This window comes from Stenella coeruleoalba (assembly GCF_951394435.1).
Source record: "Stenella coeruleoalba genome assembly, chromosome: 13".
In the NCBI taxonomy this organism is placed as follows: Eukaryota; Metazoa; Chordata; class Mammalia; order Artiodactyla; family Delphinidae; genus Stenella; species Stenella coeruleoalba.
Window position 1 is genome coordinate 9,761,715 of NC_137159.1, and position 257,353 is coordinate 10,019,067.

Below are 257,353 nucleotides of genomic sequence, written 5' to 3' on the forward strand. Positions count from 1 at the left end.
ATTTCTCAGTGTTTTCTCAGTGTTATTTCTGTCCATGGTGTTGCCAGAACCTGAAAGCAGTGGTCTTGGTGTTTGGCGGAGCCCCTGGTGGGGGGGTTTGGGGGCCTGAAAAACTGGTCCTGGGGAGAGTATCGGTTCAGAGGGAGAGCTGAACATCTCTGCGTGAGAAATAAACAGAGACGGCAGGGTGAGGAGAGGGGAAGAATAAAGGGCCTAGGGATAGGGATGTCCCTGGCGGTCCAGTGGTTAGGGCTCCGTGCTTCCACTGCAGGGGGCATGGGTTCGATCTCTGGTCGGGGAGCTAAGATCCCTCAGGCCGCCAGGTGTGGGAGTGGGCGGAAAGGCCTGGTGTACGAAGGGAGTTTGAGGCTTGTACAGTAGGAACAGTGGGACACCCCAGGGGCAGAAACAGGACCGTGAAAATACTGTTTGATTGGGCTTTGATTTAACTTTGTTCTCTGTGCCAAGCAGCACTGTAAATCCCCACTCCCCCATCACGTACCCGGTGACTGCTACCTTCAAGTCGCTCACAAACGCCTGGGTCAGTGGTACCTGAGTAAAATCAAAGAAAAAGAGCCTATCTGGGGTGTGCTGGGCTACAGGGAAGAAAACCTCCACAGGAAAGGAGACAGGAGAGGAGGATTCGGCAGAAGGAGGCAATGGGCCAGAACTGGGGGGAGGGGGAGGGTACTTTGTTAACCTCTCCCTGGGGTCCCTGGAGTCTTTGAGGGGAGGCACTGGGTTCCTCTCTGGACCTAAAGAGAGGGCTCAGGAGTTTTACCTCCGCTCTGAGTAGCACAGCCCACTGGGTGAGGCCTGGGGGAGCTCACAGATGGGCCCCACAAACACAGGCTCCATCCGCAGAGGCAACACCTTGCTTATCCAGAAGCCTAAGGTTTAGCCATCTCATCTCTCCGGAACAGACCTGAGAACAAGGAAATGTGGTTAAAAATATACATGGTGCCAAGAACATGTACTGAGCTTTTTTTTTTTTTTTTAATATTTCACTTGATAGTAGAATTTATTGTACACATTTCTACTTTTGACAGCATCATTCTTTTGGCTTTTTTTTTTTTTTTTTCTTTTGGCCACACCGTGCAGCATGCAGGATCTTAGTTCCCTGACCAGGGATGGAACCCGGGCCCCCTGCAGTGGAAGCACAGAGTCCTAACCATTGGACCACCAGGGAAGTCCCTCCATGTACTGAACTTCGGCACATTTTTCAAACGCCTTTGGGACATTTACTCAGGTGACTAGTTATCTTTATTTTAGAATGATTAAAGGGGTGGAGAACTTTGGAATCAGTTCCGGTGTAACCTCTACTAGCTACTCAAGCTTGAGCCTCAGTTTCCCCATCTGAAACGCACCCAGGTCACACGGCCAGTGGTGGCAGAGACCCAGCTCTGTGATGGCACTAAGCTATCCTGTGTACTTAGCACAGGACCCTGGGAAGGTCTGCTGACTGTCCCACCGAAGGACTCAATGAGTTAACGAAGTTCCTGGTAAGGCCGCACACACAAGGGATGCGCGTCCTCTCACAGATGGAGAGAATGAAGTGCAGGGGGATGCCCGGAGCACTTGTCTGCAGTTGTTACCAAAAAACCCCCCACCCCGCCCTCAAAATCAACCCTCAGGATGAGCTAGACCCACAAGACAGAATTCGAGGACCTGTCTTCCTTCCCTTGTGCATGTTTTCACACATAATGGGAAGCTGCGAGAGGCGGCAGAAGTCAATGGGTGCACAGCCCAGCGAGGGCAGAGACACCCTGCTGTTAACCCCTTCATACCCGGGGAGGGGGGAATGGGTCAGTTCTTATCCTGCGTCTGAAAGCTCAAGGGGAGGGTGGAGAGGCCCCTAGGGAGGTAGAATAGGCCGGAGACCACTCTGGTGCCAGACCTCTGGGGTCCCATCTCTGCACCCTTGCTCGCAGGTGTTCCATGCTCAAAGCTCTCTCTTCCCTTCACCCCTCCCCCTAGCTGCCACCCCCTTTTCCCTGCACCCTGTGATTGCTCCCCCCCCCCAATATCCATTCTCTCCTTCTCTCCTAGGATAATGGCTGGCTCCCATTCCTAGATGGGCACAGAACTTTCCAGAATAAAGGCTATATTCCTAGTCCCTGTAGCTGGATGTGGCCAGTGGGAGGTGAGCTGAAGTAAGAGGGGTTGTGTGAACCTTCCTGGCTGTGCCCTAAAAGGGAAGGAGCAAGCTGTGCCCTACCTGGGCCCCTTCCTCCTGCTGCTGCCCATGGCTATGGGGCAAGCACTCTGGGCCACGTGGAGAGAGCAGGACCCCAGGGAGGATAAACAAAAGTTGGAAGTGGCCTGGCCGGTATGATGACTTCATAGAGCGGAGTCCCCACCCTCCAGACTTGGACTTGGAAGGAAATGAACCTCAGTCTTGAGCAATTTTGAGCCTCTGTCACGGGCAGCTGCCCTCACAGCCTATCAGATACAGGTACACATACGAACCCATGTCTCCAGCAGCTGCCCCTGGCTTCTGCCTCCACCCCTCCTCTCCAACCACTCACCTCCTTCCCGACAAACCCATGGCCTCTTCCCAGCTGCCATCCCGCCGGACACCTGGGGTGAGCTTGGCAGCCTCCTGCTCCTTCCCCTCGCCCATCCTTAGCTTCGGGATGTCACGCTCCTTGCACCTCCCGTGTCTCTGACGTCCCTCTCCGTGTCCTTTGAGGGCCTTTATTCCTGTGCTTGTCCCTGACATGTTAGTTTCTCCAAAGTTCTGTCTGAGATCATTTTGGGGTTAAGGGCTAGGTTGGCCTTCTAAATGGAAGGGGGGATTTCTGGGCTGAGCGGTGGGGTCCTGTCCACTCAGACTCCAAGCCGGGCCTTTTTTCCTGGCTGGACGTTGCCCATGCCGTACGCTGGGCTCGTGCAAACGTATGTGGGCCACTGCTCTGCTCATGATGGCTGGCTGGACTTTCTCCCTCTGCGCCAGCAATTGTTATGTTTTTTTTATTTTCCAAAATGGGGCTGGGTCTCCTTAGAGTCATGTCTGTGGGGCGCACGGCTGGCCCTCACCCTCCTGCTCGGCTGTGTCCTGGCACATACATATCTCCCTTCCCGATCCACCAGCCTGGGCTGCTGGGGCTCCTGCCTGGGAGGTTTGGCTGAGCCAGGGGCTGCTGGGTCAGAGGTCCTCAGGGCCCTGGAGATGCACAGTGCTGGTGACTCACTCCCCAGCGAGCTCATATGGGGCTCTGGGTACCCTGCCCCGCAGCAGCAAGACCGTAGGGCACTCGCAAGGCCCCAGGAAAGGCACTGATGTCCCCTTCAGTAAGGGGCGGCCCTTACTGCTCCTTTAATGGTAAGAGCTGATATCTACTGACAGTTCCTTTGCCTGTGCCAAGCACTCACACTTCAGTCCTCCTATCAGCCCCAAGGTAGGCACAGGGAGAAGGAAAACAGGAAACCAAAAGGGGAGAGGGCATGCCTCTCCCTTCCCCCTTTCCCTCATCTGTGAGCTGCCACACTGGCCTCGCAGCGGTGCCTCCTCTCCCCCGTCCCCACCCCGGCTCCCCTCTCCGGCGGGCTTCACACTCACAGGGTGGAGGGTGCTCTAGTGCCGGCACGGCAGGAGCCAGGGGGCCCAGGGCAGTGGAAGCTGTAGCAAATTCAAGGCCCAGGAAGATCTGCACGGGGCAGAAGTGTGTGGACGTAAGAGCACAGACCTAACTCGGGGCTGGCTACTTTGTGGGCACGCCCTAGCCTCCCTCTCTGACCTCTGGACCGCTGGGTCGGGTCCAGCTATTGACCAAGAGGATTTGATTGACCCCCGGAAGTGCTAGGGGGCTCACTGGCAGGAAGCGAGTGGGCAGAGAGAGCCACTGCGGGGGGACACATTTGGGAGCCACTGCGGTCCCAACCATTTCCTTCCAGGGTATCAGATCCACGGTCAGTTCCATTTCTCTCCACCAGGTGGCAGTGCTAGCCAAGCCCTCTGGCTTCCAGGGCGGAGGTTTTTCCAAGGGAGTGTGGATGCAGGACCATTCATCAGCTCACTCAAAATCAGTCAGGTATTCACCCAGGAGTGGAATTGCTGGGTTGTTAGGTAAGCTGATGGACAATTTTTAAAGAAACTGCAACACTGCACTGTTTGGCACTGACAAATCCTTGCTGACCGCCTCCTGTGCACACGGCCCTGATTGTTCTAGGGGCTGGTCTCCAGGCCTGGCAGCCCCCTGCCGTCCGAAATTTCGGCTTGATGGAGAACAGTTGAGCACAGGCAAGGGGCCTCAGGAGACACCAGGGGCTGGGCTGCCTAGCGGGGTCCCAGGTTGGTCTGGATTCCCACTGGCTTCCCACTTCCGCTTGACTGCAGGCTGGCGTGAACCCTGGGCAAGAGCTCAGCTTCCTCGGCTGTGTGGTGGAGGCTGAAGCAGCTGTCCAGAAGCTTCTCAGAGCACTTGAGGCATCTTAGGAGATGACCTGTGGGACAGCCCTTTGTAATGATGGGGGTCTGGGCAAACTGAGAGTTGACTGCTAGTGAGGGGACCCTGGGTGGGGAGGGAGGGACTGTGGGGACCTTCAAGGTGGGGGGAAGAGGGGCAGAGGTCTCAGAAGCCTCAGCCCCTCTGACCTCTGGTCCTGGGGGCGCCCATCCTATTTCTGAGGGCTCACGGGCTCGCACCTCCTGCAGTACCTGCTACAGCCAGCAGGGGGCGCCTCAGAGACTGCCCTTCTCTTGGAGGGCCAGTCATTGCCTTCCAGGAACAAACGTTTGCAGAGGCCTTGCGGCCAGGTGGGTGGCCTGGAAGGGAGAGTAGGGTGCAGTCTCTATCGTGGGATGGCCTCTGCCTCACACTCGGGCAACCAGTCAGCAACTCTCCCTACTAGTGTCAGTTGAACGGGAAGACGTTAAAATGCCCAGAGGAGCCGTGGCCTGAAAGAGGCTGGTGGAGGCGGCACATCATGGCGGGTAGGGCACCCGCTCTCCAGCCAAACAGCCTGGGCCACGCCCTGGCCTGTCACTTGTATTTGTGGACAAGTTGCTTCACCTCTTTGTGCCTCAGTTTCCCCATTTATAAAATGAGAATGACTACCATAAATAGAACCTTTTCAAGAAGTTGCCATGAGGATTAGCAAGTTAATACTTGGACTTCATTTAACAAACACTACTGAGGGGGCTCTACTGAGGGTCTTGGGAGGGCCTTAGCCTGGAGGTCGAGGGCCAGGGTACCCGCATGCCTCCAAACTAACCTAGGGCTTGTCACCTAAAGTGGGGTCTGCAGAACCACCTTGTTTGAGAAGCAGAATCCCACAGGTGCCCCAGAGCTTCTGAATCAATCTTCATCTGAATAAGATCCCCGCGCTAGGTTCACGTGCACATTGCAGTCTGAGAGGCGCTCTGTTAGAGCAAAAGCCACTTTCCCGTCACCAGCCTCAGTTTCTCTCACGGAAGGGGCAGAAGATCTCTGACCTCTTTTCCACCTCTAACACCCTGGGAGCAAGGCCTTGGGCGTGACCTCCTGCGGGACTCTCTGCGTTTTGTGGGGGATTCTGGGAAGTGGAATTCCAGCTCCAGCAAAGCTGAGGAGCGATAGACACCTCTCCCTTTCCGTTTTGCTGGGCCCTCTCCTCTTGGCCGGAGACCCAGGCCTGGGGCAACTTCACAGGTCCTGGAATGCAGCTAATTCAATTCAGTCCACTTCACCAACACTGATTAAGCGCCTCCTGTATGCTGGGGTCAGTAGCAGTGAATCATTGCTACCCCGGCTGTACATCAGAATCATCTGTGGTGCTTTTATTCTTATTAGTTTGTTTTTTATTTTATTTTAGTTTTTACTTTTTGGCCACGCTGCACGGCTTCTGGGATCTTAGTTCCCTGACCAGGGATCGAACCCGTGTCTCCTGCAGTGGGAGCACGGAGTCTTAACCACTGGACCACCAGGGAAGTCCCTGGGGTGCTTTTTAGACATGCCGGTGCTGGGTCCCACCCCAGGCCACTGGGATCAAGGTCTCTGGGGGCAGGTCTGGGGACAGGTACTTATTAACGTGACTCAGGCAATTATAATGCACAGCCGGGTTGAGGGCAATTGGCCAAAAGTAAGAGAGAAATCTACCCAAATCCTACCCAGGCCACCTCCTCAGTGTCCGCTTCCTCCAGGCCAGCCAGCTGCAGCGGGCCTGTTGCAAGCCAGAGGAAGTCATCAGGAAACTCCCTGGACATGGCAACCTGTGACTGCAATCTCTAATTAATCATCAACAGTGTAATATGATCCCGGCCCATGACAAGGGGACCTGCTGAATCCTTCGGAAACCTGTCCACCGACCTTCTTCAGACCCAGGCACCAGTGTCCGAGGACCCCAGGCTGATGGGGGCTCAGATCTGCTGCCAGGCTGGTAAGTGGGAGCCCCGCGCTTGGTCCCTGGACCAGGAGTGCAGGAAGCAGAGGGGGTGCTCTGTGTTATTGCTGGGGAAGGAGCCTCGGGAGGCAGAGGTAGAATCAGTGTAAATATCGCTCAGGAGGAGTTTCTGATACAGGCTGGGCTGACCTAGGTAGTGAGCTATTAGGAGGCAGCGAGGTAGCGAACTTCCTTTCCTTGCAAGAATCCAAGAGAGGCTGAGTGACTCGGGTCCAGAATCCCTGCAGTGATGCGACGACCCACATGACCCATTTGCCTTCAGATCCTGTTGTGCAGAGTGAAGAGTGGCTGGGGTGGGAACAGGGTAGAGTGTAGGGGGCCTGGTGGAAGACCAGGGGTCCCAGCTCTGCCCCATGGACCTGTGGGACCTTGGGTGAGTCACTTCTCCCTGGGACCTCAGTTTCCTCACCCGCAGGCTGGGGGGCCAAGCAACACGCCTTGCCAGTTACAGAGCTGCCAGAAGCACGAACCACAAGGTCACCAGGCACCGTGGTTCTCTGCCAGCCTCACCTGAGGCCACAGCGTTCCCTTAGTGTGCGGGGCAGGAGATGGAGAACCGGGTCTTTTACCAGCAGAGCCAGCCCGCGCGTTCCTGCTTCCAGAGCCTGGGCTCCGCTCCCTCCCAGGCGGCAGGAGACACCGATGCTGCTGCTGCAGTGGCAACTGTTTGGATTCCAGGCGATGATGGTGCCACGAAGGGGGCAGCGCAGGGGTGTGGCCCGGGATCCCTCACTTCTGGCTGCACCAACACCTCCCCATGCTCCGTTTCCTTAGAGTGCTTCTCTGTGGGGTGGTGGGGAGACTGGAAGGCACTTAGTGGGTGCCCGGTGCCAGGAGAGGCTGGATGGCTGGAGGGGCGGTGATGACAATGAAGACCCAGGGAGGTCCTCACTGCATGGGGGCCTGACCCCAGGTCACTTAGATTCCAAGAGCCTTGCTGCGAAGATTCTCGGGTTGGAATCCACCTGTCCAGCGGGTGGGACATCCAGAAGGCCATGACTGTGCTCCCTGCGCCCCAGCAGCCCAGGGAGTCCTCGTTGCCAAGCCCGGTGCACGGTGGGGGAGTGAAGGAGTCAGGCGGCGTGACTGGGGAGGGTCCTCCATGGGCCACGCAGCTTCTGGAGCCTCAGGATGCTGCCTGAAAATGCGGCTGATAAAAACAGCCACCTACGGGCATGAGGAGCTCAGAACCCCCTGCCCAGCCGGCTGGGGACAGGCCCACTTGGAGAGCCACACTTGGCCTGTACCCACCTCTGCCTCTCCCCGGCCCAGGAGCGGGGCGGGGGGGACTGGGTAGCCTGGGTCAAAGAATGGGAGGAGCCCTGCCAGCCTGCCCAGTGGAAGGAGACGCCACCCAGAGCCAACTCCAAACTCAGGCGCAGAGCCCCATGCAAAGCAGAGGAAGGGGCCGCGCAGGCGGATGCAGTCTTGCAGGCTCTCTGCCCGGCCGGCAGGACAAGGGTGGCTGTCAGTGCCACTCAACCTCGGCCTGTGCAGCTGGGAGAAGGGAGCACAGTCCACTGGCCCCTGGTGTCCTGTGCAGCACTTGTGTCCTCTCAGCCTCCCTCCTCTACTTGGTGACATGAGGACATAGCTCCCACAGGCCGATTTCCCTGGCTCCTCTGCTTCCCCCCATGCCCCATCCCACTGTCCCCAGAGCCAATCCTGCCTGCGTCAGCCCCTGTCCACGGCAGCTGTGCGGGGGATTGGGGGGGACTCCATCCACTGACCCCTTGCCGAGGGAGGGGAGTCAGCTGTCGGCCAGGACAGGGTCATCTCCACTGGGTACCGTCTCGGGCCACGAGCGGGGCCTGATGGGTCTCCCGTCGCCCCGACCCGAGGGTGGGCCCCTTTCCCTGCAGGGGCTGCACTGGGTGAGGCTTAGGTGATCCCTGTTCGAAGCCCAGCTCTGCCCTTGCTGCTCACCGCTGTCAGGCCTTGCCGCGTGGTGGCAGGGCTGGATGCGGTGGTGTGTGGAGAGGCTTAGGGTCCTGCTCACCACTCACACCGAGCCCACTCCAGGGCTCCCCTCCAGTCCCGACCTCAGGGTTGGGCGGTGACCCAGCCAAGTGAGGGGGGTGGCCTCCACCCTCCAGGGTGGGTTACGGCTGATTACATCAGGAGCCCCACCTGCCCCCCGCTCCCAGCCCGACGCCTGTCCAGGTGGGCACTGAAGTCCTCACGTTCAGGATCCCCAGACAAGTGCCTGGAGACTCCAGGCCTGGGCTGTCAGGCACATCATTCCCACTGTGGATAAGGGACCAAACCCAGAGGGGCAGTGACCTGCCTAGGTCCGCAGCAGAGCCGCGGCTAGAATCCGGGTGTCGGTCCTCACTGCCCTCCACAGGGTCTCCTGGCTGCCCCAGCAACTTGAGTGGATGCAAGGACAGATCCACCTGATGTCAGGACCCTCAACTCTGGCTGGGCCAACCCTTTGGGAAGGGAGGGAGAGACCAGGGCATTCCAGGAAGGGGTGGTGGCGTGGGCAGGGGCGTGGGTGAGGCTGAGGGAGGGGTGAGCTTGGATAGTAGGGTGGGTTCAGAGGCCCCCCGAGCCAGGGTGAGCGCTTGTCCCTCACACGTTGGGTGAGGGAACCGTGCCAGGCTTGTCTTTGGCCTTTGGAGGTCAGGGATGGATTCACTGTGACCTTAAGGCTGTCCCTTGTGCCTGACCAGGAGCCTCCCCTCCTTGTGCTGGGCTGGAAACTTGCAGGCATGTGGGTGTCAGAGAGGAGGGCTGGGGTCTGGCTCAAGTGTTTTTTTTTTTTTTTTTGGCTGCATCGGGTCTTCGTTGCTGTGCGCGGGTTTTCTCTAGTTGCAGTGAGCGGGGGCTGCTCTTTGTTGTGGTGCGCGGGCTTCTCATTGCAGTGGCTTCTCTTGTTGCGGAGCACGGGCTCTAGGCGCACAGGCTTCAGTAATTGTGGTATGTGGCCTCAGTAGTTGTGGCTCGCGGGCTCTAGAGTGCAGGCTCAGTAGTTGTGGCACACGGGCTTAGTTGCTCCGCGGCATGTGGGATCTTCCCGGACCAGGGCTCCAACCTGTGTCCCCTGCATTGGCAGGCGGATTCTTAACCACTGCCTGGCTCAAGTTTTGACTGAATTCACCTCTTTTAATTTTCTATTTCCCTCTTCCAACCCAGAAAGAGCAGGGCCAGGAGGGGAGGAGGAGGGGATGGGGAGAGAGAGATAAGGCCTATGGAGATAAGAGCCCTTCTGGGGGCAGAAAGCTCTGCCAGCTTCCTCCAGGCCTCTGGGGCTGAGAGAAAGAGCTGCCCAGCAAGGAACTTAACCTTCCCGGCTGCCAAGTGGAGTCAGGTCAGGAAATCCCGTGATTTCAAAGCCTACCCAGGACTTGGCTGGGCCCAGCCCACGATTCTGAGGGGCTGACCTGGGACTCCCTCTCTGCAGGCTTTGCCCCCTCACCGGATTGGGAGTTGCCAGGCACCTTCTCTCCCAGGACAAGAAAGTCACCCTCTTTGGGGTCCATGGGCTTCACAAGTCACGCGGGTTCTCTGTGGGAAAATCAGAAAGTCACACAAGCAGAGAGGAAAACACAGCACCAGAGACGACCACACACACAGCATGTCAGTCCAGTTCCTTTCAGGCTGTTTCTAGAAACAGATGAGATATACATGTATATAGTAAACGTATAAATGTATGTGTCAAAACCAGGGTCATATTCTGTCTACCGTTCTAAAACCTGCTCTTTCTAGTTAACGGCAATAAGAGCCGTTACCAGGTATCCAGAGCCGGTGCTGCCATTAAAGGAACTGCGGTTCCTTTAATTTTTACAACATTCCCTACGGGAGGGGAACTGAGGCTTGGGGAGATTCACGAGGGAACTAAGATCCCTGATAGGCAAAGCGGGCTCCTCACTGGTTCTAATGTCGGGGTGGGGAGAGGTGGGGGGGTGGGGGTGGGGAGAGGTGGTGGGGGAAGAGCGGGGACAGTGGCACCGGAGAGCGAGGGCTGGTGGAAACGCCCCCTCCCCTGGGAGTGGGGGGTGCTGTGATGGCCTTTGCAGCCCGTGGGTCCGGCCCGCCCCGCCCCGCACTGACACCTCCCGCCCCCGCAGACGCCGAGATGCCCCGAGAGGCGCTCCGTTTCCACGCCGAGGCCGTGGGCGCGCAGGTGCGTCTGGACGCGCAGCGGAGCACCGCGCGCAGGCGCGCCACATTCCGTGACGGCATCGTGTTCAGCCAGCGGCCGGTGAGGCCCGGAGAGCGCGTGGAGCTGCGCGTGCTGTGTCACGAGTGCGGCTGGGTTGGCGGCCTCCGCGTGGGCTTCACGCGCCTGGACCCCGAGCGGGTGACCGCGTCCGGCCTGCCCCCCTTCGTGTGCCCGGACCTGGAGCAGCAGAGCCCGACGTGGGCGGCCATGCTGCCCGATGGCTGCGGGCTCACCGGGGACGTGGTGCGCTTCTGGGTGAACCGCCTGGGCCGGCTCTTCGCCCAGGTAAACGCGGGCCCCCGGCTCCTGCTGCGTAAGGACGTGCTCATGGGCGCCCCGCTCTGGGCCGTGATGGACGTGTACGGGACCACGAAGGCCATCGAACTGCTGGGTGAGGCCACGGGTGGGGACCCAGGCTCCTCCCCTTGGCGGGAGGAGGTGGAGGCTTGGGCGGTACTTCACGGGCATCCAGAGCCGCGGGGAGAACTGTTGTTTCATTCGTATGCAGCCAGTTTTTCCATCAGCTCAAGTCAGGGTATGAAGATGGGCACTGGGGACAAGACCTAGTCATAGGGAGGGCAGCCTCATCTCTGAAGAATGAGAAGACGTGCTCAGCACCCCAAACATCTGTTAGAGGGGTGATCTCTTTCACAAAGGAAGAAATTTGGGAGCTAGGCTTTGCAGTCTAAGTAGGAGTTTGCTGAGACAGGGGTGGCAACAAAGGGAACATAAGTGTGAGAGTTAGAGGAGAGCAGGAAGGCAGCCTGGGGGGCAAAGGTGAGATGTTCAGGCATTGGGTGGGGAAACAAGGACCACCTGAAAGGAGAGAGGATTTCAGGAGAGGGAGGAGACACAGGAACACTCATAAAAAGAAATTTTGGCATTCTGGGCTGGTGTTCCATGGGCCTGCACCAGCTTTCCAGACACCGCCGCGCGTTTGTTTTTCACACTGCTTGTCACAGCTGCTGGAGCCTCACCTCTGGAGCCCCTGCATTGGTAGGTCTGGAGTGGAGCCCCAAGCACCTGTTTTCCCTCCTGGGGGATTTTGAAGCACATCTGGGTTGGGGACCGTGAATAATGAGGAAGGTCTCCGCTCAAGCAGCGGAAGTAGGGCAGAGGGGAGCTGTCTAAAGGAAGGACGGATTAGCAGGAGGAACCTGCAGTTCTACAAATTCTCTGCTGGGTTCAACTGGGAAAGGGGCGGCCACACAGGGCTGGGTGACCAGCTTGGAGCTCCAGCATTGCACCCCAGAAAAGAAAGGGGATGGACACTTTGCTTTAGGGGCAGGGGCTGGGGAGGTGGGAGGGAACGAGGACACCCTGACTTTGCTTTCCCCAGGCCCTGACTTGCCCTTTCTGCCTTAGATTCTACAGTCAGCGCCCCGACCCCAGCCATGCCGTGGGTCCTCAGTGATGAGGCTCTGCCTGAGTTCAAAGGTGAGTGGCTTCCCCGAGCCCCAGGGACTCCCCAGGACTCCAGCACTAGGGGAGCTGGGGGAGGCCCCAGCCCTGGGAACTCAGTTAAGTCTTTCCAAGTCCTATCAAGTCTCCCACGGGCTTTAGGCCAGAAAGCTTTGGCTCTGCCCCTGGAAACCTAAAAGCAATTTGACAGCTCTGCCTTCTAGAACATTGGCTAACTTCACAAGTTACTGGAGCACATTCATGAACAGGTGTTATTTTGTCCGTCTGCTTTTAAAAAAGCAATCCACGTTCATAGTAATTTGCCAAACAGAAATAAAATACGTATTAAAGGATAAAGAAGGAAGTAAAACAAAAACAAAAAAACACCTCCCAAACCTTGCATTACCTGTTAGGTGGATTTCCTCCCAGTATTTTGTGGACTTATATATGGGGAGTTATTTGTGCTTTGTTTTCCTTTTTTCTAAAGTGGAATCTTATTATATGTATGTTTGTACCTTATGGTTTTCGTCCCAACCTTTTTCACTTGATTACATTGTGAGCATTTTCTTACAAGGTAATATTCTTCAGAATCCGACTGCAGAGTTCTCTGTCCTGTGGTTATATCATGAGTGGGCTGCCCACCCCTTGCCCGCAAGCGCCCCTGACCTCTGTTGTCCCCTTTCCCAGCCACAGCAGGAGAGGAGTGTGCCATCTGCTTCCACCAGGCTGCCAACACCTGCCTTGTCCCCTGCGGCCACACACACTTCTGCAGCTGCTGTGCCTGGCGGGTCTTCAGGGACACGGCCAAATGCCCCGTGTGTCGCTGGGAGATTGAGGCGGTGGCCTCAGCTTGGGACCCTCCTGCTCTGGGCCCTGGTGTAGGTGCTCGGCTCTGAGCCCGGCCCCTGCCAAGGGACGAGGTGCAGCTCTGCCCACTTTCTGGAGAAGAGTCAGAAAGCCTGGTTAGCGACAGGTGTGGCGGAGAGATAGAGTCAGGGCCGCAATGGCTCTTCCCCCTCCTCAGCAGGAGGGGGCCAGTGGACCAAGGAGGTGCCCCTTTCTGCCCACACCGGAACTACCTCCCTGGTGGGCGTCTGGCTGGAGAAAGTGGCTCAGCAATGGGCCAGTGGGGTTCTCACCCCTCTGCCTAGCTCCTCGTTCATTTTTGCCTGCCAAGGCTTTTGGCGGGTCACCTGGTTCAGCCACCATGAACCTAGCAATCCCCGGTACACTGGAGTCCCAGGAACCCACATGTGCCAATGAGAAGGGCCTTTGTGTAGAGAGGGGGCAGCCTGATCCCTGGTTTTATGGCTAAGGAAGTTAAGGTACCTGCGCGTGTCTGGTGAAGCCCTGCCCACCCCGGGGTATTGAGGAGCCTGGACCAGATGCAGGGAGCATCTGGGTGGAATTTTGTTTATTTATTTATTTTTTTAAATTGAAGTATAGTTGTTATACAGTATTAATAAGTTATAGATGTACAATGTAGAGATTCACAATTTTTAAATGTTATACTCCATTTATAGTTATTATAGAACTATTGGTTGTCTTCCCCCTGTTGTATAGTATATCCTTGTAGCTTATTTTGTACCTAATAGTTTGTACCTCTTAATCCTCTACCCCTAAATTGCCCCTCCCTGTTCCTTCTCCCTACTGGTAACCACTAGTTTGTTCTCTATATCTGTGAGTCTGCTTTTTTGTTATATTAACTAATTTGTTGTATTTTTTTAGATTCCATATATAAATGAAATCATACAGTATTTGTCTTTCTCTGTCTGACTTATTTCACTTAGCATTATGTCCTCCAAGTACATCCATTTTGCTGCAAATGGCAAAATACCATTCTTTTTTATGGCCGAGTAGTATTCCATTGTATATGTATACCATAACTTCTTTATCCATTCGTCTGTTGATGGACACCTAGGTTGCTTCCATATCTTGACAATTGTAAATAAGGCTGCTGTGAACATTGGGGTGCATGTATCTTTTCAGTCTGTGTGTGTCTCTGTATCTGAAATAAGTCTCTTGTAAGGCAGCACATATGGGTCTTGGTTTTGTATCCCTCAGCTACTCTGTCTTTTGGTTGTAAATTTAGTCCATTTACATTTAAGGTAATTATCAATATGTGTTCTTATTGCCATTTTGTTAATTGTTTTGGGTTTGTTTTTGTAGGTCTTTTTTCTTCCTTTCTTCTTGTTTTGTTCTCTTGATATTTGATGACTATCTTTAGTGTTATGTTTGGATTCCTTTTTCTTTTTTGTGTGTATATCTGTTATAGATTTTTGGTTTGTGGTTACCATGATTTTTGGTTTGTGGTTACCATGAGTCCACACATACATATATATATATATATATATATATATATATATATACACACACATACATATATATGTATATATATGGTTGTTTCAAGTTGCTGATTGCTTAATTTGAAACATTTTAGCAGACATAGAGAACAAACGTATGGACACCAAGGGGGGGAAAGGGGAGGTGGGATGAATTAGGAGATTGGGATTGACATATATACACTAATATGTATAAAATAGATAACTAATGAGAACCTGCTGTATAGCACAGGTAACTCCACTTCACTGTACAGTAGAAACTAACAAAGCATTGTAAAACAGCTATACCCCAATTAAAAAAAAAAAAAAGAAATGCATTTTAAAAACCCTGCATTTGTACTCTCTTCCCCTCACAATGACTGTTTCTGATGTTGCATTTTGCATATAATTATTTTGTGTATCCCTTAGCTGCTTATGTGGATAGAGATGATTTTACTACTTTTGTCTTCTAACCTCCCTACTAGCCTTGTGTGTGGATGATTTCCTACCTTTACTGTATGTTTGCCTTTACCAGTGAGCTTCCTCATTTCATAATTTCCTTGTTGCTAGCTGTGGCCTTTTCTTTTTAACCTAGAGAAGTTCCTTTAACATTTGTTGTAAAGCTGGTTTGGTGGTGTTGAACTCCTTTAGCTTTTGCTTGTCTGTAAAGCTTTTGATGTCTCCATTGAGTCTGAACGAGAGCCTTGCTGGGTAGAGTACTCTTGGTTGTTGGTTTTTCTCTTTCATTACTTTAAGTATATCCTGTCACTCCTTCTGGCCTGCAGAGTTTCCGTTGACATATCAGCTGATAGCCTTATGGGATTTCCCTGTATGTTATTTGTTGCTTTGCCCTTGCTGCTTTTAATATTCCCTGTCTTTAATTTTTGTCATTTTAACTACAGTGTGTCTTGGTATGTTCCTCTTTGGGTTAATCCTGTATGGAACTCCCTGTGTGTCCTAGACTTGAGTGACTGTTTCCTTTCCCAGGTTAGGGAATTTTTCAGCTATTGTGTTTTCAAATATGTTTTCAGCCCCTTTCTCTCTTCCGCTTCTGAGGCCCATATAATGTGAATATTAGTGCATTTGATGTTGTCCTAGAGGGCTCTTAAACTATCCTAATTTCTTTTCATTCTTTTTTCTTTTTTCTGTTCAGGGGCAGTGATTTCCAGTACTCTGTCTTCCAACTCACTGACCTGTTCCTCTGTATCATTTGGTCTGCTGTTGATTCCTTCTAGTGTATTTTTCGTTTCAGTTGTTGTATGCTTTGTCTCTGTTTGGTTCTTTATATTTTCTAACTCTTTGTTGAAAACCCCTAACTGCTTGTTCTGCGCATCCATTTTTCTCCCGAGGGTTTTGATCGTCTTTACGATCGCCGCTCTGACCTTTTTCTTCAGTAGGTTGCCTCTCTCCGTTTTACTTAGTTCTTCTTCTTGGGGTTTTATTTTGTTCCTTCGTCTGGGACGTGTTCTTCTGGTGCCTCACTTTGTCTAAAGTGCTATCTGTATTTTTATGTATGTGGTAGGTTCGTTACATTTCTCGACCTTGGAGAAGTGGCCTCCTGTAGGAGACGTCCTGTGTGTCCCAGCAGTGTACTTCCTCCCCTCTCATCACCCAAGCTATATGTTAGGGGCTCCCCCTAAGAGGGCTGTGTGGGTCCTTCCATTGTGGTAGGCTGACTACGTGAGCAGTCTGGTACAGGCTTGGTTGGCCCTGCCCTGTGTGCACGCTGCTCGCTGCTGGTTAGCAAGGCTTGGTCATGTGGCAGCTGGCTGAGGAACTCCAGGGGACCCTGGGGCTAGTGTTGGCTCACTGGTGGGCAGGGTTAGCGTCCAGAAGACTCTGGGGTTGTTGCCTGCCCACTGGTGGGTGAAGCCAGGTTCTAGGGTTGGTGCTAGACGACTGGCAGGCAGAGCTGGGTCCTGGAGTCTGGCTGCAGAGCCCAGGGATCCTGGAGCTGGTGTCGGATTGCCGGTGGGGTGAGGGAAAGGACTGGTCCCTGACACAGTTGGGTATGGAGTCCAAGGTGTCCCGAAGCTTGTGTTGGCCTGTTAGTGAGCCAAGATGGCAGCCACCGGCAGCAGTGTTCACGCGGTAGGATGAGTGCCCCAAAATATCTGCTGTCAGTGTCTATGTCCCCAGGGTGAGCCACAGCCGCCCCCCTGCCCCCGCCTTTCCAGGAGACTCTCCGAGACCAGCAGGTAGGTCTGGCCCAGGCTCCTATCACGTTACTGCTTCTGCCCTGGGTCCCAGCGTGGGTGGGATTTTGCACGCGCCCTTTAAGAGCGAGGTCCCTGTTTCCCCCCATCCTTTGGGACTCCGGAAATTAAGCCCTGCTGGCCTTCAAAGCCAAATGTACTGGGGGCTTGTCTTCTCGGTGCCCGACCCTCAGGCTGGGGATCTTGGCATCAGGCTCAGAGCTCTCACTCCTGTGAGAGGAACCTTTGCAGTTCCTCTCCAGCTTGTGGGTTGCCCACCCAAGGGCATGGGACTTGATTATATGGTGAGTCTGCCCCTCCTACCCATCTCAGTATGGTTCCTTCTTTATGTCTTTAGTTGTAGAAGATCTTTTCTGGTAGGTCTGGGCTTTTTCATCAATGGTTGTTCTGTATATCATTGTGATTTTGGTGTGCTCGTGAGAGGGGATGAGCTCAGGGTCTTTCTACTCTGCCGTCTTGGCCGCTGTCCGCCTGGTAGAATGTTGACAGTCTGTATGGAAGCTGGGTCACTTTAACAAGTCCTCTGTAAAGGCGATCAGCAGCCACCTGCCCCGCCTTCCTTGCAGGGCGGTTGTGAGGTCCCAGTGAGATCGTGCATCTGAAGATGAGTGAGCATGTGAGAGTGCGCTGTTACCATTGGGCTTCTTTCCTTGCCAGTTTCTGAGATATCAAAATAAAGTTTGTCTTTTATGAATGATTTTGTAATGTGTATGTCCCCTCTGTTGCAGTCAGTGGGAGTGAGTAGGGCTGGGGACTGGTCAGGTTGCAGGGGCGTGGGGACATGCCTTCCTCTTCTCCACAGAGACATCTTGGGCTTGCAGTGGACTAGGCAGGGTCTGGGCCCTCAGGCCTGTGGACTCTGGACTCTGTGTTGCTGAGCATGTGAAGGGGATAGTCCTACAGCTACAACCGGGCTCTGCCCTTGCCACCCTTGACTTGTGAGGACTTCCTGGAGGCTCTGGCTCTTGAGTGAAGGGAGGAGGTGACCCGGGGACCCCCTCGTCAGCCAGTATTTGTGGCGGGGGATGGAGGAGGACAAGCCATACCTGTTACTTTGCTCTGGTTCCTGCTTCATGGCTGGTGAGGGAGAGAGCTAACAGGGAGTTTGAACCTCTTGTGCCCAAGATCATGATGATGGGCCCCTCCACAAACGGCATCCCTGCACCATGGCCAGCCAGAGGGTCAAGACTTTGGGTTAGGTGACCCCAGAATAGCTTTCACTCTGGAGTGGGATCTCCTCTCTGCCACCCTTGGGTGTTCTAACCTTGGTCACGTGAGCCTCAGTTTCTTCATCTGTAAAGTGGAAATAAGATAATTTTCTTTGCTGGTACGTTGTGAGGATAGTGAATGAATGAATGAAACTTGTAGCTTAGAGGAAGTACTCAAAATACGGCAGCTTCCTTCCCCTGGAAAAGGCATCTCCCAGGAGAAGCAGCCAACAGATCACTGGGCTGGCGGTCGGGGTCTGGGGGGTGGTCCCGGCGGCCCCCTCATCACCCCAGTATTTTGGAATGATTCCTAGGGATCCTAAGACAACTTTTTTCATCTTTTAAGTGTCTTTTTTTTTTTTTTAAACCCAAATACCTCCAAGGCGAGGGTAGCACTTTAATCCTACTTCCAGCGAATGCCTCCTTATTAGTTAACACCTAGCGAAGCCTTTGAAATGATATAACCAGAGGGGGGACTTCTGTAGTGGTGGCATAAGGACTTCTGTAAAGGCTTTTCTCCATAAAAGTAACAGAAATATTGGCAAGATTATAAAATTCAACGTTTACAGAACTCTGGATATTAACCAAAGGCTAACAAGGTTTATCAAAGAGAATTTACTCAATTTCGGTAAGAGCAGTGGGGTTTGTGGTGGTTTAACCTGGCCTGCTCCCATCCCTCTAACCTCAGCTCCACGGCAGCCTTAAAAACCAGCAGCCTTGCAGCCACCAGAGGGGACAGGTTGTGTTGCGAACTCCTCAGAAAGCTCTACCACCAGAGCATCATCACTGTTTGGCCTGTACTACACTTCCCTGGAAAGTCTTCATTTATAGGGTGTTGTCATTACTTAACCCAACTTGGAACCCTCTCCATGGGAAAACCCCTATTCCCAGGGCATTTGTCAAACATCATCAGCTTCAGTTGTTTAACATTGCAGCTGCCTGAAACCGTGATACCAGTTGAGACAAACAAGGACAGCCAGGAATGTTTATCTCAGGCAGGCAGTGAGCCACAGTGTGTCTGACCATGGGCAGGAGTAGTTGGGCTGGATGTCTGGGTCAAAGAATTAAGGCAAAGCCCCAGATACTGAAAGTTCCGTAAGGCAACAGAAGCCTCTATATCTGGAAGGCTAATTTTTTAAAATAAAATGTATTTATTTATCTATTTATCTATCTATCTATCTTTGGCTGCGTTGGGTCTTCGTTGCTGTGCGCGGGCTTTCTCTATTTGCGGTGAGAGGGAGCTACTCTTCGTTGCTGTGCGTGGGCTTCTCATTGCGGTGGCTTCTCTTGTTGCGGAGCACAGGCTGTAGGTGCGCAGGCTTCAGTAGTTTTGGCTCGTGGGCTTCAGTAGTTGTGGCTCACCGACTCTAGAGCACAGGCTCAGTAGTTGTGGTGCACGGACTTAGTTGCTCCGCAGCACGTGGGATCTTCCCGTACCAGGGCTCGAACTTGTGTCTCCTGCATTGGCAGGCACATTCTTAACCACTGTGCCACCAGGGAAGCCCCAGAAAGCTAATTGTTGACTCATCTTGTCCAGCAGTACATACATTCCATTTCTCATTATCACTTTAGGCAGATGCGGTGTAATTCACAGCTGAATATTCTATTCTTTGCAAGCAAGGCACCCAGGCTAACCAGGAATCTCAGTTCCAGGGGAGATGACACCCAAGAAAAGCCAAGTATTTGAGGAAAGCTAACATCATGGGGGAAAAGGCATCCAACTCAGCAAAAAGAGGACTTCATACCTGAAAAAAAATACACAGTTAATAGAGCGGACAGACCTGGGCTTTAAGACAAATATAATTAGATGCAAAAAGATATTGCATCAAAAAATCTAGGTACAAAAAAAAAAAATCTAGGTACCTTGGAAACAAAAAACTAAATCATTGAAATAAAAACTTATTAGATGGACTGAACAGCAGAAAGATTATAGCTGAAAAATAATTCATGATCTGGAAGCAAACAGAATGGACTGCAAAGTTACAAAGAGATGAAATATATGAAATAAAAGAGAATAGATGCAGAAATTCAAATATCCAAAATTTCAGGGGAAAATAGAGAAAATGGAGGAAAGAGAATACTCAAAGAAGAAAGGAAAATTTATATTGAGGAAAGACATGACTCTTCATACTGAGAAAGCGTGCTAGTTGCCAAACAGAATACATGAAAAAAAACCCAAAAAACCTTCATCTTCACACATACTGATGAAATTGCAGAGCATTGGGGGTAAAGAGAAGACCCAAGGAGGAAAAAAATAGATCACATACAAAGAATGTGAATCAAATTAACAGTAGACTTTTCCCCAACTATACTGGATGTTGAAAGACAATGGAATAATATCTTCAAGGTTCAGAGAGTTTTTAAATTTTATTAAGGTATAATTTACATACACTAAAATGTACAGATCTTAAGTCTTCATTTTGATGAGGGAATAATTTTGAAATTTAAAATTCTCCAAGCAACTACTCTCTCCTTCAAGCATGAGAGAAAAATGAAATTTTCAGATATAAACTTGGTTTTTCACTCACCAATACTTTATGAAAGAATTTTTAGAGAAATTGCTTCATAAGAAAAAACAAGAAAAGTTAACTTTTTGTGATCAATGAAAGCACAGAAAGTTGAGTCTAAATACGTGTTAGTCATTAAAAAAAAATCAATAAAAATCTGGAGTGAAAACCACAGTCAGTATCATTTTGGATGGAGCGAGGGGAAGCAAAAGCATGCTAAGTTTCTTTTCTCACTAGGAAGAAATAAACAACAAAATGAGAAAAATGTAAGTTGAATTGATACGTTGAAGAACATACAGAGTGTAGAAGACTACAAACAGAATATATAAATTCCAAATCATTAAAATAATAGCACTCCAATTTCAACAATCCAACAAAAGGCAGGATAGGAGATAAAAGAATAAAAAGTAAAGTAGATAGGTACAAGTCCAGGCAGAGCAGTACTAATAGTAAATGTGAATGGGTTAAATTCACCTCTCAGTTGACAAGGATTTTCAGTTTGGGCAAATAAAAAATATAAATAATTTAAAAAATACAATCCTGTTACATTCTATCTCTGAGAGGTGGACCTAAAACAAAATCCAAGAAGACTAAAAATAAAGGAAAAAAAAATATACCAAGCAAATATGAAGAACAAACAAACACATTGTGGCAGCCCATGATCAGGCTTGCCTTGGAGATCCCTCAAGGTAACATAAATGGAAAATGCCTGGGCCTTGCAGCATAAGAGCCGATAGGAAGAGATTGCCCAGTGCTGACTCAGAAAGAGCCCAGGTATCAGGCTGGGGACCACGCTCCCTGATGGGTTGAAGTTCTGCTGTGTATGTAGTGTTGATTGTTTTTGATACTGAAGTGAGACCATGATTCTACACTTCTCATACATCTTACTCCATTTAAGACCATCAAATTTTGGGCGTATCTCTTGAGACATAAGTGGGCAACCAAGAGCCACCTCCCCCCCTGAATCAATATCCTATGTAAATCCTTTGATCTAGTTATTTGTAAACCAAAAGTAAAAGTTTCCTTAGACTAGGTCCAAGTCATTATTCTTGTTCATCATAAAAGACAGATTAGGCTCCTTGGTCTTAGCTTCTGCTCAGTTGTAGCTGTATTAGCATCAGACAAACTAGAATTTAAGAGAAAAAAAAGATTATAGGGGATAAGGAGGGAATTCAACTAGAGATTATCATACTAAGTAAAGTAAGTCAGAAAGAGAAAGACAAATACCATATGATATCACTTATATGTGGAACCTAAAATATGACACAAATGAACCTATCTATGAAACAGGGACTTCCCTGGGACTTCCCTGGGAAACAGGGACTTCCCTGGTGGTCCAGTGGTTAAGACTCCATGCTCCCAATGCAGGGGGCCCGGGTTCGATCCCTGGTCAGGGAACTAGATCCCGCATGCCGCAACTAAGATCCGGAGCAGCCAAGTAAATAAATAACTATTAAAAGAAAGAAAGAAAGAAACAGAAACAGACTCATGGACATAGGGAACAGACTGGTCGTTGCCAAGGGGGAGGGGGTTGGGGGAGGAATGCAATGGGAGGCTGGGGTTAGCACATGTGAGCTTTTATATATAGAATGGATAAGCAGCAAGGTTCTAGTGTAGAGCACAGAGAACTATATTCAATATCCTATGATAAACCATATGGAAAAGAATATTTTAAAAAAAGGAATGTATATATATGTGTAACTGAATCACTTTGCTGTACAGCAGTAATTAACACAACATTATAAATCAACTGTACATCAATAAAGTAAAAAATATAAATAAATATGATTATAAAAAGAATTATTCATAATAGTGCCAAAGTGGAAGACAATCTAGTTGTCCATCAGCTGATGAATGGATAAACAAATGTGCCCTGTCCATACAACGGAATGTTATTTGACCATTAAAAAAAGGAATGAAGGGCTTCCCTGGTGGCGCAGTGGTTGAGAGTCCGCCTGCCGATGCAGGGGACACGGGTTCGTGTCCCGGTCCGGGAGGATTCCACATGCCGCGGAGCGGCTGGGCCCGTGAGCCATGGCCGCTGAGCCTGCTCCGCGATGGGAGAGGCCACAACAGTGGGAGGCTGCGTACCGCAAAACAAAAACAAAAACAAAAACAAAAAACAAAAACAAAAAAAGGAATGAAGTGCTGATTCATGCTGCTACATGCTACAACATGGATGAACCTTGAAAACATGCTGAGAGAGGGAAGCCAGTGGCAAATGGCCACATAATTGAATAATTCCATCCCTAGGAAATGTCCGGAATAGGCAAATCCATAGAGACAGAAAGCGGATTAGTACAGGTGCCAGGGGCTCGAGGGAGGGAGGGGTGGGGAGTGACAGCTAAGGGCTATGGGGGGACAAGGAAGAGGTTTTAAAATTGATTTTGATGATGGTTGCACACTTTGTGGATATGCTAAAAACCACCGGACTGCACACTTCAAAGGGATGGGTGTTACGGCATGTGAGTTATATCCAACTTTAAAATTATGAAAAAGAAGCTACACACCAAAATAGATGAATAGAGATGTGCTAGTGGAAGAAAAAGAAGGGAATGTTAGCCCTGGGAGCAGGAAAATCTTCAAAGAAGAAGCAACATTTAAACTGTTCTTTTTTTTTTTAACATCTTTATTGGAGTATAATTGCTTTACAATGCTGTGTTAGTTTCTGCTTTATAACAAAGTGAATCAGTTACACATATACATATGTTCACATATCTCTTCCTTCTTGCGTCTCCCTCCCTCCCACCCACCCTCCCTATCCCACCCCTCTAGGTGGTCACAAAGCACCGAGCTGATCTCCCTGTGCTATGCGGCTGCTTCCCACTAGCTATCTATTCTACGTTTGGTAGTGTATATATGTCCATGCCACTCTCTCACTTTGTCACGGCTTACCCTTCCCCCTCTCCGTATCCTCAAGTCCATTCTCTAGTAGGTCTGTGTCTTTATTCCCGTCTTGCCCCTAGGTTCTTCATGACCTTTTTTTTTTTCTTTTTTTCTTAGATTCCATATATATGTGTTAGCATACGTGTCAGTATTTGTTCTTACAGGGCTAATGGCTATTTTGAAGGCAGGGAGGAGGGGAAAGGTATTCCACATAGGGGGCACAGCACATGCAAAGATGGACAAGTGCAGGACGTGTCTGGGGAATTATGGGGAGGTCACACTGGCCAAAGCAGAAGGAGCAGGAAGCCGCAAAGGAGTCCAAGGGGAAGGTGGGCTGGGGCCAGCCATTGAGAGCTCTGCCGGCCGACGAGTGGCTGCAGGGGGTGCCTTTGAGGTCCAGGCTGGCTGCAGGAGGGCTAATCTGTCAGTGGGCCCGTCTCACCTCAGTCAAACACACTCTGCTTGTAAGGCATCTGAGGAGAGAAACAGGCCCCTGCTCAGTTTCACTTACCTAGAAATCCAAGATTTCTAGGTTGTGATAAGAAGTCACTGGATCAAAGCAAACAGAGGTAGTGTATAATGAATCATCATCATGAGGATAATATAGAGCGAAAGGAAAGTAAAAGTGCAACCAGGGATTGTCAATATTTGCTTGGCTTAAGCAGGAAGCCAGCCTGGGCTGGACCAGGGACCTGCTAGGGGGCTTTCCCAGAGACAGAAAAATTCCCTCGCTCAGGTGGCTTTCAGATGAAGCTTCCTGTTACACGACTGGGGCGTGAGACATCAGTCTGGGGAATAACAAGCCGCCCCTCCAGGGACCAGGACCACTGTGTCCCCTGTCCATCCCCCAGCGCCTCACATGGCCCCAGCACGCCACCATCTTCAGTGCCCCCCCCCCAGCATTATTGCCTAATACCTGCTTCCCACCCCTACCCCCAACCCCGCACACGCAGAGGCTTCCTGCTTGCTGATAACCAGTTCAGGAAATTCCACTTGGAAGAAGTCCACAAGCAAAGGCTGAGGAGGGCCGTGGGGGATAATCCCTGAGCCTGCGGCAGAGTGAGGAGAACGAGGTGCTGTCTCGTTCCTCCATGGACCCGCACACCAGATCAGCGTCCTGTCTTCCAGCTGCCCGAGGAGGAGAAAGTAGGGGTTCCGTCATGAGCCTGGAAGTGGTGACGTTGTGATCCTCTGGTCAGCCAGCCTGTCCCTCTCAGGTCTGCATGAAGTAGACCACTCATTCAGCACCACTGCATTCAGCACCGCTCAACTGGCTTTACAAGAAATGTTAGGCTTCTTGAAGCAGAAAAGAAAGACCACAACTAGAAATATGAAAATTATGAAAGGAAAAAGCTCTTTGGTAAAGGCAAATGTACAATAAAAGTAGTTAGATCAACCACTTATAAAGCTAGTAGGAAGGTTAAAAGACAAAAGCAGTAAAATCATCTGTATCTACAATAAGTAGTTAAGGATATACAAAACAAAAATGTAAAATATGTCAAAAATATTAAACATTTAAAAATAATGTTTATTTTAAATTTTTAAGTAATTTTTAAAATTTTAGGTGAGTAAGAATGCAGGCTTGGGGCTTCCCTGGTGGCGCAGTGGTTGAGAGTCCGCCTGCCGATGTGGGGGATGCGGGTTCGTGCCCTGGTCCGGGAGGATCCCACATGCCGCGGAGCGGCTGGGCCCGTGAGCCATGGCCACTGAGCCTGCGCGTCCGGAGCCTGTGCTCCACAACGGGAGAGACCACAACAGTGAGAGGCCCGCGTACCGGAAAAAAAAAAAGAGGATGATGATAATGCCTCCTTCACAGGATACTGTGAACAATCAACCAGTGTAAAACATTGAGTATTGTGCCTCCCATATAGTAAGCATCTACCCTCACCATTCTTTTTATTTACTTTAATTCTGCTTTTCTCTCTGGAGGACCACACCTCCCTTAGATATTTAATGGACATTGTCATGGTATCTGCATCTCTCTTGTGGTTTTCCTTGGCTCTAAGGTCCTTCAGGCCAACAAAAGCTGGCAGAGGCAATTAGAAGAAATTGCGTGTCTGGGAAGGGCATGATATAGTCATGAATTCTGCTTGGAATCCATGTCAGAGGCATCAGTCCTCTGGAAGGAAATAAGGGGGAAAAGCTTGTTTCTTTCCTTCCTGGGGAGGTGATGGAGCCAGGTGGGCTGAGGACCACCTGTGCCTAACTTCGAGGTTGGGAGCCAACAGGAGGAAAGAAATGGGAGTACAGCCCCTGTTGTGCTGCTGACACCATGCCAGTCCCTTTCCACAGTGCTCTCATTACATCCTCGCAATCATCTCCTTTTTTGGAGGAGAGCAAAGGTCACTGGAAGAGGAGGAGCCACTACAGAACTTAGTTCTGTCTGGCTCCAAATGAAGTTTTGATTCCTGCCCAGTGGCTGGAACCAGACCATCTCACTCTGAAGCTTGACCTGGGGACATTCAAAGCATGGCCCCTTATGATCTAATCTCCTGTATTGAATAGAAAGACAAACCAGAAGGCGATCTTCTGGAAAACAGTAAGTCAGGCCATTTCTATAAGGTTTCCTGGGTGTGTTTGTTCACTCCAGAATTGCATAATTTTCAGACAGCTATTTTAAGAATAAAAACTCCATTTGCTTTATGTCCTTATCTCTAGGAATTTCCAGATTCGATCTTGATCAAGTTCTGATGAAATATAAACAAAGACTAGGTGGAAGCTCAGTGGGGAAGTAGAGTAGTTACTTTATCCTAAATGAAAAAATGCACATCTGTATTTTGTGCAATTTCTGTGTTATGATTTCCCTCAGGTAACCCTATTTTTACTTCACACCTACTTTGAAGCAGGATTTGTTGCTTTTTTGGGGGGAGGGCCACACCACGTGGCATGTGGGATCTTAGTTCCCCAACCCGGGATCGAACCCGCACCCCCTGCATTGGAAGTGTGGAGTTTTAACCACTGGACTACCTGCATTGGAAGTGTGGAGTTGTAACCACTGGACTACCAGGGAAGTCCAGGATTTGTCACTTTTTGAGATTTTTCCAGGAGAAAATCTACCCCCAAAGCATTGGTGAGAGATGCCAATTTAATTGAAGATGCCAGAGCATATCAAGGAGTGAATGAACTGAATGATAATAAAACTACTACTCAGGGCTTCCCTGGTGGTGCAGTGGTTGAGAGTCTGCCTGCCGATGCAGGGGACACGGGTTCGTGCCCCGGTCCGGGAAGATCCCACATGCCGCTGAGCGGCTGGGCCCATGAGCCATGGCCACTGAGCCTGCGCGTCCGGAGCCTGTGCTCCGCAATGGGAGAGGCCACAACAGTGAGAGGCCCGCGTACCACACACACACACACAAAAAATACTCAAAATTTGTGGGCTATAGCTAAAGCTGTATATAGAGGGAAAGTCATAACTTTATATTACATTCACCTGGAAGCAAGAAAGTTTAAAACTAAATGTGGGACTTGCCTGGTGGCACAGTCGTTAGGAATCTGCCTGCCAGTGCAGGGGACATGTGTTCGATTCCTGGTCTGGGAAGATCCCACATGCCATGGAGCAGCTAAGCCCATGCACCTCAACTACTGAGCCTGTGCTCTAGAGCTGGTGCGCCACAACTACTGAGCCCGCATGCTGCAACTACTGAAGCCTGCACACCTGGAGCCCGTGCTTCACAACAAGAGAAGCCACCGCAATGAGAAACCTGCGCACCGCAATGAAGAGTAGCCCCCACTCGCCACAACTAGAGAAAGCCCACGCAGCAACAAAGACCCAACGCAGCCAAAAATTTTTTTTTAATTTAAAAAAAAAAACTAAATGAGCTAAACATTCAATTCAAAAATTTGGAAAAGAGCGTCAAAGTGTACCAAAGAGAAGGTTAATAAAAATAGAAAGCTGATTCTTAAGAATAACTATAATATCTTTGGCAAAACTATCAAGAAAAACAGAAGATGCAAATAAAGAAAGAAAAGGGGAAATAGCAAGACATACAATAGATATGTGAAAAACAATAAAAGACTAATATGAATAACTTTACATTAATAAGCTAGATAAAATGAGTATAATTTTAGAAAAAAATATAAAAATTGAAAAAGTGACACAAGAAGAAATAGAGAACCAGAATAGGACAGTGTCTTTTTTTTTTTTTTTTGCGGTACATGGGACTCTCACTGCTGTGGCCTCTCCCCTTGCGGAGCACAGGCTCCGGATGCACAGGACATGCAGGCTCCGGACATGCAGGCTCAGCGGCCATGGCTCGTGGGCCCAGCCGCTCCGCGGCATATGGGATCTTCCCGGACCGGGGCACGAACCCGCATCCCCCACATCGGCAGGCCGACTCTCAACCACTGCGCCACCAGGGAAGCCCAGGACAGTGTCTTTTTAAAACAAATACTAAACAAAGATGCCCTTTTCAAAAAAGGCCCAGTTGATTTTACTGTTGAGTGCTTCTAAAATTTCAAGAAACAGTAAAATCTTCTTATAAAAGTAGTTCTAGAAAACAGAAAAATAGCCAAGCCTCCCCAGTTAGTTTTATGAGGCTAATGTTGATTCCAAAACTAAATAGGATGAGATAAGAAAATTATGTGATTATTTCACTTAAAAATGTAAATGTAGGGACTTCCTTGGTGATCCAGTGGTAGAGAATCCGCCTTCCAATGCAGGGGACATGTGTTCCATCCCTGGTCAAGGAACTAAGATCCCACATGCTGTGGGGCAACTAAGCCCACGCGCCACAACTACTGAGCTTGCGCGCCTCAACTAGAGAGCCTGTGTGCCGCAAACTACGGAGCCCACGTGCCCTGGACCCTGTGTGCCACAACTAGAGAAGAGAAAACCTGCATGCCACAACTAGAGAGAAGCCACCACGCCACAGCAAAGAGCCCGTGCGTCGCAAGTAAGACCTGACGCAGCCAAAATAAATAAATAAATAAATAAACAATAAATCTTTTAAAAAAGTAAATGTAAAAATAAAAAATTATCTAACTGAATTCAATAGTGCATGTTTTAAAAGATTCATGATAATCCAGTAGGTTTGTCCCAGAAATACAAAGATGTCAGAAAATCTACTCATGTAATTCACCACATTACGCAGCTGAAATAGGAGATACGATTATCTCAATGTAGAAAAAATCATTTAATAAAGTTCAACACAATTTACAATTAAAAATTCTGAGCAAACTAGGACTAAAAAAGGAACTTCCTAAACTTGGTAAAGATTATAATATTAAAATTTATAGTATATAATATACTTAATAGAGAAATTTTACATGGATTTTCTCGAGGCTCAGGAACAACTTTGATCAAAAGCATTCAGAGGGCTTCCCTGGTGGTGCAGTGGTTAAGAATCTGCCTGCCAATGCAGGGGACACGGGTTCGAGCCCTGGTCTGGGAAGATCCCACATGCCGCGGAGCTACTAAGCCTGTCAGCCACAACTACTGAGCCTGCACGTCTGGAGCCTGTGCTCCACAATGGGAGAGGCCATGACAGTGAGAGGCCCGCGCACCGCGATGAAGAGTGGCCCCCCGCTCGCCGCAACTGGAGAAAGCCCTTGCACAGAAACGAAGACCCAACACTGCCAAAAATAAATAAATAAATTTAAAAAAAAAAGCATTCAGAAGAGAAAAATAAATAAAATTGTTAAGAATTACAAGAGCAGAGAATCAGCTATCATAATTTGTAAATGATATGACACCTCCCTAGAAAAACAAAATCAACAAACTTTTAGAACAATTACGAATCTTTACCAACTAGTAAGGATCTTGCTGGATTCAAGATCAACCTGTGGTGGCAATTGCCAACTAAAAGTTTTAATAAAATATAAGATACAGGTTTTAATATTGACAAAACCATAAAGGATCAGGGAATTAACCAAGAGATATGTATAGAAAATACTTTAATAAAAGATATAATAAGTTGATCTAAAAAACCCTGAATGGGAAGTTTTATATTATAAAAATATTGATTCTCAGAAATTAATCCATAAATTCAGTACAATCCAATACAACTTCCAGTTGAATTTTTTTTTAATTGAGAAATTTACTACACTGGATTAAATAGTGTCCCATCAAAATGCATGTCGCCTGGAACCCCAGAATGTGACCTTATTAGGAAAAAAGTTCTTTGCAGATGTAATTAGTAAAGCTGTATGTAAAGCAGATGTAATTAGTAAAGCTGAGGTCATACTGGATGAGCATAGGCCCTAAATCCAATCACTGGTGTCTCTATGAGGGCCTTGTGAAGATGGCGGCAGAGATTGAAGTGATGCAGCTACAAGCCAGGGAATGCGGACTAGCGACAGCCACAGAAGCTGGAGGAGGCAAAGAAAGTGTCTTCCTTGTAGCCTTTGGTTCCAAGCGTGGCCTTGCTGACACCTTGATTTCAGACTCCCGGCCTCCAGGAGAGAATAAATCTATGGGAGAATAAATTTCTGTTGGTTTAAGCCACCAGGTTTGTGGTACTTTATTACAGCAGCCCTAGGAAATGGATGCACTAACTCTGAAATTTATCTAGAAGACTAAAGCTCCACAAGCAGTTAAAATGTCCTACCAGAGAGTAAGATACACAACTAAAAAGTTTGGTGCTGGAATAAGTACAGTCGAACAGAACATGAAACAGAATAGAATAGAAATATTAGAGACAGACCTATGCATAAAGGAGGATTTAGTATATAAAAAGGGGAAAGAAATGATTGTCTAGTATTTGATGTTAAAAAATTGACTCAGGGGCTTCCCTGGTGGAGCAGTGGTTGAGGGTCCGCCTGCCGATGCAGGGGACACGGGTTCGTGCCCTGCTCCGGGAAGATCCCACATGCCGCGGAGCGGCTGGGCCTGTGAGCCATGGCCACTGGGCCTGCGTGTCCGGAGCCTGTGCTCCGCAGCGGGAGGGGCCGCAGCGGTGAGAGGCTGGAGCGGTGAGAGGCTGGAGCGGTGAGAGGCCCGCGAACGGCAAAAAAAAAAAAAAAAAAAAAAAAATTGACTCAGGGGACTTCCCTGGTGGTCCAGTGGATAAGACTGCACTCCCAATGCAGGGGGCATGGGTTCAATCCCTGGTTGGGGAACTAAGATCCTGCATGCCGCAGGGCGTGGCAAATAAATAAATAACAGTGGCTATGTAAATCAACCATACTTCAATTAAGAAAAAAAATGTTTTTAATTGACTCAGTATAGGAAAAAAATAAAACTGAATCCCTACCTAAAGCCATATTAAAAAGTTGTATTCCTGATGAAATAAAAACCTAAAACCATACAACTAATAGAAGGAGATGTAAGAGAATATCTTTTGTGACTTAGGTATGGAAGGACTTAAAATATCAAAAGCAGAAATTATAAGGGAAAAAACTAATTTTTGGTCACGTCAGATTTAAAGATTTCTGTTCAACAAAGGGCTCTGTGGACAAATTTTAAAGATTGGTGCAAACTGGGGAAAGAGATTTGCAATTTCTAGGGCCTACTATCTAGAACGTTAGTCTAGAATAGCACTGTCCAGTAGAACTCTGCAATGAAGCAAGTGTTCTATACCTGCGCTGTCCACTGGGGCAGCCACTAGCCACATGTGCCTGTTGAGCGCTTGAATTGTGGCTAGAGTGAACCAGGAACTGAATTTTTAAATTTTCTTGAGTTTTAATTAATTTAAACTTAAATAGTCACATCTGCCTAGTGATGACCCTATTGGATGGTACAGGTCTAGAGGTATACAAGCAACTCCTACACATCATCAAGAAGAAGATAGGAACGGCAACCGAAAAATAGGCAAAGGTTATATCCAGTTATCCAAGAGTAAACCCCCGAGGCTAGTAAACATAAGTAGGGGTGCTTAGGGCTTCCCTGGTGGCGCAGTGGTTGAGGGTCCGCCTGCCGATGCGGGGGACGCGGGTTCGTGCCCTGGTCCAGGAGGGTCCCGCGTGCCGCGGAGCGGCTGCGCCCGTGAGCCATGGCCGCTGAGCCTGCGCGTCCGGAGCCTGTTGCTCCGCGGCGGGAGAGGCCGCGGCGGTGAGAGGCCCACGTACCGCAAAAAAACAACAAAAAAAGAAGGGGTGCTTAGACTCATTAGTAATCAGAAAAAGGCAAATCAAAACAGCAATGAGGAAATTAGACCTACAAACTGGCAAAAATTAGCTGGATAATGCAGTCTTTGTTGGAGATTTGGGGGGTAGGAACTCGCAGGCACTGCTGGGGGCGTGTGGGGAGGGCATGTAGACAGACACCACCATTCAGGAGTCCATCTGGCAGTACTTGGTCAAAGTAAATATTGATATATATGTACCGTATGATCCAGCAGTTCTGCTCCTGAGTAACTATTCCAGAGATATTCCCAATCTGGTCCTCAGAGAGATAGGTAAGAATGTTCAGTGTAGCCAGGGCCAGCTCCATGGGTGTGCTCTGTGTCGCCATCTTGAAATTCTCAATGATTTTTGATCAAGGGGCCTTGCATTTCATTTTGCACTGGGTCCTGCCAACGATGTTGCTAGTCCTGACTGTAGCGTTATTTGTGGTGGTTAGAAGTTACCAATCTGGAAGAGTGAAGGATAAAATGTGGTGGGGTAGGGACTTCCCTGGTGGTCCAGTGGTTAAGAATCCGCCTTCCAATGCAGGGGACACGGGTTCGATCCCTGGTGAGGGAACTAAGATCCCACATGCTATGGGGCAACTAAGCCTGCATGCTCTAGCCCACACACCACAACTAGAGAGAAGCCCGCGGGCTCTTCGCGCTGCACTGAAGAGCCCGCACTGCAACAAAAGATCCTGCATGCCGCAATGAAGATCCCGCGTGCTGCAACTAAGACCTGATACAGCCAAATAAATAAATAAATACTTTAAAAAAATGTGGTGGGATATGGGGCTTCCCTGGTGGCGAAGTGGTTGAGAATCTGCCTGCCAATGCAGGGGACGCGGGTTCGAGCCCTGGTCCGGGAAGATCCCATGTGCCGCGGAGCAACTAAGCCCGTGCGCCACAATTACTGAACCTGCGCTCTAGAGCCCGCGAGCCACAAATGCTGAGCCTGCGTGCCACAACTACTGAAGCCTGCGCGCCTAGAGCCTGTGCTCCACAACAAGAGAAGCCACCGCAATGAGAAGCCCGTGCACCGCAATGAAGACTAGACCCCGCTCGCCGCAACTAGAGAAAACCCACGTGCAACAATGAAGACCCAACGCAGCCAAAAAATAAATTAAATTAAAAATAAAAAGAAATAGGTTTCTTATTATTCTCTTATCTAATGTAACCTTTAACCCAAGAGAGTAATTTCAGTGTGTTTGCAATGTATGTTTGTTATAGGAAATGGCACTGGTTAATATGTTATAGGTAATTGTGTTTTTATTTCAGAGTTAAACTATGTTTGTTATAGTTCATAAGACAGGTTTCCACCACTGTTTGGAAGTAGAGCGTTCCTGTGAAATCTTTCATAAGCCAAAAAGGTGTAGAGTGAAGAAGGCTTAGGACTCATCATGCCAACGGATACTTAAAATAAATCGAGATAAAACACAGGTGCTCACAGACACAGTCCAGAGCTATGCCAGCTTGATGCTGCAATGCTGAGTGTGGTTCCCAGGCAAGGAGCTTGGCAGAGCCTCTCTCAGTGCTCAGGGTGCCCCCCGCCCCTCTCTGTAACGGCTGCTGCAGAACAAAAGCTGAACGCTATTTTCGATTTTCGCCTTTTTTCCAAAAGCAAAAATCCTGTTAGGATTTCTCTTGGTTAATGAAAACAGGCACTAACGTAGGTCTTCAGTAAAAGCCAGTTGGTGGAAAGCGAACTTTCAAAAAGTGAGGGATACATCAATGCTTCTGATATAATTAACCCAACCAATATAAAAACTGTGTAGCATCTCCAGGAATAGGAAAAGCGTTTCTTCTTTGCAGAGGTTTACGCAAATTTTTAAAACAAATAATTTGACCCACAATGCAAAATCTTTCATGACACTGTGAACATACAGTTCAAGGAGAAGGCAATACAAATGGCTTCTTTTTTCCATTGTTAATACTTTTATTTAAATGGTCAATTATCTTTTTTATTGTGGTAAAATACACATATCATAAATTTTACCGTTTTTACTATTTTTAAGTGTACAGTTGGTAGCATTAAGTACATTCATATTGTTGTGCAACCATCAACGCTATCCATCTCCAGAACTTTTCCATCATCCCTAATTGAACAATAGCATCCCATTAAACAGTAACTCCCCATTCCCACCTCCTCACAGCCCCCATCATTCTATTTTCTATCTCAATGAATTTGCCTGCCTACATATTTCATGTAAGTGGGATTATATAGTATTCGTCCTTTTGTGTCTGGCTTATTTCATTTAGCATAATGTCCTCAAAGTTCATCCCTGTTGTAGCATGTATCAGAATTTCTTTCCTTTTTAAGGTTGGATAATATTTCATTGTATGTATAGGCCACAATTTGTTACCATTCATCTGCCCATGGACACTTGGGTTGTTTCCACCTTTTGGCTATTGTGAATACTGCTAAGAACATTGGTACACAAATATCTGTTCAAGTCCCTGCTTTCACTTCTTTTGGAAGTGGAATTGCTGGATCATAGAGTAATCACAAATGGCTTTAACATATGAAACAATACTCAACTCAAGAGAAAGGAGAATTAAAACTGAAGGAAGTAGCTTTCATGCATAAGAGTGACAGAGGTCAGAAAGGTTGTTAACAGCTGTGCTGATGAAGGTGTGCTGGGAAGGGGCGGGGTGGAGCTCACTTTTTCATTGTGTTCCCTTTTTGTTCCTTTTGGCTTATTTTTCTTTGTGCACAGTTATGCCTATTCCCGCACTCCATGGTGTTGACCTCAGCTGCCCGGCCAGAGTAAGAGGCGGGAGCCATTTGGTCCCAGGCCACCTCCCCGGATTCCTGGGCGCCCCACTGATGTGGGGGAAGGACTCCCACCAACCTGGCCTTGGTCCCTGCGGTGTCCTGGAGGCTGGAGGGAGCGCTTCCAGCTGGCACCTGCAGCCGACATTGCAGACCTCCCCGGCGTCCTGCGCTGACTGCCCTGGGTGGGGAGGTCACAGTAGCCTGGGGCATAGGGAGCAGGTCCCTGTCCCCACTCCCAGTGTGGAGGGGCCCTGGGTTACCCCGTCCTCCTCTTCAAAGGCTGCTTGGGACTGGGAGGCCACCAGGGACCCCCCTCACAACTTCAACAGCACCCCCTGCCGGCAGGTCACCCTGTTTCTCCAGCAGCTCTGGGGGTGGCCTGGACAGTGCATCGATCAAGAGTTGTTTTGTTTTTCTTTTGACCATGCCATGTGGGATGTGGGATCTTAGTTCCCCGACCAGGGATCAAACCCATGCCCCCTGCAGTGGAAACGCAGAGTCTTAACCGCTGGACCACCAGGGAAGTCCCCAAATAACTCTGTTTCAAAGCCCCGATGACACCACCATCTCGTCAAAGCTTTCCTCTTCTTTAATGGTTAATTTTTCTAACTCTGATGGACCCTCATTTATCAGTGGCTTTGTGTTGGCTCAGGCAGTTCCCCCATAGCATTCTCACCCACTTGGTGACTTTCCAGCATCTTTTGCAGGATTTCCATTTCCATTTTGCAGTCATTTGCATTATTATTTTACAGCATTTCCTATCCAGTCATCAGCAAGAGACTGGCCATTAAAGCAGCCTGGGTAGGGGGTCTGCACAGAGCCACCCATGGGGTTCTCAAGAGGGGGTGATAGAGTGGTCAGATCATCGCTGAACGGCTTGGGCTTTGATGGCTGTTGCTGCCCTACGCGTCTTCATGACAGCAAGACTGCAGAGGTGAGCACCGGGCTAGGACACTGACCGTCCCTCTCCCTGCAGGAACCAGCACTTACCACGTTCCATTAATAGCCCTGTTCTCAACCCTGGCTGCACATTAGAATGAACTGGGGAAATTTCAAACGATTCCCATGCCAGGGCCCCCGCTAAGACATTCGAACATAATCTGTCCGGAGTTGGGCCCAGGCCGAGGTATTTTTTAAAAGTGTTCCAGCTGGTTCTAAAGTACAGCCAAGGTTGAGAATCGAGTGACTGAGTGAGCAGGAGCTGGAGGACCACGTGGCAGAGATGGACATTTTGGCCAGCGGTGACCATAGGCACACTGTTACCCTCTACCTGGGAGGCTGTGTTAGTCTGCTAGGGTTGCCATAACAAATACCACAAGCTGAGGGGCTTAAATAAGAGACATTTATTTCCCCACAATTCTGGAAGCTGGAAGTCCAAGACAAAAGTGTCATCAGGGTTGGTTTTCTCTGAACCTCTCTCTTTGGCTTGTAGATGCCCATCTTCTCCTCAGTCTTCCCTCTGTGTGTGTCTGTGTCCTAATTGCCTCTTCTTATAAGGACCCAGTCATACTGGATTAGGGCCCATTCGTATGACCTTGTTTCACCGTAATGACCTCTTTAAAGGCCCTGTCTCCAATACAGTCACACTCTGAGGTACTGGGGGTTGGGACTTCAACATAAGAATTGGGCGGGGGACACACAGCATAGCCAAGAACAGAGTAAACCTGGAAGGGTCTGGGGCAGGCAAGGAGGAAGTTGTGCCCAGCCAGGGCAGCTCAGTGCATCTCCCACACCTTACCAGGATGGGGGCTGTTTGTGGACTCAGAAAGCAGGTACTCAAACCGAGAGCCATTAGCATCCAGGTGTGTGCCCAGGGCTGTGTGTGATGGGGCAGGCTCAGCTGGCTTCCTCCCCGAGGGCTCCGGGAGGACAGGGCCTGGGAAGACTCTGTGTGGGCATGACCCACACAGGTGTGGAGGACCACTTCCAGGGGCTTCTGAGGAGGGTCTATGCTTGTCTCTGGACCTTCTTGTTCCATTTCTTTCTTTTCTTTTCTTTGGCCACACCACACGGCATGCAGCAACGTAGTTGTTCCCGGACCAGGGATCGAACCTGCTCCCCCTATGGTGGAAGTGTGGAGTCTTAACCACTGGACCACCTGGGAAGTCCCCTCTTGTTCCTTTTCTACCTGCAGGGCCTGCTCCAGACCTCTGGCAGGTCCTTCCTGGTGGCCAGCCCTTCACTCAGTGTTCTGATACCACTGGCTGAGACTCAGGAACCAGAGAGAAGCCAAGTGGAGCTCCTTTGTTTGATGGGAAAGGGTCTCGAGTGCCCCAAGCAGGGATGGGGGGAGGTGGTCAGAGCCTTATGCCACTGGCTCTCAAAGTACAGCAGACCTTGGAATTTCTGGAGGGTGTTTGTAAAAATGCAGAGTTCCAGGCCTCACCACCGGGGTCTCCTCCATCGAAAGTGTGTTCCGGGAGGGTAAGGATTTTTTTCTGTTTAATTTGTGGCTGACTCCTCAGCCCCAAGACAGTGCCTGGCATAGAAAGCAATCAGGAATGATCTGCGGAATGATTTGGTGGGCCATGGCCTGGCCTGCAAATCTGCATTTTTAAAGCTTCTCAGGTGTTTCTGTTGTACGGGGGCCTCCCCCTACACTTTGAGTAACTGAGCCCCAGATTCTGCCTCTAGGAGCTGAGATGCTCCCTTAGTAACTATCCAGCTGGTGTTGTAGAGAGCTGGAAAGGAGGGAGGTTTAGAGAGCCCAAGTCCACAGCAGAGCCTCTGAGTCTAGCCTGGCCAGCTACCAGCCGGCCTTCCTGTGTCCCAGCTCTGTATGGACCACAGCTGGACATGCAACTTGTCAAAAAGAGGAAGTGTGCAGTCTTAGGAAAGAACAGAGCTGGAGGCATCACACTTCCTGATTTCAAACTATATTACAAAGCTATAGTAATCAAAACAGTATGGTACTGGCACAAAGTACCATGGATTTAAAAAATGTGAGCTCAGTATAGATATATAGTTATATATAATAGAATATATTCAGTCATGAGAAAGAAGGACACCCTACTGTTTGTGACAACATGCATGGACCTTGAGGCATTATGCTGAGTGAAATAAGTTAGAGGAAGACAAATACTGTATTATCTCACTTATATGCATACTCTAAAAATGGTGAACTCAAAGAGACAGAGTAGAATAATGGTTGTCAGGGGCTGGCCGGGTGGGGGATGATGTTGATCAAAGAGTATAAACTTACAGTTATAAAATGAATGCTTTGAGGATTTAATGTACAGCATAGTGATTATAGTTACTAATACTGTATTATAAGGGACTTCCCTGGCAGTCAAGTGGTTAGGGCTCTGCACTTCCACTGTGGGGGGCACGGGTTCAGTCCCTGGTCAGGGAACTAGGATCCTGCATGCCGCATGGTGTGGACAAAAAAAAAAAACAACCAAAAAACTATTATATACTTGAAAGTTGCTAAGAGAGTAGGCCTTAAATGTTCTCACCACAAAAATAAAAGGTAATTAATGGACGTGATGCGGGTGTCAGGTAACACTACGGTGGTAATCATTTTGCAGTATATATCAAATCAACATGTTGTATACCTTAAACTTACACAATATTATATGTCAATTATATCTCAGTAATGCTGAGGGAAAAGAAAACTTCCAAGTTGGGGAAAAAAATGAGCTAAGGAAAGTCAAGATGCAATCACAAATCGATTTTATTGTTCCTCATCACTTTCCATTAGTTTGCTCGGTACATTTACTGCTTTCTTGCCCTTGGATGCAACTTCGGGTAATTCCCATAGCTCTTCTGATCACTCTTAGATAATATACGAATTGTCCCATTATATTGGAAATTTAAAAAATGCAGTTTCAAGAAATAATAAAACTTTTCAATTTCATTCAAAATTAAGACTTCCGGAAGCCTGAAGTGGAGCAAACTTCTTCATCTCCGTGTTTTGCTCCTCTGCTCTTTCTAAAACTAGAAATTCGACTTGGAAATTTAAAAATCCTCTATTAAACAGCTCTTGGGATGAAAGGGGAAAAGTTTTAATTGCAGAATTTCTAAAAAAGAATCATAATGAAAACACAAAATCAATAGAGGATAGTTAAACAAGTGATCACAGAAAATATGTAGCCTTAAATCCTTGAGCAGCAGCAACAAAAATAAAATAAAATAATGAAAACAAATAAATTGAGCTCCCATTCTAAAAATTAGAAAAGAGCAACAAAGTAGAAGAAGGAACAAGGAAGAAAATAAAGTTAAAAGCAAAAGGAATGAAGTAGATAACAGAAAAATAGTAGAAACTAATAAACCAAAAAGCTGGTTCTTTGTAAAAAGAAATCAACAAACTATATAAACCAGTAGTTAATCTAATAAAGGTAGGAAGCACAATAAGAAACAAAAAAAGAAATAAAAATGAGGTGGGAACCAATGAAACAGAAAATTTTAAAAATCAAAAGAGACTACTTTGTACAACTCAGTACCAATCAAACAGAAAACCTAGATGAATTGCATTATTTTCTAGGAAAATACAAAACAAAACCCCCCAAAACAAAAAACACACATGGGCAAACAGAACAGTACCGAGAGCCCAGAATCAAAGCCGCACATATATTGTCAATATTTGGCAAGGGAGCCAAGAACACTCAATGGGGAAGAGAGAGTCTCTTCAGTAAATGGTGTTGGGAAGACTGGATATACAGCATGCAAACAATGAAATCAGGTCCCTGTCTTACACAATTCACAAAAATTAACTCAAAATGGATTAAGGACTTAAACGTAAAACCTGAGCCCATAAAATTTCTAGAAGAAACATAGAGAAAAAGCCCCTTGACATCAGTCTTGGCAATGATTTTTTTTTTTTTTTTTTTTTTGCGGGGGGGATATGACGTCAGAAGCCCAAGGAACAAAACCAGTAATCAACAAATGGGACTGCATCAAACTAGAAAGTTTCTACACAGCTAAAGGAACAATTAACAAAATGAAAAGGCAACCTACTAAATGGGAGAAAACGTTGGTAAATTATATATCCGATGAGGGGTTAACATCCAAAATATACAAAGAACTCATACAACTCAATAGGAAAAAAAAAAAGTCCGGTTAAGAAATGGGCAGAGAACTTGACCTTTTTTCAAAGAAGGCATGTAAATAGACAGCAGATACATGAAAAGGTGCTCAACATCGTTAATCAGGGAAATGCACGTTAAAACCGCAGTGAGATAATCACCTCACACCTGTTAGAATGGCTATCATTAAAAAGACCACAAATAACGAACGCTGATAAGGATGTGGAGAAAAGGAAACCGTTGTGCATTGTTGGTGGGAATGTAATTCGGTGCAGCCACTATGGAAAACCGTATGGAGGTTCCTCAAAAAATTAAAAATAGAGCTTCCCTGTGATCCAGCCATCCCACTTCTGCATATATATCTGAAAGAGATGAAATCACTATCTCAAAGGGATGTCTCCACTCCCGTGTTCGCTACAGCATTTTTCACAATAGCCGAGACATGGGAACAATCTAAGTGTCCATGGCCAGGTGAATGGATGAAGATGGGGTGCATATACACCATGGGACATTATTCAGTCATGAGAAAGAAGGAAATCCTGCCGTTTGCTACAATGTGGGTGGACCTTGAGGAATGAACTAAGTGAAATAAATTAGAGAAAGACAGATACTACTGTATGATCTCATATATGGAATCAAAAATATTGAACTCATAGAAACAGGAAGTGAAATGGTGGTTGCCAGGGGCAGGTGGGGAGTTGTTGGTCAAAGAGTACAAACTTGCAGTTATGAGATGAATGAGTTCCGGGATCTAATGTACAACATTGTATCGTGTGCTTGAAAGTTGCCATGAGACTAGAGTTTTAGTGTTCTCACTGTAAAAACAACAACATGGTAATTATATGAGGTAAAGGAGGTGTTAACTGACCCTGTTTTGGTGAACATTTCACAGTATATGCGTGCATCAAATCATCGCATTGTACGCCTTAAACTTACAGAAGATGACATGTCAATTATATCTCAGTAAAGCTGGTGTGTGTGTGTGTGTGTGTGTGTGTGAGAATGTCTGTGTCCCCGAGTGTGTACAGTGTGATCACATAGTGTATGTGAGCACCGTGTAAATGTGAGTGTGTGAGTGGGGATGAATGTGAGCACTGTGAGTGTGCAAGTGTTCAGAGGGTATGTGAGTGTGTGTGAGTGTGCATGGGTTTCATTCCCAGAGCGGCAGCCTGGGGTGCACACCTCCCTGAGGAGGAGGAGGGTCTGGAAGCCCAGCTGTGCCCCCCGAGGCCCTCAAAGGTCCCCCGGGGCAGAGGCCAGAGTCAGAAGTCTCGAGGGCCAGGCTCCCCTGCCCAAGGGGTCCCTGATCCCAAATTTGTGCAGGGAATGAGCCTCTAGGTTCGGGATGGCAGCTGAGTCTTCTCAGCTTCCTGCAACCCCACTCTCACCTGTAACTTGGGTACCGGGGCCCTCAGGGCTGAGAACAGAGACGACCCTGCTGGCCCGGCCCAGCCCATCCCTGGGGGCCAGTCACAGAGGAGGGTGGAGACAGTGCTCGTCCACACCTGCTGGCCCCCAGTGTGGGCGCATCACACTGACTGGCCTGCAGTGAGCACCTACTGTATGCAAGGTGCGTAGTCCTGAGATGGCCACTCTGAGGTCCTGTCCTAACAGAGTTCACAGGCTCTCCAGGGAACAAGACAGCAACTGGGGTGTTCAGTAGCCCTGCAAAACCATGGCACAGGGGAGTGTCCGGGGAAGGGGTCTGCGTGACTGTGGTCTGGGAACTGAAGAGATCAGAGAGAGCTCTGAGCTAAGGAGGGCCAGGGAAGGGGAGCTGGGCAGAGCCGGACACCAGGGAATCATCGCAGTCACACGGCCCCCCTGGGACCAGGAAAGGCCCTCCCCCTGAGAGCTGTCCCCCCTTCTGCATTTGGGGATCTCTGCTGAATGTCTGCTTACGCGACACCAGGACCTTTGCATCAGAGCACCCTGCTGGTGAGGCCACCAGCTCATCCTGGACTGTGGGGCAGCCCTGGAGGTGGGTGGGCGCTGGGAGGGGAGGACGGAGCAGGTGGCCACTCGGGGACAGCACCTGAGGGGGTCAGAGCGAGACCGCCCAGGAGGCGCCCTGTTGTCAGAGAGCTGACAGCGCTTCCTGAGTATTAGTTGATGGTGATGGAGCCCTGCACCGCCTGTTGGACCCCACACCCCGTACAGCTCAAGGTCTCACGACCCTCCCGCTCACTCCAGGCTGCCTGGGGGGTGGAGGTCGGGGCATGGTGAGTGCCCTCATCTGCCCCAGAGAAAAGGGGAGTCCTGCCCCCCAGCAGTGGTGAATGTTCCCTCCCCTCATACCCACCTAACCACCTGCCTTCTCCCTCCCAGCCCACAGGGTAAGAATAAGCCACCCTCCTTCCCTCCCCAGTGAAAAGGCTGGCTGCACTCGCCCCTCTCCACCCCCCAGGTAACAATCGCGTATGCTCCCACCTCCCTCACTCAGAACAGCGGTGGGTCCTTCCACGACCATTTGTCGTGGTCCAAATGCGGGTTGGAAAAGAATTTCCAGACATAAGGCAGAATGTAAAGAAGATAGAATTTATTAGAGGGAAGGGTCGCTGCCGGAACAGAGGGCCAACTTCCTAGTAGTCTGGGAGAGTCGAGCCCGAACCTGTGCTATTGATCACTTTCTATAGCCAGAAAACAAAGGAATGGTCTGAGGTGAAAATTGCTTTTACTGATTGGTTAAGGCACATATACCTTCCTTCTATAGGGTGGGAGTGGGACAGGGCAGATGCCTTTCCTTGTTTGGGACAGGTCCCATCGCCCAGGTGGACTCAGGAATTTCGTAACCATGGTAACATGGTAGGGAGGGCGATTAAGAGTCTGGTAGGGGGGTGTACCGCTGAAACTTTTTCAGGAAGGGACGTCCTTTGTCCTTGGAGCACCACACTTCGTTCTGTCCCCACCCCAGCAGTGGTGTGGCCTCCCCTCTTCTGCTTCCTTCTGCTTCCTAAGGTCACCCCACTTCCGCACAGCGAGCCCTGGGATCCCCGGCACCGGTAAGTTCAGCAACCACACAGTAAACAACCTGGGTGCTGGAGAGAAAGTCAGGTTTTCCGGGGCCTGATGGCAAGAGCGCTTTCTCCCACGGGACTTAATAAAGGGCTATGAACTTATGGGCACCGGGGGCTCCATTCATTAGGCAAATTTTTTTTTTAGTATTTATTTATTTATTTGGCTGTGCTTACTCTTTTTTTTTTTTTTTTTTGTGGTACGCGGGGATCTCACTGTTGTGGCCTCTCCTGTTGCGGAGCGCAGGCTCCGGACGCGCAGGCTCAGTGGCCATGGCTCACGGGCCCAGCCACTCCGCGGCATGTGGGATCTTCCCGGACCGGGGCACGAACCCGTGTCCCCTGCATCGGCAGGCGGACTCTCAACCACTGCGCCACCGGGGCAGCCCTGTGCTTACTCTTAACTGCAGCATGCAAGAGCTTTGTTGCCGCGTGTGGGATCTTCAGTTGCAGCACGGGGGATCTTTAGTTGTGGCATGCAGGATGTAGTTCCCTGACCAGAGATCGAAGCCGGACCCCCTGCATTGGGAGCACGGAGTCTTAACCACTGGACCACCAGGGAAGTCCCAGGCAAATGTTTTTGAACATCTCATGTTCCGGGAATATGGCAGATAGGGCCAGGGCGTGTGCCTGGAGAGACTCAGAGGTGCAGCTCTGCAGGGGTAACCGCGGGACCCTGAATGTGTGTCTCTTATGTTTGGATTTGACCATGAACTTTAAATTCTCCAGGGTTGGTATGACCAGCATTACTGGGGTTTGGCTGGCCTTGAGCTAAAAGAACAGCGGTCTGTGTATCTTCCATTGATCCTTCCCAAATATTTGTTGAAATTTAAGGCTGTTGCCAGTTTTCCAGTATTTGGATTTGCATTGCAGTGAGCAGCTGTCTACCACTCTTGCAATTAGCCTTCTTTGTGCAGAAATCTTTTTCTGTCTGGGGATTTGCTTCCTTAGTATATGCACTTGGGGGAGAGGGAGGTGTACTTGGATCAAAGAGTGTGCATCGGCGTTCCCACAACTCGCTTCGGGAACATTCCCTGTTCAACATGCCCCCAGATGTTCTGGTGACCGTGAGATGCAAAGTTGGGCTGTGCTTCACTTGCCTTAAACTGAGAAAAGAGAAATTAGAACCACATCAGAAGGTCCAAAATATACGTGTGTTTACACACAAGAAAATGTCTCCAAGGTATAGAACGGAGTATTAAGAAGAAAAGTAAGACGCTATATTTGTATGTGCTTATATGCATTAAAAAACTCAGAAAGTCATGTCTTCCTGATTCCTCGGTTTCCCCAGCAGTTCTGGAGCCTGGAGTTTAAGATAAGCCTGAAGAGTGGTGAAGTAAGCCCGTTGCCCAGCGCACTCCGACGATGTCCACACTTCTACCAACCCACCAGGCAGGAGCACCCCCAGAGGGTCATTTAGTTCAGTGTGGAGAGGAGCCCTGTCTGACCCTCGTCTTGTATATCGTACCTCAGAGACCCACGTCCCATGTATCAAAGGAAGGGGTGACAGCACCAGGGGAGAGGCACGTAAGGGCCCCTCTGCTCTTGAGTTCTTTCATTCTAAGCTGGGATTATGGAGACGAGGGGTCTGCCCCCTCCCCAAGAGGCAGGAATGGGGACAATTTGGGGCTGGGCTTGGAGCCTGGGCCATTTGACAGATGAGGAAACTGAGGCCCAGGGAGGAGAGGGACTTGCCTAAGGGCATGTGGCCATTTACCAGGAAGCCGGTCGCAGCTGTGGTGTCTCGGCACCTCCCCAGGGCTCCTGCTGGCTCCTGGCACCCCAGCGCAGAGGCAGGGGCTCATGTGTCCCCTCTCTGGCCCTTCTCCTCCAGGAAACCCTCAGCTCCTCAACCTCCAGGGAGCTCTTCCAGCCCCGGATGAAAGGGCCCAGCTGCTGCAGGAGGGGAGGTCCTCCACCGGGTGCCCAGAGATGGCGCAGGCTGGGCTCCTGAGGGAGGGCTGGGCCAGCAGCGTGGGTGCTGGAGCAGGGAGCTCTCCAGGGACTTTCTGAGCCCACTGCCATAGGTGAGCCCTGCCCTCCCTTGACCCCCTTCAAGGCCCCCCAGGAGTCACCCAGCCCACAGCCTTGCCCACCATCCGTTGGGTCGGGGAATCCAGGCTGGTCAGTCACACAGGACCTGTAAGCCAGCTGGCCAGGTGTTAACTTTCAGGGGAAGCGCATGTCTTTCTGCGCTTGTCCCCCCACTGAGAACCCCCTCGGTATCAAGCAGAGAACCTGGGAAGGTGAGTTAGGAGCCAGGAGGGTGCTCAGTGCGCAAGTCACCTGAGCCAAGAGAGGGGACGAATCCTGAGGAATTTCCATCAGTGAAGCGTCCTCTTCACCCCCGCAGAGAACCAGCTAGACCCCAGGTCCCAACCTTGCCTCCAGGACCCCCAGCCTTGGTTCCTGTGCCTCCGTAGGCTCTGGCTGACCCAGGAGAGCGGGTACAAATCACGTGATTATCCGTCAGTTTCCTGCAGGGACGAGGCTCTTTCTGTGCTCTGCTGCATCCCCCCCCCATCTGTCCTTTCCTCTGCCAACACCGCACTGTCTTCCCTTCCGCAGCTGTACCCCGCGTTTGTGCTCCCTCGGGAAGCCTGGACTCCCTTCCTGCTCTTTTTTTTTTCCCTTTAACATCTTTATTGGAGTATAATTGCTTTACAATGGTGTGTTAGTTTCTGCTTTATAACAAAGTGAATCAGCTACACATATTCATATGTCCCCATATCTCCTCCCTCTCGCGTCTCCCTCCCACCCTCCCTATCCCACCCCTCTATGTGGTCACAAAGCACCGAGCTGATCTCCCTGTGCTATGCAGCTGCTTCCCACTAGCTATCTGCCTCACGTTTGGTAGTGTATATATGTCCATGCCTCTCTCTCGCTTTGTCACAGCTTCCCCTTCCCCTTCCCCATATCCTCAAGTCTAGTTTCCCTCGGGAATGATCCTGTCTTCATCGCAGCCATGCCTGGCCCTCCCTGGTCTCCCGCAGGCCAACCACGTCCTGGATGGGGTGCGAGAAGCCCCACTCCTGGGGGGCGGGGGGGCTGTGTCCTCACCTCCAGGCCCAGTGGGAGTGGAAAACTCACGTGGGCCCTGGGTGCTCCCCGAAGATCCCTTTAAGGGCGCGTGCGTGTGGCGGACATTTGTTGGGTGTGTTCCCAGCTTGAGTTTGAACAGGCAGCGCCCTGCCTTCCTGTTTCAGCTCATAATGTAAACAAGCGTCCTTTTCAGGGTCTATTTGGGGCTACGTTTTTCTTCTTTGCATTTTTGTGCTTTTTGTTGGTGATTTCACTGTGGAAAGTGCCACCTGGTGCTCCGACGCTCGGGAAGGCCCGGGTGTGCCTCCCAGAGGAAATACACGTGAGATAATCTTCGGTCAGACGTGAGTTACAGCGCAGCTGGCCGGGAGTCCAGTGTTAAGGAATCAGCCACGTATTAGACATGATGTCTCTAAACAGAAACACACATCAGACAAGGTAACCACTGCGGCCAGAGGCTCGCAGGAACCTGACTTCCTGTCGAGGCGGCGTTGGCCACGTGACTTTAGAACGACTACAAACAATGAGAGTTCACTCTATTTATTGGTACAGAAGACCTTTTGTAAGCATCTCCTTCAGAGGCTGTAAATGTTGTACTAGCGGGCGCTTTGGGGAGGACTGTCGTGGCCCAGGGGACACGTGCCTCTCCTTTCACATCCTCTGAGCCCCCAGGTGGCAGCGGCTCCCTGTGTTGGGGGTTAGGTGCCTCTGAGCAATGCACTGGGACCACTGCATCACTGAAGCTGTCATTTCAGAGAAAGGAAATCTCCCCCACCATCCCGCCATGAGGGATAAGGGCAGGAAGTAAAAATTCCTATTAAATCTTCACTTTGCTGTGTTTTCCTCACTGTCCAAGTGCTGGCCCCAACCCACCTCGCTGTGCCCACCTCCCCTCAGCTCTCCCACATGCAGACTTTTCTGGAACCTGGGCTGGCAGTGTCCCATACCCACCAGTGCAGTCCCTGGAAGCTGGGTGTCGGGCTGGCTACAGGTTCCACTGGGATAATAACGGCAGACGGTCACCAAGAGCCTGCTCCGCGCCCAGCACAGTGCAAAGCGCTTTATGAAGATGAACGCAATCTTCTCAACACATCGGTCCTCTTATTACCCCCACTTACAGATGAGGACACGGGGGGTGCAGAAAGGGGCTGGAACTTGCCTGAGCTACTTACTGGTGTCCTGGGCTCAGCCCTGCTCCTAACATCTGTGGGGCTCAGACCCATGCCTCCTAGGTCTCGGTATGGAAAGTTTACGTCTAGCTAATTGAAATACGTTCTTCTTCTCCACCCTTGACAAATACGCCTTCAGCCAGCCTGGAAGGCCGGGTCCAATCTAGGATTCTTGGATTGCTCGGATTTCCTTACTGGCACCCTTGGCCATGGCCCAGTCTCTGCTCCATCCTGCATCACGAGGGGCCCACAGACATGTATGTGAACACCCAGCCCACTCGTTGTCGCACAGCGGCCACCCTGCAAACAGGGGCCCCTGGCACAGGGGCGTGTCCTCTGGCAACACAGTCCTCCTCGGAGGATGCATGCAGAGCAGAGGTCTGCAAGGGGTGCCATGGCAGAAGGCATGAGGCTGTTCGATCTTGAACTTCCAGCATCCAGGGACTGGCCCCTGGGGGGACGTCTCCTTGTCCCTGCAGAGAGGCTGGCAGAGGCATCCCCGAGGCTCAGGTCCCTGGTCTGGTCATGGGTGACTGACAGGGCATGGCTGTCTAATGTCAAACTATCTTTGAATTCCTGGGACACATATAATTTGATATGTCTTAGTCTGCTCAGGCTGCCGTAACAAAATGCCACAGACTGGACGGCTTAAATGACAGAAATTTATTTTCTTTCAGTTTTGGAGGCTGGAAGTCCAAGATCAGAGCGTTGCGGTCAGTCTCTTGTGTGGACCTGGTTCCTGGCTTGCAGACTCCAGCACTTACAGAATCTCACTGTGAGAGAGAGAGAGACAGAGAGAGAACTCCTCTTCTTATAAGAGACCCTCATCCCTCACAGCCACCAGCATGGTCCCAGGTGGGCACCTCCAAGGAATGCGTGTTTGCCCCTGGAGGTGGGTGCATTACCCACCCAAGGGAGCTGGGGGTGCAGGTTGGGCGGAAGTGAAACCCCCTCTCCTCCCATTCTCAGCACGCTTGCGTCCATGGTCCGCAGCAGCAGCTCTTGGTCAAGGCAGCAGTCCAGAGGAGTGTGGGGAGGAAGAAGGGCAGGCCCTGCGTGAGTGACAGCCAGGCCATGGCATTTTCCTTTCTGGAACCGGATTCCCTCCCCCACCCTACCCTCACCGCAGGGTCAGATATGGTCAAAGTCCTTTGTATGCCGGGCACTCCTCCTTGGCATCCTGCTCCTGGGATACAACAGCCCAGAGCCAGTCCCCTAGCAGTGCCACCAGGAGCACCCCTGGATTGTTGGAGCACTCCCCAGGCTCCCCAGGCACCCAGCTATGTACCCCAAATGGTGCTTCCTTTCCCATAGGCTTAAGGGAGCTTTCTTAGGGAGATCACGTGTGCTTTCTGTGATCCGATTAATTTCCGATCGCTACAGCGTACCCTACGGACTGCCTGCTGGACATTACTGTGCACAGGGGAGCACCGGGTCCCTGCCCTGCAGCTGTGCTAAGCCAGGTGCTCTGGCTACAGAGGAAGTGTCCAGCTGGAGGTTAGGGGCCTCAGGGAGGTGGGGCCCAGAGTGCATGAGGCTTAAACCGGCAGCGATGGCAGGAAGGCCTGACCTCCCAGTGCACATGCCCACGGGGTCGTTCCATAAGGTTGTTATGGAGGCCACTGCTGTGTGCCCGGCACTGGGCAGCAAGGACGCCTGACACTGGAGCTGGCCAGGGACCCGATGTAGTGAGGCAGAGCCCTCGGCAGAAGCTGCTCCGGAAGGGCAGCCAAGGCGACAGGGCCCAGGAACCAGGGACTCAGATGACAGGGGAGCGGTGGGAACTGCGTTATGGGCTTGGGAGGGGGTGATGAGCCCTCAGGAGCATGGGAATGAAATGAGAGTGAAAAGGTACAAAGAGAAGGTGGTCCTGACGTCCTGGAGGGAGGTACTCCTGTTACCGACTCGGGTCCTTGAACTCCTTAATCAATAGAAATTGATGAGGCCAGACGAGAAATTCACACCAGGCTTTATTTATTGAGACTCACGCTGCAGCACGAGGGAGCGAAAGCAAGTAACAGGTGCCTTTGCTCGCTCGTTGAGGGGGTGGGGTGAGCTGGTCCCTTAAATGGGATGAGGGTGGATTGGTGGGTGGGGCTTGTTGAGGTGGGTGGGGCTTAGGTGGTCTGCCCACCCCCTTGGTGGTGCTGTGTGCAGGGATCACGTGCCGTTCCCTGCTTTTGCTTCCCGTACCTCAGAAGAGGCAGTTGGGTTTTGGCCTTTTGCATGGTATTATTCATCATTGCCACAGCTGCACGTGTGTGCAGTTATTTTTAGTCCCTTATCGTTTCTCTGTATTCTGTTGCTGGAGGAGACATTTGTCCAGGTGTAAGTACTCCAGTAAAGAGTCCCAGGTCCCAGCCCGTCTCATCAAGAGGAACACTGACTTGCTTAAGGTCGCAGGGCTCCGCAGGACTCCTTGAAACAGACGGTCCAGATGCCCCCTTAGTCCAACAGTCCACCTAATGGTTTAATTCTGCAGCCACATGCAATAATAATATATCCAGCATTTCCTGAGCACTTACAATGAGCCAGACACCGAGTCAGCCATGTCCTCTCAGTCCTGTGATGTACATATGGTTATTAGCATCTTCCTGTTACAGCTGAGGGCACGGAGGTCAGTGAGGAAAGTGTCCAAGGTCACACAGCTAGGAAGTGGAAGATCTGGGATTGCCAGCCATGTAACTTAGCCGTGTTCCTTAGCCTTTCTGAGGTTCAGTGTTCTCAAATGAAAATAAAGATTATAGCAGGGCCTAAACCCTGGGGATAGTGTGAGGGCTCACAAGTTAATAATGTGAAAATTCTAAGAACAGGGACTTCCCTGGTGGTGCAGTGGTTGAGAATCCGCCTGCCAATGTAGGGGACACAGGTTCGATCCCTGGTCCGGGAAGATCCCACATGCCGCGGAGCAACTAAGCCCGTGCGCCACAACTGCTGAGCCTGCGCTCTAGAGCCCGCGAGCCACAACTACTGAGCCCGCACACCTAGACCCTGTGCTCCGCAACAAGAGAAGCCACTGCAATGAGAAGCCCGCGCACCACAACGAAGAGTAGCCCCCCACTAGCCGCAACTAGAGAAAGCCAGCGTGCAGCAAACGAAGACCCAATGCAGCCAAAAATAAATTAATAAAATAAATAAATTTTTTAAAAATTCTAAGAACAGGCATAGAGATGAGATAGGCTAGGACCTTGGACCCTTTGCTGCAGTGCTTGCCCCTGGACAAACATCTCCTCAAGCAACAGAGTACAAAGAAACTATAAGGGACTAAAAATAACTGTACACATGAACGGTTGGGGCAATTATGAACAATAAGATGCAAAAAGGCCACAAAACAACTGCCACTTCTGAGGTGCCGGGAGCAGAAGCAGGGTCCTGGGCATGATCCCTGCGCAGTGTTACCAAACTCAGGTTAGGCTCCTCGCCACTGGAAAGCCAGTACTCATGAGGCAAGTGTTGGTAGAAAGGAAAGTTGCTTTAACCAGAAAGCTGGCAGTCTGGGGGGAAGACTGACTCGTGTCCCCAAAATCAACTCTCAAGATTCTGCTCAGCCGTGACAGTTTTTAAAGGGAGAAGGGGGAAAGGATCTCCGTGAATCATCAAGGCAGGAGGTCAAGCTGTGCGTCATTTTCCATCGCATGCAGGCTGGCTGATTTCTCTTGCTTCAGATGTTATCTTGTCTGTGTGGTCTGACTGCAGGATTGCTAAGGGGGCTGCTGGGGGTAGAGAGCTAGTCATCCTTTAACTACTTAATTCTTCATTCCTACTTCTTTTTTTTTTTTTTGTAGTACGCGGGCCTCTCACTGTTGTGGCCTCTCCCGTTGCGGAGCACAGGCTCCGGACGCGCAGGCCCAGTGGCCATGGCTCACGGGCCCAGCCTCTCCGCGGCATGTGGGATCCTCCCAGACCAGGGCACGAACCCGCGTCCCCTGCATCGGCAGGCGGACTCTCAACCACTGCGCCACCAGGGAAGCCATTCCTACTTCTTTTAATCTAAGAAAAGAATCAACAGGTTAGGCAAGGCATTGTGTGCACTGAATAGAGCATAAGTCAGGAATTAGGTTAAAGGTTACCTAGTGATCTCATTTCTATAACTAAGGTTTAAGGGGAACAGAAATAAGCAAACAGGAAAGGGGCAAAAGAGCTGCTTACAAATGCCCACTTGCCAGACATTGTTCCGTGTCTGTGGGGTTAGGGGCAATAGTTCATCTTCTGTACTTTCTTCCTGCCGACATAGGGCACCATATTCTCAGAGTGGAAGATGCGGACATGGGTCTGTTGCATCTGTTTGTTGACAGTTTAAGTTGCCTGCTTACATATACGGGCAGAGCCAGCTACAATTATTTTGATGGCCACAAAGATACAGATTATTATGAGCGATAATGTTAATGCCATTCTCTTGAGGCCAGTTCTTGGAATTGTGCCAGCAGTGGATTCAGCATTGCTGAGGCTGGGACGGCTTATGTCACGGCTATAGTCTGGTCATCACGCAGATAACTTTTTCCCTCGGGTGGCAGTCGTGGTATCTGTAAAACAACTCGGGAATGTGCATCAGACACTGGAAGATTCTGCGACTCTATTGTCCTAATCGTGAACTACTTGAGCCCGCTCTTTGGTGACTCAGGGAGGCCTGGGAGACTTCAGCTTTTCTACAAACAGGAGGCAGGGGACAGGGAGGGGCCTTTGTGCTTGGGGGAGGGGTGGTACAGGGTTCTGCTTGGTTTCAACAGCACCACCAAGGGGAGGGGCCGATCACCTAAGCCCCCCCTCTGGCCCCACCCATAGATCCGCCCCTACCCTCGCCCCATTTAAGCTCGCCCCTCACCCTCAGGGAACGAGCGGGGGCACCTGTGACTTGTTTTCGCTCCGTCATGCTGCAGCACAGGTTCCCAGGAGAGCCTTGCCTGAGTTCCTCGTCTGGCCTCATCAATTTCTATTGATTAAAGAGTCCGAGGACCCAGGTCGGTAACGGAATGAAGCCAAACCACGGTTAGCTGTTGTTAGCTATTATGCAGATTCGTTTCTGAATTTCAAACACTGACATCACTGAGCCCTTGAAATTGAACTTCAAGGAGGCAGTGACTGGAGATGGGAGCAAAAGGAGGCTTCGGAGGCATGTTTTCCAGCACAGGAGGCTTCCATGACCAACAGGACTAGTCATCTGTACCTGAACTCATTTCTTTGCAAGTCTAGTTGACTTGATTAAAACCAATCAGTGGAGACTTACATGCTTCCAAGAGTCACAGGAACTAGATTAGATTACCCTCCTGGATGAAACAACTGAAAAGAAAAAAAGACACAATATATAAAAGAATGGGGGGCTTCCCTAGTGGCGCAGTGGTTGAGAGTCCGCCTGCCGATGCAGGGGACACAGGTTTGTGACCCGGTCCAGGAAGATCCCACGTGCCGCGGAGCGGCTGGGCCTGTGAGCCATGGCCGCTGAGCCTGCGTGTCCGGAGCCTGTGCTCCGCAATGGGAGAGGCCACAGCAGGGAGAGGCCCGCATACCGCAAAAAAAAAAAAAAAAAAAGAATGGTTTTTCAAGATGTTGGACAGCAGACAATGAAAGACAGTAACCCCTGAGAAACGGAAAACAAAAGATGTGGCCTTACTGGCCGCTAGAGCCAGGCAGTCAAGGGGCAGCCCCTGGGCAGAAGCTGCAAAGACCAGGGCTCCAGACAAGGATACCGGCTCCTTTCCGGGAGCTGCGAGTCACCTGGAGAGAGGCAGCGGGAGAGCGCAGAGATGGCGCCCACCTGCCTCGGTCTTCGCGGAGTGTTTCTGTTGGCCCCAGGTGTGTTAAATTAGATGCCTGCCCCCTCAGGCCAAAGCTTTAAAGACCAGCAGATAAGACTCTTTCACAGCAAGTCTGGGCGCTTTTCAGTCGCTGCCTCTGCTCTGCTCCTCAGTGCTGGTGAGTCCACATGCTCCCTTTCAGAACCGTTTCTCTGTTTGCTATAACCGTGCAGGGCTTGTGATATAAGTCCCGTGGGCTTTTAAAGCTAGATGTTTGGGGGGCTTGTCTCTCAGGGGCAGGTCGTAAAAGTTGGGGCACCAGGTGTGAGGTTCAAGCCCTTCGCTCCTCAGGGAGAAGCTCTGTTTTTGTTTTTGTTTTTTGCGGTACGCGGGCCTCTCACTGTTGTGGCCTCTCCCGCTGCGGAGCACAGGCTCCGGACGCGCAGGCTCAGCGTCCATGGCTCACGGGCCCAGCCGCTCCGCGGCATGTGGGATCTTCCCGGACCGGGGCACAAACCCGCGTCCCCTGCATCGGCAGGCGGACTCTCAACCACTGCGCCACCAGGGAAGCCCAAGCTCTGGGTTTTGACCTCCTGCTCGTGGGTTACGGTGTAGGAAGCGGGGTAATGACAAGATTGCGTCTCAGCCTTTCCTGCCGGCTTCCAAGGGAATTTTTTTCTCATTTATCCGATGTGTAGGAGTTGGGTTTCTCTCAGAAGAAAATGTTCCCTATATGGCTGCAGATTCAGTGTTTCTACGGGAGGGGGTGAGTTCAGGATCCTCCCACGCGGCCATCTTGAACCAGAACCAGTTTGGCGTTTTGTTTAAAAGTGACATACGTCAGGTCCAGCCGTTCCACTCCTCACTGTTTACTCCAGAGAAGGAAAGCAGATGCCCACACGGAGACTTGTGCACGAATACTCATAGCAGCTTCATTTGTAATTGCCCCAAATTGGAAATAACTCACAGGTCCATCTACAGGTGAACAGGTAGACACATTAAGGTATATCCACACATGGGAATGATACTGGGCAAAAATAAATAAATAAAACTATTATAAAAGCAACCAGGGCTTCCCTGGTGGTGCAGTGGTTGAGAGTCCACCTGTCGGTGCAGGGGACACGGGTTCGTGCCCCGGTCTGGGAAGACCCCACGTGCCGCGGAGCGGCTGGGCCCGTGAGCCATGGCCACTGAGCCTGTGCGTCCGGAGCCTGTGCTCCGCAACGGGAGAGGCCACGACAGTGAGAGGCCCACGTACCAAAAAGAAAAAAAAAAAAAGCAACCACAGGGATGAATCTCTAATAACGGCAAGTGAAAGAAAACAGACAAAAATTTCTAAAAAATGGAAACAAACCTGTGAGGGGTGAGGAGAGGCAGAAGGGAACTTTGGAGAGTAATTGCCATGTTCATGATCTTGATGGTGGTAATAGTTTTACAGGCGTATACGTATGGCAGAATTTGTCAAATTGCATGATATAAATATATGCAGTGAACTGTATGTCAATTATACCTCAGAGCTGATTCGGAAAATCCAACAGTGAGTATTCCTCACCTGAGGGGAAGCTGCACCCTGGGTGAGAATGAGCCTGCCCTGGGCCACTGCCAGCCAGGGACAGAGGTGGAGAACCCTTGGCCATGGGCCTCAGCCCAGAATGCCATTCCGTACACTGCACTGCCACCCTCTGGCCAGGGCCAGGCTTCAGTGCTGGGCAGGCAGGGTGGCCTGACAGGGAGGCCACAGGGCTTAGAAACCTCTGCCCAGGGGGACATCTCCTCAAGGATCGTGGGTGCTGCTGTCCTAACCGGGGCCCCAGCTGTAGCAGCAAACTCGGGTGCCACAAGGGCCAGGTGGGCAGTGCAGCTGAGTGGGGATGTCAGGTAGGGAGCCAGGGGTGATGGGGACTGTGGGGACCCTGAGGGCAGCCACTGCTCAGCTCCACACACTTGTTGCCAGAATCAGGGCCCAGTGTTGCCAAATCTTTCTTTTTTTTTTAAAGAAAAGCTAGAAGTCCAGGTTTATATGGAAAACCTTCCAATTTTTTAATGGCAAATTTATTCACTGCTTGCGCTAGTGCAGACCTATCAAAACATGTCCATGGGCCAGAATCAGCCTGGGGGTTGCCAGTTTGCAACCTCCGTGCAAACGCCTTGGATTTTCTTCCCGGGAGCCAAGCCGTGAGGCAGGAAGCTGTGCTCACTCCTGTAAGACCCAGAGGAGGAGCCCAGGGCCAGGAGAGCAAGACATCCGTGTATCTATCAAAATGTTACCGACCTGGGTTCGTTAATCAATAGAAATCCATGAGGCCAGACGAGGAGCTGAGCCTAAGGCTTTAATGCGATTCATGCTGCAGCACGAGGGAGTGAAAACAAGTAACAGGTGCCCTTGCTCGCTCCCTGAGAGGGGCTGAAATTGCTTTATAGGGGCCCTTCTACTTTGGCAACAGTTGGTCTTCAGGAGACCCCTTTTTTCCAGGTTTTAAGAAGAACTTGGTCCCCAGGGTTTATTTGCGAAGGAACTGCCAGTCTTCCCCCAGGTATGTCCCTCGACGTTGAACTGGCCTGAGTAGCAAAGGGAGCATTGGATGGGCCTGTGGGTTACTACCGGCACACAAATCCCAGGCAAGCGTTGCTTGTTTTACTGTCCTTTTGAGCCCCTTCCCTGAGCCCCTTTCCTTTTGCATTAAGTCCCATGGTGCATCCCTCCCATAGTGGGTGGCATCATGTAAGCTCTTAACAAGTTTCCATTGTTGGGCCTCAGTGGTTAGAACCTTGTTATCCTTTTAATACCAGGCTGTGCTTCCTTCTCATAGCCCTATTTCTCAGCATTTTCTTGTTCTATGGGGAACACTGGGGGAGGCTAGGGAGTTCGGGGGGGCCAATCACTAGGGCCATAATTTGCTCAGGCTTCTGCAGTCAAGCTGCCTGTTTTGCAGTTCAAACACCTTTTCTCTTCCGGTGGCTCACAAGAGCTCCATCCCTCTGATAGTCCCTAGAGTGTATTACTGCCAGCTGGGTCGGGAGCTGCCCTGCTTTGAAAAGTCAAGAATTCAATCTTTGTTTTATGGGAGAATTTTTTTTTTTTTTTTGTGGTACGCGGGCCTCTCACTGCTGTGGCCTCTCCTGTTGCGGAGCACAAGCTCCGGACACGCAGGCTCAGTGGCCATGGCTCACGGGCCCAGCCGCTCCGCGGCATGTGGGATCTTCCCGGACCGGGGCACGAACCCGTGTCCCCTGCATCGGCAGGCGGACTCTCAACCACTGCGCCACCAGGGAAGCCCTATGGGAGAATTTTTAGCAGTTAACGTTCCTCTTTCTTTCCAAATGGCAGCATGAGCATGTGGAGCCCATATTTAGAGTCAGTAAAAATACCTGATATCTTATCCTTCCCTAATTGTAAAGCTGTCATCTCTGCAATTAGTTCGGCCCTCTGGGCCGATGTCTGGGGTGGCAGGCCCTCCGCTTCTATGACTTCATCTAGACTAAGGCATACCCCACCTTTTGGGTTTCCGTTTCTGTAAAACTGCTCCCATCAGTAAACCATCCGACCTCAGGGCTGTCAAGAGGCTCATCTAGAAGATCAGGAATAAGTTTGTTCTCTGGTCTCTATACCCTGATGCAGTAAGTCTGCACTCCTGACACCTGGAAGCAGAGTTGCTGGGTTCAGCGTTTGGCACACCTTTAAGGTAGTGTCAGGGTGTCCATCAGGAGGGCCCGATATCTTGTTAACCTTCCCACTGTCAACCAATGATGTTCTTTGACTTCCAGCGCAGATTGTACCTGATGAGGGGTCAACACAGGGTGAGCTTGGGAGACTCATTAACCAACAGGGCTGTGGCTTCTACTGCCCGCAGGCAGCTTGGCCATCCCAGGGCTATTGAATTCAGCTGTGATGAAAGGTAAACCACTGGTCTCTGATCCAGTCCCAGCTTTCGGGTCAGGACTCCTAGTGATGTCCCTGACCTCTCGTGAACATACAGGGTGAAGGGCTTGTCCAAATGTGGAAGCCCCCTTGCTGGTGCTGTGCTCAGCTCAGTCTTTAGAGTCTCAAAGGCCCGCTGGTCGTCCTTATTCCATAGAAGGGGCTCCCTTTCTTTTTCATTGAGAGCCTCATATAGGGGTCTGACTATAAGGCCATAATTTGGAATCCAGATATGTCAGAACCCAGCCATCCTGAGAAAGCCTCAGAGCTGCCTCCTTGTGGTTAGAGATGGTAATGCACCCATTGCTGTTCTTCAATCTATGGCCAGGGCTCGTGCCCCTGGGGTCAAAATACTTCCTAAACGCTGAACCCGTTGCTGTGAGATCTGAGCCTTGGTTGGAGAGATTTTATATCCCCTTTCTGTCAGAAAATTGAGGACCTGAACAGTATTCTGATATGAATCTTTCTTTGTCTCACTGCTTAATAAATCAACATATTATAGCAGAGTTCCCTTTCAAGGCTCAGTTCCCTCAGCTCCCTTGCTAACACGTTTCCAAAAAGATGGGGCCTGTCCCTAAAACCCTGTGGCAGCACTGTCCCAGTATATTGGGTAGCCTCCAGGGTGTCAGGGTCCCTCTATTTAAAGGTATTGAGAGTCGGAATGTGGGGAAATACAGAAAAACGCATCTTTGAGGTCCAGCAGAGAGAACTGCTGAGTGCTGTCTGCAGTTTGGGCCAGGAGGGTATATGGGCTTGGTACCAATGGGTGAATAGGGCTGACGGCCTCATTTGCTGCTTGTAAGTCTTGCTTCAGCTGATATTCCCCGTTAGGCTTGCGAACGGGGAGGATCGGTCTGTTGCGAGGGGATTGGCAGGGCCTAATGAGTCTGTGTTCTAGGAATTTGCTGAGTAGCGTTGGATCCCCCTCAGAGCCTCAGGCTTTAAAGGATATTGTCATTTTCAGGTGTACCTTTCCCCAGGCCTTAATCTTATTTCTACTGGGGGAACACGTTTTGCCCTTCCTGGCACTGAATTATCCCAAATTGCAGGATCTACTTATTCTGTAATTTCTTGGGGGATGTCTTGGGCAATATTTTGATGACCAGCAGGTGGGTCATCTGGGGCTACTAGTAGATGCATTCTCTGTTTGAATTCTCTACCTTCTTGGACTTCACCCTGTCCTAAGACTATACTAGCTCCTAATTTATTTAGCAGATCTCTTCCAAGGAGGGTGACAGGGCATTCTGGCCTTTACAAAGAGGAGTGAGTAAAAATAATGGATCTGACTCTGCAGGCAAGGGGGGATGTAAATCGCCTTCCGTTTGGCTGTCCATCGACTCCCGCCACAGCACAGTCTTGGTTGGAAAGGGGGTCGGCCGGCCAAGTCAGAGCAGAGCAGGCAGCTCCAGTGTCTACAAGAAATTCACTTCTCCTGTCTGACACATCGAGGGTGACCCGAGGCTCTGCTTTTCTTTAGTAGCCCCTTTTCCTTCTTGGCCTCCTGTTAAGTCTCGGTGATTATAGACCTTGAAGGCCTCCTCTGCCGAGGTTGACAGTGGGGTTTGGGGCCCAGCCTCAAGCTTTTGTGATTTTGCCCTGGTGTCTGCAGTGGACTAGCTGATAGATGCACAGCCGATAGCCACCTCCCTTCTGCAGACTCAGGGTCTGTACTGGCGTCTTTCCTAAATGCCTCTGTCACCCAGCTCAGGAAGACCATCAAGTGTTCATCTTTTTTCCTGTGTCACTTCTTGGACCTTCTCATAATTTACAGGCTTCACCATATGCCTTTTCATTCCTTCTGATAGACAAGTAATGTCATGTCTCATCCTGGCCTGGCCTACGTGATCTTCCTAGCCCCAGTGTGAGTCATGATCTGGAAACGCATCGCCACCTGCTTGATAAATTTGCTGGTGCGGATTGGTAGCCAGTAGGCTCTCTGTGTGTTCCTCGGCCTTTTTCCGTACACGCTCCTTTTCATCCAGGGTGCAACAGTGGGCCAGAATAACCATGATGTCCTGCCAGGTCAGGGAGAACCCCAGACTGATAAATTCATCCCTAAACTCGTCAGGGTTCTCTGAGACCCTCCCAACCCCCTCCTTACAGATTCCTAGGTCCCCCAGCGAAAAGGGGACATGTACTCTAGTCATCCCTCTGTTCTCATCAGTTACCTCCCGGAGGGGGTAAAGGCCTTGTGGGGCAGAAGTGGGTGCTCACTTTGAACCTGATCGGAGCCCCACTGGGGAAAGCACTGGGGGCTCCAATTTTGGGGTTTCTGAGCTGACAGGGTAAGCTGGGGGTCCCGGGGACCGAAGATGATGGTGGAGGGGAGGAAACAGGGGCCTGAGAAGGAGGCTTAATGTGCCAGTGGGTAGTTGGCAGTTGAAAGAGGGGGGTCCGTGAGGAGGTCTGGCTCTGACTCTTTTGGGGGTGACACAGGAATAGAGGCTACACACACACAACAGAAACCCCTAGGATTGGGGTCTCGATAAAGCTTCATAAAGGCCTGCACATACAGGACCTCTCCCCATTTGGGGGACTGCTTATAAAATAGGTCCAGTTGTGAAATGGTGTTAAAGTGAAGGGATCTGGGGGACTTCGCTGGCAGTCCAAGCTTCCACTCTGAGCAGGGGGCCTGGGTTCAATCCCTGGTCGGGGACCTAACATCCTGCAAGCCACAAGCACAGCCCTAAATAAATAAATTAATTAAATAAAGTTAAGGGATTCATTCTCTGGCCACTTCTCCTGGTCACCCAAGGCATATTGGGGCCAGGCTGTGTTGCAAAAGAAAATCAGCTATTCCTTTTTAATTTAAATTGTCCCCAGCTGTTAGGAATGCCACACAGAGGAGAATCTCTGGGGATTCCCTGAGTGTTTTCCATGTTAACAAATAAATCTGGGGGCTAACAAGAAATCGAGGTGGGGAGGTGTGGATGGGTTGAAGCCTAGCATAAAGACAAAGGGGGTCACGGAATTCCCGCCCCAGAGTTAGTGACACAAACAAGGAGTCTCCAGGATGAAAGGGACGGGAGTGTAGGTACAAGGACCAAGAGAGGAGTAAAGGGAGGAGGAACAGAAAAGACAGAGAGAAAGGGATTGCTGGTTCAACCTGCCCCCTGTGGGTGTCTGTTGCAGCACCAGTCTGCCCACCGGGGTGATCAAGCCTGTTGTACGTCGTCTGTGAGACTGCAGCCACAGGTGGGACCCTCACCCACGAGTATATAAGTCTGTGGAACTTGAACTTACGGGTTTATATAGAAATCTGCTTCAGCCAGTTTTTGACAGGACCTCTCTTGGCGGCAGGGAAATAAAGGCGAGAGTGTGGTGATGATCGGGGTTCCGGCCACTACAAGATTTGAGGGTTGGACCTCTATCACTCTCAGAAATCTCCCGTCACGGAGAGCCCGATGGATCAGGGTCTGCGTTGTGTGAGGTGAGCCTCTCCCATCTCTGCTTATCACCCGTCAAGGATGGGCCGTTGCCAGTTGAGATTTCCAGAGGCTGGGCTCGAGGATGGGAGCGGCAGTCCAACGAATTTCTTGGTCTTCAGTGTGATTGACCTTGGTGATGGCAGTGGTGATGTGGTGAGGTTTCTGAGTGGCCCCCACAGCAGCAGGCGTGAAGGTGGTTTCTTTGAAGTTTCTATCAAGCCATCCAGCCTGGCTCGCAGGGCTTCGGGAAAAGGGCAGTTTTAGTTCTCAGTGATGCCAGGTCAGGAGGGTGGGAGAAAAATTGGAAACGTTAGTTCGGAGAGTTGTAGCCGGATATTGGGGGAAAGTAGAAAAATTAAGAACTTGGTTAGAACTGGCAAAATGTGCAAGGTGGAATCCACAAGGGTGCGCTCTAGTTTTCCATGAAAACAGCGGTCCCCAACCTCTTTAACACCAGGGACCGGTTTCATGGAAGACAATTTTTCCACGGACTGGGGGATGGGGGAGGATGGTTTTAGGATGATTCAAGCGCATTACATTTATTGTGCACTTTATTTCTATTATTATTACATTGTAATATATAATGAAATAATTATACAACTCACCATAAGGCAGAATCAGTGGGAGACCTGAGCTTGTTTCCACTTGCCACTCACTGATAGGGTTTGGTTTTTTTTTTTTATAATTTTCTTTTTTTAAAATTTATTTATTTTATTTTTGGCTGCATTGGGTCTTCATTGCTGCGTGCAGACCTTCTCTAGTAGTGGCGAGCGGGGGCTACTCTTCGTTGCGGTGCATAGGCTTCTCATTGCGGTGGCTTCTCTTTGTTGCAGAGCGCGGGCTCTAGGCGCATGGGCTCAGTAGTTGTGGCTCACGGGCTTAGTTGCTCCGCGGCATGTGGGATCTTCCTGGACCAGGGCGAGAACCCGTGTCCCCTGCATTGGCAGGCGGATTCTTAACCACTGCACCACCAGGGAAGCCCCCACTGATAGGGTTTTGATACGTGTCTGCAAGCAATTGATTTATTATGGTCTCTGTGCAGTCAAACCTCTCTGCTAATGATAACCTGTATTTGCAGCCGCTCCCCAGCGCTAGCATCACTGCCTCAGCTCCACCTCAGATCACCGAGCATTAGATTCTCATAAGGAGCGCGCAACCTAGATTTCTCACATGCGCAGTTCACAGTAGGGTTCGTGCTCCTATGAGAATCTAATGCGGCCGCTGATCTGACAGGAGGAGGAGTTCAGGCTATAATGTGCGCGATGGGGAGCAGCTGTAAATACAGATGAAGCTTTGCTGGCTCGCCCGCTGCCATTCACCTCCTTCTGTGTGGCTCGGTTCCTAACAGGCCACGGACCGCTACTAGTCCGTGGCCCGGGGGTTGGTGACCCCTGCATTAAAACGTAAAAATTCCTCTACGGTTACCCCTTTAGATCCTTCTTTACCCGATGAGCCTGGTCTCGTTAGACTTGGCTTCATTGTTTACATACGTGCAGCAAGAAGGATAATTGGCCACATAAGCAGTTTTGAGTTTGCTTTGCTGGAACTTTTCATAAGGAATCTCAGGTTAAACTTTTAAAACCCTCTGGTGGCTAGGAAGCCAGTCTAGGAACTCTCCAGCCGATTTCCCTTGCAGTACCTGTAGATTTGGATGTAATCCTCTCTTCTCAAGTCCCCAAGGTATCCTGAGGTTCCTGGGCCCCTCGGGAAGGGACCTTCCTTACTCACCTGTAAACAAGGCATCAAGCCCATTTTTCTAAGAGGCCTTTGTAAGCCTTGGCTCCACAGTCAGCCTTGGTTCCTTAGATCTGTCTGGTCATATGTGATTCTATGCACCATTCTGAAATATGACACTCCACTCAAAACCCTGGTTCTTTAACCAGTGTTTCCAGTTATGTCCCATTAAAAGGAGAACAGCTTTTCAGGAAAGACTATTGCCCTGCGTTTGCAGTGCTTGCATTCGCTTGGGATTCTAAATAACTTGATTTGGGGAGAGAAGAGGGGCCTCACCTGACTTCTTTGCAGTTTAACATTTAATGCTTTCGGGTCCTCTATTTGGCAGGGAGAGTTGGTAATAGTAATACACTCTTTTTGGAAGATAAGCCTGGACAGCTTGAAAATGTTAAGTATGGGCACAGTATTTAACCCTGGAACTGCACCTTAAAAACCAGCAGAGTAATAGAATGTTCTGTTGCCCAGGTGCCCATTGAAATTTATAAGAAATTCCAGAAGACACGTGAGGGTGGGCAGGTCTGCTAAGACAGTATAGTCTCATGACTGGGGTGCCCAGGGACTCTTTCACATTTCCTATGAGGTGAAGACTTGTCATAATGACACTAAGATATTGCCTTTTTTTTAAACCATTCTCAAATAAACGATGGATTTTTTTTTTTTTAAGATTTTTTTCATGTGGGCCATTTCTTTTAAAGTCTTTATTGAATTTGTTACAATATTGCTTCTGTTTTATGCTTTTGGTTTTTTGGCCACGAGGCATGTGGGATCTTAGCTCCCCAACCAGGGATCAAACCCGCACCCCCTGCACTGGGAAGGCGAAGTCTTAACCACTGGACCACCAGGGAAAGTCCCCAGCAGTGGATTTTTCTAACGAGTGGAAAGCAAATGCCCATGAGAATCTAGCTCCATGTCAGTTTCTAATATATTCATTAATAAAGATAACTATATACATAAAAAAGAGAACAGATTCTTATTGAACTTATGCAAATAATTATATTGCCATGGAAAGAAGAATGTTCAATAAGAGTTTCTAAATTCTGGAGGGATCAGGTAGGGAGAAAAGATAAGTGTTTTATTTCTGTTAACAAAAGTATAAGCTAGGACTTCCCTGGTGGCACAGTGGTTAAGACTCTGAGCTCCCAATGCAGGGGGCCCGGGTTTGATCCCTGGTCCGGGAGCTAGATCCCACATGTGTGCCACAACTAAGAGTTCACATGGCACAACTAAGGAGCCCGCCTGCTGCAACTAAGGAGCTCATGTGCTGCAACCAAGGAGTCTGCCTGCTGCAACTAAGACCTGATGCAACCAAAAAAAAAAAAAAGTATAAGCTACTAAACTGTTCTAAGTTATAGATAGCCTAAGTGAGAGGGATTCCTTATGTCTGAAAAATAGAACTTTAAAGAACCAGCAATGCTCCAAAACAATAACCCTAATCATCCTTGATCAGCTTATTCCGTCCCATGTAATCAACTCTTGTTCTGCTCGATTCTGGCTTAGCAGTTTCTTGGTCCCGTCAGCTTCTAAATATCTGATAAAGAGTTTATTTGACAAGAAAATTTGGTTGTTTCTGTGACACACAATAAAAGTAATCAGCATTATACCAGGACATATCATGTGGACGGCAGGGTATTAAATTTCTGTGAACTTTATACAACTTCTGAAATAGTTATATTAATAATGTTTGCACGTACAAATGTAACCTAGGAAAGCTTAAAGCATCTCTTCTTATTTAATAAATGCCTTTTCATGCAATTTAACGTGTCAAACAAACCTAATTAGTTTAACAGCTCTCTCTTAACAAGGTGAAGGAGCAAAGCCTTTGAGATTTTCCAGGAACCCTCTGCGAAATCCCAAAGTTAGTTCAAGGCCAAAAAACTTCATTTAGAATTTTATTTGGGAAGACAACATCGTCAAAAATGTAAAAACCCTTAGCTCTTTTAAAAGTGAGAAGTCTCGGTTCTCTTTAATAATTGAGTACATGAAAAAGACTAGCATAAAGCATGGGAAGTTATTCGGAAAAGACATAAGATCTTGGTGTCATAGGCACATTACTCGAAAGGTAAAGAAAAGATCGTTTACAATCTCTTATTAAGAGCAGACCAATAATCCAAGAAAATGTCATTCTGACAGAGAAGACTAAATTCTAGTTTTGCACCAGCGTACTTTTGATATTAAGGCTCATTTTTAAAAAAACTTTTATTGAAGTATAGTCGATTTACAATGTTGTGTTTAATTTCTGCTGTACAGCAAAGTGATTCAGTTATACATCTATATTATTTTCCATATTTTTTCCATTATGGTTTATCACAGAATATTGAATCTAGTTCCCTGTGCTATACAGTAGGACATTGTTGTTGTTTATCCTATTTATAATAGTTTGCATCTGTTAATCCCACACTCTGAGTCCTTCCCTCCCCCAGTTCTCCTCCCCCTTGGCAACTACAAGTCTATTCTCTATATTTGTGAGTCTGTTTCTGTTTCATAGATATGTTCGTTTGTGTTGTATTTTAGATTCCACATATATGCGATATCATATGGTATTTGTCTTTCTCTTTCTGACTTACTTCACTTAGTATGACAATCTCTAGTTGCATCCATTGTTGCCGCAAATAGCATTATTTCATTCTTTTTAATGGCTGAGCAGTATTCCATTGTATGTGTATATACCACATCTTCTTTATCCATTCCTCCATCGATGGACGTTTAGGTTGTTTCCATGTCTTGGCTATTGTGAATAGCGCTGCTGTGAACATTGGGGTGCATGTATCTTTTCAGATTATAGTTTTGTCTGCATATTTGCCCAGGCGTGGGATTGCTGTATCATATGGCAACTCTATTTTTAGTTTTTTGAGGAACCTCTGTACTGTTTTCGATAGTGGCTGCACCAATTTACATTCCTTCCAACAGTGTAAGAGGGTTCCCTTTTCTCTACACCCTCTCCAGCATGTATTATTTGTAGACTTTTTAATGATGGCCATTCTGACTGGTGTGAGGTGATACCTCACTGTAGTTTTGGTTTGCATTTCTCTAATAATTAGCGATGGTGAGCATCTTTTCATGTGCCTACTGGCCATCTGTATGTCTTCTTTGGAGAAATGTCTATTTATGTCTTCTGCATATTTTTCAGTTGGGTTGTTTGTTTTTTTGTTATTGAATTGTAGGAGCTGTTTTTATATTTTGGAAATTAAGCCCTTGTCGGTCGCATCATTTGCAAATATTTTCTCCCAGTCTGTAGGTTTTCTTTTCATTTCGTTTATGGTTTCCTTTGCTGTGCAAAAGCTTGTAAATTTGCTTAGGTCCCATTTGTTTGTTTTTGCTTTTATTTCGATTGTTTGGGAGACTGACCTAAGAAAGCACTGATACGATTTATGTCAGAGAATGTTTTGCCTATGTTCTCTTCTAGGAGTTTTATGGTGTCATGTCTTATATTTAAGTCTTTAAGCCATTTTGAGCTTTTTTTTGTGTACGGTGTGAGGGAGTGTTCTAACTTCATTGATTTACATGCAGCTGTCTAGCTTTCCCAACACCACTTTTCAGCTGGGACTTTTTAACAAAAAGACAGATTAGGGCTTCCTTGGTGGCGCAGTGGTTGAGAATCTGCCTGCCAATGCAGGGGACATGGGTTCAAGCCCTGGTCCAGGAAGATCCCACATGCCGCGGAGCAACAAAGCCTGTGCGCCACAACTACTGAGCCTGTGCTCTAGAGCCCATGAGCCACAACTGCTGAAGCCCACACACCTAGAGCCCGTGCTCCGCAGCAAGAGAAGCCAACGCAGTGAGAAGCCTGCGCACCACAATGAAGAGTAGCCCCTACTTGCCACAACTAGAGAAAGCCCATGCAAAGCAATGAAGACCCAACACAGCCAAAAATAAATAACTGAAATAAATAAGTTTATAAAAAAAAAAGATTAACAAAGAAAAACAAACAGTGTATTAGCCTGCACAGGGGGAGAAACCCACGTGAAGAGTAACTCAGAGTGGTGGCATAGAACTCTGGGTTATAGAGCATCTTCAACAAAGAACAATCAACTTGTGACAGGACAAAGGAAAGCATAAACATATGGGAGGAAATAATGGAGTGAGGTTTGCTTGCAGATTCCTCTGGTACCACCTCTGGGCTGATAAGAGTCTGTCTCCAGTAAAAGGAGAATTTATGACCTGCCTTTAGGTAAAAGGGGGGATAGAGACAGCTTTTCTGCATTTGATGTCTCTTCATTGCCTTCAGCTCCAAATTATTTTTATGTCAAAAGTCTTATTTTGGAGTGACGTTCTGATTTCCTTCACTGGCTTAATGCTTATTCTATAATAAAACTGTTTTTCTTTTCCTACTACCTCTGTGGAGTGTTACGGGCTGGGAGAAGCTTTCACTTTTTATTATATTTTCCCAACACCGCCTTCTCCAAGGCTGCCCCCGAGTTCTTGGGAGGAGCCCCTTCTTGGCCCTCTGACCCCATCCACTGGCTCACGCAGGCCCTGAGCACAGGCTCTGGGCTCCAGAGGTCTGCATGCACTCCACGGCAGAGTGGCCAGTTGGAAACCAGGGACAGCAGGATTCAGACATATGGAGTCATCCTTGAGAACAAGAGGACAGGACAAAGCAGAAGGAGGCTGGACTGTAGGAGGCCAAGTTAAGGCCATTGCCAGCCTAGCTAGGAGCCCCACCGACTCAGTGCCCTGTGGGAGGGGCCAGCCTGGATCAACTGAGCAGAGAGGCACAGGGGCAGGACCCCTGAGGGCAGGGCCTGCCTGGTGGGCGCTGGGCACAAGGCTGACTGCATTGTATGCAGGAAAGCAGAGGAGGGACCTTCATTCCAGCATCACATGTCCTTTGTCCTTTCAGATAACCGTTTAGTTATAACTTGAGCCTGGAGGGCACAGGTCCTTTCAGCCAGTTGTGGACGCTGACGTCACCGGTCTGACACCAGTGTCCCTGGGCCACCCTGGGCCCCGCAGTTCCTGAGGCTGAATGAGTCTGAGGCACGAAAGGCATGCTTTTGCCTGGCTGGTACACTGGGGCCATTGTTTTCAATAGATGAAAATCAGGCCCGTTGGAAGTGGTCCATTCAACCCCAGTGTTTACAGATGAAGAGCTGAGGGTCAGAGCCACAGGAAGTGACTTGCCCACATCACAGAACAAGCTGGAGGCAGAGCCAGGGCTTGCCTGTGGATTTCAGCCCACAGGCCCAGGAAACTCCCTCCATTCTGCACCAAGATAACTTTCAGTGTGGCCATCCCAGATGGACATTTGGGTTGCTTCCACCTTTGGGCTATTGTGAATAATGCTGCAGTGAACATGGATGTGCAAATATCTCGTCAAGACCTTGCTTTTAATTCGTTGGGGTACATACCCAGAAGTGGGATGGCTGGATCCTACGATAGTTCTATTTTTAACTTTTTGAGGAACCACCATACTGTTTTCCACGGCGGCTGCACGGTTTTCCATTCCCACTAGCAGTGCCTAGGGTTCCAGCTTCTCCACATCCTCGCCAGAACTTCTCTTCTCTATTTTTTTGGATAGTAGCAACCCTAATGGGTGTGAGGTGGTCCTCTTTCTGTAAGGACACCAGTCACATCGGATTAGGGCCCACCTTAACGGCTTCACCTTAACTTGATGGTTAAGATGCAAAGACCCTCTTTCCAAAGCAGGTCACAATAACAGGTACTGGGGGAGATCAACATCTCTTTTAGGACACAATTCAACCCATAACACATATTCATATATACAAAAATATATTGTTTATGTTTTGTTTTTTTACATAAACTACACTTTTTTACAATTTTTTTTTTCACGTAACAGTATGTCTTGGAGCTCTTTCCACCTCAGGATGTTCATTTGAGCAGCTGCGTGTTAGTACATGATACGGATGTTTATTTAACAGCTTCACCAATGGTAGACAGACATTTAGCTATTCGGATATTTCAAGCAAAGAATCTTCTGTACAAGCTTCTCTGTGCATCTGAGTGTGTCTCTAAAGATCTAGAAATGTCACTGTTGAGTTGGAGGGTATGTGTGTTTCTATTATGAAATATCTACTGCCCAGTTGTCCTCCAAAGAGGCTGCACCCACTTCCACTTCCACCAGTTTTGCCACAATCCTGCAAACCCTTGATAGTATTCGCTCTCATTCCCTGTGGTTTGATCCCTTTGCTGCCTTCATTTGTTTTCCCATGCTGGCCTGCATCTTCTCACCTGCTCTTGGGATGACCTCTGGGGTGAACGGCCTGTTTGCATCTGTGTCACTGAGGATAAGATTCTGTTGCATTTAACAGAAAGGACAATGTCACAGTGGTTTAAACCCATATGTGTTTTGTTTTGTTTTCACATCAAAAGGATCCTATCATAGGCCTTGGGGGGCTGGCTTGGTAGCTCCAGGGTCACTAGGACCTGGATTCCTTCTGTCTTTCTGTGTCTTCTGCATCCTTAGTATGTGGCTTCCACGCTCATGGTTGCCTCAGGATCACCTCACACCCACAGTCTAAACTGTGGTTAGGAGGAAACAGAGGACAGCTCTTTTTTTTTTTTTAAACATCTTTATTAGAGTATAATTGCTTTACAATGGTGTGTTATTTTCTGCTTTATAACAAAGTGAATCAGTTATACATATACATATGTTCCCATATCTCTTCCCTCTTACGTCTCCCTCCCACCCACCCTCCCTATCCCACCCCTCCAGGCGGTCACAAAGTACCAAGCTGATCTCCCTGTGCTATGCGGCTGCTTCCCACTAGCTATCTACCTTACGTTTGGTAGTATATATATGTCCATGCCTCTCTCTCGCTTTGTCACAGCTCACCCTTCCCCCTCCCCATATCCTCAAGTTCGTTCTCTAGTAGCTCAGTTTCTTTATTCCTGTCTTACCCCTAGGTCCTTCATGACATTTTTTTTCTTAAATTCCATATAAATGTGTTAGCATACGGTATTTGCCTTTCTCTTTCTGACTTCACTCTGTATGACAGACTCTAGGTCCATCCACCTCATTACAAATAGCTCAATTTTGTTTCTTTTATGGCTGAGTAATATTCCATCGTATATATGTGCCACATCTTCTTTATCCATTCATCCGAAGACGGGCACTTAGGTTGTTTCCATCGCCGGGCTATTGTAAATAGAGCTGCAATGAACATTGTGGTACATGACTCTTTTTGAATTATGGTTTTCTCAGGGTGTATGCCCAGTAGTGGGATTGCTGGGTCATATGGTAGTTCTATTTGTAGTTTTTTAAAGGAACCTCCATACTCTTCTCCATACTGGCTGTACCAATTCACATTCCCACCAGCAGTGTAAGAGTGTTCCCTTTTCTCCACACCCTCTCCAGCATTTACTGTTTCTAGATTTTTTGATGATAGCCATTCTGACTGGTGTGAGATGGTATCTCATTGTAGTTTTGATTTGCATTTCTCTAGTGATTAATGATGTTGAGCATTCTTTCATGTGTTTGTTGGCAGTCTGTGTATCTTCTTTGGAGAAATGTCTATTTAGGTCTTCTGCCCATTTTTGGATTGGTTTGTTTGTTTTTTTTTATTGAGCTGCATGAGCTGCTTATAAACTTTGGAGATTAATCCTTTGTCAGTTGCTTCATTTGCAAATATTTTCTCCCATGCTAAGGGCTGTCTTTTGGTCTTGTTTATGGTTTCCTTTGCCGTGCAGAAGCTTTGAAGTTTCATTAGGTCCCATTTGTTTATTTTTGTTTTTATTTCCATTTCTCTAGGAGGTGGGTCAAAAAGGATCTTGCTGTGATTTATGTCATAGAGTGTTCTGCCTATGTTTTCCTCTAAGAGTTTGATAGTGTCTGGCCTTACATTTAGGTCTTTAATCCATTTTGAGTTTATTTTTGTGTATGGTGTTAGGGAGTGATCTAATCTCATACTTTTACATGTACCTGTCCAGTTTTCCCAGCACCACTTATTGAAGAGGCTGTCCTTTCTCCACTGTACATTCCTGCCTCCTTTATCAAAGATAAGGTGACCATATGTGCGTGGGTTTATCTCTGGGCTTTCTATCCTGTTCCATTGATCTATCTTTCTGTTTTTGTGCCAGTACCATACTGTCTTGATTACTGTAGCTTTGTAGTATAGTCTGAAGTCAGGGAGCCTGATTCCTCCAGCTCTGTTTTTCGTTCTCAAGTTTGCTTTGGCTATTCGGGGTCTTTTGTGTTTCCATACAAATCTGAAATTTTTTTGTTCTAGTTCTGTGAAAAATGCCAGTGGTAGTTTGATAGGGATTGCATTGAATCTGTAGATTGCTCTGGGTGGTAGTCATTTTCACAATGTTGATTCTTCCAATCCAAGAACATGGTATATCTCTCCATCTATTTGTATCATCTTTAATTTCTTTCATCAGTGTCTTATAATTTTCTGCATACAGGTCTTTTGTCTCCTTAGGTAGGTTTATTCCTAGATATTTTATTCTTTTTGTTGCAGTGGTAAACGGGAGTGTTTTCTTGATTTCACTTTCAGATTTTTCATCATTAGTGTATAGGAATGCCAGAGATTTCTGTGCATTAATTTTGTATCCTGCAACTTTTCCAAATTCATTGATTAGCTCTAGTAGTTTTCTGGTAGCATCTTTAGGATTCTCTGTGTATAGTATCATGTCATCTGCAAACAGTGACAGCTTTACTTCTTCTTTTCTGATTTGGATTCCTTTTATTTCCTTTTCTTTTCTGATTGCTGTGGCTAAAACTTCCAAAACTATGTTGAATAAGAGCGGTGAGAGTAGGCAACCTTGTCTTGTTCCTGATCTTAGTGGAAATGCTTTCAGTTTTCCACCATTGAGGATGATGTTGGCTGTGGGTTTGTCATATATGGCCTTTATTATGTTGAGGAAAGTTCCCTCTATGCCTACTTTCTGCAGGGTTTTTATCATAAATGGGTGTTGAATTTTGTCGAAAGCTTTCTCTGCATCTATTGAGATGATCATATGGTTTTTCTCCTTCAGTTTGTTAATATGGTTTATCACATTGATTGATTTGCATATATTGAAGAATCCTTGCATTCCTGGAATAAACCCCACTTGATCATGGTGTATGATCCTTTTAATGTGCTGTTGGATTCTGTTTGCTAGTATTTTGTTAAGGAGTTTTGCATCTATGTTCATCAGTGATATTGACCTGTAGTTTTCTTTATTTGTGACATCTTGTCTGGTTTTGGTATCAAGGTGATGGTGGCCTTGTAGAATGAATTTGGGAGTGTTCCTCCCTCTGCTATATTTTGGAAGAGTTTGAGAAGGATAGGTGTTAGCTCTTCTCTAAATGTTTGATAGAATTCGCCTGTGAAGCCATCTGGTCCTGGGCTTTTGTGTGTTGGAAGATTTTTAATCACAGTTTCAACTTCAGTGCTTGTGATTGATCTGTTCATATTTTGTATTTCTTTCTGATTCAGTCTTGGCAGGTTGTGCATTTCTAAGAATTTGTCCATTTCTTCCAGTTTGTCCATTTTATTGGCATAGAGTTGCTTGTAGTAATCTCTCATGATCTTTTGTATTTCTCCAGTGTCAGTTGTTACTTCTCCTTTTTCATTTCTAATTCTATTGATTTGAGTCTTCTCCCTTTTTTTCTTGATGAGTCTGGCTAATGGTTTATCAATTTTGTTTATCTTCTCAAAGAACCACCTTTTAGTTTTATTGATCTTTGCTGTCATTTCCTTCATTTCTTTTTCATTTATTTCTGATCTGATTTTTATGATTTCTTTCCTTCTGCTAACTTTGGGTTTTTTTTGTTCTTTCTCTAATTGCTTTAGGTGCAAGGTTAGGTTGTTTATTCGAGATGTTTCCTGTTTCTTAACGTAGGATTGTATTGCTATAAACTTCTCTCTTAGAACTGCTTTTGCTGCATCCCATAGGTTTTGGGTCGTCGTGTCTCCATTGTCATTTGTTTTTAGGTATTTTTTGATTTCCTCTTTGATTTCTTCAGTGATCACTTCGTTATTAAGTAGTGTATTGTTTAGCCTCCATGTGTTTGTATTTTTTACAGATCTTTTCCTGTAATTGATATCTAGTCTCATAGCGTTGTGGTCGGAAAAGATACTTGATACAATTTCAATTTTCTTAAATTTACCAAGGCTTGATTTGTGACCCAAGATATGATCTATCCTGGAGAATGTTCCATGAGCACTTGAGAAAAATGTGTATTCTGTTGTTTTTGGATGGAATGTCCTATAAATATCAATTAAGTCCATCTTGTTTAATGTATCATTTAAAGCTTGTGTTTCCTTTTTTATTTTCATTTGGGATGATCTGTCCATTGGTGAAAGTGGGGTGTTAAAGTCCCCTACTATGAATGTGTTACTGTCGATTTCCCCTTTTATGGCTGTTAGTATTTGCCTTATGTATTGAGGTGCTCCTATGTTGGGTGCATAAATATTTACAATTGTTATATCTTCTTCTTGGATTGATCCCTTGATCATTATGTAGTGTCCTTCTTTGTCTTTTCTAATAGTTTTTATTTTAAAGTCTATTTTGTCTGATATGAGAATTGCTACTCCACCTTTCTTTTGGTTTCCATTTGCATGGAATATCTTTTTCCATCCCCTTACTTTCAGTCTGTATGTGTCTCTAGGTCTGAAGTGGGTCTCTTGTAGACAGCGTATATATAGGTCTTGTTTTTGTATCCATTCAGCCAATCTTTGTCTTTTGGTGGGAGCATTTAGTCCATTTATATTTAAGGTAATTATCGATATGTATGTTCCTATTCCCATTTTCTTAATTGTTTGGGGTTCGTTATTGTGGGTCTTTTCCTTCTCTTGTGTTTCTTGCCTAGAGAAGTTCCTTTAGCATTTGTTGTAAAGCTGGTTTGGTGGTGCTGAACTCTCTCAGCTTTTGCTTGTCTATAAAGGTTTTAATTTCTCCATCAAATCTGAATGAGATCCTTGCTGGGTAGAGTAATCTTGGTTGCAGGTTTTTCCCCTTCATCACTTAAAATATGTCCTGCCAGTCCCTTCTGGCTTGCAGAGTTTCTGCTGAAAGATCAGCTGTTAACCTTATGGGGATTCCCTTGTTTGTTATTTGTTGTTTTTCCCTTGCTGCTTTTAATATGTTTTCTTTGTATTTAATTTTGACAGTTTGATTAATATGTGTCTTGGCGTATTTCTCCTTGGATTTATCCTGTATGGGACTCTCTGTGCTTCCTGGACTTGATTAACTATTTCCTTTCCCATATTAGGGAAGTTTTCAACTATAATCTCTTCAAATATTTTCTCAGTCCCTTTCCTTTTCTCTTCTTCTTCTGGAATCCCTATAATTCGAATGTTGGTGCATTTAATGTTGTCCCAGAGGTCTCTGAGACTATCCTCAATTCTTTTCATTCTTTTTTCTTTATTCTGCTCTGCAGTAGTTATTTCCACTATTTTATCTTCCAGGTCACTTATACGTTCTTCTGCCTCAGTTATTCTGCTATTGATTCCATCTAGAGTATTTTTAATTTCATTTACTGTGCTGTTCATCATTGTTTGTTTCATCTTTAGTTCTTCTAGGTCCTTGTTAAATGTTTCTTGCATTTTGTCTATTCTATTTCCAAGATTTTGGATCATCTTTACTATCATTATTCTGAATTCTTTTTCAGGTAGACTGCCTATTTCCTCTTCAGTTGTTAGGTCTGGTGGGTTTTTATCTTGCTCCTTCATCTGCTGTGTGTTTTTCTGTCTTCTCATTTTGCCTGTCTTACTGTGTTTGGGGTCTCCTTTTTGCAGGCTGCAGGTTCGTAGTTCCCGTTGTTTTTGGTGTCTGTCCCCAGTGGCTAAGGTTGGTTCAGTGGGTTGTGTAGGCTTCCTGGTGGAGGGGACTAGTGCCTGTGTTCTGGTGGATGAGGCTGGATCTTGTCTTTCTGGTGGGCAGGTCCACGTCTGGTGGTGTGTTTTCGGGTGTCTGTGGACTTATTATGATTTTAGGCAGCCTCTCTGTTAATGGGTTGTGTTGTGTTCCTGTGTTGCTAGTTGTTTGGCATAGGGTGTCCAGCACTGTAGCTTGCTGGTCATTGAGTGAAGCTGGGTGCTGGTGTTGAGATGGAGATCTCTGGGAGATTTTTCGCTGTTTGATATTATGTGGAGCTGGGAAGTCTCTTGTGGACCAGTGTCCTGAAGTTGGCTCTCCCACCTCAGAGGCACAGCACTGACTCCTGACTGCAGCACCAAGAGCCTTTCATCCACACGGCTCAGAATAAAAGGGAGAAAAAGTAGAAAGAAAGAATTAGTAGAAGTAGAAAGAAGGAAGGAAAAAAAGAAAGGAGGGAGGGAGGAAGGAAGGAAGGAAGGAAAAAAAGAAAGATAAAGTAAAATAAAATAAAGTAAGATAAAATATAATAAAGTTATTAAATAAAAAAATAATTATTAAGAAAAAAAACGGATAGAACCATAGGACAAATGGTGGAAGCAAAGCTATACAGAAAAAATCTCACACAGAAGCATACACATACTCACAAAAAGAGGAAAAGGGGAAAAAATCATAAATCTTGCTCTCAAAGTCCACCTCCTTAATTTGGGATGATTTGTTGTCTATTCATGTATTCCACAGATGCAGGGTACATCAGGTTGATTGTGGAGATTTAATCCGCCGCTCTGAGGCTGCTGGGAGAGATTTCCCTTTCTCTTCTTTGTTCTCACAGCTCCAGGGGGCTCAGCTTTGGATTTGGCCCCGCCTCTACGTGTAGGTCGCTGGAGGGCGTCTGTTCTTCGCTCAGACAGGACGGGGTTAAAGGAGCCGCTGATTCGGGGGCTCTGGCTCACTCAGGCCGGGGGCGGGGGGAGAGGGAGGGGCACGGAGTGCGGCGCGAGCCTGCTGCGGCAGAGACCGGCGTGACGTTGAACCGGCCTGAGGCGTGCCGTGCGTTCTCCCCGGGTAGTTGTCCCTGGATCCCGGGACCCTGGCAGTGGCGGGCTGCACAGGCTCCCCGGAAGGGGGGTGTGGAGAGTGACCTGTGCTCGCATACAGGCTTCTTGGTGGCGGCAGCAGCAGCCTTAGCGTCTCATGCCCGTCTCTGGGGTCCGCACTTTTAGCCGCGGCTCGCGCCCGTCTCTGGAGCTCCTTTAAGCAGAGCTTTTAATCCCCTCTCCTCGCGCACCAGGAAACAAAGAGGGAAGAAAAAGTCTCTTGCCTCTTCGGCAGGTCCAGACTTTTTCCCGGGCTCCCTCCCGGCTAGCCGTGGTGCACTAACCCCCTACAGGCTGTGTTCACGCCGCCAACCCCAGTCCTCTCCCTGCGCTCTGACTGAAGCCCGAGCCTCAGCTCCCAGCCCCGCCCGCCCCGGCGGGTGAGCAGACAAGTCTCTCGGGCTGGTGAGTGCCGGTCGGCACCGATCCTCTGTGCGGGAATCTCTCTGCTTTGCCCTCCGCACCCCTGTGGCTGCGCTCTCCTCCGCTGCTCCGAAGCTTTCCCCCTCCGCCTCCCGCAGTCTCCGCCCGCGAAGCGGCTTCCTAGTGTGTGGAAACCTTTCCTCCTTCACAGCTCCTTCCCACTGGTGCAGGTCCCGTACTTATTCTTTTGTCTCTGTTTTTCTTTTTTCTTTTGCCCTACCCAGGTACGTGGGGGAGTTTCTTGCCTTTTGGGAGGTCTGAGGTCTTCTGCCAGCGTTCAGTAGGTGTTCCGTAGGAGTTGTTCCACGTGTAGATATATTTCTGGTGTATCTGTGGGGAGGAAGGTGATCTCCGTGTCTTCAGGACAGGCTCTTTTAAAGAACTTTTCTGTTGGTCGCACTGACAAGACACTGGCCAGAACTGAATCACATGACCCACTTAGGTGCAGGGAGTCTGGGAATTGTAGTTTTCCAGCTGGGTACACTGCCAGGAAGAGGGGCTGGGTAATGGGTAAGTGACAGCAGTCATTGCCCCAGGATCCTGTCCTGTTCTCAAAGAATGAGGAAACTGGAAAGAGTTGTAGGCGTGTTGGATCGGGGCCTGGCGGTAACGGCGGGTGACAAGGGAAGGGGCTCTTCCACTTCCGACAGCACCTCCTTCCTGTCTCAAGAGCAGGGTTCCCTCTGACAGCAGCAATGCTTGAGGGGGCCCCAGCACCCCAGCGATGAGAAGGCCTGCGGGGAGGAGGATGGAGGGGGCAGGAGAGCAGCCCCCGGGACACTCTGCACCCGGAGTCAAGGGGCGTGACTGCTGAGAACAGATAACGTAGTCCCAGGCCCCTAGCCCCGGCAGTGGAAGGCGAGGTTAGATTAGAGCAGAGGCTGGGAGGGAATGTGGGTGGGGCCCAGCGGGACCATCGGGGGCCTGAGGCTCTCCCTGGAGTTGCGGTGCATGGCAGCAGTCCTTCGGAGGGACGCTGGGGAACCAAGGCAGACGGTGGAGGTGTTTGAGGTCCCCCGGGGGCGCCTTCACCAGGAGAGCCTCTGAGGTGGGGGAGGGGTGGGTGGCTCAAGGGGGCACAGGGCCCACAACGGCTCCTGTCTGGGTCTCGAGACAGGCTTCTCCGAAGCACAAGAGTGTAAGAGGGAGCGGAGGGGAGCCGGGGGAGAGAGGCCGGAAGGGAAACCCAGATGAACTGGGGCCGGGCACATGGCGCTTTTCGCTGGCGCAGTAGTGGAGATTAAAAGAAGAGATGTTCTAGGCTCGAAAAGATGAGGGAAGAGGGTGGGGCAGCTGGAAGACGGAAGGAGCCTGTGCCTGGGGATGGGGATGGCAAAGGGCTGCAGTGCCCCAGCCAGGTCCGCACCCCTCATTCAGTGCCTCTGCTCCTGCTGTCAGCCTGGAACACCCTTGGCCAGTCTCTGCCCTGCAAAGGCAGATGGGCATTTATCTTTATTTATATTGCATTGGCCAAAAAGTTCATTTGGGTTTTTCCATACCTTTTTGGCCAACCCAAGATGTATACTTATACCTATTCTCCGTGGTCAAGAGTAGGTAAACAAATACAAATAAATACTATTTCAAACAAAAGTAGGAAGTGATGGAATAAAGTTTATATTTTACCGCAGGACAAGAAAATTTAAGCATAACATATTCTCTGCCCGTATTGGGCCCTCCCTAACGTGCATCTGCATTGTGCATTAATCAGACCTCCTCAAAGGTGGGAATGCCTGCTCCACCGAAAAGATCAGTGTTTTATTATCCTTCTTCTCATGCCAGCAGTTTAACTCCTTACAAGCTGAATTTTTCCTTCCTAATCCTGAAAGGGGTCATGGTCACCTACTTCACCTTGTACAGGCAGATCTGGTCTTTATTGAACGTTATGTAAAATGTCAGTGTGCTATTTGGTGTACAGTCCCTTGTCTTGAAAATGTATACGATTGTGCCTTCGACTTCTAACAGGCGGAACCGTCTTCAAGAGTTTTCTGAAAGACTGTCTCCCAGGTTACAATCCCCAGGTTGGCTCCAGTAAGATACTCTATTTAGATCGACTGTTGATTAATTTTTTGGCAATAGAAGGAAGGAAGGGTTTTAGAAATCCTTAGAGATGAGACCCACCCTGTGTCAGATATGAAGTAACCATCTCTCAGCTCCAAACCCACCGCCTATTCTCTGCTGGGTGATGCTGCGTCTGGTGCTCTGCAAATCACGTTTCTGCCTTGCCAGCCACTCCCTGTCAGTTTATGCCTAGGAGAGGCATGTGAGGGAGACTGCAGGGCTGGCGGGAAAGGGACCTGCCCCCTGACCCACCTCCCCACCCTGTGAGGGTCCCCAGCCACCCTTCTTATCCACCCCCAGCAGCGGCTGTTCCTTCCTGAGGCTGCAGTTGGCAGCTTTTCTAACCCTCAGACCCAGCTTCACCGTGTCCTGTGGAAGACACTAGCATTAGCCGAGCAGCACCCCTTGGGGGTCAGAGTCTCCACTCTCTGGAGCCCCTCTTCGAAGTCTCTGAGTTTTTCTCTTTGTTCCCCTCCCTGGCTTTCCCAGCCCTTGGGGTGGGTGCTTCTGGGAGTTGCTACTTACCCGATACCTTAGAGTGAGAGTTCTCTTTTTACCCTTTCAATATCAACAACTCTTTATACCCAGTGAGCAGTTCTTGTTACAGGTAAGTTCCCTGTACATGTATCAGGTTTCTGTCTCCTGACTAGACACTTGCTGAAACAACACCCATCTCGATTTTAACATAGGAGGTGACTGAGATCCAGAGGCAGTACCATGAATTCAGTGCTCTTATTCATCTGTAAGAACCGAGAGATGGTTTCCCAACTGGGCTTCCTTTTTTTTTAAATTAATTTTTATTGGCATATAGTTGATTTACAATGTTGTGTTAGTTTCTGCCGTACAGCAAAGTGAATCAGTTATACATATATCCACTCTTTTTTAGATTCTGTTCCCATATAGGTCATTACAGAGTATTGAGTAGAGTTCCCTGTGCTCTACAGTAGGTCCTTATTAGTTATCTATTTTATATATAGTAGCGTGTATATGTCCATCCCAGTCTCCCAATGTATCCCTCTTCCTGCTGGGCCTCCATATTGACAAAGTGTAGCAAGGATGCCCACCGTGTAGCTCAGCATGTCCATCTCAGTGTCCTCCTTTCTTTCCACACTGGCCGCCTCTCCTACTGGCACACGGGGACTTTCCACCTTCATGTCTACAGGTGCCCACTCTCTCCCCATGACCTGTGTTCCTGCCCCAATTGCTCCTTCGGCAAGAGGGAGGGCAGCTCTGATCCCTCCACCTTGCCCTCCAGGGCAGGGTCCCCCTCTTCTCTGGTTCTGCAATATTTTTAATTCCTGAGGAACTGGCACCAGATTCCACTTGGGCAAACCCAGTTGTATACGAATTCCATTCATTCTCATCCAGGGAAAAGTATCTCTAGGAGAAAGATTTCTGTTAGGAAAAATAACTCTGGGCTTGGATTCAGAAGATCTTAACAATTTGCCCCAGAGCCTCCTGGCAAGCAAGGAAATTTGGAAGACTGTTCTGTTTCCTTCCTGGGGAAATAAAATAAGCTTGTGTAGCAGAGCTCCAGAAGGAAACTTTCCAGCCAACCATCCCCAAAAAACAAAGGAAGTTTATTTACATTGGAAATGTGACCCCAACTGCCCACTGCAGCTCCACTGCTGAGATGGGGCAGGGATATCATAAACAAGAAGAGACATTTAATCCAGAATGAACAGGGTTGAGATATCAACCCACTGAGAGAGAGGCCCCGCATGGCCTGTCAGAGTTCTGCTAGAGAGATACAAATGTGATATTGTCCCATTTAATCTGACAAAGAGTTTTTCCCTCCCTGATTTGAGGATTTATTCATGTGAAAATCTTACAAAGGGACAGAAATGCAATCCCAACCTTTTGTTTCATAAACCTTTTTTTTTTTTTTTTGGCTGCATTGGGTCTTCGTTGCTGCGTGCGGGCTTTCTCTAGTTGCAGCGAGCGGGGGCTACTCTTGGTTGCGGTGCGCAGGCTTCTCATTGCGGTGGCTTCTTTTGTTGTGGAGCACAGGCTCTAGGCACATGGGCTTCAGTAGTTGCGGCACTTGGGCCCTAGAGCGTGTGGGCTTCAGTAGTTGCGGCATGCAGGTTCAGTAGTTGCGGTGCACAGGCTCAGTAGTTGTGGCGCACGGGGTTAGTTGCTCTGCAGTATGTGGGATCTTCCCAGACCAGGGATCGAACCCACATCCCCTGCATTGGCAGGCGGATTCTTAACTACTGCGCCACCAGGGAAATCCCTCATAAATAATTTTTCCCTTTTTTTTTTTTTGCGGTACGCGGGCCGCTCACCATTGTGGCCTCCCCTGCCGCGGATCACAGGCCCCGGACACGCAGGCCCAGCGGCCACGGCCCACGGGCCCAACCGCCCCGCGGCACGCGGGACCCTCCCGGACCGAGGCACGAACCCGCGTCCCCCGCATCGGCAGGCGGACTCTCAACCGCTGCGCCACCAGGGAAGCCCCCTCATAAATCATTTTTAATGAAAAAAAAATGTGATGAAGTTAGGGCTGTCACAAGAATCCAAGGTGAACAGTGTGTTGATGGTGGAGTCCAGAGGAAGGTGAGTTGCTTCTTTAGTCAGATGTCAACAGTGCACCCAGCACATCTGAGGTGCTGATGAGTAAACGGAGACTTCCTCTCTGCTTTGAATCATCACTAGGAAACAGGACTCTGGCCTGGAAACTCCGATCCTGGAGTCCTAATCTTACAGAATAGCAAATGTGTAGCAGATTCTAGTAGGAAGCAATGAACTTCCTGTTTGCCTCAGCAGGGGATTAAGAAAGAATATTACAAAAAAAAAAAGGAGTATTATGTCTGTAAAATTAGTGCAGAAGGTCCTCTAATAGGTATCATTATGCTTGTACAACTTCAACTTTCCCCAGACCACCTCTCTACATACTAGGCCTGTGAATTAGGCAAAGAAGGGATGATTATGCCGATTTGACAGTTGAGGAAACTGAGGCACAGAGAGGTTAGGGGTCTGGTCCAGCTTCCCATTGCTGGGTCCTTTTAGAGCTATGATTACACACACACACACCCGTCTTGTGTTCTATGGTTGTTCACTGATTGTCACATTTTGTTTTTTCAGTTTTACAAAGGGATCACTTATTCATTCAACACATTTGTTTGTTTATTTTTGGCTGCATTGGGTCTTCGTTGCTGCGCGGGCTTTCTCTAGTTGCAGAGAGTGGGGGCTACTCTTCGTTGCAGTGTTGGGCCTCTCATTGCGGTGGCTTCTCTTGTTGAGGAGCATGGGCTCTGGGCACGCGGGCTTCAGTAGTTGTGGCTTGCGGGCTCTAAAGCGCAGGCTCAGTAGTTGTGGTGCATGGGCTTAGTTGCTCCATGGCATGTGGGATCCTCCCAGACCAGGGCTCGAACCCGTGTCTCCTGCATTGGCAGGCAGATTCTTTGCCACTGCGCCACCAGGGAAGCCCTCAACACACATTTATTGAGTACTACTCTGTACGTTTCTCTTTTTTCTTTTTTAATTGAAGAATAGTTGATTTACAATGTTGTGTTACTTTCAGGTGTACAGCAAAATGACTTGGAGATTATATATATATAATATATATTATATATAATATATATATAATATAATATATAATATATATTATATATAATATATACATACACACACATACTCTTTTTCAGATTCTTTTCCATTATAGGTTATTACAAGGTATTGAATATAGTTTCCAGTGCTATACAGTAGGTCCTTGTTTATTTTATATATAGTAGTGTGTATCTGTTAATTCCAGACTCCTAATATATCCCTCCCTACTTGCCCCTTTGATAACCATGTTTCTTTTCAATGTCTGTGAGTCTATTTCTGTTTTGTCAATAAGTTCATTTGTATCATTTTTTAATTTTTAAAAAATATATATTTATTTATTTGGCTGCACTGGGTCTTAGTTGCAGCATGTGGGATCTTTCTTTGTTGCAGCATGCAGCATCCTTCAGTTGTAGCATGTGGGATCTTTTTTAGTTTCGGCATGCAAACTCTTAGTTGCAGCATGCATGTGGGATCTAGTTCCCTGACCAGGGATCGAACCTGGGCCCCCTGCATTGGGAACACCTGAGCCCCCAACTACTGGACCACCAGGAAAATCCCTGTATCATTTTTTTAGATTCCTCATGTGATATATAGTTGTCTTTATCTGACTTAATTCACTTAGTATGATAATCTCTAGGTCCATCCATGTTGCTGCAATGGCATCATTTCATTCTTTTTATGGCTAAGTAATATTCTATTGTGTATATATATATACCACATCTTCCTTATTCATTCGTCTGTTGATGGACATTTAGGTTGCTTCCATGTCTTGGCTATTATAAACAGTGCTTCAATGAACACTGGGGTACATGTATCTTTTCCTATTATAGTTTTCTCTGGATATATGCACAGGAGTGAAATTGCTGGATCATATGGTAACGCTATTTTAGTTTTTTAGGGAACCTCCATACTGTTCTCCATAGTGACTGCACCGATTTACATTCCCACCAACAGTGTAGGAGGGTTCCCTTTTCTCCACACCCTCTCCAGCATTTGTTATTTGTAGACTTTTTAATGATGATGGCCATTCTGACCAACGTGAGGTGGTACCTCTTTGTAGTTTTAATTTGCATTTCTCTAATAATTAGCAATGGTGAGCATCTTTTCATGTGCCTGTTGGCCATCTGTATGTCTTCATTGGAGAAATGTCTAATTAGGTCTTCTGCCCATTTTTTGATCGGGTTGGGTGTTTTGTTGTTGTTATTGAGTTGTATGAACTGTTTGTATATTTTGGAAATTAAGCCCTCGTCGGTAGCATTGTTTGCAAATATTTTCGCCCAGTTTGTAGGCTGTCTTTTTGTTTTGTTTATGGTTTCCTTTGGCTGTGCAAAAGCTTGTAAGTTTGATTAGGTCCCATTTGTTTATTTTTGCTTTTATTTCTATTGCCTTGGGAGACTACCCTAAGAAAACATTGGTTCACTTTACATCAGAGAATGTTTTGCCTATGTCCCAAGAGTTTTATGGTGTCATGTCTTATATTTGTCTTTAATCCATTTTGAGTTTATTTTTTTGTGTGGTGTGAAGGTATGTTCTAATTTCATTTATTTACATTGGCTGTCTAGCTTTCCGAACACCACTTGCTGAAGAGACTGTCTTCTCTCCATTGTATATTCTTGCCTCCTTTGACAAAGATTGACTCTAGGTGTGTGGGTTTATTTCTGGGCTCTCTATTCTGTTCCATTGATCCATATGTCTATTTTTGTGCCAATACCATGCTGTTTTGCCTACTGTAACTTTGTAGTATTGCCTGAAGTCTGGGAGGGTTATTGCCTCCTGCCTTGTTCTTTTTCCTCAGGATTACTTTGGCAATTCTGGGTCTTTTATGGTTCCATATAAATTTTAGAGTTATTTGTTCTAGTTCTGTGAAAAATGTCATGGGTAATTTGATAGGGATTGCTTTAAATCTGTAGATTGTTTTGGGTAGCATGGCCATTTTAACAATATTAATCAGAAGAGATTTTTAATTAAACACAAAGCAAAAAAACCCAACTGCACCTGGAAAATGTACGCGTTGCAAATTTGTGGTTTACTGGCCCAAGGGAGCTGCCCGATTGCACAGCTATGGCTGTGGAAGACGGTGTGTTGTTGGCTAAAGGGGCCAGAACTCAGAGTTCAGGCTTAGGGAAAGCAGCTGGGAATTTGAAAGGGAGAAATCCTGGCAGTGTGAGACCCTCGGCAGAAAAAAGATAGAAACGCTTGAGCATCAGCTGCCTTCCCCAGCTGACAGTTCAACTAGGTGTCTATGGGGGGACACCTGGTGAAGAGAAGCTTACTCTTGGGAGAGAGCTATGTGGAGCAAGAGCTGTGAGTTTGATGCTCCTCCCCCTGGTGCATTCCCCAACTACTTGCATCTCACCTGGAAAAAAATCTGAAGCTGGATGGGCTGGAAGGACAGAGCCCAGAGGGGGTGGAGGAGCTCGAAGATGGGGGAATCTCTATCCTAACAAGGAAGTCACAGAGAGGATGATCCCATCTCTGCCCAGATCCTTGGTCAATCTCCAAATTTTGCAGGCAGAGGGAAGATCTATGGAATCAGGCCTTAAAAGCAACAGTGGGTAGCTATAAGAACAGATACCAATAACTTCATACCATAGGGGATACAAAGTTAGCAGTTTGAATCCAACTCTTACTTGAGTAAATATCTAAGCATCTTCAGAAGAACATGATAGAATCCAAAGTCACTACAACGTTTTATCTGATATCCGATTTTCAACCAAAAAGTACTAAACATGCAAAGAAACAGGATTATATAATCTATATTAAGGAAAAAGAGCATTCAATAGAAATTAATGCTAAATGGGCCTGGATGTTGGATTTCGCAAAGACTTCAAAGTAGCTTTTACAAATATGTTGAAAGAATTAAAAAGAAAGTATGTTCAGGGACTTCCCTGGTGGCGCAATGGTTAAGAATCCACCTGCTAATGCAGGGGCTGTAGGTTCGATCCCTGGTCCAGGAAGATCTCACATGCCGCGGAGCAAATGAGCCCGTGCGCCACAACTACTGAGCCTGCGCTCTAGGGCCCATGAGCCGCAACTACTGAGCCCGAGTGCCACAACTACTGAAGCCTGTGCGCCTAGAGCCCATGCTCTGCAACAAGAGAAGCCACCCAATGAGAAGCCCGCAAACCGCAGCAAAGAGTAGCCCCCACTCGCCACAACTAGAGAAAAGCCCACGTGCAGCAACAAAGACCTGAGGCAGCCAAAAATAAAAATTAATTAATTAAAAAAAAAGACCACATATTGTGTTATGATTTTATTTATATGAAATGTCCTGAAGAGGCAAATCTGTAGACAGAAAGTAGGTTAATGATTGCCTTCCCCTCACAACCCCTTATCTTGCTGCCTAGAATATAATGTGATGGCTAGATTCCAGCAGCCACATTGACACACAAGGATGAGGGTTACACATTAGGGATGGCAGAGAAGAAGCTGGAATGCTGGAGTGATCCTTGGTCTCTTTATGAGTTCATGGAACCACCACACTAGCTCTGGACTACCCACCTCCTAATGTACTTTACATGAAATAAACTATCTCACATACCCACTTATTTGGGTTTTTAATTATACGCAGCCAAATGAATTCTGACACAGCAACCATATAAATGAGGGAGAAGCTTGCGAGAAGCAGAGTGGAGGGGAGGGGAGTTCACTGAAGAAGCTGTTAACACTCTTGCCAGTTTTATCCGCAGCTCGGCCCCTGCCTAGACCCCGCTACAGAGAAGTATGCTGGACTGAGAGAAGGGGCGGGCTTGGCTAGTTCTAATCCTGGGAATAAGAGCAAAGCAAGAGGACCAGCACTCCCCCGGCCTGGGAAAAGATGCTGGAGGCTTCAGCCAGCAGGACAGGGTATGAATTTATTTATTTAGCTGCGTTGGGTCTTCATTGCTGTGCGCGGGCTTTCTCTAGTTGTGGTGAGCAGGGGCTACTCTTCATTGCAGTGCGCAGGCTTCTCATTGCGGTGGCTTCTCTTGTTGCAGAGCACAGGCTCTAGGTGCGTGGGCTTCAGCAGTTGTGGCACGTGGGCTCAGTAGTTGTGGCTCACGGGCTGTAGAGCGCAGGCTCAGTAGCTGTGGCGCATGGGCTTCGTTGCTCCGCGGCATGTGGGATCTTCCCAGACCAGGGCTCGAACCCGTGTCCTCTGCATTGGCAGGTGGTTTCTTAACCACTGTGCCACCGGGGAAGTTCAGGACAGGGTATGGATTCTCACTCGGCATCACTGCTTTTCCTACTAAAGCATGTCCACAAGTCTAATCCTCTCAATACAGCAGAGTGGCTAATATTTTGGCCACGATTTGGAAAGCACGTTCCTAAGGGGAAGGGATTGGTTTTTGTTTTGTGTCATTTTTGGCCTAGGAGCAAGTTCTTTATTATCAGGAGTAATTACCAATTATATCCTTCACTGCTTCTGACCTATCATCCAAGCTCTCTGTTTACCCAATGAATGGTGACAGGATACTTGGATCAACATCTACAAGTATTGAGCCTGTGACTTGAGCCCATATAGTGTAGTAGCTAAGAGTAAAGATCTAGAAGCAGATTTCCTGGTTCAAGGCCAAGCTCTTGACAGCTGTCTGCTCTTATGTGAATTACTTTACCTTTGTGCACCTGTTTCTCCTCTGTAAAATGGGAGCCGTAACAGTTACGTTCCTCACAGGGATGCTAAGAAGGCCGAAAAAGTCATCCACAGAAGGTACTTAGTAGCCACTTAATGTTTGCAATTTTTACTATTATCACCCTTTAGCAGAATTGATAGGCCCAATGGACCCAATCTTGAAATCCCCACTCTGCTACAAGACAAATCACCTCAGCCCTTAAGCACTTCCTGCCTTATACTGACACGTGGGTCTCTGGTCCAGCTAACAAGTCTGCCCCCGCTTGAGCATAAGGACATGGTCTGATACTCATGTAGTGGGCACTCAAATAGTTTACCAAGCAAATTATTCCAAATGATTTTATTTTTAAGCATTATATATACATTTATAAGCACACTTGTGATGTACTTTATACACATGGATTTGGTAGCTGTTAAAGGACAAGTGCCTACTGGGAAATTCCTTTCTACAAGAATAAAGTATGGAAACAGAGCAATTTAGGAGACAAACTATTATACATGGATACAAAGAATGGACACAGTTGCCTAATCAAGGATAGTAAGGACTCTCTCCTCCCTCCTAGGTGGTCACCACAGAAAACTTTAATCAAGGACAGAGCGTCAGGCAGCTGGTTCTAGACAGTGAAGGAGAGAAGGGAAGAGCAGCAGACACACAGCGCAGTCAGCTGCAGCCTTGCCACCAGCCCACGGCACTGAAGCACCAAGTGCAGGCATCCTGGCCACTGAGGAAGCACGGGCTTCTCTCCCCACGGACTCAATCCCCCTGCCGCACCAGAACATCGGAAAGGTCCTCAGTTCCTTCCAGCTTTAGATTCTGAAGGAAGATCAAACACACATGAACTTTGATATCCACAGGATACAAGAATCAGAAAACAAACTCGGGGGAAACGAGGTGGTGACTACAAAGAACGAGGTTTGTCCCATGACTATAAGTAAAACTGTCACAGCAAATATAATCTGCATGAAAAAGCTGGTTCCAAATCCTTGCCAACTGCAGGGGGAAAAAAGCAAGCCTGCTCTGATTTCCGCAACAATCTCCGTCAACGGTCTAAGAGCTAAGCTCTCGGCCCTGGAAGGAGCTGTGGGAAGTGATAGGGAGGCCACCAGGGGCCATGGCACACGTGTATCAGCCCTGCCATGCATGACCTTCTCCAGGCCCTTCCCTCACTGCTCGGGAACCTCAAACCTTGGCGATGGCCATGACGGCCACGCTCTCCCTCCCATCTCTGCACAGGCCTTTTCCCTGCTCCCACTGCCTCCCCGATCCTCCCATCCCCCGGATCCTTCACCAGCCCCAGGCAACCGTCCCCTCAGGACTAAAGAGCTGTCAGAAGCCCTTCCTCACACGGAAGCCCAACTGCACCAGGACCATCGCTGCCTTGCTTGGCACTGGAGGTAGGCATGGTGTGGTGGCACACCTTCCTCTCCTGCTTAAGATGGAAAGCACAAACCTCACCTCCCAGGTGACAGCTGAGGGGGAGCTCGTTACCAGAGAGGTAGATGAAGAGTCCAGATGGGCGTGAAAACCTGGGAGCAGGCAGGCCTAAAAGGGGTCACATTCTGGCACAAGGTGTTGTAAGATTTCTCTTCGTGGCTCTAAGCTCTGAGTTACCCCAGGTCCCTGCAGATTATCTGGTAACTGTTGGCCAGCGTTACCAGTCAGATCTTCTCAAATAGCCCAAAGCTCAGCCCAACAGGTCATGGTCTATGGGCCATCTCCTGATTCTTCAAATGCTGAGCCCCCTGGGCCCCTTAGAGAGATTTGGTCGCAGCAAAGCAAGAGAAGCTGGCTCTGCCGCTGGGGGAGGCGGGGTGGTGCCAGAGCCAGAGCACATGGACCTCAGTGAAGCCTGGAGTCCCTCATGCTTTCCAGCCATGTGTCTGCTTGGCCCCAGTCTACTGGGAACCGAGCGGAGGCACTGAAGCTGCTCTCTCACAGCAGAGACACGCGGCCCAGGGCAGCACTGATCCTCCAGCTGCTGCGACTGAGTGAAGTCACTAACACATAGAATTTGGACTCAGGGTAAGTTTCTGAGCTTTGGTGGCACACGACATTTTAGGGGACTGCGCGGGCTAGGGGAACACACCCAGTGAGAGAGTCCACCAGCACCTACGCCCACTAGGATGCTGTGAGATTCCAACCTCACTCAGAAAAGCTTAGCAGGGACTACCCTGGTGGCGCAGTAGTTAAGAATCCGCCTGCCAAGGCAGGGGACACGGGTTCAAGCCCTGGTCTGGGAAGATCCCACATGCCGCAGAACAACTAAGCCTGTGCGTCGAAACTACTGAGCCTGCGAGCCACAACTACTGAGCCCGTGCTCCACAACTACTGAAACCCGCACACCTAGAGCCCATGCTCTGCAACAAGACAAGAAACCACATGAGTAGCCCACGCACCGCAATGAAGAGTAACCCCCACTTGCGCAACTAGAGAAAGCCCGCATGCAGCAACAAAGGCCCAATGCAGCCAAAAATAAAAATAAAAAATAAATTTATAACAACAACAACAACAAAAAGCTTAGCAGCGTTACTTTGAACGTGTCTAGCCCCAGCACTAGAGATGCTCACGGCATATGCTACAGCCCAGCCCACAGTCCTGGGGACACTAAAGGACACCAAGTCTCAGGCAGCACCAAACGCATGGGCTTGCTGGCTGCCTCGCTGGGGTGCCTCCCGGGAAGCGGGAGTGCCACCAGCCCCTGAGAAGATGGGTCTCGCCTGCTCCTCAGTGACTGCCCCACAGCCGCTCAGCCGTCGGCTGGCCGGGCACAAGGAGGAGCCGGCACACTGTCACAGTCAGCACTCCTGCTGTCTCCCTCCTGCGAAAGACATCTCTAGTCCCGAGACATCCTTCATAGCCCATGGCGGCTCAGCATTGCTGGCGCTGCCTCTACGTCTCTGCTCTCTCCCTGAGTCTGTTTCCATCCAGCCTCATCTCTCCCCTCTTTTCTCCGCCACGTTTCCCACGTGTCCTGACGTTAGCACTGGCAGGATTTGGCCTTTAAAACCTTTGACACCCAGTGATGCAAAAGCACCTTATGTTTCAAGTTGGGAACTGAAAGATCACAATTTCAGCATCTAAAATTTTCCCATTTGGGTCCTCTTCATAATTTTCATTTCTAATCATACCTGTTGGCCTTTTTATAAGTTACTTTTAGGTGTCTGGTTAATCCTGTGGGTTGAAGGTACCACATAAGTTGCTGTATTTAAGGTGTCCTATGAGGCCGCTCATGAGTGACAGAAAGCTCCAGCAGGTTGGCACAGAGAACACGCCCACGCTTACCAGATTTACCCACCTTTTCATTGGCTAAATGTAGCAGACATGCAAAGGCCAGAGGTATGGAGAGGTTCTGAGCCATAAGGGGAGGCAGGCTGGAAAACAAAGAGGCTAGTAAGTATTTAGCTGTCACTGCAATTCCAGGAACAAAGGCTCTTTCATCAAGTATGAATACACATGGTCAGTGAATAAACTAATGAGAAATAAACATTTCAGATGCCTTTTAGAAGCAGGTTTTTCCAGTTTCTTATTTGGAAATAAAATATTTCCTGTTCCATTCCAGCCACTGGTGCAGAAAAATGCCTTTTTAAAGGTGGGCTACATTAACTCATTTATCAATGCAGAGAAGAAACAGAAAAACTGTGAGAAGTGTGAAAATGGCACGTTGTGTGCAGAGGGGGTCTGTGATACCAACAGCCTGGGCTGGCGCTCCCTCAGCTGGGGCTCGGAGGAGGAGGGGGCTGGGGGAAGGGGGGGAGTGGGGAGGGGAGGGGGAGGAGGGGAGGGGGAGGAGGGAGGGGGAAGGGAGTGGGGAGGGGGAGGGGAGGAGTCTGTTGGCAAGCACCTCTTCTGCAGGTCCTTTGTGAGCCCACTGAGCTTCTTGTCAGCCACCTGTACTGGGTCCCCTGCTTCTCCATTTTCTCTGTGGTTTGCCTGACAGAAGAAAGGACACTTAGAGATCAGACTAGGCCCAGTTCACTTTTGAGAGAGCAACATAAGCTTAGAAAGCTGTATCTCTAAAAAGAAAAGCCTACATCAGAATGAAACCAAAACAATTTCTTTGGTACATTTTGAAGAAAAAGGATCCATAGAGGGACCCAGTACCTCAGCCCTGGACCCTAACACTGACATTGACAGGGGTGGGGGGGGTGGGCGGGCGGACAGGACTGGGTGATAATATGGATGAAACATTGATAATGGGCACTGAAGTGGTCATTGACTATACTATTTTCTACTTTTGAATATTGTCATTAGAAAGAGTTTGTTTAAATAAATCTATATTAACCAGAATCCCTGGAGGACAGGGTATTAGGAGTCATTTAAATTCAAAGGTTAAACAGAACCCTCTTCCTACTTTTTAAAAAGTACATTTCTCTTATATTTGCATCCCATCCCATTTTAATTGATAAAACCTTATGAATATGACTGAAGCTTTATCTGACATCCAAGACTACAGCTCAGGGTCCTTAATCAAATCATGCATTTTCACTTCTCAACCAGCAGGGGAAGGTATAATAGAACGTGTTGAGTTTGGAAAGCTCAGAACATTGAGCAGAAGTCTAGAAGAGGAGATGGAAAGATTCTAGTTAACCAGAAAGTTCCATTTAGTTGGAACAAGTTAATCAGGGTTTCACTTTGCTCTAAAGGAGAGACAATTTGACAGCATCATATATACACATATATATGTATACATAATATATATAACTACTTTGCTACTTTCCCAAGTCAGAATTATTAGATCAAAGAGCTTAAACATTTTAGGGTCCCTGAGATGTTAGAAGCTGCTTTCCAAAAGGGTTATTTATCAACTTAATTTGCACCAGCAGCGAATAAGTACTCCAGTTCTTCCTCTAACTCCATACTGAAAAATGTCGTTTAATTGCTAAAGCTGTTATTTTAAAGCAGCATAAAGATGCCATCATTTGTATTTTTTGATTACGAGCAAGACTGAGTAATGTCCCATACACTAGTTTACCATCTGTATCACCTTTTGTGTGACCTGCCTGTTCATATACTTGGTTCATTTCAGAGGTGTGATGTCTTTCTTGTATTTCTGAATGAATGCTTTCCACGTTAGGGCTACTCATCTAGGAGCTCAGACACAAGCCGCACCCTCCTCCATGCTGGGCACCTACAGAATGAGTGGAACCCGTTACCTCTGCATCCGCCTGCTTGGGGATCTCCATCAGCAGACTCCACATGCTCTGCTTCAACTTCTTCATGTCCATCTTTTTGGCAGCCTTCGCATACTGAATTTCAATTTTATTTACCTGAAATAGGTATGTGACGAGTAAAAATAAGCATAATAAAGAAGCATTTACCACCAGCTCTTTGTAAAAATAAAGTCTGGAGTTCAAATAATGAAAAAATCTAGTTTATACCACAGAGTTATAGAGCTTTCTTTGGACATACACAGAGTCCTTCATTTCAATCTAATTTATTTTTGATCAAGTACAGTCTTCGTTAAGGATATCCTGGAATTCCAGTGTAAGAGATAAGTGAATCAAATGTATATGAAAGCACCAAGCCTGTCACTTGGTAGGGAATAGATGCCTGATGTATGATAATTTAATATGAGTTGAATCTGGCCAAGATTTTCCAGAGCCAAATAGCTAGCCTTACCCAACCAGCATAGAAACCCATTTTGTCTGCCTGCACCCTTCATTCACATAGTTTGCTTGTGTGACTGGCTCACCCCTAGTCATATGGCTTATCACAATCTTTGGAGAGATGGCTAGTTCCACACAAACACAATTAGCATAATTAGTCCAGTGGCGCAGTGGTTAAGAATCCGCCTGCCAATGCAGGGGACACGCATTTGATCCCTGGTCCGGCAAGATCCCACATGCCACGGAGCAACTAAGCTCGTGCGCCATAACTACTGAGCCTGCACTCTAGAGCCCGCGAGCCACAACCACTGAAGCCTGCGCCTAGAGCCCGTGCTCCACAACAAGAGAAGCCACTGCATTGAGAAGCCCACGCACTGCAACTAAGAGTAGCCCCTGCTCATCGCAACTAGTGAAAGCCTGCGCCCAGCAATGAAGACCCAATGCAGCCATAAATAAATAAATACATAAATAAATGAATGAATGAATGAATCAGCCACTTAGAGAGCAATGGGTTAAAATCGAGAAGGAAAAATATCAAGTTCAGACCAATGTGACTCTCATGAAAGATACAAATTAAACAGATCTCAGGCAAACAATATCAGATATAATTCTTGGCTTCCTCTTTACCTTCTGGGGCTCAGCGACCAGATTTGACTCCCCGTAAGTGGTGATATCTAATCCTTGGACTTCAGGCGCGTCATCGTTGTCTTGTGTTGTCGTAGGTGGATGGCCAGAATGGTCAAAGGTCCCAACTGGTCCCACAAATAAGTCATCTGACTCTTCATAGTCACTGTCAGCAGCCTGAGCAAGGAAATAGCTCTTCAAGTTCGGCAGAGCTGTTTGAGGGGCTTAGAAATATCCTTGAAACAGATTCCGTACACAGCAAGAGCAGAGCGCCCGAGAGTTCGTGACATTGAGTCAAACCTAGAATGGACTTCTAGGTCCTCTAGTCATCTTCCTGTTGCACATACACCCTACTAGAGAGGCATCTATTAACTAAGCCCTCTGGAGTGAGAGTTAAAAGGAATTCAGTAATCACAACAGCCAGTGTCCCTCTGCTTCTAATGGATTTAGGATTTCATTTTACAGAAAGCACTCCTGAAATACCAGAGACGTGACCTGTCGGCTGGCCACAAGCAGGGGTCCTGCTGGGAGCCAGTGAGAAAGTCATTCTTGGACTGAGCCCAGCAGAAACAGACCAGGTCTCTGGGGTGGGGCCCAGGAACTGGGTAACAGGCTCTCTGGGTGACCCTTAGGCCTACTGAGCTTGAGGAGCATTGGGCAAGAGGCCAGTCTGGATTTTTACTAAAATGTAACAACCGGGCTGTCCTGGTGGCGCAGTGGTTGAGAGTCCGCCTGCCGATGCAGGGGACACGGGTTCGTACCCCGGTCCGGGAAGATTCCACATGCCACGGAGCAGCTGGGCCCGTGAGCCATGGCCACTGAGCCTGCGCGTCCGGAGCCTGTGCTCCACAACGGGAGAGGCCACAGCAGTGAGAGGCCCGCGTACCGCAAAAAAAAAAAAAAAATTAAAATGTAACAACCTAATTCTCTTCCAAGCAAGAAAATAAGGTGAATAAGCTATTCTTCCAATTCTTTCCCTTCTCCTCACTTGCAGGGACACAGATGGAACCTAATATTTCCCCCCTATCTGTTATATTTCCATCTGCTATCTCATTCATAGAGTCATAGAAGGGATTTTGAGATTATTTAGTCTAACTAAGATCTAAAGATGGGGAGTAGTTTGTACAAGTTCACAATGTGAGAACCAAAATCAGAGCTACAAACCTGGTCCCCTGAGATCCATCCTCTACACTTTCTTTTTCCCCATTAGGACACACCGTCTTCACATGTCTATGTGTTATGTCTCCCCAGCCAAAAAATATTAGCTTGTAAGAGTAAGAAGAGTGTTTCTTTTCCTTTGAAATCCCAAAAGAGCCAGGATAAGTGCTTTGTACAGGCTCAAGATTCCATCCGCATTTTGACAGTTTACTGGAGTATGTCCACTTTTTTCCTGTGTACAGAGCTTAGAGTAAGGCAGGCCAAGGTTCTGGCTATTGCCTCAGCTCTGCTCAGTTCTCTGATGCCTGGGGCAGGGCAAGCATCCACAAACCCCCACCTGATTCAGAATTTCCTATAGTCATCTGCCATACAGGAAAGGGCAAGAAGGGAAGCAGGAGAGAAACACCCTACTGCTTAGAAGGGAGGACAGAGCTCTTGCCCCCGTTTACCTGTGATCCAGGGCAGAAGTTGGAGGTGTCATTAGGGTTGTTGTAATCATAGTCGTCAATTTCTTCACAATGCTCGGTCCCTGCCCTCTGGCCTTGGGCCATCTTAAGTAACTAGAATGAAGGAAAAAACAACTGCAGAAAGCAATTTCTAGAAAAGCAGCTAGTAAACTAGGTTGGGGAGATAACCTTAGTTCCTACGATCATGTCCCAGAACATTAGGGTTTTAAGGGCCCTGAGAGGTCATCTAATCCAGCCAACTTCCAACTAACCATACAACTCCACTCTAGAGCAAGCCCAGTGCAGCAAGGCTCCGAGCCACCTTCCATCCCAAATACACCAGAGCAGCCGGTTTGCAATTAGGTCTGCACACAACTTTATTTGAAAGTGTTCCTTCACTAAAAACAAAGCCACCTACAACTATCTGAAAAGAAGTCCACTTGGTTGCTGCTTGAAGAATTCTGACAGAAAACTCAATCACTACTTTAATTCACAGGCAGCTGGTCCCATTCCTGGGCCATCACTGTTCCCCACATAGCTACAGGGAGAAACCCGAGCTCTGCTCCCTGCCACCACATCTGCGGCTCTTGTTCCGCCTGTGAGGGCCTCACAGAGCAAGTCTGCCTCCTCTTTTGGGAGTGCCTGTCGACCAGAGCCCTTCAGATTTGCAGGCCCTTAGGCCACTGATCCTCATCTGGGGTGTGTGTCTTTGGGGTGAAGGAAATGGAATTGAAGGTGTGTACAGTTTACAGAAGCACATTGAATATTTTAATATAAATATATACTCCAAAAGTAGCCCCCCAAAACCCCTCAGTGGTTTTGTATTACAAATCCAAAAATAAACAATAGATATTTATTAAGAAATGCCCACTTTCTTCCACTTTCCTTCATATGACACAATTTCTAGATCCCTCTCCATTTAGAATAATACTCTCCTCTGGACACACTCTAAATTGTCCATAGTCTACAAGAAATGTTTCAGGAAGGGTACGTGACCCCCCTCATGTATTGGGTGGTTGCCATTAGAATCACCCTTTAAGATCTTAAACTGGATGGCTGGTTGACCTGTATAGTCTCTAGCCAGACTGAGTGTTAATAGTCCAGTGTTTACTTTCCAGTGTTTAATAGCCATTGTCCTAGAAGGACACCTCCTGGAAGGACGAGGTGAGGAATCTCGGGATCCTGCTGCCTGGCTGCCCTACTACACATGCAGGGAAATTTGTCCCTGTGGATAATCAGAAGCAGGAGTTCTTTCCTCTATAAGAAACAATTATGGAAAAAGAAACACAGAAAACTCCTGGAGTGCAAGAATCAAATGACTCTGTTCTACAACCTTCACATCTGAATATGCAAATTACCACCTAAGCCACATTCTTCAATGTTCATAGTAAGGGCCTGAGGAAGGAGAAGGTGGCTTGTGGCCATGGAAAGCAGCTGGAGCTGGGCCGGGCTCAGTGGAAGTGTCCTACCTCTCCCTTCAGCTCCCCAGCAGCCTGGCTCTGCTCCTCCGCCCCAGGGCTCTATGTTCTGATTACAGCAAGCAGCTGCTGGCATCTAACCGATACTGAACCATGACCACAGTTACTACTACTGCTGCAACTCTGTATCTTTCTGCATTTTTTTTCTTTTTTAAAATTGAGGTATAATTGACATGTAACAGTAAATTACTTCTTTCTGCATTTTTAAGAGTATTTTTGCTAAGTGAACAGTATTGATTATAAAGAAAATTATGAGTGTTGGATTATAAAAACAGAATGTGAGATATCAGCGAATTCAGGGAACTGTATACATATCATTAAGCCTTGTGGAGAGACAGGCAAGATAAGGAAGAGGAAACTGTAGACTGTTTGTATACTTGACACCACAAGATTAAAACAACCAGGAATGCAAATGAGTAGAGGGTCCAGATAAAACAGAACTTAGCATGACCCACTGCCTGGTTACCCTGGCAACGGGAACACCCTCTTGCTGCTTAGCATCCCCAGAGAGGCCACAGGCAAATGAAGTGAATAGCGACTGGGGTGCACACTGGCTAGCCTAGAGAGCTCACCTGAACAGTCATAGAAGGAGAGCAGGCAGGCTGTGCAGCGCTAGGGAGCCCCCGAGGACTGGCACCTACGTCGCCCTGCATGTCACAGTGGGCTCACGTCTACACCTTGATCATGGGGAGGCAATGTGGGCTGGGGAAAGCACCTGGCTAGTAGATCCACAACTATCATGAGAAGGTGAAAGAATCAAGAAATGACTAACAGCTTGTAAAAGCCTTGACAAAAGGTTGTTTATTCCCCTCGCATTTCGGCAAGTAGGCCAGAGTGTCCAGAAGTCCAACCAGGTGAGGTATTTCCAAGTCTTGAGTGTGCATCTGTCCTGTGAGTTTTTCCCTCCGGCTCTGCCCTACCCATGCGATCTCCCGGTAACTCCCTTGGGCTAACATGAATTCCTCCTCACGCGTTCTCCTTCTCCTGAAGGGCGCTGACAATCACACTACCCGCCACTTGATACCTCTGATGCTAAGAACAGGTTCAACAACAACATGACCTCAAGGAACCTAAGAATAGCCTTACCCTGGTGCCTGGTTTGAGATGCAGCTGGACAAGATTTTCAGTCTCATAGTGGAAATCTGTAGGAAGAGTTGTGGCTCTCCAATTCTGGTTCTCCAAAGTGGACTTGGTCAGAACAGTAGCTGCCTATTAATTAAAAAAAAAAAAGAAAAGGTAGTTTTTTGGCATCTTTAATAAAAATGGTATATATACACACTTTTTTTTTTTTTGGAAGGAGCTTGGGAAGAGGTTGAGCAGCACTAATCTTCCTACTTCTGTGTAAAGGAGTGATTCTGTTAGACCTTATTCATATTGATTCTCTCTGCCACTGAGTTTGGGACTATTTCTTAATTCCTTCAGGGATTGAGGGAGAATGAAGCCATCCATTTACTCTAAGAGTTAAATTTATAATGAATTTTTAAAAAACACATCTAAAAGGGAAAGAGGAGTGCAAAGAGTAATTTAAGAAAGCACAAATGATAATAAATCCAGCACAAACCTTTGTTTTTCGAAAATATACATCAAAGTCAATATCATCGTCAAAGTCGATTTCAAAATCCTTCTTTGTGGTCTTCTTTCTGTTCTCTGAGTGCGAGGTAGTATCTTCTGCAGAAACGAACACAGATGTCAACACTGCTCACTTCTGTGGCCTATTTACTCATCTTGCAAGATCACTTGACAGCCTTACCAACCACAAGACAGCATTTGTGTCTGAGCATCATATCAGCACTAGGAAAGGCAAATCATACACCTAATATTTATCCCTATAATTTGTGTTTTTGACAAGAAAACAATACTAAAAAGATATGCTAATTAATCACTTCTTTTCAAAGAGAGAATGCAAACATTTAACACTGGCACAGCACTTCAGAGGGCTGCACAGGGCTGCCGGTGCAGTAACTCGCATGGCCCTCTGGAGCCTGGGGGTGCATTCCCACCTCTAGCCACTGTTTGAAGTCACATGGGTGCTGGGGGAGGAGAAAGTCACAAGCCAGCTCTCCTGACCCTGGGGAGGGTCCACTCACTCTTCCCACTCACAGGCTTCAGTCTTAACTGACCCCTCATCCCAGGCCAGGCCAACTGACTGTCCAACCAGGAGGCTCCTTATCTGTGTATTTCTACAGCTTGTCAGGAGGTACAAGACAGTGACCGGCATTTCCCTTCTTAGGCTGAACTGCTGACTGGCTGGTCACCTGCACTCTCTCTTCTTAGAGTTCCGTCTAGAAGTACATACGTTTGTGCCGGAGTCTAAAGCGCCAGTGCTCCGGGCCAGCCCACATCGACATGGTTCGGGGGCTAAAGTAGGAATACTCTCCAGGTTTCATGGATAGAAGGGGACACAAGCTCCAAACGTCTCCATCCCCGAGGGGAGTCATTTCTTCTCTGCAACACATGTGAAACCATGTTTTAACATGTACAGTCATGCATGTGTTGATATATACAAGACAACCGTGTATTTACATGTAAAGCAGCATATGACGCAGCTGCAGACTCTACCTACTTTTCCACAAATGGGCAACATTTCTAAGAGTAAGTCCAACATAAATACTTCATCATTAATAAGCCATTAGTTTTTACTTAATCAGTGCTTTTGCTTCTCTTCATTTTATAATACGATCATATCTATATAAGTACTTTAGATGTTTCAAAGTGCTTCATAAAATGAAGTTTACCCGTTTGAGAGACAAGAAAACAGAAAGTTGAGTTTTTATATAAGACTGCACAGCTAGTAAAAGCCAGAACTGGGAGCTGGACTGAATCCCAGCCTCAGGGTCTTTCCACACACAAGGTTTCCTGCCACATGACATGGTAACTGCGTTCCTTCTTCACCATGCTTCCATAAATGAGGGCTCCGCTAACACTGCTGTAGTTCCTACTGAAAGTGAAAAACATGTTATTCTAATTTATGTTCCCCACATGATTGGGGCCCCCCTTATAATCGATCTGTTAAACCATCTAGCTTTACTCTTTGCTGCGTGTGAAGTGCCTAACTGGCTCGTCCAGCATGGCAATTTTGGGTTGGTTTTTCGCCCTCTCTGCAAGGTACTAGAATGTGTGAGGTAGCTTTCACCTGAAGGCCCCTGCCAGGTCAGTGCTGCTGTAATGCCCTCTAAGGGTAACGGCAGTGAGGAAACTTCACACAGCGAGGACCTTTTCACCTGTATTGAGCCATATATAAAAATCTCCTTTACATCAAGCCTATGGAATAAGCTAAAAAAGCTTTAAAAGAAGGAATTTGCCTTTATCTATAGAATCTTTTTTTAAAAACCAGTAAACTGTATTTGTATATTTACTGTGTGATGAAAACTTAATTTTTAAAATTAAACTATACTAGGGACTTCCCTGGTGGTGCAGTGGTTAAGACTCCTCGCTCCCAATGCAGGGGGCCTGGGTTTGATCCCTGGTCAGGGAACGAGATCCCGCATGCCCGAATTAAGAGCCCGTGTGCCACAACTACAACCCAGCGCAGCCACATTATTAATTTAAAAATTAAATTAAAATATACTTAAAAATCCCCACTTCTAGTCTGCAACTGCCTAGCCTGTGTTGTTAAGTAATAACTGTACTGCATTGTACTGCATTTCCCCCAGAGGGAGAAAGAAGACAGCTTCAGGAGCATCCCCACTCAATTCTCAGATACTCTCCTGTTAAAGCGAGGGCGATTGGGAGGGCAATTTATTGGGAACTTACGGGCAAAGCTCTAAAGAGCTTGGCTCCCATCTTCTGAGAGTCTGTGGGCCAGAACCAGACTGAGGCCCTTGGGGCTTGAACTCTAGCCTTTTAGTAATTCTTTCAATACACAATGCTATGTGGCAGGCACCCTACTGGTCCCAACTCCCCCACTCACCAACTAACTTAATCCACAGCCCACTCCTCCATCAGGCAGGCTTCTCTCTGCCCTCTGGAGGGAGTCTTTGTTTCTTCTACCCACCCCCACAACCACAAGTCCCCTCCTTCAATGTAACACCAGCTCAGTCATGCTGCACTACTACCTGCAGGTTAAAGGTCTCCCCAGTTAAGTGCTCTGGGGTGGATCCTTCCATCCACAGCTCATTACGTGCGGCCAGGATTGGCCAAGGGTGCTGGGCAACTCCCAGCTCCACCCCATTTCCTACCCTCTCTAAGCCTGTTTCCTCACCTGTAAAACGGGGATAACAGGACCTAATTATAAGGCTGTTGTAAGGATTAAGTGATTGTACTTTATATATTATATAAATTATTTGAAATAACTCAGGTAAGGCACCTGGCAGAGTGTCTGGCACGAAGTCAGGATAATAATGAGCTCAGTAAACATCAGATACTACTATTATCATCTAGTCCCAACCGTTCACTTTATGGGTGAGAAAACAAAGACCCCAAAGATCATGCCACTTGTCCCACATCTCACAGCCATCCACAGCAGGGTCAGGCTTCGTTCAGTGCAAACACTTGCTGAGCTCCCAGGAAGCTCCCTATCCTTATGCCACGGGTAAGGATTTCAAGATGGACAAAACCCTAGACTAGAACCTAAGTCCCCTGCCCCTAATGTGCTCGCTCAGTAGGATGGAGTCTAAGATTTTGTTCTGTCTGGAACTGGGGAGAGAAATGGAGACATCTGTTCAAAATAACCATCTATGGTTATACGGTTACAACAAAATAACAAAATGGAAGTGACTAAAGTCCTTCACTACACCAGTTCCTCAGATGTCACCTCATTGTTTAGCAAAAGTGATAGCTCTTCTCTGACATTTGAAAATGGTATTAAAAGACCTCATCCCTCCAACCTGCCTACCATTTCCCACTTCTTAGAAGATAGGATGGGAAAAGGGACAAAATCACAGGTCTGGTAATAGTAAAAATCAGGAGGGGAGGGTTCTAAAAGGGCCTAGGGGGTAATTTTTCCTTGAGGTCCAAACTTTCAGCCCCTTGACTTCTACTCAGATCTGAAGAGGCATTATCAATCTAATCACTCCCCCCATGGGGAGACAAAGTGAGCTCAAGAAAGCAATCTCATCCTGGAGACACTCAAGCAACGCTCTTGAAGGGATCTTTGCCTCGGTGGGAAATTATACTGGACAACTTCTAAAGTTTCGCACATACTAAACCAGCTTGCCTGTCCCCACTCCCAGGTTTTCCAAGCTGCTGCTACAGGCACAGGGTTATCAGAGGATCTGTTTGTTCTAGTCTCGTGGAATCTGCTACACCCAGGCCCATTCAAGACCTTTAGAGGCCCTCGGCACTGCAGGATTGTGGGATCCTGCTTGCAGACCATATTCAAAATTAAAATGATACTAACCTATTAAGTACATATAATAAAGGCCAACAAAGTTCAGACTGCCTTATGGCGCTATTAGACTAATCAAGAATCTAAATGACTAGAGGCCAATCCTACCGTCTCCCACACCCCATATGCTCATTTCTACATGCTTTTTTAGTTTTCCTTGCTTTGCTCATCCCCGGTCTACCTATCTAACGACCAACACTGCCCAGACCCATCTCTGCCCTTTAGGCAGGGGCCACTTTCTTCTGGTAATCAACACATAAGCCTGTTTTCTGTCTATAACTGATATGGAGTGATTCAGCCAAAAGCCAGACCATGTGCAGGGTGTCGAAAGGGAGCACCCTCCATGCTACCAAAATGGAGGTGGTGAGGACAGCCACCAATGAAGTAGCTACTATAACCCAGCACTTTATGCATTTTAGTTCTATGCTTATGGACTCCTGCAATGTCAGGTTTATGCCCAATAAGTGGCTGAGCTGACATTCAAAGGCAGATTGATTCCACGGTGAGTCAGAATGGCTCAGCCTGTGTGACAACAGCACAGAAGCCCAGCCAATCAGAGAGACGAAATTAGACTGTCCCAGCAGGAAATCTGGGAAAACTCCTACAGGAACATTTCCCGTGGCCCTGAGCGCCTTACTGGCAGCTCTGAACATGGCAGGGCTCCTTCCAGCTCCCGAACTTGGTGTGATCCGCAGCTGCGGTGTGGTCCCCAACTGCGGTGTAGTCCGGTTCATCATTGGCATCAAAGTCGTCCTCCAAGGCCCCAATACGGAAGTCCCCGCAGTCGCTCTCCTCCACCTCGGCATTGATGTCAAACACCTGATCGTTCTTCTTAAACTTGTCCACCAGGGCCGACACCGACTGGAAGGGACAAAGAGAGCCCCCAGTTCTCTGCATTCCCGTCACCACCCCCGCCACTGCTGGAGGACCGCCCCCCCCCACCCCCCGCCCGCACTCCCTGGAGCCAGTGTTCTCACAACAGCAAAGCGCTGAGGAAGTTTATATTGTGCGGCACAGGATGAAGCTGTATTGTCGTTAGGCACATTTTGTAAAACATGGAACAGGAATCTGCATCCTTTAACTACATGTTTAGAGAAGACAGTTTTCCATGGAAACCATTTATTTTGGAGGTTGTAGTAAGTAGGCTAAAGGGGGCCAGGCTAAAAATACACAGAGGAAAGCTTTACACATGATAATTTCTCAGGAAACTCTGTGCCAAGGGACTCAACCCTGAAGAGCAGGAAATTCCTCAAGCTTGACAGCAGCCTAAGAGACCAGCGGCCACTGGGACAACCATGTTTGAGAGTAAATCTGATAAAAATCGAGCACCGAGGAATGGAAGGATTGCCTTACCCTGGGGAAGCAGACATGAAGTTGATCCCAGTACTCTAATCCCAGCTGGCTAGTGAGCCTGCTGCAGCACACAATACCACTCCCACCCCTGCCCCAGGGCTTAGTCCCTACGGAGGAGCCAAAGGAAATATTTTCTGTACTGCTGGCTAAATAAAAACGATGCCACAGTTTTGGTTCCCATTGGGCAGAACTAATCTTAGGCCATCTCACTGAAACCACGAGCTGTTGGAGAAATGCCCAGAGCCCTCAGAAATCCAGAAATTGACCACACCTCATTATGTGTTTCACTGTCCCATTTAGTGAACTGGAACCCCGCCAGGGAAGGGCAGATCTGACGGTCTTCCACACACTGCTGCAGGGGTGCTGGGAGGACAGGAAGATCACAAAGAGGGTTCAGAGCAGGATGGAGACACACCTCACCCCCTCAAGATGACCAGAGCAGCACCATGGAGGGAGGGGCACAGCCACCTCCTGTTTCTCGGGAAGAGGCTGGCTGGCAGCCGATCTGTTTGCAGATCACTCTCCTGGCACAGGGCGTGCACTCAGGCACATGCCCACACTAGAGGCAGGCTCCACACTGGCATCCCAGGAATGAGGAAAACACTAGAGCAGAAACCCGAAGCACAGACTTTGACTCTGAAATCGACTCTGTGCCCTAAGCTAGAGTTGGGAAATCAAAAACCCATCCTTAAAGCATAGTAAGTGCACAGCCAATTGTGCAATGCCACTTATTCTAGTCCCAAATTAAACTAGGTATAGATTACCTACCTCAGTTGAGTGCATACACCTGGACAATTGTTAGTACAAAATAATTATACTCAGCAAATTTTAGACAAGAATAAACAGGAGAATGGGCCCCGTAACATCTGCGTAGCCCTGCAGAGGGGAGGAACAATTTCATGTAACACACGAAAATCATTCCACGGGAGAACAGCGCCTGGCCCTCACACCACCCTGGGCCTGTCCTCAGAGGATCTCCCAGAGAGGGGTGTGGAAGGGGGGGTAAAATCGCTGCCAAGCCTGTATGAGGGACTGACAACAAGACAGATCTGTTCTCAGACCACCACGGAGGATTCTGAAAACAGTTCACAAAGCCCTCTTCTCCTCGGGATCCCCTGGGTTAGTAACAGGCCTCTGGCTCAACAAGTCTCTTAAAGCCCCTCTCCCAAGTCCAAAACTCTGACACTCCAGGGTGACTGCTAGCAGGGCAACTGAAGGACGTGGCACATACAGACCACGAGCACTGGCTACTACTGTTGAAGACTCCATGCTGCAAACAGGCTGAAAACTTAGTTTCTCCCAAAAAATGCCCACTTTGTCATTCCAGAGGAACCTTCTGGGCAAATAAGCAACAGAAGAGCATGATGGGCTTACTACACCCATGGTTATGTAGAAACTTCTCTGATGACTGAACTGCTCTGCTAAAAGGCATCACGTGGACCTACCTTTTAAATCGGTCATTTCCACCCAACCTAAATCCGGCAAGTCAAGAGGTTCTCCAGTGGAGAGAGTCTGGACATCGGAGGGAAAGAGCAGCTCACTTCTATAGTCGTGGCAGTGGAGGGTGGAGAGAAACACCCCTGCTGTACTGCACTCATCAAACGAGGCTGCTGTCTTCTGGAACATGGGATCAATCTGAGCACAAAAACAGAGGGAACCCAGAATTATGGGATGTAGCCAAAGGAAATAGAAAATCTCATTCACTGGACCCTGCTCATTCGCAGCTGCATATACTGGATTGAAATGTCTCTGCACATGATCAAAAAAGGGGGAGGGCCTTTCTAACTGACCAGGTAAAATCCCATCCCAGTTCAAAAGGAGGGCTGTACATGGTCAGATGGATAAATGTACACAGTAAATGGTGACAAGCTTATACTGTGTCAATCTGTTTGTTTACAAACAACCCAATCAAAAAATGGGCAGAAGACTTAAATAGACATTTCTCCAAAGAAGACATACAGATGGCCAACAGACACATGAAAAGATGCTCAACACCTAATTATTAGAGAAATGCAAATCAAAACTACAATGAGGTATCACCTCACACTGGTGAGAATGGCAATCACCTAAAAATCCACAAACAATAAATGCTGGAGAGGGTGTGGAGAAAAGGGAACCCTCTTACACTGTTGGTGGGAATGTAAATTGATACAGCCACTATGGAGAACAGAATGGAGGTTCCTTAAAAAACTAAAAATAGAACTACCACTTGACCCAGCAATCCCACTCCTGGGCATAGACCCGGAGAAAACCATAATTCAAAAAGATACATACACCCCAATGTTCATTGCAGCACTAATTACAATAGCCAGGACATGGAAGCAACCTAAATGTCCATCAACAGAAGAATGGATAAAGAAGATGTGGTACATATATACAATGGAATATTACTGAGCCATAAAAAGGAAGGAAATTGTGCAATCTGCAGAGACGTGGATCAACCTACAGATTGTCATACAGAGTGAAGTCAGAAAGAGAAAAATATTGTATACTATCACTTATATGTGGAATCTAGAAAAACAATATAGATGAACTTATTTGCAAAGCAGAAATAGAGACACAAACGTAGAGAACAGAAGTATGGATACTGGAGGGGAAGTGGGTGTGGGATGAATTGGGAGATTGGGATTGACATATATACACTATTGATACTATGTATAAAATAGATAACTAGGGCTTCCCTGGTGGCGCAGTGGTTGACAGTCCGCCTGACGATGCAGGGGACACGGGTTCGTGCCCCGGTCCGGGAAGATCCCACATGCCGCGGAGCGGCTGGGCCCGTGAGCCATGGCCACTGACCCTGCGCGTCCAGAGCCTGTGCTCCGCAACGGGAGAGGCCACAACAGTTGAGAGGCCCGCGTACCACACACAAAAAAAGATAACTAATGAGAACATACTGTACAGCACAGGGAACTCTACTCAATGCTCTGTGGTGACCTAAATGGGGAGGAAATCCAAAAAAGAGGGGATATATATATATATATATATATACGTATAGCTGATTCACTTTGCTGTACAGCAGAAACTAACACAACATTGTAAAGCAACTATACTCCAATAAAAATTAATTTTTAAAAAATCTGGTTATTTACAATATACCTGGACAGTATCCTTCTGCTGGCCTCTTTCCACGGCCACCGTTTTTAAACGTCTATCTCTAGTAGAATGCTACCACAACAAATTCTGCTGACTTAAAAAGCCTGTGTGATGGCTCTGTTCACAGAATCCCATCACTCCTCTGAACAGAAATATTTTCAAAGAATTGGAAGAACACGAGTAAGAGATCCGGGCAAAGGACAGGCAGAGTCCGCAGGGTTAGATGTCCGGGTTAAACATGGGAGAGGTTGTCAGAAGACCCCTAAGGCTGGGGTCGAGGAGCAGGAGTGGCATAACCACATGTCACCAAGCCCCAAAAGAGAACAGGGCAAGGCACATGCATGTGTGGCAAGAGGGCAGAAGCCACCTGGGACTCCACAGGAGGCCCGGTGACAGGAAAAAGGTCAGGTACCAGGTTCACAGGTCTTCCTCATGTCTCAGGATGTGGCTACTATGGAAAGAGGGGCCCTTAATTCTGAGGACAGGTGTTGCTCTCTGGCTTTTTTCCGGCCCCCTTAACCCTGAGCCCAACCTCACCAGAACTGAGTCTTCTCTCGCCTCCCGATAAGCTAGTCCCAGAGCAGCACATACGGCACCTCCACGTTCTCCCTGTCTCCTTACCCCTCAACCGGTTAGTTACATGGCCTGGTGGGTTTTCCTCCCAGTGTGTCTCTACCACCTACCCCTTCTTCCCATCCTCACTGCCACCAGTATAACCCTCGCCTGAGTTAACCCTTGTCTCTGGTCTCTCCTACTTCTTTTCCTAAAAATACCAGTGGTGCTATTCCCATTCCCTTCCTCAAATGCTCACCAGAGCAATGGTTTCCCACCTGGACCCCAGCACCCCTAGAGGTCTCATGTAGTTAATGAAACTCAGCCTTTCAAAGAGTCAACATGGAAACTGTACACTGGCCCACATTAAAGCTGAAACGCTAAGATAACTTTCCTCACTTTTGCCTAGAATTAGATCATGTCAGTGTGAGAACAATGGTTCTTTCATGTCAATTAGATTTGACTTACATCTTTGAGTGATTTGTGGGAAAATGAATTATTGCTGACTGTACAGTCTGGATAAATGAACTTTTTGAAACAAGGATCCCAGCAAGGAAGAGAAACAGTAAGAGAAGGCCTTGGTAGACAGCAGACTACATGACAAAGTCTAGGGTTGTTTCAGCCTCATGAGAAAATCCACAGCTCTAGCCCAACGTGCACACTGTCCAGCTTCCTAAGGAACCAGAACTTTTCCTGCTTCATGGCCTTTGCTTACGCCTCTGCCTAGAATCACCTTCTTGCCACCACCTGACAAACACCTACCCTCCCTTCACAGCCCAGTTCAAATCTCACCTCTTCCGGAAACTCTGACCTCCACCCACTCTGGTCTCCTGAGTATGTGCCTTGACCTTCCTTACATTGTGTCTATTTGTGCCCTCCTGGTCTGAAGCACTGGAGCATAATCAGGCTGGAATCCCTGTGACAGCAAGAATTCTGCACACAGCAGACAGCTGTGTACAAAATAGATCAGCTCATATACAAACAAGGGTTCTCAGCTAGTCCAGACACACCCACAGAACACCTGCTGTCTAATCTCCCGCCATTGCCAAGAGAATGCAGGTTCAATGAATAGCTGAAACTTCAGATTCTAAGTTTGTACCCACCACCCCCCTTCTTTTTTAGCTTCCAAACTTTCACTTATTCTACGTTTACCACAGATTACAGAGCAAAAAAAGCTTCCCAGGACTGAGGTTCTCGGCGTTTCTTCAAGATCCTGTTGTCTTCACTTGCATACATAGACTAGACCAGATCCTGTTGTCTCCACTTGCGTACATAGACCAAAGCCCGAAGCCGCAGGCCTGAAGGCAGCAGCTTGCTGCCCTTTCGTCCCCTTTAGAACAATGGGAGCGGCCAGTGCAAGCCTCCTCAGGCTCCCTAGAACTGAGTCTACCTGGGAAGACACAAGATGGTAGGAAGAGAATTTCCAACCCTGCTGCTGAATTGAACAGTTCAGTGTAGAACCAAAAGCACAAGCAAGAATGATGGTGAAGTAAATATTCAGATTACCTGCGAAGGTGAAAAAACAAGGAGAATTGGGGAAGGGAAGGTTAGGTGGGAGAGGATTTTATGGCTCCCCTTCAGATGTGTACAACATATTGCCATGGATAAAGCACTTTGACAAATATAACCCACTAACACAAAACTCAGGGATATCTGTTTTTAGTTTGACAAAGTGAGATTTGGAGACTTTTCCACACAACTAAGACAGTAAAACCAGGATCTGAACTTTACATGGTCTGCCTCCAATGCTGACCCATAGATAGAAAAAAAGAATACAACTCCCTCCCCTAAAAAGCCTGGCCCCCTCACCTCTACCCTAGCTCTTGGGCTTTGGCCTCGGGGCCCTGCCCCAGCCATCCCCATCCGCACACAGTCCTCACCCCAGCACGGGCTGGAGAACCGTCCTGCCCGGACCCCATCAGCCAGAGTGAACGCAGCCAGGCCCCTCACTCCCAGCCACCACACACTCAGCCTCACCACTACCATCTGCCTGAGACGATATCCTCTCAAGGGGGTGGGAACTGGTTTCTGGGGGAAGGTGAGAAATATCTTAGAAATTACAATAATTTGTGCCTCTCCAACCTTGACCTTACTTGCAAAACTGTATTCCTTTGGAATTAATTTCAATGAAGAGGGATAGGAACAAAACATCTAAAAAGGCTCAGTGGTGTGTGTGTGGGAGTGTCATGACGAAAGCCTGGGAAGCACTGCTCTAAGGAAACACGGTATTGCCCGAGGACACCGTCTCCCCAGCACGGCTGCTTCCTCTCCCGCAGCCCTCACACCGCTGGCCTAGACGTCAGATAGGTGATTTCCTTGTGCCTCATTGCAGCTTCCAGACTATATTCTCCTTCCCAATTCCTACAACCCTCACCTCTGAATGTAACATCAGACTCTACCACCCTGTTGCAATCACCTTCTAGTCCCCAGGTTACAACCCCACCCCCTTCCTAGAAGATTTTAATATTATCTCTGACTCACTCCTGTTCTCCAACTTTACTGCTGTCGTGGTTTCCAGTAATTTCACTATCCATGTAGACCCATCCAATATTCTGGCCTCTCAGTTCCTTGATATCCTCTCCTTCAGTGGTCTTGTGCTTCATCCTAAGAACCCCAAGACGCATGGGATCCTAGCATGACCCCCTGCCTCCTCTGCCTTTTGCTCCCTGGCCTGCTTTCCGAATTGAATCATTAACCAGGACTGCAACCTCTCTGTATGCTCAATTCCAAGTGCCCCTCTCTGACAACCACCTCTTGTCTTTCCAGACTACACTTTCTTGTCTCCAACGCCAAGAAGCCTTTGGTCCCATCAGGCCCTACAGTCTACTGGTCACATGGTTTTACACTGTCCTTCACACACCTCTTTTCCCAGCTAAAATTCCACAATCAATGATCACAGCCACCCCCTTGCACACACTCTCAGCTCCAGCGCCCCTTTCAGCTGTGTCACATTCACTCAGCTAAACACAATCCTTTGTTAAATCTAACTTTCTGCCTACTCCATGCTTGCACCCACACAGCCAGTCATGGCTGGAGAAAGACACAAAGTCATGGGATTTCCCTGGTGGTCCAGTGGTTAAGAATCCACCTTTCAATACAGGGGACGCAGGTTCCATCCCTGGTCGGGGAACTAAGATCCCACATGCTGCGGGGCAACTAAGCCTGCGCACCACAACTACTGAGCCCATGTGTTTTGGAGCCTGTGCGCCACAACTAGAGAGAAGCCCACGCGTCACAATGAAGAGCCTGCGCACCTCAACGAAAGACCCGCATGCTGCAATGAAGATCCCATGTACCGCAACAAAGACCCGACAGAGCCAAAAAAAAAGACACAAAGTCATGCTGACTGACCTCACTATAAATCCATCCTCCAGTGCCCTCAGGGAAACCCTAAGTGTTGTCTAGCCATCAAACTACATTTCCCTAGTCCCTCCACTCTCCCATCCTCCTAGATGACTCCCTACTACCTTATCCTCTCTTCAAACCTCCAACACTTTCCTCCTCTATACTGTCAGTTGAAGATCTGGCTTATTTCACTGATGGGGGTGGGAGTGGGGGGTGGAAGGGGAAGCACAACCAGAAGAGAATATCCAGAATGCACCCATGTGCACACACTCAAGCCCCACCTCTCATCAGCCACTGTGCTCCTCAGACAAGACCCATCCAAGCCATCCAATCCTTGCCCTTCTCACCTGCTCAGACACCACCCTAGCATTTCTCCTCCCTTTACCGTGTCATCAATAATTCCTTCTCCACTAGACTGTAGCCATCAACAAGTAAACATGCTGTTAATTCTCCCATTTAAAAAAACAACAAAAAGGCATTTTTCACAGAACTAGAACAAATAATTATAAAATTTGTATGGAAAGACCCCAAATAGCCAAAACAATCCTGAGAAAGAAAAACAGAGCTGGAGGATTCACACTCCCAGACTTCAGACTATACTACAAAGCTACAGTAATCTAAACAGTATGGTATTGGCACAAAAAACAGACACATAGATCAGTGGAACAGGATAGAAAGCCCAGAAATAAACCCACACACTTATGGTCAATTAATCTATGACAAAGGAGGCAAGAATAACAATAGGGAAAAAAATGATCTCTTCAATAATTTGTGGTGGGAAAACTGGACAGCTACATACAAAAGAATGAAGTTAGAACACTCTCTAACATCATACACAAAAATAAACACAAAATGGATTAAAGACCTAAATGTAAGACTGGAAACCATGAAACTCCTAGAAGAATACACAGCCAGAACACTCTTTGACATAAATTGTAGCAGTTATTTTTTTGGATCTGTCTCCTAAGGCAAAGGAAACAAAAGCAAAAATAAACAAATGAGACCTAATTAAACTCAAACGCTTTTGCACAGCAAAGGGAACCATCGACAAAATGAAAAGACAACCTACTTGACTGGGAGGAAATAACTGCAAATGATATGACCGATAAGGGGTTAATATCCAAAATATATAAACAGCTCATACAACTCAATATCAAAAAAAACAAACAACCCAATCAAAAAATGGGCAGAAGATGTAAACAGACATTTTTCCAAAGAAGACACACAGATAGCAAACAGACACATGAAAAGATGTTCAGCACTGCTAATCATCAGAGAAATGCAAATCAAAACTAAAATGAGGGGCTTCCCTGGTGGTGCAGTGGTTGGGAGTCTGCCTGCCGATGCAGGGGACACGGGTTCGTGCCCCGGTCCGGGAAGATCCCACATGCCGCGGAGCGGCTGGCCCCGTGAGCCATGGCCGCTGAGCCTGCACGTCCAGAGCCTGTGCTCCGCAACGGGAGAGGCCACAGCAGTGAGAAGCCTGCGTACCGCAACAAACAAACAAACAAACAAAACAAAAGAAAACAAAACTAAAAAACTAAAATGAGAGGGCTTCCCTGGTGGTGCAGTGGTTGAGAGTTCGCCTGCCGATGCAGGGGACACGGGTTCGTGCCCCGGTCCGGGAAGATCCCACATGCTGCGGAGCAGCTGGGCCCGTGAGCCATGGCCGCTGAGCTTGCGTGTCCGGAGCCTGTGCTCCGCAACAGGAGAGGCCACAACAGTGAGAGGCCAGCATACCGCAAAAAAAAAAAAAAAGACGATAAACAGGGACTTCCCTGGTGGCGCAGTGGTTAAGAATCTGCCTGCCAATGCAGGGGACACGGGTTCAAGCCCTGGTCTGGGAATATCCCACATGCCGCGGAGCAACTAAGTTCGTGCACCACAACTACTGAAGCCCGCATGCCTAGAGCCCATGCTCCACAACAAGAGAAGCCACTGCAATGAGAGGCCCGGGCACTGCAGTGAAGAGTAGCCCCCACTGACTGCAACTAGAGAAAGCCTGTGTGCAAGAAAGACCCAACGCAGCCAAAAATAAAATAAAATAAATAAATTTAAAAAAAAAAGACCACAAATAACAAATGCTGATAAGGATGTGGAGAAAAGGAAACCCTTGTATATAGTTGGTGAGAATGTAAATTAGTGCAGCCACTATGGAGGGTTTCCAAAACACTAAAAACAAAACTACCATTTGATCCAGCAATTCCACTCCTGGGTATATATCTGAAAACGAAAACACTGATTTGAAAAGATACATGCATCCCAATGTTCATAGAGGCATTATTTACAAGAGCCGAGATATGGAAGCAACTTAAGTATCCGTCAACAGATGAATGGATAAAGAAGATGCTGTGTATATGTGTGTGTGTGTGTACGTACACACACACACAATGGAATACTACTTGGCCATAAAAAAAATGATGTTTCACTGTTTGCAACAACATGGCTGGACCTCGACATGGCTGGAGGTTATTATGCTTAGTGAAATAAGCCAGACAGAGAAAGACAAATACTGTATGTTATCACTTACATGTGAAATCTAAAAAATAAAACAAAGGAATGTATATAACAAAATAGAAACAGACTCAAAGATATAGAGAACAAACTAGTGTTTACCAGTGGGGAGAGGGAAAGGGAAGGGGCAAGATAGAGGTAGGGGATTAAGAGGTACAAATTACTATGTATAAAATAAATAAGCTACAAGAATATATTGTACAGCACAGGGAATAGAGCCAATATTTTATAACTTTAAATGAAGTATAATCTATAAAAATTTTGAATCACTGTGTTGTACACCTGAAACTAATATAACATTGTAAATAAATTACACCTCAAAAATAATTTTTAAAAATTAAAAAAAGAATATACTGTGCAAATATTCCCATGTCAATAAATACTACAACATCATTCTTTAAAAAAACAAAAACAAAAAAACAAAAAGGCTCAGGACCTTACTTTCCCTTGCCATTCCATTACTCTGCCCCAATTTATAGCAAAACTCTTCTAAAAAACTGCCTCCCCCCCCCAAAAAAAAAAACTGCCTCCCTTCTCATTTATTTCCCCCTGCCCAATTCATTTTGAAAAATTTCAAACCTACAAGAATGTTGAAGTAGTAATATGAATCTCTGTGTAACTTTTACCTAGATTTCCCAACAGGTAACATTTTTCATATTTGCTTTCTCCCTGTACCCTTTCTCCCTGTACTCCCATATTTGTAAAGCAAATATGAAAAATGTTACCTGGTGGGAACAGGTAACAGGTAACATGGCTCTATTCCCTGTGCTGTACAATATATTCTTGTAGCTTATTTATTTTATACATAGTAACTTCCAACCTTCTTGGAAGTAGATATTGCAAGACTTTGCCTCTCTGGCAGTTATTAAGCTATTGCCACTCAGCTCCAAACCTACCTTCTATACTTTGCTCTGTGATGCTGGGTTGGAGACCACACTTCAGCTGTGCCAGCAGCTCCCTATTGGGCTCCACCAAAAGGGGGCACTAGAGGGAGATGGCAAGGCTGGAGGAAGGAGAAGGGACAGGCTTCTTTCTGCAGGATTCCTGTTCCTGGGAGTGTCACCCAGCAGTGATTCACCAACCCAGCAGCAGCAGGTCCTACCTGGGCAGTCGCTGAATTTAACTTGTACTTTTTCCTTATACCCACAGAACCAACCACGCCGGGTGCCAGTAAGAGACACCAGCACCAGTGGGCATTCCCTCCTCAGAAGTCTGGGTCCTGGGCCCCCAAGCCCCTCCTTCAAACTCAGGGACACCAGCATCAGCCAAGCAGCACCCCTTCCTTGGAGGTCTGAGCTGCAGCTCCCCAGGGCCCCTTCGCCAAGCTCACCATGGCCTCAGGCTGCCATATTTGACGTGGCTGACCACTCCATCCTCCCTAAAACACTCATTTCAATACCACATTCTCCTGGCCTTCCCCCACCTACTGGACGTTGCTTATTCAGCTCTCTGAACTGTTAAGACAGGGGTATCCGGGCCCAGTCCTTTTTCCACATACACTTATTCCCTTGGTGATCAATTCCAGTCTCGTGGCCTTAATTACTAAGGTAAGAGAAAGAAAGAGAAAGGTAAGAGAAAGAAATAATCTAGTCCATCGTTGGTGGGATGCAAGTAAGAGAAAGAAATAATCTAGTCCATCATTGGTGGGAGAGTAGGTTGGTATAACCTTTTTGTGAGGGCAATGGAAATTTCATGTCTCAGAATTTTCTTACAAATATACTCCCAGAAGAATGCAAACAGGTACAAGAATGTTCACTGAAATTGTTTTGTTTTTTTTTTGAAATTGTTTTTAATAGCAAAAATTTTTTTAAATTGTAGCAACATCTGTTTGCTTTAAATTAACTGCTAATTTATAAAGAGGCCTCTGGTACCATTCCTTTAAGCAGATTCCTCAGGATTTGCTAAATCATGTAAGGTTGTTTAGAGCATGGACTCTGGAGCCAGACCACTTAGTTTCAAATCCCAGTTTACTTGCTAATTACGTCATCTTGGACAAGTTACTCCACAGCCCTGAACCTCAATTACCTCTTCATAAAATGTAGCAAGGATGTTGTAAGGACAGAATGGGTTAACACAGGACACGGGCCTTGGGCAGCACGGTGTGCCTGGTAGACACACAATAAATGTTAGCTGTCATCACCACCGCTGCATGTACTACAGCAGAAAATTAATATTTTAATCAATTGGTTTTCTCAGTAATTTGCCATCTCGTTCTACTCAATCATTCTGAAATATTGAGGGAAAAGCAGGGACCTACCCCTGTCAGTCTTCGCTGTAAAGCTAAAGGATGACAATGCAGAGACACCAGTTGAATATTTTACTCCCTGGAGGCCTGAACAAGCACATAGCAGCAAGTTTCTGCCACTGAGCCTCTGAATTAGTCAGAGACTACACTGGGCACACAGTTTCTCACCTCACACTTTCGATCTGCTTCGGAGACGTTGAGGTTGTTTATATTCGGCTCGATGGTTTTGTACAAGTGCTTCTTCCTTGGCTTTGGAGCCTTCTTGGTTGTTCCTGTTTCGGTTGCACTTCCATCTACAAGGAGTAAGACTGTGCACTGCAGGGGCTGCTTTGGAGCACGTAACTGAACTTATCAATTCAAGTTCTTCAAAACTAGAGAGTGATCGTAATTAAAACACATGCCATCCCCTCAAAGCAGCAGGCACGTCTAATCCGCAGCTTAGGGAGAAACCAAACTACTAGACTAAGTATTTGGTTTCTGATACAAGTCAATTTCCAAAGACTCCCCAAATCAGAAGCTCCCTAGTTGGTGATGTTTACTCAATCTTGTCTAAATAAAATCTAAAAGCTTTTATAAGGTCCTTCTCTTTTCCAAAGAAAAACATATCTAGTGTTTGAGTATCTTCTCAAATATAATTCTGAAAACATCCATGTCTTCAACAGAATGAGAGAAGTGATTTCTTGTGACTTCATTTCAGTATGTTACTCAAATAACTACCTGCAACACCCTTTAAAAAAGCCCCTTACATCCAGATCCCAACCCATGTACCTGCACCATGGCCCTCTTCTTCTTCCGGAGATGGTGCATCCTTGCCCAGCCCACCAAGGACTCTGTATACATCAGCATGGACGGCATCTACGCGCACAGCATAGATCTTGGTGCTGGCATCCAGAGTGCCGGCAGCCACCTAGTCAAACAAGCAGAGCTGTATTCATGGTGATCATAAAGAAGGAGCAGCTGAACGGCAAAACAAAGCAATCTGCATAAAATATGTACTTGCCTTTAAGAAAAAAATGAAAAAGATTCCCCTAACACAGGGAATAAAAAAAAACGTAACAGATATTTTCTCTACATTTCATCAGTTAAGGAAAGAAAGTAAAGTAGCTAATAAAATGTCTTAAACAAGGAAGGCTCTCATGTATTTGTAGAATTCAATTATTGTGCTATGCTAAGGATTAGCAATCACTAGCATTAATTCAGATGCAAGAGAAGGTGAACATCCTTCTTACTTTAAAGTTGGTCGGTTCGGCATCTTTCTGTTTAAGAATCTCTGACATGAAATCAATCAAGTGCAAGCCAAAAGCATTCTTGGTGGTGATTTTCTGAAAACAGAAAGTTTTAGAAAGGTTTGTTATTTATAGCCTATGCTCACATAAATAATTCTACCCTGTCATGGGAAGCTGAACTTTTAAACAGGAATATCCCACATCTCAACACAGATATCCATTCCCACAAACATCTGGTGATACAGCTAAATCCATGTGTGTACTTCCTCATTCTCAAGGTCTGGAGTGACAGCACACAATTCCTGAGTGTTCCTGTGTGCAGGTCCTCTTCTAAGCACTGACACAGAGGGGCTCAGTGACCCTCAGAACGACTCTCAGGCAAGGACTATTCTCATTCCCATTTTACAGAGGAGGACCACCCTGCAGCACAGTGGCTGAGTGACCTGCCAAGGCCACGCAGCTTTGTAAGTGACAGGACTCCAACTCAGGCTACATCTAGGGCTCACAATTAGCCCACAACCCTACTATCTATCTACTATCTAGCTCCAGAACTGCACTATTAACCCCTAGGGTGCTGCCTCGTGACACACCGCAGGGGGCAGGCAACTTGTCAGAGGGACACCAAAGGTCTGTAAGAAACAGTAAAACCACATTGAAAACACCAGCACTGAGAAGAGTCACTAGAGAATAAAAGTGCACAATCACTGATCATGCATTCTCTACAGAATCAAGAAGACTAGATCTCCTCTCTGATCAAGCTGCAAAATCGTCACTGCTTAAACCGGCAGATACTCACGTTTTCAGCAGACAGTTTGATACAGGTGGAGTAATGCTCAGTAATCTGCGTGTTTGTAAACTTAGGAATCGTAGCTGAAACATCAACATTCCTAAAGGAAAGGAAAAAAAACAACTCTGGCAAGGATCAACGACACTGGATCTTTTCAAAATCCAGACCCAGAATCCACAAGGTATTGTGGTAATGCAAACCCACGTAACCCACCACAACAAGGCAGCCCAGCGCCCACTCACCTACTGGAGGGGGAGGCCAGCAAATGAGGCGAGTCTGTGCTGAACTGCAGGTCAAAGACCCTGGAGCGCCTCCGCTGCAGCCGCTCCTTCTCGTCGTCATTCTGAGGAAAGTCTTCAAGGACTGGGGTGCCAGGAGTATTGAGAGGGGCCTTCCTGGGCAGGGCCATGGAGAACACCTGCTCTGAGGGTGAGGAGGTGCTGTGGTGGCATTCACGGGTCCCTGAAGGAGAGTTCTTCATTGTGGCTGACAGCAGTGGAACAAAACACTTGCTCAGGAAACCTTAAGCAGGACATTTCCTACGTCTAAACAGGGGCTGGGACCTGTCCCAGGGTGGAAGTTCACAGCACATTTCCCACCAAGATCTTTTCCAACTCTAATATTCTATGGCTAGAACCTCTGTAGTTCAGGTTTCTTGGGGGGTGATGGGCTTCTGATGCTTCCTGCCAATCTGGACAAATATCAACTACGCAGCTACTGTAAACCTAAAGCACTATATGGGATATAACAGTGGTAAGAAAAAGTCGCTGCCTCTGATCAGCTCACAAACCAGCAGAACAACAGATATATATAACCGTGATGACAGGCAAGAGAGAAAAGATAAGATGCTGACATAAGGGTGAGGGATGGGCTATCATGTCAGACAGACTAGGTTCTAATCCCAGCAGGGAGACAGAATAAGCAACACAAATTTGTAAACTAAATAGAATATTCCAAAGAACTGCCCACAGATTACTTGCTAACTGCAAAGGGAAAAATGTCTTTTACAACGAAAGATCTAGCAGTAACCACGTTAACCAAACAATCAGATGTAGCCTCTCTAAAAATGAGACAACTTGAAACTTACTCATCTCCTTACGGGACAAAATATGAAATTCAGAGCATCATCCATAAAATACTTTGCCAAATATGCTTAACCTAAATTTAACCAAGACTTTAAATCTAACTTCCAGTTTATAAGAAATATAAGGGCTAGAGAACAAGTTAAATGATATCAGAAACAAACATTTAGACAATTCCAGAATATGGGACAGTTAGCTCTTAAAAATTCAATGTCAAAAAAAAGAAAAAAGAAAAAAAAAGTAGGGGATTCTTCTTGAGCAAAAGAAACCAAAGAGTCATACAAACCAAAAATAACCTCTGAACTTTCAGCCAATCCTTGGTCAAACAAAAAAATTAACTATAAACAACATTTTGGGGATAAACAGCGAAATCTGGAATATAGTCTGGATATCAGGGAACATTAGGGAATTGATTTTTATTTTCTTAGGTGTGATAATGATATAATGGTATGTAGAAGAATATCTTTACTTTTGGAAGATGCATAGGAAACAACTTAGGGGTGATATGACATGGTGTGTGCAACTTTCAAATGAATCAGTCAAAACAGTGTGTGTGTGTGTGTGTGTGTGTGTGTGTGTGTGTGTGTGTGAGTGATCGAGAGGAAAAATATGGCAAAATGTTAACAATTGGGTTTAAGTTGTGAGTGTGAGGCTATTTAAGTCTTTCAACGTCCCTGTATGTTTGAACACTTTCATAATAAGAAGTTAGGAAATGGATGGCATGTTAGATGGAGATAAAAGCCATTGGGAGGGCTTCCCTGGTGGCGCAGTGGTTGAGAGTCCGCCTGCCGATGCAGGGGACACGGGTTCGTGCCCTGGTCTGGGAAGATCCCACATGCCGCGGAGCGGCTGGGCCCGTGAGCCATGGCCGCTGAGCCTGCGCGTCCGGAGCCTGTGCTCCGCAGCCGGAGAGGCCACAACAGTGAGAGGCCCGAGTACCGCAAAAAAAAAAAAAAAAAAGCCATTGGGAAAAGTAAAGCATGGAAGGGGAATAAAGAGGACTGGGGAATGGAGGTGGGAGGTCACTTTTAATATAGTGTCAAGGAAACGTTTCAGCAAGAAGGTAACATCAGAATCAAGACCGTGCAGATATTTGCAGGAAGCTACATGGAAGCAGGGGAAACAGCAAGTACAGAGGCAGGAACATGCCTGGCACGTTTGAGGGTCCCGTGTGGCGGAAGCAGTGAGAGTGAAGCACGGAAGTGAGAGAGGTCACAGGGTGTCAGACCTGCGGGGCCTGGTAGGGCAGGAGCACCAGTCAGTCAGAATAAGGGAGGGACGGCCGGTAGGGGTGTATGAGCCTTACTTATGGGCTACTGTAAAGACCTGGGCTTTCATGAGCAGTGAGAAGGGAAGTGATTGGAAGGTGGTGAGAAGAGGAATAAAGTGATCTAACTTATGCTTCACGAAGATCCCTATGGCTATTCTGTTGAAAACTGAAAGGACAAGCAGGAAGACCAATTAGAAGGCAACTACCAACAACCAGGATAAGAGATGCTGGTGGCTCACACCAGAGAGGGGGCAGTGGAGGTAGGCAGTGGTCAGACACCGGATATAGTCTCAAGGTAGAGCCAACGTGATTTCCTGACGGATTAAATGTGGGGCATGAGAAAAAACAGAAGAATGAAGGAAAACTACAACACTACCCTGAACAACTGATGAAATGGAGTTGCCAGGACCTGAGAGAGGAAGACTACAGGAGAAGCATATTTGTGGGGAAAGGAGGCAAGGTCAGGGCTGAGTTTGGGGCCTGCTGGATTTGAGAGACTTACTAGTCATCCAACTGGGGTAGAGAGCCAGATATTTAAGTCTAGAGTTGAGGGGAAAGTTCTGGGCTGGATATATAAACGTGGATGTTGTAACCATAGAGAGGGTATTCAAAGCCGTAAGACTAGATGAGAAGACCAAAAAATGAGGACAAATAGAAAAAAGCAGAAGGCTGAGTCCTAGAATACTTCAAAAGTTTAAAGAGAAGGAAACGAGGAATCAGTGAAGAAATGGGGAATGTGTAACTAGTGAAGGAGACTGTGGCATTCCACAAGTAGGTGAAGAAAATATTTCAGGGGAGGAAGGAGTAATGAACTATGTCAAATGCAGCTGACAGGTCAAATGAGATGAGGACAGAGAATTGATCATTAGATTTAGCAACCCAGAGGTTACTGACAAGAGCAGTTTTCCTTGAGTGCAGGGTGACAAAGAGAAAGTCAAACAGGCACAGATTCAAGAGAAGATAGGAGGGACAAAAAAAGGGAGATGGGAGAAGAAAAATTGGAGAGAGAAAATGGAGACATGGTTTTCAAGGACTCATGCTGTAAAGGAAGAAGAGAAATGGCAGGAAGGCAGTTGAAAGGGAAGTGAGGTCAAGAAACTAATTTTAAAATGAAAAAAAAATAAAACCCAGCTTGGTAGAAAAAAATGAAGCAAACAGACTGTATTAGTCTCCTAGTGCTGCTGTAACAAATTACCACAAACTTAATGGTACATAAAACATAAATGTATTCTCTTGCAGTTCATGAGTCAGAAGTCTAAAACCAAGGTGTCAGCTGGACTGCATTCTCTCTAGAGGCTTTACCGAAGAATCTGTTTCTTTGCCTTTTTCAGGTTCTAGAGGCCACCTACAATCCTTGGCTTATGGTCCCTTCCTTCCATCACTCCAACCTCTTGCTTCTGTCATCACCTCTCCTTCTCTGACTTTGGCCCTCCTGCATCCCTCTTATAAGGACCATTGTGATTACGTTGGGCCCACCCAGATAATCCAGGATAATCTCCCCATCTCAAGATCCTTAACTTAATCAAATCCACAACTGAAATCATACCAAGCATCTTTTCCCACCACAACACTATGAGATTAGAAATCAATTACAGGGAAAAAACTGTAAAAAACACAAACACATGGAGACTAAACAATATGTTACTAAACGAACCTTCACGTTGCAAACTTTCAAAGATGCAAACGTGCATCTGGTTCCAGCAAGGAACAAGAACCTGTGCCATCAATGTCAGGCATGAGTGAAATTGCAGCTTGCCCTCCGTCTCCTATTGCTCATGATCCTGCAGCTCTACCATCTCCCACCTTCTCTCACTCCTGCAGTGAGTAACGCTTCTTTCCTGTTCACTCGATGCCAGCCCCTGTATGCCAGCTGTTGTACTGTACTACTGTACTTTTCAAGTAAGAAAAGACTAAAAATGTTTTATTTTTTGTTGTCTTTATGTATTATTTGTGTGAAAAGTATTAGAAACCTATTACAGTACAGTACTATATAGCCGATTATGTTAGTTGGGTACCAAGGCTAACTTTGTTGGACTTACGAACAAACTGGACTTATGAACACGCTCTCAGAACGGAACTCGTTCATATGTAGGGGACTTACTGTAGTTTCCTTTTGCTGCTGGGACAAATTACCACAAATTTAGTGGTTTAAAACAACACGAATTTATTCTCTTACGGTTCTGGATTTTAGAGTCTGAAATGTGTATCCCAGTGTTTCTGGGATATTGTCAAGGTATTCGTAGGGCTGGCTCCTTCCTGAGACTCTGAGGGCAGAACGCCTTTTCTGGCTTCTAGGGGTGCGTTTCTTACATTTCTTATCATGTAAGAAATAGGCCCCTTCCTTCATCTTCCCAGCCAACAGCTTAGTGTCTTCAAATCTCTCACTGTTTCTGTCTTCACACTACCTTCTCCCTCTCTGAATGTTGTAGCAGTGTTATTTGTAATAGTCAAATAGTGGAAACAATCCAAATACCCATCAACCAGTGAATGGACAGACAAAATGTGGTTTATCCATAAGACTGAATACTATTCAGCAATAAAAAGAAATAAGTTATTTAAAAAAATGGATCACTGAGGAAATCAAAAAATACCTAGACACAAATGACAATGAAAACATGACAATCCAAAACCTATGGGACGCAGCAAAAGCAGTTCTAAGAGGGAAGTTTGTAGCAATACAATCTTACTTCAGGAAACAAGAAAAATCTCAAATAAACAACCTAACCTTACACCTAAAGCAACTAGAAAAAGAAGAACAAACAAAACTTAAAGTTAGTAGAAGGAAAGAAATCATAAAGATCAGAGCAGAAATAAATGAAATAGAGTCAAAGAAAACAAGAGCAAAGATCAATAAAACTAAAAGCTGGTTCTTTGAGAAGATAAACAAAACCGATAAACCTTTAGCCAGACTCATCAAGAAAAAAAGGGAGAGGACTCAAATCAATAAAATTAGAAGCGAAAAAGGAGAAGTTACAACGGACACCACAGAAATACAAAGGATCATAAGAGACTACTACAAGCAATTATATGCCAATAAAATGAACAACCTAGAAGAAACGGACAAATGCTTAGAAAGGTACAACCTTCCAAGACTGAACCAGGAAGAAATAGAAAATATGGACAGAACAATCACAAGTAATGAAATTGAAACTGTGATTTAAAAACTTCCAACAGGGCTTCCCTGGTGGCGCAGTGGTTGAGAGTCCGCCTGCCGATGCAGGGGACACAGGTTCGTGCCCTGGTACAGGAAGATCCCACATGCCGCGGAGCGGCTGGGCCCGTGAGCCATGCCCGCTGAGCCTGCGTGTCCAGAGCCTGTGCTCCACAGCGGGAGAGGCCACAACAGTGAGTGGCCCGCGTACAGTCTCCAGCTTCCTTGAGCCTCAGGCACTGCCTCCTCCTCTTTGCCACTCCCTTGTTCATTTCCTGTCTTTCCGTCTTTCTCCTGCCCCTGAATAAATGTATGCTCTAAATTCTATTCTGCTTTGGCACTCATATCACCTCAACTGACTAAAAAAAAAAAAAAAAAAAAAAAAAAACTTCCAACAAACAGAAGTCCAGGACTAGATGGTTTCACAGGCAAATTCTATCAAACATTTAGAGAAGAGTTAGCACCTCTCCTTCTCAAACTATTCCAAAAAACTGCAGAGGAAGGAACACTCCCAAGCTCATTCTGAGAGGCCACCATCACCCTGATACCAAACCAGAACTCAGCCATAAAAAAGAATGAAATAATGGCATTTGCAGTGACATGGATGGACCTAGAGATTGTCATAATGAGTGAAGTAAGTCATACAGAGAAAGACAAATATATGATATTGCTTATATGTGGAATCTAAAAATATGGTACAAATGAACCTACTTACAGAACAGCAATAGTCACAGATGTAGAAAACAAATTTATGGTTACCAAGGGGGAAATGTGGGCGGGAGGGATAAACTGGGCGATTGGGAATGACATATACACACTACTATATATAAAACAGATAACTAATAAGAACCTACTGTATAGCACAGGGAACTCTACTCAACACTCTGTAATGACCTATATAGGAACAGAATCTAAAAAAGAGTGGATATATGTATATGTATAACTGATTCACTTTGCTGTACAGCAGAAACTAACACAACATTGTAAATCAACTATACTACAATAAAATTTAGTTTAAAAAATGTTTAAAAATCATATCCACAAAGTCCCTTTTACCATGTAAAACAACATACTCACAGGTTCCAGATATCTTTGAGAGGGCCGTTATTCACAGAGATCATGCAGAAGAAAGGGTAAAAGTTGCTGAACAATGTACTCAAGCAGGTAAAGGGGCTGCCTTGCTGAGAGCATAGAGTCCATCCACAGCAAAAGGAAGGAAGACTGAGAACACAGGCAAAGACGCAGGTAGGGGAGAAGGTGCACTGGTGGACTTGCGGATATCTTTTTTTTTTTTTTTTGCGGTACGCGGGCCTCTCACTGTTGTGGCCCATGTGAGCGTCCATGGCTCACGGGCCCAGCCACTCCGCGGCATGTGGGATCCTCCCGGACCGGGGCACGAACCCGTGTCCCCTGCATTGGCAGGCGGACTCCCAACCGCTGCGCCACCAGGGAAGCCTGCGGATATCTTTTGATTGCTTTTATTTTCTTAGTAAAATAGGAAGCCACTAGGGACTTCCCTGGCGGTCCAGTGGGTAAGACTCCACGCTCCCAATGCAGGGGGCCAGAGTTTGATACCTGGACAGGGAACTAGATCCCTCATGCATGCCACGACTAAGAAGTCCACATGCCGCAACTAAGACCCGGAGCAACCAAAACAAATAAATAAATAAATATTCTTTTAAAAATTAAAGGAAGCAGCTAAAAACCAAAAACTCAGCAGGTAAGGGTGAAGGCTGGGGAGGAGGTACTGGAGATTTCAGGAGAGAAAGGAAGATACGAAATCATCTAAAAGGAGAGTGGATGAACCAGGGAATACAGCATGAATGCTGGGCAGCTTTAGGGTCCCCTTGAGACCACTGGGTGCAAGCAGAGTAGGCAGAGTTGGGATTAACCAGAGTTGTGATTTTGTCAAGCAAGTGTAAGGAGGCAAGAAGAGGGCAAGGGGTTTTGGGCATATGAAAGGGAGTGATTACACCAAATGACCCCTGAATGTAAGCTAAGTAAGGAGGGAACAAGGGCAGAGAGGTGAGACAGTGAAAAGTAGAAGAATACAGGTCTGCTGGGTCAAAGGATTGTTGGAGTCGGGGAACAAGAGGGAGTAAGCTGGAAAGACAGGAGTGATTGAGAGGCAGGGTGCACTGAGATGACAGAGTGGTGCAGCGACAAGGTCTAGGGTGTGACCACGGTGGTGAGTGGCTATGGCCTATGAGAGTAGGTCAAGAAACAAGATCCTTGGAAGGCACAGATGAAGGAACTGAGAGACATGGGGGGAGAGTTTCCAGATTTAAGAATCAGAAGGCTTGGCTTCAAACTCCAGCTCCTTCACTTACTAACTGGAGAAATTTTAAGTAAATGCTCTAAGGCTTTGCTTCTTTATCCTCCAAAGGAGAATACGAATGTATATCTCAGCTGGTTCAGAATTGGTGATATGAAAAAAATATGCATAATATAACACACATTTTATAGGAACACATTAAAAATAGTGACACACAACAAACACTACAAGGTTGCCCATGTAAGGGGAAGGGAAAGAATGAAGAGTGGGGATAAAAGAGAATTAAAAATACAAGAACAACTTCACATGTTTCCCTGATAGCTTCCCACAAGCTAAAGAGTATGATTAACATAAGTCTCAGCTGAGGTCAAAACAAACAAAAAAGAAGAAAGTAAAAATAGGAAGGAGGCAAGGGACATTTTTAGAGACTGAATCAAGAGGACTTGTGACTACTTGAATGTGGGCACTGCAACCAATGTAAGGAAGGGAGATGGACCTTGGGACAAGAGAAAAACAAATAGAAAGCACTAAAGGAGGAATTTGTCTAAGAGGGGAACTCAAAATGGGAATTAGACGCACGCCTTATTTCTCAGAATTGTCTTTCCCTGATTTCTCTCCTTCCCTTTACATTCCCTCCCCATTTCTCTCCTTCCCTTCCCATTATACATTCATTCATTCAGCAGATGGTTACTGAACTCAAAAACACTTTCGGTCCATTTCCTCAACTCCTACTCATTTTTCAACCCCTCTGATCTGGCTCCCACGCCCACCACCACAGCTTCATGTTGCCAAAACCAATCGTCACTTTTTGGGCTTCATCCCTCTTGAGAGTCAGCAGCACTTGAAACAGTTGACAACACTCTGCTTCTTGAAACACTCTTGGCTTCTACAACACCACTCTTTCCTGAGTTTTTCTAGCTCTTCCTTCTCTAACCAGCTTCTAAATGTTGGTCCCAAGTATTTTCTCTACAGGGTCTTCCTAGTGTTCTCACCTGTTCCCATGTTTCTGCCATCTGTATGATGATGATGACCAAATTTACTTCTCAGTCCACAGGCCACTTCCCTGAGCAGCCCATATCACTGCCCTGAGTGTCAAGCTCTTATCCACGTGATTACTGACCCTTTCACCTGACTCAGGTAAGTCACTTACCACGTCCAAAATGTAACTAAATTTCCAAACCTCTTACCAAGACCTACAAAGGCCCTGACTACCTGCCCGACCTCACTCACTGTTCAGTTACAAAATCCTGGTCCTCGCCCATGTCAGTCTCTTTCTCTTTTGCCTGTTTTTTGTACTGGCTCCTTCTTGCCTGAACACGTTCCCCAGAATCTGCTTAAAGATCTTGCCTGACTCCCTAATCTAAAGGGACCTTCCCCCGACTCTGCTTTTCTCAATCTGAGTACTCAGCCTCACCTGTAATTATTTCGTTTCCTGTCTGCCTCCCGAACTAAAACACATGCTCTAAGAGGGTGGGATCTTATCTGTTTTGTTCTTTGCTATATCTATGCATCTGACAAAGGTTCTGGCCCGGGGCTTCCCTGGTGGCGCAGTGGTGGAGAGTCCGCCTGCCGATGCACGGGACAGGGTTCGTGCCCCGGTCCGGGAGGATCCCACATGCCGCGGAGCGGCTGGGCCCGTGAGCCATGGCCGCTCAGCCAGCGCGTCCGGAGCCTGTGCTCCGCAACGGGAGAGACCACAACAGTGAGAGGCCCGCGTACCGCAAAAAAAAAAAAAAAAAAAAAAAAAAAAAAGGTTCTGGCCCGAAGGGGGCCCTCAATACTAGTTGAATGAATGTAAAAATAAATACATGCGTATTAAGCATACAGCAGTAACCACAATACTTCCATGGCCCTGAACTAACGTGCATTCCAGGAAAACCTCCTTTTAAAGGAAGAGACACCGCGCAAAATGTAGGAACCCAGAGAGTAAGGCGTCCCACATCCGGCTCACAGCGGCAAGAGCGGCGCGGGCCGAAGCCGCGTCCTGATTGGCCGAACGCACCCGCCCGCCCACCCTGCGCCGGCCCTCCTCTCCCCCAGCCCGCCTGCCTCTACTTCAGCCGGCGGAGAACAAGGCCAACGACAAGGCCGAGAATAGCCGCTCTTCCGGCTCAGGCCAGCCCGCCAGCCCCGCCACCCGGAGCACCTCTTCGCACCGGGCCCTTCCCGCCCGCCTCCCACCCACTCAGCCTCACCGGGCCAGGGAGGTCCCATCTTGTCTTCCGCGTCTCCAGAGTTGGTTTTAAATCGCCCGCCGAGACGCCTGAGCGTAATAACGGCCGTGATGACGCCACCGTGGGCGGGGCCAGAGGCGCGCCTGCGCAGACCGCCTTGGTCCTTCCTCCGCGCGAAAAGGGTCGTGACGCGCCGCGTGGAAGTGAGACGGCAGGGATTGAGCGCTCCGAGCTCGGGTCCTGGGGGTGGACTGTAATGGATCCATGGACGCCCCCGCCACCTCCCCGGAAATAGTATGAAAACTCCCTCCTTTCGAGCGCTAGACGCAGAACTGGGCGCTAGGACCCACCCAGCGTGGAGCGGAGCGGGCAAGGGCTCTACTTTCACGTAATTTACATACTAATCGGGGAGGCAGGTGACTGAGGAAACAAAGGTTGATTTTCCCAACGCGACCTGTGCTATAAGGGCAGCAAAACACTAGGAGGTAGAAAGTGATGATGGGGTGTGGGATGGAGGTGAGAGGTAGCCGACACCGGAATGAGGAAAGAACAGATGCAAAATGTGTGTACATTTTTTTTTTAATGAAGACCATCGTTTTTATTGATTCTTGCGAAAAGATTCCCGGATATCTTCCTCCCTTTCAAAAAAAATAAGGTTAAGGTCGGAAGTGAGACGAGTGTAATGTGCCACCCATCTGTTCATTCTGCTTCATCTCATCCCAAGAACTGTATTACAGGAGAAAAAGAACTGTATTACAGGGCGATTCCCCCAAATATCCCTCGAACATCCTATAATGTCTTAACACACGTATGGCATTTTATACAGTGCTTCTTCTCCAAGGTGCTGTTGGCATTCAGGGTGAAACAACGCTTGGCCTGTGGGACTCCTGCTCAGCGTCCCTGACACGATTTTCTCGCTAAATGCCAACGGTGCCCCTCAATCGTTTTGGCAACCAAAGAAGTACCACCTTGTTGAAAACGACTTTTTAAGCCTATTTATTTTTTGCACCAAGTTGTTCTCCCAGTGACCACCTTCAAATCTTTAGTGTAAGGCAGTGTGGGATAGAAGAAAGAAAACAAGTTTACCCAGGAACCCAAATCAGCACCCAGGGGTCATCCTGGACGCCTCCCTCTCCCTCACTCTTCACACACAATCCATTGCTGAGCTCTTTTTACTTCCTAAAAATCTCTTCTATCCCGCATCTCTTTTCATCCATATTTCCTTCTCGCTGGTCTGCAGCAGCCCCAAACCTGCTCTGACCCGCTTCTCCTTGGGCCCAGGGTGGTGGTTGCTAAGTACAAAACCGACCTGTCGCTTCCTCCCAAAGTCCAAAATGCTTCAAAGGTGCCATTGCTCAGGGAGATTCTAAAATGATCTACAAGGCCCTCCTGGGCCTGGTCCCCACAGCCTTTCCAGCCTCACTTTGCACCTTGCCTCCATTTTCTCCTTGCCCTCCAGTCCCTGGGCCTCCTTTCACGGTGCCAGCTCTCACCACGGGGCCTCTGCATGTGCCACGTCTTCTACGTAGGATCCTCTCCATCCTCATCTTCACCCAGTTAACTCCTGTCAGATTTCAGCTCATATCACTTCCTCAGGGAGGCCTTCCCTGATAGGCTCAAGTGTCCTTACTGGAGGCTTTAGTGGAACTTGTCACCCTTGTTTTTTTTGTTAATTTTCACTGGAGTATAGTTGATTTACAATGCTGTGTGAGTTTCAGGTGTACAGTAAAGTGAATCAGTTATACATATATCCACTTTTTTTAGATTCTTTTCCCATATAGGTAACCTTTTACATCTGCTGGGGTGACTATTTCATATCTGTCTCCTGTATAGACTGTCAGCCCCATGAGGACAAAGCGTGTCTTTGCTCACCATTGTTTTCCCAGGGCCTGATGCTAGCCCCGGATACAGCAAGTGCTTAAATATGTATTGAATGAGCAAAGTTCGAAGAAAAGTTTAATCCTGGATTGGGCGTCTTAACTTCTCTGGGCCCCATTTTCTTCCCTATTTATAAAACAGTGATGATAATACCCCCCCCACCCCCGCACTGGGCTTTGAACTGGCTTGGAACTCTTAGCGGAGGAAGGCTCCTAGGAGACCCATCAGCCATTGGCTGCGGTGTGAAGCTGTCTGGTGGTTGTAGTGGAGCCTCCTGAGCTGAGTGCCTGGGACTCGGTGTGCAGTGCCAACTGCACCCCGTGCATTTCTGTAGGCCAGGCCCGCCTGGTGCAGGCAGGTCTTTCACCTCCCGTTCTGAATGTCTTCTTTGTCTGCGGGGATTAGGACTCCTAGGTGGGTGCCAAGAGATCCGTTCAACACTGGTATCAGTGGCCTGCAAAGCTCAACTCTTCTGTCCACAAAAGTAGTGGGGCCCCTCCTCCACCCCTCATCTGCCAGAAAAGTGCTGGAGCCATTCCCCTTCCCTATTTTTCACTCCTCACCCAGATTCTAATTCCCCAAAATGGACGCCAAACAGCCTTAGTTTAGGTGAGGAATAACAGTGTTATCAGCTGGCTACCTGAACAGTCTTTTGGCTGAAATTTGCCCTGACCTTCCAGCCTGCAGCTGGCTTATATCAATGTAGTTCATGATATAAACCACCAAGTCACTGGGGTTCAACAGGGCATGTAGTTGAAATGGCTTTGCATTTGTTTTGGCCTCTGAGCAAATGCCTTTAATTTTTGTATGTGATAAAAAATTCCTGACCTCCTAAGGACTGGATTACGAACCAACAATTTCTATCTTCCAGAATTCCCAAACAATAACATACCACCCTTTATGTTAAAATTAATATAGTTTATCTTAAAATTAATATAATGCTTTTTGCTTTTCAAAACACTGTAACCCCTACATCTTATTCCCAAGATCGTGCTGGAAGGTTGCTAGGACGGGTACTTTCTTCCAGGCTCTGCCACTTATGAGCTATGTATACTCCTGAGCCTGTTTCCTCATAGGCAAAATGGAGGAGTTAAAGCACCCACTTCGTGGGGTTATAGTGTGAAGATTAAATGAGTTACCAGATGTGCAGAACTGTGCCTGGACCATTGGCAATGCTCGATGAATGCTAAGTATTCCCATTACTATAGTCGCTGTTATATCCTGGGTGCCAGCCAGGTATTGTTTAGAATAAAATTGAGCTTCCTGAGTATCTGGAAGCTTCCCCTTTCATTGTAAGAGTATTCCCAGAGCACAACAGCTCTGTTCTTCCCATTAATACTTGTTTTGTCTATACTCTTTCTTATACTCTCTGCCCCACCCAAGCTTTGCTGACTGTTCCCTTTGTATTCTTCCGCCCACTCATAACTTTACATTTTCTTTCTTGTCTTGTACTAGACTAGAAACCACCCAGTCCTAGATCATACCACCTTCTTTCTACCTGACAGGCCTGTGCCCTCTGGAGTTTATATATGTTGTTTGTAGACATTAAGACCTTTTAATTTGGCTGATATTTTGGTTTGGACACCATGAAAACGAATAACTTAGGTGTTCCTTAAGATTCTGAATTACTCTTTCCTGGTTACCGGCCATGCCACTGGGAAACCACAGGGCAGACTGGTTCAAAGTACACTGAGAAACACCAGGATGTACTGGATGAAGCGATCAGGGTAACGTGAACTTCTTGGGAACAGGCATGTGAGAATGCTGATCTGCTGGTATTGCAGATTCCGACCGATACAGAAAATAATCTTCTTTATTGATTTGGAAGTAAAACACCAGCAAATTATTTTCTAAACAAAAAGCATATGTATTTTTTAATTTATTTTTTTGGCTGCGTTGGGTCTTTGTTGCTGCACGTGGGCTTTGTCTAGTTGCGGTGAGGGGAGCTACTCTTCGTTGCGGTGTGTGGGCTTCTCACTGCGGTGGCTTCTCTTGTTGCGGAGCACAGGCTGTAGGCGCGCGGGCTTCAGTAGTTGTGGCACGCGGGCTCAGTAGTTGTGGCTCGCGGGCTCTAGAGCGCAGGCTCAGTAGTTGTGGCACACGGGCTTAGTTGCTCCGCGGCATGTGGGATCTTCCCAGACCAGGGCTTGAACCCGTGTCCCCTGCATTGGCAGACAGATTCTCAAGCACTGCACCACCAGGGAAATCCCAAAAAACATGTGGATGTTTTTAAAACACCAAAATCCCACCAGCATAGAACCAACCATCATCGCATCTGCACTTGAAAGCTGTACCTGGCAGATAGCAGCAGACAACGCGAGAACACAGCAGTGGGAGCCCCAAATATTGGCTGGCATCAGCTTCCGGGACACTTGTAATTGATTTTTGCTGCGGGGAGGGTGTGGATTCTATAACCAAAGCCTACGAGGCCAGCACCTAAACCCCCCATGAGGTCACATTAAATGTGGGGCAAGGTTCTCCTCCCCCGAAGATCTTCCTGGCAGTGCTGGGTAGGAACAGCACTGGTATTTCCAAAACAACCACACCCACAACTAGAGTCACATTTCTTAACACTCCTCCCCAGGATGCCCAGGGTTTTGAAAGAAGGGGAAATATACCAATCATATCGCCAGAATTATGACTTTGTTAGAGCTGAACTGATTCACAGTCCCTTCCTGTCCAGCCCTGGCAGTGGGCCTGGATTGTGATGACCCCGCTTTGCAAACCCACACACGCAGTTCAAATAATCCCTTTGTCTTCTTTGAAAAGAGAATACAAAGGCATTACCAGACTGAGAAAAAGCACAGCTGCACGTGGTAGCTAAACCTTCTTTCCATTTAACAAATAAGTGGCTCCCCTCAGAAACCGTAATTGTTCATCTCAGAGCCCCCCAAAAGACTGTCCTCCTTAAGGGTTTTATAATGTTTCCAGGCACTGAGGAGGTCATCAGATGTTGACGATGTAATTAATTTTAGTAAATACATTATTTCAACTATGGGACAGGCCACCGTTGACTTAATATTTGTCTGTGAGTCAAGTTATTTGGGTAGTATTGGAGTTCTTTTCAGATGCATAGAACAGCTATATTATATTGCACATATCATATGAAAATGGGGCTAAATTAAGAAAATGGCAAATAAACATCTTGGTTATATCTTCAAATAGTGGAGGTCTGAAAAATTCGATCCTAAAATACGAGAAGCTACCATCACAGTATTTGGGATAAAATGGAGTGCTATCAGCTTGGATATGAGTTGGGCTGAGTTCAATAAGGAAACCAGTTTACAAGGGATGTGCTCGGAGTTGTTCACAAAAGAAGGAATAAGCTGGAATGGAAGTATTCTCTGGTTCTCTGACTTCCAGTGTTGCTACAAAACCCAACTTCACAGGCCTCTTCTGGATCTCAACTCTTTAGCAGCAAGATCCTCCCATAACATCTGTTACCCTGGGCCCTCTTGGGGTCATGATGAAAGTTAAGTCAGGAGAAGAAAACTTCAAAGACCCAGCCTTGATTAGGCCCTGCAGACTGGACCCCTCCTCACGACCACTTCACGTACTCCTAAGTGTCTTAGTCTATCATAGTCCCCACAGGCAAGGTGAAGATCACGTATACTGCTGATGTGTCTGAAAAATAAACTCTTCTGCAGCCTGACAATCAGAAATACCTTCTCCCCCTTTTTAATGGCCTGTACATTAATGTGCCCCAGCCAGCGGGGCACAGGGCAGAGCTTTCACCTGGGTCAGAAGGTTGTGGAACTCTTCCACTGCCTGTGAATGTGCCATGGGGTTTAGCACCAGGTGTTGGAAGAGATTGACGGGCTCAGCATTACGAAATGTCTTAGGGATCGGGATGGTCAGGGGCAGGAAGGTGTTACCAATGAGGAAATGATGGAGGGACCTTCTCTGGAGGCCTTGGCCCAAGAACCAGAGGATGTCCTGGAGCCGCTGGGAGAGCATGCCATGCTGCCAGTCTGTGAGGGGCAGCTGCAGCAACAGGTGCATGAGGGCTGTTTTGAAGTGGTAAGAGGTGAGGATGGGGTGGGATGCTCCCTGGGGTAAACTCTGAAGGTCCCGGAGACTCAAAAGGATCTGGAGGCACTTGAGGTGACAGGTGTTCTCGGGAGCAAAACGCCCGACCAGCTTTAGGAACAAGTGCTCACAGGCTGCAAAGGACTCGGGCCAGTCCACGCTGGTGAGCTGTTCCTGGTCAGGGGCCTGACTCACCAGGTAGACCAAGGAGTCTTCCTGTTGCACACCCAGGACCAGGCGGATTGAGAGAAAGCGGCCTGAGCGGTAGTCCAGCCTGAGCTTGCAGGAGGTGGTGGACGGCGGCAGGCTGAGCTTGAAGTCATACTTGTGGGCCACGAGGGCCCAGGCGTTGCCCACCATGTTCGTGAACCACTGCACGGTCTTACACACATCCAGGTGGGAGCCGGTGCAGAGAGCCGCCTTGATGGAGCTGTTACACTTGCCCAGGAGGGCTGAGTGGTCCCTGTGGTGGTGCACCAGGCACAGCACGTCCCCCAGAAGCTTCTCGCGCTTGCACACGCATTCCGACTCGACCCGCACGCGGCCACAGCGGCGGCCTAGGGCCAGATCCCTCATCTCCAGCGCAAACATAGTGCCCTGGGGGGGAACAATGGGCACCAGGATGTCAAATTTCTGGGTCTCGTGGAGGGTTCCCCATTTCTCGAAGGCAGCCCCAATGCCCAGGCAGTCCTCCAACTGTGGGTGAGCCTCCCGGCGGCTGAGCACCTGACAGGCCTTGATGAGGTCGTCCACAAAGCTCTCCACGAACTCGCAGGTGCAGGGCAGGTCCCGGGTGACGTTCTGGATGTGGTGTTTGTGAAAGGATTCCAGGGCCTCCCTCGGGGGGAGGTCGGTAAACCAGTTGTAGGAGGTGACAGGCACGACACGGACCTCCTCCGTCTCATCATCGCTGCTGGAATCAAAGGCCGGCTCGTGCTGCATGTTCTGTCGCAGGAGCTCAAAGATGAGAAAAAAGCAAAAGAGGCCAGCGTTCCACAGGTTTCCCAGCATCCAGCCCAGCGGCCCCTCGTGGCCATCCGCCTGGAACGGCCGCCCCCTGTCTTTCTTCCCCGGCACTAACTGGACACTGGATGGGTCTCCTCTCCAGAAGTTCTCTGCCTTCTGCTGCTCCTCAGCTGCTCGCTTCCTCTCTTCAAACTCTAGTTCTAACTGGCGCATCTCCTCGCTCATCCGCTTCTCCAGCTGCCGACTTCTGGCTAGTGTGTCCAGGTCCATCCGGTCACTGACCATCAAAGGGTGGTGCACGACATACATCACTGCCAAGAACAGAAGGCTTATCACAGCCATTGGAGGCCTCTGCATCTAGACAAGTAGGAGGATGGGAGTTAGTGGTGATCTTCGGGACTCATCTGCTCTCCAGCGTGTATTCCCCATAGCGCTGGAACCCCAAATCCTGGAAGTCAGCTACTCAGGAGGAACAGAAAGCTCACAGAGCTGGGGTTGGACAGAGCAAGGGCGGCCTGCCTGGGAGGATATGGGGAAAAAGGGGGGCAGCAGGATGTACCACCCAGATGTACCATCTCTACTGCTTTCCTTCCACATGGTGTGGGTGGTATTTAGGTTTCCAGAATGTGGACATGGGACTCTCTTCACTCCTAGGATGGGGAGGGGGACCCTGTTCCAGGGTGGCTTCACCCAACTCATCAGGCCACCATGGGCACCAGGTGTGCCCTGCTTATCCCAGAGGCTCCCTTCCATGGGCAGAAAGCACTGGTCTGCCTGGGCAACACCTTTCTTCTTGCCAGGCCGTCAGCCCCACGCCAAGTGGGATGCTGTAGCATCCTACTTCCTCTGTGACTTCACAATCCTCATTCACCTCAGCCTGTGTCATCAGACCACTCAGCAGCTCCTCCACTCCCGTGCCCAGTGGGCCAACCCCCCGGGGGGGGGGCTGCCAAGGAGGCACAGTGCCACCAGCCACTTCTCCACTCCTGCTGCTGTGCTCTCTGAGGTCCTACCGGGGCTGCCGGATACCGCATTGGTGGGCCAGGCCCAAAGGCAGGCACAGCTCCACCTCTTGGCCCAGGAAACTTCGTGAAGAACCGGATGCCCAAGGCCTCCTGAGAGCCCGCAGGAGTGGGTTCCTCTGCCTACCCATCCACCACAAAGGCCTGATGCTTCCTGCACTCACCCCACCTGTTCACAAGCTACTGGGCTTACCGAGATCATGAAGGACCAGCCGCGTGGGCGCTGAAGCCAGGTGGGGGACTCTCCTCCCTTTGGAATTCGTCCTTGCTTAGTCTCACCGCCCTCTCCAGGAGCCCTGTTAAAATTTACAACGTACCTGGGGGCTTTGGCTCAAAGCCATGTGCCTCCCCACCCCCCCCCATTCATCGCTTCCCCAAATTCCACGCCTAGAGATCTGAACTCTCATCCGCCTATTTAGACCAAGCCAACTCGTTTCTCCCGGGACCTGGGACCAGGTTACTCACGGTAGGCGTTAGCACGAACATGGTCTTAAAGAGCCCGCGCGGCCTGACCGTCCCCGCCTTCTCCCCCGCACGGTGGGGGCTCCGGGTTCCTCGCCGGGTCCGCCCGCGGACGTGGCCCCGCTCCCCTCTCCCGGGGAGCACACCATGTTTATCCAAGGGTCCGATTGTCTGTGAGCGGCGGGCCCCGAGACCCCACGGTGCCGCGCGCCGCTCAAAGGGCGCCAGCCGGACAACGCGCTCCCGCGGTCCAGGCTCCGCCCAGCCCCGCCCAGCCCCGCCCACCCAAATCCCCGCCGCGCAGCGAGCGCGCAGCAGGAGTCCAACCCTGAGGCCGGGTGACCCTTCTCGTCAGCGCGCGCAATGTGTCCGCCGCTTTGCCTCCCAAGGCCCTGCGGAGGGGCTGTGGCCACAGACTCGCTGCTGAGGGGCGCTCACGCCGCAGGCGATCAGCCTCCCTAGAGTCGCGCAAGGGGGCACTGCAGGGCCGGCTGTCAGCTTCACTCAGCTGGGTTCAATGGAGAATACACTTAATGGGATTTTAGAATACACTTACAGTGAGGATGGTGGTTGCATAACCAAGAAAGCATGGGGGGACCGTCATTCCCACTTCAGGCTGGCCCTGCGCAAAATGGTAGTTCCCAACCGGGGTCCTTGGACTCTTTAATCAATAGAAAATTGTAAAAGGCCGGATGAGAAATTCAGGCAAGGCTTTATTGGGACTCCTGCTGCAGCAGGAGAGAGAGAAAACAAGCAACAGGTTCCCTTGCTCATTCCCTGAGGGCGTGGGGGGAGCTGGTTTTTTAAATGGGGTGAGGGTAGGGGCAGGTTCAGGGGTTTGGGGGGAGGGGGCTTGGGTGGTCTGCCCACTCCCTTGGTGGTGCCTTTTGCAGGAATCTTGCCCAGGACCCTGCTTTTGCTGGGACACCTCAGAAGTGGCAGTTGGGTTTTTGGTCTTTTTGTATCTTGTTTATAATTTGCCTCAAGTGCCACATGCATGTAGTCATTTTTAGTTCCTTACAGTTTCTTTGCATTCTGTTGCGGAGGAAATGTTTGCAGGTGCAAGCACTGCAGCAAAGGATCCCAGGTCCCCTCTGTCTCAGTACAGCAGGTGAGGTGTGTGGTCAGCATCCTTAATGTGCCTCACCAGACTCAGGTGTCTTTCCCCAATCCCTTTCTCCTATCAAAGTGACTCTCATGAAAAAAACAGACAGCACCCAAAGACCTGGCCTGAGGCCTTACTAGCTGCTTGGGAATAAGAATCCTAAATCTACCGGATGACTCAGGTGATAAGATGGGTGTGTAAAGGAGAACTTTATAAAGTGTGGAGACCGGATGAGCTTATTCGCTAAGAAATGCGAATGGAATGGGCTTTTTGAAAAGGATCTTTAGAGTCTCAGAAAGAACCCCAACCTTCCTTCCTGTCCTGTGTCAGCTATCCAAGGAGAAAAGGAAGTAATGATCTCTCCATAATTACCAATTAAAGTCCTTCTGCTGAAAGACAATCAAGTTTCACGCTTCCTTATCCAGGGTCAATGCAGAGGGGACGTCAAACAATTTGGACAGTACTTCCAAAAATACTGATGTATTTAATTGTGGAGGGGGAAAGAAAGACCGTCTTCTGGCTGACCATGATTGAAGTTCCAAACTTACTTTTTTATAAACTTGCATGATGAAGAATAGACCACAGGCTACTCCTACTAAGCATCAGTGCAATTGAGCAATAATAATGAGATCATTTTAAAAGTTATGACATGACAGTGTCAGGATGAAAAAAATACATTTCAGAGTGGTCAAAACAATGGTGTTTAGAGCCACGTGTTTAAAGGTGTGTTTTCATGATCAACTAAGGGTTTGCTTTTAAAGTGATTGTCGGGTTAGAAGACATTTGCTAATTCATGGTCTGCACAGAAATTAAGTTGGTTGCTATATCAAATTAGAGACTCCAAGCTAGAGAACTACTAATCCGTTGAAAGATTACACTTAAATAAACAAAAAGCCCTCTAGCAGTGGACATTTCTTGGTCTGTTTTTGGTGATTTTTCTTCTTCAACATGAAGTTGGCTTAGTGAGTGGATTAATAGGAAACCAAGTCATTCGGACACCTTGTCATTCACCCTAATTGGTGATTGTACACAAATGACACATGAGTAAACTACAGCAGCGGTCACTCATTTAACAAATATGGTCGTTTTCCCCAAAAATAAATTTAATAAATTTATTTTCATCACAAAAAAATAAATATGTGGAAAGTAAGTACCTACATAATTACTTGATTCTGCCTCCTGGTCTGCAAAACCTAAAATTTGTTGAAGACTATTAGCCTTTTGGGGAGAACGGTTGCTCAAAGACTTGAGAACATTGGGAGAAATATCAGTCATCAATTAAAAAACATGGCAAACAGTTTTGAATGGTTTTCCTAGGCTTGATGGATCTACAGATGTTACCAATACTGTTCAGTTGTTGCTGTTTATTCAAGAAACCAAAGCAGAGTTTGTAGTTACTGAAGAAGTAGATTTTATGAATAGTCTGCATGGGACAACTAGAGGCAAAAATATTTCAGAGTTGAGGGACTTCCCTGGTGGTGCAGTGGTTAAGAATCTGCCTGCCAATGCAGGGAACACGGGTTTGATCCCTGGTCCGGGAAGATCCCACATGCCGCGGAGCAACTAAGCCCATGTGCCACAACTACTGAGCCCGTGTGCTGCAACTACCAAAGCCCATGAGCCTAGAGCCCATGCTCCGCAACAAGGGAAGCCACCGAAATGAGAAGCCTGTGCAGCGCAAGGAAGAGTAGCCCCCTCTTGCCGCAACTAGAGAAAGCCCACGCACAGCAATGAAGACCCAACAGATCCAAAAATAAATAAATAAAATTAATTAATTAAAAAAAAAGAGAGGGAGCCACTATTAGCCTGTCTCGGGTGATGTTATAGAAGGTGGAAAGAGGCCACACAGAGAAGACTCCCACTGCTAGAGTGGATGGCAGATTATTCGTGAAAAGATAATTATGATCATTGGGATAAGCTGAGCCATAGGTCTGTGAAGATATTTTAAAATGATACACAAACCATAAAGTTTTCGTAAAAGAGTCTTGTGGGGCACCCACGTATTTCCAGTATGTTTACCAAAAATAATACTACATAAATCTTACACTCATGTTTTGGTCATCACACACCTAAAAAAACATACAAATATACTGTATATATAAAAAATAGAATGTGTAAATCTACATCAACATGGAAAATAGACCATAATATATTAAGTGTGTGTGGGGGGGGAAAGCCGGTTAGAAAACCATGCTATGGTTTAATACCACTGTGTTACGTGTTGTGTGTATATACTACCTAGGAAATATGCTTAGGAAAAAAGTTTCAAAGGGTGAATTCCAAAATATTTACAGTGATCTTCTAAGAGTGTAGGGATTGATTACGGGTGACTTTTACCTCTTTCTATGCTTTCGAACTGTTTAACAATGAGCAGGTAGTATTTTCACAATATAAAGATAACATTCAGACAATGCCCAAATCATGAATGAATGGGCTCTGGTGTGTCTTACTCGAATGGAGCTCAAAATGCGTTTTCTAAACAGGTGCGCCCAAGCTGGCATGTGTAACCCAGGACCTGATTTGTGCCTGAGCGGCATTCTCCCGGTTCCGGAGACCCGGGAAAGGGGCTTCCTCCTCCCGGTCAGTTCTGAGGGCTCCACGAGCGCCCTCCCCTCGCCCCTCAGAGGCAACTGTACCCGGAGCCGCGCCTGCACCCTCCTACGCCCAAGCCCCCCCATCTCCGTGCTCTCAGCCGGGTCCGCTCCTCCGGGACACATCGGTCACCGCCGGCGAGATTGGGGGCTCACAGTGATGGGGCGCATGGTTGCGAGGAGCTCGCGACCCTCCCGAAAGTGGAGAGCCTGTGAATGAGGGTCTGAGCCATCACTTCCCTGCACTGCACTAACGAGCAGAGTACTTCTGCGGGGGAATCTTCGCGGACTTTCCCGGGAATGCCAGCTCCCACCCCGACTCCTGCAGCTCGGCTCGCCCCTGCGCCTTCCGGGCGATCTTCCTCGGCTGCCACATGTCGAAGTTCTCACTATGGTGTTGTAAATTACTTTCCTTCTAGTTATGATTGTGTTGCAGTTAGCACTTCGTTTAAATACTGTCCGTGAGGAGCGGTTGTTTTTTAAAATTATTTATTTTTGGCTGCATTGGGTGGTGCTGTGCGCGGGCTTCTCACTGCGGTGGCTTCCCTTGTTGCAGACCACGGGCTCTAGGCGCGCGGGCTTCAGTAGTTGTGGCACGTGGGTTCAGTAGTTGTGGCTTGCGTGCTCTAGAGCGCAGGCTCAGTAGTTGTGGCGCACGGGCTTAGTTGCTCCGCGGCATGTGGGATCTTCCCAGACCAGGGCTTGAACCCTTGTCCCCTGCATTGGCAGGTGGATTCTTAACCACTGCGCCAGCAGGGAAGCCCGGACGAGCGTTTTAACTAATGACAAATTTCATTTCAGGATAAAAAAGGCGTGCTTTCTTCTGGGCGGCTGCTACAGCAGGGGCGGGTCCTTCCTCCGAGGGACCTGCGCCCCCAAAGGAAGACCCTTGTAGTCCGGATCTGGAAATGAGGAGTCTCAGGTTGCAAACCCAGGTCAACAGAAGGCCTGCGGGCAGAACCAAGGAAAGACGAGGCGGAAGGACTGAGAGCCCTTGCGTGGGTCTGGTCCCCCTATCCAGACGCCAGCTCTCGCCCGGGGGCCGGACATTGCTGGGAGCTCAGCGAGTCCCCTTGCCAGTCCCCGAGGGGGCGAAGAAAACTCCTCCTTTGCATGATCCATCCTTCCAGGTTGGCAGGATAAAGAGCACAGGGACCGGGTCTCTAAGCCATGTCTCGCTGCCTGTTATCTGGGGCCTGGAAAGTTCTGAACCTCCCAAAGCCTCAGCTTCCTCATCTGATAAACACAACAATAAAAGTCCTTTCCTTTTAAGGTCAGTGTGCAGATTAAATAACCCCATATATTTTAGAGGCCCTTGCTCACGGATTAGTCACCTGCACCTCCTGGGTGTTGATATCTCATCTGTGTTCACATTACAAAATATAGCATTTACCACAGAAATCTACACCTTCCTGAGTTGGTTATCTGTTGGTACCTCTAATGAAATTCTGAGAACCTCAAGGGCAAAGACTAAAATTAGACCTAGTTCAGTTCTGGTTGTGCAACAGCTAAGTGTTTTTGAATGAACGAATGGAATAAATGAATGACATAGGTTTGAATAAATAATACAGTGTTCCAGCCATGAAAAATAGGAGAGTGTTTGGGTAGGGTAGGGATCGTACCTTTTTGCTTTTATAGGCTGTTTGGAAGTTAGAGATAACTTACAGGAAGCAAGCCTAGGATCCACACAGAATCCTGACCAGGATGATGCAGAAATTGGGTCTATGGCCAAGAATTAGAGAAGCAAATAAACAAACATTTAGATCTTAAATAAAATATTTGGTTTGGGGGCTATGGGTGGTAGATCATGGAAACCAAGGCAAGATAACGGGGATACAGTAAACAACTATGTGAGAAACCATTTTTATCAACCACAAATTTCAAAAAATCATTTTTTTTCACAACTGCAAGGTTTTCATCAAACCAGCTTCTTATTATCACAAGTTGCAAAAATTATCTTGCTCTGGTGACAAACATTTTTTGAAGCTTGCTGTGCAGTCAAGGCCTGTGTGGACAGACTTGTATGTTGTTGATGCTTCTGAACATAAAGCGGAAGTCGAAAATTGCTTCCTTGTTTTCAGTCATCCAGGAATGCCCTGTGGAGGAGGAGAATTATTAATAGAAGAGCTGCTACCTGTGCATAAAATGCACCACTCCTGCTTAATCAATCTGAATGGCATATCATTGCACATTATTTACTTCTCATATATTTCTTCAGAAAAACAACAGGCTCTCTCCTCTCAGATGTAGCACTTGTACTGCTGGGAGTACAACAAATAGATGCTAATGATTAAATGGAGATTTCAAGATGTAAGCAGATTCTGTCCAAAGTCTATCATGATGAATTGTTCATTCATTCAAAAATATTTATTTGAGCATATTTTATAACCATGGAAAGTATGTTTGGATCAGATACAATGAAAGGTATGAGAACAGGATCTAAGTCCTCAGCAAGGATCTCACCTATACACACATATTTCCGGTTTGTTCTCCCATCTTGCTCCCAGTTTGCTAATTACCATACTTCTCTCTCCTAATGTTCTGTTCTTCATCATTACAGAGTTTTCTTTCCATATTCTGATCTACTTACTTTTTCTTCTCGTGTTTCATTAGCATTTTCCCAAAGTTTTTTGGAGTTCTTTCGTAGATTTTCAGCCATTTATACATTTCTTAAATATTTAAGCCTTTGAATAAAACAAACATTCAAAAAATGCATAAACATTTTTATCAAGTAAATACTGGTCAAAGACATTCTATCTCCCCACAAATTGATTATTAATTACAAAAGGAAAAATAGTAGCTTCACAGCAGAGAGATCTGTCAAGAGATCAAAATTAACATCACCATGATGTGCTTCCTGGGACAATAGAAAGGACACAACATCGCCCACATAATATTCTTGCCAAAAGTGCATAACTTGTATAACCCACACTGTGGGGAAACATAAAATCAAATATAAATATATTTTACAAAATAACTGGTGTTTACCCTTCAAAATGACAGTGTCAAGAAAGACAAAAAAGGGAATTCCCTGGCTATCCAGTGGTTAGGACTCTGAGCTTCCACTGCAGGGGGCACGGGTTCCATCCCAGATTGGGGAACTAAGATCCTGAAAGCTGTATGGTGCAGCCAAAAAAAAAAAATGCTGAGAGAGGAATAGCTCCAGATTTAAGAAAACTAAAGAGATAAGACAATTAGTGAAATGTATAATTCTGCATTGGATATTGGAAGCTGAAAAAGTGCTGTAAAAGACATTATTGAGATAACTGTCAAAATTAGAATATGGCAACAGTATTGCATTACTGTTCGGTGAGAAAATGTTCTTATTCTTAAGAAATCCACACTGCTGTATGAAGGATTAAAGGGGCATGAATGTATGCAACTTTAAGTTATTTCAGAAGGAAACATATAGAAAATAGTAAAAACAAATGTGGCAAAATATTAATAATTGCTTAATGTGAATAAAGGGTACATTTAAGTTTGAAATTACTTCAAAATAAAATTTTAAAAAAGAAAAATGAATTTTATCTATATTAACACTTTCAAGTATTAATTTCAAAATGCAGAGCACATCTTAAGCAAACATGTTACACTTTAGAGAAATTCTATGCTTCATTTTAGTTTTTATTTTTATTTATTTATTTCAGGTAGAAGTTGTGACTTTATTTATTTATTTATTTTTAACATCTTTATTGGAGTATAATTGCTTTACAATGGTGTGTTAGTTTCTGCTTTATAACAAAGTGAATCAGCTATACATATCCATATATCCCCATACTTCCTCCCTCTTGCTCTATGCTTCATTTTAAGAAGAGCAAACATTCAGAAACCACGCTGAATTAGTCACTTCCTGCCTCTCACCCACCCATGGTGACATCTGTCAACTAACAGACATGGTTCTCACGTGACACTGGATGTTTGCATGTCTGTTGGTTGAAATGATCGATCACATGAATATCACACAAAAGTGAACCTTGGGAAGACACACTGTGATGCAGAATGTGACCATACTTCAGCTTGGCGATATTCAAGGGTTTGGCTGTGAGTGTGAAGAGAAATCGGGTGAGAGGGGTGTCATGACTTAGAAAAGAGTAGTGTTGGGCCATATCAGGAATATTTTAAAATAACTTTTGGAGTTTTAGGTATACAAGCAAGAGGTGTAATATATGTTCATTGACGAAATCTTAGAAAATACAGGTAAGCAAAAGGAAGAAAATAAAAATCACCCACAACCCTACCACCCAAGATAACTGCTGTAAGCGTTTTGAAGTTGACATAGGTCTGAAGGATGTTCACACAGAGGCCGAAGTGTCGTTAACAGTGTGGCTGTAGGGCCGGCCCTACCCCCATTCTTCAGTCGTGAGGCCTTGGCTAAGCTATTTGGCCACTTTACATCTCAGTTTTCTTTATCTGTAAAATGGAGAAAATACTACTACCTTGCTCAAAGTATTGATATAAGTAAGTGAGTTAATATTTCTAAAGCACTTTAGAACAATGCCTGGCGTATGGTGAAACAATATGCATGTTAACATAAATTTTCTTTTTCTCTTCTTTTTTTAAAACAAATACTGGGACTTCCCTGGTGGTCCAGTGGGTAAGACTCTGCACTCCCAAAACAGGGGGCCCAGATTCGATCCCTGGTGAGGGAACTAGATCCCACATGCATGCCACAGCTAAGAGTCTGCATGCTGCAGCTAAAAGATCCCCCCATGCGACAACGAAGATCCCCTGTGCCACGACTAAGACACGGCACAGCCAAAATAAATTAATTAATTAAAAAAAAAAAAACCTGAAATACTATAACAGGTAAAACTAACCTATAGTAGAAAAAAATCATAACAGTGAATCCCCCTAGGGACAGCGATTGATTAAGGGCATGAGGGAACTTTCTGGGGTAATGATAATGTTCTATACCTTGGTGGGGGGTTGAGTTTACACAAATTTATGAGTTTGTCAAAACACTGAGAACTTTACACTTAAGGTCCGTGCATTTCATTACATGTAAATTTTATTTCAAATGAACAAAAAACTGTAAGCAAATATTGAAATATTGTTAATGATGTTCATGCTAAAGTATTTAGGGGAAAGTATACTGGTGCCTGTAATTTACTTCAAAATGCATCAAAAAATAAGGTGGATTGATGGATGGATAGAGGGTTGGATAGATGGATAGATGTACAATAAAGCAAGTATAGTAAAATGTTAATGTTAGAATTGAGGTAGTGTTCATCATAAAATTCTTTCAGTTTTTTGGTATGACTAAAATTTTTCATAATATATAAAATATGGGGAAAATAATATATAATACTGTGGTACTAACTTGCTGTTTCTGCTCTAAGATGTATCATGATAATCCTATGTTATTAGTCTTTTCTATAAATGTAATCATTGTAATATCATATTCTATAGATTAATGTAATTAACTAAACCACTATTACATATTTCAATTAATTCTGAATTCATTACAAAGCAGTGAGAAGAATGCTTCATGAAAGAACTCTCATTAATACCCTCAAAGATTTACGAGAGGACATTTTATCTATGAAACTAGAACAAGATACCCTTTAAAAAATTAGAGTCCTGGGGAGGGAGGGATAAATTAGGAGTTTGGAATTAACAGATACACACTAAAACAGATAAGCAGCAAGGACCTACTGTATAACACAGGGCACTATATTCAATATCCTGTAATAACCTGTAATGGAACAGAATCTGGAAAAGAATATATATGTATATATGTGTATACATAACTGAATCACTTTGCTATGCACCTGAAATAACACAACATTGTAAATCAACTATATTCAATTAAAAACAAATTAGAATCCAAAAGGATTTTTTGGAAATTAAAAACTTGATAATAGAAATGAAAAACTCCATAGAGAGACTGAACGATAAAACCAAAGAAATCTCCCCAAGTTACAGTGAACATGCAAAGGGCTGGAAAAGAGTAGAGAAAAATTACAAGGGTCAGCCAAGTAGGTCCAACATATGACAATTTGATGTCCCAGAAAGAACAGGGAAAAAGGAAAGGAGGAAATCTCATCAAAGAAATAATGAAACAAGTACCCATAACTGGAGGACATGAGTTTTCAGATTGAAGCTGAGTGCCCAGCACATGGATGAAAATAAACCCACACCAAGGTATCTTCAGAACCCTCAGGACAAACAGAGGATTCTACAAGTTTCTGGACAGAAACAGGTCACATACACAGGATCAGAAAGAATGGTGTCAGACTTCTCAGCACAGCATTAGAAGCAAAGAGATGAAAGAACAATGCCTTCAAAGTTCTGAAGGAAAATGGTTTCCAAGTCTAGAATTTTATGTTCAGGCAAATTACCAAACAAGAGAGTAGGAATAAAGAGGGTTTTAGCCATACAAGGTTTAAAAAGAAAACAACCTCCCATGTATCCCTTTTCTTTCTTTTTTTTTTCTTGTTGAATTCTACCAGTCTTTGAGCACTTCACCTACTATATGCTGTGTTGAGTATTAGTTTCATACCTTTTATTTTTTCTTTTTTTTTGGCTGCAGAGCTTGTGGGATCTTAGTTCCCAGGCCAGGGGTCGAACCCAGGCCCCCTGCAGTAGAAGCACGGAGTCCTAACCACTGGACTGCCAGGGAGTTCCCTGTACCCTTTTCAAGAAGCTGAAACCACCACCTTGCTGGCTGCCCAACTGCCTGTGCTTCCAGGCCTCCTTGTGGCCTCGCCTGCTTGGTAGACGCCCAAGGAAGCTGAGGCCAGCCTCTTATGCAGACATTCTTCCTCATCTGACCTTCTCCTGGTGCCTCCATCTATTGGGACCACATTGCCCTTTCTTTGCACAGCTGGGTTTGTGCTTGCTACCCGTTTTCTCAAAACTGAGCAATATATATATTTTAAAAATAAAGTTATTTATTTTATTTTTTGGCTGCATTGGGTCTTCGTTGCTGCACACGGGCTTTCTCTAGCTGCGGCGAGCAGGGGCTACTCTTCATTGCAGTGCAAGGGCTCCTCATGGTGGTGGCTTCTCTTGTTGCGGAGCATGGACTCTAGTTGCGCGGGCTTCAGTAGTTGTGGCACGCGGGCTCAGTAGTTGTGGCACGCGGGCTCAGTAGTTGTGGCACGCGGGCTCACTAGTTGTGGCATGTGGGCTCACTAGTTGTGGCACACGGGCTTAGTTGCCCCGTGGCAGGTGGGATCTTCCCGGACCAGCGCTCGAACCCTTGTCCCCTGCATTGGCAGGCAGATTCTTAACCACGGCACCATCAGGGAAGCCCCCTGAGCAATATATTGATTACAGATCATATACAAGTAGTAAATTTATAAAGAATGGCTCACATAAAAGTCAGGAAAGTGGTTACTTCTGGTGGGGGGAGTGGGAGGAACCACTGGAGGCCCCCCATGGGGTTTCTGAGGTTCTAGGGTGATGGGCACACAGGTGTATGATCTCTTTTCCTATTTCCTTGGCACCTTGGTCTCTGGCAGGAATTAGTACTCCAAGCCTTCCCTAAGCCTGCCCTCAGCTGTACCTGCCTCTGAGAAGGGCTTACGCTTGGTGATCCTCCTCACAACGGGCACAGTCACGAGTACATGGCAGGTATTGTGTCCATGCTTGTTGGCTTATTAAAAAGTTGGCTGCAGGGAGTTCTACGGGAAGTTCAGTGGTTAGGACTCCACGCTTTCACTGTTGAGGGCCCAGGGTCAGTCCCTGGTCGGGGAACTAATATCCCACAAGCTGTGCGGTGCCACAGGGGGGAAAAAAAAAGTTGGTTTGATACACAGTTGGAAAGACTATGGTGCCTCAGGAAAATATTATTAGGGCTTGGGATCTGGAGTTCATCCAAACCGGCAGTCTGGGCTGGGGGCTTGGAGCTGCCAAGATGAAACCAAATTGGTGCCCAGAGAGAAAGGTGGGCAGGAGTGCAGTAAGATGCAATGCAAGTATGTTTTTTTTCTTTAAAGGCTCCACTCTGCCATGGAAATTGGAGGGAATAGCACGGTAGGAATCGGGGAGCCCGAGAGAGGATCTGCCCAGTAGGAGATTCAGCCGGTCACAAGTCTGTCCTCCGTCTGTGACTGCAAGCCACCAGCTGCCTGATTGGTTCTATCAAGGAGCCAGTATGAGCCATGCCTTAACACGTGACTGCCTTTGCAGGGGGTCAACATTTCTATATAGTTATGACATTATTTCATTTTTAAACGAGCATATGGCAATCTGCAGACAAAAATGAATTCTCAGTCCCTTCAAGTCAATCACCTGGAGAGGCCACATATTCAGCCCAACAGCGCATTCTGGTACAGCCGCCCAACCTACAGCCATGCTGCGGGATATACTTGATGCCGGCAAACTGCCATCTCTGTGAGGGCTGTAGTTTGGGGAAGAGCCAAGGGTCATTCAGAACCCAGTGCACTGTGTGGAAGGGCCATCAGGTTTGGTAGGACCATTTGGGATAAGAAAAGAAGGATATGGCAAAGAATGAGGCAGTCTTCCTGTGTTTGAGTCACACACTGTCTATAGTGTCTATAAGCACTATTTCCTGGCATAGTTCTAGGTGCCCAGCAGCCCTATGGAGTAGGTAAAACTATCCCCATTACACAGACGATGCACCTGAGGCACAGAGTCACTAAGAACTTACCCAAGGGAATTCCCTGGCAGTCCAGCGGTTAGGACTTTGTGCTTTCACTGCAGGGGGCCCGGGTTCGATCCCTGGTCAGGGAACTAAGATCTCCCAAGCCGCGAAGCGCGGCCAAACAAAAGAACGTACCCAAGATTGCACCGCTAGTAAGGGGTAAACCTGGGATTTGAACCCAGGCAGGCTGACACAAGACTCCATGCTTTAAAAAAAAAATTTTTTTTGATGTGGACCATTTTTAAAGTCTTTATTGAAGTTGTTACAATATTGCTTCTGTTTTATGTTTTGGTTTTTTGGCCCCAAGGAACGGGGGATCTTAGCTCCCAGACCAGGGATCGAACCTGCACCCCCTGCATTGGAAGGCGAAGTCTTAACCACTGGATTGCCAGTGAAGTCCCAAGATTCCATGCTTTTAATCACTACATCAAACTGCCTGGAAGGGAACAAAGCTTTTTTAGAAACATGCACCAGATGAAATAATTAGAAAATCAATTTTGTCTCTACATACTTAAATCATATATATATACATATATATATATATATAAATAAATATATATGAATTCTGTCTGGTTTCCTGGTACAGTCCTGGAACTAGTATAGTGACTGGCACATAGGAGAGAGTAAATTTTGCTACATGAAGAAGTGAGTGAATGAATAAAGTAGTTCAAAGTATGCATTACTGGGTGAACTGATGTTCTAGGCAAATAAAGAGGGCAGTATCATTTATTGATTCCCTCTTGATGTAGGACATTGTGTTTCCTGGAGTCATCTGATTTAGTCTCACTCTAACCCTATAAGGGGCATGTTCAATCCTAGGTCAGGAGCCATTTCACCATCCAATATGCAAGTTACCTTTAAAGGGCTTTTAAGGGTGACCCAGCACTCCTCTTTCTCAGCCCCAAGAATTCAGGCAACTTAAAGGCTTCCTGGATACACCAAAGACAATCACCTAGTCCCTTGGTGTTTCACTCTCATTTCTAACATTCCATAACCCCTGCCCATGGTCCTTCCATCAGGTGTACCTAATCTCCTGCTCTACCTCCTGCAATAGCCTCCCGGCTCTACTCCCTGTCTCTGGTTCCCCCACCGCTGACTCTCCCACTATCCATCTTTTTTTTTTTTTTTTTTTTTGCGGTACGCAGGCCTCTCACTGTTGTGGCCTCTCCCATCGTGGAGCACAGGCTCCGGACGCGCAGGCTCAGCGGCCATGGCTCACGGGCCCAGCCACTCCGCGGCATGTGGGATCTTCCCGGACCGGGGCACGAACTCGTGTCCCCTGCATCGGCAGGCGGACTCTCAACCACTGTGCCACCAGGGAAGCCCTCCCACAATCCATCTTACCTAGCACTGTCAGCATCACTTTCTCCATAACTAGCTCTGTGAGGAAACCCCTGTAAAGAGGATCTGCAATGAGATGGCCCGGCTTTGAGGCAGATGAAGCCAGGCAAGTCAGTTATCTTCTATGGGCCTCAGTTCCTTCCTTGGTAAAATGGGAAAAAAATCAATATATTTCATAGAACTTTATGGCAATTAAATGAGATTATGTGCGCTAAAGTATTTTGCAGGGACTTCCCTGGTGGGTAAGACCCTGGGCGGAACTAGATCCCACATGCCACAACTAAGACCCGGTGCAGCCTAATTAATTAATTAATTAATTAAAAATAAATAAAGTACTTTGCAAATGCTTGCCACATGATCAATAGTATTTTTTTTCCTTTGCGTAATCTAAATGTTGGTCCCTCTAATCAAACACCTGCTATAAAGCTGCAAGAAACAAAACCTCCCAAACCAGAAACTTGCTAACACTTACTATTGTCTCCTATGATAAAGCAAAATCTCTTTACAATGACATTATTTTTTCAAGGGATTCTAAGTTATATCTACCCAAATTATGTCACATTGTTCCATTCCTTACATTTGCCTTGCACTCAGCTGAATTGAACTCTTAACAGTTCCTGGGACTTGCCTTTGTCTTTCCACGTTTATACTTTTGCTTTTTCTGTGTCCCCCTGAAATCTCCTCCTCTCCCTGCCTCTGCTGAAATCCTGGTCGGCCTTTTTACATCACAACTGCAAAGCCTCAGCCAGTCTCCTAAATTAGAAGTGAGCTCTCTGATCTTCCAATGCCCCCTTGTGGCACTGACTGCATTCCGCTTTTTTTTATTTTTTGGTACGCGGGCCTCTCGCTGTCGCGGCCTCTCCCGTTGCGGAGCGCAGGCTCAGCGGCCATGGCTCACGGGCCCAGCCGCTCCGCGGCACGTGGGATCCTCCCGGACCGGGGCACGAACCCGTGTCCCCTGCATCGGCAGGCGGACTCTCAACCACTGCGCCACCAGGGAAGCCCAAACATTTTCAATTTTGATGAAGTCTAATTTATCAATTTTTTCTTTTGCTGCTTGTTCTTTTGGCATCATATCTAAGAAATCATTGCCTAACTCAAGGTCATGAAGATTAACACCTATGTCTTGTAATAATTTTACAGTTTTAGCTCTTACATCTAGGTCTGATCCATTTTGAATTAATGTTTGTGTATGATATGAGGGAGTAGTGCAACTGAGCAGGACCCTGTGGGGCCCTCCCAGGTACAAAAGCCTTTACGTGTCTCCTGTTTCTTATTTGTAGGAAAAAGGCTTCAGCCTCCTAGACTTTCCCTGAGTTCCAAAATGCAGATGCAAACAGTTACTAATTAGGAAAGGGAGGGAATGCAGAACCAAAGGAAAAACAGTCAAGAAACAATAGTGGGCTTCCCTGGTGGCACAGTGGTTAAGAATCTGCCTGCCAGTGCAGGGGACACGGGTTTGAGCCCTGGTCCGGGAAGATCCCACATGCCGTGGAGCAACTAAGACCGTGTGCCACAACTACTGAGCCTGTGGTCTAGAGCCCGTGAGCCACAGCTGCTGAGCCCACATGCCACAACTACTGAAATCCGTGTACCTAGAGTCTGTGCTCCGCAACAAGAGAAGCTACCGCAATGAGAAGCCTGCGTACCACAACGAAAGTGTAGCTGCCGCTCGCCACAACTAGAGAAAGCCCGCACACAGCAACAAAGACCCAACACAGCCAAAAATAAATAAATTAATTTATTTTTAAAAAAGGAACAATAGTACAGCAGTAAAGCAGAGTCCTAGTTCCTCCTCAAGGGATATACATAACAATACATTGGAACTTCCCTGGTGGTCCGATGGGTAAGACTCTGCGCTCCTAATGCAGGGGGCCCAGGTTCGATCCCTGGTTGGGGAACTAGATCCTGCATGCATGCTTCAACTAAGAGTCTGCATGCCGCACCTGAGAAGTCTGCATGCTGCAACTAAGAGTCCACGTGCCACAACTAAAGATCCTGCATGCCACAACTAAGACCCAGCGTGGCCAAAATAAACAAATAAAATAATAAATAAACAAACAAACAAATAAATAAAACAATATATCTTTGAGTTCTTCTGCAGAAACTAAGGCCCCCACCCAGGTGGAGGATGGTAACTTCAGGCTGAGGACAAGATTCCTGGAGCACCGCCCTGTTACCTCACCACCAGGCAATCAGAAGAAAGTCACACACTCTGCAGCCCTAACCACAAATTTTGCCTTTAAAAACTCTTCCCTGAAAACTATCTAGGAGTTCGGGTCTTTTGAGCACTAGCCACCCCTTCTCCTTGCTTGGCCCTTGCAATAAAACTTTCTCTGCTCCAAACTCCAACATTTTGGTTTGTTTGACCTTACTGTGCATCAGGCACACAAACTTGGGTTCCACAAAAGGGGGTATAAATTCATCCTTTTGCATGTGAATATCCAGTTGTCCTAAAACCATTTGGTAAAAAAACTTCTTTTCTCATCACACTGTCTTGGTACCCTTGTCAAAAATCAATTGCCCAGGGAGTTCCCTGGTAGCCTAGTGGTTAGGATTCAGCACTTTCACTATGGAGACCTGGGTTTGATCACTGGTTGGGGAACCATCCCATGTGCCAAGTGGCATGGCGTGACCAAAATACAAAAAAAAAAAAAAAATCAATTGCCCATAAATGCAGGGGTTTATTTTATTTTTGGATTCTTGATTCTATTCCATTGAGCTATGTGCTTATCTCTCTTTCAAATTTACAACACATTGGATCAAGCGTCATTCTACATGTTATGAGGACAACAGCTTTTCCCCACTGCCAGGGGGCTGGGAATTCTCAGGGACACATTCCCTGCCCCCCTTACCTCTTGTACCAATTCCTTGTTTTCACTGAATTCTCTCTCAGCTTTGAGTCTTGTCTTCTATAACCTAGCTCTTCCCACTCCATTTCAACTTTCCCTGGATACCACCTCCATTCCTTCATGCCCTAGAGTACCACAAACACATTAGTGTGTGGCAAACTCCTACTCAGGATTTGAGTAAATGAATGGAGAATCTTTAAAAGTTCATATAGGCAGCAACTTAGAAAAACAATTTAGATATCACTGCCTAAAAGTGCATCAGCCAGTTTCTGTGATGGTAAATTTTTCCTTGTTTGTGACTCCTTTAGGTCCTGGCTAATTGTCATCTTCCTGGGCTCTCTTGCTTCCTGGATACCTTTCTTTTATTTTTTTTCTTTTTTCCTTTAACATTACTTTACAATGTTGTGTTAGTTTCTGCTGTATAACAAAGTGAATCAGCTCTATGTATACGTATATCCCCATATCCCCTTCCTCTTGCGTCTCCCTCACCCTCCTTATCCCACACCTCTAGGTGGTCGCAAAGCACTGAGCTGATCTCCCTGTGCTATGCAGTTGCTTCCCACTAGCTATTTTACATTTGGTAGTGTGTATATATGTTAATGCACTCTCTCACTTCGTCCCAGCTTACCCTTCCCCCTCCCCGTGTCCTCATGTCCATTCTCAGGAATTGTTTATTCCTGTCCTGAACCTTTTCTTTTTTTATAGATTCTATATATATGTGTTAGCATACGGTATTTGTTTTTCTCTTTCTGACTTACTTCACTCTGTATGACAGACTCTAGGTCCATCCACCTCACTACAAATAACTCAGTTTCGTTTCTTTTTATGGCTGAGTAATATTCCATTGTATATATGTGCCACATTTTCTTTATCCATTCATCTGTGGATGGACACTTAGGTTGCTTCCATGTCCTGGCTATTGTAAATAGTGTTTCAATAAACATTGTGGTACATGACTCTTTTTGAATTATGGTTTTCTCAGGGTATATGCCCAGTAGTGGGATTGGTGGGTCATATGGTAGTTCTATTTTTAGTTTAAGGAACCTCCATACTGTTCTCCATAGTGGCTGTATAAATTTACATTCCCACCAACAGTGCAGGAGGGTTCCTTTTTCTCCACACCTTCTCCAGCATTTATTGTTTGTAGATTTTTTGATGATGGCCATTCTGACCAGGGTGAGATGATATCTCATTGTAGTTTCGATTTGCATTTCTCTAATGATTAGAGATGTTGAGCATCTTTTCATGTGTTTCTTGGCAATCTGTATATCTTCTTTGGAGAAGTGTCTATTTAGGTCTTCTGTCCATTTTCAGATTGGGTTGTTTGTTTTTTTAATATTGAGCCGCATAACCTGCTTATATATTTTGGAGATTAATCCTTTGTCAGTTGCTTCGTTTGCAAATATTTTCTCCCATTCCCTGGATACCTTTCTCTTCCCCTCTCTACATGTCAGCCTCCAACCCCCACTCCTCCTTTTCTGATGAAGGGCACTTTAATTCTCTCCTTGACTTACCTTCACCAAAACTCCCCAGCCTCACCCTTTCTAATAAAAAGGCCTATGAAGTTTTCCCGAGCGTTTCCCCCAACAGAAGAACTCCCATCTCTGACGTAAACACTGCCCCTTCCCTAGAGTGAGGAAGCACAGTTTGCATCTTGTTTTCTAAGTCACAATATTTTTCTTCCTGTTTCAGTGTGACAATCCTCTTTTGGCTGCAGCCTCCTCATGTGGGAAGCTGAACTACTCCATCTCCAAAGCTCCTTCCAGTTCTGATGTCCAAATCCATCTAAATTACTAACTGGAAAATTATATTTGATAGAGCTTGCTTAGAGAGGAAAAGGGAAGATGGGGAATTTTCCTTTTTTCCCTGCTTCACAGATTTGCCAGTGGCCCAGGCTCAACTGTGAACCTGAGTACCACTTCTATCTAAATGCAGAGCAGAATCCCTAAAATACTTTTCAGACCCTTTTGTGTCATCTGTGTGATCCACGGCATGGCCACGGAATGAAAGTCAGTCCTGAGGATTCAGATTTAAATAATCTTCAGTGAGCCCCCACCTTGAGCCAGGCACTTTGTATCTGCTTTGAATCACACCACCTCATTTAATCATAAAAGTCCTCAGAAGAAAGTTTCATTGCCTCAATTTTAAGGATGGCAAAATGACACTCTCTTAAAGAGACAAGGTAGCTACTCAAAGTCACACAGCTGCTGAGGAGAAGAGCCGTCAAAGGACTTGACTGTGCCTTGGAAGGCCCAGTTAGATGTACAAAAACACGGTCAGGGTTGCAAACTCCAGGCCTACAGGGACCAGGCAGCTAACACCAAGGAGTGAGGGCTTCAAGTAAGAAAACAGGTGCGGTGGGAGGCGCATACACATGCTCTAAGGGTGGCAGTTGCTGATAAGCCCTGGGCAAGCAGCCACGTAGGAACGTGTGTCTCATGTGGCTCGTATTCTGATTCTTTCCTAGATGCTGGAAATCCAGATTGTGTGAACTATCCCAATTTTTTAATAAGGCACCAATAATGAGTCAAGCAAAATACCCACACAGGTCAAATTTGGCCCAGCAGACGGCTATTGAGGATGAATTCCTTTAGCTTCCCTTCATTCATCTTTCAAAAGCAAACAGGCTGGACTTCCCTGGTGGCACAGTGGTTAAAGAATCCGCCTGCCAGTGTAAGGGGACACGGGTTCGAGCCCTGGTCCGGAAAGATTCCACATGCTGCGGAGCAACTAAGCCTGTGCGCCACAACTACTGAGCCTGCACTCTAGAGCCCGCGAGCCACAACTACTGAAGCCCCGACGCCTAGAGCCCGTGCTCCGCAACAAGAGAAGCCACCGCAATGAGAAGCCCACGCACCGCAACGAAGAGTAGCTCCCGCTCGCCACAATTAGAGAAAAGCCTGCGCGCAGCAATGAAGACCCAACACAGTCAAAAATAAATAAATTTATTTAAAAAAAGAAAAAAACGGGCTTACCTGGTGGCGCAGTGGTTGAGAATCCGCCTGCCGATACAGGGGACACGGGTTCGTGCCCCGGTCCGGGAAGATCCCACATGCCGCGGAGCGGCTGGGCCCGTGAGCCATGGCCGCTGAGCCTGCGCGTCCGGAGCCTGTGCTCCGCAACGGGAGAGGCCACAACAGTGAGAGGCCCGCATACCGCAAAAAAAAAAAAAAAAAAAAAGCAAACAGGCTCTAAATGAGGTAACCATTCAGCTATTCGTTGCCATTCCACAGAGCAGAACTGGTTGATTGGGGGAGGGCAGGGGTGCCTTCTGGCCCTGGGGGGCTTTGTTGTCGGAGAGGAAATTAAATCACTGTCTTCAAGGAGTTGGCCCCCTGTTGTTCCTTGGGCGGTGGAGAGGGCCCTGCTGTGGAATGGGACAAGCGTTTTGGGAGCAAAATGGGGTTTCCCGGATGCCCAGAACGAGGGTTTCGGAGGCACGGGTTTTAGATGGGATGGGGGGGGGACAGAGCTTTTTTTCAATTGTTTAATATAGAGGAAAAACCCAAAGGAAGATACCAGATACCAGAAACACACACACAACACAGTTCAGTCCCTCGCAAGGTGCTTGAGTTTCCTCAGCCGGAAATGGGGCTCATTAGCCCCTCCTTGCCTGCAGAGCTCACAGGACTGTTACCAGGGGAAGAAGCGCGTGGGACAGGATAGCGGGCTAAGCAGGCATAAGATGTGAGGAGTCCTGCGGGACGAAGGCCGGAACCCGAGATAGGGAGAGTACTGGTCCGGAACCGTCTTTCGAGAGTCCCGGGATTTGCCGGTCCCGCCCACCGAGCCCACACGGTCGCAGAAAACCGGAGCGCATACCCCGGAGATATGCCTCACCAGCACTTCCCGGCGCACGACCCGGAAGCGGAAGCGAGCCAGTCTCATTCTCCTTCCTGTGCGTCTTTCCTGCGTCAGGCGCGGCGGTAGAGGAGATCGGCGGCTGTCTGTAGCGTGTGGTGGGGGGAGCGGAGCTCTGAGACCCCCCCAGCGTCCGCCGCCATGGCGGATGTGACCGCTCGTAGCCTGCAGTACGAGTACAAGGCGGTGCGTGTGGGCTCGGCGGAGGGCTCTGGGCTGAGGAGGCCGGTGGGGAGCGGGAGGCTGAGGAAGGGAGTTTTACTCTGAAGGCCTACGGGAGAACCGCGAAAGCAGAGGGGAAATCAGGTTCAGGCGAAGGAGGGGGTACACGACGATATGAATAACCCCACTGGTGACTGGGGCGAGCGGGATGGGCTAAGAGCTCTGCTAGGAGTGTTTGTTCCCTGTCCCCTCGGCGCTGTTCCCGACCCCTTTCGTATGTCATCTCCAACGTGCCCGACAGTGTTCCCTGGGCGGAGTTATGAGCAGTGTTAGGAGCAAGGATTGTTCTAACGATATGATTGCCCTTCGCTCATGCGCAGTTATATGATGCGCTTCTTAAGGAAAACATCTTTTTATTCCGACTAGTGATTTTTGTCACTTCTTTGCCCCAAAGAAGATAACTTCCTTTGTCATCAGCTGGTATCCCTTTGGTACCGGCATTGGTCCTGCTCGTGTCAGAGTTTAGATAACACTGTGATCTTTTCAGAACTCGAATCTTGTCCTCCAAGCTGACCGCTCTCTCATTGACCGAACCCGCCGGGATGAACCCACAGGAGAGGTTCTGTCCCTGGTTGGGAAGCTCGAGGGCACCCGGATGGGAGATAAGGCTCAACGGACGAAACCACAGATGCAAGAGGAAAGAAGAGCCAAGTGAGTAGCAGGGGGAAAATGATTTTTCTTCAGACCCTAAGTCCATTTTCCCTTGGCATTTGAGCAGTGTTTTTTTTGCTGAATTGCTTGGTGCAAGTGAGATGTCAGTGACATTAAAACAATTCAGTAAAGATAAAAGCAGAACATAAGAATCGAAAGGTTCTTTGGCCTAAACAAGTGTATCTGAAGTGGAAAACAACTTTTAGATCTTTTTTCAGCATGTGTTTCTCATCCATAGAGAGATCTTAATTTTCTTCATGGTATTTTGAAAATTCTTGGTAAACTCTTTTTTTTATCTATTTTACATATAGTAGTTTGTATCTGTTAACCCCTTTTTTTTTTTTTTTTTGGCTGCGTTGGATCTTCATTGCTGCGCACGGGGGCTACTCTTTGTTGCGGTGCATGGGCTTCTCATTGCGGTGGCTTCTCTTGTTGCGGAGCACGGGCTCTAAGCGTGCGGGCTCAGTAGTTGTGGCTCACAGGCTCTAGAGCGCAAGCTCAGTAGTTGTGGCACGTGGACTCAGTAGTTGTGGCTCGCAGGAGAGCGCAGGCTCAGTAGTTGTGGCACACGGGCTTAGCTACTCTGCAGCATGTGGAATCTTCCCGGACCAGGGCTCGAACCCGTGTCCCCTGCATTGGCAGGCGGATTCTTAACCACTGTGCCACCCGGGAAGTCCTGTTAAACTCTTGTCTCAGTAACTCTTCTCACTCTTCTCTTTTATTACTAACTTACCACCCCTACTTCTTTTGTCTACTGTTGCCCACTTCCAGTTTTGTTGTTATAAACTACCATTCAAGCATGAAAGGCAGGTGTTTTGTTTTGCTTTTTTGTTGTTTTTTTACTTTTGCGGGGTGATATATTTCCAAACTTAAAAAAAATCATTGAACTTTATCGCACTGTTATCTTTCGACCCTCATCGTCTGTGTCTTCCTCTTCTCTCATGATGAAGTCTCAAAAATTCGTAGGCCCGGTTTTGATTAAAGCAGTTGTATTTGAAATGAGTTACGTATCATGGGTCCTCCACTTTGCGGAGTGTGACTTCTTTTCCAGGAATTGATGGCAGTAGATTCCTTTGGCGCTTCGGTTTTCTGGCTAGAAAAAGAAAATATGTCTGAGGGATAAAAAGCTAGTCAAAATCCAATCATATATTGTCATACAAAGTAGAAAGGGTTGTCTGTTTTAAATGAACGTGGAGGATGTCTCATTGTAACATCTAGTGCATCTAGTGAGAGAATGACAGAGTATTCCCTTTTTGTTACTGTGTTCCCATAAAGAAATACTCGTGCAAGTGACTAAGGCCAAATGGGAATCACTTGCTGAGGTACAGATTTGTGGTTTTATATTACCTGTGTGTCATGGAGCTGAGGGGAGGAGGGTGGGGTGGGCTTCTTTTAGTCTTGCCTTTGAGAGGGAAGGTTCTGCCCGTTCAACATCATACTCTGTCCATTAGGCGAAGAAAGCGTGATGAGGACCGGCATGACATCAACAAGATGAAGGGTTATACTCTGCTCTCGGAGGGCATTGATGAGATGGTGGGCATCATCTACAAGCCCAAAACTAAAGAGACCCGGGAGACCTACGAAGTGCTGCTCAGCTTCATCCAGGCTGCACTTGGGGACCAGGTGAGGCAGCCAGAGGGTGAAGCCATGTTTTTGGAGAGGGAGGAAGTCACACCTGGGAGGCACCAGAGGAACCTTGTCTGTGTATTTTCCTGTGTGGGCCATACCGATACGCAGAAGTGGCTCATACTTATAGAGCACTTACTTTATATGGGATAGCATTTTACACGTCTTCTCTCTTTCAGTTCTCATGTTAGCTCTATGACTAGGTGCTATTAATACTTACTTTCCATTCTACAGAAGAGAGGTGTGAGGCAAAGGATACTTAAGTAATCTTCCTAAGTCACAGAGTAGTGTTTGGCAGACCCAGGATGTAAGCCTGGGTAGTTTATATCCAGAATCTGTGCTCTTAGCATTATACATGTAATTAGATTAAGGACCTCTGTGAGTCTCTGAGAGACGCTGGTGAGGTGGCTGCTAGAGGAGGTGAGGGTAAAGAATCACCACAAGTTAGGCAGGCTAGGGCAGGACTGCAGAGCACCTCTCCCGTCGGGAGAAATGTGGCACACTGCTGTGGAAGCCGTGTCTGTCTTCCTAAGACCACTTACCTGATTTTTTGAAACAGATGAGTCTTCCTTCAATTGTGTGACCTTTCGTGGCAGTTTTTTTTTTCTTTTCCTTGCGGTACGCGGGCCTCTCACCGCTGCGGCCTCTCCCGCTGCGGAGCACAGGCCCTGGACACGCTGGCCCAGCGGCCGTGGCTCAGGGGCCCAGGCGCTCCGCGGCATGTGGGACCCTCCCAGACCGGGGCACGAACCCGCGTCCCCTGCATCGGCAGGCGGACTCTCAACCACTGCGCCCCCAGGGAAGCCCGATGTGGCATTTTTAAATTAACATTAGTGAAAATGGTGGGAACCTGGTATGCAGGTTTTAAAGAGATACAGCTCTTCACATCCTATTGTCACGTAAAGCTGGTCAGTGATGTTCTGTCTTTGTCTCGTTGTTCTAAATTTTTCTTTTTTTTTTTTTTTGCCAGCCACGTGATATCCTTTGTGGGGCAGCTGATGAAGTTCTAGCTGTTTTAAAGAATGAAAAGCTTCGGGACAAGGAAAGGAGAAAGGAGATTGATCTGCTGTTGGGTCAGACAGATGATACAAGATACCATGTGTTAGTGAACCTGGGTAAAAAGATCACAGACTATGGTGGAGACAAGGAAATCCAGAATATGGGTAAGTGAGCTGTTTGTGTCCTGACCATATGAACTGGGTGCTCGTTGACCCCTAATGTGATCTTCTAGCCTCAGCCATTAAAGTATCTGAAAGATGCTTTAAAAGGTTTCCAGGGCTTCCCTGGTGGCTCAGTGGTTGAGAGTCCGCCTGCCGATGCGGGGGACACAGGTTCGTGCCCCGGTCCGGGAAGATCCCACATGCCGCGGAGCGGCTGGGCCCGTGAGCCATGGCCGCTGAGCCTGCGTTTCCAGAGCCTGTGCTCCGCAACGGGAGAGGCCACAACAGTGAGAGGCCCGCGTACCGCAAAAAAAAAAAAAAAAAGTTTCCATAACCTATTTGGTGTTTTTGGAGGGGTTATGATTGATGGATGCCAGAATCCCTTGATTCCGGGAGCCATTTCTTATTCTGAGACCCTTTTATTGTATAGAACATGGGAGAAAACTTGGAGAGGGCCTGGGTGGAGGGTGGACAGGCAGAGCAGGGCCGTTTCTACGGCCGGCAGATTGGAGCAGGCCTTGCTGGTGGCAGCACAGAAGGCTCTCTTTTTTTTTTTTTTTGTAAATTTATTTTATTTATTTTTGGCTACGTTGGATGATCGTTGCCGTGCGTGGGCTTTCTCTGGTTGCATCGAGCGGGGGCTACTCTTCATTGCGGTGCGCGTGTTTCTCATTGCAATGGCTTCTCTTGTTGCGGAGCACGGGCTCTAGGCGCGTGGGCTTCGTTAGTTGTGGCACGTGGGCTCAGTAGTTGTGGCTCGTGAGCTCCAGAGATCAGGCTCAGTAGCTATGGCACATGGGCTTAGTTGCTCTGTTGCATGTGGGATCTTCCTGGACCAGGGATCAAACCCATGTCCCCTGCATTGGCAGGCGGATTCTTAACCACTGCACCACCAGGGAAGCCCCAGGCTCTCTTATGTTGATCATTTGTCTGTTAGTCCTTAGACCTTAGGTCTGTCTTGAGGAGAGGCAAGTCAGGCAGTTAGGGAGGAAATTAACTCCCTAGTGCCTCATTTTACTAACTGTTCCCTGTCCTCTTTTTCTAATCCCTCACTGTTTCAGATGACAACATTGATGAGACGTATGGTGTGAATGTACAGTTTGAGTCTGATGAGGAGGTAAGTGATAAGCAAACAGACCCAGTCTCGTCTTTTTTTTTTTTTTTTTAGTTGTTAAGGTGAGGGGACCACTTCTGATGTAAAGAAGTGCCCTAACTTAAGCCAGATAAGTTTTATGTGTTGTATTGGTGTCAAACTTGGGCATAAATATTATTTCGCTGAAAAATTGTTATGGTTATTTTTTGGCTTTATAAAGCAAATTTGAAGTTATAAATGTAAATTAATACAATAATTGAACATAAACCAAGTGGGTCAGGAAAAAGAAAGAAAAAAAGGTAAGTATAGTGTATACTTCATTTCGGGAATGTGTTGTCCCGTTTTACTGCATTTTAACCATACTGTGATAATTTTCCTCTTTCCAGTACTGTGTCCTACTGCCAATTTCAAAAAAAAAATGCACATTTGCCGCAGAGCATGGGCATATTTTGCACGTGGTTGTTTCAGTAACAGTTGCAGCAGCCACTGAGGTTTACCATCTAATTAGAATTTCTTGAATATAACTAATAGGAACAAGTGGGGCACTTGAAAAAATGTGCAGAGCTGCATTCGAGTTCTCATTGGGTGTGTTTGGCTTCCTGAAAGGTAGAACGCCAGCTTTGGGATATCATAAACTAGGACAGGAAGAAGGGGTAGCAAAGGAGAGTCAGGAGAGAGCAACAAACTGGGAGCCTAGAGGGCTGAATTTTGGTCCTGTATCGGACAGGTCGTTTTGCTTCAGTGTCTCCAGCTTTCAAACGATATGATTGAAGTAGATGACTGCTGAGCCCCTTCCTCCAGTAGAGTTAGTAGAATTTCTTAATTTTAAGTAGCAACAAACTAAACGAATGCTTTGCTCATAGCATTCATTCATTGAACAAATGCTTATTATTAAGGACCTGCTTTTAACATGACCCTGTGCTCAGTACATAGTACACCTGTAGGCAGGTATGTGCGTAAAGACAGTAGTGAGCAAGTGAAGTGTGGCCTCTACATTTCTGGTCACTGTGTGCTTTCCCAAGTGTGCTTCTGTATTGGTCCTTCTGGTAAATGTACTCTGGAATGAGGCTGACCCTGGTTCCAGTAAGTTGTTGGTTCCACCGCAGAAGCTTTTGCTCTAACCATGGATCTTATTTTAAGTGACTTGAGGGAGAGGTTCTGTGGTGATGCCAGGATCAGCTCCAGGTCACGAGTTGGGGTTGGGGCTGTTTCCACAGGAAGGTGATGAAGATGTGTACGGGGAGGTTCGAGAAGAGGCATCGGATGACGACATGGAAGGGGACGAGGCAGTGGTGCGCTGCACCCTCTCGGCTAATGTGAGTACAGCTTGCTCTTGCCCGCCCCTGCAGGGCAGGTTATTTCTGGGTGTAGCACTTCTTTCCCATACCTAGGTCCTGTCATGTATTATTTATTAAGCTACCTTTTCATAGGGTGAGCTGTGATAAACATTTCGTGTCTTGATTTTTCTTAAGGTTTCAGTCAGTCACCCTCTTTCTCAAAGGCATGTGTTGATGAAGTCTTGGTGGGTTTGGTGTGCTCATGAACTCAGTATAGCAGAGTCGTTATCCCCCCACCCCACCACCACCCCCCCGCCCCCACCGGAAAGTCCTCAGAAGAGGGTAGGCTGTGGGTGGGTGGCCTGCAGAGCTTTGTTGCTGGATGATAAGAAAGCACGTGGGGCAGATGGAGACACAGTGAGCTCAGTGCCTGGTTACTTTGTAGCTTGTGGCCTCAGGGGAACTGATGAGTTCCAAGAAGAAGGATTTGCACCCTCGGGATATTGATGCCTTTTGGCTCCAGCGGCAGCTCAGTCGCTTCTACGATGATGCCATTGTGTCGCAGAAGAAGGCAGATGAAGTCTTGGAGATTTTGAAGGTACAGCCGGGATAATGTTTTTGTGTTCCGTGTGTCTTAGCAGATGGGACAGTGTAGGAAGCAGATGGCTGTGTCCTTAATCGTGGTGTTATCTTCTCCCTGCAGACGGCCAGTGATGACCGGGAATGTGAGAACCAGCTGGTTCTGCTCCTTGGTTTCAACACTTTTGATTTTATTAAGGTGTTGCGGCAGCACAGGATGATGAGTGAGTATGTATGGAGAACGCTTTTGTGTCGTAGGTAGGTGTGCGGTAGAGGTTGTGTTGCTTTCATAGCCTCACCACTTGTTTCACGTATTTTTCTTTCTACCCCAGGGTTGAAGGTTGATTTTGTATCTCACCTTCCCTTTCTTCCTTTTGCTGTTGACAGTTTTATACTGTACCTTGCTGGCCAGTGCACAGAGTGAAGCTGAAAAGGAAAGGATCATGGGAAAGATGGAAGCTGACCCAGAGCTGTCCAAGTTCCTCTACCAGCTCCACGAAACGGAGAAGGAGGATCTGATCCGGGTAAGGGCTGGGTTGGTTTGTCTGTCTGACTCCTGAGCTAGAGTGTTTGCTTTGGAAAAGAGACACTAGTTAGAAGATTGCAGCAAAAAGATAAATTCCTGTTAAAGCAGGAAGTTGAAGAAGTGAATTATTTCTCCAGATTCTTTGAGTTTGGTCATTGGTACAGTGTGGAATCAACACCTTCACGCTGGTGTGGTCGAGAGACTGCTGACCTGCTGCTGTCGTCACCAGCACCTGGGCCCTTTGCTGCTTGTTCACACAATAAGTCATGGTGTCTGCTGGTAGTACAGGAATACAGTGCATGTTTGCTGAACACAGAACCCACACTCTGTCCCTTAAGGATAGCCCTTGATGCTGCATTGTTGAACGTCGACTTTTGAAATCCCAGGACCATGTATTGTCCCTTGAAAGTGGTTTGATTTCATCATTCTGGTGGTCCTCAACTGTCTGAACGTAAAGGGCCACCTTTCTGTTTCAGGACTTACTAGTCAGCACCTGTGAGTCAAGCTCAGCCAAGGGACTGGAAAGGACAAGAAGCTGGGATGGTGATGAATCGTTGCTATTCTTTCTGTCTTTCCGCATCACAGGAGGAGAGGTCCCGGAGAGAGCGAGTGCGTCAGTCCCGGATGGACACAGATCTGGAAACCATGGATCTGGACCAGGGTGGAGAGGTAGGTACCAAGGCCATTTCGAAGGCTGTGAGGGATGGAAACTCCTTTGCTCAGCTTGCTCACTTTATATTCTTGTTTTTCATACTCCCAGGCACTGGCTCCGCGACAGGTTCTGGACTTGGAGGACCTAGTTTTTACCCAGGGGAGCCACTTCATGGCCAACAAACGCTGTCAGCTTCCTGACGGATCCTTCCGTCGCCAGCGCAAGGGCTATGAAGAGGTGCATGTGCCTGCTCTGAAGCCCAAGCCCTTCGGCTCTGAAGAAGTGAGTGAATTGCTTTTCTAAGTTTTCTGCTCACTTCGCCTCCCTTCCAGTTCGGATTTCCACCCATTGACCACAGTGTGGCCTTGTCTCACAGATAGTTTATTCCAGAAGTGGACGCTGCTGCAGAGTTTTCCCGTTTTGATTTTGAGCCCTGGGGACAATACTGATCTCTCTGGTCTGGCCATTAGTGGAGCGTTATGCAGGGATGTTGCCGGGAAGTGCAGTCTCGCAAAACCACGGTCTGCTCAAGGGTGCTGCTAATGTGATGTGTGTGGCATTTTTTTCTAGCAACTTCTTCCAGTGGAGAAACTGCCCAAGTATGCCCAGGCTGGATTTGAGGGCTTCAAAACACTGAATCGGATCCAGAGTAAGCTCTACCGTGCTGCTCTGGAGACGGATGAGAATCTGCTGCTCTGCGCTCCTACCGTAAGCACTGCCCTGCCTGCTTTTTTCTCGTGGAATGCGGTGTATGTTTTAGGTGGCAATATAGTTCATCTCCATCCTTACCCCCTAATTCTTTATTCTTTGGTGGAGGAGATGTTAAATGGTAGGGTAAAATCCGCAGGACATGCTCTGTTTTGGTGATAAGCCCTTAGAAATTGGGGTAGTGAGCATAATGAGGTACACAGGTCTTCTTGTCCTTGACCTCTCATAGGGTGCTGGTAAGACCAACGTGGCCCTGATGTCTATGCTCCGAGAGATAGGGAAGCACATTAACATGGATGGCACTATCAACGTGGATGACTTCAAGATCATCTACATCGCCCCCATGCGGTCTTTGGTGCAGGAGATGGTGGGCAGTTTTGGAAAGGTAAGGGGATAGAACCTTCCTCCAGAAGATATTGGGGGACAGGCCTGGTGCTTCTCTGCTTCTTACATTAGGGCATTTCTGGAATGCCTTGTGTGGTGTTTTTTTCTCCTTCGAAGGTGGAACTTGACCCAAGTACAGAGTGTTTGTGAAAGGAGAAAGTCCTGGATCTCTTTTGGGCTTTTACAAGGGTTTACCATCTTTTTAATCTTCTCCTTAGCAATTTTCTGCAGTTGGTATCATTTGCATTATTGGAGTATTTATGAAACACTTACATGGGTGGTTGATAATAGATCTAGTGTTATTGCAGGTCTTTTGTCTGCAAGCTTCCATTTCCCCCTATTGTGTGCAGAGCTCCCAGCGAGCATTTTTCTGCTTCCTTACCCTGCGTGTAAACTTGGATTTGTTTTATAAATAAATGTTCATATGCTCAACCTCATACACTTGATATTTCCCTGAAGGGTTGATACCTACCTCCAGTACCCCACACTCAGACTTCACAGACAGAGAGTGTGGAGTCCAGGCCCCCTCCAAGCATTTTTGCCTGATGTGCCTTTCCTACACCCAGCGCCTGGCCACGTACGGCATCACTGTTGCAGAACTGACTGGAGACCACCAGCTGTGCAAGGAGGAGATCAGCGCCACTCAGATCATCGTCTGCACCCCTGAGAAGTGGGACATCATTACCCGCAAGGGTGGGGAGCGGACCTACACCCAGCTCGTGCGACTCATCATCCTGGTGAGTAGGGGGTCCTTGTGGGAACACAGAGCCCAGGCCTGGTTGAGGAGGGGTTGCTGGGTTTTAATGCTAAACTTTTCTTCAGTGCCTTTCCTCCAGTTACTGGCCTTCGTAATGGCAGCTGTTGTCCGCATTGCTCTTACTGCTAAATGAGAATCTGCACCGAATTGAAACACTTCCCAGTAGGTGCATGCTCTTTGCCATATCATTTATACTTTTTTTATGTCAAATATTTTGAAATAAATGTAAACAGACAATTGAAAAGACTATTGATACTTATGTCCTCCCAGAACATTAAAGGGCTTTATAAAGAATCCATTCTCAGAGAGAATGAGTAAGGAGTCAGGATATTGTGTCCTGTATACACAGAAGCCCCCAGGGAGGAATGACAGTCTGAGTGCGGTTTCTTTTGGTTGTCTGGGGAAGCAGAAAGGAGACCTTGCATGTTGATTTGCAGCATTCTAGAGCAGGGTTGGCAATCTGTGGCTACTGATTTTTGTTTTATTGGAACACAGCCATACCCATTTGCATATTGTTCACAGTTACTTTTGTGCTGCAGTGACAGAATTGAGTATTTGTAACAGAAACTGTATGGCCCACGAGCCTAAAATACTGACTCTCTGGCCTTCAAGAAAAAATTTGCTAGCCCCTGCTTAGAGTCTGCTACTCAAAGTCTTGTTAGAAATTCAGAGTCCTGGGACTTCCCTGGTGGCACAGTGGATAAGACTCCGTGCTCCCAATGCAGTGGGTCTGGGTTTGATCCTTGGTCAGAGAACTAGATCCCACATCCATGCCTCAACCAAGAGTCCGCATGCTGCAACTAAGAAGTCAGCATGCTGCAACTAAAGATTCCCACGTGCTGCAAGAAAGATCCTGCGTGCCACAACTAAGACCCAGCACAGCCAAAATAAATATTTTTTTTAAAAAGGAAAGAAATGCAGAGTCCCTGTCCCCACTCCCACTTGCCGAAATACAATCTGCATTTTAATAAGATCCCCTCCTGCCTTGTATGCCTGCTGCAATTTGAGAAGCACTGTCTTAGGCTATGTGGATCCTTCATTTGATGATTCAGAGTCTTCATTTGATACAATTCGTTCTTGGTAAAGATAACTGCCCAGAGGTAAAACCTTATTTGATATAAATATGGTCTGATCAGAAGCTTTATCTTTAGTAAAGGAATTTTCCTTTGAGTGGAGTTATGAATCATTTACCCGAAGTATCAGATTTTCTTACCGTAAAGCATTGTTTCACTGAACTGTAGCAAAGCAGCCCGTGGTTGGAGCATGTTATTTCCTGGGGTATTTCATGGTGAATATCATCTCATCCTTTGGGTTTCCCTGGCCTTGGGATCCTTTTTCTTGTCTTCTTTATTTGGCATATTAGGTGTATACCTACAAAATGGGAATACTCTTCAGGAAAGGGGGCCACATTTCTCTAGTCCTACAGGTAATTTGCTGCCCTCCCATTCCTTAGGATGAGATCCATCTTCTCCACGATGACAGAGGTCCTGTCTTAGAAGCGTTGGTGGCCAGGACCATCCGGAACATTGAGATGACCCAAGAGGATGTCCGACTCATCGGTCTTAGTGCCACCCTCCCCAACTATGAAGATGTGGCCACCTTTCTGCGTGTGGACCCTGCCAAGGGCCTCTTCTACTTCGACAACAGGTATAAGAAAAGACTGGGAGAAGTTTAACCAGGGTGACCTTCCTGCTGTCCTTCTTTTCCAAGGAGCTCTATTAGATTGGGTTTTAGAATGGCCTTTGGGTTTTGATGTGATACGAATCCAAAAAGAGGAATATTGCTCCCTGGCAGCGAAAAGGACTGTTTATTTCCTCAGTACTTTTGTCTCAGAAGCCTAATTTGTCGAACTGTTGAACTTCTAGCTTCCGCCCAGTGCCTCTAGAACAGACTTACGTGGGCATTACGGAGAAAAAAGCTATCAAGCGTTTCCAGATCATGAACGAAATTGTCTATGAGAAAATCATGGAACATGCTGGAAAAAATCAGGTCTGTCATGGTTTCTCATTATTCTTGAACTCTGTTCTTTTGAATTTTTGACTTACTGATAGCCAAGCAAGACTGACTAAGATAAAGAGAGAAGACACAAAACAAATCACCAGTACCAGAAACGAAATGGGGTATTACTACAGAATCTGTTACATTTGAAAGGGTAGTAAAGGAATACTGTGAACAACTTTACACATGGATTTGACAGCCTAAAGGAAATGGGCCTATTTCTCAAAAACAACCAACTACCAAAACAGCCTTGATGAAATAGATAATCTGAATTGTCCTGTAACCATTAAAGAAATTGAATTTGTAATTTAAAAACTCAAAAAGGAAATCACCAGGCACAAATAATTAATTTGTCTATCTACATTATCAAGGGTTCTTCCATAAAAGATTTGGGTGACTTATACTAAAAACATAGCAAAAATAAAGATAAAAATTAAAAACTAGTGAAAGGGCATTTTACTAGTAAGTATGATCTCATTTTTTAATGGAACATTGAATATTTTGCCTGATTAAAAAAACATAAGAATTTACATGAAGACACAAATCTTTTCTTGGCACTAAATACTTGGAGGACTTTATTTCCTACAAAATAGTGCCTGTCTCATATTGAGACTTACTTCCTAAGTCCATTTATAAAGGCCAGTGCCCGTTATTTTATATAACATTTTAGCAGCTGAGAATCTCATCAGGTACCTGAACACAAATTAATTGAGATTCCTGAATGTGCATTCATATTATATCTAAACTTGCTGTTAAAAGATGGGGTGCTAAGAGTTAGTTTAGTGTCCCAGTTACAGGACCCTCATCACTGTGCTTGGTAGGTTCGTTCGCTTAGGGTCTTGCGGGCACTGTTAGGCTTCTGAGCCAGACCTCAGTTTCTTGCCTGATCGTGGTGCAGCCTCTACTTCTGCTGCTGGTTCCTCAGGGGCGTGGGGGTGACTGTCAGAGTGTGTCTCTTGACTGTGGAAAACTGTGGCTTCTACTCAGGTGCTGGTGTTTGTCCACTCCCGGAAGGAGACTGGGAAGACGGCCAGGGCCATCCGGGACATGTGCCTGGAGAAGGACACGCTGGGTCTGTTTCTGAGAGAGGGCTCGGCCTCCACAGAAGTCCTTCGGACAGAAGCCGAGCAGTGCAAGGTGAGGCGAGACAGGCCCAGCTCTCTCATTCCTACATGGTAACTGGCTTAATCCGAGTTGTCCCAGTGGTCCTCCAGGAGTGTGAGGTGGTGCTCTTTCACATAGGGTGAGGTTTGATTGGCTGTGGATATGTGGATAGGTGAGGGGCAGAGTCTCAGCTGAAGAGATTTGCTTCGTCTCTGGGGGAGTTGCTTCAGGAAGGCTCACCTCATCACCTGTTCTCTTCTGTTTCCCAGAACCTGGAGCTGAAGGATCTCCTGCCCTATGGCTTTGCTATTCATCACGCGGGCATGACCAGAGTTGACCGGACACTCGTAGAGGATCTTTTTGCTGATAAACACATTCAGGTGAGGGTGGGCAAAACAGACGGAGAAGACGGGAAACATCGGAGGTTGTGCCGTATGTTTGTGCCTGGTACTTCGTTGATTCAGGCTCAGGTAAACCAGGTCGGAGGGTTGGGTAGGTACAGTCAGTGTAGTGTCATACCACCTCTCCCATCTCTTCACATCCTGCATGCGGGAAGATGAGTGAGTTCAGGAAAGCACCTGAGAAGCCCAGCAGAGCAAGCATGTTGGTGACTCCAGATATTGTCAGACATAGGTCAGGACCTTGTTCATTCCCTGTCTCAGGAGAGCCCATACTTTGACTTGTTTAGTAACCCTAAGTTGATTCATATAGGTCTGCATATCTGTCTCTTAAGTGTCTCTAGAACCTTGAAATGTTGATTCTCGAAGAGATGAGGAACCCAAGGACTCCTTTCCTCTTTATTCTGGTGTTACGTTGGAAAGTATGGGACCCACCTTGATGCTGCTAGAAGCTCTGAGGCCAGTTGCCTGGAGAAGTTGAGGATAGTAATCCATGGTGGTAACGTCCGTTTTCCTTATTACCTTGCCTTGCCTCTGTAGGTTTTAGTTTCCACGGCAACCCTGGCTTGGGGTGTGAATCTCCCCGCGCATACCGTCATCATCAAAGGCACCCAGGTGTACAGTCCAGAGAAGGGGCGCTGGACAGAGCTGGGGGCACTGGACATCCTGCAGGTATGGAGCTTTTGAGTTTATTCTCAGTGGGGAAAAGCATGCTGTGTTTTATACACAGGAGGTCCAAAAGATGGCAGATGGAAGGCGAGGTTCCATAATGTAGAAGCCTGGAATCAAACCCAGGAGCTCTGTGGCCATAGCCGTCTTGGTGGCTCTCTCTGACCTATAGATGCTGGGACGAGCAGGAAGACCTCAGTATGACACCAAGGGCGAAGGCATACTCATCACTTCTCATGGGGAGCTGCAGTACTACCTGTCCCTCCTCAATCAGCAGCTTCCTATTGAGAGCCAGATGGTATCAAAGCTGCCTGACATGCTCAACGCGGAAATCGTGCTGGGGAACGTCCAGAACGCAAAGGTAGGGGAGGGCTCTGTCCTTGGCGCCTCTTATCTTCTCCAGAGAGGCCAGGGTGCCAGGAGTGAGGTGGTCTCGGTCATTGTGCTGTGGGCCTCAGCACCGGGGTCCTCCAGCCCTGGGCCCCACGTCTCTCAGTGTAAGCAGGCTCTCAGCCTTCTTGGGTCTCTGGCTGACAATTTCCCTTGTTGCCAAAATCTTAGAAAGGACTCTGTTTTCTTAATAATGAAATATTATAAACGTTCACAAGACAGTATAATACGTATCGTCATAGTTGGGAATTAACATCTAAGTGCTCTGTGGGAGCTTTTCACTTGGACATCAGCTCTGCATGCTAAGGTCCATGATCTGTTTCTTATAGGATGCAGTGAACTGGCTGGGCTACGCCTACCTGTATATCCGAATGCTCCGATCCCCAACCCTCTATGGTATCTCTCATGATGACCTCAAGGGAGATCCCCTGCTGGACCAGCGCCGACTGGATCTGGTTCATACTGCTGCCTTGATGCTGGATAAGAACAATCTGGTCAAGTACGACAAGAAGACGGGCAACTTCCAGGTGAGTGGGCTGAGGGACAGAGGTCCCTGCAGAAGTTGTAGCCCCAGGAGACAATTTTTCAGATCACTGTCTTGATTCAAGTACTGCCTAATTGCCCACTGCTTGGAACAGCAGAAAAACAAGTGGCATTGGACTGTGCCCTTTGAACCTAGGAACTTCTAAAATAGTGTAAAACCTGACGGTGCTTCCTTTCCGTATCTTGAGCTGTGGCAGCTGATCTAGCTCTCTTGTCTGTGTGGGCATCAAGTCACACTATAGGTCAGTTTATTGGGCCATCCTTCCTGTGCTTGGGCCAGGCACTTGTATTGCTGTGTGTTCACTCAGTGGGCACCTCTTGTCCACAGTGAGAGGGTGCCGCTTGTTAATGATCAGCTTTGGATTGAGTCTTCCTTCTTTGTAGGTGACAGAACTCGGTCGTATAGCCAGCCACTACTACATCACCAATGATACGGTACAGACCTACAACCAGCTGCTAAAGCCCACCCTGAGTGAGATTGAGCTTTTCAGAGTCTTCTCCTTGTCCTCAGAGTTCAAGAACATCACTGTGAGAGAAGTGAGTCCACTCAGCGTGTTGGAACTGGAAGTTGGTACCCACTGCCACGTCACTGGTTGGTTCTCTCCTTGGCCTCCTGGCTTTTTCTTGACTTGTTTCCTTCTTGTGGCAGGAGGAGAAGCTGGAGCTGCAGAAGTTGCTGGAGAGGGTGCCCATCCCTGTAAAGGAGAGCATTGAGGAACCCAGTGCGAAGGTGAGCCCAGCTCCTCTCTGCTTGGGGTAAGGGTCAGGTGGTTTTCCTGATCTTCTAAAAGATGAACCTTAGAAAAGAATTTAAAAAATAAAAAGATAAAATAAATAAAAATAAAAGATGACCCTTGAGTTTGGGTTTGTTCTTGGTAATCTGCTCAGTTCTCCGAGTTTCTGCATCCTTCTCACATGTTCTTTTTTACATGGAGTAACAATTATTTAATGTCTGCAAATCAAGAGCTCTAGAAGGTCTTACCTGGCATGGTTGCCCAGAGGAGAAATGTATTCACTTTTTCGGATGGTTCAATCAGTGATCGGCCTCCTTCTGGCTGATTTTGCTTTTTTCCAGATCAATGTGCTTCTCCAAGCTTTCATCTCGCAACTGAAATTGGAGGGCTTTGCGTTGATGGCCGACATGGTATATGTTACCCAGGTGAGGGCAGGGTTGTGCCACCCCTGATAAGTTCCCATCCCGTGTTCTGTGTGTGTCTGGTAAAAAGTAGGCCTGACACTAGTGAGGGAGAAGGAATGCTGAGTTGTGCCCCAGGTGGCTTGTTGGCTGGTGCGCGTGTGGTACGGCCGCTCTGTTTTACTGATCTTGAGCACGTGGGAAGGTGAGGCCTTTACAGAGATGCTGGGGAGGCTCCATGTGGAGATCGCAAGACACGGTGTCTGCTTCCCTGTGGAGAGGGACTTCCCATTACGGCTGCTGGGCTCCTAAATACACCCAGAAATGGCAAAAGGCTTTAATAACTACTCTTTATCTTTTTCTCAGGGCAAGTCACTAACACCCTTACTCTTGCTAGGTCTCTAAATGCTAAATGAGTCAAAAGCCTTGTAAGACCAGGCAGTGAGTGGAAGGTTACAATGCTGGGCGCGGAGCTCTAGCTGCACTTCTCTGACTGTCCTGCGTCAGCCAGCGTCTGCTGGGGGTGGGGGTGGGTCATGACAGAGGGACTTGGGTTTTGAGTTGGTGTAGCTGGTCGTGTCAGAGCTTGAGGTAATTAAACCCTGTGTCGGGTGGCTGCATTATTAGGTCTGGGGACAGTGTGGACTTGACAGGGGGAATGCTTCATCTTTCCCCAGTCGGCTGGCCGGTTGATGCGTGCCATCTTTGAAATTGTCCTGAACCGAGGCTGGGCGCAGCTTACAGACAAGACCCTGAACCTCTGCAAGATGATTGACAAACGCATGTAAGGCCCAGTGAGCTGGAAGCTGGTCACAGGGTGGGGGTCCCCGGGCCGAGGGTGTGGTGGGAAAGCCTTAGAGCGCATCAGGTCTCGCCCTGATGTGTGAAATATGCAGCCGGGTGAAAGTTGAGAAGGGGGCAGGCCCTTTGGGGTGCAGCTGAGGAGTCGGGGACGGTGGCATAGTTGGAGATGTCTGTCTTCAGCATTCGTGTTCTGTGGGTCACAGCTCATCCGTTGGAAGCCGTGAGGAGGGCAGTTGGTTCCAGGCTCCGCACAAGGGACTGATAGCTCTGTTTCCTTCCTGGACAGGTGGCAGTCCATGTGTCCTCTGCGCCAGTTCCGGAAACTCCCTGAGGAAGTAGTGAAGAAGATCGAGAAGAAAAACTTCCCTTTTGAGCGTCTGTATGACCTGAATCACAATGAGATAGGTGCGTGGGAAGCCATCCTGCTCATCCGCACAGCTCAGATGTCTCCCTAAGCCTGCCTGCTTTCCAGTTCCTAGGCCTCGTGCCCTGACATCCTGCGCTCGCTTGTCTTGTCCCACTAGCAGTAGGCTTGCTCTTGGTCTCGGGGCTTTGAATCTTCTGGGCCCACTGAGAGTGGAGGGAAGAGCCTGCCCTTCTGGAGTGGAATCCGCCTGTTCCCCTTGGTGGCCCTCAGGGCTGCGTTTGCAGGCAGGCTGGGCTGCAGCCCCGTGCTCTCTTGTGTCCTCGTAGGGGAGCTTATCCGCATGCCCAAGATGGGGAAGACCATCCACAAATACGTCCACCTGTTCCCCAAGCTGGAGTTGTCGGTGCATCTGCAGCCTATCACGCGCTCCACGCTGAAGGTGGAGCTGACCATCACACCCGACTTCCAGTGGGATGAAAAGGTCAGGCTGTGTGAGGCGCAGGGGCCTGGTTTCAGAGGGGTCTTGAGGAGAACGGGATTGGAGGGCTGAGTTACCGCCAGCTCATGCTCCTGTCACTTATGCCCCTGTGGGCAGGTCCATGGTTCCTCAGAGGCGTTCTGGATTCTGGTGGAGGATGTGGACAGCGAGGTGATCCTGCACCACGAGTACTTCCTACTCAAGGCCAAGTATGCGCAGGACGAGCACCTCATTACGTTCTTCGTGCCTGTCTTTGAACCGCTGCCCCCTCAGTACTTCATCCGTGTGGTGTCTGACCGCTGGCTCTGTGAGTGCATCTCCTCTGCAGGGTCCCCTGGGCCAGGTCCTCCCGGGGCAGTTAGATGAGTGTCTTGCCCCTTGTACTGGGCCAGACTTGGTTGGGGAGAGTGCTGTGTATGCTGCCTTGGGGTTCCCAGTGTGCTGACTGCCCTTCCCGTTTCTTTTCTGGCAGCTTGTGAGACCCAACTGCCTGTCTCTTTCCGGCACCTGATCCTACCAGAGAAGTACCCACCCCCAACCGAGCTTCTGGACCTGCAGCCCTTGCCCGTGTCTGCCCTGAGAAACAGTGCCTTTGAGAGCCTTTACCAAGATAAATTTCCTTTCTTCAACCCCATCCAGACCCAGGGTAGGTGTTTCCATTTCCAGGCGGGCGGTTCCTTTGGAGGCCTTTTAAGGTCCCCGGGAGACAGGTAGGTTCTGCAGGAGGAGGGGGAGGAGGGCCCTCAGGTGCTTGGCAGGAGTGGGAGCTCATCAGTGCCAACTGTTGGAGCAGCCAGGACGTTTTCCGTTCTCAGAAGCCCTTGGTTACTATCAGATTTACTTCGCTTCTTTGCACGTCTCCCTGAGGAGGGTTGGTAGAGCACGTCTTACTATCACGGTGCACTGTCATTTCTCAGGCTCAGGAGGCTCCAGTATTGAACCAGAGTGTGCAGCGTTGACCGAGGCCTCCTCTGCCTTCATTGCTGTAAATGACAGCTGTGTTCGCAGAGCACGCCCCATGTTCTAAGTACTCTGGGCTGGGTGCACCCCAAGTGTTTTCTCTTTCATTCTTTCCACAATCCTGTTTGAGATATGTTCTACAGATGAGGAAACCGAGGCAGGGAGAGGCACCCCAATTGAACCAGCTAATAAATAGTAGAACTTGATTTTAACCCAGTCTGGATGCCAGGGCTTACGTATTAGGCTTTTTACCTTCTCTGTGTGCTTGACTCTTTCCAGGAAACAGAGGAGAGGGTTGGAGGGGCAGAGGAGGGGAGGCAGTTCCCCTTGGTTCGGCATCCTGTCCCTGAGAAGCAAGGAGGGAGCCCTGACCTCCTTTGCTTCTGTTGTCCTCCCGCAAATCTCCAGGGGCCCTGAACTCTTGATCTTGGTCCCCTCTCCTCCTCTTGTGTGGGAAGGAGCAGATGAAGGGGAGAGATGTCGCAGGCCCAACTGCAGCTGGGGGCCGTGTGCCATCACCTCTCATGGTTGCCATTCTGGGCTGACTGGCTGAGTTTCCTGTGCGTCCGAGTCTCTCCGTGTTCACGCTGCCTTTCTGTCGCTTCTCAGTGTTTAACACCGTGTACAACAGCGATGACAACGTGTTTGTGGGGGCCCCCACGGGCAGCGGGAAGACCATCTGTGCGGAGTTCGCCATCCTGCGGATGCTGCTGCAGAACTCGGAGGGGCGCTGTGTCTACATCACCCCCATGGAGGCTCTGGCAGAGCAGGTGTGTCACGTGTGAATTTTCCCAGAAACCGTTTTCATCTCTGAGTCCACATCAAGGTTTTCTGAGCCCTGAAATTTGCAGAGCCAACTGGGGCAAGACTGTTTGCCTGCTGGTGGCCATTTCCGCAGTCGTATACTAAAGGGAAGCTCTCCGGTCACTTATAGGTTGGTGTGTGATTATGAAGTATTTAGCTTGAGATCTCCAGGGCGACAGGCCTCTGTGTTTGGCTTCCCATGTTTTTCTCATAATTCATGAACTGAAGCCTGACGTGGCCTGATGTTTTTCTGCCCTCCCGCTGCCCGCCTGCCAGGTGTACATGGACTGGTACGAGAAGTTCCAGGATAGGCTCAACAAGAAGGTGGTGCTCCTGACGGGGGAGACCAGCACGGACCTGAAGCTTCTGGGCAAAGGCAACATCATCATCAGCACCCCCGAGAAGTGGGACATCCTTTCCCGGCGGTGGAAGCAGCGCAAGAATGTCCAGAACATCAACCTCTTCGTGGTGGATGAGGTCCACCTTATCGGGGGCGAGAATGGGGTATGGCTTGACCTTGCAGCATAGGAGCGGGGCTGGGACCAGCAGAGTAGCCTTGGCCTTGGGCCTTAGGTGAGGGCCAGAGACTAGGGCTTCTCCCAAGAGGATTCTGCCCATCACCTTATTCTGAAAGGATGATCTGAGACTTTTCTGTAGTTTCCTTGGAGAGTACCATTGCTTAGTGGAGATTGGCTGCGGAGGAGGTGGACCCAAAGACGGGAGAGCCCCTAATCACAAGGAAGAGTTAGGAGATCATCTCGAGGTTGTTGGGCTCCACACGAAGGTAGCTCAGGGCTGAGGATGGAGCGCCGGGCCTGCAGTGACTCCCACCCCTTTTCAGCCCGTGCTGGAGGTGATCTGCTCCCGGATGCGCTACATCTCCTCCCAGATCGAGAGGCCCATTCGCATCGTGGCCCTCAGCTCCTCGCTCTCGAACGCAAAGGACGTGGCCCACTGGCTGGGGTGCAGCGCCACCTCCACCTTCAACTTCCACCCGAACGTGCGCCCCGTGCCCTTGGAGCTGCACATCCAGGTGGGACCCGCTCTTCCCGTTCCCACGTGGCCTCATGACGTCCTGGGCTCCCTGGGTTTGTAACCTCCTTTCTTCCTCCTCGGTCTCCAGGGCTTCAACATTAGCCACACGCAGACTCGCCTGCTGTCCATGGCCAAGCCTGTGTACCACGCCATCACCAAGCACTCGCCCAAGAAGCCCGTCATTGTCTTCGTTCCATCTCGCAAGCAGACGCGCCTCACCGCCATCGACATCCTCACCACGTGTGCGGCTGACATCCAGCGGCAGAGGTGGGCAGGGCCTGGCTCCTGGGGGCCCGTGGGGAGGTGAGGGTTGGCTCAAGTGAGACCGGCCTCCTGCCGGGTGTTCTGTTCACAAGGGTGGGGTGGCCCCCGCCTGGCTCGGGACTGGGCGGCGCACAGCTGGAGGGGTCTCTGGGGGGTGGAAGCGCTCCGGGCTGAGTCAGTGCTCATGCCGCCCAGGTTCCTGCACTGCACGGAGAAGGACCTGATCCCCTACCTGGAGAAGCTGAGTGACAGCACGCTCAAGGAGACGCTGCTAAACGGGGTGGGCTACCTGCACGAGGGGCTCAGCCCCATGGAGCGGCGCCTGGTGGAGCAGCTCTTCAGCTCAGGTAGAGAGCAAGCCTTGAGGCGCAGAGTGAGACTAGATCCAGAGGTGTCACGGGGGCGTGTGTTGAACTTCTGGGCGTGGGTGATATTTCTTTACAGCACATTGGTCATTTTCAAAATATTGATACTTACCAGATTATTTTGTCTGTTACCTCATTTGATTTCAGTACCCTTGTGGTGAAGGTGGGACAGATATTACCCCTACTTTCTAGATAAGAAAGCAGGCAGGCACATAAGGTTGTGCTCTTTCAGAACCTGGTTTTTCAGACCAGGACATTTGGCCACTAGACCTGGTTTTCTACGGATTCCAGGCTCAGCAAAGTGTTTGGGCCCCTGTTTCCCTTGGGTGGCTGTGTGCCTCTGTCCCTTGTTGACGTCAGGCATTTCACGCAGAGTATTATTTTGACAGTGCTTAGTGGAGCTGCAGTGGAGATGCTCCTGCCAGAATCATTACTGTCACCCTTTGACCCCTGAATCTGTCTGGTTTGTGGCACCTTCAGAGCTCGATTTTGCTACCATGTACTGAGCCAGCCCGTGGCTGAGTCAGCCTTAGCACTTTCCAGCCAGCAAGGCCCATCTGTCAGGCAGGAGTGTGAGCCTAGCTTTCCCTGGGCTTGGGATTCTGTTCCAGGATTACCTCGTTTCCTCCAGGGTAGCCCCCCCAGCAGAGCAACAGTGACATAGAGCCACCTCCTGTAGTACCGAGTTAGCCCCTTAGTCATTAAACCTTTGCTCTGAGTTCTGAAATGTAGCACAAGATAAGCCACTACCTGCCCAGGAGGCAGCACGTCCTGCCTCAGCCAGGGAGCCCTGTGCTTAGTCTCCTCCCTTCTGCTGCTCAGGGGCTATCCAGGTGGTGGTGGCTTCTCGGAGTCTCTGCTGGGGCATGAATGTGGCCGCCCACCTGGTGATCATCATGGATACCCAGTACTACAACGGCAAGATCCACGCGTGAGTACAGCCGTGCACTTGCTCTGTGTTAGCGGGACCTTCCTTCCTAAGATGAACGTAATACCTGCAAATCCAGAAGTTCACTATTGTGAAGAAAAGATGTTAGGGAAATAAACAGCTAGCCGAGATTCCACCCCAGCCAGGGTTTTATTTATATGGACTTATTTTTAATGTCTGAACTTGCTTCTAGATTTGGATTTGAGTCGGGTGACTTCATTACTTATGAACTATATAGCTGTAAAGTTTCGAAGCCTGCCTTACATATTAGATCCTTTAATGGGGAGTTATTTGGCTGTTGGCATCAGATGGGTTAATAGCTTTGGTTCAAGGACACTGAGCAACAAAGTAATGACTCTTACACTTGAAAACTAAAGTGATGTATAGATGATACGTGAAACTAGTGCCTGAGCGTGGGAACTCGTAAACAGAGTTTTGCTGTGATTGGCCCACGTCTCCCCGTGTTTGCCCTTTATTCTTTGACATTTAGGGAGTCAGCTTCCTGAGTGTCTGTTGCTGTGGCTTTGCCTCCTCTCCCTTCCTGTCTCTAGGTACGTGGATTACCCCATCTACGACGTGCTGCAGATGGTGGGACACGCCAACCGCCCTTTGCAGGATGACGAGGGGCGCTGCGTCATCATGTGCCAGGGCTCCAAAAAGGTCAGCCTGGGCCTCTTGCACTGTCTTTTGATCCTGGGCCTCAGAACAGATTCTTTAGTTTCTCTTTCGATAGATGTGTTTACTTATTTTTTTACATTCTGTCTGTCAACTTCTGCCTCTTTTATCTTCCATGTTGCTTTTGTAACAAGCCTCTTGGCTGCGTAGAATTTTGTAGCCTTTGGTTTTTGCTACTGCTGTTGACTCTGTGTGTTGACGTCTTCTCGCTCTGGCTGGTTCCATCTTCCCTCATGCTTTGCTCAGCATGTGGGACTTGGGGTACCCCCTGTCTCTGCTGTAGAAATAACCAGTGATGCCAGTGGGAACAGGCATACACACCCAACTCTCCAGGTCCAGACCCAGCTCACCTTGTCTGTGCAACTGGTTTCTTCTATTTTGATTAGCTGTGTCTGTCTGTCACATAGGGGCCGCGTTTTCCCTTGGCTTTTTTTTCCCCTTGATCTATCTCTGTGACCATATTGTCATTGACTCTCTATTATCTTCTTTCCCATAGGATTTCTTCAAAAAGTTCTTATATGAGCCTTTGCCAGTAGAGTCTCACCTGGACCACTGTATGCATGACCACTTCAATGCTGAGATTGTCACCAAGACCATTGAGAACAAGCAGGACGCCGTGGACTACCTCACCTGGACCTTTCTGTACCGCCGCATGACACAGAACCCCAATTATTACAACCTGCAGGGTCAGTGGCTTTGGAACATAACCTTATCCTTTTGCGGTTTTCACAGCCCTTGCTCGCCATCTCCCTGTGACTCCCCACTTGGCTGTCACCTTCACAGGCATCTCCCATCGTCACCTGTCTGACCACTTGTCGGAGCTCGTGGAACAAACCCTGAGTGACCTGGAGCAGTCCAAGTGCATCAGCATTGAGGACGAGATGGACGTGGCGCCTCTGAACCTGGGCATGATCGCTGCCTACTATTACATCAACTACACCACCATTGGTGAGGGCCAGCAGGGGCTGGGTCTGTGCAGAGCCTGAGCTAGAGGGATCTCAGGCAGGGTCTGCAGCCCATGGTGGATGAGAGATGATGATGCTTCCAGTGCCCCATCCGGTGTTTTTCGGAGGCACGCATCACAGGGTGGAGCTGGGGTAGCCCAGGAGTTAACTCTCTCCTCTCTGCTCCTTTTCTGCCTGCTTTGACTGCTCTCAAATCTCCTTCCCTACCTCTCTCAGAGCTCTTCAGCATGTCCCTGAATGCCAAGACCAAGGTGCGAGGGCTTATTGAGATCATCTCGAATGCGGCCGAGTATGAGAACATTCCCATCCGGCACCATGAAGACAACCTCCTGCGGCAGGTGAGGGCACCTCAGCTTCAGGAGAACTTCCTCGGAGCTGAAACTTGGCCCGTGTGCCCAGAGCACGCGATGCCCGGTCACCACAGGAAGACACCGACCCCTCCTGCCCCGACGTCCCTCACGCACCTCCACACGTCTCAGCCCCACCCCACCCCCCAGGCACCCAGCCACCCCTCTGAGTCTTGAAGGGTTGTGAGACTGGGATAGGTGCTGCCTGAGAATAGGTCTCAGGTAGGGTCACCTCTTCATCATCGGCTCTTTTTCTTCCACTTTCCAGTTGGCCCAGAAGGTCCCCCACAAGTTGAATAACCCTAAGTTCAATGACCCGCACGTCAAGACCAACCTGCTTCTGCAGGCTCACCTGTCCCGCATGCAGCTGAGTGCTGAGCTGCAGTCGGATACAGAGGAGATCCTTAGCAAGGTATCGAGGGGGGCGGGGGGAAGCCCGTGTGGCCTGTGAAGCAGCAGTTCCAACCCTGCCTGCTCTTGCTCTCCTGTCCCTGTTCAGGCCATCCGGCTCATCCAGGCCTGTGTGGATGTCCTCTCCAGCAACGGGTGGCTCAGCCCAGCTCTGGCAGCCATGGAGCTGGCCCAGATGGTCACCCAAGCTATGTGGTCCAAGGACTCATACCTGAAACAGCTGCCACACTTCACCTCAGAGCACATCAAACGTTGCACAGACAAGGTGAGCCGGGCCTGGACCCGGGTGGCTGAGGCTGGGAGCCGAGCGTCTTGCACTGGGGGCGGTTGTGGAGGGGAGCCTTCTCATTCTGGCCTCTCTGGAGGTGTTAGCCGTGGAGCTGCTAGAGAGCCTGACGGTTGTGGGCCATGTTCTTTCTGAAGCCGTGTCTTCTTTAGATGATCTGATGGCTTAGGAAGTAAAAGTAGCCGCTCTTTGGAGCCACTTTCCTCTGCTGCTAGTGTGCATTCTCTCTTCTTCCCTGACCTCTGACACCCACTGCAGGGGGTGGAGAGTGTTTTTGACATCATGGAGATGGAGGATGAAGAGCGCAACGCATTGCTTCAGCTGTCCGATAGCCAGATCGCAGACGTGGCCCGCTTCTGTAACCGCTACCCCAACATCGAGCTGTCCTACGAGGTGGTGGACAAGGACAGCATCCGCAGGTGAGCCAGAGAGGGCCAGGTGCCCCACCCCGGGTCCTTGCTGGGCACAGCTGTGACGTGCAACCTGCGTTTCTCCCTACAGTGGCGGGCCGGTTGTGGTGCTGGTGCAGCTGGAGCGAGAGGAGGAAGTCACAGGCCCCGTGATTGCGCCTCTCTTCCCACAGGTGCGTCCTGGGCGTGGCTTCCCAGGGGTCCACTTGAGGCCCTACTGACTGGCTAGAGGCTGGGCTATAAGGGTGCATAGTCACTGAGGGAGGAAATTTAGAGTAATAATGAAGCCACAAGCCTGAGGATTAGTCTTGGGGCCATGGGTGTTTTCTGTGGGAGTTTTTGGTGGTGTTTTGCTTTAAGGCAATTTAGGTGACTGGTCGTTATTGAACGCCCCAGTCGCGCAGTTGTTGAGGTCCGTGGCTGTGAAGCAGCATTTATCCTTAACTCTAAATGGCTCCAGGGGGACTTCCCTGGCGGTCCAGTGGTTAAGACTCTCTGCTACCAATGCAGGGGGCGGGCACGGGTTTGATCCCTGGTTGGGGAACTAAGATCCCACGTGTCACTTGGCCAAAAAAAAAACCAAGGTCTCCAGGACAGTTGGGCTTTTCTAGTTGGTGTTTCTTCGCTCTCGTTTCTCACAGCTACTTACTCTGCTTCCAGTGCTTGGTTCTTTACCACCAAAAAGGAAATCTGATCCCTTATATGGGAGAATAATTGAAGGCTGAAAGGAGAAACCAGATACACTGTAATGTTTTAAGTTTACGAACTATTCGTTTAATAGGCTCTGAGGAAAGAGTGCTTTAAAGTGGAATGCTTGGGTTTTCTGACAGTGGAGCGGCCAGCAGAGGGGGATTCCTGGTAGATACAAGGCCTACTTTGGATCCTCTCTGCTGGCAGGCTCACCTCCATGTTAATGTGTTTTTCTCCTCCGGCATATATGCCTTTTATTTAAAAGGGTCTCTGGGGAACTCAAAGCTGCGAGGCCCCAAAGACTAGATGTCTAATAGTGGAATCTTGGATTTAGTGTCAGGTACTAAATGGGAGAAGGTACTTTGGGACAAGGAAATGAGGCAGAACCAACAAATGAGTTCATCTGCCTACTTAAAGATTCATGTGAGACACCTCAGGCAGTTTAAAATCTTAGGTATATCCAATTGTAGTTTGGGAAGAAGTTTTAGAAAGCTTTCTTTCTGGTTTCTGGTTTCTTACTTTTGTAACTTTTCTCTTGGTGTCATGATCATCAAATTTTATGTGCTGACTTTGTTGGCTTTTGGGCACTACAGAAACGTGAAGAGGGCTGGTGGGTAGTGATCGGAGATGCCAAGTCGAACAGCCTCATTTCCATCAAGAGGCTGACCCTGCAGCAGAAGGCCAAGGTGAGTGTGTCCGTGGCCCCCGTGTGCTGTGAGATGGGGCAGGCTGAGAGCTCTTCCTGTGTCTGAGCTGGCCCTGAGTTTTGCCTGCTCTCTCCAGGTGAAGCTCGACTTTGTGGCCCCGGCCACTGGTGCCCACAACTACACTCTGTACTTCATGAGCGACGCTTACATGGGATGTGACCAGGAGTACAAATTCAGCGTGGATGTGAAAGAAGCTGAGACAGACAGTGACTCAGACTGAGTCCAGAGGCCTTTGCTCTTGCACAGAGAGAAGAGTTGAACCTGAGTTTGGTACATGTACGCTGTCATGGGACCTCAGTCTTGGAGGCCCGGTCTGTCTGTGTGAGGTCTGGCCAGCCAGTGCCGCCGTGGTCCCAGCCCACCCTACTACTTTCCCCTCCGGCTCCCTTGCCATCCAAACTTCGGATCTAGTGTCTGCAGGTGTCAAGCATAAACTGTGTACACCATTTTTAGGCATGTTCTTTGCAGTTCCTTTTGAGTAACACATTCTAATAAAATGATTTGGAGAAACCATTTGTCTTTGCAGTGATTCCAGATTAAAAGTTTCCTTTCTCGGACTTCCCTGGTGATACATTGGTTCAGAATCCGCCTGCTGGTGCAGGGGACACGGGTTCAAGCCCTGGGCCAGGAAGATACCACATACCGCAGAGCAACTAAGCCCATGCGCCACAACTACTGAGCCTGCGCTCTAGAGCCTGCAAGCCACAACTACTGAGCCTGCGCTCTACAGCTCACGAGCCACAACTACTGAAGCCCATGCACCTAGAGCCTGTGCTCCGCAAGTAGAGAAGCCACCGCGATGAGAAGCCCGCGCGCCACAACGGAGAGTAGCTCCCAGTCGCCGCAACTAGAGAAAGCCTGCGCACAGCAACGAAGACCCAATGCAGCCAAAAAAAAAAAAAGTTTCGTTTCTCCAACCTAAGGATTATTTCAGCCAGTGAACTTGCTCACAGTGAGCACTTCTAGAGGACGAGGCCGCTCTTCAGTTGGGCTGCCACCTGCACCATTTCAGTCAGCGCAGAGGGAACAGTGTTGGTAGCTTCTGTTCAGTCAGGCTTGTGCCCTTGGTCCCTTCCTCTGTATCTGCCCTACTGCAGGAACTAACTCTGAACTTTGCTGGAGAGATCAACAGGTTAGAACTTTCTCAAGACCAGCAGTGTCCCCTCCCATAATGAGGCAGCACCAACTGGGTGCTTAAACCGATTTTAAGATCCAGATCTACAAATGTTTTTCTCAAATTCTTGCCTTCTGGGTTTTTTTTTAGGAATAAGTGTGCATAAAATTAGAAAATGATTCTGAAGGGTAATTTCCCTAGGTTAGCAGTTTTCAAATTTAGTCTCAGGACCCCTTTACACTACAAAAAATTAAGAGCCCCAAACAGCCTTTACTATCTGGGTTATAGCCATTGATGTTTATTTACTATAGTAAATGCATTTTAAAACAACAGTAACTTATGTTAACTTTTTATGAAAAACAACTTCCAAAACAAATCCAGGGAGAAGAGTGGCATTTTACATTTTTGCAGATCTCTTTCATGTCTGGCTTAATAGAAGACAGTTGGATTCTCACAGCTGCTTCCACAACCTGTTGTGTGTTGTGCTGATGTAAAGCTGAATTCACACAGATATGAAGTTGGAAAAAGGAGTTTTTAAATAGGCTTCTCAGGTAATTGAGTCTATGTGATGCTACGTCACCACTCCACAGGTGGCAGTTTCTTAAAGGCAATGTGGATCTGAAACCTTATCAATGAGCTTTTTATACTCTTACATTAAAACCCACTTGCCTTACACTTTTAATGAGTCTTACCCATGACTGATTTTATAACATCATGCATTAGGCATTTGGAAAATGCTCATTCACTGAATTATGCAAATCTTCCAAATGTCAATACATTTCATCCTACAGATCACGTTTGTTCATATCACCACCAGTCCCCTCAGAAAAGTCTAAGCATTGAGAACATGTCAAGCTCATGGCGGCAATACAAGTTTTCAAAGATTCTAATTTTTGCTTGAAAGCTTTTATCATTGGCAACACTATCAGTTTCCCTTGAAGTGAAAGGCTCATTCCGTTCGTTTTCTGGAAAATGTCTCCCAAATAGCCAAGTCTAAATACCATAATTTGCTTGTTCTTTCAAGTAGAAATGGTTATGCCATGAACAACACAGTTGTGTTGCACAACTGCTTTTCCTCAAGACAGCCACACCTCTGCGCAGCAGGAGTGCTCGTGTGTGCTTCCCGTCATTGCAGAACATGAGCTGTATGCTCAAGGGTCCAGATTTAATACAATTTATCTCTTATTAGTTCTGTTGAGGACATTTCTCAGGGAAGTTGGCAATTTTTTCACTGTGAGACCAAGGCATGGAGACACGACTGTAGTATTTGGTGCCATTGCCTTGCTTCCTGCCCAGGCACCAATTGCTGAAAAAATCTAGGAATTTCCAGTGACCGGCAGACCACATCTTGAGAACCACTGCTCTAGGTACTGCCCCAGCTGTCTTCAAAATCTAAGGTCATGATTTCTGTGGTGTAAAAAATCAAGTGAAGGCTGTGGGCTTGAAGACAGGCGTCAAGTCAAAACCCACTTGGAAGTGCCTGTCAGAGGATAACGTGAGACTAAAGCGCTGACTACCTGTGCCAGTGTTTCTCTACCATTTTTTCATCATCATTGCCTTAAGGGGCCTTAATCGGCATCTTTTTACTACTCACCCCCACTATGAAAATCTAATACGACAGACCACAGCATATTTATGTACTGTGGTCCTTTTGAGGGCCACAAATTACTGTCTCTAAGATTTTTTTTTGCCCCTCACCCAAGACCCAATTTTCATCCCCACTGAGAATGCATGCCCTGTGGCCACCAATAACTCTCCCTTCTAGGGGTCATGTCCTCCCCATTTATTTCTCAGCACTTCCCGGCTGTCATCACAGCACATAGCACAGAAGGTTAACGTTAAGGGTTTCGAAGGGAAAGCAGAGGTGTTTCTCACTCTAAACCAACCTACATCAAAAAATTTCCTTCAGGCCTTCCCTGGTGGCGCAGTGATTAAGAATCCGCCGGCCAATGCAGCGGACACGGGTTCGAGCCCTGGTCCGGGAAGATCCCACATGCCATAGAGCAACTAAGCCCGTGCACCACAACTACTGAGCCTGCGTATTAGAGCCCGCGAGCCACAACTACTGAGCCCGCGTACCACAACAAGCCCGCGCGCCTAGAACCCGTGCTCCCCGACAAGAGAAGCCACTGCAATGAGAAATCTCACCGCAACAAAGAGTAGCCCCCCGCTCGCCGCAACTAGAGAAAGCCCACCCGCAGCAACGAAGACCCAACACAGCCAAAAAAAAAAAAATTTCCTTCAGTATTGACTGAATGTCTTAAATGCAAGGGTTTGCCCAGAAATTGAGAAGGCAGGACCTACTTCAGAAAAGGACTCACCATGGAATTCTTTCAGATTGTGAATGTCCTTACAAAACAGGACTTGGGACTCAGATGGATTATTTCTATAAAGCTTACAGTTTCAGAAAGGGCTGAGATATATCCCTCCTACGTATAGATATGATGATTATAAATAGTATACTCACCACCCCCCCCCCAAATTTAACACTGGGCCCTAAAGCAAGCAAAATCTGGCTTAAGTACAATAGACTGATGTTCTGTAGCTCTTTACCAAGGACTCCGTGTCAAAGGAGGGGAAGGAGTGAGTGGTTCTGTGGCCTGCACTTCTACCCAAGTCTGCATGGAGGAGGGCCAAGTTAAAGGAAGGTCAGGGATGCTCCTCTGGGTCCTCTCAGGGGCTGGGAAAGTCTTATGACATTTTCTGGGGAACCATGATTCTGTCCAAAGTCAAGGTGGCTCAGAGGCCTTCAGACGGCTGATATTTCCAGAAGGCCAACTCTCCATCATCACTGCAGGAGGCCAGGAGCCCCCGCTCCTTGGGATTCCAGGCCACACAGTTGACATCCTGGGAATGGGCCTGAGGCACGTGGGCCGTCACGGAGAAGGTGGGCTGCTGCAGATCTGAGCCGGGATCCTCCTCAAATACTCGGATGGCATCATCCCCACAGGCGGTAGCCAGGGCCCCTGTCAGCTGACACCTGGGGTGAACATGTGCATCAGTGAGTATGCAGGTGGCTCCTCCCTCCCCAACCTGGCAAATCAGGTAGGAGGGATTGGTTCTATAGTCCCCCTGGCCTGCTCCCGTCCCAAACTTCAGGCCTCAGCTATAAGTGTCTTATCGAAGAGTCTCCCTAACAAATATGTAGCCACAAACATCACCCCAAGCTTCAAGGGCTGCCATCTAGGTTTTCCTCCAATACAATTAACCTAAACTACATATAACTCTGAATTGCACTTTTCTCACTTGGAATAAGCAGTTTCCCTGTCATAAAGTATTCTTTGACCATTTTTTAAAAAGTGATACGATAGGCCACTGAATTCTACCATACTTTTTCTTGAGTCCATATTTGCTATTCCCAAATGTTTGCCAATATAAATAAAACTTAGATGCACATCAGGTTTTTTCATTATTTAGGATTATTTCCAAGGGATAGATTTTCAGGGCCAGAACTGCCCTCTGATCGACTCTCCTGTATGAATGGTGTCGTTCTTCTAGACTCCATAAGGGTAGAAACGGCCCTGTGGACTCATGGCTGGATTCTCCAGCCATGAATCCACAGTTTCAAGAATAAATATTTCTGGATGGTATGATGCTGTGTGACCCTCAAAGGCTGGAGCTGCCTTCATAGCCTGGAATCTTAACACAGGTGCAGGCCTGGGTCTAAGCCTGTCCCCGCTCCTGTGTACCCCAGACCGGCCAGCTCTGAGCCAGCATGGAGACAGTCTGGCCTGATCTGAAGACCCGAGGGTGGCTGTTCTCTATCCCCATGTATTCCCAAAGGTGAAAGGGAGCAGCACAGGCTTTTGACTTCTCTAAAATCTCTCCAATGGTTGGGGTGGCAGGGTGGAGGCGGTGGGGAGGTCTTACCAAGCGACATCGTAAATGGTCCTGGAGTGGAAGCCTGACAAGGTGCAGATACATTTCCAGCTAGGGTCAGAGCCGCTGCACGCCACCCCTGCATGACAGACTTCTCTTGAGCCTCAGGCATGTCCGTGTCCTGGGCATCTCAGGAGAGTATCTAACCCGCCCCAGAGGAGACCCTAATTTGCTGCGCCCCAGCCCACCCTCAGTCATGAGGCCTCATCTTCATTGCTCTGTCTCTGTCCTCACTGATCTGCCTTACACACTGCAGCCAGACTGGCATTTTTACAGCAGAATTCTGAGAAGCATATGTCCTGTTCCTCAAAACCCTTTTGCTGCCGACTACGTCTGATGGGTTAGCCTGCCTTTCAAGGCCACCCACCAGCCAGCCCAACCCACCTCATTTCTCTCCAAACCCTTTATGCTTATGCTCCAACGACACGAGTCACTGTTCCTGGCATAAGTCTAGGCTGTCTTTACCTTCAATGCCTTTGCTCGTGTCGTCTGCACCTAGAATTCTCTTCTCGTGTTAAAATCCCGCACACTCTTTCAAGTCCAGATGAAATGGCCCCCCTTCCTCAGACGCTCCCGACTCTTTCGGCACGATACCTGGAGGCCTCTGGTGGCACACCTGCCTTTCTACCCCAGTCTCCTGGGACTCATCTGTGTGTCTCAGCCCCTCAGTAGACTAAGCCTCGTGAGAGATGGGTCTTCCTTAGCTCCCAGGCTGGGCCCTCACCTTGCTCATTGCCCGGTAGATACTGGTGCCAGATGCGCACGGTACGGTCATCACTGCAAGAGGCCAGGCGCTGGCCACTGGGGTCAAAGGCCAAGCTCCACACGGTGGATTCGTGGCCTTCGAGGGTGGCACAGCATACCCAGTCATCCTCTTCCTCCCGGTAGAGCTTCACTGTGTCGTCATAGCTGGCAGAGGCTAACAGCTGTGGGAGAGGCCAGGGAAAACACAGCACATGTCTGTAGGGCCCAAGAAGTGTCTGTGGTTCCAACATTTCTCCCTCCCAGGACAGAAGAGTCCCAGGGGTCTGCTTTTATAAAGGGATTGATGTGTCTGGGTCACAGATCGAGATCCCTGGAAAAGCCAGGTTGAGGCAGAAGAGCAGAAGAAGGCTGGATACAACCCTCCACATCAGAATTCCTTCCCACCAAGATATCTGACTCTCACCTCCTGGCTCGGGTGCCAAACCACATGCTTGACATCCTGTGTGTGAGAGTTGAGGACACTAACACATTCATACTCGTCTTCTTCATCAACTGTGCAAGAGAAAAGAAAGGAGTCCTTGAGCTGACCGACCCTGTCAGGGACACAGGGGGAGATCTGGTGGCAGGTTCCCAACTGCATCTGGAGGGACCTGGACTCACCTTCCCAGACCCACACACTCTTATCTCGGCTGCAGGTGGCAAGGAGGTTGCCAGATGGGGCCCAGGCTACTGACTTGACCTCATTTTCATGGCCCTCCAGAGTGGTTACACACTGTGAACCGGGAAGAGGGACAAGAATCAGCAGCAGCTAAGACCCCTGCAGTCCTTCTCATGGGCACAGCCCCACTGGCCCAGGCTGGCTCATGTTCCTCAACCAGCCCTGGCTGGGGGGGCAGGGAACAGGCAACAATCCTGGTCCCATCCAGCCCGGTTACCTCAAAGTCATCATTCTTCTTCTTCCAAATGCAAGTGGTAGCATCAAAGCTGGCAGAGGCCAGGTAATTCCCACAGGGAGACCAGGCCACCTTTCGCACGGTGCGCTGGTGGCCTTCACAAAGGACAGATTTGCAGATCCAGTTGTCACCTAAAAGCAGAGGACAGGCCAGGCTCTGGAGCTGGGTGCACGAGAAAGTGCTGAAGCATATCAATGCCATTGGGTAATGGGGACCAGTATTGGAGCCAAGCTGGGGGGCAAAGCTCAGTGGGTGTGTTTAATAACATGCTTTCAGAAAGTCAGTATATTAATTGACTCCACTTCCTCTGGAGGTATCCTTCTAAGTCAAATGGAAGGAGTCACCCTCCCAATTTAAAACTGTCAATAGCGCCCAAACGCCCTTGGGATAAAATTTAAACTTCATCATCTATAGCAAATTACTCTGCAGGCTACTTTCCTTCTTCTCTCTGCATTTTCCTACCTCAGCAACTATCACAATTCCCTCAACAGTTTCAGCCTATTGACATTTTAGCTTCTAGTATTTGTCGACTCCTTTGCCAGAAAAACCTTTCTCAGAGTGGCTAAGGAGGCCCCTCCACCCTCTCCCTTGGCCTGCGACCCCCGTCCAGGGTATGCCTGCCCCGCAGGCTGCGCACTCCCCGAGCCTGGCACCCACACCAAGCGCACGTAGACCCCTCGGCGGCAGCGGTCGCGCAGCCGGGCCTTACCCTCCCTGCCCCAGATGCGGACACTCCGGTCGCCCCCGCACGAGGCCAGCAAGGTTCCCGCGGGGTTCCAGGCCAGGAACCAGCAGCGGGAGTCCGGGTGCGCCAGGATACGGCCAAGCAGCACCAGCGAGTCCTTCATGGCTGCCCGGCTCAGGAAAAGGCAGAGGTGAGCAGAGCCAGCCGCGCCGACTGCGGCTCCCACCAGGCAAATCCTCTTCCTCCTGAGGGCCGGGGTCCTCCTTGGAACTAAAGCACCCGCGGCTTCTGCCGTGCTGCCCTCTGGGAGTTGTAGTCGGCCTTTCACTCCCCCCTCCCCCACAGCCCCCACCCCCATCGGAAAGCATCACGGGACTGCCTGAAACTACAAGTCCCGTGAGGCCTTGCGCAGGGAGCCGGCGACGCGCCCGGGCTGTGTCGCGCGCGGGGGACGGGGCGGGGAGCCGGAGGAGGCGGGGGCAGAGGTGGAGGAAGCCGGAAGTGGATCGGGCCCGGGTTGGTTCGGGCGTTGCGGGTTTGTGGCCTGGGATCGCTCGGACCGTGGCAGCTGAGGAGCCCGTGACGGGACGGAGCGACGCCATCCCGGCACTGAGGCCTGCTGACCGGTGAGGATCAGGAGTCGGTGAGGGGTGGGTCCTCTCTGGACACAGGTCGCACCCCAGATCGCTGTTCCCAGATCCTGGGTCCCCGATCCCTGCGGCCCAGCCTGGTCCTCCGCCCCTCGGCACCCTCTGGCCAAGACTCCTAGGCCGGGTCTCTCTTCCACCACTAACAGATAACTCCGCCCCAGCCCCTCTCCCCACTCTGCTCTGCCAAGATCCAGCGGGCCCCCAGCCCTCTCCGGGTCATCATCCTGCACCTCCGCAGCCCCACTCCAGGGACCCTGTCCCCGCCCCCCGAACCTCTGCAGCTCTCCTGTCTCTGCTCTGCCCTCGGTCCCACCCCCATCCTCCGGTGTCGGCCCTGACAGCCTTGCGCCAGCCTCACCTCTGCGAACCCAGCGCGTTGCTCTCCTCCCCCCGGACAGGCAGGCTCTGTGCGCTCGGCGGAGGTCGGCGGCGACCAGCAGCGACCGCGGAGCGACGGCGGGCGGCCCCGGGCATGTACGCCCCCGGAGGCGCAGGGCTGCCTGGCGGGCGCCGGCGGAGGAACCCGGGAGGCAGCGCTCTGCCCAAGCAGCCGGAGCGTAGCCTGGCCTCGGCCCTGCCGGGTGCCCTGTCCATCACCGCGCTGTGCACTGCCCTCGCCGAGCCTGCCTGGCTGCACATCCACGGTGGCACCTGTTCCCGCCAGGAGCTGGGGGTCTCCGACGTGCTGGGCTCCGTGCACCCGGACCTGCTGAAAGGTGAGGGCGCTGCGCGCCGGCCCTCTTCTTTCTGGACGACAGGGCCTCCTCGGTAGGGTGCCGGCTGGAGCTGAGATAGCCTGGGGCAGGCACTTGGTTGAAGGAAACAGCCCCATTCGTGCCTGGTGTTCATGCCCACCAGGTGGCTCTGTTTGGGGTCCAGCCCCTCATTAATTCTGATGTTATTCAGCCAAGCACCCACTCCTCAACGCCATGCTAATCTGGACTGCTATTTTAGGCGTCTGCCGGGCGAAGGGCGCCGTATATGGAGAGAAGATAAGGGTGCTAGGCATCACAATCAGCTGTCTCCTTCTGAGGAGCCTCTGGGATACAGGAAGGTTTCTTTGGGACAGCCTGATTGATGGAGAAAAAGGAACTTTTAAATATGGCTAGAGTTTAAAAGATGTTTTTGAGTTGTACAGTAATTTGATTGTTGTTAGAGACAAAGGGAGTCTATGGTATTTTCAATAACCAGAAGTCAGTTCCATTGCCACCCTCAGTAAAACAATAGGAATTTGGTTCTTGGAACCCTCACAAGTGTGCCCGAATGAGGTAAGTTTGCTTTGTTCGTCATCCTGCTTCTCAGCCAGGGAGGCAGAGGAAAGGGGAAAGGGACCGTGGTCTTTACTGGACCCAGGGGAGGCCTGTAGCTCATCCTGCCCACCCTGTCTGTAGTAATGAAGGGTAAAGGCTGTGTGGTGTGGGGGTCAGGATGGCACTGCCTGGCTTTTACAGAGAAAATGGTCAGTGGATTCCAAACAGCCCTTAGTAACAGCGGAGTTCATTACCCGCAAGGCCTTTTGAGCCATTCGTGAATGCTTTCTCCCTGTGCCACTCCCTGGCTGTAATTCATTCCAGATGTTTACTGCCCCATGTATCAGAAGCCCATCCTGTTAGATATCTTCACGTTGCCTTTTTACGGATTCAGGCTCTGGGATTTGGTGAAAAGGTCAAGTTTTCCTTTGGAGAACTTGGATCATATATACCACTTATGCAGGTTGTGGCTGAAAAGCCGTATCCTTGTGGCCTAATCTTGTCTTCCGCTGAGAGTTCTTTTGCTGTTTTGCATTTCTCTTGAGTCTTTGAAGCTTTAGGATGATTTTGTAGAGAGCAGGTTGGGGGCTTCTGGTTTGTTTCTAGATTTCACCTTGATGATAGCTTTCTCTGCGTTGGCTCATTACGAGCAAAGTTATCCACACGATGGAGGCCGTGTGACGTGCAGCTTTTTCTGTGGCGTGTAGCTGGTGACAGAAAGCCCATCAAGCTTGAGTTGAATGGTTTTTCCCTTAGCGTGTTCCCCTGTACTTGCCTTTTTTTGAGGAACAGCTGCCACCTTTCCACCGCTTCACCCAGACCGTGGCAGTTGATCGATCCCCTGATGGTCAGTGTTTCAAGGGCTTGGTGTCATTTCCAAACTGGGAGAGAGTTCACGATGCTTCTCCATTTCATTTCATTCCTAGGGAGGCTCTTAAAATTCATGCCATGAGGGGAGGGGCCGTCTGATCCCGTGTCCTCATTCCAAAGGTCCAGGAAACTGGTGTCTCAGAGAGGTGAAGTGATCTCTCCAGGGCCACACAGCTGGGAGTGGCATAGCTGAGTGTACCTCACCGTTGACTCCAGTTTAAAGTGACGCTGTCTCGTTTATGTTTTTTAACCTTTGCTTTACTTCAGCCGTCATAAGGAATGATCTCACGATCGTTCAGTCCACTCTGGCGTGCATCCTTGTCAAAGCCATGTCAAAAGTAAGAATAAATTCTTGGTGCAGTTCTCCTTTGTTTACACATATATTTACCTCTTCTGAGAAATTATCCAAGCCAGGTTTTGTGTTTTCTAAAGCACGTCGCCTTCACCTTTACATTATGCCTGCTCGTGTGTTTAGGGATCTTAACCCATGAATAGTTTCGGCCTGGTTTTCCTTGGCCATCTTCTTGGCCATTACAAGCTGGGAACACTTGGTGTCCATTAATAAAGGAGTTGACAGTGCTACCTCATGAGCTACCACAGAAGAAGGCGAGGAATCCAAAGGTCCCTGTTTCTCTTCTTCTTCTTTGTACCAGTTGGCTTTTCGGTGCCCAGTGGGCCTTCAGATGTATGCTATTCTGTGGGATTGTACTGAGCCTCAGGGCCTGGCAGATACCCTAGCATGGAAGCCTGGGATATTCCCCATCTCAGGAGGGAGCAGAGCTATGGGGTACAGATCCGGTGCCTGTAGATGCTTCCAGAGGGAGAACAGACTCTGCCAGGTCTCTGCAGGCGACAGGGAGTGGCCAGGGCCAGCAGGCTTTGGGACAGTGTCTTCCCATTTCTTGGCCCCCTGCCTGAGTGCCAGGCATTGTGTAAACCCACTTCACGCCTGGCTGTAGTGTCTCCTAAACAACATCTTTATTTGGTAGGGACTGTCATCACCCCACCCCCCGCCCCAACACACACACACACACACGTCTCGGGCTCAGGGAGGTCAGGTCACTTGCTCAGGGACACACAGCTGATCTGAGTGGTGTGGACTCCACGCTCACCACTGTACCTTAGCGCACACTGAGCTTCTTTCTCCTTCCATCAGAGCTGTCCCAGGCCTCTTATTTCCCCATTCTAGCTGAGTTTTCATCACAAGCCTAGGCAAAGCTGCGTCTTTTTATTCCTCATCACCTTACGTTGGTGAGCTGAGGCAAAGCCACTCATCCTCCCGCTGTCATTCCCAGAGCCCTTGAAGGCTTTAACAAATGCCGTTGGCTTAAAAGATCCACCAGAACTCTGCCACTCCCCTGCTCCTCACAAAGCTCTTCTTCAGTCTGGGCCCGGGGTGTGGACAGAGATGTGCCCAGACCGATAGTGGCCCCCAGCAGGAGAGCCCAGAGAATCACTCCTTCTGAGCCCCAGTCCCTCTCTGCCTCTCAAGCATGCCCAGCAAAGGGCAGCAGGGACCACAGCCTCAGGAAGCATCTCTGGAGAATGAGGGAGTTTAGGATGTGAAGTCGGGGGAATCACAGTTGACAGCAAGCCACAGGAAGATCAAGGGCCTTCCAGGAAGGGCCGGAGTGTCTGAGGGGTGGTGACCGATGCAGCTGGCATTTCCCAATCCCGTGGGGCCTGTCCTCAGAGGCAGCTGGGCTAGGACCATTGGTATCTGTGGGATGACCCAGCCAGGCACTGGAGGGCCCTCTTCGAGTCTTGTGTCAGAAGCCTTGGTTGGAAAAAAAAGTCACACCGGGCAGTGGCTGCGCAGGTGGGTGCTGGAAGGACTGGGGCCCCCGGGGACGTGCCTCTGACTCAGGGACTCCAGTGAGGGGGGAAATAGGAGACGGGACAGAAGGGAACTGGCCAGAAGCCACTTGAAGCGTCCTGCCTGCAGCCTCTTTGGGTCAGGAGGGGTGAGAGCCATGGGCAGGTAGACAGGAAGAGCCAGGGCCTTCAAAACAAATCCAGCCCAGTGACTTACCAATGACCTTGGGCAAAGTCAGCTCCTTGGGATCCTGTTACACAGCAGCTGCCCTCTTCCCCAGTGACTGGAGGGAACAGTCAAGCAATAGTTACCAAAATAAACAGGCCACACAGCACAACTGGGGGGTAGGATGCATTCTGTCTTACTGGAGTGTAGTGGGTGCACCACTGTTTTGTTTTTTTTAAACAATTTTTGTTTGTTTATTTGTTTGTGCCACACGGCTTGTGGGATCCTAGTTCCCCGACCAGGGATCAAACCTGGGCCCCCAGCAGTGCAGCACAGAGTCCTAACCACTGGACCACCAGGGAGTTCCCTGCACCACTGGTTTGAGTTTAAAATTAGGACCCTGCTCCATGTGCCATTTCTCTCCACAAATAAAGTAACACACATGTAACATCTGAGGATTTTGCTTCTCTTTGGCAGCCCTCTCAATGGAGCAGATATTTATTGCCCTCCCTGCCATACTGATGTCTAACAGGGAGGAAAGAAAGGGACATTGAGATCCCGACCCCAGGAGAGTCTGAGCTGGGTTCTAAGCGTGTCAGGGATAACGCTGCCTGTCTTCCCTGTGTGCTCTGAGACCGCTGAGGGATGTAGGGCAGGCTCCTGGGGTATCTCTTAGCATCACTCCAAGGAAAGTCCCCACTTGGCTTCCCCGCTGAGCCTGAAGGTTTGCTCAGAGCTTTGGAGTAGAGAAAGGCAGAAGGCGTCACGTAGAAACAAAACCTGTTTGAATTGTGGGTCCAAAGCCCCTTCTCTGTACTGCATTGTCACCCTGGTGGCACAGGTCCTCAGTCTGGCATTAGTGGGCTCCTCCTTTGGCCCACACTGGCTGACGTGTGTGGACGGAGCAGTTTCGGTGTAAGGAGGAAAGGCACGCCAGAGAAGAGACACTGCTGTGGCCGCCCAGCGCAGAGGGAGTGGGGCGGCTCATCCCCAGCACTTTGTGCTTTGACCCTCCCCACGCACCCCTGTGCAGGCGGGGCAGGTGTTATAGCTTCCCTTTGACAGGGTGAGCGCAGAGGCCAAGGGCATTCAGTGACTTGCTCAAGGTGACATACAATCTGTGGGAGAGCTAGGATTGGGTGCCAAATCCAGTGACTTCTGCTTTTCAGAGCCAGACTCTGAGGACTGCAGAAGCTTAGACCACACCCAGCAGGTTTTGCCCAGTAATTCCCAGTATGAGTTCCTTTCAAACCTTTTAAGGTTTGCTTAACGACCCAAACCTTTTCTGCCTAGAAGAGATTTCATGCTTCCAGCTGTTCCCTTAGTGAGCTCAGCAGCTGCTGGCACTGGCGATGGCTCTGCCAGCATTCATAGCCACCTTTGACCTTTCATTCAAATACAGCTCTTTAGGATTTGATTGATTAGCTCCAGCGAGGAAAAATTAAAACGGCTAACCCTGGTGCTAACGGCTAACTCACGATGCAAGGGAGCCTGACCCGGATTTGGAGTCTAGCTCTGTGCCGTGTGACCTGCAGGAAGTCACTTAACCTCCTGGAGGCTCCAATTCCTCATCTGAACCATGTGATGAATCCCCCAGAGTGGAGTGAGGCTTAACTAAGATGACGTTTGCCCCATCTGCGTGCACAAGCAGGAATACCTGGAGGGGCACACAAAAAACTACCAACAATGTTTGTCTCTTGGGAGGGGCAGCTGGACATCTGTGCAAGTCCTCCTTATTCCTAAGATAAGTGTATTCTGAAACATAAGACACGTAGAAGTGTATCCAGCGGATGTACGTTTTAAAGGATGATAATCAAGTGAACATCCTATACTCACTTATGCAGCCAAAGATAGTATCGTTGAAGCCCTGTGTGTTACATTTTTCAGTTAAAACTAGTTGCTAAATTAAAACGGAGTTGAGGGCTTCCCTGGTGGTGCAGTGGTTAAGAATCCGCCTGCCGACGCAGGGGGCACGGGTTCGAGCCCTGGCCCGGGAAGATCCCACATGCCATGGAGCAACTAATGCCCGCGTGCCACAACTACTGAGCCTGTGCTCTAGAGCCCGTGAGCCACAAATACTGAGCCCGCATGCCACAACTACTGAGGCCCGCGCACCTAGAGCCCATGCTCTGCAACAAGAGAAGCCACCGCAATGAGAAGCCCGTGCACCGCAACAAAGAGTAGCCCCCGCTCTCAGCAACTAGAGAAAACCCGCATGCAGCAGTGAAGACCCAATGCAGCCAAAAATTAAATAAATGAATAAATTAATTAATTAAAAATAAACAACACTGAGTTGACTTTAAGTACTACAATTAAAGCATCACTCAGAGGTCCTGGTCACGTTGAGTAATGCTGGAGGAATCTGAACACGGCCTGCTGCAGAGCGGAGTGTGATGTAAGCCCCTATACCCTGCCACTCGCAGGTTATTCTTGGAAGCACTAGAAGAACACTTTCGTCCTGCCCCATCCCTGCCACGTGCCACGTGGACCCCAGAAGAACTGTCTCAGAGAGCTTTCAGCAATATTCAGAATGCAGCCAGGAAACAGCCCCCGTCTCCAGGAGCTTTGGTTTCAGAGAGGCCCTGTGGGTTTCTAGACCCCTTCAGGCCCGCAGGACCGGATTAAATGGAGGCTGGACCTGGTTGCTGGCAGAGCTAATGCACAGGCAAGCCTGCTAGCAGCAGGCGATCCCTCAGGCTGGATGATTGGGCCCCAAAACAGATGGTTAGCTGACAAGAGAGTGACAGGTAGCTCTGAAGCCAGATCAAAGCGTATGAATCATGTGTGGGCCCAGGCAACATCTGCCTGGTGAATTCTGAGCTTGAGGCGGTAGGGAGTGCACGCTGTCACAAAGGCCCGGGGCCTCTGCATATCTGGTCTGGTTTTTCCGCGTGGGAGGCTGCACCCTCTGCCCAGGACCCCACGATGCCGATCAACGTCAGTTGATTTGAGGCTGCTTTGTTGTTCTCAGGTGCCCTCCCCAGGTTTTCGGACTCTTCTTCATCAGTTCACCTCCCTCTAGGTCCAGGATCAGTGTTTCTTGGGGTGTAAGGCTTAGGCCCCCTGCGCTGCTGGTAAAAATCCAGATTCCTAGGCCCTGCTCCAGACCAAGAGCTCAGAATCTCTGGAGCTTGGGAACATGCTCTCAACCAGCACCCTGGGGATTCTCCTGTGCACGAGAGAGTGATAACCACAGTCCAACAGCCTCTCAGCCTGAGATCAAAACTCAGGAAAGCCCAGCAGGCCAGGCTCCTGAGGAGAACTTTCAGCCAATAAAGCTTGTGGTTCCCCACCTCCAAAAAAAAAAAAACTCGGGAAAGGAGCCTACAGTGTAAGTCTTGCCAGCCCTTTTCAAATTTTCCCAAATCACTTGGTGACCCATGGCCCAAATAAAAGAAGAACTTGCCAGTGGCTGAATAGAGGAAGTTAAGGCCCATTTCCTACTTTTTATCAAAGCTTAAAATGGTATCTTTTTGGACCAGCCTTTATTCTGTCTGTGTGTTTCTAGAACTGTGGCAGTTTGCGTAGATATCAAAGGGAGCTGACAGTGTGTGGTCTAGATGGAATTAAAAAAAAAAAAGAAAAAAGGAAAGAATGGTATTAAAGTCCTAGAGGGAAATGTAGGTTGCTTGATGGGGTCTGGTGTGTAGCTGTCCTCCTGGTATCTTTCACTATGACCCTGGGGGCTCTTTACTCTTTGAATGTTGGGTCTCCTGTTTTAGTATCTTCCTTTTTCTTGGATCATTCCCTCATTTTGGTAGAGCGAGCACCCCCCAATGGCTTTGCCCTCATTTTAGAAGGTATTTGGGGCTGTCAGTTTCTGAGCCTTTCAGGCTTTTGTGGTGTAAACCTAGCTGCTTCTTACCTTTTCCCATTTCCGGCTTATACTTCAGTTTATCTATTCTCTCAAGTCAGTTCTAGTTCTGAGTCCCGTTACTTCCCAGTTTCCAGAATTTTGTTTTGCCCTTCTTCTCTTTGTGTGGGTTTATGTCTTAATTTTTTTTTTTTTGTTTTAGTAGGGTTCGGGAGGGAGCAAAAATAAATGTGGAGGTCCAGTCTACCAGCTTTCCCCATCTATTTAGTCCTCTCTTGTCATTACAAGGTTCTCTAAACTGCTTCAGCTTCTTTTTGAACAAAAGGGTTGTGAGTGAGTGACTGGATAGAGCATGGACTTGAATGGGCCTCTGGCCTTCGTCCCTTTGGCTTTTCCTGCCAGCCCAAAGCATGCTTTAGCAGAATGGGTTAACATGTCTGATTAATTGTCAGGATCCTTAAAAATGGTTAGGAGAGCGTGGCAAGTACAGTTAACCCTTGAACGACAGTGGGGTTAGGGATGCTGACCCTCCCAGCAGTTGAAAATCTGTGTATAATTTGTGTAATTTATAGTTGGCCCTCCGGAGCCGTGGTTCCAGGTTGCAGATTTAACCAACCCCGATCATGTAGTACCGTAGTGTTTACTACTGAAAAAGAAGTCCACACATAAGTGGGCCCTCACCGTTCAAACCCATGCTGTTCAAGGGTCAACCGCACACTGAAGTGGAGCCCTGCACTTGGACTAGTCTTGTTGGAAAGGGAGGAAGGACTTGAGGCACACGGGAGCAGTGACCCAGGGGTCCTGTCTTCGAATAGGGAGGCTCCTCCACCCCCTCTGCAGCCCCACTGGGAGCGGGAGCTGAGACCACGCCCCCCTCCAGTCCTCCCCTGGCTCGCCGGCCTGTGGTGGAGGGGGGGCTTCCTGCCCCAGGGTGCTGCCCGGGAGCCTGAGGATCTGCTCCTCCCCCTACAGATTTCTGCATGAATCCCCAGACAGTCCTGCTCCTGCGGGTCATCGCCGCCTTCTGCTTCCTGGGCATCCTGTGTAGTCTCTCCGCCTTCCTTCTGGATGTCTTCGGGCCCAAGCATCCAGCCCTGAAGATCACCCGTCGCTATGCCTTCGCCCACATCCTCACAGGTAAGCTCGGGCTACTCCCAGTCGGGGAGGAACTGCCACAGGGCGGGGGCGGCATCCTGTCTGGAGTTGCAGGTGGGGGCGAAGGGGTGTCGTGAGCAGACCCTGTTCCCGACGCTCATTTCAGCTCTAGCCTTTCGCAGAGCGCTGGCGTGTGAGAGCAGCTGGCTTCCGTCATTTGCACGTATGCCCGCCAGGACCACAGACCCACTCGGCTGAGCTGTAGGGAGGGAATATTGTTAGGATTGACATCATGGCTCTCTAAGAACAGGATGTGAAGCTCAGCCAGGCTCATGGGCCTGGAAGGAGCAAGGGAGGAACTACAGTGTCTCCCTGTGTCTCCCTGGAGTACATGGTCTCAGATTCTCTCTCCCCCCCACTCCCGCTTCCCTGCAGGCCAGGCTTCTCTGCTCATACGAGGCTTCTCTCCTCCCTCGTGATGGGGCTGCTGTGTTGATTTGACCTAGGGTATCAGCGACTCCAGCTCCCAAACTGCACGACCTTGTCTATTCCGCTCGAAGCACCCAATGACTTCTAGCGGCCCTAGTATCCCAATTCCAAATTCTTTTTTTTTTTTTTAATATTTATTTATTTGGCTGCACCGGGTCCTAGTTGTGGCACGTGGGATCTTCATTGCCACAGGCAGGATCTTTAGTTCTGGCATGTGGAATCTTTAGTTGCGGCATGCGGGATCTTTAGTTGTGGCACACGGGATCTAGTTCCCTGACCAGGGATCGAACCCGGGCCCCCTGCATTGGGAGTGCAGAGTCTTAACCTCTGGACCACCAGGGAAGTCCCCAATTCCAAATTCTTAAGACAGAGAGAATCTAGTTGGCCCGGGTGGGGTCAGGCCTCTGTCTCCCGCCTCAGCCACAAGAGCTCCCCCTTGCAGTGTCTGGGGCCGGGCAGGTTCTCTGAAAATGGGGTTTGGGTAGAGAGACTGCAGTTGATTCCTCAAGCATCCCGGCTGCGGGGTGCCTGCTAACCCCTTTTCTCTGCTGTCCCTCTGTCCCCCAGTCCTGCAGTGTGCCACCGTCATCGGTTTTTCTTACTGGGCTTCCGAACTCATCCTGGCCCAGCAGCAGCAACATAAGAAGTACCACGGCTCCCAGGTTTATGTCACCTTTGCTGTTAGCTTCTACCTGGTGGCAGGCGCGGGCGGGGCCTCAATCCTGGCCACAGCAGCCAACCTCCTGCGCCACTACCCCACGGAGGAAGAGGAACAGGCGCTGGAGCTGCTCTCAGAGATGGAGGAGAACGAGCCCTACCCGGCAGAGTACGAGGTCATCAACCAGTTCCAGCCGCCCCCGGCCTACACGCCCTAGTGCCAGCCGTGGGCCCTCCTCCTTGGCAGCCCTCCCCGCTCTGCAGTGCCCTCCACACCCAGAGGTGCTCCTTTCCCCAGCGGGCCTCACCGGGAGGATCCTGACCGTCTTCACCAACCTTCCCCGGGAGAGACTCTGCCTTTAGCGTTTGTTCATGGATCCCCGCTCTCAAAACCTGGGGTTCACTGGTTTTAGATAATGGCACTGTTTCCCTTCTTTCCACCCCCCTCTCGTTCCACAGTCACTCGTCATTACCAACCAGGGATGGTCGTACACGTTTTCCCCCTTCGTGGGCCCTATCTCTGAGACTGAGACTTTCCTTGGGGAGCTGTTGACAGTGGACGGTCCCCGCTAGAAGAGGCGTCCACGGGGCCCAAGGGAAAGGGGACCGTGCCCTGCGGGCTCGCCTCATAGCTGTCCACATGTGCCCCACAGCGTAGCTCTGGGCTGAGCCCTGCCCCTGCCCCTTCTGGGAGTGCCCAGTACCGGGCTGCCCGCTCTGTGGAATTCTCTGCACTTTAGTCTTTGGACTGCCTGTCACGTGTGTTCTGGTTCTGCAGGGAGAAGGGGTGGCTGCTGGGAAGCAGAGCACGTGCTCTCCCTGACCCGTCCCTGCCTGGTGGCCGGCGCCCTGGCGTGAGCCTGAGGCCCCCCGGAAAGGATCAGTGTGAAGGGGGCCAAATCTCCCCAGCCCTGTCACCTTTTAAAATGTGAGTGGTTTTAAAAGGGAAAAACAAAACTGAGCAACAACACCAATACTCTCTTTTTAAACTAGCGACAAGACTGTCATCGTCGTCCTTCAGCTATTTATCCCGTCCCTTCTGGCCCTGCCATGTTTGGGGCCCGCAGACCCCTCCAGCCCCTGGTAGTTCCTCCCCGAATCCCTCCTGGCAGAATGCAGCCCTCCTCCCTTGCCCCCTCCTCCCAGTGACCACGGCTCCCTGCGGCCTTCCTGTGGAACCCAGAGCCACATCAGCCTGGCTGGCTGGCCAGCGTGGTGCTCCTCAGGACCGCGGCACTGAGGCATAACCTGGCCTCCGTGCAGGAACAGGGGCTGCAGGAGGGCAGGGAGCCCGCCGCTCTCCACGTAGGAACTGTGACCAGGGGGGCCCTGCTGCATGAGGTGTCAGAACCCCCTGTCAGGCGAGCTGCCCTGGCTGTGCCCTTCAGGCTCAGTGTGTCCCCTAGACTGTGAGCTGAATGTACGGTCCACAGGGACCCTTCTTGAATGTACTCTGGTCTCACAGTGTGCTGCCGGCTCTTTCTTGCCCGGCCATCGCTCTGGCCGTTCTGTTGGCCACACGTGGCTCTGGATCGGCTGAATTTTCTGCCCTGAGATATGGGGCATAAAGTGGGAGAAACCGGAGAGACCTACGGTGTGGATCCAAATGGCCAAGCTTCTTTGGAATCGGTGTCCAGTGTTGAGCCGAAAAGCAGATGGATCCCCGTGTCCTTCACAGGCGATAGAGTAAGACTGGAGCACGGACACCATTGTTGACCTGTGGCTAGACGGGGACTGTCACGTCCCTTGTCCTTCTTTGGCCAGACTGCCTGAGGATGTCTGGACAGACGCCTGTTTCGGTGGTGAAGGCCATGTCTGCGCCTGAGTGAGCGGCCACGTGGGGTTCACTGCGATGCCAAAGTGTGTCCCATGGTGACTCTCACACTCTTCTAGACTCTTCTCTTAGGCAAGAAAGACTGCCGTGTGATACCTGAGCACAAAGCCGAGGAGCTAAATTAAGTCTTGACTTGCTGTAGAGTCTGAGTTTGGCAGATTTCCAGGGTGCAGCCAGCTCTCTCTGACCCTGGGGTTCTGAGCAGGCGGACCAGGAGACCGGGCACCGAACACGCATGCCAAAGTGACCGGTCGTCTCATGAGGACCCAGACATGACCCTGTGGACCGTTCGGCGTGGTTCGGAACCCACTTTTTATTAGCTACCCACTCCTCTGGGCTTTCTTTCTCTTTTCCCCTGCCCTCCTGACACTGATAGTTTGTCATATAAACTCCCTTGGTTGTGTTCCTTTTATTTTCTAGAAAAAAAAAATTAAAAGCAAAACAAAACAAAAAAACCCGAAACCACAAATAAGAATATAAATGCCAATGGTGGCTCCCTGTCCTTTTTCTGTCGCAGCTTCCCTGAGTTGGTTCGTTCCCTTCCTCTTAGAGAGGCAGGAGAAATTGAGGAAGTGTGAACGTAATTTTTAAAAAGTTAGAAGGGACTTGAGTGTGCCTGCTGCATGCAAGGCATCTGCACCTAAATGACCCTCCTGATCCTGACAACTTCCGCACCGAGGTCCCAAGGCTGGGAGCCATAGGTGCTTCCGCCCAAGTCCTTGATTTCAGACCCTGAGCTCTTCCCTCTGCATCCTGTGAGCTGCAGGAGAGAGCGTGGCTTCTGAACTCCAGCCCTTGTGCGGAGAGAAATAGACTTCTGCAGGGCCAGGACTTGCAGAAGAAGCTGCACCACGGGAAATGACCACTGACTTCCAGGGAGAGGTGTGTGAGTGCAAACGGCTCCAGGAGTGTAACGTCAATGCCTCCAGCAGTTACCCACGTTCCCTTCGTCCATTCACACCTTCAGCCGACACGCTGGGCCCCAGTGTGCATCACAGTGAAAGAGCTCAGGGCTCCCCTGGAGGAGCAGCCCACTTGGGTTTCTGTTTTTATTCCCAGGAAGAATACGTGTCTTTCTCGGGAGCTGGGAATGGGTTCGCTCTCTCATTTCATTTCATTTCAGACATTTACGAAAGGCGCCTTGTGTACAAAGCACCGTTTAGGCACCGTGAGAGAAATGTGATGACCTTCAGGGGCCCTGTCTCCAAAGATTTCATATTCTTAGCCCGGGAGGTGGACTCGACCACGGAAAGGTAGAGCGAAGTAAGTGGTCTACTGGACAGCTGGGAAAAGTGCTGCGCCCAACGGGGAGGCTGGTTCCTGCCTCAGGGATTACGAGAGGCTTCCTGGACGAGGCAGCTTAGTGTAAGAAGGTGTTTGGAAGTGGGGTGGGGGGAATTCCTGCTGAGGGAAAGCAAGAACAGAAGCACACCTGGCGGCCAGGACGTGGTGAGAGAAGAGGCGAGAAAGGCAAGGGGGCCCCGTTTGAGGAACTAAAAGCAGTGGAAAGCCCTGGAGGGATTTTGAGAAGAGAAAGGAGGGTTTATTTGAATGACTGGTGACTGTGAAGGAGGGTCAGCCTGGTGTCCAGTGGAAGAGTCTGAGGGTGTGTGGAGTGGGGGACGGGTGGGAAGTAGGGTGGAGGCCCGGGCCCTGAAGAGCAGGCCCAGTTGGCCCCCAGCGCCTGGAGTCTCAGCCAGGTGACCGAGTAGGGAACCCAGGAGCCCCAGTTCCTGCTGACCCATCATGCGATGCGAGGCGGAGCCAGAGCCGCAGGCCTAGTGGGCCGCACGCATGAGAAGACTCGGGATGTGAAGGGCAGCAGGGGGAGAACCTTGGGGAACAGAGGAAGAGGTGGTTGTGTCTTGGGGGAGAGCAGTTTTCTCAAGATCACTAGAGAATCTTTTCAGCTGACATCTCGCCCACAGCTGTCCACGCTCTCAGCCACTAAATTAATGGGTCACAAAGCTCTGTCCCCACAAAGGACCTTCTGATCCAGCTGTCAGGAAGGCAGCCCCTTGAGACTGTAGGCTCAGCCTTGAGACAGGAAGGCTTCATGGAGATGGAGACACTTAATATGGGCCTTGAAGAATGGCTTTCCTGAGAGAACAATGTTGTCAGTGGAAAGGGACGGGCTTTAGGGAACACCGAGCTGGTGTTTTGAGCAGTGATGACACCCACTGGAGGGGCGTGATTAGGTGGGTGGACCCAGCCTATGTGGGTCTGGAATGTCAAAGTTATTGTCAGAACACAATTGCAAGATACGGAACTCTTAACACAGAGCCATCTTAATTAAATGGAATTTACTGGTTCCCATAACTGAAAAGGTGACTTGGCTAGATCTTGGGACTCAAACAATGACGTGAAGGCGTGATTTCTCTCCGTCTCTCGGCTCTGCTCCTTGGTCAGGCAGTCTCTCTCCAAAGGTGGTGAAGGTGGCCCCCGGCAGCCCCAGGCTGACACTAACCTCTCGTTTAAGGACCGGGATGGGTCTCTTTTGCCCAGCTGAGATCATGTCCCTTTCCCTAAACTGTGGCCAAGGACTTGGAGCTTCATCCTGTCACCGGGGACATGGATGGTCACACACGGGGTCTTGGATTCAGAGATGGCGTCACCAGTGTTGGTTGGGATGTGTGAGCGTGAGGGCGAGGCCTACACCAGTCAGAGATCCTTGCTGGCATGAGCCTACGAGGTGGAGACGGGATGCCTGTAATCTCCCCCTCAGCCCTCCTCACTGTGACAATAGGACATGTGGCCACCAACCAGCTCTGCTCTCTCACAGAAGCTCCGTGTGTCCTATCTTTCTTGGAACAGGTCTGGGCCTTGAAATCAGGCTTGCCCACCTTCTGACAGGCAAACTGGGCCTTGATTACCCTGGCCCTGTCCTCAGGAATTGTGTCTCTTCCTTCTCTCTTACACTTGCCCCTTTCTTCCAGCTCCATTCCCGGGCCCACCCAGCTTCTGACTTTCCCGTCTTTGTTCTTTTCTGCTTTGAGCTCAGTGCTTCTCTTGAGTGGTGCTTGGTACCCCTGAAGACACTGCCTGCAGGCATCCTGGCTGTTTGGGGGAACCACCCACCTAAACCCAGTCCCACCCCCCCACCCCGCCATCTCCATCTGGAAGTCAGCCCAGTGGGATGGGGAGGGAGCAGGCCCCAGCGCATGAGCAGAAGGCAGCGGGCTGATGCCACGTGCCAGCATTAGGGTACGTTTTTGCATTAATTCCTCAGAACTGAAATTTCTTCTGATCTTGGAGTGATGCCTTCTTCACCACATGTTCAGTAGCTAACATACGTCTCCCCCAACCTTGGACCTACGTACTTCAGAAAGATGTTGAGAATTTGGAGAGAGTCCAGGTAAGCATTCTACGTGCATGAAAGATGGGGAGAAAAGTAAACAGCTCTAGAGAAAAGGATGGAATAGCAATCTGAAACGTGTGAGGAGATAGTTACCAACAAGGTGTGACCTTTAAAAGGCACTGCTCTCTGGGACTCAGTTTCATCATCTGTAAATGAGGGGCTGACCTGGATGACTTTAAAGTTCCTGCCATCCCTAATCTCCAACTACCTGAGAGGGGGATCCCACCCTCCAGATCCACTCTGAGGGATCAAGAAGGAATGACTTTGAATTTATTTTAAGCATTTAAAAAATATATATATTTATTTATTTGGCTGCATCGGGTCTTAGTTGCGCCACGCAGGATCTTTCATTGTGGCACACGGGCTCAGTAGTTGAGGTGCATGGGCTCTCTAGTTATGGCGCGCGGGCTTAGTTGCCCTGCGGCATGTGGGATCTTAGTTCCCCCGACCAGGGAGCGAACCCGCACGCCCTGTGTTGGAAGGCGGATTCTTAACCACTGGACCACCAGGGAAGCCCCTATTTTAAGCATTTAAAAAATAACTTCGTTTTGAAAAGAATTTGTACTTGCTAAAAAGTTGCAAGAATGGGACAATGAATTCCCATATACCTCTCAGCTAGATTTACCAACTGTTAACATTTTGTCACATTTATTTTTATTAAGATATAATTCACCTACCATGAAATGCACCCTTGTGAAGTATAATTCAGTGGATTTTAATATATTCACAAGGTTGGGCAGCCATCGCCACTAATTCCAGAACATTTTTCTCACCCCCCAGAGAAACCTGTGCCCCTCAGCAGTCACTCCCCATTCCTGTCCCTGCCCCAGCCCCTTACAGCCACTAACATACCTTCTGTCTCAATTCATTTGCCTATTCTGGGCATTTCCTTTAAATGGACTACGTGGCATTTTGTATCTGGCTTCTATCACTTAGCAAGATGTTTTCAAGGCTCATCCATGTTGTAATACGTATCAGTCCTCCATTGATTTTTATGGCTAAAATTCCACAATAGGTATATACCACATCTTGTTTATCCATTCATCAGGTGATGGACACGTATGTTGTTTCTGCTTTTTGGCTATTGTGAATAACGCTGCCATGAACATTTCTTTTTTTTTTTGGCTGCACTGCATGGCATGCGGGATCTTGTTCCCAACCAGGGATTGAACCCGTGCCCCAGCAGTGGAAGCGCGGAGTCTTAACCACTGGACTGCCAGCAAAGTCCCAGCCATGAACATTTTTGTCTTTGTGTGAACATATGTTTTCAGTCCTCCTGGGTATATGTGTAAGAGAGGAATTGCTGGGTCATGGTGACTCTAATTTTATGTTCCTATCAGCAATGTACGAGGTTTCCAATTTCTCCATTTTCTCGCCAACAGTTGTTTTCCTTCTTTATGTTGAAACCTCTTTTCTGATCTTACCTAAGTTGAAAAATGACTAAAAACACAAATTGGTCATGCAAGAAAGGAATTTACTGGCTTAGGACCAGAAAAGTCAAGTAATGCAGTGAATTCAGGAGCTCCACAGGTGCCCCCTGACCACTTCACTCTTTCAGATCCACTCCTGGAAGCTGGCTCCGTTTCCCAGCCAGGCTCTTCCCTAATGGTGATACAGGGGCTACTTAGCTTCAGGCCTTCCTCAGAGCACTAATTTCAACTGGAAACAGAGCAAGCTCTCTTTCCCTGAAGTTTACAAATGTCCCAGGGTTCACTCTGATTTGACCAACTTGGGACTGACCTTGTTCCTGAATGAGTCCCTGCGGTTACGGGGACCGGATGCCCTGACCGGTTTGGTCTAGGGCCATTTCAACCACCCCCACGCTGGGAATAGAATCACTCAGATGAGAGGAGGGAGTGGGCATGGGAGGTGTGGTTCCATGAAAAGGAAATCAAAGTACTTTCACTAAAAGAAGGGAAAACGGAGGCTGAGCAGCTGAGACAGTGTTTCCCAGAAACGGAGAGGATGCCGGGCTTATGAAGCTTTCCCCTCCCCCGCAGGGTCGGGGCTCCCCTCGCTGGCGCCCCTGACAGAGCCTTGTCTAACACCCCCATTAGCACACTCATGACATGGCCTCCTCATTGTTTGTTTCCAGGTCTGTCTCCTTAAGTTACTCCCTTCTTCTCTGTCTCAGCTGATCTCCAGTGTTTTCTCTTCGATCTTCTCAGCTGGGAAGGGAAGGAAATAAGATAGTTACCCAAATAATGGAAGGTCACTCTAGAGATACGCCAAGAAGTGCAATGGGAATTCAGAGAAGGGCAAGATTGAAGGGGTCAGGAAAGCTGTTCTAAGGTCTCTTTAAGGGTCTGAGAAATAAAGGAGTTGCCAGAGGCCAAAACATCCCCTTGATTATTGGTAGAGAGGCTGGGTTGGTGGACATAGTTTTAGGTCTGTTCACTAAGTGGGCTGCTAATACAAATCCCATAGTGACGCCGATTAACCCACCCAGTCGTGGCAACGTGAGACCAGAGAAGGCCTCCCCTGACCCTTGACCCCTGTGGAGGTAGAGCCCACCTTGGCAAGAACAGTGGGATTCTGTACCCTGCGGGCAGCTCAGTCCCGAGAGGACTGAGGAGTGGAGGGGTGGCGTTGGCCTATGCGTGACCAGTCCCCGCACACCGCCACCAGAATGGTCACCTTTCACTTTCCTTGAGACAAAGTAAATAAAGAGGAGTATAGAGAGGACAGGAGTATTACACCTAGTGGAATTCCTTGCACGTGGAAGGAAACGGGTAAGGTTTCCAAAGGTGGAAATGGCCTTATGGAAGGTGGCATTTAAGATGGGTCTACCTGGGTCCCAAGCAGAAGGGACTGGAGAGGCTTCAGGCCAACACTCTTAGGTGCAGTTTCTAGTTGCCCCTTTGTCTCATGGCCCTAATGACTGCCCTCACGCTTGCCTCCTGGCTGGGCTGCTCTAGTGCAGCACCTCTAGACCCTGGTACTTGGGTCTTGACTTGCTTGTACATGGTTGTGTGTCTCTGTACCCAAAGATCCTATCCCAGTCCTACACTGCAGTGAGTGGTCCATTGCCAGGTGCACAGCCCCTGCTGCTGGGCTTCTTCCCACTGTGAACTGGGCCAGGCTGAAGATGAGAGTAACCTGAGCCGAGTCAGAAAAGCACTGACTGCAGGGAAGGAAGGAAGCAATAGGAGTCATGTACCACTTCACCCTGTGGGCTCCGGGCCCTCCACTGTCCAGTTGGGAAAACAGGTGCAATTCTTGCCTACATGAGGCAGGGAAGCCTTGCTCCAGAAGCGGGGTTGGTGGAGGCTGCCTGAACACGATTCTCACCCGGGATTTTGATCTAGTTCTGGGAAGAGTTGATCTGAGGTGTCTTAGGTCTTGCAGTAACACATACAGCCCCATCCGTGAGGACAAAAACAGATGCTTCCATGAATTGTTTTTAGGTTAGGATGTAGGAGGAAATTGCCTGCTATGAAGAGGTTTCACATACTCGTGAATAAGTGGATGACTATGGTAAACACTTGCCATTCTGAATAATAGATGGATAGAGCTTTGGGTTTACACACCCTTGTGAAGGGACGAGAAGGCAATTACTGCTATCTTTTGTCCTGACAGTTGGAGCCCAGGGGTTGTGTCAGACTCAAGCAAATTACTTTCCAAGTTTTGGGAAAAAGGGACTAAGGCATAGGCATCAAAGCTGACCCTAATTCACTTACAATGGGTCCATTTAACCCTCTGGGGAATGCCTGTCCTCAGGTGTAATGCCTGAGAAATGGTTTCTATACATGCCATCGCTAAGCCAATAAAGAGGTGCTTCGTATCTCTCTGCCAGATTCCGAAACTGGGAGAGATGATGTCCAGTTCAGGACCTGGAACCTGCAGGCCCTAAGGAAGGGCAGAATGGAGGGCAAGGGCATGTGCTAAGGGGCACCAGAGAAGGACAGCTGGAGGTGGGAGTGTGCAGTGCCCCTAGCACTTTCCAGGCAGAGAGCGGGCCCGTGACCTAACTCCCAGTACCAGCTCTGTGGGCAGGCATACTCTATTGAGCTCGATGACAGAGCCTGATTCAGGCTGGGTTCCCTGGGCAGCAGACTTGGCCATGGAGATGAGCATGTGGTATTGGGGGTGCTCTCAGGTTCCACACCTATGGAGGAAGGGAAGGAAGCAGGCTTGGTCAGATGGAGAAGGTGAGGTGCCAAGTAGTCTTGACAAAGGCCTCAGCTGACCCCACAGAGAGTTCTGAAACTGGGACGGCCTTCTGACTTGTCCTGAGTTGGGGTGAGGGGACCAGGCCTTTACACCGCAGCTTCAGCCGGTCATTGGATGCATGCTGTCCCCAGAGAGGAGGCTGTGGCTTTGGGTGAGGAAACTCAATTCCTGAAGAGGGCTGATAACTGAGGGCTGTCTTCCAGCAATACTCCCAGAAGCAAGGGGCAGAAGCCCTTCTGTCATGAAGGTCCACCTGGGTTGCATATCCTGGTGTCTGCTACTTCTTATGCCACTCAGATCCACTTCTTTGTATAAGTTCTGGGAGCAACTTTGCTTTTTCTGGGGGGAAACTGATGGTTAATGGGATGAACCATAGCCTCCACCACTGCAGCTGGTCTTGAGGCCCCAACTGATACTCATCACCTCCCTCTACTATCGGTTTCGACTCTTCTCACCCGCAGGAAGCACCTCTGCAGAGTCCCTGGTCACCACGCCCCTTTTAGGTCATGGCTGCTGCACTCGGTCTATTTACCGTCAAAAGCGAGCAAGGGTGTAACAGAGAGACACCCAGCTGGATCGTCTGCTTGCCACACATCTTCCTTTTTGCTCCCATTGTGAAACTGCAGCCTGGCTCTTCTGAGGATCAGGGTCAGTTGTTGCTGCCAGGATGGTGACTCCTGCTTGCCTCCTGGTCCCTTGGCTCAAAAGTGCCTGGTGGCAACTGTGAATGAGTCCAATGGGACTTACGCTGCATCTCTGGATGGAAATATTTCCTCTTTGGGAACCAGGACCTCAAAACCCTCAAAGCTCAGAGTTGTGGTGACGTAAATACCCCAATGGGATCACTGGGATTAATGGTAAATGGAGCCACTCCTACTTCCACCCCTTGGTTCCTGGACCTATTTATTCTTCCTATTGGGACATAGCACCATACTGATTTTTTTTTTAAAGATTTTTTTGATGTGGACCATTTTAAAAATCTTCATTGAATTTGTTACAATATTGCTTCTGTTTTATGTTTTGGTTTTTTTTTTTTGTTTTGGCCATGAGGTAATGTGAGATCTCAGCTCCCCGACCAGGGGTCAAACCCGCACCCACTGCATTGGAAGGTGAAGTCTTAACCCCTGGACTGTCAGGGAAGTCTCTTGATTGTTGATAGAGTATAAACCGTGTTCTGGAGATGATGCCCATCCTTAGCTGGTAGCATCTCTGTGCTGGCACCTCAGCTGTGCCTTCACAGGCTACTCCTTCTCTCTGTTCAGGCTGGCGTCTTTTGGATGGTACAGAATGTGGTAGGGCCAGTGGATTCCATGGTCATGTGCCACTGTCACACCTCCTTTGATGTGCAATGGGCCCTTTGGTCTGATTCGGTGTTATGTGGGACCCTGTGTCAATGTGTCAGACACTCAGTAAACACTCAAGATAGTGGTGCTGGCTGAGGCCCGGCAGGCAAAAAAGGCAAACCGTACCCGGAACGCAGCGACTCCAATCAAAAGAAGTTGCTGCCGTTTCCAGGATGGAAGGTATCCAATGCAGTCAGCTTGTCATCGAGTGGCTGGCTGTTGTCTATGGGCATACTGCCATTTTGGGGGCTCAGCACTGGTTTCATTGCTGGCAGACTGGACATTCAGCAGTGGCAGTAGCTACATCACCCTTTGTGAAGGGGAGCCCATGCTCTTGGGTCCGTGTGTTGTTCTCACCCTGCCACCGTGGCTACTCCATTCATTGCTAGTACTGAGGTGGCTCATAGCATCTGGCCGATATCAACTGGTGAGTCATTCTTCCTACTTGGTTGTTTAGTACCTCTTTCACGGTAGGTGCTCTCTGGTGGGCATCTGCACACTCCTTTGCCCAAACACATAATCCATTCCCATCCCTCTATCCCAGACCTCTGTGTCCTTCATCTTCTTTCTCCTCCCAGGCTCCTGAGCCACCAGCCAAGCCATCTGCTAGTGCCCTGAGTCCATATATACTCCAGCCTTGCCTACATTTCTGTTCACACAAAGTGTGAGAGGATTTATTCATTGGGAGAATTTCCCTTGCCATTGTCTTTCAAGATCACCCTAGGGTGGGGCTCTAGTGCAGCCGCAGTTCATTTTCAGCTTGCACCCACACACCACTTTGACCTATGAGCAAATCAAGCTTTGCTTTTTTTCCTCCTTTGTCAGCTGGTCATAAAGGGACCCAATCTCCTATGCAGCCACAGGTGTGAGCTGAGGGAGAGGCATCAGTGCATAAATGCTAGGTGACATGGATGTCTAGGCCATCTGCTTGTGTGGCTTACTGTGCCCCTGGCCCTGCTCATCCCAATTCTGGATGTACCACTTCTTACTATAGATTATTGTTGGGCCTACTCAACTTTATGTTTTGATGGGTCTAATAGGCAGAACCCAACTTATATAAGACAAGCCCATGATGAAGAATTTTGGATCAACTCAAAAATATACAAAGAGAATAAAGTTTCTCAACATTGTTCTGGGGTTACACAAACAAAACAAAGTTTGTTGATAATGGATTGGAAGAGAAGTTAGGCTAGAGTGTACTGTTAGGGTGTGAACAACCAAGTGGTAGAGAGAATGGTGTAGAAGAAATGGATTTTGAAAATTCTAAAGCGGAATTTATAGGTAGGTACAGAAATGGAGACAGCAAGCATGTTTATGTCATCTTTTGAAAAAATTATAGCTGTAAAAGGAACGATAACGGGGTGGTAACTGGAAAGAGGAAGAGTTAAAGGCCTCTTTTCTTCCCAAAGCTCTTTTGAGGATGAACTTGATTGTGTTTATGTACTGAGGGGAAAGAAGCAATGGAGATGCGGAAAAATGGGGGGATTAGAGGGGCTCAGCTGGAGTACCTGAGAATTCATTTTGGTAAACAGAACAAAACAAAAACAGAAAACAAAAAAGGAACAAGCAGAAGTGCTAAGCTCCTTTAAATCAAAGGAAGCAGGACTGTAGGAAAATTCAACTTTTCCCCCCTGTGTTGGGCTGCACCCCGCGGGCCTACAAGGCCTGTGCTTGCCAAGCTTCAAGACCCAAGAAAGAGCCTGGAGTCAGCAAGAGACATCAATGGTTTAATGGATGGGGGGAACTTACACGTCTGAAGCAAGGTCCTGGAGCGACACCCCACCATGTGCGGCGCATATGGGCAGGACCTGGTGGCAGTCTTTGCTCCCAAGGGGAAGGGGAGATTTCCAGTTACAGGGGAAATGACATCAGGTTGGCTCATTAGTTACCAGGGAAACCAGCAGAGGGGCACGCCCCCGACCATCCTTTTGAAAAGCTATCATTAGCTGGGGCCTGGGGCAAGTAAGTAGGAAGGTCAATCAAGTCAGTAGGGTGTAGGTGAAGCAAGCACTGGTTGGGCAGGGGATGTACAGAGAGCAAGAGAACAGCCATCTTGAGTGGCCTTACCATACACCCTCACACCCCGTTCCGGCCATCCTACCATCATTGAGAAAAGCATCAAATACTATTTTCTGTTATATACATTTCTCCTTATTTCAAGGGAAAATAAACATCAATACCAATCCCAGAGTAAAATCAGACAGTCTGGAGAGATCTAAATTTCAGTTCCCAGTAAAGCATTTTTTTTGAAACATCTTTTATTAAGAACATATAAAATTGCTCAAACAGGTACATTAAGAGTAAAGTTTCTAAACGCACTGCCGTGGGATGAGCACAGGCTCTCACGTGAAGACTTCCTTTTACAGTATTTTGTTTGTCTGTCAATAAGGCACTTAGTGTAAGTTTAAAAAAAGTAAGGAAACAAATTTCGCGTAAGGTCTTCCCAGTGGACCTCCAGGCATTTCATTTTAATGAGGTTGGGCACAGAATAGTAAGTTAATGCCCTTCAAGATCATTTAGCTAGGTTGTTCATGGGTGGTGCAAAGTAGGTTTTAGGAAACCTGTTTACCTTCTCAAGCTGCCACCTTTGGGTCAAAGAGAGAAGGACAGCTACTACACGACCAGGGGCATCTGCCCCAAGCAACTCCATTCTGCTGTCCCTTTAACCAAAGGGCTACCGCATTTCCAGACTGCGACGGGTCACCTGCCCACGTAGCTCTCTGGAAAGTGTCCTGGGCTCTAAGGATGCCACACCGGCCCACTCTCGCGTCGAGGCTTCACAGAGACAGGCCGAGTGCTCAGGCTCCGAGCCTCGGAGGTGGTCTCGGCGCGCCGGGCGCTTGCGGGAAAGCCAGCGGGGAAGCCGAGGAAGGTTTTTGAGGGCAGCGGCCGCCAGGCCTCGGCAGGGTCTCCACTCACCAAAGGCGTCTACACTGTCCCGCCTCCGACTCCCCAAACTGGATACTCCCAGCGTCGCAGACGCAGTGCCGAGACCCCATCCCACCCTAGTCTCAAATCAGTGAACCAGACGACGGTCGCAGGCCTCTCAGAACACCTGAGCGAGCACCGCGCAGAAGTCTAACAGGCACCTGGCCGTGCCCCCTCACAGGGCAGGGTCGTGGGGGGCCGGAAGATGGCGGCGTCGGCTGGGTCCACCGACCAACCTCCCAGGCGCCCTTGACTAGCTCTGGCCGCCGCGCCACCTACCTTGCTAGCTACAGGTCCCGGCGCGCAGCGCGAAGGGGCGGTGACGGGCACTTGGCACCGCCAATCAGCACCGGGAGTCCGGGCCGCGCCCAATCAGGGCCGGGCGGCAGAGACCGGAATAGGTTGCAAGCTGGCAGCGCATGTGGCGGACGCCGAACGCTGGGGAGCTCGCCGCCAGCCTCGCCGCTTCCCGCGCGCTCTGTACCAAGGCCCCTGGCGCCGGCCTGAGGACGCCGAGGAGGCAGGGACCCGACAGGGCTGTCCGGCCGGAACCGCGGAGCACCTCCTGCAGCGGTCGCGGGCTCGCCCTCCGCGGCCGGTGCCATGGCCGACTCTCTCCCCTAAAGGAGACTTCCTCAGCGGTTGCTGCCGAGAGATGAAGAACCTGTTAGAGCGTCAGACGACTTCGGGGCCGGCCAACTAGGGGGGCTCGGCAGGAGGTCGCCTGCGCCCTCCCGGGCTCGTTCCTTTCACCCCTTGAGCGAGGCCTCGCTCGCGTCCGGGCACGCGGCCGGGTTCAGAGAGCACCTGGGCCCGGCGGGGCGTGCGGGCAGCATGTTTCCCCGGAGGCCGCCGGTCGGCCTGGCTGCCTGGCTGCTGGTGGGCGCGGCGGCGACCGGGCGCGCGGGGGCGCGGGGCGGGGGCCTGCTCGCCCTGCTGGCCAATCAGTGCCGCTTCGTGACGGGCCTGCGCGTGCGGCGGGCGCAGCAGATCGCGCAGCTCTACGGCCGCCTCTACTCGGAGAGCTCGCGTCGCATCCTCCTTGGTCGCCTCTGGCGCCGGCTGCGCGGACGCCCAGGCCATGCCTCTGCCTTGATGGCGGCGCTCGCCGGCGTGTTCGCGTGGGACGAGGAGAGGATCCAGGAGGAGGAGTTGCAGAGGTGGGCTCGGCGGCGAGGTCGCGCCTGTTCCCTGGGGTGGAGGCGGTGGGGTGGGGAGGTGGGAACGTTGAACCCTGGGGCCTGCCTTGGCGGTGTCTCCCGTTGACCCGGTGGCACTGGAAGTGACGATGCAAGTAGCTGGATCCTGTCGTAGCAAAGCACGTTTCTTCATTGCCTCCGTGTGTTAACTTGATTTGTCGAGTTAGAAATAAATGCAAGTGTAGGTTAGTGGAGGAGGGAGACTTTGGGGCCCATGCCACTAAAGAAGTAGCATTGTGGAAAATGGGTATTGAAGTAGGCCGTCGTTCACGTAATCTTTAACATATCCAGAAAGGTGCAAGTTCCAGACAGGTTTTAAACTTGACCTGAGGGTATACTTGTGCAATTTACAAAATCACTTCATTCCCAATGGGATTTCGTTTGAAATGTCCAGAGAGCTCTTGTCATTGTGACTCATGGCAGAATTAGGAGGCTGGAAGCGATTTTGCCCTCCTGGGACAAACCAGTAGCCCAGACATTTTAACCTGGAAGAATTAGGTCAGTTTCTTGCTACTTCCACTAGAGCTCTAGAAGTACTGTTTTATTAGGCTCTGAAATCACGCTGTCATCATCAAAAACCTCTGTGTGAAAAAAGTGCAGTACCATTGACTGAATTTGTTAACCTGTGGTTCTAAACTGAGCCCTTACAGTTGTCACGTAGTATCATGGGAAACCTTGATTTAGGTCTTGCTTTACGTTGTCGCTGTATTTTCTTTTTAACAGATATTCTTAAATTGTGTTCTCTCTCCACACACGTACTCTGCTTCCTAAACTCTGAAACTGATTGCAAGAACCTAGGATAGTCCCCTACACCAGATAAATTCCATACAAGTCTATTTGTTCTAACTGTTTCTTCTTTTATTCCACATTTTTGGTTAGGTTAAAAATGGAAGTTTTTCAGTAAAGTTACCACAATGACATGTATGGAAGTGTAGCACCCAGATGCCAGGCAGCTATTAGTGTAACATTGTGCGTTGTGAGTAAATGCAAGTGTATCTTAAGAGCTGGTAATACTTTTCTTAGCAGGAAAGATGACTATTTTACAAATGCAATTTAAAATCATAACCACAAACAACCTTACTCACAAAAAAATTAAGATATCAAAGCATGATAGGTAGTTTGCCTAGTTTCTGTTAGTGTTCTTTTGCTACTTGTCCATTTGTTCTAATGGTGTTCTCAGGTGTGAGAAATAAAAGAATGTACGGGAAGGAAACTTTTAAATTGAGAAATTACCAGTTAACTATTTGACTTTTCATTCTGTTTTTGACGATGAAATACCCATGTTCCACAGTGGTGAGGTTTGACGGGAATATTCCCAGTTGGATCTGTTTGGGGAAGAGGAGAAAGACCAGGAAAGGGCCCCTGGGTGCCAAAGACAGGGAAGATGTTTTGGGGGTGGGAGTTGAATAGCGGTTGGGGCCTAGGTGATAGATGTCGTTCTTCGTCTTTCTCCATGTATTTTTGTCAACCATATGTCCTAGAGCCTCTGTTTAGTAGGTCTCCCATTTGCAGGAGCTAGAGGGGAAAAAACAATAGGAGATAGATGTGGTAAACACTTGAGTCCGTAGTCATTACCCACTGTAGCGGAAAGAAATCAGACAGTTGAAGCACTTGGTTCTAATCCAACTCCTAAAGAGGTAAGCTGCGATAACCCATTTGGGAATTTCAGGAGCTTAGAGGAAGGCCAGTAAGAACACTTAAGGTGCCCTTTTTGACCCTCTGCAGAGTTGTTCCAGTAAAGGCCCTCATTTAACACCACATGTCCAGTTCATGCTTGAATTCAGTCATGTACTTAAAATTTGATCAAGTCCATTCTGAGGATTTTTTTAAATGTTATTTTGATAGGGAGGCAAATAATATGCTGTCAGCTGTATCTTGCTTGTACAGTGACTTCATAGGTCTGTTCTCATAGCTTGTCATGTTTATATTTTATTTTTAACTAATTTATTTATTTTGCGGGGGGTCACCGTGCGCAGCTTGCTGGATCTCAGTTTTGGATCTCAGTTTTCTGACCAGGGATCGAACCCATGCCCTCGGCAGTGAAAGCATGGAGTCCTAGTCACTGGACCGCCAGGGAATTCCTAGTGTTTTATTGAATAAGGTATTCTGGGTATAGGTTAACTTTTTTTGGCTTGGTGTTTTAAGTATTCTGTTTGCTTTAAAGGATGCTGAGGTTGTCATAGCTAGCTTAGAGGATGTTAGATTTTGTTTGTTCTAGTGAGATGATTTTGGGTAGCTTCCATAATGTAGCACAGTTGAGTGTGCCGCGGGACATGTGCATTTCTTTCATTGTTAACGGAAGAAGAGCGTGATTGTCCCATGGCCCCTAAATCACAGCCTTTGGCTCTTCTGTGCTGCTTCTGTACCAACTTGTCCTGGTACAGACTAATTCAGACATTGCTGTCTTGGTCAAACAGTGATGGGGTGTGAGGATGTCTCTTTGAATGTGTGCCTTGAAGTGGTGTGTGTTTTTTCTTATGTTAGTAGAGTTTCTGTTCAGAAGGACAAAGAAAAACCCTTGCTTTCTATTCTCTCGTGCTTAAGAACATCTTAACAAATAGGAACTCATTAATCGAGAATCAGCAAGAAAATTAGAGAAAAGAAGTAACTTGTACAAAGTGACTGACTCACTGATAGGCCAGGTGTAGAGATCAGGTCTTTTAATGCTTAGTGTTATTACCTGATAGGCTTTAATTAAATGATCAGACAAAATATAACTTTTAATCATTATTTTTGGTGCTAGCTGGCATTCTGTGAGCTCAGGTCAAATCTTATGGAAAAATACAGTAGTAAGTTTTTTAAAATAAATAAATAAATTATTTATTTATTTATTTTTGGCTGCGTTGGGTCTTCGTTGCTGCGCGCCGTCTTTCTAGTTGTGGCGAGCGCGGGCTACTCTTCCTTGCGGTGTGCAGCCTTCTCGTTGTGGTGGCTTCTCTTATTGTGGAGCACGGGCTCTAGGCACGTGGGATTCAGTAGTTGTGGCACGTGGGCTCAGTAGTGGTGGCGCGCAGGCTCAGTAGTTGTGGTGCATGGGCTTAGTTGCTCCGTGGCATGTGGGATCTTCCCGGACCAGGACTTGAACCTGTGTCCCCTGCATTGGCAGGCAGATTCTTAACGTCTGTGCCACCAGGGAAGTCCCAGTAGTTAAGTTTTTATTGATTTGGGACATTAAGAAAAATTACAGGAACAAAAAGGAGAAGGAAGTTAAGAAATATGAGAGCCTAGGGGAAAATGTTCTATTAATCTCCCTCCCCTTTTTTAAAAAAGTTACAGTTCATTGCTCTAGAAATTTGAGTAAATAAGTGCCAGTAAAGTTTCATAAAGAAAATTAGCCATTTTCCCATTTTGGTCTTTTAACTTTTCAATGTGCTGTTAATTAGATAAATCAACAAAAAGTCCTTTTGGCTTAAAGGAATTTTTTTTTTTTGCGCCACTGTCACTTAAGGATGTTTTTACTGTTACACCTTCTTAGATAATCAGAACTACTGCTCAGAATTGCAATGAACTAATTGATGTCTTTTAGGTAAGTCCCATGACAGTTGTACTTAAAGGTCTCTAACTTTGACAATAATTGGGAATTTGAGAGGGGATCATTGAAACAAGGCAGCCTCTTACTGAAGTTACCGATTACAGGAATGGCTTCATTTGAGTCATTTTAGGAGCCTTTTATCAAGCTCTCCACTTAGGGCAGGACCCCCTATAGATGAGCCAAATATGATTATGCTTATATTTCTGTTTTCATGGTTTTATGCCCTCAATTTCCATGGCTCTCAGTCCAGTCTTTCTCAAATGTTGAAATGATTTTAGTTTTGAAGAAAGGAAAGCATTGACTTTCTTTCTTTGATCCTCTTACTAATCTGCTGGTTCTGTTACTATCTTGGGAATAATCTTTTTTGTCCTTCTTTTCTCCCTTCTTATTACTTAAGTCTCTTAGATACCAAGGTTTAGACACCCATCCCTTCCAAATAAGGTTTGGCACAGCAGGCTAAGGAGATAACACGGTGAGAGGTTTCTCCTTCCTCTACATATATGATAGTGATTGTGCACCTGTGTGCTAATGATGTCTGTCATGTCAACAATTAGAAGTTGAGACCCTTCCGAGATTCTCGAACCTGAGACATAACGATCATTTCCATGATGCAGTCTTACTCTAGCATTCATGTTGTGCTGTTCAAAGAATGAGTGTCATACCTTCACAAGACATTGCTGTCCTCCCTAGGGACTTAGTCTCATGTTTAATCAAGGCCACCTAGTGACCTTTAATCCTATAGGAGAGGCTGATTAAGCAGTGAGTCAGAAGCTCTGTACCACCTTGAGTCTTAGAAGGCCGTTAAAAATACTGCCTGTAGTCATATAGTTTAATTTTCTTAAAACCATATTACTATATAATTTTATGGGCCTCTGATGTGTTTTTCATAAGACGTACGACGTTCCTGCCCCTCTTCATTATGTGATAAGGATATTCAAAAGTCCAGCTTAATTTTTATTGAAGGGTGCTTTACTAGTCCTCAAAAGTGCCATGATTGGTTCCACATGATGCCTGCATTGTTGTTCTTGGAGCAAAGCTGTGACTTTACTTTCTCCTCTGCAAGATCTTATTGCCTACTCTAAATTTCCTTCCCTATTTCTATATGGTTTTTGCAATGGTAGCAGTCAATCTTGTTCTGTAACGTTAATTCAAATTGAAACTTAAAAAAAAATGGTTAAACATTTTTCATCAGAACATCAGTATAAATTGTACTGGCTATGGTTATTGGTTGAAAACAAAGAAACTGATATTGGTTAACTTAAGCCAAAAAGGTGTTAGGTCATTCAGAGCGTTGACAAGAAGGCCAGAGTACAGGTTGGCCAAGAGAACAGCCAAGGCCTGCTACTGGTACAGGAATGCTCTTCTTTGGGCAGTGTTGCTGGTATTGTTTCCCGTAGATCTGTTGCACTGCTGGATTCTCAACTGCCTCAAGATCACTGAGAAAAATCTAAAAGGTCCTGTGCCTTGTATTATTTCCTCAAGATTCAAAGCCTCTACCAGAAGTCTCTGATTCACCTCACTTTAATTAGGAGTCATGTGCTAACTGCTAGGGGTTGAGATGGGGGCTGCATCTCACCTATTTGGGGATTCTCTTCAAGTAGGAAAAGATTCCAGGCAGTGAAAACAGCAAATGTCCCTGTATATAAATATTTTCATTTAATTCCAAAGTTTAAAATTCAGAGAATTGGAATTTTAGAGCTAATAGAAACCTTCGAGAAATAATGTCCTCACCTTACAGGTGGAACAAGGGAGGCTTTGCAGGTAAAATGACTTGCGTAAGATCACACCGCTAGTTGGCAGAGCCAGGACTAGAACACAGATCTCTACACTCACCATTGCTTTGGATTGCTCTAAACTTTTAATCTTGGGTTACCAGTATAACTTTGAATTTTTGGCTTTTAAAGCAATGTGTTAATGTAATCTTTTAATAAGAATTTGAATTATTAAGGCCTACTTCCATATTTATTTACTCAGTTTATACTGTGAACATTTGTTGAGCATGTAATGTTTACCAGGTACTTGCTAGGAGCTGGACATAAAAATATGAAAAAGACTGATTCTGGGCCTTTAGGGAATTCGTAGTTTAGTAAGGGTGGCAGATATAAAGATAGATTAATTATAATATTGTGTGATATGTTTCTGTAGAGGAATAAAAGTAAATGTATATGGTTAACTGCCTGGGAGTTAACCTTGACCCTTGTGGGGTTTTTGAGGGTTAAAAAGGCATGAAAGGGCCTTTCAGACAGAATGTATCAGTAGGTGGTGTCTTCAGTCTTGAATTGCAGAAGTGACATAGTCAGCCAGCAATCTTGCTTTCCTAACTGCTGTTTAAAGGTTAAGGGGAGGGGCTTCCCTGGAGGCGCAGTGTTAAGAATCCGCCTGCCAGTGCAGGGGACACGGGTTTGAGTCCTGGTTGGGGAGGATCCCACATGCTGCAGAGTAACTAAGCCCGTGTGCCACAACTACTGAGGCTGCTCTCCACAACTACTGAAGCCCGTGCACCTAGAGCCTGTGCTCTGCAACAAGAGAAGCCACCGCAATGAGAAGCCCACGCACCGCAACAAAGAGTAGCCCCCACTCACCGCAACTAGAGAAAACCCACGCACAGCAACAAAGACCCAACGCAGCCAAAAAAAAAAAAAAGGTTAAAGGGAAAACAAACCATGTTTTTTTGTTTTTTAAAAACATTTTTATTGGAGTATAGTTGATTTACAATGTTGTGTTAGTTTCTGCTGCACAGCAAAGTGGATCAGTTATACCTATACATATATCCACTCTTTTAGATTCTTTTCCCATATAAGTCATTAGAGTATTGAGTAGAGTTCCCTGTGTTATACAGTAGGTTCTTATTAGTTATCTATTTTATATATAGTAGTGTGTACATGTCATTCCCAGTCTCCCAATTTATCCCTCCCCCCCCTTACCCCCTTGGCAACCATAAGTTTGTTTTTTACATCTGTGACTCTATTTCTGTTTTGTAAATAAGTTCACTTGTACCATTTTTTTAGATTCCACATATAAGCGATATCATATTTATGTGTGTCTGACTTACTTCACTCAATATGACAATCTCTAGGTCCATCCATGTTGCTGCAGATGGCATTATTTCATCCTTTTTTATGGCTAAGTAATATTCCATCATATATACATACCACATCTCTTTTGAATTTTATTTATTTTTTATACAGCTGATTCTTATTAATTATCTGTTTTATACATAATAGTGTATATATGTCAATCCCAGTCTCCCAATTCATCCTACCAGGTTAAGGGGAAAACAAACCATGTTTAAAAAAAATTTTTTTTTTTAATGCTTCAGATATATAAAAAGGTTTAAAGAAAAACATGAATGTTACAAATACAGTTACATTTAAGAACTAAAATGTTGTAAATACAATTAAAGCCTCCTCTGGACCCTTTTCCAATGAAATATCCTCTGTCCCCCAGACTATCCCAATTTATTATATTTCATTACCATCTGTGTCTTTATACATATGTATACATCCCTAAATGATATATAATGACACATACTTTGACATATGGTATTGTTTTGAATGTTTCTAGGCTTTATGCCGTTCTGAACAAAATACTAACAAACTGAATTCAGCAACACATAAAAAGGATTATATACCGTAGGTCCTTGTTGTTTACCTGTTTTATATACAGTAGTGTGTTCTTTTTCAGATTCTTTCCCATTACAGGTTATTACAAGATATTGAGTATAGTTTCTGGTGCTATACAGTAGGCCCTTGTTGTTTACCTAGGGATCAGCTGGTCAGTTTCCACAAAATAGTCTATGATTTTGATAGAAATTATTGTGTTGAATTTATAGATCACTTTGGGTAGTTTTGCCATCTCAACAATATCAAGGCCTTCAACCCATGAACACAATATATCTTTCCATTTATGTCTTTTAAAATTTCTTTCAGTGATCTTTTGGTAGTTTTTAGTGTGTCTTTCACTTCTTTTTTTTTTTTTTTTTTTTTTTTTGCTGTACACGGGCCTCTCACTGCTGTGGCCTGTCCCGCTGCGGAGCACAGTCTCCGGACGCGCAGGCCCAGTGGCCATGGCCCACGGGCCCAGCCACTCCACGGCACGCGGGATCCTACCGGACCGGGACACGAACCCGTGTCCCCTGCACCAGCAGGCGGACTCTCAACTACTGCGCCACCAGGGAAGCCCAACTTCTTTTGTAAATTTATTCCTTATTATTTTATTCTTTTTGATGCTATGATAAATAGAATTGTTTTCTCAATTTTATTTTCAGATTGTTCATTGCTACTGTATAGAAATACGATTTTTGTAAATTGATCTTATATCCTGCAAGCTTGCTGAACTCCTTTATTAGCTCCAGTAAGTTCCTGTGGATTCCTTAGGATACTTACATGGAAATGAAAGACCCAGAATAGTCAAAACAATCTTGAAAAAGGAGGACAGAGTTGAAGGACTCACCCTTTCCAGTTTTAGAATTCACTACAAAGCTACAGTACTTAAGATGATAATGGTACTGGCATAAGGATAGATATATAAATTGTAGGAATTAAACTTAGAGTTTAGAAATAAACTCTTAGCTTTGTGGTCGATTTGAGTTTCAACAAAAGTGGCAAGACAATTCAATGGGGAAAGAATAGTCTTCAACAAGTGGTGCTGGGACAACTGGAGGTGCACATGCAAAATAGTGAATTTACACCCCTACCTCAAACCATACACAAAGTTAAAATGGACCAAAGACCTAAATGTAACCTAAAACTCTTAAAAGAAAGCATAGGCATAAGTTCTTTTGATACTGGATTAGGCACTGGTTTCTTAGATATAACACCAAAAAATTGAACAATCAAAGAAAAAATAGATTAACTTCATCAAAATTGAAAACTTACGGGGACTTCCCTGGTGGCCCATTAGTTAAGACTCTGTGCTTCTGATGCAGGTTCGATCCCTGGTCGGGGAACTAACATCCCACATGCAGCGCGGCGCGGCCAGAAAAAGAATTGAAAACTTCTGTGCATCAAAGTTTACTATCAAGAAAGTGGAAGGATGACCCACAGAGTCAGAGAAAATATTTATAAATTGTGTATTTGTTAAGAGACTAGTATTTAGAATGTATAAAGAACTCTTAAAATTTGACAGTAAAAAGACAACCCAATTTAAAACAAAGATTTCAGTAGATCTTTCTCCAAAGAAGATACACAAATGGCCCATAAGCACATAAAAATATGCTCAATGTCAATAGTCATTATTAGGGGAATACAAATGGAAGAACACAATGAGATACCACTTCACACCCACTAGGATTGCTGGAAAAGATGGGACAATAACAAGTGTTGGCAACGATGTGAAGCAGTTGGAACCCTCATACATTGTTGGTGTGAATATAGAAATGGAACAGCTGCTTTGGAAAATAACTTGGCACTTCCTTAAAAAGTTAAACAGAGTTTCCATGACCCAGCAAGTCCACTCCTAGGAATCTACCCAAGAAAACTGAAAGCTTATGTCTATACAAAAGTTGTATGCAAATATTAATAGCAGTGTTATTCATAATAGCCATAAAGTAGAAACCACCTAAATGTCCATCACCTGATGAATGGATAGACAAAATGTGATACATCCATACAATGGAATATTATTCAGTCATAAAAGGAATAAAGTATAGCGTGAATGAACCTTGTAAATATGCTAAGTGAAAAAAGCCAGATCCAAGAGACCATATTTTGTAATATTCCATTTATATGAAATTTCTGGATAGGCAAGCTCATAGAGACAGAAAGTAGGTTAGTAGTTATCAGGGCCTATGAGGAGTTAACTGCTGATGAGTATAGGTTTCTTTTGGAGATGATGACAGTGTTCTGGAATTAGTGGTGATGGCTGTACAACCTTGGGACTATACTAAAAAGCACTGATTTGTATACAGTAAAAGGATGATTCTTATGTGAATTATCTCTTTAAAAGAGAGGAGGAAAATATATATAAATACTCTTATAATGTGATAGGAAGACAACCCAATAAAAAATGGACAAAAGGTATCAAATGACATATCATAGTCATAAATTATAATAGTTAACATTTGAGGGCTAATTATATGCCTGGTGTTAAGCACTTTACAGGTAAATTTTTTTAATTTTTATAATCAACCTTTGACGTAGGTACTATTATTATCCCCATTTTACAGATTAAGAAATAGGGATTAGTTAAGTTGTTTAATATTCTAGTTGATGAATATTGGACTGGGATTCAGACTCAGGAACTCGTATTTTTATTCCCTACACTTTATACTGTTTTAAAGCCACACCGTTCTGTACAAGTCTTTGTGTGGCCATTGCAATTCACAGGGCAGACTCCAACCATTGCACCATGCCTGTTGTTTTTCTCTCCAGATCCATTGATGAGATGAAACGGTTGGAGGAAATGTCAAGTACGTTTCGGAGCTCTGGAGTTGACCACCACCCTCCAGAACCAAAATCCCCAACAGAAAGGGATGAAGATTCAGGAGGCAAAGAGCAACCGTGGGAAATGGTGATGGATAAGAAACACTTCAAGCTGTGGCGGCGCCCCATTACAGGCACCCCCCTTTACCAGTACAGAGGTGAGCCCAGCTTGGCTGCTGGTAAGAGTGTTCATGCTGGCAGGTGCACAGCACTGTGTTCCTATGCTCTCTAAACTCTTCCGTTCTGGGGGTTTCTTGGGAAAATTGCCCTGTTTGTTGTTTTTCCTCTCCCAGATGACAAGAGTCTCCATGTCTTTGCTACACTTTGCTATAGGTTACCTTTGTCTTACTTTGCCGCCCCAATATGACTTCTAGTTTCTGAATCTGCCTTTAAGATCTGTCAGTCATTACTCTACAACTGAAATGCAGTTAAGTGACGAGAGTCTGGCAAACATCCCTTATTCTTTCCTGTCATTCTAGTTTTTGGAACCTACACAGATGTGACACCTCGGCAGTTCTTCAATGTTCAGGTGAGTACATTTTTCTGCCCAGATCTGGAGCCACTAAGCCTAGAAGTCCACTTGCCATCGTCCACATGAGTAATTTCTCTGACTCAGAAGACATTGGCTTCAATCCATCTGTCTATTTCTCTACCCCTCATTTCACGTCAAATGACCTCTGGGTAAACCTTTGATTTATAACTTGTTTGTCCAGTAGGGATGAGGCCAGGTCTACCCTTTACAGGGCTGTTGGGAAGATCAAATAGAGGAATGGATTTGAGTGCTTGAATATATTTTATATGGCTTTATAGGGTTTTTTTCTTAATTTAAGGGTAAGTTACATACCCTTTATTCCAAAATGCTTCAGTGTATATTTCCTAAAACTAGACATATTCTCCTAGCTAGCCATGGTACCATTATCAAAGTCAGTGTAAATTTAACTGATGCAGCACTTACAGAATCTTTGTATTCCAGTTTTACCTACTGGCCCAACGATGTCCTCTATGGCATTTTCTCCTTCAGTACAGATGCAGTCAGGATTTAGCAATCTGGAACTTATCTACAGTGAAGGTGTCTATTTGATAAAGATGAAGAGTATGTGTTTAAAGACTCTGTTCCTCCTTGTGGGGAAATGTATGAAAGGGGAGGTGGGATTACCCAGAGTTCTACAAAAAAATTTTTTTTCCTTCCTGGAGTTTTCATGTTTTACTGGACTTTGAGTTTGATGGTTATAACACACACTACTAATACGCAAGTGCATGCTTTCCCCTAAGCACTGAATTTTGTCTATCTGTATTGAGTTTTTGTTGGTTTGGATATGTATGATATATGTCTTACTTTGAAATTCCGTAGTTACTAGTGATGCTACATATTTTTAAAAATACGCAGCTTGTATTTCTGTGAGGTGTCTGCTCATACTTTTGGACTTTCTGTCTGTTTAAAACTTTTTAGAATCGTTTCACCCATACACATTTATCTCACTGACTACTGTATTTTCCCCAGACATGTCTATTACAATATTTTTTTCTTACACTTGTCTTTTTCTTGTTAAGATTCATTTTCAAGGTAATGGGATTGGCCTACAGGAAGGGATTTTAAAAGACTCGTCTATAGTAAACACAGCCGTGTCTTTGACACTTCGGCACTGCCTTTTAGGTCGGGTCACTGTTGCAGAAGATTCTTGGGTCAGAGGCCCAAGCATCTGGAGAAGTCTTCTGCAGCTTTGTTTTGGATCTCTTGGGTCTTTATGGTCTGTTCTGTTTCCGCAGCTGGATACAGAGTATAGAAAGAAGTGGGACGCCCTGGTGATCAAGCTGGAAGTGATCGAGAGGGATGTGGTTAGTGGTTCTGAGGTTCTTCACTGGGTAACCCATTTTCCTGTGAGTATTTTCACCTCCGCTTTTACGTTTATCATGTCCGTGTGAGGCAGAGCACTAATCCTGCCCCTCCTTTTCTTTAGTATCCAATGTACTCACGGGATTATGTTTATGTTCGGCGGTATAGTGTGGATGAGGAAAACAACGTGATGGTGTTGGTGTCACGGTATGTGTGGTGGCTGCTGCTGGGTTCCTTTAGCTTGTCCTTCATTTATGCATGTGTGATGGGAGTTTGCCTTATGAGTCAAGCCCGGGCCCTATGCATCCCAGCTAGAACGTGAGTGGGCTGGGACTGGTGACTATCTCTGAGGATTGAAGGGATACAAGCTTTCCATTAAACTAATCCTTTAGTTCCTTAATGTTGATAATTAAAAAAAGAAATGCTCTCTTCCTCAACAAAAAGCCTAGTGAGCCAGGAATCACCAACTTAACTCACTGTTTTTAGTACCTAGTTTATACTCATTCATCTTTGTGACTTTTCTGATGTATTTAAAAAATTAGAGGCTGCCTTTTAGATTTTCCTCTTAACTTTAGCTCCCATGCTGTTCTGTATGTAGACATTACTTAGAGTTTCCCTCACTTCTCTCCCTCCCAGGGCCGTGGAGCACCCTAGTGTGCCAGAGTCTCCGGAATTTGTAAGGGTCAGATCATATGAATCCCAAATGGTTATCCGTCCCCACAAGTCATTTGATGAGGTGAGTTCTGCATCATCAGAGAGGTGATGTGTTAGCGGCTTATGAATTTTCTCAAGGAATGCCTTTGATCTGAACTGGGGAGGGCGCAGTCGTTCTCACACTTGACTTGCACCACACTCCGCTGGAGCTTGTTAAAACAGTGCTGGGCTGCGGCCTGAGAATTTGCATGTTTTGAGAAGTTCCCAGGTGAGGCTGCTGCCGCTGGCCTGGGAACCCCACTTCGGGACCCCTGCTGTAGAGTGGTGTACCTGGGAGACCTCCCGAGACAACGTAGTGATGACCCATGGCTCCCGTTACCTGAGGGACAGTTAGCAGAAGACGACAGCTCCTGACTCATCGGCCGGTCATTAGCGGCATTGAGGAACCAGAGCGAGCACCGTTTCCATCAAAATTTCCCCACAGTGGGCAGAACACTTAACCACCTTTCTGGGCTCCTCTTTCCTTGTCTGTAAAATGAGAGAGTTAGACTAATGCTCTCTGCCTTCTTTAAAACAATTTTTACTTTTTAAATTTTTTTAATTTATTTAGGCTGCTCTGGGTCTTCGTTGCCGTGTGCAGGCTTTCTCTAGTTACTGCGAGCGGGGGCTACTCTTCGTTGCAGTGCACGGGCTTCTCATTGTGGTGGCTTCTCTTGTTGTGGAGCATGGGCTCTGGGCGCATGGGCTTCAGTAGTTGTGGCTCACGGGCTCTAGAGCGCAGGCTCAGTAGTTGTGGCGCACAGGCTTAGTTGCTTCATGGCATGTGGGATCTTCCTGGACCAGGGCTCGAACCCGTGTCCCCTGCACTGGCAGGTGGATTCTTAGCCACTGCGCCACCAGAGAAGTCCTGCCTTCTTTAAAATTTTATGACCTTCCTTTGAGATATCTTCTTCCACTTAGTGTGGTGTTTTACTTTCATGTTTTTGGCCAAATCTCTGGTGAGTACACATACTGATTACAGTGGTTGCTGCTTTTAGTTTTATTTACTTTATAATGGCTTTGTTTCTACCCATCACTTTTGTTTGTTTTAGAGCTGTACGACTGTTCTCTTACCATGGTTTTGTTGTTTCCAGCAGGTTGTTTTGTCTATACCACCTATAGTGGGACTTTAAGAGTGACATAAATGGTGGTTCGCCTCAGTCAGTGTGATGTTTTGCTCCTGTTTTACTGGGAGATGTGTGTTGACTTCGGTACCATTTTGAGAGCAGTATTTTTCTTTTTTCTTTTTTTTTAAAACATATTTTATTTATTTATTTATTTGGCTACATTGGCTCTTCGTTGCTGCATGCGAGCTTTCTCTAGTTGCGACGAGCAGGGGCTACTCTTTGTTGCGGTGTGCGGGCTTCTCATTGCAGTGGCTTCTCTTGTTGTGGAGCACAGGCTCTAGAGCACGGGCTGCAGTAGTTGTGGCGCACGGGCTTAGTTGCTCCGCGGCATGTGGGGTCTTCCCGGACCAGGCCTCAAACCCGTGTCCCCTGCATTGGCAGGCAGATTCTTAACCACTGCGCCACCGGGGAAGCCCTAGAGCAGTATTTTTTTTTTTCTTTTTTTTTTTAGAGCAGTATTTTTCAAACCACGCATTGCTGCCCACTAGTGGAAGACAAAATTAATTTAGTGCTTAAAGAGAAAAGGAATAAATAGAATGGAAACGGAGTGTAAGCATATTTCATGAAACTTTTGTTTGATTACATAAGTATATACAAGTGTGTGTGTGAGAGAGAGAGTGAGAGAGAACTTGGTTACAGTGTAAAAAGGAGTATTTACAGTGTGTTGTAAATACAGTTAAAAAATGTTTTAAAGTCCTTGCTTTAGAAGCTAGACAAGAAGGCTGCTGTCGGTAGCTAGCTGCTTCTAGGAAGGGGAGCCTGGCTGGGGACGGTGGGAATTAGAATTGTACCTCACTCTTTTCCTTTATGTTGCTTTTGAAATTTGAACCTTGTCTGTGTATTTCCTATTTGAAAAAAAAGTGACTTGAGTCCCAGCATTACTGCCTTTAGAAACCCTGACCATGAAACAGCTAAGGCAGAGTTTGGCACCTAGCAGTGTGTGTTGCACCCAGAAAATAACTTCTTTCAGCTGGCATGGGGGAGCAGTATGAATTATCTGTAAGTCTTTTAGCATATCGTGGCAAGCTCTTAAGAGAAAGGTGAGACTTGAGTTGGTTCTTATAAAAAGGCAGACTGTGGATAGAGGAAAACAGGAAGGACCCTGGAAGTAGAAGACACGATTCAACCAAAGACAAAGATAGGAATGAGCCGTGGATGTTGAGAGACTGACTCACTGCTTGAAAAGGAGGGCAGAGTTTAGGGAGGAGTGGTAATTACCTTGACCATGTGCAGAGGGTACTTGAAAACCAGGCAGCTGAGTTTGGGTTTGCCAGATGGAAAGTAGATCCTTGGTCCGAGGTATGGTGTTTTGTTAGGTTTTTTGTTTGTTTGTTTTTTGTGGCCTCGCCACATGGCTTGCAGGATCTCAGTTCCCTGACCAGGGATTGAACCCGGGCCATGACAGTGAAAGCCCGGAATCCTAACTCCTAGGCAACAGGGAACTCCCTAGTTTTTATGGAAAATTTGAGATGTAGACAAAAGATAAAGAAGTAGAGAGTATAATGAATGAACCCTTTGTATTCATCCCCAGCTCTGACAATGACCAAACTTGTTTTATCTGTACTCTTTCTGTTCCCTTTCCCACTCCCCTGATTATTTTGAAGCAGATTCTAGTTTTGCTATAGAAGAACCAAAGAAGAATTCTTCTATAGAAATTTCAGTATTTATCTCAAAAAGAAAAGAGATTTTTGAAAACATAATATCGTATTCCGTAATATCAAATATCTGTAGTGTTCATATTTTCCTGATCGTCCATGTATTTTTTTGTAGTTGGTTTATTTGAATCAGGATTTGGATAAGATCCAGACATTGAAATGGGTTCATACTGTCTGTAGCTTTGTATCTATCTCTTGAGTTCTTCCTCCTTTTTAAAAAATTTATTTTGGCTGCGCTGGGTCTTAGTTGCGGCACACGGGACCTTTGTTGCAGCATGCAGGATCTTTAGTTGCGGCATGCATGTGGGATCTAGTTTCCCAATCAGGGATCGAAGCCAGGCCCCCTGCATTGGAAGGTGAAGTCTTAACCGCTGGACCACCAGGGAAGTCCCTCCCTCCTTTTTTTCCCTTGCAATTGTATTTATTGAAGAAGCAGGTTCTTTGTCCTGGATCTTGCTGGTTATATTCCTATAGTGTCCATAGTGTCACTTAACACGTTTCTCTGTCTCCTGTGTTTCCTATATATGGGTGCTTAGATCTAGAGGCTTGAACAGATTCAGGTTGTTTGGGGCAAGACCACTTTATTAGAAGGAAATAATGTCTGATTGTGAATTTGGAAGTGATTAATGATTATTGCTCAGATCCACTATTTCATTAGAGGTTAACAAAATATTAATTGTGTCAATCCTCCATTCTTTCATTTATTTCCATTTATTAGGTGACATACTTTAAGGGAAAATTTCCTCATTAACTATTTGGTTTCCCATAGTTCACAGAGGAAAGGGAAGTAAGAAATGCTTGATTTGTTTCCTTCATTTACTAGTTTTTAAAATAATGAATTGGTTCTTTCAGCTAGCAGTCCTTCAAAGGTAAAGTTTTTTTTTTTTTAAGAAATGCCATTAGAAATTCACAAATTTACACATACTTGGCTGGTTTCAGTCCGTTCCCAGTTACTCTTACCGGTGTTCAAAGTGTCCCATTTTGGGTCTTTAGGAGCCTCTTCTTACTGCCTGGAGTCCTTTTGACTTGACCTCAGGACTCGCCTGGTTTCTGGTGTTATAAGATGTTCCAGGTTCACCTTGTATATTTTTAGGTGTAAACCTGGAAATGAGCATTTCTTCTGGGAGCCCTGGTTCCTTCTAAGGAAATGTCATTTAAATACCACAGTTTGGCTTCTAGGAGTTCTCACAGCTCTGGGCCTACTCTGTTTTTAGGCCTTTTCAGAAGGTAGCACTAAGTAATAAATTTTGTTTGTTTGTTTTAAAGATACATCCTAAGTGCACACGAGTACTTTTAACTCAAAATTTAGGACTGTAGGGTATATGTCTTGTTGTCTTTAGGATATATATGCACTGTGCAAAATGTTGAGGCTTTTTTTTTTTTAAAGATTTATTTTATTTATATTTGGCTACATCGGGCCTTAGTTGTGGCACGTGGGATCTTTGTTGCGGCACACGGGATCTTTTGTTATGGCGTGCGGGTTTTTCTCTTCTCTAGTTGTGGCATGTGGGGTCCAGAGCACGTGAGCTCTGTACTTTGCAGCACGCAGGCTCTCTAGTTTGATGCGCGCTAGCTCCCTAGTTGTGGTGCACGGGCTTAGTTGCACTGTGGCATGTGGGATCTTAGTTCCCTGACCAGGGATCAAACCTGTGTCTCCTGCATTGTAAGGCGGATTCTTTACCACTGGACCACCAGGGAAGTCCCCAAAATGTTGAGTTTTAAGGTCACTTGAAATAGGTCCTCTCTTCGTGGTTTTTCCTATCAACTCAGTTCATAGGTTCTTTGTTGTCTACTTTTGATTTTTAGATAACTGCTTTTTAAATATAATTTTGTTTTATTAAATAATAAAAAAAATTGTGTTTTCAAAGTCAAATATGTAAAATAAGAAATAGAGTGATTTGCTTATATCCCTGTTCCATCTACCCAGTTCCTTCCTTCTTCCTGTAGGTAACCACTGTTTTCAGTTCTGACTTCTTTTTTTTCCATATAAGCAGTAGTGGATGATCTCTTACCCCTTTGGGTGGAGCATAATTGGTTCAGACCTCTCCTGGGATCGGGACACCTGTAAATCTCTTAAATCCCTGTCCTTCACTGTACCAATGAGAGGTTGAGCCAGAGAGAATGGGTGCATGGGCCCTGTTGTCAGAATTCTGGGTTCATGTTGGCTCTCGTTGAGTATGTGGGTGACCTTGGGCAAAGTCCCTTAACCTCTTTGTGCTCAGTTTCCTCATCTGTAAAATGGGAGATATTGGTGCCTCTATTATAGGATCGTTGTGAGGGGTTGAAGCAGTTCCTGACACGTGGTTAAGTACTGTATACATGTTTGCTGTTAGCAGTAATAGTAGTAGAGTTCATATCATTTTGGTAAAGATTAAGATATTTAAACATTGGGGGTATGTGTTGGGGTCCTCAGGACCACACCCCCATTCGAAGATCGAGTAAAAGGACGCGCAGGACTCAGCTTATAGTTTTACTCATGCCTGAGATTTATTACAGTGATGGAAAGATGCACAGCTGGATCAAAAGGGGAAGACACAGGCAGGGTCTGGAGGAACCCACTGCAGTCTCCCCATGCTCTCCCTCCCGTGAGGGCCCACGGAGCACATCCTCTCCCAGCTGCAACATGCGTGCGATGTTTCTACCCAGGGAAGCCCAGTAGAGACTCAGCGCCCAAGATTTGTACTGGGGGCTGGTCACATGAACGCCCTCTGCCTAGCGTGTCCTAAAATCCCAGACCCCCAGGAGGAAAGCAGGTGCTCAGTATGAAGTGCATTGTTTGCGCAGAGGAGACACAGGGAGCCACCCTTAGCACTTAACTGTTGACTGGAGCCAAGTTCCCAGACACCAGCCAGGGCCAACCTCGTGAGATGGTAACCTCTCAGGTCTTCAGTGTTCACTCTCTTTTGCTCACAGCGGAAAACTGCCACTCTCCGCCTCAGAGTCAGATCTTGGTTGTTCTGTGGTACTGGATACGGAGGCTGTGGGGGTAGTTCAGGTACCTTCATCTTTGCTGTTTTTCTTTTCCAGAATGGCTTTGACTACTTGCTGACGTACAGTGACAATCCCCAGACAGTGTTTCCTCGCTACTGCGTTAGTTGGATGGTTTCCAGTGGTGAGTGGGCGCTTGTGTACAGGGCCTGGACCTGGGCTGAACATTTTGTTTTTCTCTAGCTTCTTGGTGGCTTCAAGGAGATTAGTACTTGTCTCACTGGAGCCCTTCCGAGTTCATTGTTGAATACTACCTTGAAGGTAGTAAAGCCTCCAGCTGCGGTTTGGAGGGGTAAGAATTCTGGAAACCCAAAAAGGAACTTATGCCCAGAGGCAAGCTGAAGAACATTTGCTTAATATGGACTGTGTACATTAATGCATTTAACATTTTTCTTTTTCGTGTTGAAAGCCATAAATCTGGCATAGAAAATGTGGTTATAGGACAGTCACCTGGAGAAAGGGGGCCACCACCCTTTCTCCCTTTCACCACCCTTTCACCATAACGGAGGCTACACATCACTGCTGTGACTGCATCTTTCCCTTCCAATCTCTTGCCTTAAAACCAGCCTCACGTGATTTTCTTTCTTCTGGTTCTCTGTAGGCGGCTTCTTACACCTCAGGGGGAGAATGAAGAGGAGTTTAGGTGTTTCCGTTTGACATTTCTCTAAACAAAATTGGCAGATATTTACGCTGTGCCACTGATAAATGATATTTTGATCACATAAGAGAGCCTTTGGGGATTTATGTGGCCTGATCAGTACCCCTTTTCAAAGGATCTCAGAGGTCAGGGGTTGTTTTCACTCCCTAAAAGTTTTGGTTGTCTCTCAGTCCATCTGTGATCTCTATAAGGAGGCATTGGCTCCTTATCAGGAAAGAGATAGGCCCTTCTAATTTTGAGCCTACTGTTGGTTTGTGTGTCAGTCTACCCAGATTTCCCTCTCTCCCAACAGGCATGCCAGATTTCCTGGAGAAGCTGCACATGGCCACTCTGAAAGCCAAGAACATGGAGATCAAAGTAAAGGACTATATCTCGTCTAAGCCTCTGGAAGTGGGTAGTGAAGCCAAGGCCACCGCCCCATCTTCTGAGCGGAAGAGTGAGGGTAGCTGTGGCCCTGCCCGGATTGAGTACGCCTGAAGGACTTTCAGATAAGTAGGGACAGGCTGCTTCTAGCCCTGTCTCCGTGTCTTATCACTCACTCTGTTGCAGAATAAACAGGACGTGTATTTGAAGGTGTCTGCTGTAACCACCAGTGCAAGATAATTCAGTCCTGGTGTCCGGTCTGTTCAGAGCCCTACTGCTGTTTATTAAAACAGAAGAAGGAGGCGTCCGAGGGGGCATCGTCATATTCTCAGGCCAAGCATTTGGAAATTTGGTGTTTCGCTGAGCTAATCTGGAACAAGCCTCTCACCTCAGGCCAGAGGGGACAACATCTTTTACTTCCTCTGTCCACATTCCATTCTCAGCCTCGGTTCTGCAGCACTCTGGGTTTCCTTCGGTTCTGAAGGTCCAGCTGGACCACCTGGACGGTTGCGTCTTCAGTGAGGGATAGTGCGGAGTGCTCTGGTTGCAGTCCTGGTGTTGAGTGGTGTGAACTGTTGCTTGGCAGTGTAAGTGCCTCGTCCTCACCTTCTCCTGTCTTTAGGGACATAAAGTTTGTACCAAGAAATATCACTCTTGGCCTCCCATCCACACCCCATTGACTCCCTCTACCCAGAGCAGTTTCCTTTGAGTTGACCAGTTCTTCTGTATTCGTGTGCTGTATTCATCTGGGTCGTTGCCTCCTCCCGCAGGCCGATTACCAAGAACACTGGGAGACGGTGGCTCTCTGTATCATCAGTGTTTTTGATGGGATCAGTGGAGATGCTCGACACATTACACTTTAGCTCTGTTTTTTTTTTTTTTAACCTTTGTGTTAAACAGTGGGAATTGGGGAGTTGAATAGGATTTTTCCATAGTCTGTATAGAAAACACCATTTTGATTGAGGCGTTATTTTTCACACTTCAGGTTTGACTGGATGCTCAGCACTTGCCTGTCCTGGAAGGCTAAAGGCAGAGGAGTGGGGATTGGGCGCCTCCCTTGGAGCTCTTAGAGCTGTAGACAAGCTGTGTGAACAGCTAGATGGAAGTTTGTCCCAAGTGCTAATATAGAGGGGGATGTGGTTTATGTGACCCTCTTGTCCCTCTGAGAAGCTTTTCCTCCTTTTCTAAGCTAAAATAAGAGCAAACCACGCTGTTCAGATAAAGTCACAACCAGATGGGATCAGTCTGACTGGAGAATCGGGAACAGCTTTCAAATCCTCCTCCCTCCCCTTATTTCTTAGAATTTGAATGACCAGATTGCTCCCCACCCCACTCGCTACCCTTTTGCGTTGTTGAAAGGGGAGCTAAACCTGAGACGAACTTTAAGCCCCTCGACCTTTCTGTTGCCTAAGTACTGTGCCAAGGAAATGCCTGCCCCGGTGTTTCAAGTCTTGCGTTCTCTGCGTCGTTGGCAGAGCAGGGAGATGCACCCGGCAGTCCCAGCTTCCTTTCGTTGATTGTGTCTCTCTCCTCATCCCCAGGGCCTGACAGACCAGGAAGAGTCCCTCAGTTACGGTTACGTTGGAAGTTAGTGCCTGTGATTGTTGGGACGTGGGTGGCGTGGGTGAGTGGTGTGAGTGCACATGTGATAAGGGGCTGGGCGTTGCCCATATGCTTTTTGGCAATTTGACTCTGCACTTGGGGTTGGTCTATACAATTGCTTATGTCATTGTAATGATTTCACTCCTGTGACATTTTTATCAAATGTGTGAATAAAAAGATTGGTATGAAAGAGTGTGTCTTTGGACAGATGTTGGTGGGGAAATCTTGCATACTGGGCTTATTATTTCTTCCTGATCATAAAGTTGAAGTGTGTTTCTGCTCATAGAGTTGGCACTTGGAAGTGGCAGGGCTTGGTCTTTCTTGGCGGTAACTGACACACCGCTCACTACCTTGTCTAGACTGTAAGCCCTTTCCAGGTGACCAGTTTGGCAACTGAAAACAAACCACCTGTTTGTGCTTCTTTGTCTTGATCTCCTAGTAACCCACACCCTTTGCTTTAAAAGAAGGATTGACTTGGAGGAAACAGAGTTAGAGCTTTGCTGGGAGGGAGTGAGGAGAGGAGGGGACTCGGGCCCGGGGCTGGAGTCCGGGGGCTGGAGAGGGAGGGTGGTGAGTGCGAAACCCAGGGCATGGTTAGGTCACACAGGCAGTTCTGCTGGAATGTGGATTTGTGCCAAGGTGATTGATGCGTTAGAGACACTGAGCATAGCATGAATTTTGAGTTTATGTGTAATTTTTGCCTGTGGGAGACAAGAGGTGAACACGGATGCCCATCCAAACTACGACAGCTCTTTCCTCCACAGTGCTCTCAGATAATCTCTGGAAAGACATCTGTGCTGGAAGACTACTTGTCAGAGGTCGTATGCTGCGGGTGCACGTGTGTGTGTATAGTCTTACATTTGTTTCTTTGTTTTGTTTTGGTTTTTTGAATATTTATTTGGCTGTGTGGGTCTTAGTCGCAGCATGCATGAGGGATCTAGCTCACCGACCAGAGATTGAACCCAGGCCCCCTGCATAGGGAGCACGGAGTCTTAACCACTGGACCACTAGGGAAGTCCCTGTGTAGCCTCACATTTAGAGAGTTGGTCGCACTGGCCTTCAGCCTGCTGTGGAGGCCTCTGCTCAGCACCCCTGCCATTCTCCAGGCTCTGCGTGAACACTTCCACGGAGAAGCAGCTGAGTTCTTGACTGAGCAGCATTTCTGTTGGCGGATAGCTCCGGCTTTCAGAACGTTCTTTACGTTGAGACCAAGTGGGCCTCATACTGTCTACCGATGGGTCAAGCCCTGTCCTTGGAGCAACACTGAAAACTCTCCCATGGGATAGCGCTTCGTATTCTTTTTTTTTTCCCGTACACGGGCCTCTCACTGTTGTGGCCTCTCCCATTGCGGAGCACAGGCTCCGGACGCGCAGGCTCAGCGGCCATGGCTCACGGGCCCAGCCGCTCCGCTGCATGAGGGATCTTCCCGGACCGGGGCACGAATCCGTGTCCCCTGCATCGGTAGGCGGACTGTCAACCACTGCGCCACCAGGGAAGCCCTAGTGCTTCATATTCTTGAAGACGGTGCTCATGTGACAGCTTTTCCAAGGCTTTATGTCACCAGCAGCTTCAAAAATCCTCCAACTTTTTATTTTGAACAATTTCATACATATAGAAAAGTTGAAAGAGTAATAAAAAAAAACCTTATATACCCTTTCTGTACCTTTGCTGGTTGTTAACAAAGGCTTTATCTTCCTCTCTGTCTACACTTTGCTATGACTGGACTATGTCCTAAAATTCATATGCTGGGGCCCTAACTCCAACGTGATGGTGGAGATGTGGCCTTTGGAACGTGATAGGTTTAGATGAGGTCATGAGGGTGGGTCCCCATTATGGAATTAGTGCCCTTATACGAAGAGCTGCCAGGGGCTTGTTCTCCCTCTCCACCGTGTGAGGACACAGAGGTTGGAAAGCCAGAGAGAGCTCTCACCAGGAAATGGAATCGACTAGCATCTCGATCTTGGATGTTCAGCCTCCGGAACTGTGAGAAATAAATTTCTGTTGCTTAAGCCACTTAGTCTGTGGTATTTTGTTATGGTGGCCTAATTAGATTAATACACTTTTTCATGACCATTTGAAACTAAGTTGCAAACATATTTCACCCCTAAATACTGAAACATGCTTTTTTTCCCCCCCCTGCGCCATGCAGCATGCGGGATCTTAGTTCCCTGACCAGGGGTCAAACCCATGCCCCCTGCAGTGAAAGCACGAAGTCCTAACCCCTGGACTGCCAGGGAAGTCCCCGAGCATGCTTTCTTATAATAGGGATATTCTGTGTAACCACAATGCCATTAGCACACAGATAAACAATGTCATAATATCTAATAATTCAGTCCATATTAAAATTTCCCGTTGCCCCCTATATGACTCTAGCAAACTCCCCTTAAGTAGTTGTGGCACGCAGGCTCAGCAGTTGTGGCGTACGGGCTTAGTTGCTCCGCAGCATGTGGGATCTTCCCGGACCGGGCTCGAACCCCTGTCCCCTGCATTGGCAGGCGGATTCTTAACCACAGAGCCACAAGGGGAGTCTAGGAAATTCTTTTCAAAATGAAAATATGCTTCATAAAATTTGAGAACTCTGATTTCTAATAAATAAGCTTGAAAAATATCTAAAAAATTAAACTATAACCTCTGGATGGAAGTGATTTTGATGTAAAATGTGCCTGTTTTTACAGACCTCAGTAGTACTTGATAGAGCATCATTCCAAAGGGACTCCCAGGCCACACACTGTCACAGTTGCTTTAATAACCTCATTCTGGTTGATTCTGGTCTACAAATGCATTTAAAATTTTTTTCAGACAGATAACTTATAAATGACCTAACGTTTATTGTTTTTTGATAAATTTATTTTTTATTTATTTTTGGCTGGGTTGGGTCTTCGTTGCTGCGCGGGCTTTCTCTAGTTGGGGCGAGTGGGGGCTATTCTTCGTTGCGGTGCACGGGCTTCTCATTGCGGTGGCTTCTCTTGTTGCGGAGCACAGGCTCTAGGCACACGGGCTTCAGTAGTTGTGGCATAAGGGCTTCGTTGCTCTGCGGCATGTGGGACCTTCCCGGACCAGGGCTTGAACCCGTGTCCCTTGCATTGGCAGGCGGATTCTTAACCACTGCGCCACCAGGGAAGTCCCTTATCATCTATTTTTAAAGAGCCTCACCATACCTAAAAAGGTAAGGTGGATGTTTGAAAGTAGTAATTAATGTTTGGGTGTTTTTATGGTTAATGCATTTTGCCGTATCTTAAAACTCTGCTGTTTACCATGTCTTAAAACTCTCTGCTCTAACATGAGTTAGGATTATGTTCATCCTTGAGGGACAGAAACCCACAATATGGCCTAAACAAGACTAACGTTGATGTTCTTTCCTGAATGTAGCCGGTCCAGGGCTGGCACGGTGGCCCCGTGGTCGTCCCAGACTCAGGCTCCTACAGTCATGTCCTGCCCTCATCACACAGAGGTGGATTCAGTTACATCAGAATCTCTGGGGTGAGACCCAAGCATTGTGTTATAATTCTAGATATATTATAGCTTGTCAGTGCTCTTCCTAAAAGGTGGAGCCCAGGACTACACTTGACTCTTCCCTGGCAGGTGAGCATCGTGAAGACGGGGCCTGTGTCTGCTCTGTGCCCAGTGGGGCCTGCTTCCCCTCCAGCCATCACGTCTGTGCTCTGCCAGTGGGAAGGAGAAAGGGGAAAAGAATGTCTCTCCCCTTGAGGATCCTTCCCAGAGTGGCACATCATTGCTGCTTAAAACCACAGGGACCAGAACTTAGGCCAAAGACCACACCCAGCTGCTGAGAAGTAGACTATACTTTGAGCAGCCATGTACCCAGTAAAAATTCAGAGGTCAGGAATTCCCTGGTGGTCCAGTGGTTAGGACTCGGCACTTTCACTGCCAGGGCCCGGGTTCGATCCCTGGTCGGGGAACTAAAATCCTGCAAGCCGTGCAGCGCAGCCAAAAAAAAAAAAAAAATTCAGAGGTCATTTTGCTGAGGAAGAAGGAGAGAACGGAAATGGGGGCAGCTGGTAGGCTTTGCCAATTTACAGCTAAGACACACCTACAACTTTAAGTGCATCACTTCAAAGACTCTGGACTCAGTTAAAAAGGCAAAAATGCCAGGAGATATTCTAGTTTGCTAGGGCTGCCATAACAAAGTACCACAAACTGAGTGGCTTGAGCAACAGAAATGTGTCATCTTCCCAGTCCTGGAGGCCGGAAGTCTGAGATCAAGGTGTCAGCAGGGTTGGCCTCCCCCAGCTTCTGGTGGTTGGCACCATCCTTGGCTTCCCTTGGCTTCTAGATGCATCCCCTCACCTCTGCCTTCACGCTCACGTGGCATTCTCCCTCTGTGCATGTGTCTATGTCCAGATTTCCCCTTTTTGTAAGGACACTGGTCATATTGGTGACAAGCCCATTCTATTCCAGTATAACCTCATCTTAACCTAATGACATCTCAATGGCACTATTTCCAAATAAGGCCACATTCCGTGGTGTTGGGGGGTAAGGACTTCAACATAGGAGTTTTGAGGGGACACAGTTCAACGCGTAACAAGGAGAGATCGCAGAGAACTCCATTTCAGAATGACTTTTCAAAAGCAATGACCCCTCACGGAGTCCAGAACGACTTCCCTGCCTGGCCTGGCTCACCTGTCCTGAACTTCACTGTGGCAGCAGCAGGGGGCAGGGCTGCACTGCCCGCTGGGAGCCGTTTCTCAGGCCGCCTGTGACTGCTGGAAGACTTCACAGCTCATTGAAACCAATGGTTCACTGCGGTCTCCTTGGGCACCACCATCCCTCCCTCAAAGCCTGCACTGGCATCAAGACCTATGAATAAACGAAAGAGGAAGTGGGTCAGACGACCACAGCCTGTGTGGGTGTGTGGAGTTGGTTGGTGGGAAGAGGAGGCCAAGGGCAAGTGGAGGTTTGCAGGCCCCAGCCTGGGCCGGAGTGTGCGCCTGGGAGAGACAGGTGTGGATAAGGAGAGAGCTCCACTTTGCTGCCCTCCAGGCTTCCTGCTCTGAGGGGCCAATACCAGTCCCAAGCTAGGAGGAGGGTTGGCTTCTCCAGACCCAGCCAGGGCTGGCAGGCCAAGTGGAGGACCCCGCTGTTTGATGTTCCATCCTCCAGCTATCATTCCTGCATTTCCTGTTATAATGCTTGTCCGATGGCTGTATTTCTGTGCCTAGAAAGAAGGCAGGATGTGGTGATATTCAGCAAGGAATTACTGAACGCCCACTATGTGCCTGTGACTTTGAAGAGAATTGTGAAGCAGCTGGGCAGACGGCATGGGAGTGGACAGAATTAAACAGCTCAGCACTGAGAACCAACGGTGGGCCTGTTCTGTGTGGTCTGTTCTGTGTGGCCAGTTCTCTGTGGCCCGTTCTGTGTGGCAGGGGCAGGGCAGCTGGTGTGGGTGGGACTCCATTCACAAGACCAACAGTCTGGGACATATTTAAACCAGTGTCGTGCTGATGCATCACTGAGACCTTTTTTTTTTTAAAAATAAATTGGGATTTTATTCCTGGATTATTATTAATTTTTACATAATATGACTTTTCTTCAAAAGCTTCTTTAGTTTCTTTTTGGTTTTGCTTTTTAATTGAAGTATACTTGATTTACAATTTTTTTTTTTTCTTTTTGGCTGTGCCACACAGCATGCAGGATCTTAGTTCCCAACCAGGGATCGAACCCACAGCCCCTGCAGTGGAAGCATGGAGTCTTAACCACTGGCCCGCCTGGGAAGTCCCAAATTTGTTTTCTAACTGGAGTATAGTTGAGTGAGTCAGTGATACATATACTTATATCCACTCTTTTTTAATGACCTATATATATCCATATAGGTCATTACAGAGTACTGAGTAGAGTTCCCTGTGCCATACAGTAGGTTCTTATTAGTTATCTATTTTATATATAGTAGTGTGTATATGTCCATCCCAGTCTCCCAATGTATTCCTCCTGCCCACCCCCCTCCACTGAGAACATTCTTGACACTCCTTTGGGTTTTGCCTTCATACTCTTTTATTTTCCAAAGTAATACCTATGAGACTAAAAAGGTAATAAATCTATTTTATACATAAAAATATAAAGAAAAATTATCTAGAATCCTTACAAGTTAGAGATTCAGTGTCTTTTTCCTACTTACTTGCATCTCTACATAATTTTGTGCAGTTTTATCTAAGCATTCATGTACACAGTTTAAAAAGTCAAATAATTCTTTTTTTTTTGCTTTTAAAATGTTTATTATATAAGTTTCAGGTGTACAGCATTGCAGTTCAACATCTGTATACACTACAGAATGATCCCTCACCATACACTTGATCCCTTTGCCCATTTCTCCACCTCCCAACCCCCCACCTCTGATAATCAGTAATCTGTTCTCTGTTATCTATGAGTTTGTTATTGTTTTACATTTTTTTTAGATTCCATTGTAGATTCCATTGTACGAGTGAAATCACACGGTATTTGTCTTTCTCCATCTGACTTATTTCACCTAGCATAATACCTTCAAAGTCAATTCGTGTTGCAAATGGCAGGAGTTCATTTTTTTTACGGCTGAATAATATGAATAATGGCTGAATTATAATAATCCATTGTATAAATATACCACATCTTCTTTATCCATTTATCCATCAATGAACACGTAGGTGGTTTGCATATCTAAAAAGCCAAATAGTTCTTACAAAGTTTGTTGCAAAAACCTCTCTCCTATTACTTCCCCCCGCCCCCCGCCCGCCCACCCACCCAGGAACAGCCAGGCTGCCTCTCAAAGGGCATGATACTGGTATTTTCCTCCAGGTCTCTAAATAATGGGCTTATATTACCACACCCTGACTTTTTTTTTTATTTAACATCTTTATTGGAGTATAATTGCTTTACAATTGTGTGCTAGTTTCTGCTTCATAGCAAAGTGAATCAGTTATACATATACGTATGTCCCCATATCTCTTCCCTCTTGTGTCTCTCTCCCTCCCACCCTCCCTATCCCACCCCTCTAGGTGGTCACAAAGCACTGAGCTGATCTCCCTGTGCTATGCAGCTGCTTCCCACTAGCTATCTATTTTACATTTCGTAAAATATATTCACCTATTGAGGGGCATTTGTATTGCTCCCAGTTTTTTGGCTATTATAAATAGAGCTGCTATAAACATTTATGTACAAGTCTTTGTGTGAATATGTTTCTGAGTTTTTGGGTTTTTTTTTGGTAAATACCTGGAAGAGGAATGGCTTAGTTGTATTGTAGCTGCATGTTTAAATATTCTTAGGTAACCACCAAACCATTGCCAAAATTGTTGAAATATTTTATATCCCCACCAGCAGTGTATGAGTGTTCCAGTTTCTCCAACTCCTTGCCAAAACTTGTTATGGCCAGTCTTCTCATTATACTTTTAATTTGCATTTCCCTAATGACTAATGATATTTATTTATTTATTTATTTATTTATTTATGGCCGCAGCATGCGGGATGCGGGATCTTAATTCCACAACCAGGGATCGAACCCGGTCCCTTTGCATTGGGAGTGTGGGTTCTTAACCACTGGACCACCAGGGAAGTCCCTTCTAATGACTAATAATATTTAGTATCTATATGTGCTTATTGGCATTCAAGAATCTTCTTCTATGAAGTGTCATTTGAAATCATTTGCTCCTTTTTTATTGGGTTGTTTGTCTTATTACACTGTAAGAGGTCTTTTTTTAATGATTTTTTAAAAATGTATTTATTTTATTTTATTTTTGGCTGCATTGGGTCTTCGTTGCTACGCGGGCTTTCTCTAGTTGCGGCGAGCAGGGGCTGCTCTTCATTGCAGTGCGCGGGCTTCTTCTTTAACCACTGTGCCACCAGGGAAGCCTGGTAACTCTATGTTTAACTTTTTGAGAAACGCCAAATTGTTTTCCAAAGCAGCTGCACCATTTTACATCCCCACTAGTAAATTATGGGGGTTCCAATTTCTGCACGTTCTGAACAACACTTGTTATTGTCTTTTAATTCTAGTCATCCCAGTGGGTGTGGTGTGGTAGCTCACTGTGGTTTTGATTGGCATCACCCCAATGACTAATGATTTTGAGCATCTTTTCATATGCTTATTGGCCATTTGTATATCTCCTTTGGAGGAATATCTGTTCAAAACCTCTGTTCATTTTAAATTGGGTTATTTGTCATTTAATTGTTGAGTTGTATATTCATATATTTTAGATGCAAGTCCTCTCTCTGGTATATTTGTTGGGAATATTTTCTCCTTGTCTGGCCTTTTGTGTGTGTGTGTGTGTGGCATCTTTTAAATGGCATCTTTTAAAGAGCACAAGTTTATAATTTTGATGAAATCTAGCTTATCAATTTTTTCTTTTATGTTTTGTGCTTTTGTGTTTTAAGAAACCTTTGCCTAACTCAAGGATGCAAAGCTTTTCCCCTATGTTTTCTATTTTTAAAAATTTTATTTATGTATTTTTTGGCTATGTTGGGTCTTCGTTGCTGCATGCGGGCTTTCTCTAGTTGTGGCGAGCGGGGGCTGCTCTTTGTTGCTGTGTGCAGGCTTCTCATTGTGGTGGCTTCTCTTGTGGAGCATGGGCTCTAGGCTCGTGGGCTTCAGTAGTTGTGGCACGTAGGCTCAGTAGTTGTGGCTCATGGGCTCTAGAGTGCAGGCTCAGTAGTTGTGGCAGACGGGCTTAGTTGCTCCGTGGCATGTGGGATCTTCCTGGACCAGGGCTCAAACCCGTGTCCCCTAAATTGGCAGGCAGATTCTTAACCACTGCGCCACCAGGGAAGCCCCTCCCCTATGTTTTCTTCTAGATAGTTTATAGTTTTAGGTTTTTACATTTAGGATTGTGATCTGCTCAAGTTAACTTTTATGTATGGTGTGAGGTATGAGTCATGTTTGACATTGAGTATATTTCCAGTTATTTTTTGTTCTGTATTATTACATATCAACCCACACTGCATGTTATTTCATATTTCATATGAGGCAGAATGGGAGTGTCATTCCCCTTCTTCCCCTGCTTTTTCTCTCCTCCTCACCCTATCCCACCCTATCCTACACCTGTTATAGGGATGGTTTTCTAGTTTTGGGGGTCTTTTTGTGCATTTCTTTTTTTTAAGAGTAAAGATACATAGAGATTTTGCTAATTCGGGATATATTTTTGACTCAATCCTGCCACATTGTTTTCCCTACATCCTTCTCAACATTTGGTATTATCTGACTTTGACTTTTGATTTTTATTTATTTTTTGCCAAGCTGAATGGTGTAAAAGGATGCCTCATAGTTTTATTTATTTATTTATTTATTTGGCTGCGTCAGGTCTTAGTTGCAGCACGTGGGATCTTCATTGCAGTACACGGGCTCCTCACTGTGGTGCACAGGCTTCTCTAGTTGTGGCTCGTGGGCTCCAGGGCATGCGGGCTCAGTAGTTTGGCCCATAGTTTTATTTTTGATTTCTCTAATTGCTAAGGAGTTTAAGTATTTCTTCACAGACTTGTTAACTGTTCAGATTTCCCTTATATGAGTTGCTGATTATGGCTATATCCATTTCTCTATTAGTATTTTTCTGTAATTTGTCTGTTTTTCTCCTTGATTTACAAAAATTCCTTGTAAATGCTAAATTAGAATTCCTTAATAGTTTATTTTATTTATGATATTAAATATAATATATATACAATAACCATTGTCAGTTTTAGACATTGCAAACATTTTCTCCCAACCTATCCCCCATGTGTTAAGTCTAAGTTGTTGTTTATTGAACAGGGATCTGGTTTGTTTCTTGTTTCTTTTCTGGCTGCACCACGCAGCTTGCAGGATCTTAGTTCCCTGACCAGGGATGGAACCCCGGGCCCACTGCAGTGAAAGCACCGAGTCCTAACCACTGGACCGCCAGGGAAGTCCCGAGAGCTTTCATTTTTATGTGATTGAATCCATCATGTTTTCAACTACAGTCTGTACTTTTAAAACCTTTACTCCCTCAGAGTAAAAAAGATGTGTCTTACATACTCATCTCTTAGCTTTAGACTTTTACCTTTTACATGTAGATATTTACTCTGTTAGGTAAGTGCTGTGAATAGGGATCCAACCTTACATTTTCCAGCCTGGTTTCCCAACGCTAGGTGCTAAACGTCGCTAGCATGGCAGTGAGGCAGCCGAGGATCAGGAGAGGGGCACGGGGATCAGGGGACCCCTGAGTCTGACCTGGGGGTGGTTTTCTCCAGCAGCACTTAGCTGCCAGGGCCGAGAGCTGGATCGAGAGGACATTAGGGCTTTCCAGGTGTCAGAGTTGGAAGGGCCGGGAGGGAAGGGTGTTCAGGGCTTGGCGAGGGCTGGAATGGACCTGGTAGGCATGAAGTGCTGAGGGCAGCAGCGAGGGTCTTTGGTTCCTGCTGGGCAGTAACTCAGCGCCTGAATGTGATGGGGGGACTTTCCTCCACCCTCTCACCTTTCTTGGAGGTGGCACAGACCAGAGTAGACTGATGGCGGAGGAGGCTCTTAGGACGAGGGCAGTCAGAGTCAGGCCCAGCGGCAGCTGCACTTCCACATGGGGAAGGCTGGGTTGTCCTGAAGGCGCAGCCCTCAGGCCAGGCATGTGAGACCCCCTTCACCCCAGGATTGTGGTGGGTGGCAGGAAGCAGGGGGATTGGATAGACCCAGCCATGACCTGGAAGTTGAGGGGGCAGGGGACCAGGGCCACCAAGAGTGGGTTTGTCCCAGTGGAAGCAGATGTGGAGCTCGCCCGCTGAGGCAGACTGCCGGGCTGGTCAGGAGATGCCAACCTCCTAACACGGTGGCGGGGATGCTGAGCTCCTCGCAGACCTCCCCCGTGCAGCGGCACTGCCTGGAGAGCATCCTCTCCATCAGAAAGAGGCAGAGGAAGAGAGCAAGACTGGAAAGTGCCACCTCAGCCCAGAGGTGACGTTTCCTTGTCTGCACTGAGTCACGGAGTCACGTGGATCTCCCGACTGTGGAGGTTCGGGGGGCCGGGGGTGGGGGGTGAAGGGCGGGCTCTGGGCACCTGGCAGCGGAGGGCTTGTCCACGCAGGATGTTCAGTGCTGGTCCCCAGTCAGGACTGGCCTCCCGTGGGCCCACCCTGGAGTGGGAGACATTGATGAGGGGAGACTGCAGGGGCCCCTGGAGGGGCTGGTGGGACTGGCTCGGGGGTAGGAAGGGGGAGGGGAGGGGAGGGGGGTCGGGTCCCTTCGTGCTGCCTGAGGAGGGGCTGTGCACACTGCCCAGGGCTCCCCACCGGGCCTTGTTTTCAGTAATGGATTCCCCTTCCTGCCCCTTCTCACTGAGAGCCTTGCCAAGGGCTCACACAGAGGGTGGAAGGGACCGCAAGAATGAACCAAGGTGGGTATGGGCAGTGTTTTACTGTCTTCTCCCGTTTTTTTTTGGTCTTCTCCCTTCTTTTCTGTTTGTTCTATGTTGTTGGGTTTTTTTTTTTCTTTTAAAAAATTTTTCTTTTTGTTGTTTTTGGCCACACCACGCGGCTTGTGGGATCTTAGTTCCCCAACCAGGGATGGAACCCAGGCCCTCGGCAGTGGGTGTGCGGAGTCCTAATCACTGGACACCCAGGGAATTCCCTGTTCTGTGTTTTCTACAGTGTGAATAGATGTCTGGGACAGCTAGGAAAATAACAAATATTGTGTGACAAGTGCGTGCAGGGTGGGTGTGATGGACGAGGCCCCTGTCCCGGGGGAGACAAGACTTGGGCTCTCTTCGCCCTGACTTAGATTCTCAAGGGCCTCCCAGGCCCTGCTGTGGGTGCCTTTGTTACTGCCTTTTACTGGGGAGGCCACCCCCTTGGATTCCCACTTGGAAGCTGAGGAAAGCGGGGCTTGGGTCGTTTAAGGACCTGGCCCAAGGTCACACGCTCCTTCCCCCCGATCTGGGCACTGGCCTCAGCTGAGCCACATTTGACATGGTAAGACTGTCCCTTCAGGACAGCAGACTCAGGTGTAAAATCCTTCAAACCCCTGGGGGTTGAAAAGAAGAGGCCGGTGCCCCTAGAGCAGCGACCCAGGAAAGGCAATGTGAAAACCCAGGAGGCGGGGCTGGGGGCCCAGGGCTTGGGGCCCTGGGTGTCAGTGGGGTGGAAACAGGATGTGAGCAGAGAGGGGGCCGTGAGAACAAGGCGGCTCCCAGCGAAGGCGGCCACCTGGTACAGCGTGTTCTGATCACGGAAAAAGACCCTGGGCTGCGTGGTAGTCGTCACATCCTGGCCTCCACCCACCCACCTGGCTCCCTGACAGGCAGAGTCTGACTCCTCGGCTGGGGGACCGGGTGAGAGAAGCACAGGATTGTGGCCTTTTGGAAGGATGGGGATTCAATCTTATAACAAGGGCCCCCAGCTCCCCCAGGGAGGCCTGGTACTCAAGGGTGAAAGCAAAAATGAAGGAGGAACAGGGAGGACAGTTCACTCATCCACCCAGCCCACACTGATGGAGGACCTGCCCGGGCCAAGCCTGAGACAGAAGCAGGGAAAGTGAAACTGCCAGGGCCCGCTACCTGACTTCAGGGAGGCCCAAGTATTGGGAGGGCAGAAGTGAGCCAGGGCTCTGGGAGGCCCTGGGAGAGGCCCTGGTTTCAGCCAGAGGATCTGGGAAGGCTTCCTGAAGGAAGCGAGACCTAAGGGGAGTCTTGAAGCCCGGGTAAAGGCATCCCACGCAGGGTCAGCCAGCACAGGGTGCTGAGGGGACACCTGGCCTAAGGTGCGTGGTTCAGTGTCACTAGGGGCTTCTTTTGGCCCACCTGGCCAGAGCCCACCTGCTTGGCCTGCTCAGGGCCTGCAATCTCCCCTCTGGCCTGGCCACTCACCGGCATTACCACCAGCATTCTCTTTCCTAGTCAGCGCAACCCCCCCCTTCCCACATTCCCCCAGAAGTCTCTCCCCAGCCCAGCCGTGGTGGCGTCACCCCTGAGGCTCTCGCCAACTCAACATCAACCTCCTGGTGGTTCAACGCTTTTCCTTGGTTTGCAGCCAGATTTTTCTCTCCTAGAGTGTTTCATACATATTTATGTTTATGCAGAATACAGAACTTTCTCTTTTTTATAGAAATGGCATCATACCGCACGACCTTCATTTGCAACTCACCTTTTCCCCCCTTGTCTTGGAGCTTGTTTTGCATCAGTGTGGTCTTTTCAAAAGGTCTTAGGGGAACTATACAAACTGTGTATCCCATTTCCCCCGGTATGGACAATGCTGCACTGGGAATCTTTGTATAATTCTCTCTTTCCAGAGTGATACCCAGAATAGGGATTGTGGAGTCAAAGGGCATGTGCTTCCCACATTTGGATAGGTCCTGCGCAGTGGCCCTCTAAAGAAGGGTACCAACTTACACTCCCACCAAAAAGATACAAGGTTATTCATCTACACAACCCTCTCAGCACTGAATGTTTGCCAACCGGATGGGCGAATAAACCCCTGGCATCCCTTCAGTGGGGAGAGCGTGGGTTTCGCATGCTTCCTGGACAGCTGTGTTTCTTTTTTTTTTTTTTTTTTAATTTAATTAATTTATTTTTGGCTGCGTTGGATCTTCGTTGCTGCACGCAGGCTTTTCTCTAGTTGCGGCGAGCAGGGGCTACCCTTCGTTGCGGTGCGCGGGCTTCTCATTGCGGTGGCATCTATTGTTGCGGAGCGTGGGCTCTAGAGCGCAAGTTGTGGTGCACGGGTTTAGTTGCTCTGCGGCATGTGGGATCTTCCCGGACCAGGGCTCGAACCCATGTCCCCTGCATTGGCAGGCGGATTCTTAACCACTGCGCCACCAGGGAAGCCCTATTTACATTTCTTGGTCCGTGAATTCTGTGTAGCTGTTCTTTGATTTTTTCTTACTCATTTGTGGAGGGCCTCACATCTTTGTTTGCCTTCCCCACACTCCCCCTCCTCCTTCCCTGTTTTATTTTTTTCCATGACTGGCATCCAACATATTATATGTTTATTTCTTCATTGCCTGTCCCTCCCTGCTCTGTTAGAATGTCAGAACCAGGAGGGCAGGGGTTTTGTCGTTTGTTCATGCTAACGTTTCCAGCACCAGGACAGTGCTGGGCACATAGTAGGCACCCCCTAATTAGAATGAATGGATGGATGAATGAATAATAACCTTTTATCCGTTATTTGTTTTTCAAATATTTTCTCCGTGTCTGCTACTTGCTCTTTACCTTCATTTATGGTGAGTTTGAGTGTAGAGAAAATTTTAATTGATGAGGTCAAATCTTTCAGTATTTTCATATGTGGCTTTTGGGTTCTGCATTTTGCTTCAGGCTTTTTTACCCCAAAGTTATAAAGTTATATGGTGTATATTTTCCGTAAGACTTTTATATTTCGGTAGTATTTTGAATGATTTATTCCATGTGGAATGTATTTTTGTGGATGGTATGAGATATGGATCAAAAATTTTCTTTTACTTGGACAGCCAGTTCTACTCTTGTTCTATATTGAAGAGTCCGATCTTCACTCTGTTGGTTTGAAATGCTGCCTTTATCATTACTGGGTGTTTGGATTTCTAATAGATTTCACTGATCCATTTGTATATTACTATACCAGAACCACTCTTTCAAAACCACTAGACTTTTTTTTTTTTTTTGCGGTACGCAGGCCTCTCACTGTTGTGGCCTCTCCCATTGCGGAGCACAGGCTCCAGACGCGCAGGCTCAGCGGCCATGGCTCATGGGACCAGCTGCTCCGCGGCATGTGGGATCTTCCCGGACCGGGGCACGAACCCGTGTCCCCTGCATCGGCAGGCGGACTCTCAACCACTGTGCCACCAGGGAAGCCTAAAACCACTAGATTTTTGTAGTTTATTCTTCTATCAAGTGAGACGGGTCTCCCCTCTCTGTTCTTTTTCTTCTTCTTTTTTTTAATATTTATTTATTTATTTGGCTGCTCTGGGTCTTAGTTGTGGCCCGCGGGATTTGGGGGCTCTTAGGGCTCTTAGCTGCGGCATGCGGTATCTGGTTCCCTGACCAGGGATCAAACCCGGGCCTCCTGCAGTGGAAGTGTGGAGTCTTAACCATTGGACTGCCAGGGAATTCCCTACATCTCTTTCTTGTTCCATTGAAAGGGCAGGACCCCCAGAACATGGCACAGCGGCTGTCCTGGGGGGCTCGCTTGTCCTGTTCCTCCTTCATGGAGATGATCCCAGAGTGTCACTATTCAGTATGATGTTTGCTGGAGTTAAGAAGACTTGTATTTTTCTGTTTCTATTGTTCTAAGAATTTCCTGTTATCTTGGATGAGTGTTAAACGGTATCAGGTTTTTGACCAGCCTTCTTGGTGTGGTGGAGACTGGGGTGCTGGCTAGGCCCACGGCTGCCCAGGATAACCCAAAGCCTTCCTGGCAGTTAGGTGTGGCCAGGTGACCACGCTCTGGCCATAGGGGTATAAGCAGAAGTGACTGCAACTTCCCTGAAGTGAAGGGAGCCAGAGCAGAGGGAAGGGTGGCCTAGGAGGCCAGCCCACTTTGCCACACTCATGGGCCTGTTGTTCCGTACTTATTTACATTATTACACAGGGACAGCCCTTCATAATTTCCAAAATGCTTTCCTGGATGGCAGCTCATTCAATTCCCACAATAGCCAGACCAGGGCCCTTCCCCAGGAGGCGGCTGAAGCTGGGGTGACGTGACTCACCAGCCTGCCCGCAGGGGGATGCCCAGCAGGGCTCGCACTGGGAAGGGGAAGGTGCCAGTGCCATTGTTGGTGTGTGAGCAGTTTCTGTTTCATTTGTTAACTGGACCTGCAGGACCTCTTCCCCACTGGGATCTGTCATGCCCGCTAGACCCAGTCTAGGGGAGCAGCCCTGGCCCCCTGCAGGCTGGCCTTGCCTCAGGGCTTTCAGGCAGCTGGACACTGCCTTGCCCCGTGCCCCCCAGACCCATTCAGCCACCCCACGTCTCTGGATGCTCCAGTGCCCATTCCGTCCACGGCTGCTCTTCCAGCCCCTGGAGCTCTGGATGGGGAGGTGGGATTTCACTGAGGATGAGCCTGGCGGCTCCTCTGAGACCTGCCCCTCCCCCGCAGGAGCCCTGGCTATCAGCTGTCCACAGCCCATGACCCAGCTTGGCTCTGGTATGGGGCACCTCTGTGGTCAGGAATGGGGCCCTTTGTGGGAGGCTCATGGGGCTCTGCGGTTGGCCCCGGCGCAGGAGAGTTCTGCAAAGGCGTGGGCGGGAAGGAGTGATGCTCTGGGCTGCCGGAACAGGATGGTCCTCCCCATCGGCCGCCTGCTGTGGACTTGGCCTTGCAGGACTCACTTCCCCTCTCTGGGCCTCTGTTTCCTCATCTGATGAAAATCCCTGGGGTGAGGACTGGGCAAGGGAAAGGCAGGCAGGACTCTGCACTTTGTGAGGTCCCGCCAACGCAGCAGGGCGGGTGTCTTCCCTTTCTCAGTGAGCGCTGCTGGGCAGCCCCTCTGTGCAGGCGGTGGTGGGCAGGCGTGGTGAGTCATGTCGCCCCAGCCTCCCTGACCCCGGCCCTATGCCCAGTGGCACCGGTAGGCAGAGAGGACAGTGGGCCGGCGACAGCTGCGTGCGGGGAGGGGGGTGCTCCAGTGGGCAGCAGGCCCTGGGGGCTCAGCAGTGCTCCTGAGAGGGAGTCAGCTCTCCCCTAGGGTTACCAAGGGGGCTTCCTGGAGGCAGAGGTGAGGTGGGCTCCTCTCTGAGCCAAGGTGGAGGCGGTTCCCCAGCCCCTGGAGGATGGAATCTGGCCCCTCTCATTTGTAATCACACGTGAGATCCTGCTCCCTTCGGGTGGGTAAGGGGAGTGCCTGCTGTCCACAAGATCGGAGGCTGCCAGGGGCCACGGGGAAGGACAGTGCATCAGGCCTGCTCCCATCCCTGGGGAGTATCTCCCGCAGGCTGTGGGTCGGGGTGTCGGGGCCCAGGCGCGCCTTGGCTGTTTTTGGAGTGGCAGGGCCAATGCACAGAGCACAGGGACTTTGTGGGGCAAGAAAGGGCTGGCGCCCCCGCCCGAGCACACGGGGGAACCTTCGAGCCTCAGTTTTCTCATCTGCAAAACAGGGAGAATGAGTAATTCCTGTCTCTTAAAGTGACGTAAAACTGATAAGGATGTGATGGAATGTGGCTAGTTAGCACATGGTAGGTCACAAGAAGTGTGAGTTTGAAAACATTGCCAAGTGGTTTTTTCTTTTTGGCCGTGCCACGCCGCTTGCAGGATCTTAGCTCCCCGACCAGGGATGAACCCAGGCCCCCTGCAGTGGAAGCGCGGAGACCTAACCACTGGACCACCAGGGGGAAGGTCCCCACCAAGTGGTTCTTGCTTTCAGCCAGAATGAGGCAATGCCCAGATGCCTGGGGCTGCTGAACAGAGAGTCAAGGAAGCCCCTGGGCTCTCGAGTGGGGCTGCAGAAGGCAGGCACCAGACGTATCAAGTGCCGGTCTGGCCTCCAGGACCTGGGGAATGTGGGAGAGCTTCTGGGTGGCTCCCAGTGGGGCCCATCAGCAAAGTGGACATTCTGGTCTGGAGTCTGAGGCCTGGGCAGAGGGGCCTGGTAGGTGGAGAAGGGGCAGGGAAGTGTACTTCTGGGGCCTGGGGAACTGCCAAAAACCGTGCTCTACTGGTGAGCATCCTGTGCCGGATCCTGTCTAGGTCATGTTTGCCATCCCCCTGCCTCAAGGAGGGGCTTCAGTGCCCAGAGGGAAAAGGCTCTGGGGCAACTACCCTATGGGGGGGCGGGGAAAGTTCTGCATTCTGACCTTGGTCCCTCATGGTGCTGGTTTCCTCTCACCGCTTCTGCCTTAATGGACAAGTGCTTAGGCTGAGCGTAGGCCTGGCTGGGGCTGAGCTTGGGGTGGACGCTGGTGCCCAGGGAGTGGTGGCTGAGCTCCTGCTCTGGCCGAGGCTGCGCACCCGCCTCTGCCCACAAGGTGTGTGTCCCAGGCTGGAGAGGCACCTGTGCTGGTTCTGGAATGGGTGTGGAGCCACAGGGCAGGATGGAGGATGCTCCCAGAGACCCTGGCACGAGGAGAAATCAGCAGGGGCTGGGTTAGGGCACAGGGAAGTTTTCCCGGAGAAGGTGGTGTCAGCGATCTGGGGACAGGGAACAGCAAGGGCAGAGTTTGGAAGTGGGGATGCAGAGTGGGATGGGGTCATGGTGAGCCCTCAAGGCCAGGCCCAGGAGTGGGGTCTGGCCCGTCACCGCACATGGTCTCTGTGCAGCGAGAGGTGGGCTCCACACCCAGGCAGGCGCTGCCATCAGGGGCCCCAGCCCTTCCTGTCCACACGAAGAGGCTGCAGTCCTGGGGGGAGGGGCTTGCCCAGGGTTACCTGCTGAGATTGGGGCCAGGCTGCCAGCACCAGGGGCTCTGCCTCAGCTCACTACCCCATCCACCTCCCTTGGCCGCCTCTGCCAGAAGCGGTATATTTAGTAAAAAGACTGAAGATGGGAAGCAGCCTGAAGAGGCGGGGAGGAGAGAGGGGCTGAGGGAGGAGGGGAGGGGAGAAGGGGAGGGGGGAGGGGGAGAAAGAGGGGGAGGGGGGAGAAAGGGAGGGGGAGGGGGGAGGGGTAGAGGAGACCCGCCTGAGAGGAGAAAGCCCGAGCATGGGTGAAGGGAGCCGAGAGAGAAGGAAGAGGGGCAGGTGGCTTCCCAGCTGCAGGCCCTTCTGGACACTGCAGGAGATGCCTCCCCGGGGCACCGCCCCTGCGCTTCTGTGGGTCCTTCTATGGGGTCCAGGCAGGGACAGTACATCCTCCCTGGCCCTCCTGTGTCCCTGGCGTCCCTCCCTCGCCCTCAGCAACCAGACCAGCAGTGGGGAAGCTCCAGCTGCCTGGGTTCCTGGCCTAATTACTGTTGTCTTTGGAGCTGCACCCTGGGGCCTGTGGCCTCGTTCTGGCCTCCTGCCCTCCCCACTGCCAGGTGATCTTGCAGCCGCATGATGGCAGGAACACTGGGCATCTGGCCGTGCCTGGCCCCTGCAGGCTCTGGGAAGCTGGACCTAGGTCACTACTGCCTCTGCCTGGCCTAGCCTCCAGGGGCCTTTCCTGTCTCAGACTAAATTGGAGGCCTGCCCCTGCCCCTGGGGGAACTGAGGCAGGCACTCCTTGCCCAGGCCTGGCTGTGTGTGAGTCATGCTGGCGAGAGTTACACTCCAGAAAGGAGCAGGGGCAGCAGGGAGAACCTTTCCTGGATGGGATGCTTGAGAAGGGTCTGCTGAGGACGCGGCCTGGCTCCTTGGGCAGCTCTGGCTGGGCCGCCCTTTCCCTGGAGCCGGGGTTCCTGACTTGGGGCAGTGGATGGGCTCCAAGGGATTGCGTTGGTAGGGATGACACAAAGCCCAGCTCATAGTGAAGTGTCCCTGGGACACCTAGCACAGTGCCTGATACCCAGCGGGGCACTTGCCACTAATATGGGCTGTCTTGTTTAACCTGAAGGTGACATCCCGCCAAAGAACAGCACTGATGATGGGACCACCTTGCAAGTTGTGTGTGAATGTGTGTGTGTGTGTGAGAGTGAATGTGTGTGTGAATGTGTGTGAGTGTGTGTGTGTGTGTGCGGCTCCAGAGGAGGAATCGCCCCGCTTGGACCCTTGCCAGTAGGAGAGCCAGCTTTTTTCTGTGGCAGCGCAGACAGGGTGGGGCAGCCAGACAGGGAAGGGGACTGTCACATCTGAACTACCTGAGTGAGAAATGATCCTGGGCACTTGTATCCAGACCGGACCGGTGTTCCGTGTTAAACGGGGCGCGGCGCCGGTGGGCAGGGGCATGTCTTGGGGGGGCGGTCAGGTGTGAAGGTTGGCGGGCAGCACAGGCAGGTGGGTGTCTGTGAGACGATGCGGTAGGTCTGTGGATTGGCCCCTGGAGCCACTGGGGCAGGACCGCTCATGGAGGGGCTTCTGCGGGCTGTCCTGGGGCTGGGGAAGCCACTTCCCAGTGGCATGTGCAAGTGTCCATGGGCGATGGGAAGGGGCTTGGCTTTGAACATGTGTGATGCGTGTGACAACGTGTGTACAGGGATGGGGTGTGAGTGTGTGTCTGTGTGTGCCCGTGGACGTCCAGGGCGCCTCTGAGCCGTGACGGCTTCAGCTTTATCAGGAGCTGTCATGTTCAAGGGCAGCATAATCCGATGTGCAGACCTAATCCGCCCTAATCCTTTCCGGGCATTTCCTCTCTGGCTTCTGACCCCCAGCCATCTGTGCTGCTCTGACCCCAGCCTCGGCCCACAGCTCCTCTCTGGCTGTGGCCCTGTGGTGGGCAGCTTCAATTCTCTGCTCTTTGCCCTCACAATGTCCCTCTTCCAGTTGTAAAACCAAGTTGTGGGGTGGCGGGAGTGCACGCAGCAGCCAGCATCCCTCGCCGGCTCCTGAGTCCCCGGTCGTGTGGAGTGGGTGCCCAGGCAGGGCCGGGGGCAGGAGGGAGGGGAGGAAGGCTTGGGCCTCCTCATTCTCCTAGTCAGCCCAAAGCCGGGAGCCCTCCTCTGCTCTGTCCATAATTCCTGTCCCTTCTCCCCGCACCTGACCCTGGATTCCACCTCCACTTGCCCTGCCACCGCTGTGCAGTCACGGTCCCCTGACCTCCCTGTGGCCACAAGCCATTCTCCACCCACAGCTGGAGGGGCTCTTCTGGTTGGGTTGCCCCACTTAATCAAGACCCTCCAAGGATTCCTATTGTCCTTTTAATCAAATCAGACTCACACAGGCCGACTAGACCCAACAGGAGCTGGCTGTGAGGCTGCTGGGACCTGTCTCTCCAGTCATCCGCCCAGCAAGTCTTGGGGCCTGCCAGCTTGTCCCACGCCAGGGCCTTTGTCCCTCCCCTCTCCCCGTACCTCCACTTGCTGGCTTGGACGGCTCTTCCCTGCCCTCTTCCTGACCGACCCCTTCTCATCCCTCAAGTTACAAGGCCACTCCCCCCAGAGGCCTCCCCCTGCTCTATCTCTTTCCCCTCTGGGGCTATATCCACAGCACCTACCCTTATATGATATTAGCTCTTTTTTTTTTCCTTCCAGTTTTATAGACACATAACTGACATACAGCACTGTATACGTTTACAGCGTACACCCTCATGATCTGACTTACATACATCGGGAAAAGATGACCACAGTGAGTTTGGTGACTATCCATCATCTTAGATAGATACAAAACTAGAGAAACAGAGAAAATATCTTTTCTCCTTGTGAGGAGGACTCAGGACTTACTCTCCTAACAACTTGCGTGTATAACAGGCAGCAGCGTTAACTGCATTTATCATGTTGGAGGTTACGTCCCTAGCGCTTATTTACCTTATAACTGGCAGCTTGTACTTTTTGACTGTCTTCATCCCCTCCCCTGCCAACTCCCCACGTCTGGTAACCACAAATCTGATCTACTTTTCTGTGCGTTCGTTCGTGTGATTTTTTTGGAAGTATGGTTGAACTACAACATGCTGTTCGTTCCTCTTACACAATAGAGTGATTCCATATTGCTCTGCATTTCAAAAGGATCACCACCCTGGTCTAGTTACCATCTGTCGCCCTACAAGGATGTTACAAAATTATTGACTGTGTTCCTCACACTGTTCACTTCATCCCCGTGACTCATATATTTCGCAACTGAAAGTTTGTACCTCTTAATCTCCCTCACCTATTTCTCTCCTCCCCCCATTATTTATTAAATTTATTAACATTTATTATTATTTTAGTTTATTATTTTTATTTCTATTATTTAATAATAAGTTTTATTTTATTATTAAATTTTAAGTTTATTATTTAAATTTACCGGTCTAGTTTCTGTTTCCCCACTGGAAGGTCAGCCCCATGAGGGCAGAAAACTGATGTGTCCTGTTCGTGGTGCAGCCCTAGCCCCCAGAACGGAGCCTGGTTCTGAATACCCAGTGAACGTATGAGTGCTGGGACCCGGGGGAAGCCAGCGGCACTCAGTGAGCCCAGGCTCTCTGAGCTGTGCTGGCAGAGCTCGCCCTTTTTTTTTTTTTAGTGAAGAATGCCTTTTATTTATTTGTTTTTTATTTAATTTTTTAAAATTGAAGTATAGTTGAGTTGCAATGTTATGTTAATTACTGCTGTACAGCAAAGAGCTTCCGTTACACATATATACATTCTTCTTCATATTCTTTTCCATTATGGTTTATCACATATTGAATATAGTTCCCTGTGCTATACAGTAAGACCTTGTTGTTTATCCTTTCTGTATATACCAGTTTGCATCTGCTAATCCCAAACTCCCAATCCAACCCTCTCCCACCCCCCTCCCCCTTATATGACAGAGCTCGCTCTTGAACCCAGGACACCTAGCTCCCTGCACAAGTTACAAGGGGGCTCTTCCCCTCACATGCTGGCATGTTTACTCTCTGGAACCATCCTCTGCCCTGGGGACCTGAGGGCATCTCTTCTGCCCTGGAGCAGGGCAAGTTGGGGGTGAAGGGTGCGGCAGGGCCTCATCCTGACATTGACCTTTGTCCAACGTCGTGGGTTTTCAACTGTAATCAACTTCCTGTTTGACGGTTAGCTGAGGGCATAGGGACAAGTCACCACATCTCCAGAGATGCATCATCGGTCTCCCACCGTGAGCTGTGCTCTGTGCTTCCCCATGGCCTGTGCATCCCCAGGGAGTCTGTAGCTGAGCTGAGGAGACAGCACTGATGACCTAAAAATAGCAAGGTCCCGTGAGAGCACAGCCTGCGTGGCCAGAGCCCAGCACAGAGATAGGAGGGCTTGGGTGAGGGTGGAAGGTGGATGGGAAGAGCCTGGGCAGGTGGGGTGGGCACCTGGATTCTAGAGGCAGGAGGGACACAAAATTGTGAGTTCAAACTCTGGCTCTACCACCTACTAACTGTGACAGTTTGGGTTAAGTCAGTTAGCCCCTTGGTGCCTGGGTTTCCCCATTTGTATTTGGGGCGCCAATCATTCCCACCCCTTAGGGCTCATTGCAGTTTAAATGCAGTCACTCCTGTAAAGGTCTTAGAACGGGGCCAGGCACAGGGCAAGCGCTGATGAGTGTTAGTTGTGTGGTTGTCATGATAAAGAGAGACGAGACCTGCCAGGAGGTGTGCGCTGGTGGAGGGGTGGATGCAGACACAAATGGGCCCAGACACGGGGCAATCTAGTGGGTGAAGCCCAGGTTCCAAACCCAGTGCTCCCATTTACAGGCTGGGTGGCCTTGGTTCAGCCACCTGTAACCCCTTTAGGCCTCGGTTTCCCCATCTGCAAAGTGAGGGTAACGATGCCACCCCCAAGCCCTGAAGCTTAGAGGCAGTAATGCCTAGAAGACACCTAGCATAGTGCTAGTAATTGCTATTGTTTAAGAAGGCACAGAGAGGTTAAATCACTTGCCCAAGGCCACACAGCAAGGAAGCAGCCCAGCTGTGTTTGAGCCAAGGCAATGTGGCTCCGGAGCCCCCATGGCTCCCTGATGCACACCACTGTTGCCATTGCCCCACTGTTCATGGTATTGCTGGTCTTCAGGGGAGTGGCCCAGCCTGGTCTTTGATGGAGATAAAGGTGTCAGGGGTGATGGGGTGGGAAGGAGTAGTCTCTGGATCCTCTGGGCCTCGAAGTCCCCTTACTACCCCTCACACTGCACCCACTTCAGGCTGTGGGGAAGCCCTGTGACCGCAGTGTGGTCACATTTCTGAGAATCCCACACCACTTGCCCAATCATTACCACTAGTGACAGAGCTCTTGATTAGCAACTTATCCTCTCCCCTTCTTGGCTACCTGGGCCCAAGCCAAGGGCGTCTCTGGCCGACAGGTGGGAACGGGACCAGTTTAATTGCGGCGGTGGCCATGGGTTGGGGGCCAGGGGTGTGCTGGGAGTGGGTGCCTGACAGGGGAAGAGACCAGGGAGGCGGGGTCTCCTCTAGCTGCAACCCCAGGCACATCTAGGGGTGCAGCCAAACCCAGCACCCCTTGATGGACACACCCATGGGGCAGGCAGGGACCCCAACAAGCAGAGCCATGTCTGGCCTTGGAATGGGCTGGGCTCTCCCAGATCCCCTTACTCAGGGCTGTGGCCACCTCTCCCCTCTGCCTCAGCCTCCTTTCTTTTCTTCCTTTTTTTTTTTTTAAGTTAAAATTATTTAGAATTTTATTCTATTTATTTCTTTTTATACAGCAGGTTCTTATTATCTATTTTTTACATATTAGTGTATACATGTCAATCCCAATCTCCCAGTTCATCCCCCCCCACTTTCCTCTGCTTAGTGTCCATACGTTTGTTCTCTACATCTGTGTCTCTATTTCTGCCCTGCAAACTGGTTCATCTGTACCATTTTGCTAGATTCCACATATATGCGTTAATATACGGTATTTGTTTTT

General features: G+C 48.0%; 7 protein-coding genes and 1 long non-coding RNA gene across 14 annotated transcripts; 4 read left to right on the forward strand and 4 right to left on the reverse strand.

Annotated features, from left to right (window-relative positions):
• Positions 1-6,230: 6,230 nt before the first annotated feature.
• Positions 6,231-89,647, forward strand: NEURL3 (neuralized E3 ubiquitin protein ligase 3). Of its 4 annotated transcripts, none has more exons than XR_013830979.1 (6): positions 6,231-6,360; positions 10,458-10,943; positions 11,918-11,989; positions 46,836-47,013; positions 54,364-54,424; positions 89,552-89,647. XR_013830979.1 is itself a non-coding variant. In XM_079940423.1 (5 exons), exons 1-4 carry the CDS (start codon positions 6,246-6,248, stop codon positions 46,973-46,975), a joined length of 813 nt encoding a protein of 270 aa, XP_079796549.1. In that variant the 5' UTR covers positions 6,231-6,245; the 3' UTR covers positions 46,976-47,013; positions 89,552-89,641. The 4 variants fall into 4 exon arrangements, 2 of the variants coding, with proteins under 2 accessions (XP_079796549.1, XP_079796548.1); XR_013830980.1 differs by lacking the exon at positions 89,552-89,647 and adding an exon at positions 85,040-85,103; XM_079940423.1 differs by lacking the exon at positions 54,364-54,424 and having other exon boundaries at positions 89,552-89,641.
• NCAPH (non-SMC condensin I complex subunit H) lies at positions 85,161-124,307 on the reverse strand. Of its 3 annotated transcripts, XM_079940421.1 has the most exons (18): positions 124,207-124,258; positions 114,476-114,719; positions 114,243-114,333; positions 113,450-113,542; positions 112,989-113,127; positions 112,389-112,513; positions 101,914-102,103; positions 100,740-100,831; positions 99,753-99,976; positions 96,086-96,234; positions 95,351-95,457; positions 94,876-94,998; positions 92,315-92,425; positions 90,711-90,884; positions 89,631-89,744; positions 88,319-88,407; positions 87,773-87,848; positions 85,161-85,290 (listed from the first exon to the last, which is right to left on the reverse strand). In XM_079940421.1, the coding sequence occupies exons 1-18, from the start codon at positions 124,223-124,225 to the stop codon at positions 85,231-85,233; spliced, it is 2,220 nt and encodes a 739-aa protein (XP_079796547.1). In that variant the 5' UTR covers positions 124,226-124,258; the 3' UTR covers positions 85,161-85,230. The 3 variants fall into 3 exon arrangements, with proteins under 3 accessions (XP_079796547.1, XP_079796546.1, XP_079796545.1); XM_079940420.1 differs by lacking the exon at positions 85,161-85,290 and having other exon boundaries at positions 87,637-87,848; positions 114,476-114,695; positions 124,207-124,307; XM_079940419.1 differs by lacking the exon at positions 85,161-85,290 and having other exon boundaries at positions 87,637-87,848.
• Positions 124,308-127,609: 3,302 nt separating this feature from the next.
• On the reverse strand, positions 127,610-132,649 carry ITPRIPL1 (ITPRIP like 1). Its single transcript, XM_079941339.1, has 3 exons — positions 132,546-132,649; positions 132,274-132,376; positions 127,610-131,415 (listed from the first exon to the last, which is right to left on the reverse strand). The coding sequence occupies exons 2-3, from the start codon at positions 132,280-132,282 to the stop codon at positions 129,757-129,759; spliced, it is 1,668 nt and encodes a 555-aa protein (XP_079797465.1). The 5' UTR covers positions 132,283-132,376; positions 132,546-132,649; the 3' UTR covers positions 127,610-129,756.
• Positions 132,650-138,030: 5,381 nt separating this feature from the next.
• LOC307195870 lies at positions 138,031-152,683 on the reverse strand. Its single transcript, XR_013830981.1, has 3 exons — positions 152,018-152,683; positions 138,829-138,922; positions 138,031-138,334 (listed from the first exon to the last, which is right to left on the reverse strand). It is a non-coding gene; the product is annotated as an uncharacterized lncRNA (long non-coding RNA).
• A 227-nt stretch (positions 152,684-152,910) lies between these two features.
• SNRNP200 (small nuclear ribonucleoprotein U5 subunit 200) lies at positions 152,911-179,782 on the forward strand. Its single transcript, XM_079940425.1, has 45 exons — positions 152,911-153,089; positions 153,613-153,776; positions 155,228-155,399; positions 156,373-156,565; positions 157,624-157,679; positions 158,873-158,971; positions 159,378-159,530; positions 159,636-159,735; positions 159,899-160,035; positions 160,623-160,706; positions 160,798-160,971; positions 161,260-161,397; positions 161,627-161,782; positions 162,348-162,518; positions 163,992-164,185; positions 164,404-164,527; positions 165,524-165,673; positions 165,910-166,020; positions 166,579-166,710; positions 166,880-167,068; positions 167,427-167,624; positions 168,025-168,177; positions 168,290-168,370; positions 168,716-168,799; positions 169,453-169,559; positions 169,866-169,984; positions 170,273-170,427; positions 170,542-170,731; positions 170,897-171,070; positions 171,994-172,154; positions 172,465-172,692; positions 173,030-173,221; positions 173,312-173,490; positions 173,683-173,834; positions 174,675-174,783; positions 175,332-175,440; positions 175,952-176,141; positions 176,239-176,403; positions 176,637-176,758; positions 177,036-177,179; positions 177,267-177,443; positions 177,723-177,883; positions 177,966-178,047; positions 179,158-179,250; positions 179,348-179,782. The coding sequence occupies exons 1-45, from the start codon at positions 153,045-153,047 to the stop codon at positions 179,489-179,491; spliced, it is 6,411 nt and encodes a 2,136-aa protein (XP_079796551.1). The 5' UTR covers positions 152,911-153,044; the 3' UTR covers positions 179,492-179,782.
• A 158-nt stretch (positions 179,783-179,940) lies between these two features.
• CIAO1 (cytosolic iron-sulfur assembly component 1) lies at positions 179,941-186,888 on the reverse strand. Its single transcript, XM_079940426.1, has 7 exons — positions 186,632-186,888; positions 185,905-186,053; positions 185,630-185,741; positions 185,433-185,521; positions 184,989-185,190; positions 184,256-184,343; positions 179,941-183,365 (listed from the first exon to the last, which is right to left on the reverse strand). The coding sequence occupies exons 1-7, from the start codon at positions 186,768-186,770 to the stop codon at positions 183,125-183,127; spliced, it is 1,020 nt and encodes a 339-aa protein (XP_079796552.1). The 5' UTR covers positions 186,771-186,888; the 3' UTR covers positions 179,941-183,124.
• A 207-nt stretch (positions 186,889-187,095) lies between these two features.
• Positions 187,096-199,726, forward strand: TMEM127 (transmembrane protein 127). 2 transcript variants are annotated; one of them, XM_079940927.1, is made up of 4 exons: positions 187,096-187,233; positions 187,656-187,973; positions 196,145-196,309; positions 197,324-199,726. In XM_079940927.1, exons 2-4 carry the CDS (start codon positions 187,730-187,732, stop codon positions 197,629-197,631), a joined length of 717 nt encoding a protein of 238 aa, XP_079797053.1. In that variant the 5' UTR covers positions 187,096-187,233; positions 187,656-187,729; the 3' UTR covers positions 197,632-199,726. The 2 variants fall into 2 exon arrangements, with proteins under 2 accessions (XP_079797053.1, XP_079797054.1); XM_079940928.1 differs by having other exon boundaries at positions 187,102-187,233; positions 187,660-187,973.
• An 11,610-nt stretch (positions 199,727-211,336) lies between these two features.
• On the forward strand, positions 211,337-232,900 carry STARD7 (StAR related lipid transfer domain containing 7). The gene is made up of 8 exons (XM_079940201.1): positions 211,337-212,209; positions 222,152-222,360; positions 222,682-222,731; positions 223,970-224,080; positions 224,161-224,243; positions 224,673-224,772; positions 230,539-230,623; positions 231,450-232,900. Exons 1-8 carry the CDS (start codon positions 211,884-211,886, stop codon positions 231,632-231,634), a joined length of 1,149 nt encoding a protein of 382 aa, XP_079796327.1. The 5' UTR covers positions 211,337-211,883; the 3' UTR covers positions 231,635-232,900.
• The last annotated feature ends 24,453 nt before the right edge of the window (positions 232,901-257,353 follow it).

Excerpts from the sequence above, each read along its gene's own strand:
- NEURL3 (XM_079940422.1), top strand. The coding sequence starts at position 6,246 with ATGACAAGGGGACCTGCTGAATCCTTCGGAAACCTGTCCACCGACCTT. Across the intron at positions 10,944-11,917 it reads GAAGGCCATCGAACTGCTGG|ATTCTACAGTCAGCGCCCCG; the intron begins GTGAGGCCACGG and ends TTTCTGCCTTAG. Across the intron at positions 11,990-12,640 it reads GGCTCTGCCTGAGTTCAAAG|CCACAGCAGGAGAGGAGTGT; the intron begins GTGAGTGGCTTC and ends CCCCTTTCCCAG.
- NCAPH (XM_079940419.1), bottom strand. Across the intron at positions 112,514-112,988 it reads AGAAGAGGGCCATGGTGCAG|ATGGAAGTGCAACCGAAACA; the intron begins GTACATGGGTTG and ends TACTCCTTGTAG. Across the intron at positions 100,832-101,913 it reads GGAAATGACCGATTTAAAAG|CACCCCTGCAGCAGTGTGTG; the intron begins GTAGGTCCACGT and ends CTGTCCTCCCAG.
- SNRNP200 (XM_079940425.1), top strand. The coding sequence starts at position 153,045 with ATGGCGGATGTGACCGCTCGTAGCCTGCAGTACGAGTACAAGGCG. Across the intron at positions 155,400-156,372 it reads AGGCTGCACTTGGGGACCAG|CCACGTGATATCCTTTGTGG; the intron begins GTGAGGCAGCCA and ends TTTTTTTGCCAG. Across the intron at positions 177,444-177,722 it reads TCAAACGTTGCACAGACAAG|GGGGTGGAGAGTGTTTTTGA; the intron begins GTGAGCCGGGCC and ends CACCCACTGCAG.
- CIAO1 (XM_079940426.1), bottom strand. The coding sequence starts at position 186,770 with ATGAAGGACTCGCTGGTGCTGCTTGGCCGTATCCTGGCGCACCCGGAC. Across the intron at positions 185,742-185,904 it reads AGAAGAATGATGACTTTGAG|TGTGTAACCACTCTGGAGGG; the intron begins GTAACCGGGCTG and ends CCCGGTTCACAG. Across the intron at positions 184,344-184,988 it reads TCTACCGGGCAATGAGCAAG|GGGTGGCGTGCAGCGGCTCT; the intron begins GTGAGGGCCCAG and ends TCTGTCATGCAG.
- TMEM127 (XM_079940927.1), top strand. The coding sequence starts at position 187,730 with ATGTACGCCCCCGGAGGCGCAGGGCTGCCTGGCGGGCGCCGGCGGAGG. Across the intron at positions 187,974-196,144 it reads GCACCCGGACCTGCTGAAAG|ATTTCTGCATGAATCCCCAG; the intron begins GTGAGGGCGCTG and ends CTCCCCCTACAG. Across the intron at positions 196,310-197,323 it reads CTTCGCCCACATCCTCACAG|TCCTGCAGTGTGCCACCGTC; the intron begins GTAAGCTCGGGC and ends TCTGTCCCCCAG.
- STARD7 (XM_079940201.1), top strand. The coding sequence starts at position 211,884 with ATGTTTCCCCGGAGGCCGCCGGTCGGCCTGGCTGCCTGGCTGCTGGTG. Across the intron at positions 222,361-222,681 it reads CCCCCTTTACCAGTACAGAG|TTTTTGGAACCTACACAGAT; the intron begins GTGAGCCCAGCT and ends CTGTCATTCTAG. Across the intron at positions 222,732-223,969 it reads GGCAGTTCTTCAATGTTCAG|CTGGATACAGAGTATAGAAA; the intron begins GTGAGTACATTT and ends CTGTTTCCGCAG.